The sequence below is a fragment of the Sesamum indicum genome, linkage group LG1, assembly GCF_026168435.1.
Source record: "Sesamum indicum cultivar Baizhima isolate 11 linkage group LG1, ASM2616843v1, whole genome shotgun sequence".
NCBI lineage: Eukaryota > Viridiplantae > Streptophyta > Magnoliopsida > Lamiales > Pedaliaceae > Sesamum > Sesamum indicum.
This window is the reverse complement of record NC_142657.1, coordinates 14782354-15068579: the sequence shown is the minus strand read 5'-3', so window position 1 is coordinate 15068579 and position 286226 is coordinate 14782354. Positions and strand designations below refer to the sequence as shown.

Sequence of the window (286226 nt, the reverse complement as noted above, 5' to 3'; positions counted from 1 at the left end):
CACAGCAAAGCCAGCAACCCTTTTGTCAATCTGAAAAAGGAGTACAAAGGGATCTACTGGCAGGAAGAGATCATTCCATTTTTCCAGTCTGTAACCCTTCCAAAGGAATGCACAACTGTGCAGCAGTGCTACATTGAGCTCGCCAAACTAGTGAAGGCCAAACTTTCGTCTGTAGATCCTTACTTCACTAAGTTAGCTGATGCTATGGTTACATGGATTGAAGCTTGGGACGAGCTCAATCCTTCTGGAGACAAGCTCCCCAATGGCGCTGCAAAATAGATTCTGCTCTGCTTTTGTTTTTTTGGTCGTGAGTTGGTAGGATTGCGTTGGATGCTCTTTTTAATTGTTTAACTTATCATGATGATTTTTTCTGAGGAATTTGATAATGTTTTAGATTCAAGCATTTATTTTACTCCATTTTGATATGTTGTAATATTATTCATTATATATTAATTTGACTTGGAGGTCGTCTATGTACTTATTCTTGACAAGATCAGTGCATCCGATGTGAATTCTTTCTTTCAAATTCATATGCTACGAGATCTCTTCATTTGTATAAGCAATAATATTTCAACTCCTTTTCTGGATTTACTTGACTGATTAGGGTGTTAAATGACCTAGAAAATTGAGTAATTGGAAATTCAGACAAAACAAGAAAATATAAAAAAACAGATCCTATGACATGATTTAATTCTTTTTTGAATAGCAGACTGAATATCATAATACAAATTCACTATGATATATACATCTTGACAGAAGTGCATGAGTTTCAAAGAAACAGTCAGCCGATAATTTGTAACTTGTAGCGCTAAACCAGAAAATTTCATCTACAGCAATCAGGCCACCGGATTCTCTCATTTTTGTTTTGATTTTTTAATTCGTCCAGGTGAATTGTGAATCCCATGCCAGTTGGACAAAGAACAATATATTTTGTTACCAGTGACATCAACAGATCTCGCAAAAGGTTTCTTTAAGATGGCTGGCAGATACACCAGCAACTGACCTCCGCTAGCTATTGCCAAAGCACCTGAGTTTGAAGTGTCAGTTGTAATGCACGATACTCTGCTACCTGAAGATCATCCCAAACCTCAATCAATGGCTTTTAAAAGTAGTAACATGTATTTTGAAAGAGCTTTCTGTTGAATGAAAGTTGTCTACACCCCACAAGCTTAGCTCATCCAGAAGAAGATATGTGAGGACAAATTTTCATGGAAGGAAGAAATTGATGAGTTTCACAAAATGTTACTCTATGCTGGACATTTGCTTGACATAAATGCATGCTTACAATTTTGAGTAACATAATTAAACTTGGATATTATATAATCCACGACCTAACGCATAATTTCCGAGACCTATAACTTCCGTGTTTTATTATATTCCATGGAGGACATGAGCCTCAAGTAAATTAGACATTTCACATATTCCGTTTCTCTGGAAATCTCAGTTAAAACATGGAAAAATACCTTTGAAGGAGTGTAGGTTTCCTAGCTTCGTTCCTGTGGATAATTCCCACATGTAAACCAGTCCATCACTTCTACCAATAATACCATGACCATCAGATGTGACAGCAGCAGCACTGCAAGGAGAATCTATATCAACCAGGACATAATAATCGCGCAAATAATAATAATTCTGGAGTTTGTAACAACTCAGTGGCTAAAGTCGCCTATTTTAACATTTAAAATGGAATAGTAAGTATACCCTCCATCCAAGGCACTTCCGATGATAACTGTGTTGTTGACCAACAAAGCAAGCCTCCAACATCTACCTAGGTTTGCTTCTTGTTCACATGGTTTATAACATTGAGAATCTGGATCAGCGGCAGTTGAGATCAGAAGCCAGATAGCTACGTCTTTATCCTTTGGTGAGAAAGCCTGGTTTTCATTTCTCCCTGAAAACCAGTTTCTTGTTGCATCCATGATTTCATTTATGAGCACCCCCGTCTTACACTCTCCTTTTATTTGCCATCTGAAAATACTGGCTGGAACACACTCCAAAAATGACATGCCTGGGGAAGAGAATCTTGATACCAGGTGGCGCTTGTCAATATCCCTGCACAAGAGGCAAAACTGATGTGTACCAGATTTAAGGTGAAGTGCAATAGAAAGCAACCGCACAGTCATTTTGCTCTTGTTACTTTATATTTAGTTATATGTGTCTTAAGGCGAACATATATCTTCACTGTTAGCAAAATGAAAATAGTATCTTGAATATAATATATAATCTTCCCAAGCTTGCAAGTAAAGAAGGAACCAGACATTGTTGAAATAATTGATAATACACCTGGTCAAAGCAAATTCACGGTCGAACTAAAACAAGAGGGGGAAATTATTTCAAAACGAAAGAGCAACATACCATAAGCCAAATTCACCATATCCATTGTGGCCAATAACCAAATTAGTAGACTTTGGAATTCTCTTCAAGTCCACTATACTAGGAAACACGCAGTCAAATGTAGGTAAATACAAATCTTCTTTCTGTCCACTGTGAATTGAGAAGCAAAAATTAGCATAAAGAAATACAAAGCTATCTAAAACAGAAAACACAGCACCAACAATTTGACATAGAATGCTGAGTACTGAGGGAAGTCATATTGCACCAAATGGAACTTAGTAAACAGATCTGAGATGAAACAAGTCAAAGACCCTGTTGAAATATACAAATTAAATATTTTGTGTGCATTAAAAATGTGGCTTTTCATTCTGTCACTGTTCTTTGAAAGAGATTTAAAGGCTTTTCATAGTTAGATTGTAGAAATTCCCTCTATAAACAAAAGTCAAATTGTGGTACGTCAACTCAATAGAGATGCATAAAACTAGAAAGGTCCTAGAGAAGTGTTCATCATCTTAGATATGGGTTCAAATAAATAATTCTGTACTCTGCTTTCTGTAAGAAAATATGGCATTGGTAGAGCTAAACATATCTTCCCTGTTATCCATGATGCTAAACGGATAAAAAATCAATCCACGCACTTAATTTAATGTAAGAGAATGGTCTACAAGTTCCTATATGACTGGCATCAAGAGCAAATAAATCATCGAAAATCACGAGAAGCAAGTGTAATACAATGACAGAACTACACCAGCAAGTATCAACGTTATTCTCACAGATTAGAGATTGAGCAACATTTGATCCGGAAGAAATTAATGTTCCTCTCAGGAATCATAAAAAGGGAAGGCACGGAATCACCTCCATCCAGAGTTCATGCCCCAAAGCTTCACCTTCCCGCCTTCCTCAGCAGCAAGAAGAATATTAGGTTCACAAACTAATAAACAACAAACACCTTGAGTTGTTTCAAGTCTTGTCACAAGTGATGCATATCCACTGCTTAATTTCACAATTTTAACACCATTCTCCTCAAAGCAATCTGAAGTACAAGCTGGACATGAACAATGCAATTTACCCTCCCTGACAACAAAGGAACAAATTTAGTCCTTCAAGAATAACATAAGGCTTCATGTGTAAACTGCCTAAGCTTCGTAGGTCCTATGGAGATATACCTACAGTGAGGAACTTTTGTGCTGTTTAATAGAACAAGTGATTCTCCATCTGGGGTTAACTGTATTGAAGATCTCTCCACACAAATCTGCAGAACAAGTTACATGTTAAGTATTGTGAAATAAGCAACTCCAACTGATGATGTAGCAAAAGATAATGATTCATCTCACATTTCTACCAAGTACATTTTCTGGAATTTGCAAGGCAATTGGCACATGGCCAATCAATGAAGGGTACCGCATATCTTCTCCATTCTTTCTGGCCCTGTAGACAAAGAGGATGTTCTCCTTCTGCTCTGAGTGTCCACATTTAACACAAATGAAAATCTCATTTTCTTTACCAATCAGCTCCACCATTGAAACTGGCATCGGGTGGACATAGCATGCAAAGAGCTCGGGAAGACCCTGTAGCTTGCTCTTTAACTTTACTTTTCCATTTGACCTTGAATCATCAATCATTTTTTTGTTTGCACTCACACTGCAGGAATAACTCGTACTTTTGATTTGAAAATTTAAACCTGATTTATTACAATCAGCAAAGTCCTTGTCTTTATGCTCAGCATCAGATTTCTGACCACATGAAAATCCAGATTTGTTGAACAAATTAGTAAATGATTTTCATTATATACAGCAGCTAAAGTGCAGAATTATGTTTATTCTCCCATACCTCAGGTATACAAGTATCTGAGAAGCTTCTGTTCGTTTTACTTTCTGATCTAGAAGTCCCTTGCAATGATGATGCATGAGTAGAAGGAAGTTTATCCATGGAATTGCAGTCAAATCTGGCTGTCTTTGAGTCGGCTGTAATTTCCATAACATGAGGTAGAATAGCATCTGTCGTAACCACTAACATGGCATTGGCCTTCCGACTGTCTGTTCATATGTAGCATAATGCATGATCAGATCAGCAACTACATTAGAGCATTCAACATATTGTCGTTGTTGGAGAATCCGCAGTTATTTAGATAAGAAGCTTTGAATTTCAAGTCCAGGGAAATATAGAGAACTTAAAGTCCAAAATTCAGGTTCAACAAGCAAAACTACAGAGAGAAATGGGCTTAAGAAAGAGATGTTCATAAATCCACCCCCAATCTTTCAGCATGCCTTGTCAGTAGACAATGATTCTGATTTGCAGTAAGAATGCCTAATGCTTCAGAAAGTGAACAGGTCAACTGTTATACATTCTCACTAATAGAAACAGAACCTTCTATATAATAAGCAAGGACACTCATGGAGAATCCTAGATCTTTGATCTCATGAATGTGGTTAATAAAATTTATAGCAAATTCAGATTACTAGTCCATTACCTTTTATAGGCTTCTCACTTAAAACAGTCTGGCCTTCAGAATGAAGATTTATGACATGCTCTCTAATTCCACTACTACTAAGCAGTGGATTTGCTTCTGCATTTCCATTGGTTGGCAGTCGTGCACAAGGGTCTATGCCAGATGGCACTTGACCAGCTTTGAAAGCATCAGCTAGAGGAAGGAGATCTTGAGGATTATCAGTTTCATTTTCAAAACTATCAGGCACCACAGAATCTGAGTTCCCAGAGGTGGAGACAACTGAATCATGACCAGCACAGGGAATACATGCATTTCCATTCTTTCCCCACAAATCTGAATGCTCAGCTACCTCTCTGGCTGGCAAGTTTACAAAAATTAAAAAAAGAATAAAGGCCAAAAGAAAAAAAGGAACAGGTTAAAATTGTTTTGCAGAACTCCTGAAAAATTCATTTACTATGCAGTAAGACAAGTGCCCCAACTAATGATGAAATTAATATATAGTTAGATGAATGAAGTAAGAAAAACACTCTACCAATGGTCGCATCATTCATGCTAATGTTGGTCATTTTATTTTCCTCCTGAGATCTAGGAGGAGGGATTTTTGAAGTGTTTGCACTTTTCTTTTTCTTTCTAGTGAATGTTTTAAGTAAAGGAACAGCACGAGGAAGTAAAACTGTCATCATGGACTTGGCTATTTCTTGACCAACTGAATCAGTATCACTCTTTTCTGAGCTTGGGTTGTAAACAGATGTGCCTTTTTCATCTTCTAGAAGGGAATCAGTTGCTAAAATCACAGACTTGGTCACATCATTTACAATTGCATCTTTCACAATCCAATGTAATTCCACATCATTCTTTGGAGAATGAACTGATGAGCTATCTGCAAAAGGAAATAAGTGTTGCTCAAAGATTGTCCGAAGTTGGGGGGATGAAAACTCAAGAACTTCCACTTAACGAGTGCTTGCAAGGTATTTGGTACATCCAAACCAAACTATTAATTCCATTACCTCCAGCATGATCCAAAGTGTCAGGAGCCCAAAGATCAGCATCATTAGCTACCAGCATGCCATGCTGAACATTTGTTTCTCCACCCATCTCTTCTGGTAATAAGTTATTGGGGACTTGGACATCAATATTTCTTGATTTACCACTCTGTCATTAAATCACCAAGCAAAATCTATTAACGAACTAGATTACATAAATTCTCCCTCAATCAGGGTGTAATGTTTGTGTTTCGTGTAATCGTAAGAAATAACAAAGATAAGAACATAGCTAAAAATATCAACACACTGACAGGTTCTTGGTTTTGGAGCAAGTTATCCACATCCAGTCCAACATGATTCATAGAACTCATCAGTTCTCTTTCTTGGAAAATATCACCTCCTACTTTGAGATGATCAGGCATAACTAAAGAATCCTGGAATCCTCTTTCTGCAACAGGTAGATTGTTCCCGTTCTCAGTTATAGCAGCTGAGTGTTCTGGTCCTAATACTTCTCGACTATTACGAAACTGAGAGACTTCACTGGCAGCAGCAGAACTTGAAGGATCACTGCTTCCGCAGTTTGATTGATCTCCTTGATTGGAATTTGAAATACTGGCATTCATTTTGCAATTTTCTTGCTGATGATGTTCGAAATGAGTCCCATTAAGTCGTTTACTATTGACAACTTGGTATTTCCTGCTTCTCTTCCCTGTAATACGTGGTCTCGCCAAATATTTCAGCAAATCAGGATCAGGACCTGATGCTTTGCACTGCAATTGATGAATGCTCTGGCAAGCTCCACTTAAGAAGTTTGATGGCAACAAACTCTGTTCAGCTGTTCCACCAACATTTGCTACCAATTCGCGCATTAACCTCTGAACAAATGTGTTCTTGAATCCAAAAAACTGCAAATTACAGAAACAGAAAAACCGTGTAGATGTAGTACGACAGATTTAGCACTTTTATACATTCTTTAAGCAAAATCCAAGATACTTGGGTTTGAAATAGTCATAGTTAACTCCATCATTGTGGTGCTTGGTAACAGTCATTATGAGCCCAGGGAACAATGTATATTGTTGAAGGAATTCATGTTCCCTCATCACATGGAAAATGTTAAAATTTGTTTGAGTTGACCACATAAATATCAGACCAATCACTAATCTAAGAGCATCTAAACACTCAAAACTGCAAGTATATTCAATCTAGAAATATTGTATATGCAGAAAGATTTTCAATTTTTTTTTTTGGGGGGGGGGGGGAAGGAAAACATTGAGTTCATTAAACAAAAAGGAAGCATTAAGATGGAAAATGATGTACCTCTACTCCATCTATTTTACATGAAAATCTCTTCCCATGCCACAATTTTGAACAGCCTTTCTTCTGCAAATTCTCCCATGCCATGTCTGGAGTGTCTCCACAACATGATTTTCCATCAGTTGAACTAATCTAAAATATTTCATCAAGTGCCAATATTAGTGTAGTTAATAATGTGGGCAATAAATAGAGGCAAGATTGCACAGAAGTATGATGCCTACACACCGTAAATGAGGGACCTTTAAGACCTTCTTGAACTTCCATCATGTAAGTAACCCCATTTTGAGTCCTTAATGATTTGAATCCAACAGGATACGGATACCGGTCTTTGCCCTGCATGGTGACAGGAATTAACATACAGAAAATATCGGAATCATGTCTCACCAACACACAGCTCACATGAAACAGCTCCAACTCTTGGCATCACCACAAAACTCACCGAACAGAAGATGGTGCAATGTCACAGTGATTTTGTATTAAGTACAGCTCTATCAGTAACACCACAACCTTACCACAATAAGTATCATAATGAGACAAATTTATAACTGGAATACAAGCAATTTTTACTGCTAACAATCATTGCAGCAACAAAAGTTCACATAAACATTGTGAAAGAAAGATACTCAAAATTGAATTGCTATAGAATTTTCACCTTTCCTTAACATATTTCGGCTGCACCAATATTCATTTCAAGCCACATTTATAATGATTAATTAAATATTTAATTTCAAAAAGTTGTTGAACAAAATGATAAACTGCCTATCAATTTTGTACTATATAATTCTCAAAAGAGACTAAACTGATGCCATATCTGAAAGAAAAAAGCTAATCAAACACATTATTCAACATTTAACACGAAATCAAATCAATGCTAAGAACAAACAATCTAAAAAGCGCATACGCAATTCCAATACGTTATTTCAACAAAACATGGATTTCGAGCTAAACACTCGTTAATTAGAAGGAAACAAAACACCATAACCACAACCAAAAGCTAGCTAGAGCGAGAAAAGAAAAACCTTTTTTGAATGAAATTCAAGCTGAACATAACCAATGAGCAAAGCAAAATAAAAAGCAAAACAAGGTCACAATTGGATCTAATTTGAACACACAATGAAATAGAATCATAGAATCAAACCCTAGATGAGCTCCAATACTTCTTGTCCCATGGACCAGTGTAGAGCTTTCCGATTGATATGATTTCTATACCGTCGGAATTCTCTTCGTTGGCAGTTCTACCCATTGATTTCTATTCAATTCTCTTACTGGAATGATGCTTGCTGTGCGTGTATGCACTTGTACGTGTGTGTGTTTTTGTTAGAGAGAGAGAGAAGTGGCGGGAATGAAATGATTCATAAAAGTGAGACTCCAGTTGAGTTCGCTCCAAATTATAAATATTTTCCAGCGTTTAATTATTAAGTAATTAAATAAATGGAGATTCAGTTTCAGCTTTCAGGGAATCAACTTATGACTCATTTTCTCTAATACCTTACTCTTCAAACTTTCAATTTATTAATTGTTATTAAATATTAAAATAATATATATATATATATATATGTCAAAGCCAGATTTGAAAAGCTCGATCTGTTGCAGAGGAAATAAAAAAGTGAAGAAGCCAAAAGACGCCGTTGCCGGGGATCGAACCCGGGTCACCCGCGTGACAGGCGGGAATACTCACCACTATACTACAACGACTTTGTTGGTGGTGTGAGAAATAGTTATCCTCATCAAGTTTTGATTAATATTTAAATAATATAATGCATACTTCTTTCATTATTTTTCTACCTTACCGTCAACTCCTTCATTTATAATTCAAATTTATGATCATTTTTCCATACAAAAGATATTCATCTCTCTACATATACACTCAATGGGTTTATTGCCATCGTCCAAGTTACTTATGACTAATTACTAACCTTGACATTGGAAAATCAATCGCTTTAAAAAAGCTGAAACTTGAAAATTTGTCGTTCAATTGGAATTCTCGTATGATAGGGATTATCGCATATTTCAAGTCGAATCATCATAAAATCTTTTATCAACGTTGGCATCGATTAATATGTGATGACACTTGTCCTTTTCAAAAATCCAAAAATAAAATCACGTACAATGTATGTATGAATATAATATCAATACATAACATCAAAATGGATGAAAGATAGTTCACCATTAGAATTGTCCTTATATACATTTTAGCTGAAAAAATGAATCTCAAGTATCAATATTTTCGATCTTATATTTTAATTAACATATTTTATATTGTACATCCCATATATACATAAAAGTTGGTTCAAATCCAGATAAATTCTTAAACAAATTACGTACATATATGCATTCACACACACTTTATTTCGGGCTATGCAGGACATTTATGTATAGACACGACATAATATTAAAGAAAGCAAACAACAACGAGAAACACACAGAGACACGCGTGGGTATGTGTGTGCTTCTGAGAACCAACGAGCTGTCGACATGTCTAATCCAATGTTCCCAAAGTGGAGAAAAAACAGAGGAGTCATAGTTCAAATGATTATGCCCAAATCCATATAAAGGACTGAAATGCATGCAGAGAAAAACATAAATAAAAAATATTAAATATTTGACTGCCAATTGCATGCATGCCATCTTCCAACAACTCGCCACGGAATCTCTTCCCCAATTAATATACTGACTCTTTATCTTTTTATTTTTTATTTTTGATAAATCGATTATAAGTAGATTTAATGGAATTATTTGATAAAACTTTTTAAAAAACCCATTTACCCTTGTAAAAAGGCAGATTACAAGTGCATTTTCACTCAGATAATTCAAACAACTCAAAATGATAGACGTTGATGCTCTCTCCATTCAAGGACTCTAGAGTTGATATTTTGACCCATAAAATTCGAAATATTTGACCGCTAATAAATAAGAATTTGTTCCCCACTGATATAACTCTTATGATCCCAATTATCTTAAAAATCTGAATCTGACTTAAATATCATAGAATTATAGTTAAGGATCACTTCAACAAACTTAACAATATATATTACAAGCCAACTCAATCACTCATCGCGGTTCAAAGGGCTTCGAAGAGGTCAAATCACCCCTCAAAGGTCAAAATACTAATTAGGCACTTCATCGAAGTCGCCAGATCACCATCCACTTCTACCCAAATAGACATCATAGTCTATATCATTGATAATTATAACAATTAATATACTATTCATCAACATTAATTATCTATATACATAACCAACACATATTAAATCATAACATTATAGTTCAATATTTCATGCTTTGACGCATGCATTTTGTTTTATGTGCAGGTCGTGTATATTATATCACAAGATGAATATATATCTAAAATAATATTTTGTATTTTATACCTTTGTGTTAAAGGTTAAAGTAAAAATAAAGATAAACTAAATTAAATTAGACTTTTTTTTAAAAAATTTATCATAATTATAAATATTTTTTGTTGTTTACAAAATTATAAATAACCTATCGTGATTAATAACTGTCTAACAAACACCGCCTCGTAACGACCCATTGTAGGAAATATTTATTAGACGGCAGTAATCTAAAAGAGTATTTACAATCAAGAGAATATTTATAATTTATTTAAAGTTAAAGAAAATCATTATAATTTTATCCTAAAAAAAAAATAGGGAAAGTTATAATTATGAGAAAATTGATAGCAGAAAAAGAAGAAAGACCTAGGGAAAGTCAGTTAACACGAACAAAGGTAGTTGGGGAAAGCAAGTGGAAAATTGGCTTGTAATCCAGGTTTGGCAACCCAAAGAAAAGTCCCATCACCTGAACCCCGCCCCTTCCAACTTTTAAGTGATTGTGACAATTGATTTTGGCATCTGTCAACTTCACCTTTCTCTTCCTTTTTCCTTTTTCCATGGAATCTTTGAAGCAAAAATGCAATTTAATTCATATATAGAAATTTTGATTTTGATATTTATATAATTTGGAGTCATATATCCAAAACCTTTTAATTAAAGATCTAATTCAGATATAGTTGAGCTAATTTTTTCTTTGGTTTTCTCATTTTTAAATTTGATATTTTTATTTTCATGGGATTTTTTTGGTAGGAATTGAAAAGCGTTTAAATTCATTCATGAACGGAAACATACATGAATATGAAATTAATATTTTGAATTGAGTTTTTTAAAGAATACATATAACTAGATCGATCCAAACTATCCATTTTATCTTTTTTACGTTGGTGAAAATGTTATAAACAAATAAAATGATGGTTTTAGTGATATGTGGGTGGTAAAAATAGGATGAAATTAATTATATATAATGAAAATAGAAAGACTGAAGAATAAAAACAAAAGGGACACTTATGGCCTCAATATTTCCATCAAGACAAGACTTTATTGGCAAGTTTTGAAGTGATATTACGGACTTGAGGTTTGCTGAAAATAGAAAAACAAGATTGATGTAGTGGTGCTACTGTTGGTTGCTTTAATTGAACAGGGAATATTAGGTAACTTAAATATATATATATTCCAGATGCATTTTGGGCAGAGAAAACGTTTTTTAATTAGATGTGCTTCAAAGAAATTCTTTGTATTTGGATTGAAATAGTTGAAATAATGGGATTTAAATATTTAATAAAAAAATCTTGGATAATTCTAAATTTGAAGGATTTTAAGTACTTTTATTCTAACTTTGAACTTTGTTTTGATAAAAATGGGTTGCATTTGGACTGAATATATTTGTATAATTTTAAATTTAAATGATTTCAAATCCTTCAATTTTTATTTTAAACTAAGTTTTGATAAAGATGGATGAATTTCAAATTTCTTCCAAATGAAGTTATTTGAAATGCTTTCTCCAAATCCAAATCGTTCTTTCAAATCCAAATACACTCTGAATGAATTTCAAATTCTTTTTAAATGGAATCACTTGAAAGTTTTTCTACAAATATTTTTTTCAAATCCAAATATACCCTAATTATGTTTTGTGCAAAAATCCTAGCTAAGATATTCATAATGTCATGGATTTAGAAAAATAATCTCTATTTTTGTTGGGATATCCGTTCCACATTAATTAGGAACTAGTAATATAAGTACCATATAAGTTTTAATTAAAAAGTTAAAATATATCCATTTGGATATTCATTTTAGACAACTCTTGCGTCCAACGAGCTCGAGGGGGATAAAATAATCTAATCATTACACCACAAGATCAATCAAATAAAAAAAAAAACAATTAAGAAGAAATTAGTCCGAAGGGGGATAAAATATTGACAAAATACTATGTTTTTAATGTGGATAATAAGTTGATTAATTAATTCATATATATGTTTGATATTTGAATTAATTATGAAAATATATATGAATTTATTGGATTAACATTGAAAAAGGTGTAGGTAGGTAGCTAGGTAGAAATAGTGCAATAATTGGGGGGAGGGGCGTGACTTAGATGAGAGAGGAAAAGGCGTAGTCCAATGAAGACCTGGTGTTCATCAAAATGGGCTCTGCTTATATATATGCAAACTGAAACAAAACTTGATTACTCGAATCATTTCATAGGACTACTTCCCACTCATATCGTATCTTGCCTTTTGTCTTCTTATATATGTTTCTTTTTTCTATTTTAAAAAATATTATACATTTACTTTTCAATTATTTTTAATTTTCTTTAATTTCTTAAAATAAATAAAACATATAAATATGTATATTTTCTTCACTTATTGTTAATCGTTCTGCCTGCATCTATTGGCGTGACTTGTGGTGACTTGACATATTTTATTTGTTATTTGTCGTGTTCTTTAATTGTTTATTGATCACATATAAATTGAAACATGCATGTTATAATACACAAAAATAGTGTATCATCACTTATAACACTTGAATTGATCTATATATATATATATATATGTTGATATCAACGCCTTCCAACGATAGCTAATCGAGAAATATTTTGCAAGTTTTTCGTCATATTAAAACTTCCCATGATTAAGACCATAAATTAGTGAATGTTAATCAATGTTGGCAACTCAACACAAGGATGGTAGCTAGAGGGTATATATAGAGTTCACTCAAGGCACATTGTGCATATCATGACAATAGTAATGATCATGAAGTATATAAGACTTCCCCGAAAACAAAAGGAATCAGAAGGAATGAGAGAAAGTAAGTAAAACCCTAGCTAGCTAGATAGGTACGTACCTGCATATATACATAGCTTTGCTGAAATCTTGAGACACACAACAGACATGCTGCAATGTCTCAACAAACTCTATGATCTTTTCATCTTCTCCTATTCCGATTATTTCATTATATGTAATATATTGGACAAGAACAATGGAAGTTATATATAGTCATCTTGTAGGACATCCGGGACATGATATCACAATTCGTTCATTAATTAATTAATTACGTACCTATACATGATATATTGGTACACCAACAAGATATATATAATTATATCCACTAATACCCGTTCGTTCGAATGATTAAGTATTAGTATATACGTACGATGTATGCGTATTAGTTCTCTTAAAAAACAGAAAAAAGAAAAAAAGTAGGTAGCTAGCTAGGAGGTGGATATATATATATATATGTATGTATGTATGTATTTATTTATTGAAGATGTGGAATGGGATTTGTCTAGTAGTGAAGAAATGTTGGTATGAGAAGAGCAATGTAGTAATCCTAGACGTTCTGTTTTGACGCAATACTCTCAACACCATAATAATATCCAGCTGTGTTACAAACAAACCCTAAACTTCACTTTTACCACACATATAAATACCTCTATAAATATGGCGTTGCTGCCTACATACATATGATCTTCTCCCTACACACAACTACTCATCACTTCATCACACCTATCTATATATATATCATTCATCTTCACATATAGATTAACAAAAATCATGGATTTGGCTCAATCATCTGAACATCTTTGCTATGTCCGCTGCAACTTCTGCAGCACTGTTCTTGCGGTATATATATTATTCCTAGGTTGTAAGAAACCAGCAATCTAGCTAGCTATGAAGAATTAAGTTGCTACAAGTATATATATATATATATATATATATATAGAGAGAGAGAGAGAGAGAGAGTTACATGTATGTATTTTGAGTCTTGCATAAGATAAAGTTAGGGCTTATAAACTCAAACTCCAATTGATATTGAGATTGTGATGATGTTGGAATTAATAAAAGCTGATGAGTTGATGTTGATAATGATAGGTTGGGATTCCATGCAAGAGGTTGCTGGAGACAGTGACTGTGAAATGTGGGCATTGCAGCAACCTCTCGTTTCTCAGCGCCAAGCCTCCTATTCAACCTCAATTCTATGATCACCAAACAACTCTTCACCAGGTATCTATATATATATATATATACTTACATTTTAGGATTCTTCTTCATTTTTTTTTAAAAATTACGTACATATAGAGTAGATAGCAAGTACATCTGTATGAATCTTGAATTTGTGAGAGGATGAAAAATTAATTAATATGTAAGCACACATATATATATATAATAATAATAATAATAATTTATACTGAAATATTTATAATGTTTCTGCAGCAGACTAATTTCTGCAGTGAATTTAAGAAGGGGCAGTGTTCATCTTCATCTTCATCAACATCGACTGAGCCCTTGTCCCCGAAAGCTCCATTTGTGGTCAAACGTATGATATATATATATATATATATATATATATATATATTAGTACATTTATGTACTCAGTATTTGTTTTTTTGGTGGTTATATGTATGTATATATATGGTACTAATTACATAATTTTTTCAACAATTTTCGTCTCGTGTTCTCTGATTTGAATTAACATTGTGTTCTTGGACTATTTTGCAGCTCCGGAGAAGAAGCACAGGCTTCCATCTGCCTACAATCGGTTCATGAAGTAGGATTATATATATGTTCTTGTGAACTAATTATTATTTAAATAATAATAAATAAATAAATAAATCGTTGGATGTTTAATTCTGTCCAGGGAGGAGATACAGCGCATCAAGACAGCAAATCCAGAGATCCCACATCGAGAGGCTTTCAGTGCAGCTGCAAAAAATGTGAGTTCCCCTTATAAATTAATTTGCTCATTCCGATCCTCATGCATGAAAACCCTAATAAAATACGTATTAATTAACCCTAAATCCTATATCTGTACACACATATAGGTAAGTCCTCATCGGATCTAAACAATCTTGTGTTTCATACGGAGGCAAAAACAATCCATTGCGATTGCTGGAAATACGTATTAGCCCTACTAATACCACAGAAATTATTGAAGAAAAAATTGAAAGTTGCTGTGTTATTATTAGATTTTCTCTATTATAATTATTAATAATTTTAACATGAGCTATGAATGCGTAGTACGTACTTTTCAATTTAATTATTCAAATCGAAAAAATTCTTCTTAGAAATATAATTAAGTATATATCTATATAGTTTCGGTATGTTTATTTAATTACACAAAAATCTAGCCATAGCTAGTTAACTGATTATTTTCGAATTCTTGGACAGTGGGCTAGGTACATTCCAAGCTCCTCAGAAGGGTCTCTTTCCAGCAGCAGCAACAATGTAAGAAATTACAACGCTTACTATTTGTTCGTCGAAACACAATTTTGTAATAGAAGATCTGAACTGCTCGTTGAAAACAAATGTTTTTTTCTGGTAATTTTGTCGAATGGGATCTTTATGGTTAATTTTTCGTCTCCGTTTTTGTGTACGTAGGGCTGATTAATTAATATGAAGGAAGGTGAAGCAAAAGAAGAGACAAGGGGTTACCAAGAATCGTTGCTGCAGCTTATAAATCTGGAGGCACTTTTTGCCATGGAAATTAATTAGTCTAGTAGTTTGCTTATTTAGTTTTAGTTCTGATCAGGCTTTAATTTGTTCGATGAAAACTATGCTTGCTAAACATGGTATAATTAATTTATAAACTATGTGGCATCGGACATATGTTAATGGATATATTATGGTTTATGTGTCCTTAATTTGGTTGAAGCAGCTTCTATGATTTTGCCTATCACTTGGCTGATGAAACCTAATGATTATGATGAGGTACGTTGTAGGTTTGTTTATTTTAATAATAGTTATTTGTGTATGTACGCATTTCAATAATTGTAGTTGCCAATGTGTTATATATTATGATTTGATGTTAATAATTAATATGTGATGGTTGTTATAGCTGTTGATGGTTGAATATATAGGATTAATTGAAGAATCAAGAAAACAATTGAAATCGCTTTTGTTTTTCCCTTTGAAAAGGGTCGAATATATAATATGCTTTGTTTATTTGTTTGATGGTACTTTATCGAATTATTTAATATTAGTATTTTAACACGTATTATTCAGCATATGAGATCTTATTTTATAAATAGATGACAATAAAATTCGAACCCACAACTCTTATTTGGCCTGAATCTAATATCATGTTAAACAACGGTCGACCCATTTAAAAATTTAAATTGTTGGAAAGTAGAATTAGTTAATATTAATTTTGCATGATTAGTATAAAAAAAATGGAGCCAAATGGTACATTGAATAGGATTGTCTCCTTTGGTTGTTGGACGTTCATATATTCAACTTCTTCCATGTGATCGATGTATCATTTAACATCTTACAAATGTTATGATATCAATTATTTGAAGAATTAATTTTTAGATATAAAAATTGTAAAATCTTTTAAACAAGATATAACACCTGAGATATATATAAACTTGTGGTCCCAAAATGATCAAAGTACGTACTTAGAAAGATGTTTAAAGAAAATTAGCAAGGAGTCAAACCATGTGCCCCGAATCTTAACTTGATTCCTAGGAAGATTAGTCTTAAAAAAGACAGCATATAATGTGATTAGGTAGTTGCACGCCTGCCAATTAATCTTAATGAAAAAAGACATGATTGTGTGGCCACACACGTGCAAACACATGCATATCAATAACTCATCATCAAGATTCATGGAATGATTCATAATAACTTCCAATTCAATCAGTACATTAATCTCTATGATTAGATCAGGAATAAACGTAATGCAGTGTTCCTATCATTAGTTCCAGATAAGCATTTCACGGATCTTGCAACTTCCATCCTCATCAAGTGGGACTGCGGAAGCTGCCGTTTTCCAGCTTGACTTGGCCCGAGTATTTCTGTTGTTCTACTCTTTGTAGGTGGAAAGACAACTGAAGCAAGTCGACAGTGTTGGCACCTTCAGGAGACGGAGATGGATAATGATAATGATTTAGACCTGATTCTCGTGAACGAGTTCCAAAGCTGACTCCCTGGTCGACGTCATCCGATGATGAACTAAAAACAATTGGGTTGAAGTTTTTTGGCTGAGTTTTCCCTGCAGGTTTAGTGGGATTCTGATAAAGACCGAGGTTGGTTTGGTGGTATTCTTCGAGGATGAGAGGATGGTCAGATGATATGCTGCCTGAGTTGCTCAATAAGTTTGGTGATTGAGCTGACAGAAGAGAGAGAGCACTGCTGGAATTTGTCCCAGCAGGTAACTCCAGAACTGATAGTGGTGAACTGAGAAGATTTTCGGGAGGATATTGCTTTCCGTTTTCATGCAGACGGAGGAGAGGTTTTGGAAGTACTTGATTGACGTTCAGGGGTACTGCTGACTGAGATGTTTGACTTGGCTCCTCTTCCAATTTGACGTGCCTGCTCGGGTGTGTGGGGTTGTTACATTGATCACCGGAGAAACCATTAGGAATAATTTTTGAGAATAACAAGGAGGTTCTTGATAAATCTGTCCCAAAAAATGTGGAACCTGCAAAACATTAGACTTTGATCATGACTTTGAATGAGTGAATTCAGCAGTTTGAGATTTCAACTAGTTAAAGTAGTGTTTTTGAGGCCGTGGATCATGGAGGCCATCATACACTGACTTTGAATGACAGATCTCGTATATTTTTAGAAAGCTATGTGAACTTGTACCTTCTTTCCGCACTTTACATAGTCCCAAGCACAGATAAGTAACATGATTGTAAGTAGATAAGATATCTATAAACTCCCGGTATATTAGTAAAGAAATGAAGTCTATATATATTTAACTTGTGCTTTGGTGCCATAAAATGGTGTTTGAGCACGAGATCATGTTTGGATGCTGTCTTTATGCTATATCTGTTCAAGCATGCAATCTGACTTCTAAGTTGTACATGAGATTCTCCAACAATAAGATGCTGAACCATTTACAATGTACTATCTTTAACTTCCAGTGCAGTTATGTTCTTGTAATCAACTTAATTGTACACAAACCAGAGAATAGTAATGCAAGAGAAGAAATATTCATTCTTTAAGGATGCAAGAATTTAGAATATTGCTCAAGTATATCAGCAGCTTACCAAAGTGAGTGTCAAATTGAGGCTTTCGTCGACGCTCATTGTGGCCAGCGAGGCGTTTACGACAACTGCGCTTGCCATCATCAAACTCTGTGAGTACGTGGAATCTGCAATTCAAGTAGTTATTTAAAATGCTATGGGGAAAATTTCAGGAGGAACTCATTTGATATCATTATCCGCTTAACAAAAATTATGCAGCAGCAGCAGGGTATCAGCTCTCTTAGGAGGAGAGCAGTAAAGAGCCATAACTTAGTAAAATGGACAAAGACAAGAACAGCAGAGTATTCATTGAACAATACAGGTAAAAAAGAAATCACATTACCAAATTTTCAGCAGCTTGCTCATAATGTAAGATAAGGATGAGAAGGAAGAAGCTTTACCTGCTGCATTGCTGGCAAAACCTTTGCTGGATGCCATTAACAATAACTCTAGCAGTTTTTGAGTGAACATCACACACTTTGTGCCTCCTATGGTACTCCTTTGAGGAACTCAAATCCTTGTTGCAACCATAAACAATGCAAACAGGAATCTGAGACTGCAAATTTGCAATCCGTGCTCTTTTTGCTGAAACTGATGGCCCTTGAGAAGGTGAGATTGAGTTTTCTACAGAAAACTGAATGCCCTTTGATTCTCTTGGACACGCCAAGTTCTCAATCATCGAACCAGACTCTACCAATTTCTCATCGTTCGTTTTAACTACCGAATTGGTGAATCTTTTGCCAAATTCTAGTGTGATGGTAGAAGTAGATGGTACAGATTTGCCAGAAACGCCATTAGCATTGTCTACTGAATTTTCCATGCATTGAGGACTGACTACATCAGGCTCTATAAATCCCATGCCCTCAATCTCAAACACATCCCTGATAGGAACCGAACCCGTTTCAGCATCCCATCCCTTTAATAGGTTTCTACTTCCATCTATATGCAATTCTACATCATTTGTGAAGGGAAGGCCTCTCCCCTCAAAAGGGTAACTTAAAGACTCCATTCTACCACTAAATTGAACTTGCTTTGACTAGCCAGCTCTGTTATAGACCAGCAGCAAAATTAACAAGAACCAATATAACTTCAATTCCTGTGGGCTGAACCTTATCTCAAAAAAAGAGAAACCAGTTTTACCAAACAATTTCTCCTTATCCTAAACAACTCCTGAACAAAAGCATTAGCTACAAACAACAGAAAAAGCCTAATAATGCTCCTGTTGATAACAAATAACACCCAAGAAAGTATCTCAATCAGAAACAAGTTTTTAACTAGTCACCATAGGAAAATTTCAACCCAACGCATCAAGTATGATACAAGTTCCAAAACTTAAAAAGATAAAAGATAATCAACAAGAAAATCAAGAAGAAATCACAGAAAATCTAAGCAACCAGAGCTGCCTGCTGCAGTGTCCTGCACCCAATAGAGAAAAAACAAGGTTCTTCTCTTCCAACACAAAGAGAATGGTCAATATCAAAGAAACTGAGGAATACAAGCAACTACAAGAATGCCCACTTGAGAAAAATGATCAAGAAACGAACAAATCACTCGTATAATGCCAAAGATTTCATCTTGAACCAAGATTGAAGAACAAGAAGAGCCGTTAAATGCCTACCTCGGAAAGATATGGAGAAAGAAAGTGGGGGTGCAATGCTATGTAATTATGTGACGGTGTGCTGAATGATAGTAGAAATACTATTATAATGAGAAATGAAGTGGTGAGATTGAGAAGGTGATACACTGAGTGATGAGAGTCAGCAATAGCATCATTTCCCACTACCCCACTTGCCAAAAAACAAAGGACAAAGTCCAGGTCTTTTATAGCTTTTGATTTGGTGATGTGTGTGTATCTTGTGCGTGTCTCACTGTGTGTGGAACAGAGAGAGAGAGAGTATGATGTGAAACTTGTACTCGGGGAAAACGGTGAACAAATAATAATTAAAATTATAATAAATCGCATCCTTAGTCCTTGAGTTTAAGCTTAATGATACAATTAATTCATATTTTTTGAAAAATTATACATACATTTTTCGTATAAAAATTTGATACTGAATAGAGGGTGCATTTATGATTTTATAAATAACAGAGGATTTTTGTATAATTAAATTTAATTTTAAGGAATGTCATGTAATTTATTCTTAAAATCAATAATTCATTTATGTTAAAAATGGTTCCTATGTATGGGCTAATAATCATTTTATATGATGTAGTGAGCAGACAAATAATCACATTTTTGGAGTGGGCCAAGATCCAACCCATTAAACACAGACTACCTGGACGGCCCAGCCCGTTCAAGGATAATCTGGACTGTTGCTACTCTCTTCATGGACTAATTCAAGCCCAATACCAAATCAATATTTCAAAATTTGGAAATACATTTTATTTTTGTTTTTAATGATAAATTTAATATCATTTATGGGAAATTCCGTGTCATCCATTTGAATACTATTACGCAACAGGGTGGTGATATAATAAAATAACTAACCACTAAGAATATTGATATTTAATAAATAAATAAATAATTAATTAAAGTGCCCATGATTAATATTTTTGATATAATAAAATAACTAACCACTTCACGTAAAAGGAGAAGGGGGGCAAAAGAAATCAGAGTCCCAGAGCCATCACCAAAATTTGAGTGTGTAAAAAAATAGGTCAAATTCAAGCTATACTCGATATTTTATGTATTCAGTATTTAAATAATTGTTATTTATTCTTTATTTTTCAAACTATACTTGATATTTCATGTATGAATATTTAAATAATTGTTATATATTCTTTATTTTTTAAAAATTGAAATATATATTATTTATCCAACTGCTCAATATACTACAAGATCACTGAGATAATTACACTCTTCTATCCTTAGTTTTGGTGTAATTACGCGTAAACCCTCTATAGTTTGAAAATTACATATACTATTCTTGATGTTTGATTCCGTCTAACAAATAAGTACCCCATTTAATCACAATTTATCGAATTTACTAATATTTAAAAAAAATTGAAAAAAAACTATATTTTTAATTGCTAAACTTATTAAAAAAATAAGTTTGTTTATACTAAATAATGTAAATAAACTTAAACTTTTTGACTTAGTGGTAGCTATTTACCCATTTTGGTGCAGTGAGGCATGAGAATACTTTACACATTAAATTTGGTAAAGTTGGAGGGATAGGACAGAAGCACATGATAGTCGTTAGTGTCCAATCCTGGACCATGTTATAGAGTAATTAAATTATGTATTCTTGTTGTGGTTGCAAAATCAAGTCTCAAGTCCCCATGAGAATGAGAATGAGACCCAGACAGATGCATGCACAATGCTTGGTTTGTCAAGGACAAGACTTCACACAAATCAAACCTTCTTGGAAATGAATTATCTATATATGCCTCCTCACCCTCTAACTATTAAATTTGCTACTTCTCGGTAAGCTAAATTACACTTTTTTTTTTTCATAAAATTTGTTATAATTATAATTACATCTTAATTTCAATATCTCTTTAATAATGAATCTATTTTGTTAGCCTCTGTTCGTTAGATTTTTATTTAATTTTTATGGTGAACTAATCAAAAAAAAAATTTTTGAATTATGATTTATAATTTTAAAATTTTTTAAAATATTTTTATGAACTAATTATATGCTCTATAAATTATTTACTTTACTCATTTTTTAAAAATCAGCAAGGATAAAGTAGAAATTTCCACCTCACCACCATTTAGGGGATACATAATTATATTTTATAAGAAGTGGTATTTGTAATTTTCTAAATAAGGAGGGACACTTGTAATTATGTTAAATATTAGAGAAGATTACTATAATTTACCCTATTATTAAATTATAAAAATTCATATTAATTTCTTTTTTATTATGTATAATAGCAATGGACACAAAACGTTGTCTGGATCGTTCAAACTTAGTAATGACCAACTGTCTTGAATATGTAATAGGGACTTGTGCCCTTGCTCTTAATCAGTGTATCGATCGTGATATTAATGAATTGGCATATCTTGGGTTCACAAGTTCCTCAGACGTAAGAAATTCATTCAAATCCAGTAAGTGTATTTTGAAATTCAATTACAAATAATTCTTCATCCTAAAGATAAGTAAAGACATGCAATTGAATTTTTTTGATAAAAACTTATAAGATATTTTGTCATACCAATTCTTAATTCATGTCTATGTAATACCAAAATAATCGCAGACTTTAAAATATGACATGCAGACCTTCTCATATTGTAATAGATTGCGAGGCAACATAATTTAAGAGGTAGATCGTACAATTTAAGATGTATATCTCTTACTATGTTTTCAGCAAGTCTAAAAAATGCTCAATACTTTGCCCTTAACGGGCATTTGGACTAGTGGTTTGATTCTCGATTATATGGATACTAATACATAGAATCCCATCACAACTCTGATGAACTTAATCTATACATTGCTTATACGCAAAATGAGAGATAAGATAAGATAATGATGATAGAGGTGAAATCACAGTCACTGACTGTGATGATGGTTTCTTCTTCACTCCATTAATAAAAACTGGATGATTTCTAATCATGCACAACTACATCAAACTGCTTTAGTGGTGCTTTTTGCTCAAATTCTTGGACTACCCACAAAAGCAAAAGAAGAAAAAGAATAAAAAGTTGAAAGACATGGAAACATTCATGTAAACTGCACATAATGTTGTGAAGATCTTTAAAAGAAAAAAAAGCAGAATCTCTGGGCTGATCTTGTCACAAAACTCAATAATTCTCCCCACAATCCCAAGCATGGAATAATGAATTCATATCAGTATTTGATATTAAATAATTAAGAAACTGGTGCACCAATCCTGATTCTGTCAATGTGGGTTGTCCCGTAGACAGGCAGGCCGTTTGAGTAGTAATCTAAGTCATGGTTTGGTAAATCAAACAGGTCTGAACTTGAATCACTGTCTGCGCCATCATCAACATCACTGAATTTCCTCAACTCCCTAATTTCTTCATTGTCCGCCCAATTTCTGGCGCTGGAAATCCTATTTGATGATAATCCGTTCCTGGAAATATTCCCATTGCTGAACCTGAATTTCTCATCCATTAGCCCGCAATCCGTGCTTGTTTTTCCAGCGGTTCCAAGATTTTGAGGCACGGAAAATTTCGCCCTCTGGTGATCAGAGAAGTTTCTCAACTCCTTGTACGATTTCGTCGGTGTGTTTGCAGAATTAAAACCTGATGAGGAGTTTGAGTCGTTAGCTGCAGAAGTTGTTGTGATTCTGAAATGGCTGATGCTGCTTCTCCGTTTCCTCCCACCACCAGGCCTTTCTTCCTGATCAAGATCCTTCTGGCCTGATTTCGGTTTCTTCTTCTTTCTTGAAGTTGTTTGGTTGAAAAGAGAATTCAAGAAACTGGCGAGTCTGCCGCCTGGAGAGCTGGGCTGCTTGTATTTCTTGTTCTCTTTCGGTTGTTTCTGATCTGTCGGGAGATTGTCTGGATTGACTGGGTTCATCATTATTGGCAAATCCAGGCTCATCCTGGCTGCTGCTCTTTGTCCTTGAGGCCTGTCGATGAAATCGTTGTAGCCTGGATTTTCATTGGCCCCGGAGAAATATCGGGCCGCCTCAAAAACATCGAGCTCCCCGGAATTATTCCTCCAGTGGAATGAGTTCTTGTTTGGGTGGGAGGAAAGCCCCGTGACAGGCATTGTTCTAACAACAACTTAGTATTATAAGTGAAATGTGAGTATGTAAGATGTTTAATTGGGAAACTTAGGATATATCTATCAGGGGGTTAAATATATCGAGAACGCAAGGAAGGTGTAAACGGGGTGGTGTGCTGTGAGATTGTGGAGAGAAATGGAGATAAGGGCTTTGAAATGATTGAGAATGATGGTTACGGGGTCCCTTTTTATAGTAATCAAATGCACTCTTAATCATTATATAAATGACTTGATCCGGGTTTAATTTATTATTTTAATTTAATTTCCTTCTTTTTAATTATATATTATTTTTGACTTCTTTATCGTTTATTTCATTTGATTTGGTAAGAATCCACTATATTTTAATTATAAAAAAGTACTTTATATGTCACATTACAAGAAAAAGTACTATTGATGTTAAATATTGATAATAATATTAAAATTATTATCAACGAATATACATCACGCAATACCATTAGCTGTTTTTATATTGATACGACAATTATATGCAAAAAGTTTCTATTTAAATTATCAATAATCCTTATACATATGTCACGAAAGTCAATAGGATACAATTTATACATAACTTTTTAATAACAACATATATATATGCTCATTTATTATCACTAAATATATAAATAAATTTATATTATAATTCATTAAAACTTTTTTGGTAGTATTATATACATGTGTATATATATATATATTATGCTAGAGTGTGCATCACAAGAGTTGTGGGGATAGAATTGGAAGAAGCTTTTGATCCTTGTAGTGTTTGAAAATGAAAAGGTAGTTGTTGTGTTTTGTGGGGAGCAAAAGAGGTGGTGTTTCCTTGGATGCTCATCATCTTAATCATTTTGTACAAAATATTGTTTAGACTTTGGTGGGGAACAAGAATTTTAGTGGTACTGAAATCAGTTTATCGTATCATGTCTCTTTTTCCCTCCTTGGATAAGAAAATATACATTATTAAGATTTAATTCTTTTTTTTCGTACCTTCCAAACACAACTCTTTCATTTGATCGATAAATGTGAGATCTTACAACGAAAATGTTGTGAGTTCGAGTGATTGAGTTTTATGAATATACGTGTATATCTACTTTTATAATAGTTTGTTATTTTAATTTATTTTATTTGAATATATTCGTTGATTTAAATTATTAATGTATTGACTCAGTCGTTGAATTTGAATTTAATGAATGATGTAATGAATTGCATACCATAAAAAAAACCAAATAAAATACCTTTTGTTGTAATTCTAGTTTTTCCTAAGATTTCATCTTTTTCATGACACTGAATTTCTTTTAGTTAATTGTATTTTAACTCCTATATTAATTATAATTATTTGTCATTTTAGTCTTGTAATTTATTAAGATTTTAAAATAATCCTTCCCTTTTTTAAATTTTATGATTTTGGGATAAAATTTGCCGAATTATGTTGTTACTTTTCGACCAATTTCAAGAAATTCGACTCAAATTTGTTTTAGAATTGCAAAAATTCAAAAAGTGAAGGATTATTTTACTATTCTAACAAATTATATGAATAAAATGCCAAAAATATATACTTGGACAACTAAAAATACAATTCAATTTTACTGCGCAACAGGATCGTATTTCTTTTTCTAGATTACAATGTTGTAGGATTTTAGTTTGATCCACACTATTGTGTTTGAACATTTGTGGTCGCACGTGCACTATGATCTATATTATTACAAATGAAAATTTTGTTGTGTAACTTTTAAAATTTTAAGTTTATACTTTAATTCATTTTTTCTCTTAAAAGAAGAATTTAGTTTGAATAGTAATTTTAATTATTTTAAATCTCATATTTATAATATTTTTTTCCTCTTGCCGACTGCTCCACATTTTCCTCTCACCTTATTTTTTCATATTTTTCCCTCATAAACTTTTTTTTTTATAAATTCATAATTAAATTTTTTTAATGTCATATTATAATTCTTTTTTATATATAAGCTTGCGAAGATCGCGTTCTGCACCCTCTAGTATAAACTAAATACATACCGTTTATATGTAATCTTGGCGCCTATGATCGACTTTTTTGTTGTTTTAGAGCATAACTTTTATTTAATTTTTAGGAAAAACAATAACATTACATAATTACTTGCTCTGGCCTTAGTGGAAATAATTATTAATTATATTCCTACAAGCACGAGTATAATTAGTACTAGTTATAATTTGGTGTGCTAGCTATGTATATATATATATATATATATATATATATTGTAGTTTGATAAATATAGCAAGCAATTAATAATTTTCAACATGCGTAGCTACTTAATTAAAACATTTTAACTTTTTTTGGTAGTGCAGGACATGATTGTCGTTAATAGTGAACGCATATATATCTGTCGACTCTCAATAAATAAAAATAAACATAAAAAATCATGCTACGTGATATGATAAGCTTCCAAATAAAGCATTGATAATGTGCACAATTAGATTAAACTGGCTAGTGATTAATTAATTACAAAATTAAACTAAGAAATCGTATATTTGGATCATTGGTGATTTAATTTAATAAAGGGTCATGTGTAATTACACTAATTTCAGAAGAGGACAATGTAATTATTCCTAAATTTTTTATTGACGTTAATATTTTCTATTCAAAATCCTAGCGTGAGGGAAACAATTGTAAAAAGAGAATTCTTGGAGTGGGGGTGGGGGTGTAAGTATAATTTCAAAAATTCGTTTAAGAAAAAATATAATTTTGTATGTTTAGAAAGGATCTAAATATAATAAACCCTTTATGATCCATGTCTCAACCATAATTGAGAATTTGAATGATTCACAACCAACAGAGGATTTTGACAGTCCTGAAAAATGCACAAGGAAAATCTTGGAATCATACAGCAATACAAGATATGTATATATATGTGGGTGGACTTCATCTAAATCATGTGGAACCATCAATTGTAGCCAGGAGAACAAAAATTTTACAAGCTGACAAACACTCACATCAGTACAAGTAGTGTTAGATTGAGTTGAAATCAACTAAGTCACAAGATAGCTTCCTGAGAAGATTGGCAAACATGAATAGATGGTTCAACCAATTAACACACCAATGCCACATATCTAATTAACATGTCCATTTTCAAAAGCCCACATGTAAACTTCTTGCATATCTTAGTGGACATGCAACAATTTGGCCCAGTTAGGATGATGATCATCTCATTAACTAATGGTTGCAGGACACGTGGCCGTTCTTGCCACTCTGGCTGCTAATGTCGTCTTCTTCTTCCCCTCCATCATATATATAATCCATACATATGACATGTTTGGTTGCTTTCTTTTCCTCTGCACCATGCACTTAAAGTTGAGTTTGATGGCCACTGCTTTCCCATCTATGTATGTCTTAGGGCTTGTTCCCTTTTCACTGCACAACTGACTTCAAAATAAAAAGGTGATGAGAATATTGTGAACCAGGAGAAAAGAGAATCCAAACAACACTTATCAAGATTTGAATCCTCAAGTGAACCACCAATGGTAGGCTGGGGCTAAGTGGGATGGACCTACCATCTGTTCAATACTGAGACAGGAAGGACATATATATGATGCCACATCCAAAATTGTCTCCCAATCTTGCCCATATATAGCTAGTGCACAGTGGGCTAGGGGAGTTGTGGGTTTCTCTCCTTTAGGTTTTGTTACATCAAACTGCTTCACAATTACCTCTACTTAATTAAGCTAGAGTTTATGTATTATGGACTCATAATTAACTCATATCATGTGTATATGTGTTAACAATATGACTAATAATCATGATAAGCTACCTATATAGCACATATTAAAAGCTTGTGTCTTGCCTTTTAATAAGTTATAATGATAACAACACCTCATCATATTTTAATAAAATTTTCGTGTTTTAATTTGATGATCAATATGAATACTTATCTACCACATGAGTAGTAGAATCATAATTTTCTACAAAGTCATTATTTAAATTACAAATTAGATATATATATCTTTCGATATATTTTTCAATCAATTCTGTTAATATATATATTAGTATATGAAATTATTTTGAATCCCAAAAGGTTGTAGGAAACCGACTTTGCTCCTTATAGGTATATTGTAAAGTATGAGAGGTTTTCTGAACGATAAAAAGGGTAGGGTAGTAGGTATAGATAGGCAGTTGATTCTAACAATGTAGAACCTTGAATGGGCTATTCCACCACATACATTCAACCTATTACTAAAGTTGGGTGCAGCTAATGTATATCTGTATATAGCTCTGATCCAATTCTCAAAAGTCATAGCCACTATTTACGTAAATTGTGGCAAGACACACAACTACACACCCGATTATACACGACCCTATACAACCAACTCCCCCCCCACCACACACACACACACACGAAGAATATATATATAGACAGTATAGACCATATGGACCATAATGTTTGGATTCATATTTAGAGTGTTTTGTTGTGTTTTATGGAGATAGAGAGAGAAAAACAAAGATAAATAAGTATGTGTTAGAGATAGTATATATGTTTGGATTTATTTTTGGAGATAATTTAAAATAAATATTGTATGTTTGATGTTTTGTTTTGAAAGACAAAAATTACTGTTCATTATCAAATCATGTCTTTTTTATATATAGTTATGTATATGTGTGTATATATATATGTACGTATTATGCCAAAACAGTTAAAAACACCCAGATAAGATGTTTTTATATGATTACAAACATTGGGTATATTTTGACTTATCCCGGATATAACTTGAAAATGAAAACAAACATAGTGAAGGATATTTTTGGTAACTTAAAAAATTGGTGTCACGGTATAAGTAATCTTCTCTTATGAGTGAAAATGAGATTTTTTTTTTTTTACATAGTATAGATATATATATATATATATATATATAGAGAGAGAGAGAGAGAGGGGGGAAACGTGGCATTACATAGTACACTAAAAGTGGGTTGACAATAATCTTATAAAAATCAAAGATGAAAACCCTTTATAGCAATATCTGATGAATCCCATTTAAGATTCAAAGTCTGCAGATAAGAAAGCAATGGATTGATTATATATATAATGTCACTTTCTTGAGTTGTTGCAAATCTTATCCTGAACGTCACTGATCACCTTTGGAATATCAACTTCTTGGTTGGATTTTTTGCAGACAAAAACACATCAATTTTCAGCCCTCAGCTCCTTATATTCATTTTTGAGTAATTATCTTATCAATCAATGGTCGATTATCTGCCTACTTCCCTAACTTCTTTTATCACAAAAAAGCTTCCATAAATTACATTAATTATTACAAATACATTTATGTTAGATTGAAAATTACAGACATTAATTCCAGTTGAGGTTTGTAAATAATAATGTAAATTATGCCTTATTACAAAAATCAATTTATCTCCAAAAACATCCCATTATTCTTGAATTGATTCATTGTTCAACTAATTGGAAAACAAATGCATAAATTTTGAATATAAGTTATATAATTATTTTTGTGGGCTTGTTATCCGTTATGTTCAAAGCCCAATGTAAAAAGTTTGGGATTTTCTTGTCCCTATGAGACCCAATTAGATCAATCATTAAACTACAAATAAAAGCTTCAGGCCCATGCAACATTCGAACATCATCATCACCTACAAACGCAATTTATCACATTGCTCCAAAATCTACCAATAAAAGGATTAATAAATTAATTAATTAAATATAAATTCAATTTTTTTAATTCTGTAGCACTATCAAATGAACCATATGTTAACATGACCAAAAATGTTTAATTATATATGTGGGTACTAACTTTAGTCATTAAATATGTGTTGACATTGTTTTACATAATTAGTTAAATAATCTGATCTTCGGATCTTTGCATTAATTAATTTGACAACTCTGATTATTGTTGTAAAAAAAGTAAACTTAATACTGACATAAAATACCAATTTCAACTAATTAGGATTAGGGGACCCCCTAAAAGTTAATTTAGTAAATCTGATATTAGTGTAATAGCCTTTTATTTTCATTTCATCGTCAACCCTAAACTGATAGCATGGGGATCTACCTAATTTACATTAATCAGACAGGGCAAAAATAACTAAACACGTCAAAGATTCGTGGACTTTGCGCACAGGTCGATTCTATTCAAACCCAACCTAGTTACATCATCAATTTCTACAACTGTCTGCTCATTTTCATATCAACAGATTACATCGGGTTGTACAATTTGATTATTTTTATAGATATATTGCCCCAAATATTAAGAATACTCTTTTACTACTCTCGAACTATTCTTGTATCAATTTCACTACTTTAAGTATTAGAGAGATATAATTGAAATCTATCCAATATTGTTTTTTTTTATAAATATAAATTTTATTAAATAAATGGTAGTACATCGGTACAATACAACATGAAAGGCTAGTCAGTCACTTCGACAGGACAAGGGATCCGGCATAAACGAAAAAGTGTACAAGTACTAATAGAAGGATGTAAATCAACACTAAGTATCCGTTGTCGGACATTATCAATAATAAGTTTTCCTACAGAAGGTGCCCCGCATATTCCTCCATCAAATCGTCGAAGATTGCACTCGCGCCATATGTGGTATACCAGAGCGCCCAATAGTACGCGATAAGAAGTCCAGTCACGGTGGGGCCAGTCAAAACGCAAGGTGCACCGGATCACCCTCAAGTAGTGTCTTGAGTAGGGGCAATGAAAGAAGAGGTGATTGTGTATTTCAGTAGTTCCTTCGTTACATAAGACACAAGTGGTATCCAAGTGAGATAGCCAAGGCTTGTCAATTGTAGAAAGCTTTCCAAGGATAGTGAGCCAGAGGATAAACGTATGGCGAGGAATCTTGAAGGGGCCAAAGAGTAGTGAAAACCAGCCTACCTTGGTACTCGCAGTTCCGAAAATCAAGAGTAGTGTAGCCAATGTCAAAGGCCCAATTTGTGATCGCCAAGAAATACGGTCATGCCCCTATGGATATGTGGAAGAGTATGGAGGATCTGTGAACAATGAATATCCGTAATATGGGGCCATTGTAATTGCCTATCCTCAATTACAACCGCAACTGTATCTGTCAATTGAGTACCCGTGAGATAATGACCATATAGAAATTGCTGGATAAGTGGTCCCAATTCATGCCAAGAATCATGCCATAATAAAAAAAATCTGTAAGTGTAAATACACGAGAAATAATAAACTGATGTGAAACTGAATTGAAAGAATCTAAACTTAAATTTATTACATCATCGTATTTCAAGTGTATAGTGAAAATCACACAACTGCAATTCTCCATAAATTAATTTAAATGTAGGTACCGACCACCTACATCGAGGTCGTACCACATTGATTGGGTAGTAGATAAACATTGTTGGATGGATGATCAAATAATTGATACATGTGTGCTATTTATATTTCAAGGTTAATATAATAATATGATATATACGACACAACCTAGGAAAATTAGTGATCTGGGTATAGAGGCATTTATAGTACTAGCTAGCCAGCTAGCTACTTTTTCACTGCTGCCTGCCTTCTATTATAGATATAGTATTAAAGACATCAAACCACCTCCAATCTGAGAGCGGATCCAATTTTGTCGAGTCGAAAAAATTTAATTTAATTAGGCGAAGTTGATTGAAATTCCATGATTAATAAGTCACGTATTTTAATCCCTTCAATATATAGGTATTAGTATAATTATAATAATTGTTGATTTACTATAATAATAATTATTGATTAATTCTACATATTTAATATTAATAATTGAGGACGTGTATCTGTCGAGTTAAATTCCCTTTATTTTAAAGAAATCTTGTATGAATATTTTTGTTAGAAAGTATTCGCCAAAGTACAAAAATAAAAATTGCCTAAAATACTCTAACTAGGGATGAATAAAAAATAATAATTTATTGCAGTGTCATATTGATTGGGGCGACTAGTTAATATTCCTTGGTCGGGGTACATTAATTAATGAAAAGGTATGTTTAGTTTCCTAACTAATTGCCAATTAAAATGTAGGAATGGTACTATAAAACCTACATACACACACTCATTATACATTTCATTTAAATACATAAACACCAAATTGAATGTATTTCGTGTTTAATTAAAAATGTTTAAACATAGAAACTTTTGTCCAATCCAAACTGGATACTGATTCACTTCAATTCCATAACTTTATTAACCTAAACGAGATGCATGCAGAAATGTCTTGTTTCCGAAGTACTCAATTATAGAAAAAACACACACATTAGTGAGTGGAACATTTGTTCTTAAGAAATTCGGGCATAAAAATGGTCGTGGTATCTATTTCTCTGTAATTAGAATTAAAATGAGTTATATATACATATATATATATATGTGGAGGGTATATATTAAGATTAGTGATAACAATGGATCGTGTTTGAGTAGGTTTACCAAAATCAGAAACCCCACCAATCAAGAAATTTCTAGACTTGAGACTGCCTACCTCTGGTCGAGAATCGTTGGGGTTGGACTTGGTTGATATTTTTAAAATACTAAAAGTAAATATATTTTTTAAAATAATATACTACAATAAATTTATAAATATGGGACAACAAGATTATTGAAAGGTTATTCTTTTATAAATTTTTATATGGATGTTTTAGAAAATTGAAATATTATGAATTATTGTAATTTATTTAATATTATTAATAAAAAAAAACATTTGGATTCTACCTCATTGTTAATTATCGAAATCAAAGAAATATACGTCCTCCCTCCACTTAATTTCAACTCAAATCCACATTGAGGGGAAAAAGAAACAGGAAATTCGACCCAAATACATCTAGAACCTATGCAATTTTATTTTAATAGTTTTATATTTAAAAAGATCAGTTTTCGTATAAGTGCGGAGGAATCTGTTCTTTGGGAGCCAAACATCAGAAACAAAACATACTGGAAAGGAAAAGACAGGACATCCACTGAGAACTTGACACCTTTGTACTTTATGTCTCCCACGTACGTTTTTTACCAACAGTAATCAGCTTCGTTCAGAGTGTCCAACCTTCTTGGATGTCCGTGAAATCACGAACATAACTATAAGATAATTAAATTAAATAATTAACACATATTTTAATTATTTTTCAAAAATAAAATATATATGATAATACGTCATATTTTTAGTTCATAAAATATTGAAAATATAACAAGAATTTAATTTTTCAACAAATGTGTATCTTTTATTTTTATTTTTCATGAAGTTTCAGGTTAGTCAATTACACTAGAAAAAAAAAATGAATATTGACTACAATTTTAATTGATATAGATTAAAAATTATTGTAAATAAATTTTATTGGCCATGGTTAAATAAAATCGTTACAAAAACATAAATTTTTCATTAAGAAAAAGTTATTTGTCATGGCTAAAAGTTGTGTTAAAAAAATTTGCCATAGTTTTTGGCCATGACAAATGTTTTAGCCCACCTCACAAATACCACGGCTAACAACCATTGCATGGCTGTGGTCAATGACTAGTTGTTATAATTTTTTAATTTTTAAACATGGCTAGTTAAATATTGTATTTTTTATAGTGTAATTATTGAAGTAGCTAGGGTTGTCAATCATCGAATCCAAATATGTAGTAATTTTTTATTATAAATTTATCATAGGTAATTTAAACTTCTGCAATCTTATATGAATACTATTTTTGGATTAATTAGTGTCCTCAGCTGATTTTTGTGCAGGGTTTTCAGATGATTGCAAATTTAGTTGAATTTAAAATATCGATTTAATATTATGTCAAGCCAATTCATGGTGGATTTAGCAAGTATCAACAAATTATGTAGTTTTGAACTATAGGATAGATATTTTTTATTTTAAATTCTGCAATGAAAAAATCTCCGAAAGAATAGGGTCAAGGAGTTCCAACGGTTTAAACTAAACCCTGATCGACTTATAATACTTTTGTTGTGTAATTTTTACTTTTGAACTGTTTAAATTAATTTGAATTAAATCAAAAGCTATATATAGCTCCCTAAAAACTTCTGTAACTTAGTGGTATTACAAATATTAATAAAAGTATTTTTTCAAATACTTAAACTTTAATTTCTTTTATTATTTTTATTTTTTTTAAATATTTTAAATTTTTATCATTGTTTAACTTATAATTTTTTCTCTATAATATATTTGTACGACAAAAATATAAACTATTGCAAACAGGGGTTTGGAAAGAATGAGCAAAGTTGGGTAAGGAGCTGAACTTGATGTCTAAGTACAAAAGTTGGGATATGATGGAAGCACTATCCCCAGTATCTAGCTTAAAAGGGTACAAAAGTTGTACCAAACTTAATTTAATCTATTATCATACTAAATTAATTACATTAAGAGTATTATTCTCACTAAAATAAATAAATCAATTTTTGCTATATTATAAATGACCACTATTTAAAATTTATGATAAATTAATATTATTAACCATGATTAAGTAAAACTAAAATAAAAATTTAAATTTTTACGATGATTAATCAATAGTTATAGCCAAAACATTTGTCATTGTTTTAGAGATGGCTAACGTTTTGGTTACACTTATAGAACCAACGCCCAATGGTCGTTGTGAAGTCGTGGTTGATTTGTTATGGTTTAATCTATGACAAAATCAATAAAAACTATGACTATGGACCAATATTCTTATGGTTTAATCTATGGCAAAAGTATTTGCTATAAATTTTAATCGTGAAAAATATTTTAGTCTCGCTTACGATAACCACAACTAACATTCGTGGTTAATTAGTATCCATTATAAATTTTCACTTTAGACTATATTAATTAACATAGTGAAAATCATATTTTTTCTGGTGACGATGAAAAAGGGTATTTTAAAATTAAGAGAATTTTTGAAAATTTGTAGCGATCATGATATGAATTTGAGTATTTGCAAAAGATTCGTGTTTGAAGATTTGTGAAAAAGAAAGGTGTAGAAATGAGAATAGGTAATTAGAAAGCACTTGAAGATGTTCCACACCTACCCTCCACAACTTGCCCTTATCCTCTCTCTCTCACTCTCATTGATTGAACAACTGCAACGATGATGAAATGACACAAAGAATAAGGAATAAACTGATCATACGATCAATCTCTTGTTCGAAAAAAATGTTTTACGACCTGTGAAGGTCTCTCTTTTCGTGGAGGAGAACTACATAAGACCTTTGTTTTGTTTTGGTTTTTTTTTTTAAGATTGATTTTTGATAGGTCTGATGTTGGTAGCTTAAAAACTATGGTTAAGACAATTCCGCCTAAGCCTCAATAACTATTGATGGATTGAATTTATGGTGCAATAATAGTAACTGCGCAGTACTTAACTATATGCCTTACTAACAATAAATGATATGGTCCCAATTTCTTTTTTTTTTTTAATACAAGCAATAATTTAATTTTTATATTAATGATTTAATAAATTGATTCATTAAGAAATATATCAATACACTCAATACATTAATATAATAAAAAAAATATAAAATAAATTAAATTTGTATAAAATAAAACAAATATCTATATATTGGATGGGATGAATAACCATAAGTTTAAATTTGTTTATGAAATTGTAACCTAGACTAATACATCAAGAAAAAAGTAACACTATCTCTAATCTCAATAAAGAGAGTAATAGATAGTGCTATGGTGTTTATATATATATATACACACATCCGTGTATATATATATATATATATATATATATATCATGTACAAGACTAAGATCATTCAACCATTTATATATAGCTAGGTAAGTAAGGTTTGAATGAAATTTTGTCATGTAACTTAATTTATTTGGTGTTTTTGTCATTTAATTTTTTAAAGTAGTATTTTGGTGTTATATATATATATATATTTAATTTCAACAATTTTAGTTCTTTTTTTTTTTTGTTGGATCGAGTTCACCTTTTTTGCCAAAAAAATATATGTGATCTCACGCGACATTATAAAACTGGACTACTGTCCTATATATTGACTCATTTTTATCAGTATTTTTTGTCTTTGACTTTCTTCCTAGAGTAGGATTATTTTTAAACTTTTGATTCAATTAAAAAATGGGAAAATTGAATAAGGATATTTGATGGACATAATTCTAGGGCATGGTTTTGGTAGGGGGAAAAAATCAATCTCTCATAATAATTAGAAAAAAGAATCACAAAACACTACAAGAAAATAGCTTGATAGTAACGAAAAAAAATTAGCGTCGAGGTACATCACATTATTTAATACAAGAATTTACTTTATTTAGCAACGAAAATTTACTTACTAATAAATTTAGCAATAAATTATTTATAATATATATTAAATAGTGTAGATTAATTAGTAACAAAAATTTCATTTGCTAAAGCATCAAACTTTTTCGTAACTATTGAGCTATTTTGTTTTAGTGAAATGATATATGTAGCATCATAAAAGGTGAAAATACTATAGAATTTTGTTTGGTTTATACTTCATATTTTTTAACATCTTAAATTAAATTAATTTAACTCAAAAGCTATTTATAAACATATTTCTATCAATTTTTGCAGTGTATTGATAAAATTATAAATATTAAAGTGACTCCTTAAACATTCCAACTTCATTTTTTTTTTTTTTTACTTTTATTTTCAAACATCTGTAACTTTTACAACTAAACTTACAACTTTTTGTCAACTTATATACCTCCAAAAAAGCATAAGATATTACAATCAACCCCTTTACTCTAAGACCCCAGAAATAATATCATTAGTTTTAAAAATTTGGGGACAAAATTACTATTTATAAATACCATATGATATTTACTTATGAATGATGTCTTAATTAGTGTTTGTATATTAATAATGTAGGTTTAAATATATTTTTGGTCTTATAACTTAGATTTTGGCGTTTCAAGCTCTAACTTTCTAGGGTATGTAGTTTTTCAGTTTTGTATTTTTTTTAATTTTTGATTTTTTTTTGTCGTAGTTTATTCATTCCGCTAAAAAAATGCACGTGCATCTCATGTGACTTTTTAAAATTGGGGGCTATTATTCCTATTAGCTTATTTTATCCAAAATATAGCAGTTTTGTCCTATTTTTTTTTTTTTTAATTTCTACAATTTCAGTCTTTTTTTCTTTAAGAGTTCACCCTAGGCTTTCTCATCAGTGGAGGTGAGTTTCAGTTGAAATTGCAAAAATTAAAAAGATGTAAAATGAAAATGCTTTCCTAAAAGTTAAAGGATGGAAACGCTAAATGACGTAAATTACTAAACCAAAAATGCGTTTATCCTAATACTATATTTGAGCTACAAAATAGTGGAAAGGTTTGGTTAAACTCCGGAGGCAACATATGCATATGTTCTGCAGGACGATAGATGCCACTATCCTACTTAACATCCACAAAGTCATGTACATATACATACATAAAGAGACATCTACATAGAGATAGATTATGTATGGATGTAAGAATGAAAAGTGTAGAGTTACATCAGCAAACCTAAGACCTGCCCTCCTAATTATCAGCATTTGCTACTTCCTGCCGATCGAAGAAAAAGCAGCAGAAGGAGAGAAAGGGGGAAAGAGAAACATACACGTCCACAGTACTACGATCCCATAAATGTGTTGTGAGCAAAAAGGGTTCGTTTCTCGTCTGATGTAGTTCGCTAAAATCAGCGCTGATTTTTATAAAGTTGAAGAGGATATCTTGAAAGTACAGTTACATAATAGTACGTACGTAGGACGTGCAAGAATTGTGTATTCATACAGACATATTATAATTATGGGTAGAGGGAAGGTGGAGTTGAAGAGGATTGAGAACAAGATCAACAGACAGGTGACTTTTGCCAAGAGGAGAAATGGACTGCTCAAGAAGGCTTGTGAACTCTCTGTCCTCTGTGATGCTGAGGTTGCTCTCATCATCTTCTCCAACAAAGGAAAGCTCTATGAGTTCTGCAGCACCTCTAGGTATGTTTTTCACTCTTTCTTGTCTTAATTAATTTGATAATTTCACACACACACACACACACAAATATATATGTGTACACAGACTTAGAATTATTAATATTTAATTTAAAAGTTTCTTCTGTATATGTGTAATTTGTGAAGCATTTTGTGGGTTTTTCTTTTTATGGTTTATTGATTAGTTCTGAGAAAAAAGAGATTAGTAATTAATCAAGAGTCTGATAAGAGGGAAAAAGGTTTTTTTTTGTTTTCCTTCTGTCAGTAGTTTTCATTGTTTAGGTTAAAGTTTTCTTGGGTTTTTAAAGATTGCTGGAATTTTGGGTACTACAGATGTTGAGGGGATTTTGTATCTTTTGTGGTCTCGTTTTGGGCAACCTTAATGTTCTAGCTTCAAATGTATGTTTGTTTTGAATATATGATTATATGATATCCCTTTATTGGATTTGATTTCAGTAGAAGTGTTGGTGAGATCTGAGTCAGAAGTAACTTTTGTACAAGTGCTGGTACTAAAAATTGATTACATATATATGTTTAATTAGTGTGTGTATATATATATATATGTAAAATTGCAACTCAAAAGCTGCAAAGCTTGATTTTCTTGGATTATGCTGTCCAAAAGGGTATCTTGATCATGATTTTTAGTGTATGTATATACGCTTCAGAAATGAGCATCTCATGATATTAGCTTTCCTTTCATGTGGAGATTATATTTCAAACATTTCATTATTAAAAAAAGTCAAAAATCAAAAGAATTCTAGTATTTAAAATGATCTGATCAAGAATTTCGTAAGTAGTGTCTCTGATGCACCTTGGCCTCTCTTCCTCTGTGATAGTAATTTTTCGTTTCTTTCTTTTTTTGAAGTAATTACTTTAGGCTTTTAATTTTGGATTTAGATGCTGCAAATATATGCATATCTTAAATAAAATTCTCTTCTTTTCTTGTCAAGATATTGGGATTTTTCTGAAATTTATTGTATCTTATAAGAAAGATGATATATATAAATATATATATATATATATAGTTTGAGAAATATATATGAAATAATTTTTCTCTAAATCTTGGCTATCTAATTTTTGAAAATTATGCTTATAAAAATATCGGGTTTCGAATCATATTTCATCTTCTATTTCATTTAACATAATCGACATGTATGCCATGTGTGCAAATATGACATCATTTATTTTTCTAAAAAAAAATTTACATATGTGACGTGTATGTATATATGAATTAAAATAAAAAAGATGCAATATGATTTGGAATAAAAAATTTAACTTGATAAAAAGTATAGTTGCTTTCCCCCCTTCACTTGTTATATATATATATATATATATATTGTATTAGAGAAAGAACATATTTAGATTTCGCAAAGATTTGATTCTTATTAGGGTTTCTTTAAGTTATATACGTTCTCTACGAAAAGCTTCTTTATATAGTAAAGTATGTGCATATTGAATCTGTAATGCGACTTATTCAGAATATTTAAATGATTAATTATATGTATAAATGCAGATATGAGAGCAATAAGTCTATATAAATAGTAGCAAACATATACCTAATTTGACATATGTAAGAGACGTAAAAATATGGATGATAAGAGTAATTTTGAATGGAATACAACCAAAAACTAGACAACAGAAAATACTGCAACAACAATTACGTATATGATACATTAATTATAAGCTTTTACTATATACTTACAACTTCAAATTATAAGTTATATTGATAGCTACTTAGTAGTCAAAGTAAGCTCTTTTTCCAATTTCATTGTGAAATGTACTATTCGACAAGTTTCCCTCAAGGGCGATATTATAATAAAAATCTGTTTTTATAATTATTAACCTTCGACTTGATTTCAAGATTTGCTTAATTAATAAATTAGTATATCTGTTTGCACCAAATATTTAAAATTAACATTAACGGATTAATTTTGAGGATGTTTTTACATAATGCAGCTTTTCTTAAGAACATTGGAAATTTGCTCTAGATGATCTGAGCTTGTTCTCATATGATTACTCGTATAATTTATCACGCATGATCTTGTCGTTCTGTTATTCTTATCTAGAAAGTACTGACCATTGAGTTGGACACATTAACCAGTAATCGTATTTTTTCCAAGATATATATGATATGTGCAATGTTCAAGATTCTGTCTATGATATGGATGTCCAATAAACATGAAAACGTACGAGAATTATATAGAAACATAAAAAAAATAAAATTATCGGATCGAATAATTAAATGCATCATGAATTAACGTTTAGAATGGTATTTAAAGCGTTCTAGTAATTAATTAACAAACTACATAATTAGTAACATGGTGTAATTGATTCAAAATTTGATGCGTAAAATGTTAACTCGTTTGATTCTTGTAGCTATATATGTCCGCTTTTCCTTTTAATTAATGCTTATTTATATATATATATATATATATATGCATGCCTTTCTTTAAATTAGCATGAGCAAGACATTGGAGAGATATCACAAGAGCAGCTACGGTCCAATTGAAGCTCACCAATCTCCCAATAATGCACAGGTACCACTACTACTATACTTCCATTGTCAATTCTGACACATAATATGTATAATTGAAACAAGGTCATACCCACGGACAATATATTTATGAACATTCATTTATGGGTTTGTATTTTGATATATATATGTGTGTGTGTGTGTGTGTAATAACAATAATTAAAGGGTAATGGAATTCTTTAAGCAGAACAACTACCAGGAGTATTTAAAGCTCAAGGCAAGAGTTGAGGTTTTACAACAATCTCAGAGGTAATCAATATGTCAGACTTCATATATATGGTTTCAATTAATTACATAAATAAATTTTTTCCAATAAAATTAAATATTCTAGGGACATACTAATTATTTACATTATTGGAAAGTAAGAAAATTAATCATTAATATATATGCTTTACTCGATCTTTTTGATCTCAGGCACCTTTTGGGAGAAGATTTGGGAAAGTTAGGTCCGAAGGAACTTGATCAACTCGAGACTATGCTAGATACGTCTTTGAAACAAATAAGACTGAAACAGGTATTAATGTAATTTATTGTATATATTATATCTTATTCTTTTATTAGAACCTTGATTTATCTTTGATAAAGTGATAGGGAAAATTGCAATTTTATTTTTGTAATCTAGGGAGGATGGCATTTTTTTAGTCCTGTACGAATTGATTTTCGCAATTTAGTCCTGTAACTTTATAATTTTGATAATTTTAGTCCTCTTCAACCAATTTGATCGGAAATTGTAATTTACTTGCAATTTTAATTCTGTAAATAAATTGATTAAGGACAAAAAGTGCCAATTTTTTCAAATTACAAGGCTAAAAAAGTCAACATCCCCTAAGTTGCAGGATTAAAAGTGCAATTTAATTGGTCATGTGCAAGTCACATGCAATTTTCCGGTCAGATTGGTCGGAAAAGGATGAAAATTATCAAAGTTTTAAAGTTACAGGACTAAATTGTAAAAATCAATTTGTGAAGCACCAAAATGTTAACCCCATAAGTTATAGGACGAAAATTGTATTTTTTCCTAAAATAATATGAGGGTAATTGTATTTTTCATCCCATAATTTTTGGATGGTCTTAATTAATATTTTAGATGCTCTATTAAAATCTGGAGTAAATGTTTTCAGACTCAACATATGTTTGAGCAGCTTTCAGGTCTTCAACAAAAGGTATGTCCTTATCTATGAGCAAATAGTTAATTTATTTTCTAAGAAAGACCAAAAAATTTATGTAGACAACTAAATTTTTTGATGCTTTTAATATTCTTACAGGAAAAGAATCTGATGGAGGTTAATAGGGCTCTGAGGAGCAAGGTACGGACATCATCCCTTCAATAATCCCAAATATTGTATCATATATATATATATATTATTCCTAACAAATTGTTCATAAAACAATAAAATTCACATTTAGGAGAAACAGAAAAATCTCAAATCAACTTATTTCACAATAATTTATAAAATTATTGGATGCAGCTCGAAGAAACTAATGCAGCAATACGAGAAACCTGGCAACAAGGGGAACGGAACATGCCCTATCGACCCCTGCAGCTGGCTCAGCCTGAGGCATTTCTGGAGCCCCTTGGCTGCAATAATACTGCACAAATTCAGTATGAATAATATACGTATACACATAATTTTTTATTAATCAGAAACTGCAGCAATATATTAGAGTATGAAAACGAAAATCATTCTAATCTTTGATCACGTTGTTTGACAGGTACAGGTTGTCCGCACCGAATAATGCAGCAGAAAATGCAAAAGGGATGCTGCCCGGATGGATGCATTGACTGCATGTCCTAATATTAAATGGTCTGCTGTAATAGTTAGACAAGTTTTTATGTAAGAGAACATATAGAATAAGGTATGGTATTATTATGAGCTACCAAAAATGTTAAAAGGGGCTTTGGATATGGGTCGGGAATACCATAATAATATAGCAAGGGATCATGTTATGGTACTGAAGTTAATATGGCATAGGTACGTATGATGGTGACTGGGGATTTCATGTCTGCAAAACCTCAAAAAATGAGTGTCCAGCTATATTAATAATGTCACCTTATTTAGTTTGTTGTCCAGCATTTATATCTCCAAAGTCGTTCCCTCCCCCCCACCCCCCCCCCCCCCCCCCCAAAAAAAAAAAAACCAAATAGAAAAGTTCAACTAGAAGCTATGCTTGTAAGAGGACTGATGGCTAGACATAGGCGAAAAATATAGGTTTTGTAACTTTAAAATTTTGAAAATTTTAGTTTTTTTTCAGAAATTTGTTTTGAAAAATTGTATTTGATTTGCACATGACTCAATTACATTGTAATTTTTTAATAATGTAAATCAATTCACACAAAATCAAAAATCACAAATCGTTTAAGTTACAAGGTTAAAACTGTATTTTTCCTACTAGATATATGAGTTCAATTCACATGTGTGTCGTGTACACATTGGGGGTTGGGGGGCTAAATTTTTTCATTATAGGATCAAGCTAGATCATAAATAAAAAAAAATAAATAAATAATGTGTGTAAAACTTAGGTGTATATATATATGTATCTCATAAATAAAACGCATGGGTTCGTTTTGACCATACAATAATGTACTCAAGATTCTTGTAGTGATTCAATTATTTGGGTACTAAACCTGTAAATTTTGAAATTCTTTCATGAAAAAATAACGTATGCAGTCGAAGTGTTATCATGATTTCCTGAATAGACAGCTGTTAGGTGGTAGTTTTAATAATGGTAAATATATTGGTCCCCTGTCTCATAGATTTAATTATATATAAATGTATGCCACTACCCTTTCAAAAAGAAAAAATATGTATGCCAGTACGTACCAACCCTATATATAAGACATTTTTAATTATGCAACTAGAGTTCCTCCATCCTATATATACTTTTTCAACAATTAAATTAAATTAATTTATTACAGCAATATTGGGGAAAAAAAAGAACACAAGAAAAGGTACTTGGTATTTTTAAGTTGAGGATTAAATTACATTGACGCCTCCTCCTGATATTAAATTTAATTATATAAATACTCCCATGTCTTTTGTAAAAGACTTAAATATATTTTTTATCTCGTAATTTGTGTTATTTGGCTTTTTTATCTTTAAATTTTTTAGAGTAGTATTTTGGTCCTACATCTTTTAAATTTTTACAATTTCAATTCTTTCTTTTTTTTTTTTCCGCCTTAGTTCACCTCTGACATCTAACTAAACCTTTTAAAAATTGTGGCTACTGTTTGTATTGACTCATTTTTATTAATATTTTTGCCGTTTCATTTTTAATGATAGCATTTTGATATTACATCTTTTTTTTTTTGGCCAAAATTCACCTTTTGTGATAAATAATGTTCATAAAATTATTAATATGGACAATTAATATATGGCATGCATGGCACAAATATAGAGACAATTGTCCAATATATTTACTAAGATGTCCCTATAAATATATGGCTACTTACTAATAATGAAAACTTACACAAAATCATTATCCTTTAAAATATATTTTAAAAAAGAATTTTAGAAATTATTATATAATATTTACCTTTAAATAATGTAACTTTTTCGTGCAGGGTATTTAAAACAAAAGTTTATGGTAATTGTATAAGAATAGTCATGACATATATATATGTATATATGCACCGACCCAAACTGTCCAAACATATACGAACGATTTCAATGTGGTAATGAATACATGAAGTGGACAAATATAGGAGCTACATATTAATGCGATGATAAAAAATATTTATTTCTGCAGCTCCACATTTATACCCATCTACATATATATATATCCCATATATAGATATATATGTACATATTGACTTATATTTCAAATGACGGAATTGCCCTTCATTACAGTTGATCAAATTCCGAGTTACATTAAATTAGACAAGTCTTACATTATATTAACCATACTGCCATCCAATTGATCGAATCGCCCCTAATTAATTAGCATTAGGCCAACTTAATTAATAACAACTCATAATATGCAAATGTCGATCAGTCCTAACTCAATTGGTGAAACTGAGATCCCATGACTTTAAGGTCATGGGTTTGAACTTCACCAATGTATCAGATGTTAGTTTATTTTAATAGTAGGTGTTGTTCTACTTTAATAACTGGTGTTGATTAGATATAGTTATATGATATTGATACAATCTAAGTATTTTTCAAATTATATCATAAATAAAACTAAAGAAAGGTGTTTTGAAAATACAATTTCTACTTATACTTGTCTTAATTAAATTTATTGTCCATAAAGAAAGAAATTACAGGTAAAATATAATAAGTCTATACCGTCCTTACAAATTTAGTCTTTTTTAGGCTGTAATTAATTATCCCTTGAGAGAGTGTGTGCTCATTCATATCTAACCAACCCTAATTTTTCTCCTTACCTAAAAAGAACCAATAATTCTCTGCCCTTATCACACTCTTTCCAAAATAATTCTTGTGCACTCAAATTTGCCAACATGCCCTAATTAATTAAGCCACCCCATTAATTATATATATAGGGACCACTAATTATTCAATGAGACAATAGTTAACTCAAATCCACCTTGAATTTGAGGATTCAAATGTAAGACAACAGTAGAAAATCATAATTTTGGTCCCATAATTACAAAGGTGGTAAATTTAATTTTATTGAAATTCAATTTAACAATTAAACCATAATTTTTTTTTTTAAAAAAAAGAATTCCACATTAAGAACCAAAATTGATTGAAAATTGCAAATATAGCTATGGAACTAAAGTGTCTAAAATTGCCACCCCATATAACTATGGGACTAAAGTGTACGTAATTTTCACTAACTTAATCAACCTCATTAAGGTCCTAGTGAAAATACACTAGGGACAGTTGCACCTTTGGCTCCTTAACTATATGGAGGGTAGCCATTTTATTCATTTTGAAATTCAATTTAGCAATTAAATTATGCAACTTATAAAATTGGCACATTGAAGACAAAATCGATTGAAAAATGCAAATCTAAGCTAGATTTCAACATGTACACCTCAAATGAGCCCAAATTTTGGACGGAACTTATCCTTAATGTGCATGTTAAATTACAGGGCATAGTTGAAAAAATCAATTTCAATAGAACTAGATTTTCCACCACTATATATATATATATTTAGGAGACTGAAATTGCAATTATTTCAAGCTAACTACTTCCTCGATAAATGATTAATTACATCAATTAATTTATAAAATATTATTATAATACTAAATCAAAAGAAACAAATTATGAGATAAAATTCAAACTCAAAACCTTTTACTGAATATAGAATCTTACTACCTCTGTCCATTCTTATTTGAGTAATACTTTATTGACGCAAATCAAGAAAGTTGGAAGAAGGAAAGTATTTGGTAAGTTGGGATCGGACAATAATATTTTTGGAATTTTGCTTTTATGAGGCAAAATAAAGTCTTACCACCAATGTGTTCTGTATATATTTATAAGCCAATAATTAACATCTTGAAGGCAGTTTCTTCAATTTCCCGGGGCCCCTACGTACACAGCCTTTCTTTTTTCATTTGGGGGGGGGGGGGGGTGTTTAATTCTTTAAATTAACTAAAATTGCGGTTGTCGAGGATAAATTAGTTTCATACCACGCTGTTATAAAATGTCAAAAATAATCACTAATGTCTTAATCTAATGATTAAAATTAGAATGAGTTTCCACAAATAAGTTTGATGTCATAGGTTTGAATCCTACTAAACGTATATGTATTCGTCTCATCTTTATGTAAGTTAATGTAATTTATTTATCGTTGTTAGTCATGTTAATATAAGAATTGAATATATACATATTGCTATTGTAATTTATTTAGTGTTATCAGTTAAAAATAAAATAAAATGCCAAGAGTAGGTACTCACCAATATTAAGACAGTGGCATTCGCCTATGTGTATTAAAAGCGTGTTTACGAAGTCATAAATTCACCCCTAAGTGCATTTGATTCAGTAGAGATTCCGATACCCACCATTTTTATTCACATTAATTAAAAAGTCGGTATACATAGTTTTCGTAGAGTCGCGCTTTTGAGATTTGGTATGCACTTTAAAGTTTGTTTTATTCAGGGAAAAAGAAAAAAAGAAAAGAAATTCTGGGCAATGGGACAATAGAAACACACATTAAGATTTTACCAACAATTTTAATAAGGAAATATTGTATTTAAATTTTGTTTATGATATGATTAGAAATACAAATGTGATGTATATTGGCCTCCAAAACCAAAAAAGAAAAAAAGAAAATATATTTTAGTAACTTTTATAACAATGTATTATCTCAAAGTAATTAACGCTTACCTGTTGTTAGTGACCATCAATATGTTCAGCAAATGCTAAATAATCACTTTATTAATTTAAGTTAAAGAGAAGCATTATCTAATATTAATATCTTACCATATAAGGATACAAAAATTACTATTGAAAATTTTTATTATTAGAAAGACAGATTATGTACATATATTTGCAAGTATAAAATAGGAGTATATAAATTGTCTTTATTGAGTACTACTAAATTTGAGAGTATATATATTTGTTCTAAAATTACGATTCTTTTTTTTTTTTTCTAATGCAAAAAAAGTCTCTTGAAATTTATAAAATAAGATATTATTTTTATAAAGTTATCATCTAATTAATTAAAATTATGAACACCAAAACTCTCAAATATATTTTTGGAAAACTTTACTTTTCAAGTTCACATAAATTTCAATCTAAATAAGATTTTTTTTTTTTGATATGGAATCTAAATAAAATTTAGAAAAATACTACATTATCAGATATTAATTCGATACATCAAAATTTTTAAATCAACAAAAATATTCAAAATAAAAAAATAAGGGTTAACTACTCATAGACCTCTCTTGAAAATGCGAGATCATAGTTTTACTCAAAACAACTTAAAATTACATTTACACTCTTTCGAAAATCACTATTTATACCTGACCTTCTTTTGCTAGAATTTGAAAAAAAAGTGCTGACGTCAGTCGAAAAATTGCATTAATTTATAACTTTATCTACCCTTTAATGTTTTCATGTAATAATTTTATTCTTATGATGAAAAAAATATAATGATATTAACTTCATTCCAAATATACATATATATGTATTACATTTATCCCTTTATAACTACAAAAATATACATGAAAATACTAAATAAGAAACAAAATAAAATTTTTTGTATTTTTTTTTATTTTCATTAGTATTTTTTGTCCAAATCCTAACGGAAGAAAGTAGGTATAGATTGAGAATTTTCGAAGGAGGTGTAAGTGTAATTTCAAATTTTTTGGGAAAAGTATAATTTAATATTTTTAAAGGGAGAATAAATGTAATTAATCCAAAAATTAAAGAAATAAGACAATGTAAAGAGCGGACTATATATTCATATTCTTAAAATTGGAAGCAATGACCTCTTGAATGCAAGGTCTTCAACAATTAACAAATATTATTTAAAAACCAAAATCACAAACAATTCTGATATCTCTTCAACCCTCATATAATTAAATACTGATGGGTATGCATAAAATATGTGGAAAATGCCTATAATATCTTTAATGAAGGGCATTTAAGTCCTTTCGCTTTTGGATTCGCGTCTCTTCTATCGGATGGGTCGGAGCTGTCTTGATCGGATCTGCATCTGCATACCCGCTTGAAGATCCAGGCAATGAGAGCCGTCCGATCATGAACGTAAGCTAGTTGGATAAGGCCATGTGGCCCATTCAACAGTATCCACCTAAGCTCTATAAAATACCCAAGACGCTACATTTGAGGTAATTAATATTGAGCCATTTCGGTCTACACCTTTAATCGCGTACTTTTACCTTGATCAACCTAACTTGAGTGTTGGAGAGTCGTTGTCGGGGACGTGCCCGACGAGCTCACTATTCTTGTCTTATTCTTAGGAACCCAACATGTGATTTTGAAAAAGTTAGCTAATTGTGAGGAGGTCGCTCATCTATATTGTTGAATTTGAGCAAGATCAAATAATGTTTCTATGAATTGAAAGCTCCATCACAGCAAATAAAGATTAGGACACCCAAGTAAAGTAAAGATCGTAATCACGAGTACCGCCGTCAACAGTAACGGGAAAAAGACGGACACCATTCTATCTATTTATCTATATATATATACACACGCATATCAGTACATGATCTTGCAAACAGACCCAAATTACTACCTCATAACACCTCGAGGACCGTGAAACCCAAAATCCAGCAGACAACAACAAGGGCACAGTCATAGCGCCCTTAGCCAATCAGAGCTCGACAGCACATCCTTAAAAAACCACCTGGTTTTGGTGGCCCACTAGTTCTGGTTTGAGGTAATCTCACATGAGATGGATCCCCCACAAGTGTGCATGCTGCTTTGTCAGACAGCACTGTTGAAAAAGAAGGCCAGAATTGTTTTCACCAAAAGGAAACAACAAAAGAAAGAGAAACTGTAGACATATAAATGCCCTACCAAGCTACCTACCTATATAGCTACAACCCTAAAACTTTACTACATCTTTTTGCAAAAGGGAAATATATTGGAGAAATAATCAATTATTTGTTTAGGAAATATGAACTATACTTGAGATCAGGGTTTCCATTTTTAGATCATCCTTTCTGCAAATTGCAAAAATTGGGGTTTGGTTGGGAAGAGAGAGAAGAAAATTAGGGAAATGGGAAGAGGAAAAGTAGAGCTCAAGAGGATAGAGAACAAGATCAACAGACAGGTGACTTTCTCAAAGAGGAGGGGTGGTTTGCTGAAGAAAGCCCATGAGATCTCTGTGCTCTGTGATGCCGAAGTAGCTTTGATTGTTTTTTCCCATAAAGGGAAGCTCTTTGAGTATTCTACTGATTCTTGGTAAGTTTTCTGTCTCCATTCCATTTTTTTTATTATTATAATATGTTTTTATTGTTTGCTTTTCTTCATCAAACCCTTTTCCCCCACTTTTCTCAACTCCTAAATACAGAATATGCAATTTTAATTGCAGTTCAAGACTAGGGTTTTCATCATTCTTCCTTTCTACTTCTGATACCTTGTCTAGGTTTTCATTTTTTTGTGCTTGCTGAGTTTTGAGCTTAATTAATTAAAGTTTGAGTTTGGTTTATTTTCCACTAACTAAATGTGTATTAACATGTTCCACATCATATCATGGTTAATCCTCTTTAATTCCTTTTCAGAAAACTAAACCTAAAATTCATGTCTTAATTATGTCTTATGTTTCTTGTTGTTTTTTCATGCTCCTGATCAGTGCTAGCTAGGTTGAACAATTAACCTATTTTCCAGTGTTTTATGCGAGATTTTTGTGTTTTATATATTTAATATTTCCTTATAATTAGAAATTAATTTCTACCCTGTTCATAATTAGACTTCAAACCCTTTTTATGTATCAACTCAATAATAAATTTTAGGTGGCTGTAAAATGCATGGAAGACAGATATTCTTGGCACATATATATATATATATATATAATATCGTCTGATATATTGCTGGGGGTGTCGCTGCTTTTATCCAGTGAATATATAGATAGTCCTTTTTGTAATGCCGTTGGTTTTGCTGACATTGATATGATATTCAGGCATCACTTCGTTTCTCGGAGTACTTCCAGTTTTTGCACACGGGGTTTTCTAGATTCTTAGGTCATAATTAGGTTGTCTTGAATCTTGGAACTTGAACTAATTACCACTAAAATTGAACAATATATCTTTTGTCATTTCCCTGTGGAAAGGAATTTTTGCAGTCTGTTCTTAATTGGGGACGGGGATGGGGATGGGGATGGGGTGGGGGCTCCGGGAGCCTTCGGAATCTGTATAAGTGAGGGTCTACAGTTCTTTCTTGACAGGAATTGAATCATGTTGAAAGACTTAAAGATGGGTTTTTTGTTATTTAATTTAATTTATTGAAAGATTAATTAACAAATATATAACTAGAAGAAATTTACTATTGTTTGGCTTTGAACTAAAAATAGTGGTAAATAGTTATTATAATTATGATGGTTATGACACAGAGCAAATGTTTTTGTTATGTCTTATAGTCATAACAAATATTTTAACAACACTAGCAAAAATTACAGTCAACAATTATTGCGTGGCTGTGATCAATGCAGAATTAAAGAAGGTATATGAATGAAAAATATCTTTAATTAATTAAATTTTATATGAAAAGTACCTTATTGATCATTTTTTTTGGTTATATATTGAAGCTTTAATTAATCCCAAAGTGAAAGTAATTTCTCTCAAACAAGTTAAGCAAAATATTTTGATTTGAAATATTAAAAGAGTTTACTACAAATTAAAATTAGTTGTACCTTTTCCCTTGAAAATTTAATGTACATACATATATATATAACAGACAACGTACAAGGTCGTAATGCTGTATATAATTAAAAATACAACAGCTGTAACCTCGTTTATTCGAGAATAACATAGGTCACAAGATGTACTGCATTTGTGCAAATTTTCCTAGGTAGCTACAAATAATGTTAGAGAGAGAGAGAGAGATGAGTAATATATATATATATATATATATATGTCTGAGTGTGTTTGAGTTGAGTAAGTGTAAATATGATGGAGGGGCGGGCATAGAATAGCTGTTTCATAAAGCCTGGTAATGGTAGTGGTAGGAAAGCAGAGTTAATTTCTATCTCAGAATTGCCCAAAAACAATAACAATAAATTGATGAGCGTTTGAGAGTCATGAGGAATCTACTTTTTGATACAAAACATATCTTAAACTTTCATTTATGTTAAGCATTCCTCAGATGAATCAAATACATGCATATATATGTAGATGTAGTATAGTACTAGTGGTAGGTCAGCTTTTAATTTAATTTGACACTCGAGAAAATGAATTTTTTGCTACTTACACTTCAAAAATTATTATTGTTAAACAACACTATTTATTAGGGCTAAATAAAATCAATATAAAAACTTATATTTTGACCATAATTAATCAATATTTGTCATGATTTTAATTATAAATAAAATATTTATCATGATTTTTATGTATGACTAATTATGTTTTAGCCCAGCAAAAACATCGAGTTGCAGTTGAAGATTGTGAATATAGTTCAAATAAGCATCACGAATTTTTAGCAGTTTTTAATTGCGTGCAGTCTTCTATTAGAAAATAGTATTATATTTTGTATTATTCAAAATATATATATATATAGCCCATGTATAAAATATTTTTCATATATACAAAGAGGATATTATTATATATGTAATCATGTATATATATTAAATCGAACATGGAGTACAATACAATTTGATGCATAGTAGAATGCTTCCTCTCCACCTGTGTAACATGGTTTAGTTATCAGGATCATTAATACTCATGGTCGTATAAATTAAATGTTACATCCTCAATCAAGTCTTGAACAACCAAAGTAACAAATGAAAACGACGTCACAAAATCAGAAATAATTCAGGCATCCTCAAGCAAGTGAATAAATATATGGGTTGTTATACTTGTATATATACATAAATCGTATCCATATATAAAATGAAATAAAACAATATTAATACTCGATTGGATGTGTATGTCTGTTTGTTTACATAACTTTATTGGTTTAATTGTATTTACTATCTCATATAGTACCGGATAGCAAAACAAGGATTCTAAATATAGGAATGACAAAAGTATTTTCGAATTAATTTTTTTTTTTGTAAGTGTAGGTTTTCGATCATCGAATTTTTAAACGTAATGAAAATTTGCTTATGTGGATAAAAGTTAGGCCTTTTCTTGTGAATTTTTGCTGACTGAGTATTTTTTTATGTGCCACGTAAACATTTAATTATTTTAAAATTTTATATTATGTATATAATTATAAAAATAAAATTATTATTTTATATAATAAATTAAAATAAAATTAAACACCCGCCTCCCATTCCCTCCCCGGCCACCCACCAACCCAATCCCTCCCTCGCTCTACCCTTGACGTCGCTGTCGCCATCCCCAAGAGACGGGAGGCAACGTGATGTCGCCCAGTGTACACTTGGGCGATCGTTGCCGCCGTCACCCAGACCAGGAGCACCTCACCCCCTTTTGGGGGGAGGCATGGAGAAAGTGCGTGGTGGCGGGGTAGGCAGAGGGGGTGGGGTCAATTTTTTAATTAAATTTGTATTATAAAGATAATAATTTTAATTTTTATGATTTAAAATTATCTATGATATTATTATTTTTTTATATTTTTAAGCATTTATATTTTATGTGTATATATATTTTAATTAATGATATATTTTAAAATGTGAAAAATATTTATACACACTCAAAGATGCCATGCCACGAAAACTAGTATATAAATAAATTAAATTTTGTTTTTATACAATTTGACATTTCTTTCCATGTAATCTGTTATGTGGCAGAGGAGAAATAAAAAAAATGTCCAATCAGTAAAAAATATAAAAAATATTTTATTTTTTCCACATTTTTGCTTATATGGCAGGGGTTTTTCCATTTAAACGCTTAGGTGGCAGTTGATATTTTAGAAATAAAAAATCTAATCAGCAAAAGTCCCAAAAAAAAAGTCCTAATTTTTGTCTATGCAAGCAAATTTTGGCCATTTTTAAAAATTCGATGGTTGAAGTCCTACAATTGCAAAAACAAAAAAAAATTTAACTCTGGTGTATTTTTGCCACCCCTATATTTAGGGTCCTTATTTTGCCACCACCCCTAATATATGGACAGTAAATACAATTAAGCGTAACCTTATTATAATGGATATTATGCAGACATGAAATATATATATATATACATACATATATATATGTACCCTTAATTAACCGCAGTTGAATGATATTTATGTAGCAGCATGGACAGGATCCTGGAGAAGTATGAAAGATACTCATTTGCAGAAAGACAACTAGTTGCAAATGAGCCTCAGTCCCCTGTAAGTTCGTTTGCTCAATTAATTTATTGCTTAATTACATACGCTAATTAATGATGTTTTAAATCAGACACTTTTTAACGTTAATTGGTAGCTGTGCAGGCAAACTGGAGCCTGGAATACAGCAAACTTAGGGCTAGAATTGACCTCTTGCAAAAAAATCATAGGTAATTAAGCAAGCTTGTTATAATTAATTAAACAGGATTAATAAATGATGCATCAGATAAAACTACATTTATATATGTTTAATTTATTTTTCTATTTTTTGGTCTACAATTGTCCCATATATATATATAGGCACTACATGGGAGAAGATCTTGACTCCATGAGCCTCAAAGATCTTCAGAATCTTGAACAACAACTTGACACTGCTCTCAAGAACATTCGATCTAGAAAGGTATATGTATATGTCTAATTATGATCCATCGTGTCATTTATAATATAAACTCTTTCGAAGATTAATGTCTCGAGCTAATGAAATCTTAATACTGTTTTGTTGTAATACAGAATCAACTCTTGTACGATTCCATCTCCGAATTGCAGCGAAAGGTTTGTCTCAACTACGTACATACTCATGAATATAATTCCTCGTCAACATATTGTATATAGTCAATTCAGTAGTCGGACATCGTATGGTTCGAATATATTTTTGGTCCCGTAACTTAGATCATTTGACGTTTATATTTTTCGAACTTTTTAGATTAGCATTTTGATCCTGCATCTTTTTAAGTTTTGCAACTTCAATCATTTTTTTCACCGGTGTTCACCATTCTCACCGAAGAAATAAATGTGCATCTCATGTACCTTTTGAAATTGGGGTTACTGTTACTATTGGCTCATTTTGCCAGCATTTTTATCCCTTAACTTCTTGGGTAGAAGTGGCGAAAAAATGACTGAAATACTGAAAATTAAAATAATGCAGGACCAAATATCATTGGCCACAACCACGTAACAATTGTTGGCTGTAGTTTTTACATGTGTGGCTAAAAAGGCATAGCAAAAATATTTCACCATGACAAAAAAATATTTCCATGATGGATAAGCTAAGTTTTTGCATGAATTTTAGTTATTTACCCACAACTTGCAGTTAATAGCCATTAAAAATATAGGCAACAATATTTTTTTTTTAATATGCCTAAATTACGAGATCAAAAATATATTTAAGCCAAGAATAATTGTGGGAGAATCATATGAGAGAATGTCTTATCCAACCATGAAATAAGAAAAATAAACAAATTATTTTTCTTCCTAGGTTTTTATCAACTAGTATTCTATAGCCAATAAATTCTATTATTCGAAAATACGTTAGTTACTGTACTATTCTAATAATCTCTATACATAATCTGTTTTTGGACAGGAAAAGGCAATACAAGAGGAAAACAGCATGCTGTCGAAGCAGGTGACTATACGTACTAATACATTGTGCTATCATACTGCTATCTGTCTCATTTCTTAATCTGGGACTAACATTGTATATCACACTGCAAGAATTATAGCCTACAATATTCTTAGATACTGATGGTCAATTTCTTTGATATATATCCATAGATCAAAGAGAAGGAGCATGAAATAGGGCAGCAGCCAGAGTGGGAGCACCAAAATCACGGCCCTAACGCACCACAAATGCCACCACCACCACCGCCGCCGCCGTTCTTGATGGCCACCCCCCATCAACTCCCTGCCTTGAACATCGGGTAATGCCTATGGATCAAGGGCCAATTCCAAATTTCCAATACTCAGCTATATGAATTTTGGCAATATTGCTATGAATGATTGTTTAGATCGAGTTAGTTTTAGACATGTCGATCCATATAGAGAGTTTTCAACAAACTTGGATTGAACTCTCAGCTTGATTATCCAAAATGAACCTTAATTAATTGTGTTTATCCACAAAAAATTTAATTTTACGATTGAGGTTTTGGCTTTTGTATTTTATGTGAGGTAATAGCTCTAATCCTTATTCATGAATTTCATGACTTATTTTACAACATTGACGCAGGCATGGATACGTTGGGGAAGCGACAGAGACGGGTACGAGGAAGAATGAGCTTGACCTCACTCTTGATTCACTCTATTCATGCCATCTTGGATGCTTTGCTGCCTGAAAATTGGCCATTTAATTAACTTTCTGCATGCGGGCTAAGGAATAATTAATATATATTCAGAGGCTTGTGACTTAATTGTTCGTCTGTTGTTTTGTGTGTTTAATCAAATCTTGATGACATATTACTTCTTGCAATGACTTATGTATTAACGTGGCTGCATTTGTAATCTATAGTATATATATATATATGTATGTTGTGACTTAGCTACAACCGTCATGAGCTGAGACTGATCGGGCCATGTTGTCCATGTCGTATCTTGATTGCCCCATGTTTTATCTGGATTCATTCTTCTATATAAACTACGGGCCGGGCCTTAGGTGAGTTTGGATTCGGACATTGACACTATCATCTCCCACAAGATTGTCACTAGAAAAACAAGTCATCGTATTGTCAACTCTAATTATTCATTAACTTCGACAAATTAACTCCAATTATTAGAATAAAAGTGAAGCTAAAGCATAATAAAATTGCTAGATAAAAATTCCAGATTCCAAGAAGCTAATAATAAGCAGTTAGTCTCCGCAGGAACATGCATGATCCTACAGTCAAACAATCAAACATAGGTCCGAAAGGCCTAAAAAGATCAAAGAAGCAAAAAGAGAAAGGATCTCTGCAGGCCCATGTCATCATGTAGTACGTAGTTTGGCTTAGCCAATGCCCCACTTTGCTGCCCTTTTCTCCACACGATCTTCTTCAAGACCTGCACTTTCCATCCATTTATAGGAGTTAGAAAACTTAGGTCATATCGCAACATCATGGTGAGAATAGGCACGAAAATGCCTCATTTTGGCTTAAACGTGCAGGACGATTAGGCCTCTATTTCGGATCCGTCGACCACAGCCTGAGACCACGCAAGTTGCACTGCTGTTTTTGCCGGTGTCGTTTGGGATGATTCCGGCGGTGGTGTTAAGAAATTGAGAGGGATAAGTGACCGGAGAATCATGATTGTGGTTGATTTAAGAAATGCGGTGCAATGGGCACAGAGTTGAGAATCATGATGTGGTTAGTAGGGGTGATGAAAAAATTTTAGAACCATCCTGTTGGAAAATAACAATATATTATTCATACAATTATCCCATAAATAAATCTCCTATATAATTAAATAATTATGTGCACACAAATATTAATCATATAGCCACATAATTGCGGATCGAATTAATTTTAAGTACCGGAAGAATGTTGATCCATGCATAAGGACGAGCCTCATCTACAAGCCCGTGCTTTGACTGGATTACTAACACATTATCTTCACGATCTCTCCCACGTTGGATCTTGCTCCAAGACTTGTGCAAATCACGATTATACGTTACTCGCCTTGGTGGATTTTACTACTACAGTAACCCACTAGTTTATACACCTCAAATCCAAGGAGCCTATGGTGCACTCCAAGGAAGAACTTAGAGAGAGAGAGAGACAGAGAGAGAGTATTGTGATCAAACTCATTAGTGTTTTTGTGTTGTAATTTGATGACAACCATGTACCTTCTTTATAGGTGTACATTACCCTATACCTAAAAGGAGTCCATATCCCAATTCATAATTGGAAGACAACAAACTCTATCCTAGATAGAATTATCACAAAGAAGTCCTTATCCCAATATGTATTTGAGAGATTCAAATTTTATTTCAAATATGGATGCATATTGGGTCACGGGTCCACTAACATGATACAATATCCAATACGCCGAAAACTGTTTGAGACGACAAATCAAATCATTTTCGATGATTTATTTTTCAAACCGCAATTCTAAATTTAGAGTAAAATCGCAACGCACTATTAATTTGATTTTAATTTAGAACTTAGAAAAAGCCAAAAATCGCATCACACCACTAACTATATAATTAATTTTTTAAATTATATATATAATAATTCGATAAAATAAATAATTTTTAGAAGAATTTTATATTCGAATTATATAATCTCAAAATTCACATGTTATCAAAGATAGAATTATTAAACCCATCTAGTATTGTCTAAATTTTTCATTCATTTTCCCCCCTATTTTTTTCCTCCCTCTTTTCTCTTCTCTTTTCTCTTCCCTCTTTCTTTGTTCTATCTTTCTATCTTTTATCTCTATTATCTCTAAAGTCGATGATTGACCTCTGTTAGATTAAGTGTTATCTTGTTGGATTAATGTATATGATCTTATATTTCAATCTATTTAAAGTTGTGGATTGGAGATGTATGGTGCAGCATGTAGGTTTTTCTCGCTTATTAGATACAAATACTTATTTTATTTTCTTAATTTTTGTTAGTCTCATATCTTATTTTTGCTATAAATATTAATACCGCACAAACTGCACCTTTGATTTTGATTTAAAAAGTGACAATTTAAAAAAATATCTTATAAAATCGTCAATGACAATTTAATTCAATAATAGATTTAAAAAAAAAACTCAAACTGCAGCGTGAACACCCTAGTGATTAGCACTTAACATACTTTCTCTTTTGATTTTTCTAAGGAATAACTAAATAGACATTTCTTTAGTTTCAACATTTTAGAATTCTTCAGTTTAAAATATAAAATCAAATTATTATAATACCTCACCTAGTTAATACCAATTTGCCGGAATTATATTAAGATACTTGTAAAAATAATACCAATTTAATTGCATTTGAATTGAAAGATCTAAACTTATAAATTTAATAATAAATAGTTTTAATTTATTACAATAATTCTAAATTTAAAAAATTTCAAATTTTTTAATTTTTTTAATTTTAAATTATATTTTATTAAATATTGATAAATTTTAAAAAAATTAAAACAAAATTATTTAAAATTATTTCATCAAATTTGAATTCATCAATTCAAATACAATTAATAAATTTACCCACCGGTAAATTTCTGTTCTCTGCTGGGCCTCGCCGTTTCCACAATTTACGGTAAAAGATGATTCCCCAGGTAATTACATGATTATCTTTTGCAACTATATTCGGGATAAATATATTCCCACTCATCCTACTCTTTTTAGATTCATCAATCAACTTAAATCCACACGCACACACACAGAGCAAAAGGAGATATGGGAGTGGAGGAAGTGATGACGTTGGTGGTGGAGAAGCTGAAAGCAGCTCTGCTGGCCCTGGAAAACCTGGCCGGCGAGGCTTTGGCATGGGTTGACAGAGTCTTCCCACCGGAGACAAGGGGTGACAAGATCCACCACTGCCTCCACGTTGCTCTCCCGTACCTCATCGCCAGCGTGGTTCTTGCAGTGGTCGTATGTTTCTGCCGCTGCTGCTGCGGATGCTGCCGGGGCGGGGGAAGGGTGAGGATGATGAAAGCCCCAGGAAGGAATTACAGGATGCCTAGGCATGTGTTTGAGAGAAATGCCAAGGGTTACTTTCATAATCTACGGGCTCATCCTGGAGATCAACTTTGTTAACTCATTTTATGTTTTCAGTTGTGCTATATGCATGTGGGATTTACTTGTGATTTATCATGTCTAAGATTGTGTGGATCAATTGGCACTTAGTTTCGTCGTGTAATGTTTAGCTTGGACGTTTATATATTGCCCCATTTTCCTACTTCCAATTTAGGTAATTAATTCCGACATTTTTTCAATAATTTTTTTCATCATTCATTCAATAATATGGAATTAGATGGCTTATTTTGAATGAATCAATTGCAGACGAGTAGTAGTATAAACTAGTTCATGTTCAAAATCAAGCACAAGAGAATTAATTATTGGCTTTCAATAATTATTATTAATCATAAATAAATAAAAATCAAAACAAAATCTTACTAATTCAGCATGTAAATTATTTTTCATAATTATAAATCATAAGAAATATTTTTGTCAATATATTTTAAGTCACACATAGAAAAATTACAATCAATATTATTGTGTGATCTAGTAAATATTGAGATATGAATATTAAATAAATAAAATAGTCATTTAACAAAGAGCAATAAAGTTTATTAAAAAATCTATAACTTTTCGTAATTGAGTTTTATTTAGGGTTACGTAATGGTTTATAGTGCACCAAATAATATTTCAATTGTAAAAGTGAGGAGCTATATAAGATAGATATTAATAGAAAGAAGTGTATGTTGTTCTGTACATAGTTTGACTAACCCTTTGGGGTTTTTTCTTTAATCAATTTTTATGGAATTGGAAAACAAAATTTAAATCTACTTTTAAAAAGGACAACAAACCTTTTCGCCTTTTATCTTGTCGAGATTCGATTATTAAAAGAAGAGAATTGCTTCTTTGATGTTTCAGCATAAATGCAATTAATATAATTAAGATAAACATAATAAATTAAAAGATCATCCAAGAAAACAACAGGAACTAATAATAATATTCATATAGCGATCTAGAAAGCTTACATATCATTTTTTTTCTTAAAATAGAACAACTGAAATAAGCAGGCAAAATTAACAGTAGAACTCAAGATGAAAGGAGAAATAAATGTTTCCAAACTTGTAGTAAGGGAGGTAGGAGGAGTTGAGTAATTAGTAGATGGATGATTTCTAGTTGCGAAGACGACGAAAATAGTGAGCAGGATCTTCCTCGAACTCATCCCTGTACATGTAGACACCCCTTCCTCCAGGTGCTCTCATATTTTTCCTCTCATTTGATCCAACTCCTACTCCAAGAAGCTTGGAAATGACCCATGCACCCACCAACACTCCACCTACTATTACTAATCTTTTCGTTGCCTCATTCCAATTAGTCTCCTCCATCTCAGAGGTCTTGTTGGATGCACCATTGCCATCACTTCTGCAGGAACCCATTTCGACTAATGTTCAAGTTTGTGTTGAGGTGCCAATTAACAACTGCAAATTCAACACTTTATATGTAAAGGCTGCACTGGGGGGTGGGATTCATTCAATTCATTAGTTATCTTCTTCATTAATATCGTCTTGTGGTTAATTTATTATTTCTTGTTTATGATGAGATTAAGTGCAACTTTTTAGGTTTTATTCAATGCTAGGCCTGGCATGCAAAGAGTCCCAAGGAAACGAAAAGACTTCTCACACATGTACACACACATAAACATTGGCTGCTCCACTGCCCAAAGGGAACTTTTACATGCAATCACATAATATACTTGTCATCTCCAACTCAAGAATAACAATCAATTTTATCATATTGATTTGATTCAATCAAAATTTAATTTGAATAAAAAGATTTCCTATCAAAATTGTAATTCTATATATGATCAATTGATTTTTTTGTTAACTGGTTCAATCAAATCAATTTAATAATCTAATGACCTAATAATTTATCCAATTTGATTGTCGTCCAATTTTGGAAACATTGAGAGTAGGTAACTAAGTAAAAGATGGATTTCTAAAGCATGTTATTTTACAAATTCTACAATACTACAAAAATTGACCTCATGAATCAAATAATACTTCTCTATTCTCCCACTTTCCTTGCGCGAGAGAGTAGAGAAGTGCAAAATAGTCTTCAACACCAAAACGCGTGCCTGCGAATTATTCAATCACGACAAAAATCCTGTCCATTATCGTAAGCACCCTGTTGATCCAACGGCAAAAATGATGGGGTGGATTCAAGAATTTCACATAGATATCATCAATATCTTAGTGATCAGTTCCAAGATTCTCATAAAATCAAACACAACTACCAGCAGAAGTAGTACTGAGACCTGTGTTGTTCTTCAGCACCATGATGATCAGTTTATTCTCCCTCTTCTGCCTCTCTCTCACCCTTGCAGTTTTCTCAAGATTAGTCTACAAGCTATGGTTAGGCCCGATTCATATGCAACAGAAGCTGCAGTCCCAAGGACTCAAAGGGCCCTCTTACAAACTCTTACATGGAAACACTAAAGAGATCATCAGTATGAGGAAAGAAGCCATTAAAGCTCCCTGTGATTTAGGGCAGCATGATATGTTCCCAAGAATTCTTCCACATTTGAATACTTGGATGAAGTTATATGGTAAAACCCATCTTTTCCCTTTTCTGATTCTTGTTGTCAGTAATTGATAAGATGAGTTTTTGAATACTTTTGCTGTAACAGGCAAGAATTTCCTTATCTGGATTGGTAATCAGCCTCAAATAGTTGTTACTGAGCCTGAGTTGGTTAGGGAAATATTGACCGATAAGGAAGGAGTTTACCGGAAAATAAAACCTATAAGTTATGCAAAGAAACTTCTAGGAGATGGGCTTGTAGTAGCAGAAGGGGAAAAATGGTCAAAGCTAAGGAAACTAGCCAATCATGCTTTCCATGGAGAGAGCTTGAAGGTGGATTCTTGTTTGTGAATATGTGTGTGTGTGTGTGTGTGGGTGTGGGTGTGGGTGTGTGTGTAGTCATGACCAATTTGCAATTTCCTTCAATTTGTAGGATATGGTTTCGGCAATGGTAGAAAGTGTGGATACAATGCTGGAGAGATGGAGATATCATGAAGGGAAAGAAATTGAAGTATCTAAGGAATTTAAGCTTTTGACATCAGATGTTATCTCAAGAACAGCCTTTGGAAGCAGTTATGTGGAAGGGAAGAATATCTTTGATATGATGATGAAGTTGGGTGTTTTGATTGCTAAGAACACTTTTAAGATTAGACTCTTTGGTCTGAAGTAAGTTCTTTTCACCATTATAATCATCTAGAGCATGTGTCCTTGTAGTAGCTAGAATATGGATCATCAACTTTCACCTGGCTTCTGCTGCTAACTTATAAGTGTTTCATATTGCAGGAAGATTTGGAGGTCGAAAGATGATATTGAATCGGACAAAATTGAGCAATCATTACACGATTCTATCTTGTCATTGGTTAAGAAAAGGGAAGATAAGGTAAAGGCAGGGGAATCAGACAACTTTGGAAATGATTTTCTGGGATCCCTCCTAAAAGTTCACCATGATATTGATCCAAAAAGCAGAATCTCAGTCGATGATATAGTTGATGAATGCAAGGTATTCTATATTGCCGGGCACGAAACAACTAGCACCTTGCTCTCGTGGACTGTCTTTCTCTTGTCCATTTTCACAGAATGGCAAGAAAAAGCAAGGGACGAGGTGGTTCAAGTCTTTGGCCAGGAAAAACCAACAGCAGAAGGCATTGCCAGGCTTAAAATCGTACGTACCTAGATTCTATATTGAAATTGTGCGAAACTTTTGGTTTCTCATTTTCCTTTACTGTCATGCAGTTAACGATGATTGTTTATGAAGCATTAAGGCTTTACAGCCCCGTTCTTTCTATTACTAGAAGAGTACACAGAAACATCAAGTTGGGAAAATATGAAATTCCTGCAAATGTTCAGGTGAATGTTCCAACACTAGCACTACATCGGAATCCTGAGATATGGGGAAAAGATGCCCATATGTTCAAGCCAGAGAGATTTGCTGAAGGATTGGCTAATGCAGCAAACAGAAATTCCATGGCATTTCTCCCTTTTGCTGCTGGTCCTCGATCATGTGTGGGCAATAACTTTGCAGTTAATGAAGCTAAGATGACGCTCTCGATGATTTTGCAGCGTTATAGATTAGCGCTCTCGCCAAATTATATCCATGCGCCTTACCAGTTTCTTACTGTTCAGCCTCAACATGGAGTTCAGATCATTCTGCATTTGCTGTGAAACAGATCAATTCTTTACTGCTTTGTGTCAATATGTATGCATATGTTGGTTATAAAATGTCCTCGGCAAATAACTAAATAATCTATTTGTGGGTCGCACAGACAGTTTGTTTTGACTGCTATGATCATGTACATATTTCTTGTTTTCCAGCATTCGGCTTTACCGATAATCTATTATCAAACTATCATTGTAAACAAGAGAAATCTTGAGAGGACTATCCAATGGATGAAATCACTGCCTGTCTTTGATCAAATAGTTAGAATATGGTATCTACTTGTATAAGCAAGTGGAAGAAAATGAATAGCATCCTGCGACTGAAATGAGATTCTGAAGATGTTTTCTAGGTTGCAGGACTATATATCTCACTGAGATCGAAAGTCCATGCAATGTCGTGTTGGCAGTCTCTTTATTGGACAAAAACAAATTTAGACTACAATCTTTAGACCTTCTGTGTGGGCTTCTTACCGCTCATAATCCAAGCAGAGTTTTCTGTTATTGCTCAAAACAGAGGAAACTGCAATAGACTATCATTCCACATAAGTTCCTTTAGTGCATTTCTTCTTGTCCGTCATGGACATGTGCATGCGACCTGCTGCAGGTTGATGTTCTCTTTCATTCTGCCTTAAACAACATTTATAATTTGGCCGAATAAAAGCCTTCTAGAATCATCTGCACTGTTTTCCTTGGCCTAGGCATTCATTGACATAATCGTGGTTTTCCTAGGGAACATCTAAGCTGTCACTCTCAAACCTAGTCTACTTCTGTTGTTTTTCTCACAATTTCAAGAACCTAGATTGTCTCATCCCTCCAAACCCAATGATTAAGATTTCTTTAAATATGGTATTTTGTGCTCATTTTCAATACAATAAGGTGTACCAGTTTTTCCAAGATCATAATCATGATCTTCTCATTCTTTCTGTCCCTTATTACACTAATTCTGATAAGAGTTATCCACAAAGTATTATGGCTCCCTTTTCGCATACAACACATGCTTCGGTCACAAGGAATCACCGGCCCGCCCTACAAAATTATTCATGGGAGTACTAAGGAGAGCCTGAGGTTGAAACAGCAAGCAAGAGATGGTCCTATGGAGTTGTCACACGATATATTCCCTAGAGTCCAACCTAGTTTCTATTCATGGATGAAGCTATATGGTAATGATCAAGTTCATATTTTTCCTCAATCTTGATTTGAAAATTCCAGTTATTTATCTGTGTATTAACTCTTACCAGGTAAGAATTTTCTTACTTGGACTGGCCCTCAACCTCATCTGGTGATTACTGAACCTGAGTTGGTCAAAGAAATACTAACCAACAAAGAAGGTATTTTCCAGAAAATCAAGGTTCAGGGCCCTGCAAAGAAGTTGGTTGGAGATGGACTTGTTATGACAGAAGGAGCAAAGTGGTCGAAGCTACGAAAACTGGCCAACCATGCATTCTATGCAGAAAGCTTAAAGGTAACTGATTTTCTGAGATATCTTCTTGTTGATAACAGATTCAAGCAAGAAAATTTGAGAGGATGAGAGTAATTTCCTTCCAGGGTATGATTCCAGCCATGATTGCAAGTGTTGAGAATATGCTGGAAAATTGGAGAATGTATGAAGGAAAGGAGATAGAGGTGTCCAAAGAGTTCATGGTTTTCAGTTCAGAAGTGATTTCAAGAACAGCTTTTGGGAGCAGTTACTTGGAAGGGAAGAACATCTTCGATATGCTGATGAAGCTGGGGTTTCTTATATTCAAGAATGCTGACAAAGTTCGACCTTTTGGAATCGAGTAATTTCCGTATCTGTATTACGTACTCCCATCATACTGTTACATTTATGTTCTTAAACAAGCACATCTATTTTTTACCAAACTGTCTTCTTGGTGCATGTCTTGCAGAAAAATTTGGAAAACACAAGATGACATTGAATCAGACAAAATCGAGCAGTCCCTTCGTGACTCTCTCATGGTAATATTGAGGAAAAGGGAAGAAAAGGTACTAACAGGACAAGCAGACAACTTTGGGAGCGATTTCCTAGGATCACTCCTGAGAGTTCACCATGATGCAGACAAGAAAAACAGAATTTCATTAGATGATGTCATCGATGAATGCAAAGTATTCTTTCTTGCTGGACATGAAACAACTAGCAGCCTGCTGTCCTGGACTTTTCTTCTGTTAGCAATCCACACAGATTGGCAAGATAAAGCAAGAAAAGAAGTTCTTGAATTGTTTGGCCAAGAAAACCCAACAGCTGAAGGCCTTCCCAGATTGAAAACAGTGAGCAAACTTTTCTACAAAAAGTACTGCAACTTTATTTCATTTGATCCTTAATCCTGATTCTGTCTTATCCTTTTGCTTGTAATTAGGCTAGCATGATTATCAATGAGGCCTTAAGGCTTTACGGCCCAGTAGCAAGTCTAGTAAGAAGAGTGGCAAGGAAAGTTAGGGTGGGGAAATATGTACTCCCGGCTAACATGGAGTTGCAGATTTCTCCTTTAGCCCTTCACAGAAATCCAGAAATATGGGGAGAAGATGCTCATCTTTTCAAACCAGAGAGATTTGCAGAAGGGATAGCAACAGCGACAAGGAACAACCCAATGGCCTTCCTCCCCTTTGGATATGGACCAAGAACTTGTGTTGGGTTGAACTTTGCAAACAATGAAGTGAAGATAGCACTGTCAATGATTCTTCAGCGTTATAAGTTTACATTGTCACCGAGTTATATTCACTCTCCTCTTTCTCTTGTGACAATACGCCCGCAACATGGCGTGCAGATCATGCTTCAGAAGTTGTAAAGTGAACAAAATGGACATACTCAATCTGCCTAGTGGCGCTATGAATGGTTGAATGTTTGGTTTCAACTGTACAACTATTAGTGGTAGAAGTTTGCATCAACGCTTTGTAATAACACGAGAAAAATCCTCTTTCAAGGTGATGAAGTTAATGCAAGACTGTAATATACATGAATAATTGGATATACAAAATTCCTTTTTGCGCTGCCTCTTCTACATGAATAGTCGGCCATTTGACTTGAAACATGATTTGGGAGTGTTCTGTCAAACAGTCCATGAATGTCTTCAGATTAGTCCTCATCAATACTAGGGTTGAATTTATGTAACAGTCCCAGTCTATGTTTACTTTCAAGTTAGCATCCTTACTTCAAAACAGAGGTGGTCATAAGGTTTCATGAACTATATAAGTAATCAACAATGAGAAGAAAACTGCAAAATGTACATTGTAAAAAGCAAGTCAATGCTTAAAACCATCAATGAGACTTGGCCATAGTTTCCTGTTGGATCTCTAACATGGAAGGCAACACAAGAGGAGAAAGAAGAGGGATCGGATCTTTACTGGAGAAATAAGAATTGACTGTCGACACTGCTCCTGCTGCTGATGATGATGATGTTGACGATGATGAATCTTTATTACACCCAATCAATTTTACAATGCTTCTGCATTCTGAAGTTGCTGGCTTTAGCTGCAGAGGATGGGGGGCACGCCTTTGAAGCCGGCTCAAGGGGGGCTTTCGAGTAACCACAAACTCATCTCTGGGAACTAAGGTTTGGAATCCTGGAAACTCACTGTCGAAGCTCTCCATTGCATTAGACAATCCTGATAGATAAGGAGAGAGTCTTGCTATTCTTGAACTTGTATTACTCAAGTACTATTTTTCTGTAGGTTTTTGCTGTGATCAGGATATGAGAAACATCTGTGGGATTCTTTTGCCATGAGTGTCCTATGACGAATTTGATGGGAACATGGTCCAGCCTGTATATGGCCCCCCAGTAGAAGCATGGACATTGGCAAGCCACAAGTATAATAATGCATGTCCATTGTGTCAGAGATATTATACTTACAACTTTTTTTAAAATGTTTAAGACCAATAAATGTTGAGTATGTGCAAAATTAGATAGCTAACTCACAGTTCTTTACAAAATTATACATGTTTTTACTTGATCTGCAACTCTCATGTGAAGTAAGCTAATTGATTGTAGTATTCTATTTCCTTCATGTGAGCAGGGAATCAGTACATCTTGGATAAATTAATGAAATCTAAAGATTACAGTGTCAGAATTCCCAAAGCTAGCACATGGTAATGCTTTTACAATGAATTCCATGGCAACCACCCCAGCCCCCACCCACCCGCTTTTAGAAAGGAAGTAAGCATCTTAAGCAGTAAGCATCAACCTAGAGAAACAAAAAAGAATATGACCATGCCCATTTATGTCAATACTCAAGACATGTACATTAAAACCTCTATAATTAATATTATGTAAATCAATAAGCTCTCTACAATAATAAAATTTTTCGATCCCGATTTGGGCCTTTGTAAAAAATCATCAAATTCGATAAGATAATAAGATAATAATTTCTTGAAAAATCCCTTTATAAATATTAGGTCCCCTTAAAACTCTAAATTAATAATTGATCAATATTATAATTATAAATATTAAATATGAAGTCTGTAATGCTTTACGCATTTGATCATTCATGGATGATTTTGCTATGCCTTTTAGATGAAAAGACATGGTTGGGTGTTATGAATTATTTTATTTTCATATTGAGATTTATATAGTATATGTTTCATTCATCATGCATGAATATATTTAGTTGGCCACAATAGTTATTTAAGTGCACCAAATTAATATAAACATGTATATTTAAGTAATTCTAATGAATTGATACATGCGTCCATGAATATAATAATTAATTGTATACAATAATTGATATTATACACGAATATATTTAATTAGTTACAAAGAATTGGTTGATGCATGAATATAATCAATGAAACATATATGAATTCATTTATTTCAATACATATGTACTAAATTTGCTGAATTTAAAAAGTCTCTCTTTTAATTAATAAAATATTAATGTATCGATATATTAATATCTCTCTAAATTAATAACATTTTATGATTCCAAAATTATTAATTTACAGAGATTTTACTGTAATAGTTATAATCACCTTTAAAAATGCAATTGCACCTTATATTTAGACCACAGATCCTCAAGATGCTGCAATAATTATGAGTCATGTTAGTGCTTCAATTGCATTTATTGAAGTTATTGACCATTGACTAGTCCAAGAAAACAAGTATGGGCAATGAAAGCTGTGCAGTGCAAGTGCAGCTTCACCATCAATTTTCTTTTGGGAAATTTATTAGAACTCATATAGTGTATGAAGAATCAACGGTATATTCGATCTAGATGCATATTGGGAGCATTTGAAATAATAGAAATCCAAAATGTAATGCTTGTGTGACTTGATGGTAGATCTTCAAATGGCTATGAATTTTAATTTATGAGTTACAAAACAATCTACCTACGCCTGCGCGCATAGTCGTCATTAGGATACGCTCGTCTTGAAATTACATAGTTTCAGCCACTATCGAGGCGAATTTTTGAATTTTCTCAATTTCCAGCAGACTTTATTTAATCTTCATATTTTTTGTAATTTTCATTTGAGCCTCATGTTTTATGAGGCTATTGCTAGTATGTTACGGTATTTTTGCACTGAGTTTTATTTAACATATTTTCGGTCCAAGTTAATAACTTTATGAGATAATTCAAAATTTAGCGTATTTTGAGGTATGTTACCTGGGTTAGATTCTTTCTTAAATATCTACAAATTCTAAATTCAGGCATAAACTACTTTTACCAATATTGAATTTTTCTAACGTTAGAGACAAGTATTTTCCCATATCTTACTATTTCTGCACTATCAGACAACTTACTGTTCTGAAATAAATCAGATATTCTGAATAAAAAATTGGCAGCATGGATCAATAAACAGCCCTTAAAATCTTTTTCACCAGCTCTAGAGACAGTTGGTTCCTGTAATAACCTCCTCTGATGCAAAAGTACAAAGCAATAGCAGAGAGTATGTTTGATCCTTCAGTCTATCTTATCATTACTTAATACTTCTTGTATGGTACAAATTTTCAGTCAACTGATCCAAATTTCTTGACATATTTCTGAGTGCACATAATGTTCTCTTGGTGGAACATAGCAACGGGTGAAGTTGCTCAGACGGACTTTCTTCACAATCCACCAAAAACATTTCCTTGTGTGGAACTGTATCTTTTCCTTGATTTTCCTATGTATACTGCACAGTGGCACAATGCTAATACAAGAACTACTGTTTTTCCCAAATATTAAACTACAAATGTTTATCCATTTGGACACATGCTGATGTGGCACCAACAACACATAGCTTCCAGACAAGTGGCAACACCCCACGTAACTATCTTGGCTGCCAACCAATCAAGATAAAGTTGCAATAATGCAGATGTTGACTAGAATGGTAGAATAATATTGGTCTGTGTAAAGAAGTCCCTTTTAGCCAAGCCAGCCTACTTTCCACATCCTTTCTTTGCCTGCTTTACATTTAAATTTGGAATAGTAGCATCCCTTTCAACAGGTTTTGGTCAAAGAAAATAGCATAACACTCCTTGCCAATTTGGCTTAGCCCCTTTCTGTACAAAAGATTTGGACCATTTCACTTGCATACAAGGAAAAGACGCCCCTCATACAAAAGAGGAAGGGGGAAAGTGAAAAGAAAGTGCAACTTATCAACATTGAACACTATGTGACCAATATGATCCAATCAATAAGCTTCTGCTCTAGTCTACCTCTCTTGGAGCATATGTAGAGAGTTAAGGTCTTGCAAATTGGGCTTGTAATGAATAAAATTTAGGCAACTATGTCTTTTAGTATGTAATTATTTTGTCTCGTTTCGGTTTCTTTATCTTTTTCCAATCATCGGTAGAACCCTCATGGCAAAGAATGCATAAAAGATTTCCAACAACAGATTTGCAGAGTGTACGAAACATCTAAGAAATTTCCATGAGCTAAGCATATCTGCAATGTGATTAGGCAATTCAATCCACGCACGAAAGCATTAAGTATTCAAATATTCGGATAATAAAAGATTCACCGGCCAAATAAATCTAATCACTTGTCATTTTCTGGAATTGAAATAATGCTCCTCAAGTCTTGGTAAATCTTCAAACTATTAAGGTTGTGGTTGTGTTGTGAGTAAAGATTTGGAAGCCGCCGACCCCACAGCCAACTACAGGGAATACTGAATGGTCAAGATTGATACCTCTACTCCCACTTGAATCCAGTTCTGTATTCTACCCTCTCTACTGTTTATCAAAATCCTAAGGTATTAGCTTATTCTCGCAAGCAGAGACAATTAGAAGCTATTTAGTAATAGATATAAGGAAACTGACTGATGATTCCATTTAGTGATTAGCATAATGCAGAATTTGTTCTGTACAAACGATTTAAGCTCGACATGGAAATTTTTATCGATGTCAGCTACATGACTTGGATACTATCTTATATTTTACGAATCCAACCTATGTTTAATTTTTACTAAACAAATAAACGAAAGCCAAGCATACGAGGAATATGTACAGGCATTATGCTATGAAAGGCTTTCCATTCTCATGTCAATACTCGAAATGCAGCTATGGTACTAACTTAATGTGGAGGGGTTCGGAATGTACAGGGAAAATAAGTAATGTAGCTTCTGCTTCAAGAATAGGACCTAACCAAGCCAAAATTACAGAATGATCTGGACTTAAAGAGGCCACCGAAGAGGAACCTGGTTGGAGATTCTTGTGGGACTTGATTTGACTCTTCGGGGCTGCCTTTTACTCGGAGGATGGTTTGCCCTATCGTTTGCCTGATGGAATCTATAATCTTTGGATCAACGGGATACCCTGATGCATCACGAACATAAAATGTGTTAACAGCTTTGCCAGCTCTTGTTGCCACCTCTGCTCGGGTTACAGTTAGGCTATTCTCGCGGAAAATTCTAGTTACGTCTGACAGCAGCCCAACTCTGTCGGAAGTGCACAGTTCTAGCTTCAAGCCCTAATGGTAAAGGGAGCAAATTAACAGTCAGAAATCATGCAAGAAACTACCCTTACTATAGCAAATGAAGGAATGTCATAAGTTAGACCAACTGTGGCAGATATTCATTGGCTGAAATATGAACTGAAAACAAGAATCAGTTGGTTATAGTTGGTCAGCATCAAGATGACACAAGCATACTAATTTTTTAAAGGACCATTTTTTAAGATGGATCGTGGAAAATATATCCAATTTTTAGAATAGTCATTTCCATGTTACTTTCCTAAGTTAATCGTTTACCTATAACCAAACAAACAGACTCCTATCAGCAACAGGTTCTTTATGCATACCCATTGGAACAGAATGATATAGAAAACTAGCTAAACCTCAAGCTTTAAATCCATGTAATCAAACATATAGGAGTATGCAAAGATCAACCATCTATCATTTCTGTATATTCAGATATCGGCCATTAGAAAATGAAAGGAAATAAGCCATTCAACAGGTTGACCTTTCCGACTCTCCAATGAATTTATGTTTATTCTGAGTGAGAGACATGATTAATAATGATGAAATTTGAAGCACTAGACAGTGAATAAGAGGTTATTTTGTTCTTACTTCAGACACTCTTCTCTGTATTGCTGCTTCAAGACATTGAATCACCCTTTGTCTCTCCGCATCCGATTTCACCGGGGAGCCATCAATATGCCTTATACAGTATTCCTTCAAATGCAAACATGCAAGATTTTTAGAACATGTTGTACAGCCGTAAAAGAGCTATTTGGCCCAAAAAAATCAAACATAATGCTTACGATATTCATTAGGATGTTGAAGACTATGTACCTGATAAGCTTCTGGCCCCTCAGCATCGACATTTCCATGGAAAACCACATATTGCATGTCTGTCAAAGTGCAGACTATATCAAACAGAAGTTTCGGCCTGTCTTTGCACCTGATTGTGACCACCGAGTAGTCTTTGTCGTGCCAATTAACAACATTCACATTAGGTCTTTCTTTCTCATCTGCAGAATCATTGCCCATCCGTTCATAGTCTCGGTCATCAAACATCATTTGGTGAAGCCTTCTCTCAGTGTGAGTGGCCCCAACAGAGACCACTGTCTTTGCTTCCCTGGATTTGTTGCTACCCTTAAGCACATTGCACAGAAGGCGCTTAACCATGGCCAGCCTTTCAGGATCAGTAATTGCACCCCCATTTTCTTCGTCGGTCACTTGCATTACAGCTGCTGCTCTGGTGTTATGGGTCCACACCTCAGCATTCACCACATTGCATTTAAGGTGGGTGAGAACGGCACTCACTTCGGAAAGTAGACCCGGCCTATCACTTCCGATTAACTCAATTGATGTGTGGTCCATCCCAGATGTCACTCCAACGGATCTTCTCATGGAAGATGCAAAGCAAGAATCTGGACCAAGTGACTGAAAACGAAATCAAGGTATCAAATTTGGGTTGCCATAAATGCCGCAAGAAAGTTGACAAAATTGTCACAATTAACACAACTCACCTTCTGAATATAATCCAGAATCCCCTCATCGGTTATCTTGTTTCCGTCATGGTCCGTCACATTGAAAACTAGTGCAAAAAGAAACAGGTTAAAGACTATATTTTACTCCATCTAACTAAAAAAGGAAGATACACTTTGTAGACACTCAAAGGATAGTGCTTCTGACAGTGAAAAGAAAAGGGAAATGTGGTTACCATCCATGAACCATCCTCCATCAGAGCAAATATAAGCTTTGGTTATCATAAGATTGAGATCGGTAAGGACTTGAACGACTTCCAGAAGAATTCCTTGTTTGTTAGCACTGTCCACCTGCATCAAAAGAGGAATATAATCACAATTTATTGGAATTGGCCCCCCAAAAAATGTAAATAAAAAAAAAAAAAACCAAGTCTAGATAGAAATCAAGAACAAAGGAAAAGAGATAAATCAAGACTTACCTGAATGACAGTCGCATTTTTGCAAGATTCATTATCGATCACAACTCTGGCAATAGGCAATTGAAGTTATTATCATGAAAATGCCAAGAAACAGGAGTAAATTGGATCCAAGTCAAGTGATTTCTGTACAGACGAATAACAGAAAGAAATATACCTGGGAGGGTTCATCCTCCTAATCAACTTCTCATATTCATCGTCCATGTTCTGTGAAAAACTCACTGAAGCCTCTGAAACAGAATTGGAGTTGAGACACGGTTAATATTTGATTCTCTCTTTATTCCAACAAAGAAAACAGAAAAAACTTCCAAATGCATATATAGAATCACCAGTACCAATCACAAAGAGGATACTTGTAAAACAATCAAAATGAAAAGAAAAGTGATAGATAGAAAATCATTAGATTTGGGAGGGACTAGAAATCTCGAACGATCCTTAGAATATCAAGAAGGCCAGCCAATTAACAAAGCTTTTTAGCCACCTAAAAAGTTGCTTGTTTCCCTTCTTCTCTGTATGTGGGGTGGCCTGGTGGGGCTCTCTCTCTGCTACTGTGCCAGCATATCCCATCAACAACAAGTTTTAACACACACACACACACACACCGTACCAAAAAGAAACACACACATAAGAAGGTGTGAAAAACAAGCACGGTTATCATAGCAAATTACAGGCTGGAAACAAAGAAACTTTATGAGGAAAATTCACACACATACACACAAAGTACACATATACCTACCAAATCCCAAGACAATAAAAAGAAAAAAGAAGAAGAAGATAATCAACGAACAGCACCAAGAATGTAAACGGGTGAAAGGGGAATAAAGAAAAATGACCAGAAACTCGCCAAGAAAATTTACTCCAAACAATTAAAAAGGAAAATACAAATGAATAGACCAGATGAAGAAACAAAAAGTTCACAACTAGTCATAAAGAGCAGAAGATGAATCATACCCATTAAAACTCTTGAGAAAACTTTGACTGTTGCGCTCTTGATTCTCTTAATAAAACACAACCTGAAGAAACAAACGCGAAGAGGGTGGAAAAGAAGGAAAAAGACTAAACCTTTGCCTAATAAATAGAGTTCCCGGATATGTAACACATAACAAATGAACACTATGTGAATCAGAGATGCTTGGACACAGACTTCTTCCTCAAAAAACAAAAAAAGCACACAGTTTCACCTCCCACTCGGTGTAAAATATGCGTTTGCGCAGTTGTGCAATATGTATGTATATATAGCAGGCTTGTGTCAATGGGGCTTTCTATTTTCAGCTCCTCTTCGAAATTTCAAGACCCTTTTTTTTTAATTTTATATTCAAAATAAAAAATTCCCAGAAAACAAGAAGGGGTGAGAGAGAGAGAGAGGGGGGAAGGGGGGGCGCTCTGAATATACTACTACCATAATGCTACATGGCGTATTTTAGTAGTGGGGCCCTGGTGTTTGGTGGTTTGGCGGGGTGGGGGGGCTGCTAAAATGCGCCCAGAGTGTGGAATTTTTTACTCTGTGACTGAGAGGTAAATTTCTCTGGAACCCACGTGGTAAACAATGGGGGTAGTTAAAGGAAAACTCCAATGTTTAAGAAGAGAGAGAGAGAGAGAGAGAGTGGGGGAGGGGATTTTAATGTTAGAGTGAGTACTAGCTTAGATAACGGTTTTTAAATTTGTCGACTCAAAACATTTTCAACTGCTGTTGTGTAGTAATAACTAACTGTAATTAACTGATCGGACTTAGAGGACGTACGTACAGCTAGTTAGTAAGACCACCACAGGTATTTTATTACAAGAACATTTGGAGGTGTATAGGTTCATAATACCCCTCCTGCCCGTTCAACTAAATATCAAATAATTATATTTTTTCTTTTTTCTTTTTTATATATATAAATGAGAACTTAAACAGACAATTATTCACGCTCAAATAATATTTTTTTTCGAAATAGGCAGAATCATGTACTTAATTACTACATCATATTTTTTAAAATTAATTTATTGGTACTTATTTTTCTTTTTAAGATGTCTTAGTTGAAATTATAGTTATATTTTGAATGACTCTTTAAAATATGATATTACACCAAAATTAAACTACTATTTAATTTGAAAATAACATATATAGATTTTATGTTCTCAACTCTCGTCTATATGTTTAATGGGGAAAAAAAGGGTCCAATGAATTAATAATGACAGGAATTCTTGAAAGAAATTAAAATTCCTAGAATTAAAGTTGAAATGGGAAAGGTAACATGACCGCCCTAATTAATGAGGAGCCGCCGCAACCAGACATCCAACAAGGAAATCTAACGGCAATCACCATCCCATGCACCACACCAAAACCCTAGTTTAGTTTTCTCACAACATCTTAGTGATGGATCGAATTTAGTGCCCCCACATGTATATATATATATATATATATATGTTTACGCACACAATATTTATATACTAAGTAGCTGCTTCCTACGTACTATATATATATGTGTGTCTCGTGTATGTATGCATATATATATATATATATATATATATATACACACACGGTAGTAGTGTATATATAAGTAAGTATATATAGTATAATAGGGATGGATTGATGGTCAAGATTTTGGTGCGCGCGGGTTCACATAAGCATGTCTTGCGGTAGAGTGCTGGGTTCATGTCTACGCCCCCACCCCAGCCCCCACATGCTCCCACCTCTGCTACGCTCCATATTTTCTGCTTCCCACTTTTAGGGTTTTCTAACCTTTTATTTTTTCTTTTTTTGTAGTTTCTATATTAATTATTTATTTACATGTATTTGTACATCATGTATATATATCGTATATGAATATATATACTTGTAACTTTATGTATTTTCATGTATATATATATAGGTGATGACCCTACATATAGTCTAGTTTGCTAAGCTATATATATAAATATATATATATCTTTGCTCCTATATATAATATACATATATCTTATCCTTCCAATATTTAGATTATTTATATTATTGGTTATGAATAGATAGGCTTGTTAATTGATAGGATCTTACCCTACTCGAAAGATTATTTTATACCCAATTTATTAAACTCAATTCAAAATTCATGGATCTCAGAATCCATAGGTCTTTAGACTCGACCAAGACACTGCCTTTGGGTCGGGTCAGACCCAAACCAGTTTTTCTTTTTTTTCTGTAATTATAATGATTAAATAAAAAAATTATTATTTTGTTCCATAATTTATCAATAAATTTTGAATTATTGTGACCAATTCACAAATAATTTTTTTTGATAGATTTTTTTAAATATTATACCATTTACAAAATAGTCTTATGAAAATATCAAATCTATATATTTAATAGCAACAGAATTTAATATTATAAAATAGTAAGATTTAATGTTATGGCTTCAAGTTTTTAAACAAATAATATTGCCTTTCAAGATATTGAAACATTTACTGTATTAACTATAAAACTATTACTTTTTATTATAAATACTTATATTAAGATATTTAATATTTATATATTATTTTTATAATATTTTATATATATTCACAATATAATATATCAATATATACTTTTTAAAATTTATTATTCGATTTGGTTCGATCAACCGACCTGAAAAATTAAAATCAAATCTAATAATCGAAATCTAAAAAATATAACAAAAATCAAACCAAATTTTCAATTTAGCAGATTTTATATTAGATAACTAATTAAAAATTATACACCCTTAATAGATCCATTAATAAATAATAATCTAATTGAATTGAGAAAAAAAATAGATATAATTGAAGTTTCGTTGTTGCAATATTTAATTAATTGTGTATGACTAATTAATTGATATTTGGTTATTTCCAAGAACTTTTTTGTTGCCAACTAGATAAGAAAAGATGGATGGATCTCTCTACCTAGTTAGTTTCTTGGATTGTCCCATATTCACATTAATAAGTACGTTTCTTATAGTTGCATATTTAATTACTTATCAACCGTACAAACATACTCATTGTGTCTGTATAATTTTATTTTTGTTATTATTTAATTAATAATAAATTGTGAGAATACAGAATGAATGATTGATTAATTATGATAAGATAAAACCAATTTTAAATACACATGAAGTGAAAATTACTGATATAAGTAATTAATCATAAAAAATTTATTATTTTTAAATAAAATAAATATATTTTAGTTGAATCATATTTTGCCAATTAAAAATAGTTACTTGAAGGCATTAAAAGTTAAGATAAATTACAGCTACCTTCTCTCAAGTTTAGCATAATTATAAATACCTCATTATTGATCAAAAAATTACAAATATCTCATGATTTTAACTTTCACCTAACAACGAGCCCATTCCGTTAGGTTTTCATCTAATTTTTGTTGTGAACTAACAAAAATACCTTTTTAAATTATAACTTAAATTTTAAAATTTTCTGAAATATTTTTATGGACTAATATTCCTTAGAAAATATTTATTTTAGCAACCCCAAAAAAATTTTATATTTTTTCAAATATATTTTTTTATCTTTTTAAAAAAAAAACAACAAAAGTAAAATAGTAATGTTCACTTCACCGTCTAGGGATTATATAATTATTTTCTATTTGAATGGGATATTTTTTATTTTTGAGATAATGAAAAAGTATTCATAATTATACCAAACTTGAGGAAGGTAGTTGTAATTTATCCTAAAAAGTAATATATAGTTGTGAATTAATGTTGTCGTGATTATATATATGTATATATTAATATATCAGATATTTAACTTATCCGAACTGAGATCATAGAAAAATTCAATTAACCTACATACATTAATTTATAGAACAAAGATTTATTTCAACTTGTATTATTTATATTTATTTCCTCATATATCATTTAATTATTCCCCTTTTCTATTAAAAACGTGCAGTGTGCGCCCGCCCTGGACACAAGTGCACTGCATATTATATATCATCAATCAGCTGTTAATTTAAAGTCACAACGGTCCAACAAATTACAACATATGGATGTGCCAAATTAATTTCCCAATTAAAATTCGATTAAGGAAAGTGACGATAATATTCTTTTATTTATTATTTTTCGAAATGACTCAAAAAAACTTTTCATATACATCATCAACTTTTGAATTTTTATTTTCTTTTTTCAAGTGATTTCCTAAAAAAATATATTTTAGACTATTAAGTCATCAAATTCTTCGAAAAAACCCAATTTAGGTGTATTATATATAATTTTGACGGATCTAAGGGCAACAACCTGAAAACACGATTTATGCCTTCCATTCACCCTAACGTCCCATCGACAAGGAAGTGGATGCATAGGAAATGTTTACTCAAATTTTGATTGATTGGAAAAAACAAGGCCTATATATATGAAATCTACAAACACGACTATGGTGCAGTGCTATATCTATGCGATTGCCACTTGTATTTTGGATGCGTTTCTCATTCATCTTCATTTTACGATATTTTTTACAACTTATTCGTACATTACGTAAAAGAATATATAAACATTAAATTTAAATGGAAGAGTAATTTACGATGAGAGACAGAATGCCGAAAACCTGGAAAATTGTCCACATACGAAACCAATTTAGGAAAAATATGTGTTGCATAAAAATGTTGTTTGGTTTCCCATTTTCATAAAATTGCCATCACAAGTGATGTCCAAATCAGCTTCACCTTCGAGGAAATCACTGACCTGCTTTCCATACGCAATCTTTCTTTTTTCTTTTTAAATAAATAAATAAAGCTGAAGAAACATTTATTAATTTAATTATGTGCTGATAAATCATAATAATAATGTACTAATACAATAATTATTTTTCAAAATAAAGTAAAAGTTATTCAACTTAATATATAGCACTCTAGCTAGGTCAAAAAGCCTATTCATCAATTAATTTGCACGTACGAAATAATATATATATATATATATATATTTCGTTGAAAACATTTAATGATCGTAATTTAATTGAGTTAACTACTAATTAAAGCGTATATATGCTCAAGAAATCTATATGTTTGCTATCTTTTATAAGTTCATTAATTTGGGAAACTTTTGGGGAAGACTATTATTGCATTTATTCTTTATATTTTTTTTATTTTGTAAATTAAAGGAATGAAAACACGTCAAATTCATCTTTTTTTTATTATATTACTTTGATTTATTATATTATTCAATATATTTATAGTTAAAAATTAATTTAATGCATTGACTATTCTAAATCAATAAATATATTTAACAATTAAAAAGAAACAAGAAATTATTATAAAAAATAGACTATATACCCACATTCATGAAACTCAAACATGCAACTTTTTAATTGTGACTTGTAAGGTCTCAGCCTTATCATTCGAACAAAATCTTAGTGGCATGAACGTAAATACATTTATCAACAGTGAAATTTTAACTGGGTAATTAATGCATCAACGCCTCCTTTAATTAGTCATAATTAACTGTTTTTTCCACTAAAAATCAATTAAGTAATTTAATTTACAAGATATTTAAGGTGTTTGATAAAAATTATTGAAACTTCGTTCGAAAAAAAAGAATATACTACAAAATTCTCAATTTGCAATTTGTAATTTGCATGGAACTTTTTTTCTTTTTGGTAGTAAGTATTAATTAATAAATAATATATATATATATATATATATATATTCAATATATCACTATTTTCAAATGTTTGCTAGTTAAATCATGTTAGGTAATGGTGTAGGGGCTTAATTATCATATATATTATATTTAGTTTAAATATTTCGTTAATTATTATAGGGTTGCCTACCCTTTCTTGGTGCAGCATTTTCACTTATTTTTTATAAAAAAGATAAAAATTATAAATCTCGAACTAATTCATTCACTATACTATAATCATCTTATAATTAAAATTATTAAATAAAATTTAACTGAAGTGTTAAAACTAAGATCGATCCCAGAATTATACATAAAGTTTCGGAGTTAAATTCCATCAAAATCCAGAATATATATATATGTGTGTGTGTGTGTGTGCGTGTGTGTATGAGAGAGAGACTTAATCCTTGATTTTTAATTAATTATAAAAAATCAATATTCATAATATGCAATCATTTTAATAATTAAAAAAAAATAAGTAAAAAATAAAAGAGATGAGGCGGAGTTGATTGAGGAAATGAATTTTGAATGAAACTGGAAGAAATTGGGAACGGAGGAGCGGAGTAGTGACAACATGTGATTTCAACGACAGCGATACCTAAAATACTTTGCACGTTGACAAAAAATAGTAAAAACCCTAAAATATCACTACGTTAATAAAAGACGAGTTCATTATTTTTCATGAACACATTGAAAATAAACAGACAAGTGATTCCTCTGCTCATCATCTGATTATTACATTGCACACCTAATTACTCAATTTGGTCATTGTATTGCCCTCGGAATTCACAGTTTAGAATGAGCCACGTCTACAACTTTGCGACACTATACACACAAAGACACTACTCATAAACACAATTCAAACACTAACTTATTTTTGTGGATAATTATAGACTTCTTATCATACTGAATCACCAAAAATACGTAAATTTGGTGCATGCTCTCCTAATCTCAAATTCCATCACTCTATTTTTCTTACCAAATTATTTTACCAAAAATGTTTCAAAAGTAATATTTTAATTTTAAATATTATATATGATTTTCTTTTCTGTAATTTCAAACTCTGAATTTAGAGATGACATCAGATTTTGAGTCAAACGCACATTCACCCATGCCTGGCAACGACAGCTCGACTCAACTCTGTAACTTTGAGCTCGAGCTACCGAGCTCAAGCTCGAACTAAACAGGAAGAGAAACAGAACATATTTGACAGAACTCATTCCATTTTTTTTGACACAAAGTAAGAAAAATCTTAGCAAGCAACATGCACAAATATGTCATTTGATGCAACTACGATGCGAGCAATTGATCAACAGAGAAGAATTACCTGGAAGCCGCACTCTTCGTTGTCCTCGTTGTCGACTTGCCTTTCTTGTTGCCGTGAATTTGGGGGCCAGAATTCTAAGAGATGGGTTTGGCCGTTTGGGGAAGAAATAAGAGAGGGGAAAGAATGGAGGTAGAAAGAGAAAGAGAGAGAGAGAGAGAGAAAAAGGAAGAAGAAACGATGGAGAAGAAATAACAGAGGGGGAGGTAGAAAGAAAAAGAAAGAAGAAACGATGGGGAAGAAAGAGAAAGAGGGGTTTTTGACTTTTAATATTATTATTATTATTATTATTATATTATATATTATTATTATTATAAATCATAAGATCGAATCATCAAATTTTTATATAGATATAGTTGAAATTAATATATGTTCACAATTTGCAAAATTTATATATTTATAAATATTAATATAACATTGATGTAACTATCATCTTACATTGTTGAACAACATTGGTTAATCGGGCCATGAAAATTTAGATCAGACCGTTATATATGATAAAACTTACAAAAAAATATGTTTGGTAAAGTTTTAGACTTATTGGATATACGGATGTCGAGATATCGTATTCGAAATATAAGAGTAATCATTCAAGACGGTGTATCGTTGAATCAGACCATGTGATTTTAAATCATACCATCTGATATAATCTAAGGACACAGTCTTATATATATTTAAATTTCGTATGAATCAGGTGTCCGAATTTTTAGATATCTTAATCATTAATTAAACTTTTAAATCTCATATATATAATAAAATAATAATTAAAATTGTTCAACCATCATCATCATCATCATCATTATTATTATTATTATTATTATTATTATTATTTTAAATAATGAGAGCGAATCATCAAATTTTTACATAGATATAGTTGAAATTAATATATGTTCACAATTTGTAAAATTTATATATTTATAAATGTTAGTATAACATTGATGAAACTATCATCTTACATTGTTGAACAAAATGAGTTAATCGGACCATCAAAATTCAAATCAGACCGTTAGATGTGACAAAACTTACAAAATAATACATTTGGTAAAGTTTTAGACTTATTGAATATACGGATGTCGAGATATCGTATTCGAAACATAAGAATAATCATTCAAGACAGTGTATCATTGAATAAGACCATGTGATTTTAAATCATACCGTTTGATATGATCTAATGGACACAGTCTTATATATATATATATATTTAAATTTCGTATTAATCGGGTGTCCGAATTTTAAGATATCATAATTATTGATTAAAATTTTTAATCTCATTATATATATAATAAAATAATAATTAGAATGGTTCAACCATCATCATCATCATCATCATCATCATTATTATTAGATTAATTCATAGGATTACTAAATTTTGACACAAATTTATAAATAATAAAAAATCATAAGTGAATTACTTGTCAATTTAAAAAATGTATAACATAATACAAATATATATTAAATATAACATAAAGATATTATAATAATTTTAATTATAAAAAATATTATAATTTACTAAATTGTTGATTAAATTTATTTTTATATAAAGATCAAATGTATAAATAACCATAATTTATTACTATCCAAAATAAAATATATGATATTAATTAATAATTATAATATATGGTCAATTTATATTATAAATATTAGACATAAAATTAATTATATAAAGAATTCAAAAATAAAAAAATATATAAAAATAAATAAAAAATATTTACCAGTTCACGAGCTGGTGAACACCTAAATCTGAGCTCGAGCTCAAATTCGAGTCGGCTTGACTCATCTACCATTTCACCCAATTCAAGACGGGTTCTAAAGCCTTAATCGGGTCCCTCATGACATATATTCTCAACCCAAACTAGAAACAATAATTGCATTAAAAAAATACCCTAAAATAAATAATTGCATTTACACTCTAATTTATGATCTAATTGCATAAATTACTTATATTTTTTGTGTAATTATAAAAATCATCCATAATAACAAAAAGTAGGAATTTTTTCTATAATGTCGTTGACGTTATTTTAGATTGTATGCATAATTTTTAAAAAAAAAACACAAAGGATTTGTACAAAAAATATCGAGGTTTCTGATTAGTACATATATAATTTTTTTAAAAATATAAAAATGTATAATATAAATAAATGATATGTGGTGGAGATGTAATTACCAATTTGTGTTATTCTCACAAAGGACAATGACACACTAGTCATTTCTGATTCACCACCGGTCAGACAATTACCCCACCTATCACTATTATTAAACGCATCAAATTCAGATGCCAAAAAATTAATTAATTTAATATATTGGTTTTTGGAAATCACACCCACGCACGTGACCACTGCCTGCCCACTTCTGCACCCCAGCATCAGATTTTGTTACTAAAATAATATGTAATTATTTTATATTTTCTTGTTAAAACATAAGGCCGAGTATGGGCCGGGCTGGAAGGAAACGGCTCTTGGGAAGGTGGAAGAGTCAGCCCATTGGCCCACACCATACCACCTCACCTAAACCTCCCCGCATCAGATGAAAGCTCAAAAGGGGGGTAACCCTCAGATCTTCTGACATCATCAATCTGGTCTTTCGTACTTTTGTCCCCCCAACATTAATTTTGCAACAACTGTTTGGTATGTTTTTACACAAAATAATAATAGCACTAATTGGGGGTAAAATGCAATTTATTTATAAATTCTTTTATTAAAATTTGGACCTATAAATAAATTTAATATAACTTTATTTACCAAAAAGAATAAAAATTAATCTAAAAAGGCCGCATTCAAATATATATATTTTAAATTATTGTTCATTTTCCCAGATAAATCTAAGTTAAAAAGCATATCTTTTTCAAATCTAATTATTTCAGGTGGTTAATTAATGTTAAAACTAATGATGGAAACAGAGTTGCATGCAATAATGAATATCCTAAGAAGTCAGGAGAATTATTATTATTATTTTTTTCAGAAATTATTACTGAAAAAAAGTATATATAGTAATTATCGAGACCATTTCATTAATCATGAAATCTGGAGGATGGACTTTTTAATTTTCTTTTGTGGATTTCTTGTTAAGTAAGCATGAACCAACCCTTGTACCTAAATATACATCATAGTACATGTGCCATCCAACCCACTAATCAATGTACAAGTTGGCATGTTAGAGTTGTACTTTTTATTTTTATTTTTCGGGTAAGTTATGTCAATTTTAGATGGTTTAAAAAATTATATTCAATATCGTAAATAGATCTCTCCATTAGTTAAAATTTGCTAATATTAGGAAAAAATTTGAATGAAATTCTACATGCATCCCTGATTGCTTTGTTACTCACTTATTATAGGTTAAATAAATTTTTTTTTTTTATCAAAGGATCTTTATACAAATTCACAGGATACCGCATGTGAGGAGGTATATCTTCACCTTTATAAAGGTACTTTGGTCAAAAAAACATATTTGTATGTACCTATAATAAGTGGGTAATGAATCAATTGGGGTTAAATATAAATTCTCATTGAATTTATTAAACTTGATGCATTTTGACTAACGACGAGGTACAATTGTTAAACAGACAAAAGCATCAGTTGTATTATATATAATTTCTCAAACCACATAAAATTTTCATGTACTTATACCAAATTTTAAGAAAAAGCAGTGTAATTAGCCATTATTTTTATTGTAGTGTTCTAATATTTATTATATTTCATGCATAAGGTTAGACTCTGTGTATATTTCAAAAACGAGCAAAATATTGGGGAAAAAAAAAGCATTTATCATTCATACTTAATAGTTTATGCCACCACAACACTAAATTTTAAGACCTAATTAAATATTTGAATCAATATAACTATTTATTTATTTCAGATAATTTGTCATTTTTTAATTGTAAACTACATACTACCATATTTATCACCACTTTCACTCATGTTAACCACTTGACCCGTTTTTAATCATATATTAATTTTTATTTTTAAAATTTTTATCGTATTTATCTAATTACAATGAAAAAATACTGCGTGCCACGACGATTAGTAATGCATAAGTAAATAAAAAAGAAATAGTAGGCATCGTGTACAACTTTGAGTAAGATTGGAATATTACAATAGTAGAAGATATTAAATATTTAATTATTTGCAGCCTCTTTGAATATTGTTTTAATAAATATTATTAATATTATATAAGTGTTTTGGCAGGGAAAAGGTGAGGGCCTCGTGAAGAAAGCATGCAGAGGGCAAGACGGGGTGTGGTCCTAATCAGGAGAGGGCATGAATGAAGACATTCCCTCTGCCTCTTACCCTCCCCTTAAGTTTTCTACACACTATTTCAGATGCCATACATACTAATATATATACTACCACATAAAATAAAAATATTAAATAAATAATATTCTCAAAGTTATTACTAAAATTACAAACAACACAAGTATCGTGACAGTTATATTTAGAATTGGATTGTCATTGTACGTATGTCTCTCATTATTTAATTATAACGGCAGATTAGGACGGATTTTTCATTATTAATTATTGATAATAATAGATATACATAATAATTATCAATATTAAAATTATAAAAATCAACTATAAAATAAATTTTTTTGTCACTTAATACACATAATTAATAGTGTAACCTAACTTCTTGTTGCAAATACCCCCCCCCCCCCTTTCTGTAAAATCATGCATCGAATTAAATAATCAAAATTCTCTATATTTTATAACTCAACACACATATATACATAATTGCAATATATATATATATATATATATATATATAAATATTCGCTCTCACAAAAGATATACATGCCTATATATAAATATATATATATATATATGTTACACCCATTTTAATTAATCCTTTCCCCATACCTTATAACTTTTGTGTTGCACAATTTTGTAGCACAACATTGAAACCACCTTTTTCTTTACTACTCAAATGAGTGCTTTGACAGACAACAAAAGTAGAACAAAATACACTTAGATCTTATATTTCTTTGAAAATGCTTCAAGAAATTACATTAGATTAAAAAATAAAGGGTTTTTGGCCAATCAACAAAGATTTGCTTGAGTGATAAGATTGAAAAATGTAATTACTTCCATGTGATATTGCATATGAGCAAATTATCCTATTTGAAAAAAAAAATAGCAATTTACTCCCCTCTGTTTTTTAAAATGCAGTAATTTAGGAAGATAAATTGGTTCATTTTAAAAAATACAAGAGGTACGTAAATTGCTATTTTTTTTCATAAAAGGATAATTTGTTCGTTTATAATATCACAGTGGGATAAATTACATTAAATCCAAATTATAATAGTTTCTTATTATTTGTCCTCTTTGAACATTTTTCATGAATTTAAAAATATCGATACAGTGAATGAGTTGGGATAGAGGGATCTTAGTGGAAGATGTTGAGAAAAATGAGGGTGAGGTCAATTCAATTGATATGGAAAATCGTGATGCAGGTAAATTATATATGTGAAATGTATGTAACATGTATAACTGTTTTAAGTACAGATACGTACTGCAAAATGGTCCATGGGCGTGTGTACAGATATAGATTCGGAGGACCACGACCCGGATTCGTTAACCCACACAGACACACTTGCGGTCGAACAGATAACTCATAAATGAATATGTAGCTAAAAGCAAGGCTGGGGATGGGGATGGAGATGGAGATGGGTATGGGCTGGCACTGGCAGTGGGTGTGGGGGAGGTCTTGCTTTTTCATGCTGTGCTGCACTCACTCCATTTTCTATTCTAATTACTATTGTATTTTTTATTTCATTTCATATATATATATATATGTTATATGTGTATAAAAATTTTATTTAAATAAAATTGATGACGTAATTGTTTTCACTTGCATATTATTTTTTTCATTAATTTCCTAATAAAAGTTCGTAGGAGGACTACGGAAAATTAAACTATTTACAAATTATGTGATTATCTTTTAAAATTTCGTAAGAAATATAAAAGTATATTCAACTTAAATTATGGGACAAAAAATACAATTATCCCTGCGAATGATTTTGTTTTAATTGAAAGAACTGTTCGCGTTGATACGCCAACAACAAAACAATCTCACAAAAATAATTTTCAGTAAGTGAGTAATTCTTGAAATACTTATACGATTTTTCTGTAATTTTCTGACTATTATCAAAATAAAATATGAAAATTTTAATCATTTGCAATCCTATTAAATGTTAAACTACAACGAGTTCTCCAAAATTTAGTATAATTATAAATAGTCTCTTATTATTTGTAGAATTACCAATACTTCCTGATTTTAACGGTCATCTAATAATTATTTTTGAATTTTTTTATAGATTAAGAGATAATTTATTTTATAATGTTGCACTATTTTTCATCCAACTCGTTCAATTTTTTTTTATAATTTCTAATTTTTACTAAGAACGTACGACAAGGGTAAATTGGACAATTTCATACCTCAATCTAAAAATTACATATTTAGCAAAGAATATTTATAATTTTTTTAAATTAAAAAAATATAAATAATTGTGACAAAATTTAGAGATGCTGGTCGTAATTTATTAAAAATAAAAAAAAAATTATGTGATTTGGGAAACTGCAATTTGATTGGACGGGTATTTAGTACATTTTTTTACCTACTACCTACACATACACACATCTCAAACACGATTTACTGAGCCCAGACCAGAGATTCTGATTCCTTTTTCTTCCCTTCGTACATCGTTTTCTGCACTTTTACCAAATCACAATTTATGCAATTTCCTTCCGACACGACCGGACCTTACTTTCCCGGGACAACATGCACGATCCGATATGGGCCCCGGGTCTGGTCTTACCCGAATATCCTGCCTGCCAACCCAATATTGAGTGGTTGACTTGAGTCCGAACAACACCTCATAACCTACCCAAAAAATGAGTAGCATCTATTGCTCCTCAAATTAATTTTCATATTTATGAAATTAAATTTTGGACAATGTCATACCACGACGAGTTTTTTCAACAAATAAAATTGTAAGATTAATATTTCGTTCGTGTACCGTATATATTATATCAAATAAAGAGTAAAAATTATTTTAGTACCCGAATTTTAGTATTATTTTTAAATTGATACATGAATTTTTATAAATGTACCAAATGGTACTTGAGTTTCTACATAAAAGTCAAATAGATGCATATCTCTATTTTAAGGACATTTTATAATGATGAAATTACCCTTTTAATCAAACTTATTTTTTATATGTATCTATTTATTTATAGCAAAACATAGTCCTGTGATTAAATAAAATATATTATTATAATAATTTAAATGATAACAATGAATTCATAGTAAATTAGTTTAGTATATAAAAATAATCATTCAATAATTAAAATTAATATTTAATAGATTGGGTAGGAAGTGATGTTTTTAAAAATAAAAGTTAAAGATATTTTAAGCAAAAAGTAGTTTTTTGATTTAATTTTTAAAATATTATAATTTAAAAAAATAAATATATTAATACAAAAAAATATAAAAAAAATTACAAGTTTTTTTTCTTAAATTCTAGTTTTATAAATTAAATATAAAATCGTATCTTCTATATCTATTCTTTTATTTTTTTAATAACTATCTACCTTATCAAGATGACTTTATTTTTATTTATTATTTTAAATATGTATCAATTTGATCATAACACCAATACTCATGTACCAAAATAATTTTGACTCATCAAATAAATATTAAATTACATATTTAATTATTATCTGGTGGTACATAAACATTAATAATGTGAGATTTGAAGATATATGGTACGTAGGAATGGAAGGACAAAGTAGAAGATAATTGGGTCATGGCAGGTTGGCAACATCCCATCCAAACCCAACTATTCTTATTACTTTACACATTTCATATCAATTAATTTTTTCTCAAAAATAAAAATAATAATAATAATAATAATACCAATTATTCATTTTCATTGTTCATAGAGTCACCAAATTTATCTATACACTCACCTCAACTTCTTTTCAAGAGGGTGGTTGGACGGGCTTATAATTGTTTTAAAATATTTTATAAGATATTTGAAAATTTATAAATTGCTATGAAATGTTTGGTATTTTCCAGAAAAATAAAGAGTTATTAATTTATTTTTTAAATTTTAATAAATTACTTTATATAGAAATTTAAGAACTAGTAAAAAAGAAATAATTTAAGCATGAAAGAAATATTTGAACTTTGGCATAGCTTTTTTATCCATTCCAATTGCGTTCAACTTTAAGTTGATTATTTTAAGATTTGAAATCCAACCAAATTTGATCTATTTCATATATTATAGTCGAGTGTAACTAATTTAAATTTCGTATATATTTTTTTATTTTTTAAACTATCATATTACGCCCAAATTAATTTATCAAAAAAATTTAATTTAGAGTTACCCAGATGAAAAACTCTAGTGAATTTGGCCAAAGTTATCAATTTGTAAGAAAAAAGTATTAAATAAAAGGATCAGTAGTTGATTGATTTATCCAAAATTTACAAATTCAATAATTTTAATTTAATGGGTTCAATATATATTTTCGGGTATTAAATTTTATTCATATCAATACTCATACCCACGATTATTTCGTATATGTTGGAGTATGAATCTAATATAATAATATTAAATTAATAGAGCTTACATGAATATTGGTGGTGCATTGACATGGCCGACACCACATGATCAAAGCTAGATTTCAAATTCTTTTATTACCTAACTAACGTACTAACAATCTCATATTAACCAATCTCGACTACAGGAAAAAACTAAAACTGGATCACAGAATCCAATGGTCGTTCACAAGTGGGTCTACATCTACGCAAAATTAAGTACTAAAAATTAACACTTTTATGTATATGTGCATGTCATGCTATGAAAAAAAGTAAGTAAATTAGTGTGTAGTATATCAAAATAATAGTTGCCAAATGAGGCTAGCCCAAGTGTTGGTTCACACTCGATGCGTAATATATGGTCCTCGGCCCATTTTATGACTTTGGTGGGCCTATAAACGAAATGGGCCAACGTGAGTAACTAGAATGGGCTCAATCCATTTGGGTATATTAATAAATAAAAACCTCAAAAGCGGCCATTTTGATGATAAAAAGTGGCACCAGAATTTGGCACGGCTATTATAGTAAGTTCTGTGAACAAAAGTAGAAGCCCAAATGTTTTTAGAATTTATTAAATATTATTGCAAAAAATAAAACTCAGGTACCCTTTTTAGTTCACCTTAAAAATAAATTATTTAATTCATCCTGAATACTGTTAATTTTTTTTTATTAATTTAAGTGAATTAATTTTCACTGTCATTACAATTATATTATCAGTCTAAATAAATCAATGAATATAATTAACAATTTTTGAAATAGGTAAAACTCCTGATTGGATTTAAACTCATTGCCTCATAATCATGGGCATTATTTTTAGTACTAATTCTGGAAACCTGGATGAAATATTAAAGGTACAGATTTACTAATTCATTATAAGCTGTCAAACTTAATTTCAACATTGATCGGAACGAAGATAATCACATTTAAAAAAGAAAATAAATAAAACCAGAAAATCAAGAATTCCTCGACGTTGATGGCTTTTGTTCTTTTAAATGAAAATTCTAATGCAAATCAAGTCTTGCCAAATTAAATTCATCACACAATAAGTGTGATACATTTTTCTTGAATCGTCCTTCAATCACACAATAAATATATTACACTTACTATATAATTAATTTAAATTTGACCAAACTCGATTTGTATTAGAATCGCTCGTGCTGCAAATATATAACAGTAGACGATTATATTACCAATCCTGAACCACTGAACTTCTCTTGAGTAATTCGATCAATCCTCTCAACCATCTCGCTGCCCAGATAATTCTTCCAGTCTCCAACCACTCCCCGACGAAAAAACACTTTATTTTCCTCTCCAGAAGTCAGTTTACCATTCCTGTTAATATCCAGGGCGCTCAGATTATCAAAACTGCAGAGCTTCAAGATTTCTTCCACCAGGCCTGATTCCTCTTCACCAGCAGAAAATGGGGAACCCAGGAATTCCGCCAGGCGCCTTAAATGAGTTCCAGGCTGATTTTTCATGTCCTCAAACTTCAAGAACAGCACTCTGTCAGGATTCTCTATGCTCAGCTTCCAGTATTCCAGGGCATGCTCCCAGAAAGGTCCAAACAGGGTAACTCCCCGACAGAAGAGATCGAAAACCTCTGAGATTGAATTGGTTCCAGTTTCTTGAGGCCTTAACTCGTTGGTAAAGTGCCACAGGGACACGAAAATGTCCTTCGGATTCCTGCAGAGATACACAATCTTGCATGCAGAGTTCTGCTTTATTGATTCAGGAAGAGAAACGTGAGGTGAATGAGTAGAAAAGAGCCTAAGAGAAGGAAATGAAGAGAAATCAGGGATTTGGTTGTCAACGTAGAGCTTGATTTCCAGAAAGGGGACTAGGTCGTGGGGATTATTGCTGAGAAGGGGATGATTTTTTGCAACAGGAGGATATCGGGTTCGGTTCACCAGGGTAAAGATGATTGCTTTGAGCCATGTGGTGCCGGATTTGGGGGTGGTAACAAGAAAAATATCAGAGTTTTGAGCCTGGAAGTGTTTTTGACAGGAAATTACACCCTGGAGATGCCTGACGGGGTACCAGAAACCCTGATACTGATAGAGATGAGAAGCAAGCCATCCTCTTTCTTTAGGTAGAGTGGAGATGAAGTTCTTGCATTCTTGGGTTAATGTTTCTTCCTGTTGTAGATACTTTGGAGATATTTCAGATGGCATTTTATGAATGTACGTTTGGGAGTTTTTGGTTTCTGTTCACAATGGCATGCATTTATGCATGGTATACATATATAGGTGGGGTGGGTACGGGAGAATACGGTTTGAAGAGGATGGCAGGCTAGTATTTATTTTGGCCCTTTTAGTTGTACCTAAGTATGTTTGCTTTATATCTAGTAAGAATATACGTATAAACTCATGAGATAACAAATACACATAAGTTGAATTATTTTTAGTTATCGCATTTCTAAGATTGATCGATATGTGTATCTAGGGATATAATAGAATATTTGAATGGCTATATGATATAGGTAAAATGTGCAAAATACCCTCCTTATCTATTAAAGTTGAAAAAGTATAAAAACGGGCTAAGATCCACTTTTTTGATACACAAGTTCGATAAGATGAGACCCCAAGACTTAGAATATGGACATTTGGTTGACAGATACTTCGCACCATTTGGGAGCCTAAAGAAGCAATTGTACAATGAGGGACAAGTATAAATAGCCCATAATTATAAATATCCAAGTATGACTTTTAATGTGTTCTATCATTGTTTTTATATATATTAGACCATTTTCATCTAAACCCGTCTCTAATTTGGCCATTAGAGTGGGTTTATTGGGGGTGACCCCAGCATTTATGACCTTTGTTACATTGGATTTTCAAGCTTATCTCCTTCAACATGAGAATCCAAGAACCAGAAGTGGACGACCTTAACCCTTTCATTTTGGCATCGTACAATCACCCACTGATACATGTATGAATATATGTCACACAATTGGATCACCCTAATGATAGAGAATAAATAAAAAAGAGTGACAAAGTATGTAATCCCATTTGCATATGATTTGGCTCCACGTACAAGAGTATTCAAGAGAAGTATGGTATACCTTTTCCTACAGAGAGTATAAAGATGATGACTATCTTGAAATTGTCCTTTCTAGTGTATGTACGTGTATACCTTTTGGTATAGAAAAGGTGGAAAGCAGCGGCGCAACGGCTTGTGCCCCTGCAACGGGATTATATATAGAGTTAACACATACCTTAACTCTAACTCCAACTAAGTACAAGTCATGTCATAAGATACGTTTAAGCCAATCAAACGTTTTGACAAGAGGGAAAGAACATATTGAACCAGCAATATTCATATGACAATAATTGACCTTAACCAGTATACCATAATATTGTCTGCAATTGTCAATGCGCAACAAGCCTAAAGTCATTGGCCCACGACATTTGGTGGTAAAGCCTAAAGTGATTAGGCCACTATACATCTGGTGGTGTTGATTCCACAATAACAAGCTTAGCTGCTTGCATAGTAGGCAGAAACATAGGTGGGATTCCCCTGAAACGGGAACTGCACGACGGATTGATGGATATGGAAAGAAGCGATCCACTCTACAGGACCACTCAGGCAAGGACTATTAAAAGCGGCAAGGCTGGTCCAGGGAGAAATCATTATATCACATGCGGAATAAAAGCACGACTTTAATGCACCATTATTGTTTCCCACTGCTACTACTCTCTGGCCCGTCCATAATTGGTTTCCATGTCTTCTTTTTCTAATCTTTGTTTTGGGTTTCGCTACCAAACTCAAAATAAACAATTAAACATGTTACGCCTTGTTTGACTTAAAGAGGATGTTTGCAAGGGCTTAACAATAAAAACTTACGAATTTGGTTTAGAAAATAAATTGAAAAGAATGTTATAAAAACTATATGCAGCTCCGCTCCAGTTTTTAAAGCTTATTGGTAGATTTGAAAATATCGAGTTATTTTACCAAACAATCCAAATTCAACTTTTATTTTCAAACACTCTCAATTTTTACAATTGCTTAACCTACAAATTTCTCTACAACTTATTCCTATCACCAAAAGTCGAAGCTATTACAAGCACCCCTTGAATATTATTTTATTAGGCCTTGAGCCTTGATTTGTTCACTTATTCTTCTATCCAGTGGATTATGTGGTTAACTTGAAGAAAATTACCTACCACAATCCAAACTGAGTTGTTTCAAAAGGTTCACAGGATTATAGAGCTCTGTGCTGGTCCAAATTTCCACCACTTCAAAGTACCTGAGATGACTTCTGAGTAATTATAGCTCATTAGACCCCCACTAAAGTGAGTAGTTTCTACTGGCAGAAAAAAGGGAAAGATCACAGGGAAAAGGGACATCCGCAAGAGCAATCTTCTTCCAATATGAAACAATGTGCCTAAATCAGATCAACAACTTGAAAAATGAAAGACAACTTGCATTGAAGAAGAAATCTTGTATGTTATTTAACCTAATTCAAGTAAAATACGAGCAAATACGTAATAAAAGTCATTCGCATTTCCATGTACAATGGAAGTACTTTAGGCCGCTGAGATTATCTAAAGTTGAATTCTCTCTTTAGCACCTGAGCATGAAAGAAGCAAAGATTCACTTCAGACATCTACATAGTTCCTGATATCTTGATCCAGCAGGAGACTATAGCCTCCTGATTGTTAGCAAACATGATTTCTATTGCTTCTCTCCCAGTAAAAACTATAGTTGGTATAGGTCAAAATTAAATGAGTAAACTAGATATGTCGGTTCCCCAGCACTTGATCACTCAATCTCTGGCACTCCCAACAACGAAAAGTTGGTATCTTCAGATCCAAGAAACGGGATATACTCTGATCCTCTGACATGAACACTAAAGCAAGCTGCATGATAAGCAACTTATGAGACGCCATCTTAAAGGAGATAGCGGAAGAAATGGTAAACCTATTTCTATGCAACAGATAAAAACAGCTAAAATATAGAAAATTCTGAACTCCAAATGCATTAGAAATATGTAGGTCTCTATGTTTCATGTATTATGTCACTGTTCACTTCAGCAGATCATTACCGTTTTCTATTTTCATTACACTTTGGAGCATTACATCCATCTTTGTTTTCATGTCTGACGCATCATCCATTTTAGGGGCAATAAGCATCAGCTCTCTATGGATTTCACGCACAAAACTGCAGATCTTCTGGGCAAATTCAAGTTCACCATCGGATATCCTACCTATCGCCAACCGCATCAGTTCTCCAGTCAAGTCTGCAAGCTGCACAAGAAGGATGAAAAACTGGTTTAAGAGACATAGTTAAGAAGGCATTGTAGTATTCTCTGTGGCCCATTTTTGGATGACACATATGACTTGAGCCTGATTATCAGAGAAGGAGAAGTTCATTGTTCTTCATGTGTTTCTCTTTTCTGTGTATGTGCCTGTGGCTAATACAGTTCAGAGAATTACCCCCAAGAGATAGTCAAGCACATTTATCTGCAAAGGCTCAACAGATGGGTCACTTAGTGGTCGCAAGGAAGCATTTATCTGATCAAGATTTAAAAGAGCCCCAGTCTTGCAAAAGTTACAAAGTGTAGCAGCTTCAACATATTCTTGAACCTATTAATGCAAGCAAAACCTCAAGTGAGATTGCAAAACATTATGCAGCAGTCAGAAGCTAAAAGGGCAGGATGTGGGTACTCCAGGTGAATAGGCCCGTCTCAGCTTCCAAAAATCAGTTCCTTGCAGCTCTTTCGCTAAACGAGATATATATTGATCCACCACTGCAGCTAAATCCTTTTCTGCCTTTTCTAGAACTTCCTCTTTGTTGTTTTTACTGATTCTGTTGTTAGAGAGGGTAAGAAAATTAGTAACATTTTTCTAAATGGTCTTATTAGACCAAAATCACTCAAGGTCAGAAAACGACGCAGATCTTCCAATAAACATGTATACATCAGTTAGAAGTAGTTAGGCTAGAGTTACTTTATGACCAACATCACACGCTAATAACCATTAGAAAGAGTTCAAGGATATGTCAACTTTTTATTGAATTTTCTTCTGCTGTTAACTTTGTGTATCTCAATGTAAAATTTAGGAGACATAATTGCACAATGCAATTATTTTGTCAAAAAGAAATGGTACTTCTGAAAAAATGTCACCTGAAAATGCTAATCACCATTGCTTACTGATCAAAGGGTAGGAAAAATATATAAAGAAACTGAACATTGACAGAATTGCGCATAAACTACAACTGATTTCCATTTACCTATGCACCTGAAATATGACCTTCTTGCTATTCATAGTTACATCCCGACTTGCTTTCACCACTCTCTCTCTCTTTTCATTCTGTGGTGCATATAGAGAAAAAGTGATCGTACATTTCAGACAATTAAGTGTAAAGCTATCTTTAAATGTTTATCTGCAGAGGTATATGTGCATAATAAGTGAGAAAATATGAATTTAAGCAAAAACTACCAAATTCATGCATCTTCTCCAGGGGACAAGATAAGTTGATGCAAAAATAAATCAATGTGTTGAAATTAACAGCCACCTAACAATCTTCCACAATTGCCTAGAACAAGTCAGGACATCCAAAATGTAATTTCTTTCTTACACTCAACCTCAATCAATGCACAAAGCATGCACCAGCAGATGATATTATGATATACATATTCTCTAAGTAGCAGAAAAACAATTACGAAAGAATCCTCCATGAGATTATACTCCTTTAAATTTCACCCCGTTGGTTGTATATTAGCTTATTTCTATTAAATTTTCCGATACACTAATAAGCTTTCAAAGAATTAACATACTCATGTAACACACATTAGGATTACTTTGAATCGTTACGAACACAACATTTAGCAAATTAGCAAACACATTAAGCCCCTTTAAAGTTACTTTAAAAACCATACATTCAAAATCACAAGGCTTGCATAACATGGGTTATAAATCTTCATCAACAAAATATTTAAGCAGAACCTGTAGGCAATTTGATGTGCTCTATGTAACAGTTCACGAACAATAGAATTCATACGAAAAGTTTATCAAATTTCAACAACTGACACACCCTTTGCTGGCAAAAATGTGTCAAAGAAAAAACAGAGGTGGGCAATTACAATAAGCACGAAAAGGAAAAGCACCAGGTCATTAAGATAGGCGGCGTATTTGGAGAAGGCGTCCTTCATCGGATTGGAGTCAGAATCAGCGGCACTAGCAGTGGCATCAGTGGTCAAAGTTCTCGGCTTCTTGGTTGCAGTGCCCAGCAGCGCGGTCTCTCCAACTGTTTGACAAAATGTGTAAATGAATTAGTTGAGATTTCAAGAAATAATGCTGTGGAGGTGGCGCAATAAATGGTAAGAATGCTTACAATGGCGGGAGCGTTGAGGTTTAGGAGCCATGAGACAGAGCCTGTGGATGGCCGACGATTTGAACATCTGTCGCTCTGTTGCTCCACAACTGCAGGCGGTCCACGTTCTTATGCTAGAAACTATGCAAATGATATAAATACAAAGATCTATCTCTGGATCACGAAGTTGCTGTGGTGTAGTGGTTATCACGTCAGTCTTACACACTGAAGGTCCCCAGTTCGATCCTGGGCAGCAACATTTCCAATTCTTTTGCTTTTTTAAGTTTATTTGTTTTTGGAATAGAATTACATATTTCTCAACATGTAAAACATCTTCATCACATAGCCCTATATTACACACTCACCCATCTATTGTGCGCAGTTGTTTTTTCTAATTATAATCTAATTTTGTTATATTTTTAATTTTTTTAAAAAGATTGTATCAATCAATCATTAATTGGATATTAATATGTAAGACGAAAGTATGATACAACATTAAAATCATTCTCATCCCAGCTCAATTGAAATTTGTTTTAGAGAGAGAATCATGTAGTTACTGCTTTCTCTTTTTCTTTTTCGTCATTTATCTATATTACTAGGTACCATGGCATATTATTTTTGTGTTTATATAATAAACAATCTTTTCTGTTTTTAAATATATTTTGATTAATTATATTTAAATACTCTCTAAAAATACGAAATTAAATTTTTTTCAAAAAGTTTTGAAAGTATACTTACACTCCGCCCAAGAATTATATGTTTTTACCTGACCTACTTCTATTCGGGTTAGGACAGAAAATGATAACGTAAGCCAAAAAATTATATAAATTTTTAGTTTTGTCTTTATTTAGCATTCTCATATATATTGTTGTACTTATAAGGAGATAAATATAATATAATATACATATATATGTATATTGAATGAGGTTAACATTATTATATTTTGCCTTATAACTACAAAATTATTACATAAAATGTTAAATAAGGGGTAAATTTTGAAATTTATGCAATTTTACTAATGTCAACAATTTTATCCGAATTATAACAAAAAGGGATCATATATAAACAGTGAATTTTAAGAAGGAGCATAATCGTATAAGTATAATTTCATAACTTCTTTAGGAAAAAGTGTAGTTTCATATTTTCAAAGGGAGTCTAAGTGTAATTAACCTAATATATGATAAATAAAAATATATATATAAACCATCACATTACATCTACCTATACTATATAAAAAAATTGGTCATCTTGACTCAAAAATGACGGTTATTGATACTGCCGCATTAATTTTTAAATATGACTATTATATCCCCATAATAGATTGCATACTATATATTTTTATAAAAAATTACAATTACTCTTTTTTTTTTTTTTTAACAAAAGTGACTCTATATTATTTTAACAACACCATACCATTCTTTTACCGTGTCAATAATACCTTTTGATGCATTCAAAAAATGTACAGGTCCAATGAATATGGACTATGCTCAAAACTTGGGCTGAAACAAATCCAAATCCTGATGTTAATAACATAAGCATGCTTAGAATAAAAAGAACTTACTTCATGCCTATATAGAGCAGGACCTTTTAGGAGGGTGCTTCCATAAAGGAGGGCTTAGCGGGTGCCTTTTGTGCTTACTCTGGTGTAGAATTTTATTTTTCTGCAAGAGAATGTATATATTACGAATAGATCTAACACGAAGCGAAGTTATTGTGTCTCCTCGGAGGGGGGCTTATTTGAGAGGGCGGCCTTCTTGAAGCAAGACTTAGGGACCTCACTAGAGGAAGCATAAGATGTCCGTCGGAAGTAGGGCTTAGATGCCTCAATGGAGGAGGGTTTAGGTGCCTGCATGGGACAGAGCTTATAGGTCCCCCAAAGAATGACCTAAGTGCCTGCCTGAAGGAAGGCCGAGGTGCCTGTGTGGAAGACATGGTTTTTGTGCCTGTGTGGAAAACATGGCTTTCTATAAGAGGGATGCCTTCCTCGTGAAATCCTTACAAGCAAACATATGTTAACATATTGAAGGGTAAAATAAATCTCCAAAACTATTAAAATAAAAAATACTCCTTGAGGGAAGTTGAGATGCAAAGATTTATTTATTGAGAGGGATGTCTGCTTAGGGACAAGACTTATTTCGTGAAGGATGCTTGCTTGGGAGCAGGCTATTTTTCTGAGGGGGATGCCCCCTTGGTGCAGGATCTTTTTTTTTCCTAGGAGGATGTCTGCTTCGGGACAGAGTTTGTTCTTAGAAGGCATCTGGGTGGAATAAGTCCACGTCTTTTTGTTCCTTGCATTTTTCACCAAGGACAACATTTTTGTACTCCCTAGTCTCCTCTAAGCTGATGTATTTTACAACTAGTGCTAAGAGACTGTAAAAAATTGCGAGGGGGCTTCTTAGTTAAAAACTTAAAAAAATCCCCATCTTGTAATCCCTGTGTAAAAGCATAAATTAATGTATTAGATGTTGCAATAGAGACCTCTAGGCCCGCTAAACTAAAGCGTTGAAGATACTTCCTCAGTGATTCCCCTTCTCTTTGTTGTAAAGAGAAAAAGCTCATGATTATCTTTTCACATCGTTTACTACTGGCAAATTGATGGAGGAATAGAGAGTGAAATCTCTGACTGATCGGATAGATCCGAGGGCAATTTATTGAACCACTATTGGGCCAACCGTGTGAAGGTGGTTACAAACACACGACATTTGACCCAGGGTTGTAACAGTAGAGTAGGAGAGGTGCTCATGAGAATGTGGTTCCGTCGTACTCCGGTAGGTTGTGCTCCTTCCAGTTGAGGGGGAGTTCGTCTGCCATGGTCTCTTCACTGAAGGGGATACCCTATTGTTTCTCCGAGGGTTCTCCCACGATTTAGCACTGGACGTCTTGGAGGATTTTCTACAGGTATTCCAGACGTGCGATCCAATAAGGATGGATGTCCCGCTGGATTTGCGAGGGGGGTCCCTGGTCTTTCGCGACCGGCAGTGCAGGGGTAGGGTATACACTTTAACTTCCTTCCTTAGGGGCATCCACGTCGAATAGGGTTACTGTGTGGGTTGAGATTAATGTCTTCATTTGCTCCCGTATGGCCGTCGTGACCGTCTGTTGTATGATCTATAGGAGTTCTGGGGGAGCCCCCGACGGGTTTGAAGAGGAATTGTGTTGTGGCAGATCAGTTAGTGGGTCAGCAGGTTTGGAGGGTCTTGGGACCATCGCTCCAATCCAGAGGTTGCCCCACTAATAGGGGATACCATATTAGCGGGTGCCAAGGGAGTTCTTGCAACAATTTGCAAAGTCTGATTGTTGCTAGGTGTCTCCACAGTCTTTTATTTGCTTGCGGGATTGCTGGGGATTTCTATGATAACTCACATCTTTAACTCAAGTTTCCACAGACGAAGCCAATGATGAGTTCAAAAAATACACGGGTCCAATGGATATGGATCATGCTCAAAGTTTGAGCCGAAGTGAATGCAAATCCTGAAGGGAGGACCTGCAAAAAAGGCGTTAGCACTTCGATGCCCAAGTTAGTATTGGATTTAGGAGAAAAATAATTGTAAGAAATAAAATGTAATGAGAAATAGTTATAGAGTAAGCAATTTCATGAGATAAATTGTGCTAAGAGTGTAATTCAATTGCTAAAGCAAGAATAGAGTGTGGTTTTCCAGATTATGGAGGGTGTCCCCATAGAGGATTGAAAGTGTCCTATTGGAGGATTGAAGAAGGCGTTCCTATTGAAGGACTAAAGAAGACGTCCCTAGTAAAGGGTGCTGAAATGAGAAATTGAAATAAAAATAAGAATTTCATGAGTAAAATATGGTAGAAGTACGGGTTAAGAGTTGCAGCGAAATAACAAGACAATTTTTAGCTTTTTGAATGTGTGTCTGTTAGGGGACTACTGCATGTATTTATAGAGAAGGAGTTCCTCTTCGAACGAACTCTGTTTGTGAGTTGCACTTCCCAAAAAAAAGGCAAAAGTTTGGGGATAAGGCATGATCGTATCTTCTTCTTGACTTGAGCAACACGTCTTTAGTTGGGGGATGACTCTTTTTACATGAGGACTCCTACTTTTGCAAGAAGTCCTTTCTAGTTTCTAGGTCAAGAAGTCCAGCTTTTTTAGGGGCTTCCCTTTTCCTGGGTTGGGTTTGTAAGGTGGGTTTGAGGTCCGGTAGGCCTTGTACCAAGCCTCATTCTAGGGCCAAATTGGGCTTCCCTCTTAGGCTGAGCTTAGTAATTTTTCAGTGGACGTCCTCATGATGTGGGCCTCTCGATTCTTTATTCTTTTTGGATCGCTTGGGCCTTTTTGGACCAACTTATTTTTATGCGTATCACCTTTAAATGAGTTTTATTTTGTTTCTTCTTATTTTTTGTAAAATATAATTTATTATTTATAATATATTTTAAAATATATTAAATTATTTATTATATGCACGCGCTAACAACATGCCATGGCGGTTAGTATTATTATAAATAAAATCGGTGTCATAGACACAAAGAGGCGATTTTGACACTACTGCACTAATTTTTTGTGATCTAAAAAATGTCATTCAACTAGTAAAATACTAACTTATTCAATTGCACAAGTTTTACATTAACTTAACTGCCAAAGTAATATGCATGCAGGAATAGAATGTTACAACGATTAGTTTAAAAAAAAATAATTTAATTGTATTATCAACACAACAAAAAAAATTCGTACAATAGTATCATATACCGCCATTTATAAGTGAAAATTGTATTTTTTTTTATTAGTATAGCTAAAATTATTAACCAATACTCTTTTGATGTTTTGGTCTAATTTAGTTTTCTTTTCACGTACAAGTGGTAAAAATTACTTTTTTAAATAGCTATTGTTTTTAACTAATATTCTTTTTCTTCCTCTCCTAATTTAAATATTCGCTTATAATAAAAAGACATTAATAAAAGTATTTAATTATTTATATTTTTAAATCTTTGTGCAAATGCTCGTCTCAAAACAATAATAATAATAATAAAATCGTTGTGGAAATGCAACCAATGTGCCAATACAAGAGAGAAAATGAGGCGGAAAAAATCGAACAAGAAATAGTCCTGACAACAGCAGTCAAAAAATCAGCAAGCCAAATTTCCCGAATCCTGTATATGTAGTTTTCAAGACAAGCAGCTCACACTACATTTTGATCTGTATTCGACGCCTACCCTCAAATCCAATTACGCCTCTCAAATTTTCCCAGAGCAGAAAAATCAACCCAATAAGCCAATAAAAATGGTGACTTTAGTGGTGGCTACCACCTGCGATCCGGCGTCGATCAACCCGGCCAAAGCCCTCTTGGCCATGCCCGGTTGGCAGCCTGGCCCCACCCTGGAGGGCGGCATCAGAAGCTTCAAGAATGGTGGCTCCCTTCGATTACTGGAACAAGAGAAGTTTATAATTGAAGAAGACGATCTGGACTTGAGATGGGAGGCGGCCACCGGAGAGACGGTGGTGGAGGTGATTTTTCTATCTCGACACGCCGCCGTTTCAAATCGTCCTGCTCTCACTATCCACCCTATAGGTACCCCAGATATATATTCCGGTACATTGTATACGTGTATGCATCACGTATGTATAAATTGTGTATGTACTTACGTACATGAATGCTGGATGTATAAGTGGTCTATACTTGGGCCAAGATTCGTAATTTATAGGTGATTGTTCACAGGGGTACCCCATTTGAAGGATGGAGATGTTCTACCACAAGGGGGAAAACCAGGATGGGCGGCGCCACCTTGTCCTCGTATGGGGCCATGGCTGCTGCTCTTGAAGAAAATTGCTGAGTCCCACAATTTACTGCCTGAATTTGAGGTTTTTTATTGTCTATACTTCATCCAAGATTCACAATACATCAGTATTTGTTCTTGTTATAGCTTTAGTTCATATTCGTGAACATGTTTGTAATTCATCAGTTCTTTTTTATATTAATGATTTGTGTCCCTTTTTGTTACTTCGTCTTGTATCTAAGCTTGAATTTCTTGTGAATATTCTGAGTTATACATTTTATAGAATATGGAGAATGTTAATTAATTGATATCATTTTTTCTGCTGCGAGCAGATAACTTTGGAGGCTACTCATCATGGGCCTGTAACAACGAAGCCAACAATGTTTATTGAGATAGGTAAAGTTTATAAATTTATTATGTCTATAGATTTAATAAGACTATTTGCTTCATTTTCTTGTTTGGAGCAATTGCTTCCCTTTCCCTAATTGCCCATTTGGTAGGTGGGCTGTATCAAGTTTCTCTCTAACCTTTGGATAAATTTCTTTTTATTGTTGTAACTCTAGGATCAGTTTTCTTCTTCAAGACATTCCAGTATCTTCCTTTTTCTTTTTTATGCTCAGCTTCAATCCTTGCGCTTACTATACTTCCTTAGGTTGAAAAATAGCAGTTCTGTTTTGTATTCAAAGTTTGGACCTGTTGATATAAAATTGTCATTTCCAAGTTGTTCTGTATGTGCAAACTATATCTGTTTGTCGATGAGTTATAGAGATATATTGATATATAAATGTACATTATTGATAGTCCAGCCTTCTAAATTTTCTCCGAGTATAGTTCATTGCATGACTCTTTTCACATTCTTGCTTAAGTTCTCTATATCCTCTTCCAATTGTAAATTTAATTGATCCGCTTCCTAGTTTCAATTGTGTGTTATCTTTTATCAAGTCGTCAAATGGTTATGCAATCCAAATATATTCATGTGTCCTTGACCAAATGTATCTTCTTGTTAATTAACTTCACCATAAATGTATTACATTCACTTTATTATTATATGTGCTGCATCTATCTGCTAATACTAATCTATCTTAGGGAGACGACTGACATTATCTAACTAGAGAGTGAGTTCATTTTCTCTGGTTTGAAGGAGAGTGTTATATGTCGGCACCTCCCTGGAAAGATGAATACTCTAAACATGCAAATGAAAGAATTGAAGGATTATTCTTTTTGTACCCCTCAGAGACGAGGGCTCCTGGCAGCACCATCTTTATCTGCCCATTTTAGTTCTTTTCTATACTCTGCTCTGTTGTTAGTCTGCGTTTAAGTTTTCAATGTTATGGACTTTTGTCTTGTATTTCTTTGAATTGAGGATTATCCTGACCTTTGCTTATTGGTTTTTCCTTTGTTTGATATAGGTAGCACAGAAGATTACTGGGGAAGACAGGATGCTGCTCGTGTTGTTGCTCAAGTTGAGTACATGTTGATGCCAGTCCTATATCAAGATTCTTGAATCTCTTAATGCAAAGTATTATAACGACACACTTAAATTGAAATATATGTTGCCGCAAGATGAATATTTTGGGATGGAAATCGTATGCTACTCTCTGTGGGTGGGTGGGTGCCATTTACATTCAGTATATGTAAATAGCATCCTTATATCTTTATAATTTTTTGCGACATATTCCACTTTTCTCTTATCACTGAATTAGAGATTTGTATATTATCACATATTTCTATTAAGTGGAACAGAAAATGAGGTTTCTTATATGTAATGATATATATTAGGTAAATAAAGCTGATTATTACATTTCATTGTTACGGCAGTACGACTTACTCATCTTATATGATGGGGTTAAATTCTAATCTAATAATTGTGATTCTTGCTGTTGAAGTTAGTTTGGGAAGGACTTGGTCTTGGAGAAGGTGCTGCTATTGGAACTTGGAGCAGGTATGTTTGAATTCACGCAGCGGCTCCTGTCTAAATCTCTCAAGTACTATTGATTTCCCAACATTTGGCTTCCTCTTATATATTTTCTGTGTTGAACTTATAATGACTAGAAATCAGCTTTCTCACGGACCTAATGCCATAATCCTGTAGTTTGTTGTCTTGATTGGTTCATCACGAACAGACGTCAATACTCAAATCATTAGTTTCTGTGCTGTTCAAATAATATGCTTTTATATGCTGGAAATGTAGTTTAATTTGTCTGCATGCATGTCTTCGTTTGATGTAAATAACGTTTCTTAACAAAGTTGTTTATTTAATTTCAGTGCGACCGAAAAGAAGAAGGTTCTCCTTGGTATTGGAGGAGGGCATTATGTACCTCGGCACATGGACATAATTATGTAAGTCGATTGTTTCAATTATTGCATCATAATTTCACCCTGGTTATTCAATACATGGTCAGATTCTGTTGTTATGCAGAACATGTAAAACTGAAATTGAGCAAATCTTGTAAATCTTCTTCGACTGAAATATGACAGGAAAGACGGGACTTGGGTCGGCCACCTCATCTCCGGATATTCTTTGCCAATGGAAGATCCTGGACAGTTGAAAGAGAAAACAACCACTGACAGCATTGGAGGGACATGGAAACAAGCCATCAAAGTTGCTTTTGATGCTACCAAAGCAGCCTTCCCAGGCGGAGAAATTCTGGCACATCTTGATCATAAGTAAGTTCTCTATAAACAACAGATTAATGGGCTCCAAAATGCATCAAGTACACTGTCGCTATAACACAAGATTACATCAAGCCATCAGAGTTGCCTTCGATGCTACCAAAACAGCTCCACATTAACTAACACTTTTGGCTGCAGGAGTTTCAAGGGTTGGCAGAAGAATGCTATTACAGATTTTCTAGGCCAACAGGGCATAAAAGTCGGCAAGCCAGCAGACTTCCATTGATCCCGATGATACGGTACCAGTCTCGTTCCAGCAACCATGGCCGAATCCAAGATTTTATATGGTTGTCGGAATACTGTAACAGTCCATTTGCTGATTCAGTTCATAGATACTGGGAGGTAGAAGCTGAAATCTGCTAATTGAAGAGATGCATACGATGATGTCATTCTAGTTTGACCTGTCTTTTCTTGGACCCCTTTGTGCGATCTTGAACTCAGATAATGTAAGCCATGTAAGAATAATATCTTGTACAATATTTATTCGGATGTAAGAGAAAAGAAAACCCTTCTAAAACAAGAAAAAAATAGAGTACAATGTAGCATCAGATGTTTTGATGTTGTTATGTGTAAGGAGATGCATCACCCAGTTTTCAAAACCGCTAACATACAATGTATGTTTTAGGAATGAAGATGAAAATCAATGCTCTACCAACTTCAATTTCGAAGGCCATAAATTAAAGGAAAATGAAGGATATTTGACTTTATCGTATTCTTTTTTAGAAAATAAGAGACAAATACATGTATACATACACATACAAAGACACACGTATTTTCATTCGTACATACCACATGGGTTAGATCGAGAATACATTGTTTTTAATTTCCATATATATATATATCAATCAATTTGGTCAAATTTTAGTGCGAGCTACTCATATTCAAGTCTGCATGTCCTGATACACTCACACATACCAATATGTGTCTGTGTGTGTATGTAAATATTTTTGTATAAACAAAGATTGCTAAAAAGCCAAATGCCAATAAATTTTATTTATATTGTTTTGCAACGGAAATGGATGGCTTCTCATTGCTTTTCTTTTTTTCTTTTATTTTTTGGTAGATATATGTTGCTGGTGAAAATAGAAATACTGTGTTATGTGACGAAATTGATTGAAATTTTAGACTGTATTTGAATGGAAAGATCCTAACGAATCTATATTAGAAAAATTGATGTCGCTGATACAAATTGTTCTTTTTAAGTAAAAAAAAAAAAATTCTTTTTTATATAGTATAGATCAGATTAATAATCTGAATCAGGGCCAGAAATTAACTTAGAACAACTAGAATAATATTAAATTGAAAAATAGTGAGGGATTTTCAAAGTTGTAGGTGGAACAACAGAAATCAGATCATTCCTTGCATGCATTATTGCAGACAAGGTAGGATGGGAATGTCCAGATAGAATGAATGGCAGCTGGAATATGAAACACGACTAATGAATGCATTAGACGTTATACGCTAATCGCCATTTGAATTTGATTAAGTCGTGTGGGGACATTTAAGAAATTAAGGTCATAAGTAGTGTTTGAAACAGGTCATTTTACAATAAATCGGATGCGTGTTCGCTCCGCTCCTTTGCTCACCACATATTTGCATGTTATTATTATTAATGTTTTTCAATGACGAGTAATGGACTCGTCAAATTTAATTTTCCATAAATTTTATAAATATTTTCATAATTATATATTTTTGTATGCCGTTTAAATGATTATGGGATCGATTAAACAATAGATTGGACAAAACTAAATCATCTGTTAAACAAATTAAGAATATCTGAGAAGAAGGTTGTCATGAAAAATCTACCTCAACGATAGAATACAACAGCCCGCGCACTCGTTTTATTAATAATTTTTTATTTATACGTATTCAGAGTTAATTCACTTTTATTAGTTTTATGATCAGTTATTCATTTTATTTTATCTTTTAATTAAATTAAATTAAATAGATGTCCTTGGATCGTTAGTACAACATAAAATGGGGCCCCCTTGATAATGGCCTCAAAAGTGGTCATCATTTGCCCGTGGGATAAGAGAACCCCATCACCCACTCAAAAGGGCAGTGTCCGAATAAAGCAACTACATATCTGTTCCGTTAATTATGATAATTAATTATTGATTTAAATCAATGTAAATATTTATTATCTCCCTTTATTTGAAATGAAAAATATAAAGCAGAGTGTATTATTAAAATTATTAGTATTTTAATTACGTATAAATATTTGATTAATTATGATAAATTGGATGACCGCAGCGGTAATTAGCGTAGTTCACGTCGGCATCACGTAGATTGCCCAAATGGGGACAACCGCAGTGGTGGGCACTGTGTGCACCACCGGTGCACTATAGCAGGGCGCCCGTTCATTGGCGCACGTGGGGGACCATGAGAACCACGGATCCTGTGCTATACACGGTTGGGTGGGCCCCGTAAAAGCTCCTCTTCTGTTCAGGCTGTGGTTGGGTGAGAACAGGGTGTACAGAACAATGTGGGGACGTGGATTTGATATAATATGGTATCATCCACTTTATTCATCTATTTCTTTTCATTCACTAATTTTCGTCCCCCCCCCCCCCTCCCTCTAAAAAGCTTCTTCTTTTTTAATTATTGCAATATAAAAGAAAAAATAAAATTCATATGCTTCGAAAGGCATTAGATTGGATGATCGCAGGAGAGCCGCACGATCATACCAAAGTTTAAATACCCATACACCCCCTTAATTGAAAATTAAGAATGCCGATCAAAAAAACAAAAAAATAAAATAAAATCACACAATAATATAATAAATATGTTAGGTTTAAGTCTATAAATTAATACACCCACTAAGATGATTGGACAAAAAGAAAAGAAAAATTGATATTTACATATCGAGATTTATTCAATCATATTCGAATCACTTCTATTAAAACGAATTTGATATTCTCTTCTGGAATTCACTTTTGTCCACATTATATGAATTTGTATAAATGGAGAAATCTTGTGAAATTGAAGCATTCTTGATTGAGAAAATGAAATTAAAACTGAAGTTGTTTACTTAACTAAAAGTTTTCCATTGTGAGAATCAATGGAATAGTGACATTGATTTGACCCCTATTTTTCTATCACCCTTGACAACTCATGTAAGTTGTTTAAATTTTCGTTCACAAAAATAAAATATTATTTATTATGTATATATTAAATAAAATATAAAATACAAATTATTTTATAATAAAGTATATACTAAATGCAAAATAAAATAAAATATTAATAAACATTCACATTGCTTGTAAAAAACTAGTTGAGATGAGATTAATTTAGTGTAAAGTGATGATAATTGAGGAGCATTTGTGCAAAAATACAATGACTGGCATCCAAAGTATTACTATAACAAAAATAAAGGAAGAAAAAAAGCAGCAATAATTAAGGAGGGATTTCGTTTTCATGGTAGTTTTTGAGCTGTCTTTCTGATCATCCCTCCGCTTATAATATTAATACCTATAAATTGCACAAATTAAAACGCGGACTACAAACATTGGATCATAACATACTTGTGGTAAATAAAATAAAATTATCCTTATTACATTTTCAATTTTTGACCTGGTGAATTATATGGATGTTATATTCATAAATTTCGTTTAACGAGTAGCTTTGAACTTAATTTTAGTATGTTGATGATGTAGCATTGGTCGAGTTAAATAATATTTCGATGATTTTTTTTATATATTGAACGTTTAACTAATTTATTCAAAGATATTCATATATTTCATATTCCAAATTCTATTATTGATATTCTTTTTAGAATATTTTTAGAATAAGATCATATTGTTTAAAATTACATTACATTTTTTTAGTAGTACCAAGTTTACTAAAGTAATAGAATAATACAACTAACTTACCACTAAAGACTCGAAATTCAGATAATAATAATAGACTAAATTATAGCCACGTCTTTTGAAATTAACATAATTGTAAATACTTTATTATTGTTTGAGGAATTATAAATATCTAATTGATTTTACATTAATTTAACAACGAGCCAGTTCTGTTAACCTCCATTTTAGATTTTCATCCAATTTTTCTGGTGAACTGACATAAATGTCATTTTGGATTATGGATTATAATTTTATTTTATATCTTTTAGAAACTTTTAAAATATTTTTGTGGACTAATATTCTATATGGATTAATTATTTTACCCATCCTTATTATTATTTTTTTAATTCTTTTAAAAAATTCAGTAAGAATAAATAGTAATGTCATATCACTATTGAGAGACTATATAATTATTTTTATTTAATAAAATATTTATAATTTTTTAAATAAATAAAAAAATTATAATTATGATAAATATTATGAAAGCCATCTGTAATTTACTTTAGTTATTAAATCCAAAAATAGCCAAGACAACAAGAGTGAGTGACCAAGACATGTTAAGCATTTTGAATGCTAGTGGGGCCCAATACCCCCAAAAAATATAAATTATCCAAAATAAACTAAATTATATTCTCTCTTTTGTTTAAAAAAAAAAAAAGAAAATAATTTGCACATTGAAAGCAAAGTACAGATCCACCTGAACGTGGTCATTTGTTTGTCGTGATTTAATTTTTGTCAAAAGTCCAAACAAACTCCACCAAACTTTACCTCACACAAACACGACTTTGGAGTATTTGTACATTTTTATATTATCCAACTCCCCTTAAAACCCTTTCCTTCATTCCTATTTCACTTTCCATCGACCCAGAAACATAACGAACAAACTGGGATTTTTTTTACCTCTGACTTCCCTTTGTCCCCCCAATAGGGAAACCATAACAAAAACAATTTCTCTTCTATTTGCAGATTTATTTTTGGGATAATTACACTACTGCCATTATACATAGATTATTTTTAATTTTAAAAATTATATTTAATATTCTTAATATTTTATTTATATTAAGTTATTATAAATTAAATATTTTTTTTCTGATTAAAATACTCTTATGCATTTTCACAAGCTAATGCAGGTGATGGATTATATTATAATAATATTTTAATTAAAAAATATTTATTTGGCCTACAACAAGTCAATTATAAATTAATTGAGATTAAACATAAATTTTTATTTAATTTTATTTTACTAATGTCATTAAATTCGAATGAAAATGAGTCTAACCTTAGAAAGAGCGGTGTTATTATCCCTTGAATTATTTATTATAAATTTTATTGTTTTTTAATCTCATTTAATATATATATTTTTAAATAAAATAAATAATATAATTTTTATATGCATAACATATGTACATAAAAGAAAATAAAAAAAAACATGAAATAAAAATTCAAAATGGTGATGTATTGTATTTTAAATATATTTTTTGCATTCCCATGGCGGATTCCATTGTCAGACTTTTTCCCACATCCCGTAAACAATTATTCTACTATTATTCTAGGGATCTACGTGTGATAACTGATAATCTGTCCAAGACTAAAAACGACATCGTGCTGGGAAAACATTTCCCATTCTCATTGCTCCAAGTCGAAGGGGGGAAATCATTTACCTCTGGAAAAAAAACCCTATAATTTAATGTATGTATATGTAGAGAGAGAGAGAGTGAGTTGACTATGTTTAAGAGAGAGAGGGAGAGAGGGGATTGAGTTGAGTGTCTTCTCACTCTAATTATATGTTTTTTCTTTTAAACGCACAGAAAATGTACCACGCATAGCTCCAAGACTGCCCTCCCTCTTTTCTCTCTCTAAAGATCTCTTCTGCCAGAGGGCGTGTTTGTCTGTATCTACTAGGTATATATCGGTGTAAATCAAGTCAGTCGCCGTGATGCTGTGTCGTTTAGCCGGCTGAGATTTCGCTACCAGATTCTCTCTTCTAAGGGAAAGAAGGTGCTCTGTTTTGAGAAAGTTGAGGCACAACTGGAGTTCCTAGTTCTCTCTCTCTCTACGGACAAGTATTTCCAGCTGTGTGAGTATGTATACCCATGTACAATTTTCGTACGATACTCCGTATACGTATTTCTTCTATTTGGATCTTATGTTGATCTCTCTGTGATGATGCGTATATCCGCTGATGCTATTTAGATTTACGCTGTTAGGATTGCATTTTCGTGGCTCTTGTTTCGGATTTCTTTTTTCAAGTGATGATCGTCCTTCTGAAATGGTGCAGCAGAAAGGGAAATTTGCAGTCTTTTTGTGAATCGATAAAAGGGGAGTTCTCTTTTCAGTTGCTGATCAAACAGGCATAGAAGGTATTTGAGTTTTATCTTTTACGATTAGTTATCTTTTTTATTATATCCTTGGACAAAATATGTAGCTTTTTTGTTTCTTGTAGTAATTTAAATGATTTTAAAGGATCAGATTAAATCAAATATTTCATGCTTTTAGGAATTTTTGCTTGTAATTTACCACATTCTTCTTTTTTCAGGAAGATTCAGGAGAGGTTAAAAGATTATGAGTTATAAGAATGTGTAAGGTTCGTTTAGATCTGGGAGGGAGAGAGAGTGTGAAGAGTACAGAGAGAGGGCAAATCATGTAGTGGGCATTGGGGTTTTTGACTTTGAAGCAGGAAATATAGGTTAAAAAATGTCAGTATAATTTTTTTAGCTGATAAAGGACTGTTGGGATGTTTGAAAAGTGGCGTGACCTTTTCTTGTCCACTTCTTTATCTTTAGACAAAGGGAAGATTCCAAAACTTAAGTCTACTGTTTATGCCCAAACAATATAAAAAGTTATTTTTTCTTCCACTAAAAAGTTTCTATATGATAGAGTAGTCCCCTGATTGCTTCATTTTCTTTTTCTTTTTTTCTTTCTGGTGAAAAACTTGCTAGCACCTCCCTTTTCTGCGTTTGATTCTAAAGTAAAAGGCGGTTTGACATATATGACCAAGGAATAGATTGTTTTAGTATTCACACTCATTTGGCTTTTATTGGTGGATATATCCAGCAACATTCAATATCTTTTAAATTGTTGTTCTTCTACAAAAGGAAAGGTGAGATAATCAGTTTCTCGGGTTTTCATTTTTGCATCTTCAATTATTCTCCATGAAGACTAGAATCTAAATGGAGAATAATGACGTTAGCTGGAAGAGCAATCAAGATAAAGCAATACTTTATAATTTGCGAAATCTGCAATTAATTGTTCCTGATCTGTTGCAGTAGGATGAAATCCTTGTTTCTGATGCAGCTTCCATATGCTTATGGTTAGATAATGCTTTAGTTTGTTTTAGTAATTATACTTTATATGGGTGGATTCATTATCAGCGTCATGTGAGCTTTCTGGGGTTTATGGGTTTTGGAACAACTGGATCTAGCTGTGCTACGCATAATTCAATGCATTATCCGGCCTTTGACATAGCGATAGTTATAACAGGAAAGAAGGCCAATAATTGCATTTGCTGAGAGTAAAGTTGGTCCATTCAAATATTTGAAGTATCTTGTTGAAATAGTCTATTAAGATCACTAGTTCTTGATTAGTTTGTATCTTTCGTTTTTATTTAGTTCTTATCAAGCTTGTGTATTCTGTTTTTTTTTGAGTCTTTGGTAGCTATGAGTTTGCTTTCTCATTCTGATAAGCCACCAGATTTCACTGCATAGTGGATGTTTGCTTCACAACTGCTGAAAATTCTCCAAACTGTCCCAAGTGAACTGAAGAATGAAAGCCGGTAATATTTCCATCCTTTGGTAGTATTAAATGCTGTTAGTGTCCCACTGCCCCGAACCGGTCAGTTTCCAATGCAACATACATTGGCCAAATGTTTACGCCAAAACTTTGAAACTTTATATTCTTATGATTAATATCTGGTTCATTAAATGTTGTCACCAGTGATGCACTAGACAATACCCTGTCCAATGACTGAGGAATTAATAGTCCCCATGATTGCTTTGATTGGCCATTCGTCATGGCTATTGCATTGTTCCCGTTCTGTCTTCAATTGTTGATTCCTTTTTGTCTGACTAAGTACCCGTTCACCTATCTTCTCATTGGTTGCAAGTAAATAGAATCTTTCCTTATAAGAAGTTCGATTCACCTGCAGGTTATTATGAACCTTATTTTTTTGTTTGACTTTGACACGTGTTTCTAGGCATGATTCTGAACTTCTGAATGCAATGACAGTGTCTTTGAGCCTGCTGAACAAATCACGAGCATGAAGGAAAATCAGGATGCAACTTTTCATGATTCTAAAAGTTTCGAGGGGGATACTGATCACCTGACCTGTGGAAGCAAAGAAATATACAAATTAGATGATTCTAAAAGGGACACCACTCCCCTAGCATTTGATGCAAAAGGTAGAGATGAGTGTTGGAACCTTAGAGTGATGGATAACTTTTCCATGGGTAATGAAAATGGATCTGTAGATTCTCCAAGAAAGAAAGATCAAAATGGACTCTCACATCATCTAGGCGGTTGGGAGAAAGATGCAGATTCTTTAAGCAAAGATCAGCAAAGTCCACAGTACTCGCTGAAAGTTGAAGAGGTTACGATTGGTAATGGAAATGAATCCATAGATTCTAGTACCCCATGTAATGGTGCTTCTTTGTTTGAGACAGTTACTAGTGTGTTTACTGATAAAAATGTAACGGAATGTGAATTGCCTGAGTTGGAGGTTTGCTACAAAGAGATTAATCATCAAATTGTGAAGGACATATGCGTTGATGAGGGGAGGTATGAGGACCAAAAGGTGATTGAAATTTATAAGGATGACAAATCTCGACATTATTTTCCCGAGTCTCATTATAACAATAACCATGGTGAAGATTCAGGAGGGGTTGGTAAGGAACTCCTAGTATCAGATAGAATAGAAGCTTCCTTCATGGAGATCACAAATGGCACTAGTGCTATTCAATGTGGGAGCAAAGAAGAATATGATGGCAAATCAGTTGATCAAGGAAGGCTAGAATCTCCCTCAGACAGCTCTGGCTACAAGGATACTGCTAAGCATTGTGATCCAGGGGACTCAGTGCAGACAGGTGAAGCAAATCAGGCTGCAATTCATTCTTCAGAAGAGGTATCTCTTGTGGATAGAGAACTTCCTATTCAAGAGTTTGGTACAAGAAGTTTCCTCAGATCTTTCCTCAACTCTTTAGATGGTGATGGAAACAAAGTTACACAACCGCCTGATCAGGTTTGGGTCACTTAACCGTGATTTTGGTTCACCATTTGTGTATTAGCTGTTGACAATGAGATGATCTGAGTTTATTATCCAATACAATTGGACAGAACTTATTGTACTCTTTACAAGTAGTGTGTTGCCATAGCATGCTGTGGCTTAAGGTGCCAGATTACACTAGCTTTGTTCTTATTCTTGAAGTTGCTATAGATTGTAATTCTTTGTTCTACAGATTTCTAATGGAAAAGCATCTACAAAGAGTCACGCCGCGTCATCTGAAGAAAAACAAGGACCAAAGGAAGATGTTCAAGCTAGCAGCCTACTGTACAATAGTAAGGTGGAAAGTGGAAGCATTACTTTCAATTTCAACTCCCCTGCACCAGTGTTAGCTGGCATCACAAATCGGTTAACTGAAAATGTCAAGGAACAGTCTTTTGACTCGGGGGATATGCAGGAACATAAGGATGCGGATGTGGACAATCTCCCAGATGGTGGGCAAGTTCAATGCGCTGGCGACAGCACTGCAGATGTCCAAGAACCATCCCTAATCATCAAGAATGGCAATTTCGATGGTTCTTCTGCCACTGGCCATGTTCCACCAGTAGGCATCAAAGAGGGGAGTGAGGAAAATGTTCATGAACAAACCCCAGAAAACAAGGATGACAACTCTGCTGATCTTTCTCAAGATTGCCAGCTTCAGTTTCCTAACAACAAGAGCCAGAGTTCCAGAAAAGATGATGTACAAGCTCTTGAGCCGAATGTTCCAAGGCATGAACATAGAAACTCTGGCAATGTTCCCGTCGTCAGCCAATTGCAATATGACGCTGGAGAGACGAGCTTCTCTGCAGCCGGTCTTATTAGTTATTCAGGGCCAATAGCGTTTTCTGGGAGCCTCTCTCATCGGTCTGATGGCAGTACAACCAGCGGCAGATCTTTTGCTTTCCCAGTGTAAAACTTTGTTTCCTCGTCACTTTTGATTGGCCACCTTGATCTCATACCCATACTGATAACCTGTGTGTTTCCTTGTGCAGATTACAATCTGAATGGAATAGCAGTCCAGTAAGAATGGCAAAAGCTGATAGGAGACATTTCCGAAAACACAAGGGCTGGAGATTAGGCCTTCTTTGCTGTAGATTCTAAGTGCTTCTATTATAGGTTATAGTGCAGATATACATCAAAATCTTAATTTAAAAGTCCTCCGAGTATTGTAAGTATAGGTGTCGATATGACCGCTTTGCTTCTTTAGGGCTTCTTCAAGTTGTTCCGAGAATTGCGATATGAACTAGTACATGTGCAGGCGCAATTATGTCTAAATTTTTGTTTCAGTATTTCTTCCTATAAACATGATATCATACTCATGGTTTTCCCTTACTGGGCATCACTGTCAATTTTTTGGCATTAACAGAAGGCTGTCTCAGATTCAACTGTCTGAACCTCCACATGCTTTTGTGCAATTTTCATCAATCATCATTGGCTTTGTGAAAACAAATTAAGCCCAATATCAAAGATAGGTGAAGTGGGCTACTTCTAAAGCCCATTGTTTAAGCTCTTACCTTTTCCTCAATAACATAGTTGAGAACATGAAAACAAAGTCGACATTTCCTAGGTATAAACTGAGTGTTTTTCTTCTACTCTCTCATACAGTCATGCTAGCTATATTACTTGACATATATGCTTAGTGTGACTTGAAATAAGCACTAATTTCATGTGAGCCGTTTGGTGCATATTTGATATTGTCATAAATTGAAAACACAGTGTGTACGTAGATTGGCCACCTGATGTAGCTACTTTTCTTTTTAGATAGAAGTAGAACCTAAGTGATCTCAGGAGCTAGGAGCCCTTAACACCAGTGACCTGAACCAAAATTAAGTAGCAAAATGAAGTATTCATGAAATGGTGCGCATTTTTTGAGTTGCTTAACACACAAAAAAAGGTGTGTAATTGTGAAGAAATGAGAGGGGCAGTGGGCCTACCATGGTATTGGTAGGAGACAAGAAATCAACTCAAATGGTGTGAAGGTTCCTAAAAAGGCAACTATTAGAAATAAGGGTTTTCTGTGTACTTGTTTTGGAATTCTGAATTTTGTGCTTTGTGTATCTTCTTCCTCTCTCTCCCTCTCTCAACTCACTCACTCACTCTACATATCCCCCATTACTATAAATTCCAAGTCCCAGAAAGCAAACAGAAATAATGTAGTGAAGAAATCAAAGCTTTCTTGTTCCAAATATATCCTATCTAGTTACTATGGAAGTTTTAACTGCAGTTGTTTTAGTTCTCTTATTTCTGTTGGATCCCACCTGTGTGTGTGCTGATCAAGTCAAGATTGTCCAAATATCTTTTCAACATGGTAATAAGTTTTCTCTACATTTGCATGTCTAGCTTGTTATCTTAATTTGTACCCTTTTTCACAAATTCATCATGATCATGTTCCCAATTATATATGCAGTTCAAAATGCCAAGTCTTCTCTTCTGCCAAGGAAACTTCAACTCAATCAAGTAGCAACTGTATGCCTTAATTTTCTTGCATCCTATATGTCCCTTTGTCGATTTCGTCCCGATTTGTTTTTTTTCTTTAAAACTATACATATATATGTTCCTTCTGATCATCACAGGTGAAGGGTTCTGCTGATAAACATTTTACACCGCCCGAGAAATTCATAGAACCCTCATCAGGTACAGCTAGCACTTCCAACGTTGTTACTTCACTTTCGGAATTGCAAATGTGGTAGTAAATACTTTTGATCTCAAATAAAAGCTGTTTCTAATTTCCCTTTGGGAAGATGATGAGCTAAGTTATTACTACTTTCCATGTTATGCATGAGATAATTTCAACAGCCATTTTTCTACTTAAACAAGAAGTGGGAGACAATACATAAGTGTTAAATTTCAAATTAGACGCGCGATATATTTAATAAAACCATATTAAAATCATCTAAAGTCTATAATTCAAACGTCCGCCTAAAAGTCATGATGTCATCTCGCCTATTGTGGGAGAAGTTATGGGTTCAAATCGACTTTTCCATGTTCATTCGAGAAAAAATAATACTAATAATAATAATAATAGTAATAATAATAATAATAAAGAATCCAGAAGCTACAAGTACATAGGTACAAATTAAAGCAACCAAGAAATTCATATCATTAATAACTTTTCATGCTTTATTTGATACCATATACTTAACTGGATTTCCATAATCTTCATTACATTATATATATATATATATATATATTATGTGTGACTATTTATATATATATGTCTTGCTGCAGGCACCAAACAACATGGAAAACAAGAAAATGTGATGCAAGATGCAAGAAAAGGGACATGGAGAGAATGGGTTGAGGAAGGGACCAACAAGTCAGAATATTTTAGTATGGATTATGGGTGGGTCAGAAGGAGACGTCCAATACACAACAAGCACATCCCATTTGTCCCATAAAGTTGTTGATTTTGCTTGCTAGAATTAGGGCAGTTGATGATCCAACTTGTACTGTGTTTTCATAAGCACAAATTTTGGGGGGTTTTTTTGTGATAATTATAATTAGTTTGTTTGTGTCTAATTATATATATATTAGGGAAGGAAATGAGGAATGTGTCTGCCTTTGTAGCTCTGATTTGTTTGTGGCCGACACTTATCCACCAAAAGACGCTATATATATATATAAATGTTTTGTAACAAATTCTGGTGTAATAATCTAGGAATATTTTTGAACTTTGTCTCGTGCCCAAATTTTGTTGTTGTTTCCTCTCATGTTCCCAATGCAGTCAAAGGTATCATATCTCAAACCCCAATAATATTACACCTTATAATAATAATGTTAATTAATATGTATTCGAAGGTTGGCTAAGTGAAGAACTTCACAATTGTCCAAGTACCCAGTCCGTGATACTTAATTATATTAGTGTTTTTTTTTATTTATTATTAGAAAAATTTTAATTATTAATTATATTTTAAATTACAATACCTCTTACAGAAGATATCAATCGTGTTATATGTTGCATCAACATATTTACTTAGGCTTTGTGATTATTAAGGGATTCTAAATCCCTCTAAAACTAGAATTATTACAACATGTTAATTAATTTTATAGTTAAGTTACGTGCTCGGTTTGGTTCACAATTACCATATTGTTGTACGAATAATTTAGTTTATTAACGAATTAATTACATTGTAATTCTCACATGGCCGTACATTTGGGGCATGAACGTATATCACTTTGGTAGTGGTGCGACTGCATGCGACCACATCGGCCTTCGAGTCAACATTTTCAGCAATTGAAACTTCGTGCAATCCATAGAGATTCACCAAATAAAATAGTGTTAATTATACTTAACCTTTTCTAAAATTGTAAAGTTACATTTTTTTTTAAAAAAATTTTAAATTACATTCGCGTTCCTCTAAAATTTTTTTATTTATATCTGACCCTTTATGTTAGAAATTGAATGAATAATACGGATGTTAGCAATTATTTCAATTTTGTCTCTTATTTAATATTATCATGTATATATGTTTTTGTACTTATAAAAAAATAAATAATATATATATATATATATGTAGAGTGAGGTTAACATCATTATATTTTTCTCACAAAATCATTACATTGGGATATTAAAATTAGGGATAATATAAAAAATTGTATAATTTTCATATAGGATGTAAGTATAATTTTAAAACTTATTTGGGGAAAAGTGTGATTTCACATTTTTAGAGGGGGTCTAAGTGTAATTAACTCAATAAAATAATTATTTAAATATAATTTTAAGAAAAACGACATTATCACAATACACAAATATATTTGCTACATTCGCATACATTACAAGTGTAAATTATATTTCACTTAATATAAAAACTTATTATTTAACTTAAAAAACATTATGTAGCTGTTTTAATGTGTTTATATGCGTTGACGTACCCATAAATTTATACTATGTATTAAGGTTCAAAACATTAGAAATATTACTTTTATAAAATAATATGAATTGACTAAAATAACCTTATTATACTTGTTTCTTCCACAAATAACCATATTTTTAATAAAATTAGTTGTATATATTCATAGACATGGAAAATTAATTTATTTTTAAATTATTCTTATAATTCAGATCAATCATTTCTTTTTTTACTTTTGTGAAATAAATATATAAAAGCTTAAATTACTATATGCATCACATCAAATGTGCAATACCTATAATACCAGACACGTACGTAATAGGTTTAAAATATGTACAATATTTTGATTGGGTTGTCTTTGAGTGGAGTTTGGGCCTAAAACCTCATACTGAGCCCATTTCTTGAAGAAACAGCTAAAAATCCATTGGGCTTAATTCTCATGAAGCCCAGCATTAAATGTAAGCTGTATGGGGTGGTGTTTATTGACACATTTGACCCTCCTGCCTCAGTAATTTTGCAGTTATGCCACTGTCAACACCCACCCTGGCCAAGTCGCACTGACAAGAGTAGTCTTGTAATCACCACCATTTTTATCACCGTCCACACCAACCAGCACAACCACCGTCTCCATGGCGGCCTGCCGCCTCCTTTCGGGGAAGTTAACTCAAAAGACCTTTCTGTCCTCCAATTCCTACTTATTCCCCAAACTGGCCTCCTCTGCACTTTTCTCCACCCTCTGCAGAAGACAGTTTACGCCAGCGCTCCCCCAGCCACCGGCGGCCAAGAAGGTGCCTTTTACGGCCACCGCACACGGGGTCACGTGGAAAGATCCTTACCATTGGATGTCCGACATTAACGACCCGGATTTCATCAGCTACCTTAACCAAGAAAACTCATATGCCGAGGCATTTATGCAGGATACCCTTAATATGCGAAGGATCCTTTACTCTGAGATGGTTTCCAGAATTCCCTCCAAGATATCCACCCCTCCTGAACGTTGGGGCCCCTGGTCTGTAATTTGTTCATGAATTATGTATTAATGCATTTTTATGCAGCTTAATATTGTATAATGTTAAAATTGTTCAGCTTCAGTCTGCTTTAGATGCATGCACAAAATTAACTTTTGTATTTCTTGTGCATAATTTTTTGATATGGTGTTAAACAGGTTGTACTACCAGTGCATTCCAGAAGGGAAGGAGTATCCTGTTTTATGTAGGAAATCAGCTATTGAAAGGAAAGGTTGGGCAGCAACTGTATTCAATTCCTTCATAGGAGGATTTGGCAGGGACCAAGTTTTGCTTGACTGGAATGAGATTGCACAAAAACACGGCAAGCTCTTTTAGCAAATAATTCCTGCTAATCCGATTTCTCTCCTAGCATATGTACATTTTTCCTGTGAAAACTGTTTTTGGTGTGTTTGCAGTTAGTTTCTTGTTGCAGTATAATACTTTGTGAAGCGAGTAGCTCTTAGGTTAAAATTGTTATTATTGAAACTTCTGTGCCCAAATGTGCTCAGAATATCTGTCAACACTAAAACGGACCTTTGTTATTTATCAGTCTTCTTAAGTAGCTAGACGATGTTCTCTTACTGCCTACGAGATGTTAAAGATGATGCTAGGTGGAACACAGAGGCACACAATGACTGAGCAAGTGAGATATGTCTTATATATTTGAATTATGGATCATTTATGCTTTAGAGCATAAGATACTTGGTGTCACCCTGGATTCATAAAAAATATGAGTGAATTAATGCCATCATTTTCTCTGGATCATCAACACAAGTCACTAGGAATGTGGATAATATCATTTGAATATGGTTCATCGCTTAAGATAGTTTGTTGCCACTTAACTAAAAATCAACATATTTCTATTAATAAAGTTTCAAATAGTTTATGAGACGAAATGCTGTTGTACCTTTGGCATGTTGAACGATATAGAGGAGGAGAATAGCTTAAGTATGATCTGATAGGAATATCTACTTTGATTAAGTTGATATACAAATACATGCATTAAAGTTGGAACTTTATTTTGTAGGATATGTCCATGTGGGTACATGCAGAGTATCACCAGACCACAGCTTTCTTGCATATACACTTGACACAACCGGGAACGAACAATTTCAGCTTCAAATTAAGAACCTCCGAACTAACTCTACTATCCCCCAACCCAGAGTTCAGGGTGTCGTTAGCTTAGCTTGGGCACAGGATAGCTGTACACTGTTCTATACAATATGCGACCAAAACCAACGGCCTTACAGGCAAATTCTACTACTATTTGCATTTTATTTTGTTGCGGAATCCATGATGTTCTCTTACAAGAATATATTAATGTCAGGGTATTGTGCACCAAAATTGGATCACAGTCTGTGGATGATGCCATAATCTATACAGAAAATGATTCACGCTTCTGCATAGATATTACAAGTACGAAAGATGGCAAGTTTGTAACAGTGAATTCTAATTCAAGGACTTCATCTGAGGAAGGAACTTACTGTTTCAGTTGTCTTGTCTCCTTGTGCTGACGTGAATTCTGGAGTACTTTCTGCTGTTGTAGTTTATCCACTTCCTTGCTATGGTGCAGGTTTACATAATAAATGCAATCAATCCACAAGCTGGGCTACAAATGTTCTGTAAACGTGTCTCTGGAGTCCAATACTTCTTGGAACATCATCATAAAACTTTTTACATTCTTACTAATGCTCCTACGAGCAAAGATAAGAATTTTTCAGATAATGGTTATTACTTAGCCAGGTGCAGAGATGAGGATGTGCAGTCACGTAATTTGCAGGTAATTTATTGAGGTGTATTCTAGGTTTAGATCAAGTAGATTTATTCATGTGCTTCATAAGACATTACCTAGGGGATAGGCTGTTTCTCGCTTGAAATTAAACCTGTATTTTAGTTGTTGGGCCTCCAATCACATTCTAATACTGTACTCCAGAGTCCAGAAGAGAAATAAAGAACTTAATCGATAATATGTTTAGGTGCTTTATCATAGAACTTATATTACACATATTTATGCGTGAGAATACTTTTAATTTATGCTAGTTTGTGTGAGAAGATTAAAGAGTTCGATTAATCAGTAAAGGAAAGGCATTGACTGGATAAGATGTTATTTTCCAAATTCATTTCAGTGATTGAACTTTTTCCCTCTTGAGCGATAGAGCAAGAGAAGATTTAAACTCAAAAAGATTGTATAAGACAAAATTAAAAAATTTGTTAAAAATATACATCTTTTTTGGGGTGTTGATGGGGAATATTGCAAATTGAAGTTATGTATTTAAATGGACTTGCTTTTAGGATTAGATAAGTCCAGTAAATAATTGTTAGATTCACGTGTTTTTCACCTACATTATTTACTCCTTTGGCCAGCTGGTATTCAATGCTGCTTAGGCCTTGCTCATATTAAAATAATTCATATTTGTTCTGTATATGTATTTGGTGCTTTAATAGATAATTCTCAGATTATTTAACTCTTGCTGTTTTTGTTTAGAATGTCATCATGCCTGGTGAGGATACTTGCTTGGAGGATATGGATATCTTTAATGGACACTTGGTCCTTTTTCTTAACAAAAATGGTTCCCCGTTGATATGTTCTATCGACCTGCCTATTGAATTTGATTGTGAGGTATAAACTTTTTCTTCATCAATTAATATGGATCCAATTTTCTTCATCAATTAATATGGCTTATGGATCTGCTTTTTTCCCTGTATAAGTACACTTAATCTTGAACTTGAATTTTTTTGATATCATGGAATTTGGTGTCTATTGAACTACACATGTTATACGCCATATCAGTATCTGTTTTAGAGGGAAAACATACTATTTTATGTGCTTGAAAGATTCTAAGATTTTGTTGGTGTGAACCCTGTTTCATATGAAATGTTAGGGTGGGAAGATGCTAGGTGTGCTCAAGCAAAAGGAGAATGTTTCAGTTTGTTTATGGGTCTCATGAAACCATGAACATCTGCTCCAGTAACCTTCTTCATATGGGCAAGCCAACAGGCAATATCCCTTAGGCTTTGCATTCTGAACAGATGCTTGGGCCATGTGTGCAAATGTGCTAAATTGGTTGGATGATTTTAAAGAGAAAGGGGAATTTGACAGTGAAACTTTGAGATTTATATGCTATGTTTGATACACGGGGTGATATAATCTCAAGCGATTGTTCTGTTCTACTATATACAGAGACTTTTATTTCGGAATGGATGCTTCTGCCGCTACTACTATGGCCCATAATCATCCCAGCTTAATCATGATTGCAATCATGTATCAAAATATAAACTATGATATTTGATATTTCATCATTCTTATATGATCAGTATCATCTTGACCAATAGAGAGATTCTTGCTTGTGGTTGTTAATCTTGATTTGTCCTGCAGAAAGAAATGGACATCGATGATCTCGATCCTTGGTACTTTCCTCTGCCCTCAAACATGTGCACAGTCACGCCTGGTTCAAATCATGACTTCATGAACACTGTATATCGTGTTGTCCTCTCTTCACCTGTGGTATAGTTTCAGATCATATCACTGACAATTTGACTCTTACATTTAATGCATTTGCTAACTAAAGATCCTTAATATTTGATAGAATATGAGTGTAATTATTTACTCTGCAGAAACATCAGTGGCTCCTGCAGTTTATTAAATATATAGACACAGGGCAGTTAATTGTAAATGACCTGAGTGTTTGGTTTTAAGGTTTGAATTGGAAATGCCAAATCAAGTTGAAAGTTGAAACCATCTGACCTTTTCCCACTTGTTCTTATGCAGATGCCTGATCTCCTTGTTGACTATGACATGTCAAGGAAAATCTTCTCCATTGTTCAGCAGGAAGATGTGAGAAATATTTCAACAGGTGATGTCGAGTATTGCTCACTAAATGACCATGAGGTGAATAAGCTTCTAGACATCCCAATCGAGAAGCAAACGGATGTTGAGAATAATGAAAGTCGTGGCTGGAAGGATTTCTCTGGGAAATACGTCTGTGAAGAGAAGGAAGTGCTTTCCCATGATGGTGTCAAAATCCCTCTAACCATCCTGTTCTCGCGGAGTGCATATCAAAAGGGCCAATCTCCTGGGCTACTTCAGGGATATGGTGCATATGGTGAAGTTTTAGATAAAAGCTGGTGTCCAGACCGTTTAAGTTTACTTGATCGAGGTTGGATGTTTGCATTTGCAGACGTCAGGTATATGCCAATTTGCCATCTTCTATTATCAAAATTTCTTCAAATATACACAAGGAAATTAGGCAAGTAGATTTTGTTGGATCATTTATGTTCTATACTGTTTTGTTACCTCAGCCTGTCAAAAAAAGCCACCATAGATTTCTCATGTGAAGTTGCAATACGCGTGGTAGAATGTGGGATGTGGAAATTACTAACCATAAAGAATATCACACAAATCAATGTAGCTCTTTATAATTTTCTAGGATCTTGGCACCTTATGGAAGCTTTCTGCATTTGCTGCCAATAGCACTTACATGATAAACCAAACCATGTAAGCGTGTGCTAAAAGAGCTTTGGGGTCAAGCAGAATATAAATGTTGAATTCCACGATCTTGTATTATCTTTAACATTAAAACCATGCCAACCACACACAAAAGAAAAGGCAATATAAATAATTCTTGAGTTTTCTTGGAATTTCTAAAGCCTCTGCTGGTAATATCATTTTGTAATCTTTGCCCCTGGATCTCTAGACAAGCTGATTGCTACCCTGGAAACTTATGTCAGTTTTGTTACTTTTGACATGTTCTTGATGCTCAGGGGTGGCGCTGGTCCGTCTCCTTCTTGGCATGGATCAGGTTGTGGATTGAACAAGTTAAACTCCATACACGATTTTATCGCATGCGGTGAATATCTGATCAATGAGGGCTTTATCCATAAAAATCAGCTGAGCGCTTTGGGTATTAGTGCTGGCTGTCTTCTTGTGGGGGCAGCCGTCAATATGCATCCACAACTGTTTCGCACCGCCATTTTGAAGGTACGCTAAAGTATTTAGATTTTTCACCTCAACCGTCTAGCACAGTTTGAAGTTTCTATTAATACTTCATCTGGCTTCACTTATCTATTTATACATATTTCAGAACAGATGTACACACTAAAGATCCTCCATTCCCATCGTTCCATTTCCAATTTATGTCTCTTCGATTTCGTTGATAAATAAATCGCATCAGAATGTGGAAAATATTGACATTACTAACAATGCACACATTTTATATTATCTTTCGTGGTGTTCAATATGAATACTTCTGTTGCAGTTTTCTTTGATCTTAATTAAAATTGAATGAAATGAGCTTCTTATGACAGTTTCCTTCTCTAGATGCACGTAACATGCCCTTGTGTTCTTTTCACAATAGGTTCCTTTCCTCGATGTGCTCAACACGCTATTGGATCCAAATCTTCCTCTTACTACTTTGGATTATGAAGAATTTGGGAATCCTCAGACAAAATCCTGCTTCGATTACATTCTTAAGTATTCTCCATACAACAACATTCCTCGAGGCATTTGCTGTCCTTCAATGCTTGTCTCAGCGTCATTAAATGATTCCCGGTAATCCCATATCTCTTTATTGAGAATCAACCCTTACTAGCTGCTCAAATACTCTTATCCCATGTGATTTTATTCGAGTGTCATTCTCCAATCTTAGGGTTGGTGTTTGGGAAGCTGCGAAATGGGTGGCCAAGATACGAGATACCACATGTGCAAGCTGTTCTTCTTCAGTCATCCTGCAGACGAACACAAGTGGAGGGCATTTCCGGGAAGGTGGCCGTTTTGCTCATTGTTGGGAAACAGCTTATGAGTATGCTTTTCTAATGAAGGTTACGGGGACAACTGAGAAACAAGACATGAGGAAAGAATTGCAGTAGTTTTTGCTTGACAGGGTTGAACCAGATAATCAGATACCATATCTTTGGTTTATGTTTCTGTCTTGATATCTTTCTTTGCAGTATTAGATTTGTTGTCTGGTTACTCTGACCTCTCACATAGATAGGATGTAGCACAGGATCTATGTGACATTCAGTCCACTTATATGTCCAATATATACCACTTTCAGAAAAGATTTACACACTGTCAAAAAAAAGAAAAGAAAAAGAAAGAAACAAAAGATTTACACATACATGATGTTCAACACCTTACAGTGAGGATTATGTCACATACGAATTAAGGGAAAGTTAGCACAGTGAATAAAATTCATATAAAATGGGATAAATATCTACACATCCTGTGCGGATGTAATTCATAATCTCATATTTGTTAATAAAATCTCAAACTTAATTATCATGCTAAGACCTCATTTTTTTTCATATATAAATTTCGAAAGAGAGTTGCTCCAAAATTGAAGTGCTAATCAACCTAGACAACGTAGGCAGATACCACAGGTATTTTAGTCCAAACATACTTGTAACACCATCATCACCATATGCGTATAGAAGTTTAACGTGAGTATATCGCTGCGTGTTGATCAATGTATATGTAGTTAGTAGGAATATGTATCTCTGTACAAACACTGACAGCTCCAATTACAGCATGGAGTTGAAGAATTTAGAAAAGATTAAAGATGACAATAAGCTGAGGCTACCTATTGTTGGAGGAGCTCGAGAAGCTCGGCACTGCAAATCGACAGAGCCGCCATCATGGTGTTGCTGGTTTGGACTGCTGGGTTACAGTTGATGCATTTATGGCCACCACCGGCAGCAGTGGCACTGCGTTTTGTGTCGTGCAGTCAGTTCAAAGATATATACATCCACTCATTGAGGAATGGGGTGAAGAATGTGAAAGAGCTTCCTCCAGATATGCAGAGAAGGGTGAAAGGGAGAAGACATCTCCCCGTGCAACCTATTAGCTGGTCTGACATATCATATTACAGTGACAAGGTTTGTTTCATCTTTGATCAGAACACAATTCTTGCAACATTTGTGTAAGAAAATTCCTGAATACTGAAGAATATATATCTGGGTATTTCTTAGTTCTGATATAGATTCTTTCTCAAGGACTCAGAAAGCACAAACTCATGCATTTTGGGAAAACTACTACAGCAAAGAATAAAGGTGAAGAGCGACATATAGAGAGCTGAATACCTGAAGAAAACAAATTTCAAAGCAAAAGTTGACTATTCGAATGAGCGATTCTCCTAATGTTGGAGGCATCAGCTCCACTTCGATATCACTACATTACGTAACTGACGCATGCATTAAAACTATAATTTCAATTTGGATATATCTTCTATCAAATTCCAAATGTGGTTTTCTACTTTAGTGACTATTTGTACTATGGAAAATATCAGAGGATACATGGATGGCATGACAGTGTTCAAGATAAACATCATATATGGGTTAAGAACTTGAATAAACTTCATATTTTCAATTGACAGCAACATCAACGCTGATTTTCAACATCATCCACAAAGACACTAACACATAACCACCGTACAGATGTCAAAGAAGGCATTCTGTATGAATATGAATACCGTCAACCATATATTAAAACCAAAAACTCAAGAAACAACAAATATACAATGAATAATTACTTTAGCGAGAGGATGAAACAAACTCATGCTGGACTAGATGCTTTTTGAAGCTACCATCGTATTATTCAGATCTTGCGCCTTTTTTGAGCTTGATCCAAGTCTTCACTGTTGCAGGCATCTTGAAAGGTTCCGACTGCTTGGTTGCTGGAGGGCATGGGAATACCATGATCCTAGAGTCATGTAAAACTGATCGTGAGAGAAATTGAAACAGAGACAAATTTGTTTGAGGCATAGGACTCCCTAATGATCGTGGAGTTGGCGTAAAAATAATTGCCTCTATCTGAATGACATACTGCACAGTGCACACCTTAGGAATTGATATCCCTGGGTTGGATCCTCTGTTTGCTCGCTTTCCAAGATTAATCTGGACTGAGATGCTGGCTTGAGACAGATCTACACCTGTGCTCTGAAGTGCTTGGGTCAATGAATTCAATAACCTGACATTATCCAATATCTCATCAACCAAGGATTCATCAGTAAAGTGTTCTATGGAGATATTCCAAATGGTCTGCACGACCTATCAATCTCAACAGTAATTTATTTGAAAAACATAAGGAAAAAATGTCATTTCCTAAGATTTTATGTGCAGGCATTTTGACGACAATGCAGCTTGGCTTATAGGGTGAACTTATAATGCAGCTATAGGCTTAGAGATTCACATTTTATCATTTGTTGAAGATCTCACCATTATAACTGAAAAAAAAAAAACACAATTCCACAACTGACAAAAAAATAGTTGTATTACTTGAAGTCAAACTACCAAACTCAAAATCGCATTTGAGAGCATGTCAAATGCATGATAGACATCAAATGATTGATTCTACGAGAGGCATTAAGATTTTCTATGTGGTTATGTGCAATAACTCACCCTTGGGAGTAAACGCTTGAGATGCTGATTGTCCCCCCCTGAATTGCCAACTCATCTTGGGGGTTCAGAGGATCAGCAGCGCTAGGACATTCTGTTGACTGCGCATTTGGAGGTGGCCCGTGTAACGTGTGGGAGAATGCACCATCATTTGCAACGGAAATTGGCAAGGTTGCTTGCAGTTCGGCCATGCCCATTGCTTTGATAGGAAGTTCAGTCTGCAGGTCTATTGGCCTACAGGAGGTATCCCTAACATGATCAGATTCAATAGGATTCTGCTGACAAGGTTCCACAGTTGACGGGACCGCACCACTATTTTCATCAAATCTTCCAGGAAATATTGAACCCGGACCAGAACCATTCTTCACGGTTTGTGCCTGGCCAACAAAACTTTGGACACGCCAATGACTGTTTCTCTATTCCAAGCAAAAGGAAAATAAATTAAGTTTGAAAAATGAAATGTCTCAAGGTGCAAATATTGGAAAATGTTCTGTATATTTTCCATATTTTATAATGAGATAGTCCCCTTATCAGGTAACTAGCCAAGTTTGGCTTATTTTCTTCCCAAGAATTGGACAGCATGACAAGTCTCAGTAAAATGAAAAAAGAGGGGGTGATAGAAGCAAAGACCCTATCTTAATTTTATTCGACAAGAATAGGACATCCACCAATTCAGCAGGCTATACTACAACGAAAAGTAAATAAAACTTTAACCACAAGAAATAAGCACATAAAATGGCTACCAAGACAAGCAGGACACCTAAATAATTTAGTCCATCCGACTTGCAAAAAGTAAACTAGAAATCTCAACAATTACTGAGAACAAAAAGAAACTAGAGCTGGTAAATATGGGCAAAACATTACCATAATCGTTTTTATTTTTTTGAACTCTGACAGTAAATTTAGTAGGAGAATAAGTCACATTAGAGAACATTGTGTTGATTCTTTTTTCAGAATTGCATATTCTCTACACATACAGCTCACATGAGCATGTCTAACACAACCAAATAGGGATATGAAGGGAAGTGACAAATAATCATTTACAGCTTAATATAGTGTTTATGAAAAATTCTGCACCCACACGTTGTCACATACTATAAGGGGGAATCCTTATATAATTACACAATGACTGAAATATTAAGTGCGCTTAATCTAAGTCAACTATTATCAAGCACAAAGTCCAACAAAAAGTTTTCAGCTTCTACCAATGAAAATCCACAAATATCCTCCAACTGGCATTGCATAACTTAGATGAACTACCCTTACCAAGGGGTCTGAAGGAAATGGCTCGAGTTCGATTTTGGCTATCAATGTCATTTACAATTTTATACCAAAATCAGTATAACAAATTCATCTTCTAGAAAATCAAGAAAGCAACTGTTAAAATTATTTTAAGTTAGGTGTTGAAATTTTACCCATGGCATCAGCTTTGTGGGCTCCGAACTCCAAGGTTGATATGAACCCTCATACTTTTGTACCTTTTCCTGTAAAAACTGAACATACTGAATCACCTGCATTAAAAAATCAAATAGTTAGGAGTAGAGGTATTAAAGCAGAAACATGAAGGCAAGTTCACAACACTATACGTGTGTTATAGATGTAATACCTCTAATAAAAATGAGGCAGTATCTCTCTTCTGGTCACTGTGTGGTATCAGTTCTCTCAATATCTGAAATCTGAAGCATGCAGGAAACTTTATTTAGTCAAACAGAGGATCATCAGCAACTTAAAGATAAACCTATACCCCACAAAACCTCAGTAGTTAAGATGTCAAACTGTGACGAGTATAACTTTTGCAAGAAACTTGACATTTGCAAGCACATTTGCAAATTAACCCGGTCTAATTAACAGGAAAATGAATTAATAAGAAAGATAATACAGCTTTACAAACACATACTTACCAAATAATGTAACAGGCAAAGTTAGACAGATAAATAGACGTGAGAGTGGGTGTATGTATGTGCAGCAGACTTATTGTGCTGAATCAACAAAAGAGAATAGCAATAATCCCTCATCACTGACACTAAGACTGATCAGTCATGTTTTCAGGAATTAATGAATGAACGATCTTCATGTTAACCATGTGAATAATAAAATGTAACGAAAACTACAAGCCAGGCCCTACTTCTATGTTAAATAGATTCAGAAGACTCCATCTTCTGCATGTTTTTGTGCCGCCTCTGCTGCTGCAAGAAACTCCCATACCTACAACTAAGACTCTTATCTAAATGAGTTATTACACTTCTAAGTCAAGAAAACTTGGAAAGATTTTGCTTAGCAACTGATCACGACAAATTTTAGTTAAGCTATCCTTATACTCACAGTGACTTCTTAGATTTCTTCTAACAACCTTAGCAGGCTCTCAGGAGCAATGTAGTAATACTAAATGCCATTACCATTAAAAAAAGAAAAAAAGGCAAACAAACAAACAAACTAATAGCTATATGAAGTTTCCCCCTATAAACAAAGATACACAACATTACATTTATGTAAAAGTTGCCGGATTTATGACGGAAGCAGATGATATGCACATATTAATTAACTAATAAGTATACATACAGTCAGTCATATGCAAACTTGAATTTCTAAATTGTGAAATATGTTCAAAAAATTCAGTACTTGTAAACATTCACATCTCATGTGTATGAAAATTAACCTCTCATTGATCTTACTCCTCCGCCGCTGCTCTGTAACTGAGTGCTTCGACCGTATAGCATTAGCCTTGTCACTGTTCTTCTTATCTGCTTCCACCAAATTCAAACAAAAAAACGACAAAGATTACAATAATTTAACACATACACATACAAACACAAACACAAACAATAACAATAAAGAATATAGTAAACACAGAAGAAAAAAGAAGAGAGGGGCCATCAGGATTCACACCTTGCATATAGAAAAACAAACGAAAACAAGTGTATGTGTACCTTTGGCGTTATTGGCGGATGGAGTGTCTTTCTTCCCACCGAACTCTTTGTCCTCCTCCTCCTCCTCCTCCTCCTCATCCTGATGACCCTTTCCAGATTTCATATTTCTTCAACTTTATTTTTTATTTCCCAAAATTGAATCTTCTCACTGAGAAACACCCAGTAATCGAACAGACCCACAAAATTTAAACGAAAGAAAAGCCCGAAAAGGTAAAACGAACAGGCAAAGATCTATTGAAAACTCAAAAAATGGTGGAAAGAAAAACACAGGAAAATTAAATCTTGAAACGATGACAGCTTTTTTGCGTGAAATTGAAGTTCTTGAATTTTGGGGCAATCCTGTAGCAATACCCTCTTCATGGTTTGGTATGTGGGACACATAAAATGAGCTGCTTCTTTCGCTCCTCATTTATTCAATAAATAAATTTTTGGTATTTATTCTTCATGACATAATCATATACATTGTTTCGGTCTATTTGAACGTTAATCATATAATTTTATTAATATTTAATAAATTATATAATATAATAAGTCAATGATATAACTAAGAATAATTAAATAAAATATAGATAAAATGAGACAAATACTGATAATAGACTTATATAAAATTGATCAATACTCAGTGTGATAAATGCCCACACATTCTACATCCGTATGTATCCCACAGATTTTAGTTCTATATCCTCTTTATTTTGTTGGGTTAATTACTCTTAGACCTCTTCTAAAAATAAAAAAATTATATTTTCTTTCAAATAAGTTTTGAAATTACATTTACATTTTTTCGAAAATTCTTCCCGACATTTTTTCTTTATGGTTTAGAAGAAAAATACTAACACCATGAAAATTTTTTTACATAATTTATTAATTTTACCCCTCATTTAATATTTACATTAATTTTTTTGTATTTATAATAAAAAAATAATGAATATTTAACATCACTTCACATAAATATATTATATTTATCGCGTTATAAATATATATATATACATAAATATTAAATGACGGGCAAGAGTTGAAATTTCATATTTTTTTTTCTTTTTAAAATAGTGATTAAATGATTAATTTATCAATTCATTTAATATATTAATAAATTAAAAATAATTAAATAAATTGCTATAAACTTACATATTATATAAATATTTATACGTCAAGTAAAATTTGAATTTTTAAATTTATTGATCGAGTTAACGTATTTGTGGGTCTATTAATATTAGCTAACCTTTGACTATATCCATTCCATACTTAAAAAAATGTTTGTTGTCTATATTCCCTCAGACAAATTGAGGTACATCTAATAATTGATAATTGATGGTTTCATGATGTATGTTTGTCATGGCCTGCATCCCCATTTCTTTTTTTATTATATTATCAACTTTTATTTATTTGTTTGCGGTATCAAATATCATATTCAAATAATATAATAATTATAACTTAATTTATTTAATAGTAATAATAATATATATCTATACTATTATAATTTCTTTTTATCATACCAATTTTTAGATTGTCCCATTTTACGCTTTATTTCATAATTTCAATACTTTCAATAATTTTTAATTATTTTTTTTCTTTCAACTACTCACTAGTCCACATTTTTCTCTCACCTTATTTCTCTATATTTATTATAATTTATAATTTTAATAATTTTTTTTTACTTATCGTCTCACATCAAGATTTTTTTTTATATACTTGCAGGAGCAACGTGCGATGATAACTAGTAATATATATATATATATATATATATATATCCTTGGGCAAATGCGCTAATTTCTCCACCTGAAATACGACCACTTCTTTTGCTAAAAAAAATGGACTCCAACAGTCAACAAATTGATTATCCATTTATTTGTTTTGCATGTTAAAATCAATTTAGGGTAAAAATCAAAGATTGGGATCTGATAGGAGCAAAACTGTAATTTGGTAATTAGGTTACAATGCGGATGCAACATAGTATTTTTCTCAAGAATATTTGTTTTAATATTGATAAATGATAGAAAATATTATTGGTTTAAGTATTATAAAATTCTTAATTGCGTCAACCCAATAATTTTTTTTTTTATCTTATTTTATGAATATACACTTAAGATTCATTTAATTTATTATTTTTATTTAATTATATCGAGAAAAATATAGAAATCCAATAAGAAACATGGTAAATGCGTTGAGTCGTGTATTTATCCAAAGTCCAAATGCGACATCTGAAAAACAAAGAAACACGCACACAGGTTCCTTGCTTCATTTCTTCCCAAGAAAGACGCTAATCTACCCGAATTCCAACCAACGACTATGCCCTGAATTTTCACCTCCAAATGTCTCGCCGCCTCCACACGACGGAGCTTGGATGCATTGCCGGCCAAGATTTATCCGATCTCGGCGCCGGAAAGGAAGGCTGGCTGGTGGATAACCCCAACCTCCTTGTTTCCCTCGATACCCACTCTCTCGCGCTTGCCAACCGTTCCTTGATCCTCATCCTCCACTGGTCACAATCAATCAGCGGGGCACCCGATCCGGACACCCACCGGGCCGTTAAGATCCGTCCAGACCTCTCCCCCATCGAGGCTGAGTACGTCTCCGCCGTCGAGTGGCTCGTCTTCGACGATGACATCAGAGCCCTCGCCGTCGGGACCTCTTGCGGCTATCTTTTGATCTTCTCTGTGCAGGGTTATCTCATTCACAGACAGGTGGAAATCTTAGTTTTGTTTCTTTTTGGGTGGTTCGTTGGTTGCATTTTAGCTGATCAATTGCTTGTTAGGAGTGTAGATAATTGGATAAAGTCTCCATTTATGTCGATGCTATTGAGTATTCAGTAATGTTTGTACCTCTATCTTGAGAATATGAGTTGTGTGGATGTTTCTTTTGTGTTGGAAATAACGGGAAAGATGGAGATCGAACTTGGGTTGCCATTCTAATTGCAGTTTTTAACTTGTTCGTGCGCTTGTCCCTGAGACAGTGGGATTTTAAGTGTTGTATAATCAATGTCCTCCATATTTATGCATGCCGGTACATCTTGTTGTTTACAATTTAGCATTGGAAATTATGCCCATGAATTTGCTAGTGCTAAAGTTAAGGAAGTGTTTGAGTAGCATATTCATATTGATGTTTGTATGGCATCGCGTTTCAATTGCTTGTTTGTTAGGAATCGATTTTATTTCGCAGATTGTAAATCCTGGAAAGATTCTTAAGATAAGAGTACGCGGGACTAAGCAGGATCTGACACAAGATACATCCCCAGAGGAGGTTTGCATAGTAATGCCTGGTGTGATTGCACGTTTTGAAGGATCTGGTATTAAGGTATGTGAATTTTAGTGTTTACCAGCAAGAACCAAAGGTTGAGATTGTCTTCATGGCCTTTCTTATGTGTACTTGCTTTAAAGTTTGAGAACCCGTGCTTCATGATTCTTCTCTGTCAGCACTGGAAAAATTCCTCCCTGTATTATTATATTTATGCTGTTATAGTTCTTCATTTGTTTCTTTATTCTGTATTTAAGTTTTACTTCTTTACGTATCCTGTGAAATGCAGAATCTGCTGCGCCGGTGGTTTCAAGAAACAGACTCTAAGTTTTGGGATCAGGAGTTCTATGATGATGCTAATTCAGAGGATTCTGGAAATTCTGCTATGAGCCTTCCTTACCAACTATGGAATGTTAGCAAGTATGGATTATGTGCGGATGCTGCTATTACTGGTGTCATGCCCCCACCTTTGATGGAAATTCAAGTAATTGTCATATTAACTCATTGCATCAATTGGTAATTAGATTGTTTTTACGGATTCCACTTTTTCAGAATTTATTAGATGTAACTGCAGAAATTTGAAAGCGCTCTCTTGTTTTCTCTCTCTGCCTTGAACATTCTACCTTTTCCCTTGATAATGCTTAGGTGGAAGTTTGTTCTTGTTTGTAATCTTTTGCTTCATGACTTTTGGAAACTTTCTGAATTTATTCTGGTATTTGAATTCAGCTGATTTTATTGTTGGGCAGTCAAGTCAACGTTACTATTGTGCCGTCTCTATTGGAGAGGATGCCGTGATATCAGCATTTAGGTTAGTGGGGTTGTAACTCGTTTTACTTCTAGACTTCCTCTTAAACGATTTCAATGTTTTCTTGGTAACTTAAGCTGAAGGTTGTTGTCTGTATTTCATCCATTATGGTTGATTTTTTCTTTCTTGCAGACTTTCTGTGGACAAGAACAGATCACTAGTGGGAGCTATCTTGTCAAAAGTTGTTCCTGCAACATTTTCAACAATAGCTTCATTTTCAAAATTGATTTGGCGGAGTGAAGAAAAGCCCACGAAGAAGCCAGAAGCTAAATCTCAACCATTTGCTCGAGGTTAGAAAGTTGCTTGTAGTGTTGGCTGCCTATCTGATTCAATGGATAAGTAAAACCCTATCCATACCATAAATTAATTCTAAGACCCAGAACCCTAACCCTTACCCATTAAAAAAATATAGATTGGGTATGGGTTGGGTCTCTACCCATCAATACACATGGGTCTATGTACCCAATTTGGATCCAAAATATATATTTATTTTCTTTCCTATTCAATTGAATTATTATTTATCAATCGATCTACCTATAAGTGAACAAATCTAAAAAACTTAAGACATCATAACATTATTTATCATGTAATATTTTCATAATGTTATTTTATAAACGATATAATAAATAATAATATTATTTAAATATCTATATAAAAAAAGAGTTATTTGTGAATTGGTCTCAAATTTTTGAATTTATTGATAAAATTATGGGTAAAAATAGAAAATAAAAGAAATTAAATTAGTATGATTTGCAGAAAAAATGGATTCGGAGAAAAAAAAACAGAAAGAAAGAAAGAAAAGAAAATCAAATTTGGATCTGATCGGACCCAAACACTGGGTTTGATTGGGTCTAGAGACCCCCATAGGTCTTCAGTGGGTACAATGGATTGGGTCTAAATTAATTTGTTTGGTCTTTTTGTTTGGACTTGGGTAGGGTAAAACCCAACCTGTCGACAGGCTTAATCTGATTCACTACCTTCTTCACGTCTCAACGGAGCAAAAGATCGAAGAAGTGATATATTACACTCCATACCATATATTTACCAATTATAACTATGTTAATAAAGATGTTTCTGGCCATTTAAGATGCTTTATTGGAGTTCTGACCAATAATGTCTACTTCTTGTCAGCCTCTGCTCTAACTTGTTTGAAGGATCATCCACGGAAGGGTGAGAAGCTTACATTGTCGCCTAGTGGTACTTTGGCCGCAATAACCGATTCACTTGGCCGTATTTTGCTCTTAGACACTCAGGCACTTGTTGTCGTGCGTTTATGGAAGGTATGTTGACTGTATATATTACATTATTACTTTTCCAATAAAGTTTTTAGATTCTAAAATTCTGTCGCTTAACATTCGAATTTGTTTAAATTATTCTGATCACAACCGGAATTCTTATTTCAAGGCTGACGACAATATAACTGACGTTAGTTCCTTTTGCAGGGATATCGTGAAGCAAGCTGCTTGTTCGTGGAGATGCTTGCCCGTAAAGATAAAGCAGCAGCCTCGCGTTGGGCTTATGACGAGCACTCAAAAAGTGATTACTGTCTCTGTCTAGCTATACATGCACCTCGAAAAGGAATAGTGGAGGTATATATCTTCTCTTGGATCCGCTATGTCCTCTCTCTTTGCCTCTTCTTGCCCACTGCCTTTGACTACTAGATCGATTATATGGTGTTGGATTCACTTGCAACGATAGGAGACGACCTAACGTTCGCCTTCTGCAGGTCTGGCAGATGAGAACCGGACCACGACTTCTGACCATTCCATGTCCAAAAGGCAGTAAAATACTACAACCAACATACAGATTTAGTTCAGCAACAGCATCTTCATCATCTTATGTACCTCTGCAAGTGTTCTTTCTGAATGGAGACTCTGGTCAGATTTCACTCCTCAATCCATTCCTTCATTGAGCTTTACTTCTGTATCTATCCATTTGTATAGGACAGTAAACTTGAATCTTTGAGTCCAACATCCATTTTTACTTGTTTAACATATACTTGAGCAATTTCAAATTATTTTTATAAAATAATTTATTTATTTTCTGACACACAATAAAGAGAAAATGAAATCTGATAAAAAATTACAAAAAAATGTTGTTTCATGTTCATTTTTATTTTTATGTGGTTGACTTAAGATTATATGAAAAGATAAACAAATATGAAAAAATTATTTGATAATTAATTTTTTTATCATTGAATTAAAAACTGTTTTATTATGTGAAAAAAGTAATTGTTTATTATATCCATTAAAACAAAAAAGAAAAATTATCTCACAAAAAATTTCAAAAGAAGGAGAAAGATTGATGCAAGTCCAACAAAGAGAAATGAGCAACTTAAATGATGAACATTCGAGCTTTTCAGTTTATTTTTAAAATCTTAATAAGTTGGTTCAATTTTCTTCGAGTCAATTATAAATTTGCCGTTAGTAATATATTATAAGATTTATAATCTTACTTTTTCCAAGTACCTACACACTGTCTTCTTAAAATAAAATGTAGCATTTTATAAATGTAAAAGAAATATTTATAAGGTAAATTACATCGGGCTCCCTTAAAGTTTTTCATAATTACAAATACCTCTTTGTTGCTTGAAAAAATATAAATATCTTTTCTAAATTTAATGATTATTTAATAAATACTCATTTATAATAACTTATTGTAGGTGGTATTTGTTAGATGTCAGTTAATTTTAAAGGGTATTTTTAATTTTTTAAATAATAATAAAACATTTGTAATTGAGACGGCAATGTTTTTAGCCTCCGAAAGGCAAGAATTCACCATTTCTTTTACCAAGCTCATTCAATTGTTCAAAACACCACTTCAGTTCATTAATTATTAGTTGTTGACCACAATTATTGATATGGCCAAACATTAATCTCCACAACATTTAGTGATATTCGTGCGGGTTATTCGAATAGAACCAAGATTTAATTAAAAATATTAGTAATAAAATTATAATAAGAATGAATTACAATAAATTCTCTTAAATTAAATACCTTCTCGTTATTTGAAAAATTATAAATACCCCTCTAAATTTAACGGTCGTCTGATAAATATCACTTCAGCACATTATAGGTGCATATGTTAGACCCCTGTTAATTCTAAAGGGATATTTTATAAAAAAAATTTAACAATAAGGTAATATTTATAATTATAACAAATCTTATATGAGCCTGTTGTAATTTATCCTTATAGTAACTAACAATACGAAATATTGTGCTTAGTATAGAGTTGATTATATTAACACAAGAAATATATTCCTTAGTATATAAAGTTAATGAAAAACATTTTTTAAATTATTATTTTTATATGGTAAATTATTTTTGGTACAACAAGCCTACATATTCACTACAATAAAATGTAATATTAGTAAACATCAAGTGATGATTTTAAAGTAGCTACTAAAAATATATATTAAATAATAATAATTTTAATCTTGTCACTGTATCATTATTAGTTAGTGATAATAATTATGCATAAAATTATCATTATAAATAATTACTTACATTAATTCTTGCTAATAGCAACTCTTACAAAAGTAATGGTCATATGAAATTCATTATTATAATTAAAATAAAAATTTCATTACTAAATATATATAGTAAATGATAATATTAAAAGTATCACTTTTTTCTTTTGGTCGCTAAACTTGCAAGTTTTTATAGTGATTACTTATTTTCCATACTTAAATTTTGGTAAAAAAAAAAAAAACTAATGATTAAAATAACACAAACTTTACAATATTGTCAACGTTACATGTTAAATCGAATTACTATTTACTTTTGAAATTAGAATATGCATTGTTAATAAAGTGATAAATATTTCAGAATAAGACATAATGTCTAAATGTAGAATGGTCACTATATGGAATATTTACTGCCCAATGTGAAAATTATTCTGATAACGCCACTCCATATTGTTTGTCGAATATAAGAATAAAAATTGACAACAACTCAACCTGCTCCATTTGCTTTTTAATCCTTAAAGCACTAAATACACTTTCCACTATGCGTAATACATAACTAACTCAATCTTATAAACGGAATTCTTTATCGTAACATAACTAAAATTTGGAGGGATGTTGGGAGATTTTTCAACTGAAATACATAATAAAACCTCGTTGTATTGCATATTTTTTAAATTATCATTGAGAATAACGTGTACTTTCACCCCTAACTCAGGCCTTCCACATACATAGTGAACTGATATGATCAAATTGGATGATATCCCGATAAATTAAATGATCAAAAGAACATGATGCAAAATTAGATTTTTTTAGATAGGATGTTTGAACTCGTTTTATCGAATTTGTTACTTGTAAAAACACACACAAGAATATAATTAATAGATTTTCTTTTAATATGATAAATAAAAAAAATGTAAAAAGGTTGGAGGCCCACACACACGGGGAATAAAGCTCGTCAAAGCAAAAACGTTAACTCAATTGAAAAAGAGTTCAAACTCCAGGGTTGGCAAAGAATCACCACAATATCCACAGGTCGGATAAACTAAGTTAATAAGGCATCTCCCTCTCTCATTTATATTTTTAATTTCCTTTTTATGTTTTCTAGCTAGTGGGTAAAGTCTTTTTTTCTTTTTTCTTTTATATAAATTATTCAAATTCAAATACTAATTTAATATATCGATATTTTCAAATTAATGAATACACAAAATTATATTTTTAATTCCTAAAATAAGGGGTTCGACATTTTTAATTATATATTTTACGGGATTTTAAAAATAATTTTAGAATTAAAAAAAACTCGACACATATAGTCTTCTACTTTACGATATTTTCAAAATGACCCTGTAATTGAGAAAACTTAATACATTAGTCCTCTATTTTATGAAAAATTTATGAGATTAAACGTGTCAAATTTTCTCAATTTTAAAACCCCACGAGCAATAAGACTAAAATATCGAGTTTTTCTTTTATTTTTTTCAATTTTGAAACTATTTAAATCTGATAAAGCATAAGATAGAAATTGTTGAATTCTGTATTTTACCAGAGTAAAAGTATTTCGCCTAACAAATATGCTAAAAAAAATAATAATAAACTACTCCAAAATATACAATATATCCAATTCATAAATTTTAAACCCACAGTCTTTGGATTGGATGTTTCAATCTTACCACTGAGTTAATGTCTGGTTGAGATTTATGGGGTGGGAATTGCACGAGTAACCATCACGTGCATGATTAAATGCATGAATCCATTCCTCTGCTCCGGCAACTTGGATAGGGTCAAATTCTTTGGTGTGTAATTGCCATTAAATGTTACGGGTTGTACGCCTATTTAGGGGCATGTTAATTAATAATGAATCAATAACTTAGCATGTTAATCACCACCCTAATCTAGTTTAGGATAAAGTTTATCACATTTTACACCAATGTGGATGAATTCATACTTCTCATTACCCTATAAATTTGTTCTCTATATATATGGTAAAATATCCGGCATAATTTACGATCAAAAATTTCATAATAAGGTGTCATTATCCGCACATCTGTATATATATGGTAAAATTTTTGGTCAATAATTTCATCATCGAATTGGACTGAAATCGTACTTGTTAACATATATCGAATGTTTATTTGACTATTAGAGTATATAATTGGAAAAAATAAAATATTTCAACTTTGATTAAATTAAAGGTGCCCATACTTAGTAGTCCCCACAAGTGAATTAATTAGAGCTATAAGCCACAAAAAAATCAACCAAATTTTTAAATATGAATTAAGGGTACATGGGATGATCCCCAAAGCACCCCCAAGAATAATTGAGGTTCCACTTCTTGATATTCTAAAAAATAAATAGAGACTGACTTTTTTGATTGCTTATAATATATTTGATTAAAGCACTTAATGACACTCTAATTATTATTTATGGCTAAAGATTATGACTAATTATTTGTCGATAATGAAGTTTTATGCAGCGATGTTAAGACTTTAATTCTACGATTATGAAGTTTTACTGAAACTTGTCTAGACGTATATTTGTTTATTCTGATAATAACTTCTATAATTCCAACGTATAAATATATATCTTGATGTAGTTAATGAATATTCTTTTTTTGGTAATTGATAATTCATCCCAGAAAAATAAATATTTTAATTATTTATTATAGGGTAAATTACAACAAGGTCTTTTGATACTTGGTATAATTATGATGTCCCCTTGTTGTTTAAAAAATTATAAATACTCTCGTGATGTTTGGTGCAATTATGTAATCTTTTGATAGAGGTCTGAAATTATTAACTCTGTCCTTATTCTTTTTTTTTTTAAAAGATAATTTGAAATTGTAAAAAAATCCAACGATGTGGATGAAAATACTTAAAAAACTATAAAAAGTTATCCTTTATGACCATATTCTTTTAGAAAAATTAAAAAAACAAATTAAGTTATAATTATAGTTTATAAGAGCATTTTTGGTCGCTTTACGATAAAAAATGAATGGAATCCTAACAAAAACTAATAAATTGGACTAATTATTAGACGACTGTTAAAATCGTAAGAGTATTGATGATTTTTCATTTAATGAAAGAATATTTATAATTAAGTCAAATATCGGAGAAATTGGACTGTAATTTACCATTTATTCTGTATATGTAAAGCATTTATGTAATATCCAAGACTACATTTAATTGGTAAGATTAAAGTATTATGTATGAATATTTCTTTTAAATGTATATCTTCATTTAAAAATATCGAAATAAGTAATGAGATAAATTAGAAGTTTTACCAAAATTCATGGCTTGAAATATGCAGTAAAACCAAATATATACAGATCTTCTCAGTCAAAACATTACCCAGGGGCAGTTATGTCAATTCACGCAAGATAGTAAAAGGGCTCAAACTCAAACTATATAATGTGCATAGAAATTGTCAAAAACAAGAAGGCCCGAGATTCGCTGACCAGGACACGTCATTGCCCAATAATTTATATCCACGTCACCCAGCCCACGGACGATCAAGATTGCTTCTGTAATCCCCATCTACGGCTTGAAATCAATATTCTAGACAGTTCGAAGAAACGGGACTCCGCAACTCAGGTTGGCTTGAACTAACCCCAGTTAACTCGTAACTTTAGTTACTGTAGAGTTAAAAACAGTAGAGGCAGGCAAGGGAAAAAAAATGAAAAAGGAAAACAAAAATGGTTATATATAGTCATATATCCATATACGGATATAGAGTGAGGAAATAAGAACTAGAGAGAGAAAGAGAAGGGAAGCGCACAGCAAGAAAAGAAGACGGCAATACTGTGATCAAGTCCTCGTCGTAAACCTTTTGGTTGTCTGTTGTTCCGGCCGTTGGACTGTTCGGATTCTTTCCAATGGTTGTACCGACGATCTTGCAGTAGTTTACCGGAACCGGCGAAAGAAAAGGAGGAGTGTCTTCAGATCCGGCTTTCTGGTGAGTTGATTTGCGCAGTTTAGGTTTCATTTTGTTGGTGTTTTTGCGGATTAGCTTTCTGGCTAATGTGGTTGCATGTGTAATTTCTTTAACCGTAATGGACGGATTTTTTGTTTTGTTTGAGCGAAATTCTCACTTTATGTTGATAGGATTAAGTTTAGCGTTATTGATATGTGGAAATGTATTGTGTTAAAGGTAATTGGGGATTAGATTGTGGAATCCATTAATTACCGAATCAAGATTTAGTGGATTACCGTTTTTCTTCGTCAAGAGTTTGCGCTCGCCTGAGGTTGGTTGTGAATAATGTTGCGTAGATAAGTAGTGCTTGCTTGCTGCTTGGCCGGGGCTTCATCTGGTGTAAATGGGTTTAATCTATCTGATTATAGAAACTTCTTTTGCTTTGGAGAAGGAATTGAAGAAGTCGAAGAAATCTGTTCTTGTTTACGCAGTTCTTGGTTGTGAGAGAGTGTGTTTTGTGGAAGTTCTAGTTAGCTTGCATCATTACTAGCATTTAGTTATTTTTCATGTTTTGAGATCGGGGAGAGAAATCTGGAATAAATGATGGTGTTGTTTCAGGGCGTGGTGTTATTTTTTAATTTTCAAGTTGATAGAATTGTTATACTGTAACTTCTCTTATTTGACTTGGACCTTGTTGTACTTTCAGATGTGGTGTGAGGCTTAATTGTAATCATCCCATGGCTCTCTCAAAGGACTGATCGTCGAATCTCTCTCTTCCTCTGCTTTGGTCTTCTAGTACATCCTTGCTGTAATTCATCTGGGTTCCAATAGTCTTGGACTGATTTAGATCTTGATTTGCCGATTGATGATTATTATTGGTACAGACATATTTCTGGTTCTGTTGCATTCGGCTTCAAAGTTTGGCGTTCAATTGAGAGTGCGGGGAAAGCTCTCTCCTGTCGCCATCTTGGTTGCCGGCTGTGAGAAGAACCATCGGTGGTCATTTTCTACCTTTCATGTCTCATAACTTGGATAGCCCTGTTCAGACCCAGATGGCTGTGGCAGCTTTCAAGAATCCACTTGGAAGTGGGGAGTATCACGGAACTAATAGAATGGAAGGGAAACCAACCTGCAGGAGACGCGTTTTTGTACAGACTGAAACAGGATGTGTGTTGGGGATGGAGTTGGATAGGAGCGACAATGCACACACTGTGAAGAGGAGACTGCAGCTTGCCCTAAATTTCCCCGTTGAGGAGAGTTCTTTGACATTTGGGGATATGATTCTTAAGAATGATCTCAGTGCCGTTCGAAATCATTCCCCTCTCCTGCTGACAAGGAATTTGATGCACAGAAGTTCCTCAACTCCGTGTTTGTCTCCCACTGGTAGAGACATACAACAGAATGATCAGAGTGGGCCCATTGAAATTTTGGGCCACTCAAATCGCTTTGCCAAGACCAAACAACTTGTAAAGGAAATTGTCAAGGCAATGAAGAACGGGGTCGATCCGCTCCCTGTTCATAGTGGGCTTGGAGGAGCATATTATTTCAGAAATGTCCGAGGTGAGAGTGTTGCCATTGTGAAGCCCACCGATGAAGAACCGTTTGCACCAAACAACCCAAAGGGCTTTATTGGTAAAGCTCTTGGGCAACCAGGTTTAAAACGTTCTGTGAGGGTGGGCGAAACAGGGTTCAGAGAAGTAGCTGCTTACCTTCTCGACTATGACCATTTTGCAAATGTGCCACCTACTGCACTGGTCAAGATCACTCACTCGGTCTTCAATATTAATGATGGCGTGAATGGAAACAAGCCTCAGAAGAAGAAACTTGTCAGCAAGATTGCATCCTTCCAACAGTATATTCCACACGATTTTGATGCAAGTGACCATGGAACCTCAAGTTTCCCTGTATCTGCTGTGCATCGCATTGGGATTTTAGATATTAGGATTCTTAACACAGATAGGCATGCGGGTAATCTTTTAGTTAGGAAACTTGATGATGCAGGGAGATTTGATCAAGTGGAACTGATCCCCATTGATCATGGCCTTTGCTTGCCTGAGAGTCTGGAAGATCCGTATTTTGAGTGGATTCATTGGCCTCAGGCTTCTATCCCTTTCTCGGACGACGAACTTGCATACATAGCAAATCTTGACCCGACTCGTGATTCAGAGATGCTTCGAAGTGAGCTCCCAATGATTCGAGAAGCTTGCTTGCGCGTCTTGTTCGTCTGCACAATTTTCCTTAAGGAAGCTGCTGCATATGGGCTGTGTCTTGCTGAGATTGGACAGATGATGAGTAGGGAATTTCGCAGTGGTGACGAGGAACCCAGTGAGCTTGAGCTTATATGCATCGAGGCAAGAAGACTTGTAGCTGAGGAAATGTTCTCTCCCAAGGGTGAAGCAGACTTTGATGAGTTTCAATTCGACATTGATTGTGAAGATGGTGGGCGTGAGCCTAACCCATCTGAAGGCTTGGTGGCAACACCGTTCCATTTTGGATTTGGAAGTGTTAATGGCCGTAATCCACTTTCTAAACTAGAAGAATGTATTGAGGAGGAAGAAGAGGAAGGTGAAGGAGAAGAGAAGGGTTTAGTTAGTCTTCCAACTCTAGCTAAGGGTCCAAGTATTTCTAAGCTTTCTATGTCACTGAAAAATACGAGTCTAGGTGGGAAGAACCAGAAGTTCCCAAAGTTTGCAGGAGCCAAACCAGACAATGGCTATCTTGCTAGTTCATCATCTGGCCACATCAGTGCAAACGAGCAGCTCCCGGCAAGTGTCAGCTTTGTGAAGCTAGCAGACATGAACGAGGAAGAATGGGGACTGTTTTTGGAGAAATTCCAAGAGCTGCTTCATCCGGCCTTTGCCGAGCGAAAGTGTATCACACTCGGCCAGAGGCAGAGACAGAGGCTTGGGACTTCTTGCCAGTTTTGAGAGTTGAGGTATGACTACCATATGTTGCTGTGATAGATGAAAAGAATAAGACTGAGCTCGTTGAGCTGAGGGACATAGGGTAGATTTGGTTTGTGAGTGCTCCCTGAAGTCATACTAGGAGTAAGAGGCTGCGATTTGTACATATTCTTTGGATGCAGCTGAATGAAAAGGCTGAGTAGAATTGGTTGTATTTTCTTGTTTGAGATGTTAAAAATGTTTGTTCTCTGTTTGATGGACGTTGCTGGATGAAGTGTATTATCCGTGGCAAGTCATTGGCTCTCTGGTTTCTGTTTTTCTGTCTTTGCATTCCACCGTGAGCTGCACGCAGTTGTGTGTTTTTTTTCACAATCTGCTTCTCCATGAATATATATGGTCAGTGCTCATTTTCTCTTCCTTGTAGTTGATTGCACTAACTACAGTTTTCATCTGGTGGAACTTTTCAGAGAACTAGCATGTGATTCTGTATTATTTCAATAAAATTGTTATACTACAATAATAAAATAAATTTATATATGAAATGAATTAACTAAAACTTAATATGTACTTATAAATAAATGATATTATTTTTTATGAAGCAAAAGCATACAGTTAAAAACTTAATATGCCTCGCAGGTGTTTTTTCTTTTTTCTTTTTGGTTTGGAGCTTGTGTTCCTATTGGTACGAATTCCATGTTGTGGACAAGATCTCGCCTTTTCATCATCTTAATCACATCACAATATCAATTCCATCAATACTTTGATATTATAAATAAAACCATCATCAAGAAAATGACAATCCTTTCAATTTAAAGGATCTATCCCATGTAAATTAAGAATACCTGTTTAACATAATATAAGTAATTTTTGCTAGCTAGGTTGATGCAGCTTATATCAAACATGTCTCCATGGCCTTTCTGCTAGATTCACACACTCCTCATACCTAAAACAACCAACAAGATGATCTATGGTCATCCCTGCTGCTTGCATGAATGAATACACGATAACAGGCCCCACGAACCGGAACCCTCGCCTCACCAGATCCTTGCTGATCACCTCCGCCTTTGGACTCCTCAGTGGGACATTTCTTGGATGCCTAAACTTGTTGATCATCGGCTTGAAACTCACATATTCCCACATATAGCTACCGAATGATCCATATTCTCTTGCAACCTGCCATGCTAAAGCAAACTTCATCAATATATAGAACATAAAATTACAACAGAAATACATCCACTTGCCTTTGTTATGCATTTTGCATTGTCAACGATGCACCTAGCTCTGGTTTCCGCCAATGTTAGTTCTTTGTTCGAGGCTATCTCAGAGATCTCTTTTTCGCCCATTTTGGCCACATTCTTGGGATCAAAACCAGCAAAAGCTTGTCTGTATGTAATATCGTACGTAGTTTAAAAATTTATGTGTAAAATTAGAGTAAAATCGATCATTTTCATTTCTTGAAGTATGTGCATGAAATCTAACCTGAGAAGTTGTCTTCTTTTCAGGATTTCAGTCCAGTTGAAATCCATAAGCAGTCCACACATTGCAAGCAGCTCAAACAACTGACTGTTAATGCACAGTATACATTTGCAGAAACATTTTCACACTTTTGGGATCAATGAGGAGATGTATTTGTATTCAGTTCTTATGGATACGGTAACTTACTTGTCATCGTAAACTGGTGCTCCCCAGCATTCATCATGGAATTGTACGTATACTTTATCTGTTAACCCGTCCCAATTAGTTTCTTCAAAACTAATTTAAATGGATGAGAACATTTATGAATTGATTTTTGGATTATGATTCAATAAAAGTATTTAATTCCGCAAATATAATGCCTGAATGTATCAAATACTACAGTGTAAACTATGTCATACACCCTTATTACATATTTCTGTTGGAGCATGCATGGAATAGATTTTATAACCTACTGGAACTAATGTATATTATATATTGATCATTCAAACTCCAAAACATCATTATATATTCGTGCAAAATTAAATTTTATCAAGGCCAAAAATAAGTCCTACCCTGTGACATTGACAGACAAGAATACTAATCTTGACAGGAAGTAGTTAGCATAAAGCATTCTATAAATTGATGATCATGGAGCAACAAATGTTCGCGAAAATAACATTTTTAAGTATCATAATACAACAATTCTGGATTCCATTTCTGATACTATTCTTTGATATTTTGATTGATAAGAACATGAATCAAGAATTAATCCCATGATTTTCGACTCGGACTATAGCTAACTTACCACTGTTTTTCGTAATCCAGTTGCATCTCCTCGTACCCTCCTGACAAGAATCATTTGAACTACTGTGCTCAACAGCTTTGGGGTCTCTTCTCTGCATCGGTGCTATCAACTGTACGGTGAACGATATTTTCTGATCGAGCGGGGTGGAAGGATCAGTTAACGAAGAATCAGTCGAGTTCTGAGACAAAGATAACGATAATGAAGACAGCGAAAGAGGCGAGCAAGTTCTCTGCAGGCCAATAGGGTAAATTTTCTTGCGGTTTTTGGAGAAGAAGTTATAAGTATGTTGCTTCTCATTTTCGCTGGAAATGTTTTTGCTCTTGTCCAGGGCCTGTTTCTTGGTGTACTGTTTGGACATGCTGGAGAAGTTGGAAAATGTTAGCTACCTTAATTAGGAATTTAGGACATAAGTGAAGAAGTCAAGAGATTTTATAACATGGGGTTTCTAAAAAGAGAATCTGTCAAATGGTTTGGTGGGAGTAATGTGGATTTCATAACTCATATTCCTTTGTCTGTACTTAGTTTTTAAGCAAGAGTGTAATAAGCATGTTGGACTTGTAAAATAGTTGTGGATAATGACACTTGAATTTCAAGAATTATCTATTCCTCAGACAGCAGGAAGATTCTTGTTCTGGAAATATTTAACCTATGTGACACAAGCAGTAGGTTGTCTGAAAAGCAATAAATTGATTTAAATCTAGTTTGAACACCTACTACACGGCATTGGTTAACAACATTAAAGATTAATAGTGAAGTATCCTTATCCAAGAATATATATAAATAATGAAAGTATTACAAGAACATATATTTTTACAATCAGCACTTTAATTAGTTGAAGTGTTTTGTCTCAGTGAATTGCAACCGGATCCTATCTGATATATCTTAAACTTAAGTCCCACTCATATGGGATGAAGATCAATGAGGCAAACCCTTTGCTTGCAAAGACAAAGATGCATCATCTATATATCTTTCTTTGACTAGAGACTTTTGTTCTTAAATTATGGATCAAAATAGTATTATACTAACTAATTTTCTTAGGACAAAATAGTTCTAGCAATAAACAAGGCAGAATCAAATATTGTTTGAGGAGAACTGAATGCCAATGAAAATTATTGTAAAGCAAAGCACAATTATTGTATGAAGCCGTTTGTTGAACTAAACTATGGTCAACAAAAGCTTTTCAATGTATTAAGTTGGGTTAGTTCTTGGACAAGATTATCTAAATCATTGCTGGAACTCCCACCAATCCTAACTGCCTCCAAAGCCTTGTTTCTCAATTCCTTTGCTCTAATCCTCTTAACCATGTCCCCGCACGCGCATTGACTCACTGATCTACTGAGCCAACTCATTCGACATAGGGCACGGTTTCTCCACCGTCACACACTTGGGCCGCAGTGCCTTTGTAGTACACCAATAGCTTTGCGTCAACATATTGGTCCACCCCAATATCATCACTCCTGTTGCGATAGCTTCCTATACCGAGTTCCATCCACAATGACTCAAGAACCCACCCACAACTCGATGACTCAGTATTGACATTTGTGGGGCCCATCCCTTAATAAGGAGGCCTTGACCCACAACCCGGTCCTCAAAGCCACCAGGGGCTAACCCATACCCGTGAGCCACTTGTTGGATCATGAAAGATCTTGCGGCCCAAATGAACCGAACTCCACTCTCTTCAAGTCTAAGAGTCAGTGCCTCTGCCTTGGCCTTCTTGAGCAGCTTTTGATTCCCAAAACAAACGTGCAAAACATAGTCATCATCGAACCAATCAAGCCATGAAAAGACCTCACTACTTACACGAAACCTCTCCTCACCACAACCTGATTCATTAGGCTCCCTAAACAAATGGAGCGGCCCAACGCTGAACACATGTGGATGGCCCATTTTCTTACTCAAATGCTCCAAGAACTGACCCTCTAAAGCCTCAAAAGTGTTGAAACAGGACGCCCAACTCAACCTATTTGCAGCCATGCCAGCTTTCACCACCTCAAAACTTGGATCCCCTCCTCCTACCTCCCTGTAGAGGCAAGAAAGGGAAGGAGCCTGCTCCCAAGTTAAACTCGAAGCCCCAAGTAAATCTTGAAACTCCATTTCACTCTCGGGTTTTACGCTCTCAGCATCACCACCGCATAGACTGTTAGAAATAGCAGTATAAAAAGGCCCAGAACAGTAAAAAGCAATCCAGGGAATCCCAAGCTGATCAGCCAAGTGATAAGTCCACCTAAGAAAGAAATCAGACAGGATTGCGGCAGGAGGGTTGCTGTGAGACTTAAACTAATGGATTATCTCTCCTTGGAGCTTGCTCAGAGCATTTATCATAGGTATGTTGCCATGGTTGCCAAGATCCTTCAACTTCTCCACTCCAGGAGGGATTGAATGGTGGGATGGAAACGGGAAAACCAGTGTTTGGATAGAGGGATTGGCTGCAAGAATCGGGTTCAAATCAAACATAATGTTTGGATTCATAGTGTTTTGTGGAGATAGAGAAATAAAAACAAACATAAATAATTGTGTTAGAGATATTATGTATGTTTGGATTTGTTTTTGGAAATAATTTAAAATAAGTATTATATGTTTAATGTTGTGTTTTGGGAGACAAAAATTACTATTCATTATCAAATCATGTATTTTTTTATATATATTTATGAATATATGTGTGTATAAATATATATATGTATGTTTTTATGCTAAAATAGTTAAAAACACCTAAATAAGGTATTTTTTAATGATGAAAAATATTGAGTATGTTTTAACTTATCTCGAAAATAAGTTGAAAATGAAAACAAATATAAAGAAAAGATTTCTAGGAGTGACTAAAATGGTTATGGGCAATCAACGGATTGAAAACTAGTAAGTTAAATGAAAAAGGGGTAGCATATTACCTTAAGCTGGATAAAGAAAGATCAAGACATGGAGTTGGTGTTTGCAGCTCGACATGGACGTCAAATTTCAAGAAACGTCAAATTTCAAGAAATCAATAAGTTTATTGGAGACTCGAACATAATAATCTTATCTATGCCGCGATTCGAAGTTTTGGCTTTGCTACTGTTTTCTGGAAACACTGCAAAAGTAGCAGGGCACATGTATCTAGACTTTCGAGCCATGTCATGTTATTACAATTTTGGCGGGTTGGACTAGGACCATCGAGCCTTAGAGTTTATCTATGTTGGACGGATCCACCAATATATCTTACCCTATCCAGATCCAAATCCTAAAAAGACCAATAGAACAATGAGTGTGTAGACCTGGATTCGATCTGATCTAACCCAACTTGATGGGTTTTAGACCCAAGCAACTTCTGCCAGACCCAATTTTTCAGGTTATGTTCGGACTCAACCCAATTTTTATTTATTTTTTAAAAAATATTTAATAATAAAATAAACTCATTCCATTCCAATGGAGTTCGTCCATCTCAAACCCCGGCAACCACTCATGGTTGTTTGGCCCATGCCACAAAAGGCCTCGTCCACAAATGACTCCTCAAGAACCACTCATAAGTTTTTCACTAAAAAAAATTAGTTTACAAAGAACTTTTAACCGGGAGCAAGAGAGAAGAGCGGAAAGGAGACTTCTATTATTTTGATTTTATGAAAAATCACTGGAGATATATATATATATATAAACATTAATTTCAAAGAGAAAAGAGAAAGGCGGAGGAAGAAACTAAGAGTGAATCATAGAAGAGTTGAAGAGGCGAGGAGTCGGGAAAGACTAGGGTTAAGGTTACAATAGAAAGAAACACATACGTATATAAAGCAATCGGGTCACGGGCAAATGGGTTTTCCGGGTAGAGAAAGTGGGCCAGGACTTAGAATCTGCCTACAGCCGTCCAGGAGAGTGGTCAAGAGGAATGGGCTTGGCCAGAATTATTTAGGATCATGGGCCATTCATTTTATCAATCTGGATTTGATTTGTAGAAACCCAGCCTAGACCCAAGAGCTGCAGACTAAAATTTCTGTATCAATACAAGAAAATTGTCAAGAGTCTGTAAAAAAAGCATGAAACAAGCGCAAGGTGGCACTTGTTACATCAACAACCATTTTCCAGGAAATTTTATTGTCAAGAGCAAGACAAAAATGGGTCATACATGGAACAAAAAGTCAAGGTTCGTGCTCTTCGAACCATAAATTAATGTCAAGTTTCATCAGTAAAAAAAGACTCATCAAGTTTCTGGGCAACTTCATTAGGACAATCCCGTGCTTATTCACCAAGAAATCTATCCTTATAAATAGCAAAGCCCATCAAGAACTTGACCAGTCCCAGTTCAGATTTCCAAGAATTGTATATATATAGAGATGGAGGAGAAGCGTAAGGAAGTGAAGAAGACGCGTCGGTACTTTTGGGTTTTGAAATCAATGGGATCTTGCTTTTATGCTTCTGGAGGTAAAGGTGAAGAAGATTATTATGGTGTGAAGAAGGCTGCTAAAACTGAGGATACTAATTATCCGCCAGCAATGATAGATGCAGCAAAGCATTTCTCTGCCAAAGTAAGATTAATTTGATGATGTTGCATCCACATGTATTATACCAAAATTCTCAGGTATTATATAATTGATTCAAAGTTGTGTGTTCAAATTTAGATCAGGATTCATCGTACTTACGTGCCTGCCTACAACAACTTCCATTTAAGTTTCCTTACCCCAAATCTATACTGAACAACTAGTAAGCTAGCCAATACCATTTTTCGTCCCAACTCTTAGTATGAGTATACTTTTAGTCCTATAATTACAAAATTTTTTATTAATGATCTTATAAGTTAATAAAAAATAAATTAAATTTTATTAGTATTTTAACAAAAAAGCAAGGTTGAGGAGCTAGTGATCATTATGTCATTTTCTCAAGATACTATGAAACAACGAAAAGTAAGAACTTTTGGTAACTTATGAGATTGTTTTAGGAAATAGTATTTTCAGTCTCATAAGTTACGATCATGCCACTTTTGGTCCTATTCGTTATGAGATTAGCACTTTTAGTCTCATAACATATTTGGTCCTTATGCACTTTTCCATCTACAATTTAACGATGTAGGTCACATGCCTAGCACGTTGTCATTAAATATTTTTAGTCGGAGGATAAATTGACTATTTTTTCCAATAGTAGCATATGAGTGCTTTATTTGGCATATTTGATTTACGCGTGGAAGACATGAATTCTTTGGGTTGCTTATATTTGGCTTCAATTTATAGAAATATGGGAATGATAAGATTTAATTCTTATGCGAAAGAGATACACTATGTTTTTTGCTCTAATTTCCTTCAACATTTATTCCCCCCCACCCCCCAAAGTTAGTTATATTTTTTTCCCAAAATGGGTCCCAAGCTAGAAAATCAACCAATTTTCTCTCCAACAAAAAATACTAACGATCACATACTAGCCATGTGCGCTACACCGTTAAATTATAGACAAAAAAGTGGATAAGGACAAAAAATATTAAATTTTTATAAGTTACGGGACTAAAAATACTAATATCATAATGAATATGATAAAAAATGAAATGGGCCTAACTTATGGGACCAAAAATATTAGTTATAAAAATTCTGTAATTAATGAGATTAAAAATATACTAACTCTGTGACACAAAAACTGTAGTTTCCTTGTATCCCCCAATCAAGAGCATATATTCGACAAATTATAATTCATGATGGATTTTAAGGTACTGGAGAATTTGGTAATTCGACAAGAGAAATGCGAGCACGTACGCCATCAATGTAATTTACAGTCTATATAATAAGCCCATGTCCAAAATTTCTTGCATGATATATATATATATATATATATATAACTAATTATATCAGTATTCTATACTTATACAAAGGAGACACTGACAACATTCGGAGTTTTCTGAACTAGCAAAACATATGTAGTAACAGATATTTCTCAAAACACAGATAGATATATAAGCAAAACATATATATATATATATATGATAATTATATAATGCTCAATTGTTCTTAGGTGGGTGATGCCTAGGACCCTTGTAATCTGCATTGAAGGCAACAAATCTAGCACGATAATCTTCTCTAGACACCAGAATTCTGTATGTTTTTTGCATTTTTGATTCCATGCCAATTTCTTTTCTTGTCTCCGCCTTCGTAGATTGGTGACTATCAAACGCCATCGTTCGCCCTCTGATACTATTTTTGCTCGTACCCGGTGTACCCTCAGGAGCAACCTATAAATGAAAACATATATATTATTACAAATCGAAAAACATATATATGCAACTTTATTACAACAATATATAAAACACCAAAACATTCGCAAATTGTAAAAGTAAACCCTAGCTTGCTATAACATGACTTGTAAGGAACAAAACTTTTCAAGATGTACTCGGTGTGTTTGGAGACAATTCTCGTGTCCAATAGAGTTGCGAGCCCAGGCCGTGACACCGAGGGCCTAGAATCCCTAGTCCTTCATGGACGCAGTCATGGCATGATTAATGCCTTACTAGAAGAAATATGACAGTTTTCTTGTGGGATACAAGCAAATAATATTACACAAGTACTAGATTAATTAATAAGCAAGCATATATACCTCTTTTCTTGAAGCAACATTAATGCTGAATTTTCGAGCTGGATAATAATCACCTCCACCTACAAATGTCCGAAACATAAACAGGCATGCACTAAGTAAAGTTAAACCCTAATTACTACTAGCTACACATTCAATAATAAATAAAGATTAAAAATTAAAAAAGAAAAGAAAAGAAAAATGAGAATACCTTGCTGAGTAACTAAGAATGCAGTAGAGAGCTTTCCAGCAACCAAAACACAGAGCAACAGAATTAACCCTGCAATTCTTGCACTCATGGTCACCATTTTTTCTTACAGTATATATGTCTGTTTCTGAAGCATTACCGAAAGAGAAATGTTCATCCAAACAAATGTGGGATTTATAGAAAGAGAGAATTTAGAGCACACAAGTCGAAGACATTATGGTCCAAATACATACATACAAGATTTTTGTACGTTCCCAAGTCAAAACTCAAGACTAGGGTCCCAATACACTATAAATATTATTAATTATTAAAATTTATATAGACGTACCTTCAATTTCACGTTTCACTAAAATAAAGGGGACCAAATTTCAGTGGCATCCAGTTCTATGATAGGTTGATTTTCATTAACATTTGTGTGAATCCATGTGTCAGTCAAGGGTAGTGGTACGTACTAGGACCTCGAGATTGTTGCAATTGCAGCGGAATTTGGAAAACCCTTCTTGTAATTCTTACATCGAATAGCGATTCATGAAAGTTGTTGCTCTAAGTTCTTGAAAGTTACATAAATATGATTGATTTTACTTTTATATATTGCACACAACGAGTTATATATTATAACAGCAACTTCTTAAATTTAGAAATTGCAGTTAAGAATAACAGTAATTACTTTATTTGAAAAAAAGGCTTATTTATTCTAAATCTCATTGAAAAAACTTAAATTAATTAAAAATTATCACATGTCTTGCACGTGACCTAGTTAACTCAAAAAATTTTAAATTTTCTTTAGCTATTTTTGCTGATGAGGCATGAGAAACGTAAAGCAAAAAAAATACAATTATGGTCCTGTACCTATAAAGGGCGATATTTTGTCAGTCCAAATGTTGTTAGGAAACATGCTACATCACTTACCTGGCCGAGAAACTAATGTACCAAATTTATAAAAGGGGTTATGTGCCAAACATGTGCTAATTTCTCGCAACATTTGAACTTAGTGTGTTCATTTTTTTAAAATTTGTAATTATGAAATTTGCATTTAAAGTCAGAGAAGACCAAAAGTGCTACCACGCTGTACATAGGACTAAAATTATATATTTTATTTCTTTGATTTTTACTTGGTTATCCATAAGATAATAAGAGTGAAAACTCTATTTTAATCCATATTATAGATACTAGTCATTGTGGTACGTCGTTTATATACGTGCATATAATAAATAATTTTTCACGCATTAAATATATTATATTAAAAGTAAAATAAATAAATCAGTACATTACATAAATAAAAAAATAAAAAAAATAATAATTTATCAATTAGTGTAAATTTTGAAAATTTGAATAAGTTAGTAATTTTATCATGAAAGACATTTTTTACTTCACAAAAAATTAATACGGCGGTATCATTAACCACCGTTTATAAGTATGGAGGGACTTTTCTTTTTATATTAGTATAGATAGATGAAATATTCCGATTTTGTGAAATAAGATTATAAAGTGGAGTTATAGTTTGGATTTGGAAAATGTAATTAATTATTGAAAATTGTTATAATATTGCAATATTATACAAATTTTACAACAAAAATGTAATAATTGGGGAAAAAGTGAAGAGTGAGTTGATTGAAGTGATGTATTTATAACTAAACAATGAAGTAGAAGAATGATGGGAATGTGTAGTAGTAACGTGGGGTTGAAGATATGTGGGAAGTGTTTCGCGCCTGTCTGCCGTAGTCCTCATGCATTCTACATTGTTTCCTCAACTAACCTTAATTTTCTCGCTTTCTATCTCTAATATTTTATTGCACAACTTCTGTCTCTGTGCGTGTAATTGTTGTTTGTCTGCATTGAAAGTGAATGTTGGGGTTTTCTAGCTAGGGTTTCCTCATTCATACCAAGAAACCTCATCAATATACATGATCATCATGATGAGATGGATATTGAATACTCAGCTTAATTCATGTACAGAATTTGGATCCGTACTATATATGCCTTAGGGCTGCCTACAAACCTACTACATGTTCCCTCTACCCCCATGCATATATATATATATATAGAGAGAGAGAGAGTGTGTATATGTGTTTAAAAAATAAAATAAACAAAGGATTTATTACTTTTTTTTTTAAAAAAAAGAAAGAAAATCACACCCACTAATTGTCAACCAATTGAAACGCCGTCGAACATCTGAAATTAATTAATTTGGGGATGTTTAAAATATTAGTGAAATTAAGAAATATAATTAGACTATTATATAGCTTCCTTAATTACAAAAAACAAATGTGTGGTGATTATTTTATAATTGTAATGAGTTAAAAGAATTGTAGCAAATAAAGACCGACATTAGCATTGAAGCAAGTGATTCACGTAACATGGCCAACTCACTACTGCATTCAATCACTCACAAATTAACCATCGACATGAGAGATTGAAATTATATTATAAATTTCAATTGTCAACAATTCATATATATATATGATAAATTATCTATATAAGTTGTAAATCATTAATCAGTAACTAATGTAATTAAATATAGATTTTAATTATCAATAATTTATATATGATAATTACCTATATCAGATATGAAAAACTAATCATATTATGACAACAGATTGGTAATTATTACTATTAAAAATAGATTAATACCCATATATTGACAGATTCGAATCCATAATCTATAGATCACAAAACACTCAATTTCACTGACTAAATAAAGCCTTATAGGTACAAATATACAAAACATTAATTTAATAAGTTTTTGCATGGTAAAATGATCTTTCCACATATTCTCAAGTCAAGAAAGTGCCCAGTAATCCCATTCAATAAGCCCAATCCACAAACACTTGGGCTTGTCTTTGTTACTGGGCTCTTCATTTTACCTCAGATACTTACCCAGCAAGCTTCCAATTGGGCTGAATGTTTTCCAAACTCAATTGGGTTCAGTCCATTTTATTGGGCTGAAATGTTAATCAATCTCATTGGGCTAGATCCGTTATGAATCCTGGCCTATCATGCAAACCAGTTTATTTGAATGTTTCAAATCTTGAAAATAAAATTATTTAATTATTTGTTTGTTAAAAGAAAAATTATTATTAACTAAATAATTATTTCTCACCGCAAACAACAATTTATGACATAATGATATTAATTTTTTTATTATGTTGAATCTAAGTTGGTTTTCTTGTTTTTAAAATATGATGTATTTATTTATATAAATTTTTTTGAATAATATATTAAAATATAAAATATTATTTATTATATATACAAACAGTTCACCACGATCACTAGTAATTAAAAAATAAATACACATAAAAATTGACAAAAATTTCAAAAGTAATACCTATACTATTATTAAAAAAAAAAATATCTTTTAGCCTTTCAATTTTTTAAAACTTAAATTTATTCTTTATTTTATTTCTTCCCGTTAAAAAAATTTGACCAAATTAGTAATTTTAATATTTTTTAATAATTTTATAATTATATATTTTTATTAACTACTCACTACTCCACATTTTTTTCTATGTACCTTCATATATTTATTATAAGTTATAATTATAATTATTAATTTCATAATTTTTTTAATTATTTCATACTAATTTTTTTATATTTCATATATATACAAAAAAGAAAGAAAATTGAGGATATTGTAATAGCTGAAATGGCAGCATCTACGCCTTACAATTCTTGCACCACAAATGTCCAAACTAAACCCCCTAAGACCTAATCTTCCCTTTGGAAATTTCAATTCTAGAACCCTCCAATCTCACTCCTTAAACCCCTCAGCACAAGGTTTTTTTAATAGAAAAGAAATAGAAGCTCGCTCGCCAGTTATCCAATTCAGCTCCTACCTAACTACGATAAGGATAACCCATTTTGCTGCTGGAGTCGATAGCAGACTAAATTCGGGTACAAGAGGAAGAAATCTGATCTGGGTTTTTCTCAGAAATTGAAAAGATGGCGCCTGTGTTGAGCAGAAGTCTGGCCTCTGCATCGGTGGCTGCAGTTCCTTACACGGGGTCCTTTTGTGTGAGGAATAGTGGTAAGAGCAATAGGGGTTTGTTGAGAAGCGCTTTTTTACCTAGAAATGGATTAAAGAGCAGTTTTCAAAGAAGTGGGTTGGAGTGGAAGTTGGAGAGGAGGCAGAGCGGAGTGGTAGTGAGATGTGAGGCTGCTGCAGTGGCTGAAAAGGAGGCTCCTGAGGGTGCTGGGGAGACTTACGAATATCAGGCTGAGGTGCGTATTTCATTCTTGCTTTTGAAGAATTAATTTGGAGATTCATTTGACATATTTTGCTTTAGGAACTGAGAAAATGATGGTTGGAAAACATTGAAGTTGTTAATGGTTGAGAACGGGTTTTTGTTACTCTTAATATATATTGAAAACATTGATTTTTTGATTAGATAATACTTTTAATAGTCTGTCACTGAACAACTTGGATTGGTTTACAGATGTATTTTGAGTCCATTGATTTGATGAGGTTCGAGATTTTTGTCTCTTACTTTTGAAATCATTGCTTTCAGGTCAGCAGATTGATGGACTTGATTGTCCATAGTTTGTACAGCCACAAGGAAGTGTTTCTTCGAGAGCTTGTGAGGTTAGGATGTCTTTACTGTGCTTTAGTTTCTTATTTTTTGCTGAATCCATTGTCTGCAGATTCCCATACATATACTTGAATGTATCTGTGTGTGTGCTGTACAAGCATGGGCTGGCATATCTTGGCACAGCAGTCCGATACTGATCTTTCTTGGTTCACATAATTTGACAGCCTAGTCTATTAGACAGTTTAAGTTCTTGTAGTAGGACTACTGTGTTGATTAATTTTGTTTTCTGCAGTAACGCAAGCGATGCTCTTGATAAGTTGAGGTTTTTAAGCGTGACTGAACCTGCATTACTTGGAGATGCTGGTGAGCTAGAGATTCGTATCAAACCTGATCCAGAGAATGGAACCATTACTATAATGTATGTTTCTTACATTGTTGCCCACATGGTTGTTGGAATTGGAGGGATTTCTTAATGTGGTTTCTCTGTGCAGGGATACTGGTATTGGAATGACAAAAGAGGAGCTTATAGACTGTCTTGGAACTATTGCACAGAGTGGCACTTCTAGATTCCTAAAGGCATTGAAGGTAATGTTATCTTGTCATATTCTAGTTGTGTGCCTGGTCTGGAACTTCATAGTTTGAGGCCCAGATGGCTGTATATTCACTTGAAATTTACAATTGGAGATTCACCTCTTGTAGGACAACAAGGACCTTGGGGCTGACAATAGCTTGATTGGTCAATTTGGTGTTGGATTCTATTCTGCTTTTTTGGTTGCTGAAAAGGTACTCTTGGGTTCTCATTCCTCTAATGCATGTTTATTGATAATTTGTTGGATGGTCTTTTTCTGTGTCTGTCAATGCTGATTTGGTCTGGGCTTATCTTTCAATTATTTTTAGGTGGTTGTGACAACAAAGAGCCCCAGGTCTGATAAGCAGTATGTTTGGGAAGCTGCAGCTGATAGCAGCTCCTATGTAATTCGGGAGGAAACTGACCCCAATAAGTTCCTGGGTCGAGGGACACAGATCACTCTTTATCTCAGGGTATTTTCTTATTATTTTGCACACTGAAGTTACTTTTCCTTTCTCTTGATATTTTAAAACCTATTCAGGTGGGTGAAAAGCCTGTCCAACTCTATAGAATTAGTCCCTGGGAAGCTTCAAATTCAGACTTCTTTTGTGCAAATTCAGTTTTTCTTTTGCAATTTTTTCCTTTGAATTTGTCAATTGTGCTGTTTTTGAAATAAAATTAACGTAGCAATGTTTGTGTTGCAGGAAGATGATAAATATGAGTACTCAGAGCCTACAAAGATCCAGAGTTTGGTGAAGAATTATTCACAATTTGTTTCATTCCCCATCTATACATGGCAAGAGAAGTCGAGGACCATTGAGGTTTGACTTTTCTGTCATGATTACTGTACTGGCATTTGGTTGTTTCTTGATGGTGGCAGGTTGAATGGTCACCTATGCTTCCTACCTGTCTTATATATTGCTTGTCTGCTGGTAACTTTGAAGAAACAAACCTTCAGATAATTATTTGTGTGGAGCATATGACCATCAGAAAATATTTGTATACCAGTAGTATGCATATTGCATATCGTTGATAATTTTGGAATCCTAGGTCAGCCCTTGTATGTTAGTGGTCCTTGGATGCTACTATAAGTTGATATAAATACAAACAATTTACTGTCAGCTTTTTCTTAAATTTTCAACACATATATATTGAAATAGTTTCGTGTTTTTTAACGATTGCATGTTGTGGACTTGTCTAACTGATTGCAGCCAAGTTTTATTCTCTTCGTTATACTAATGCGGAGGATTTTTAAAAGTTACATTATCGTATTAATCGTTAATATCAAATTTTGGCAGGTAGAAGAGGAGGAAGAACCAAAAGAGGGAGAAGAAGTACCAGAGGTAGTGGCCTTTTAGAAACACTTCCTTTTATACTTTGCTTTTCCAAGATTTGTCATATATTCTTCATTTGATGTCCTACTTCCAGGGAGAGAGGAAGAAGACCAAGAAGACCAAAACTGAAAAATATTGGGATTGGGAATTAGCAAATGAAACAAAACCCATATGGGTGAGTCTGAGCTACTCTGTCTGATGGTTTTATGATTCACACTTTTTGTCTCTATATGTGCTTTATGCCTCTCTTTTCATTTAACATTGCAGATGCGCAATCCAAAGGAAGTTGAGAAGGAACAATATCAGGAATTTTACAAAAAGACCTTCAATGAATTTTTGGATCCACTCACCTATACCCATTTCACTACAGAGGTAGTTATGTTTATATCAGATCGGCTGCTAGCTTTTCTACTTTCTCCTTTAGTGTTGATTCACAACTTCTGCAGGGTGAGGTGGAGTTTAGAAGTGTGCTCTATATTCCTGGAATGGCTCCTCTTAACAATGAAGATGTCATCAATCCCAAGACAAAAAATATCCGTTTATATGTCAAACGTGTATTCATTTCAGATGATTTTGATGGTGAACTGGTAAGAACTTTCTGCATGGCCTTGAAACTTGTTGGGGTTCTTCTTGCTACCTTTTGACGACCCGGTGCTTCCTCTCTCATTTTCTGAAGATGGTTTCATGCCTTCTGCTTTTTCATTATGTGCATTCCTGTAACCAGCTGATTGGAAGCATCTTTATAACATGATATTGTCCTCTAACTGTGCTATCAGCATATTATGTACTCCAGTCTCTACTGCCATGTTCATGAATCAAGCCAGTCAGTTATTTATGTAAAAGGATATATTGGTTATTTGTTGGCTATAGCTGCTTGAATTACTGTAGTTGGTGTATAAAATGGCCAATAGGAGTTGGGTTTGTTGTAGCTACTATACTGATGGATGTCTCATCTGTTTTCATAAGGTTTGAATTAGTGGCCTGTGTGAATGTATATTGCCAGTATGGCTCATTTCAACTGCCTTCATGACAGTGCTGGTATATCGTACTGTAAGAATGGTTGGTGTAAGTAGTTGATCTAATACTTGATCAAATTCTTCTGGATCCTCGGTTTCTTATGTTATTCATACCTGTTTATATTTAAGGGAGTGATGGTATGAAACTGGTCCTTGGTTTGGGCTACTATTTGACCTGGATATAATTTCTAAAGCTTAGAGTAACTCTTGCTGTATTTTATCCAACCATTAGCAAGTTAATGATTTGATTTTATGTTCCCCGACCTCCAAATTTCTCCTTCTAGTGAACAAAATAAGATATGTTCATTGTAACATGAAACTAATTTGATGGCTTGTAGTTTCCGAGATACTTGAGCTTTGTGAAGGGTGTGGTGGATTCAGATGACCTTCCTCTTAATGTTTCCAGAGAGATCCTTCAAGAGAGCCGAATTGTAAGGGAATCCTTTCTTCTATCAAATAATCCTAATAATTTTTGCAAATTGCTTATCTCTCATCATTAATATTTTTTATATTTTCTTAATCCAGGTAAGAATAATGAGGAAGAGACTGGTTAGGAAGACATTTGACATGATTCAAGATCTTTCTGAAAGTGAGAACAAAGAGGTTGGTGGCTGAATAAATCACTGTTTTCTTTGTCCTCATCATGTAGAAAAGAAATTTACCTAATGTGGTTATGTTATTTTAGGATTACAAGAAGTTCTGGGAGAATTTTGGCAAATTTTTGAAGTTGGGATGCATTGAAGACACTGGAAATCACAAGCGGATAACACCTTTGTTGAGATTTTTCTCTTCCAAGAGTGAGGAAGAGCCGATAAGTTTAGATGATTATGTTGAGAACATGGGTGAGAACCAGAAAGCTATCTATTACTTGGCAACAGACAGCTTAAAAAGTGCCAAGTCTGCTCCTTTCTTGGAAAAATTGGTCCAGAAAGGTATTGAGGTATGTATTTCAACTAGGACCAATGAAACTCTTATCTTGTAACAGTGTAGTTCTTGATAATGGGAAGGAGTTTTTGATATTGATGATTGGTTGATCCATTTGATTTCACCAGTATGATTTTTTTCCACACGGTTGAGAATCTGTAGATTGTGGCCTCAATGAGGAACGTGGGGTCTACATTTCTTGTTTTTATTAGGATTCATGTTTCTGTTTTAGCTAGTTCTGTGGCTTTGCATCTTTAGGTATCTTAATAATTACTTGACTTGCAGGTGCTTTACCTAATTGAACCCATTGATGAAGTCGCCATCCAGAATTTACAGACATACAAAGAAAAGAAATTTGTTGACATTAGCAAGGAGGATCTGGAGCTTGGTTAGTAAAGTTTTTATGCTCTTTGATTATGACTCTGCAGAGCAATATAAATCAGTTGCTATGTAACACCTAACCCCCCCCCCCACCCCCCCGCAACTGCTACCTAATTTTGGACATGGTCGTCTTTGTCAATTTCTCTCATAAGGTTGGAAAAGAATAGGTTCTGGTTGTCGAATGTTTTTTCTTTGATGCTTTGAGCGTAACCTTATATCTGAATGACAGATGACGAGGATGAGGTAAAAGAAAGGGAAACTAAGCAAGAATATAATCTCCTCTGTGACTGGATTAAGCAACAACTTGGTGACAAGGTAGCTAAAGTGCAAATCTCAAAACGTTTGAGCTCATCTCCCTGTGTGCTTGTTTCTGGCAAATTTGGATGGTCAGCAAACATGGAAAGGTATGTCATATGAAGCTATATAGTCTATTGATGTGAAAAATGCAGAAGTTATCAGGTTATATCGTGTTTTTGCTATTTAAACACCATTCATCCATTTGATTTCCTTAACACAGATTGATGCGAGCACAGACACTTGGAGACACTGCAAGCCTGGAATTCATGAGGGGTAGAAGAATATTGGAGATCAATCCAGATCATCCCATCGTCAAGGATCTCAACGTACGATATCCCACCCAATCCTTTAATCATTAAGACCTCTCGTGATTTCTGTTTCAAATCCCATGTCAAGGTCTAAAAAGTAAATGACTTACCTACAGAGCTTATTCAATTCTTAAGTGAAAGAAATTGTAATATGAGATAACTATAAGAGTTGTGCGTTGTGGTGTTGGCTGCCCTGAACTAAACGCCGTTTATTCACCTGATTCAATTTCTCGGCTCTTACTTTTGAAGGCTGCATGCAAGAGTGCACCTGACAGCACCGATGCCAAAATGGCTGTGGAACTTCTGTATGATACAGCCTTGATTTCAAGTGGATTCACTGTAAGTACTCAAGAAGCTTTCCCGACACTTCTCATGCATCTAATTTCTGTACCAGCTCTTAAACTGTCTTTTCCTCTAATTGATAGCCTGATAGTCCTGCTGAGCTCGGCAACAAGATATACGAGATGATGGCTATGGCCCTCGGAGGAAGATGGGGTCGATTGGAGGATGATGAAGCAGAAGCAGCCACAGAAAACGCCTCCGAGATCGATGCAAACTCTGCTGATGGTTCCGAGACCCAAGTCATTGAACCTTCAGAAGTGAGAACTGAGAATGATCCTTGGAGTGATTGATGAGCACATCCACCGAGGTCATCCTTTTAGCAGATATTTAGGTAAAACTGGAGCATCCATTGGAATTTTGAAGTGGAGAGGACAAGAGAGAGGTTTCAAATGGAAAAGCAAACTAGTATTGGTGGCAAATTTTGATGCAAACAATTAAAGTCTCTCTTCAATGTGTTGGCTAGATTTTCTTTTTAAAATTTTGATAATTCAAAAAGTTGGATCAAATTATCGCTACTTCAATTAAGGAAATTTAATTGTCATGAAATATTTCCATTATTCAAAGTTCATCCAGACAATTACTTAATTAATATTTAAACATACACTAGTAGTATTCGTGTATGCAAAGTTGGAGAATTGTTGATACTAATAAGTGGGGAATGTGGAGAACGAGATGGTATGATTATGAGGTCATTTATTTATAGATATTTAATTGATGCAGCGGTACATTTGAATTCAAATTTGTTAAAGCCCCTCCATGATCAAGCATTATTCATCCCCAGAATCAAGGGACCAACTTGTGCTTGTAGCCTTGTTTGAAGCTGAGATTAGGGTATTGTCTAAGCATATACATCTGCCCAAATGACAAGCAATTTTTTTGCAGCCAGGAGGCACTGAAGATCCAGGAGGACAATCAGAACTCTTGCTACAGGACATATATGGCGGCAACGCTTCGCAAAAGAACTCACCACCTGCCAAACATACATATTATGTTAATAGTTATCAAGACAAGAATTGAATAATCACGAAATTGATGTCTTTATTGCGGAGAGAAACTTTATGTAGTAGTTTTGGGAGGAATAAGGAAGAGAGAAACGTTACTTAAAGTCAGTAGGCAGACTGTGACCAAGAAAACCAGCTTGTCTGAAGCCATCTCTACCTATGGAGTCTGAGGATATGTTCCAACTGTTTGGCTGGTGTAGTCTCTGTATATAAAGACTCTACTCAGATTCCCAACATATGAAAGATACAAAAGGTTGATTCAGTGAGTCAGTCAATCCTGGATTTCATGAATTCAATTAATGGAACTGAACCCAGTGAATTTTGAAAAAAGAATGGGGTTAATTGCAGTTTACTCCACCTATAAATATTAATTAAAAGATAAATTTCAATAAGTTCCACTAGAATTTAATATAAATACACTACAACCCCTCAATTTTTGAATAATTATCATTACCTATTGATGTTTGATGACCAATATCTCATGATTATGAGGTCAAATATTTATATTTCTTAACTAATGGAATTATATATATTTGGACGATAAAATATTTTTTTTCTAAAGCATTATTTACTACATTTACTTTGCTAATATTGATTAGCAATGAATCAAGAAACAGACACGTGCTTCAATTCTTGGTTCTGTGTGGTGGCGGCTGAGATTAAGGTACTGTCTGAACATATACATCTAACCAAGTGACAAGCTGGTTTTTTGCAGGGAGGCACAGGAGGACACTTAGAACTCTGAGTATAGGGAACATAATCCTGTGATGCCTCACAAAAGCGCACACCACCTGCCAAGTATTCATATATATTAAATAATTATCAAAACAAGAATGGAATGATCAGGAGATTTATACTTTCTTTTATTTATTTTTGGTAAAGCCACTTGTGTCTATCAAGGGGTTAGGTGGACCCCTACCTATTTATATATATCTTTATTTTAGTACATTGATTTTGCAATTTTTCAGCTTATCATTGTGATTTAATATAATTAGTTTTCACTACTATATTTTCTTTAGAAGTTTCTAGTAGTTTTTCGGAAAACATCGTTTTACTCTCTTTACCGTCATTTCATGTAAAACATCATTCAAAGCGGTACATAACTTGTGTAGATGTGATTGACGAGGAACATGTAGTAGTTTCGGGGGAATAAGGAAGAGAGAGACTTACAAAAAGTCACTAGCCAGATTGTGACCAGGAAAACCAGTGACCTTTAAAGAAGGAATTGGAGAACACATGTAAATTGGATTACTTGCATTTTACTCCTTCAAAACTAGTAAAATATACAAAAGCTCCACCAAAAACAAAAAGTATAGATATTATTTAGTTGTGAGTGATTAAAATAAATATTATTTTTTAATTAATTATATTTTTTGGACAAAAAGTAATTAAAACTGTTTTAAAATAATAAAAAATATAGCCAAAACTTACAAAACCAAATAAGCCAAACATACTCTATATTTTGTCCCATCTTTGTAAATCAAAACCAAACATATTGAATGCTTCTCAGGCGACCGGATCATATTTCTCCCCTTTTTCTTTCAAAATTAATTTTTGCTTATTAATATTTTTCACAAAAGGGTCTATCGCATTTAATCTTATTTAAAAAAAGGTAAAATTCATATTATCCCTGTGATACCGTAAATGTTCAAATAGACTCATGTGATAAAAAAAAAAAAAGAAAAATAGACCATATAACCCCCTGTAATTTAAAAAGGTGCACATTACCTTTTTTCCTCTAGAATTGTATCTCACGCACTAAAGATGAGACTGGATAAGTATTTTTTGTCCCTAAATGACCAAATGGCGAGTTGGTCTACCACAAAGAGTCTCCTAACATCGAAAATCTATGAGTACTTCAGGCCGAAACTCACAAGACAGCCTTGAAAAGCAGCTATCTGGAAGGCTTTCATCCCGCCGAAGTACTCATTTATCGTGTGGCTTGGTTTACGGGGAAGACTAGCTACACGGGACAGACTTGGGTTCCTCTAAGAGGAAGATTTGTGCTCCCTGTGCATCAACACCAAGGAATTGGCCAAACACATTTTCTTTGAGTGTTCCTTCAGCGACTTCATTTGGTCACAGATCCAACAATGGCTTGGCATCAGCCGGAGTATGTCCACCCTTCATAGTGCGGTAAAGTGGGTTAAGAAGAAAACTGGTTCCTCTGTGCAGAACAAAGCGCGACACCTCGCTTTAGCATGCACGGTCTACACACTTTGGAGGCATCGTAATGAAGTCATTTTTTAGGGCTCAAGATCACATTGTATAGGCTCCTTTTGACACTTTCCCACACGTTTTGATTGTATCTTAATCTTTAGTGTGGGTTTTCTTGTACCTCTTCGGGTATGCCCGGAGTACATTATAAATATTTTTGGATGAATCAAAACTTACATTTCATCCAAAAAAAAAAATCTAAAAAAATATAAAATAAAAACATAGAGATAACTCACCAGACGAATGGGAGATTGGCGGTGGTAAGGTGTCAAAATGCTCTTCCTCGGATGGGTTTTCCAACAGTGGTAGCCTCGTGCTGAGATGGTCAGACGAAGGTGGGGGAGTGTGTTAGGATTTGTTGAGCAAAAAATAAATATAATTCGTCAATAGATTGGAGATTTTGGTAGATGAGGTACCAAAATGCTCGTAGTCCAACAAGCTTTCCAATGGTGGTAAGCTTGAGTCGAGAGGTGGTCGGACGACGGAGAAAAAAGCGACAGAAAATGGGGGGTGCGGATTAGGATTTTATGAACCAAAAAAATTGAGATAACTCGCCAACGAATTGGATATTTGCAGTGTGGTGGGGTATCAAAATGCTCGTAGTTGGACGGGTTCACCAACTATGGTAAGCTCACTCCAAGAGGTGGTCGGACGGTGGATATATATGGGTGGAGAAGAAAACTAGATTAACGATATATACATACAAATATATATATATCTATATATTAAAAATAAATAATTATTTATATATTAAAATAATATATTTTGATTTTTTATAAGCATGATTAAATTTTAGCCATAAATTTGGACCAGAGTAAATATAGACTATTGATTTAAAAAGGTTATTTTTGTTATTACAACATCAAACTCATGTTCAAATTCATCATGGGTCAGTATGCACCTTTTAAATTTTACAAGAAATTATGTAGCTTTTTTTATTTTTTTTTCTTACAATGTCTGTTTGAATATTTTGGGTATCACGAAGAGTTAATATGGATTTTAACTTTAAAAGAATAAGCATTTTTCCTATGAGATTTACAAATATGGGGGTCAAATATTGTGGCAAAAAGTACTTAAAACTTTGGGACCCAAGAGATAGTGATGCGATAATAAATCAGAAACATAAGCAATTCATCTGAAATTGTTGCAATATAAAAAGTTGTTATTATGTATTTTTGGTTTGACTTTGATATTCCAAGTTCTCATGAATATTGTATCTGCCTCTTATATACTATTTTGTTTATTTTTTTGTTGAATTTTGCATGCACTGTTAATCTAAGTGATCTTTTTTATTAAAGGAACTTGCATTTTGTCAGAATATACAATTAATTCAATACCAAATTCCTTAATTTTTTTATTACGCTCGCAAAAAGTAACTACACTTAATTTATCAATTAAAATAATATGTATATATATACACATTATTTCCATTATAATAATACGAAAATCAAAATATAAAATGAAGTAGAAAGGAATAAAAAAAAATTTAATTAATTGAGACATTTTGTTCTCAATTAATAAGTTGAAAAAATAGTTTATATTAATAAAATAAATAAATGAAAATGTTTATGCTTCGTACATGTAAGGAATGAAAACTTTATAACAAAACAATAATAAAAGACTAGAGATGATGAGGAAAATGTTGTAATGCACAATCCATTTATTTCGTGTCAATTAATCTTTTCTAGCCAACATTAATGGAAAAAAGAATTCATTACAAACAAACACTTCAGCTTGATAACATCACATGTAATGATCACAATATCCGTTCTTCGGATTGTAACAAGTAACTATTTTTTGTTAATATTATTCATACGACAGTAATAATAAAACTAGTAATTCAATAACATCGATCCACAATTAAGAATCAAATATTTTCAATAAGAAAATATACTATTATTCATTATTCTGAGTAAATTTTATTTTGCAAGAGCATACATGGATTATGAGTGCATATCATAAGAACGATAATTACAAGTTAATCAAGGGGACAGATGTGTGTTCAAAATCGGCCTTCTTCACGCCTTCTGCATTTTCGGATTTCTTGACAGGAGGATTTTTGCAGAAGCAATGCCCAAAAATGCAAACTCTTTCTCTACAGTCATTACGTTCAGGCACTACCACCATACAGTCAGAATCCTTTTTGCATAATCCAAAATATCCTGCTTCGCAAAATAACGGAGCACCTACACATATAAAAATTTATTAATTTAATCGCTTTTAAAGTTAATTGTATATTAAAATAAATGCTACTAGTTGAAAATTATGTTTTTATAAATAACGATTGGAAAAATGGAGAACTATAACGAACTGAATTTTTTTAAGTAATTTTGATGATAATTTTGTCATGACTAATTCAAATTCATGTTTTTATAATACGTAATGACATACAATTAAAAAAAGAACTAACCCAAAGTGACTAGCAACATGGTGGCCAAGAACACCACTTTGATTGAAGCCATTTCCAACTACAAAAAATGTTGCAAAGTTTGAGAAGAAGAGAGAATTTGAAATGAGGGTATGGGTTTTAGGTTTGTTTCGGTGCGTATGTGATAGTATGAGTATGAGACGAACACCTTCATCTCCATGGGTATTTATAGAGTGTGTACAACAAGATTTTATGAGGTGTATTCAGTATTTTAATTTGATTAATATTTTTTGGAGAGTTGACCGTATTTGGATAAGATGAATATTTTGTTTACTTGTGTATAGAATTGAGTCCTAAAAGTTAGATTTTAGGGTGCGTGTGTTTTTCAATTAATTTTAAATATTTTAGACCTTTTTACATTCATTTTATAATATATTTAAACCTTACATGGGAGAGGTTAATTTGGGATCCCCGTGTTTCTAGAATAAAAATCTCTGCTGCCAAAGACCACCGTTATAACTCCTCTACTAGTTGTCAATGTTTTTGTAATATTTTGTCATTTTCTTTTCATAACCCTTGAAAATTTCCTTCTGTTTGGATAGTCAACCCTCTTGAATATACAAAAAGTATTCTACACGTTCCCACTCTGCTCCCGACGAATCCCTCTTGGACCGTCTCAATGGGAGGCAGTTCAAGCCTCATAAGCTTGGTTTGTTGTTCCACATTGGCTTTAGCCCCAAGTGGGTATTACTGAATCATCTTGTTGATAATAACTTTATGCTTTGATCATATTCCTACTGATGTGTATTAATTTACAAATATAACTATACTAACATAGACCTCAATTCTGTGCTTGTCATAATGCATAGGTTACTTATATTTATCATTGCTATGCTAAGGTAGGTCTACCTCCAAGTCCTTCTTGCTTTCCTTATTGATTGTCTCAACATAGCATTTATATATTGTGTACTGATGGTCTACTATTTTTCCTACTCTTGCTTTAGACAGGTATTTTATCTTTATCTGGTAAATAGATACCACTACGGGTGGCAATGGGGCGGGTTTGGGTGGACCCAAGATCCACCCCGCCCCACCTAGGTACCAAATCCGTCGAAGTGGGTCTAACTCGATAGACCCAATTATTTTTATTTTTTTTTATTTTAAAAAATATATATAAAAAATTAACATATCAATTACAAATAAAATTATTCATAGGTTAACTCAATCCAGTACAAATGGAATTATCCATAACAAAACAATCCAAACAATTATACATTACTAACAATTTTTTTTTTCGTTAAGTATATGTGATAATTTTTTATTTTATTAATTGTTGAATAAATACCTAACAACTTCTATGAATGAATTATTATAAATGTATAGAAACATAATATGATATGAATACTAAAATACAGTAATTAAAATGGGTCAATGATATTGATAATTTCATTTGACTATAAGAATTGGAAACTTATTAATAACAAATTTAATTAGTAACTGACCACGGAAACTATGAATTATTAAATTAATAAATAACACAGATGAATTGAGATATAGTTTGCACAATAATAATAAAATTAAATAGCTCGATCATGTAGATTTAATATAAGTAAGTGAGAAATTAAACATAAACTTAATTAGGCAATGAAATTTTAAGGGAAATAATCAAATGTGGCAAAACGAGGAACTAATAATTTGTTAATTGAAATTGAAATATGATGTTATTCATTTTATTTAAATAATATAATGTGATTTGATTCATTTAGCATCGAATGCGAATAGAAAATTGGAATAAAGTAATTGTATAATACTACTAGATACATGACCCAAATTCATGTTTCGAGTAATAATATTAATTGTAACATCTAAAATGATTCTTTACAACAATAATATTTTTAATATGAAAACAATCTATGAAAATCAATTCAAAACTATAAGGTAAGGTAAAATTTATGGTATATCAAAAGATTAGGATGAAAATTTTTGTTCTCTCCGGGTAGAAATGTTGCTTGGGAAATGTTAATAATGCATAATCGATCTATTCGTTTCAATTTTTTGCTACGATATATTATACGAGGTAAATTGCTATTCACCCCTTTAAAAAAGGAATTGGAGAACACATGTAAATTGGATTACTTGCATTTTACTTCTTGAAAAGTAATAAAATATACAAAAGCTCCACCAGAAACAAAAATGATTAAACTTTCTCAATTTGAAAAAAAAAGAAACTCAATGCTTCTCACACGATTGGATCATATTTCTCCCTTTTTTTTTAAAATTATTTTTCGCTTATTAATATTTTTCACAAAGGTCTATCGCATTTAATCTCATTTAAAAAAAGGTAAAATTCATAGTATCACTATAATATAAAAAATATTTAAATAGACCCATGTGATAAAAATAATAATAATAATAATATAACCCCCTGTAAAATTTAAAAAGGTGTACATTACGTTCTTTCCTCTAGAATTGTATCTCACGAGCTAAAGATGAGATTGGATAAGTATTTTTTGTCCCTAAATGACCAGACTACCCCTGTCTTTAAATTATACATATTTTAAAAAATATAATTTGAATTATATGTATATATATATATATATATAAAGAAATCTAAAAAAATATAAAATAAAAAAATGGCGATTACTCGCCAGATGAACGGGAGATTGGCGGTGGTAAGGTGTCAAAATGCTCTTCCTCAGATGGGTTTTCCAACAGTGGTAGACTCGCGCTGAGATGGTGGGATGAAGGTGGGGGCGTGGGTTAGGATTTTTTGAGTAAAAAAATAAATATAACTCGTTAACAGATTGGAGATTTTTGGTATATGAGGTATCAAAATGCTTGTAGTGCAACGACCTTTCCAACGGTGGTAAGCTCAGGTCGAGAGGTGGTTGGACGACGGAGAAAAAAACGACAGAAAATGGGGGGTGCGGATTAGGGTTTTTTGAACAAAAAAATTGAGATAACTCGCCAACGAATTGGATATTTGCAGTGTGTGGGGTATTCAAATGTTCGCAGTTGGACAGGTTCTCCAACTGTGGTAAGCTTACTCCAAGAGGTGATCGGACGGTGGAGAAAAAAATTAGACTTAGGATATATATACATACAAATATATATATCTATATATTAAAAGATATATAATCATTTATATATTAAAATAATATATTTTAATTTTTTATAAGCTTGATTAAATTTTAGCCACAAATTTTGAATCATATTAAATATAGACTATTGATTTAAAAAGGTTATTTTTGTTATTACAATATCAAACTCATATTCAAATACATCAGGAGGCAGTATGCACCTTTTAAATTTTACAGGGGGTTGTGTGGCTTTTTTTTTTTTTTTTTCCCTTACAAGTTTTATTTGAATATTTTGAGTATCACACGGAGTTAATATGGATTTTATCCATTAAAAGAATAAGCATTTTTCCTATGAGATTTACAAGATCTGGAGGGTCAAATATTGTGGCAAAAAGTACTTAAAACTTTGGGACTCAAGAGATAGTGATGCGATAATAAATCAGAAACATAAGAAATTCGTCTGAAATTGTTGCAATATAAAAAGTTGTTATTATGTATTTTTGGTTTGACTTTGATGTTCCAAGTTCTCATGAATATTGTATCTGCCTCTTATTTTACAATTTATACTATTTTGTTTATTTTTTTTGTTGAATTTTGCATGCATTGTTAATCTAAGTAATCTTTTTTATTAAAGGAACTTGCATTTTGTCAGAATATACAATTATTTCAATACCAAATTACTTAATTTTTTTAATACACTCGCAAAAAGTAACTACACTTGATTTATCAATTAAAATAATATGTATATATATACACATTATTTCCATTACAATAATACGAAAATCAAAATATAAAATGAAGTACAAAGGAATAAATTTTTTTTAATTAATTGAGTAGTAGGAGTGAAGATTAACAGAAATATATATAGTGTAGGAGACATTTTGTTCTCAATTAATAAGTTGTAAAATAGTTTACATTAATAAAATAAATATATGAAAATGTTTATGCTTCGTACATGTAAGGAATGAAAACTTTATAACAAAACAATAATAAAAGACTAGAGATGATGAGTAAATGTTGTAATGCATAATCCATTTATTTCGTGTCAATTAATTTTTTCTAGCCAACATTAATGGAAAAAAGAATTCATTACAAACAAACACTTCAGCTTGATAGCATCACATGTAATGATCATAATATCCGTTCTTCGGATTGTAACAAGTAACTATTTTTTGTTAATATTATTCATACGACAGTAATAATAAAATTAGTAATTCAATAACATCGATCCACAATTGAGAATTAAATATTTTCAATAAGAAAATATACTATTATTCATTATTCCGAGTAAATTTTATTTTGCAAGAGCATACATGGATTATGAGTGCATATCATAAGAACGAGAATTACAAGTTAATCAAGGGGACAGATTTGTGTTCAAAATCGGCCTTCTTCACGCCTTCTGTATTTTCGGATTTCTTGACAGGAGGATTTTTGCAGAAGCAATGCCCAAAAATGCAAACTCTTTCTCTACAGTCATTACGTTCAGGCACTACCACCATACAGTCAGAATCCTTTTTGCATAATCCAAAATATCCTGCTTCGCAAAATAACGGAGCACCTACACATATAAAAATTTATTAATTTAATCGATTTTAAAGTTAATTGTATATTAAAATAAATGCTACTAGTTGAAAATTATGTTTTTATAAATAACGATTGGAAAAATGGAGAACTATAACGAACTGAATTTTTTTAAGTAATTTTGATGATAATTTTGTCATGACTAATTCAAATTCATGTTTTTATAATACGTAATGACATACAATTAAAAAAAAAAAAAAAAAGAACTAACCCAAAGTGACTAGCAACATGGTGGCCAAGAACACCACTTTGATTGAAGCCATTTTCAACTACAAAAAATGTTGCAAAGTTTGAGAAGAAGAGAGAATTTGAAATGAGGGTATGGGTTTTAGGTTTTTTTCGGTGTGTATGTGATAGTATGAGTATGAGACGAACACCTTCGTCTCCATGGGTATTTATAGAGTGTGTACAACAAGATTTTATGAGGTGTATTCAGTATTTTAATTTGATTAATATTTTTTGGAGAGTTGACCGTATTTGGATAAGATGAATTGTTTACTTGTGTATAGAATTGAGTCCTAAAAGTGAGATTTTAGGGTGCGTGTGTTTTTCAATTAATTTTAAATATTTTAGATCTTTTTACATTCATTTTATAATATATTTAGACCTTACATGGGAGAGGTTAATTTGGGATCCCCGTATTTCTAGAATAAAAATTTCTGCTGCCGAAGACCACCGTTATAACTCCTCTACTAGTTGTCAATGTTTTTGTAATATTTTGTTATTTTCTTTTCATAACCCATGAAAATTTCCTTCTGTTTGGATAGTCAACCCTCCTGAATATACTAAAAGTATTCTATACATTCCCGCTCTGCTCCCAATGAATCCCTCTTGGACCGTCTCAATACGAGGCAGTTCAAGCCTCATAAGCTTGTTCAACTTAGTTTGCTATTCCGTGTTGGCCTTAGCGCCAAGTGGGTATTACTGAGTCATCCCGTTGATGTAGCTTTATGCTTTCATCATATTCCTACTAATGTGTATTAATTTATAGATATAACTATACTAACATGGACCTCAATTCTGTGGTTGTCATAATACATAGGTTTCTTATATTTATCCTTGCTATGCTAAGGTAGGCCTACCTCCAAGTCCTTCCTGCTTCCCTTATTGATTGTCTCAACATAGCATTTACATATCGCGTACTGATGGTCTACTATTTTTCCTACACTTGCTTTAGACAGTTATTTTATCTCCATCTGGTAAATAGATATCACTAGGGGTGGCAATGGGGCGGGTTTGGGTGGACCCAAGACCCGGCCTGCCCTGCCTAGGTACCAAACCCGTCAAAGAGTTGACCCGATCATTTTTATTTTTTTTTATTTTTAAAATATATAAAAAAAATTAACATATTAATTACAAATAAAATTGTTCATAGGTTAACTCAATCTAGTACAAATGAAATTATTCATAACAAAACAATCCAAATAATTTATAACAATTATAAATTACTAACAACTTCTGTTTCGTTAAGTATTGTGGGACAATTTTTTGTTTTATCAATTGTTAAATATCTACCTAACAACTCTATGAATGAATTATTATAAATGTATAGAAACATTATATTATATGATTACTACAATACAATAATTAAAATGGGTGATAACTTCATTTGACTAAAATTAATTAGTAACTGACCAGGGAAACTATGAATTATTAAACTAATAAATAACTACAAGATAAATTGAGATATATTTGCACAATAATAATAAAATTAAATAGCTCGATCATGGATAAACATGATGCGATTAATGGAGATTTAATATAAGTAAGTGAGAAATTAAACATAAATTTAATTAGGCAATGAAATTTTAAGGAAATAATCAAATGTGGCAAAACGAGGAACTAATAATTTGTCAATTGAAATTGAAATACGATGTTATACATTTTATTTTAAATAATATAATGTGATCGTATCTCAATTATACATTTTATTTTAAATAATATAATGTGATTTGATCCATTTAGCATCGAATGTGTTGCTTGGGAAATGTTAATAATGCATAATCGATCTATTCGTGTCGATTCTTTGCTACGCAATATTAATGAATTTTTTTCCCAAATAAATACTTCGACTTTATAGGATCATAGGACATGATAAGATCCGAATTTCGTATCACAATAAGTAAGTTTTTTTGCCGTTCAATATAATATTATTCATACAATAGTAAAAAGAAAACAAATTAATTTAAAGCTAGTAATCAATAACATTCAACTTGAAAATCGAACATTTCTAATAAGGAAATACAATGTTATTCATTGTTGCAGATAAATTTTATTTTGCAAGAGCATACATGGATTATGAGTGCATATCATGAGAACAATCTTTACAAGCTAATCAAGGGACAGATTTTTGTCCGAAATCTGCCTTCTTCTGGCTTTGTCCATTTTTGCAAAAGCAATAGCCATTAAGGCAAACTCTTTGTTTACAATCACGACCTTCAGGCTCTGGCGGCACCGCACAGTCAGAATCCTTAGTGCATTTGCCGAAAAATACTGCTTCGGAAAATAATGGAACACCTGCAAATATAAAATTTGTTAGTTAGTTGCTTGTAAAATTAATTATAAATGAATTATACTAGTTGAAAAGTATATTTTGTCAATAACAAATGAAAAAATGCAGAATTATAACGAACTGAATTTTAAGTTTTTATGGAGATAATTTTATTACAATGATCACTTAAATTTATTATTGGTTGTAAATAATAACATAGGATGCGACATGGAAAAGGAACAAAGAACTAACCCAAAAAGACTAGCAACATGGTAACCAAGAACACCACTTTGATTGAAGCCATCTTCACCTACAAATTAAAATATGCTGCGAAGTTTGAGAAGAAGTGAGAGTTTGAAATGATTTGGTGTGTATGTAATGGTATATATGAGAGAAGCAGCGTTGGTCTCGGTCGGTATTTATAGAGTGTGTTTAGCATGAGTTTATGATTTGTTTTTTTGGTAAGTTGACCAATTTTGGATAGCATGGATTTTTTGCTAATTTTTAGATTTTGTTTTTTTTAATTGATTTAAAATATTTCAAATGTTTTCATCTTCATTTAATAATTTATTTAGAGGTTTTTGCCATGTTTTTAGAATCAAAGTCTCTACTGTCCTCATAACCTAGGATGTTGGGCTATGTTTTCCATTGCTGGATTAGTTTTGGTTTGCTAGTTTCGTTCTTGGGGGAAGGAAGACTTCATCATTGCCCGATACCACTCTTGCTTCCACATCAAGTGAGCTGGTCCTGGCTTGTTTTGCATTACATTCCTAGGGAATAAATCAAATAATTGGACACGCCTTTGCAACTAGATAATTTTAACAAAAAATTGTTGCTTAAATTTATTTTTTTTGGTTTATTTTCTTTTGAAGTTTGAAGAAAAATAGAAAAAATGGGTGCATTGGATTACAACATGAAAAACACAACAAAATGGGAGGAAAATAGCAATTTTTTTCATTTTAAATGAAATTTCTGTTAAGTTTGACGGAAAAGTTAAACGAACGACAAAAAATGCCAAAAAGTTAAAATTTGAGAACTAAAATTGCAACATTAAATTATTTGAGGACCAAAATCGCATTACTAACTATATTTAGGGCCAAAAATGCATTTATTCCAAAATCCTGTTGTGATGCATAGATATGGAGATGGCTATATGAATACGATACAACACGAACACAATGCTAGAACATGTCAAAAAATAGGATACAACACGAACACAATGCTAGAACATGTCAAAAAATAGGATACAACACGACATTGACACGGCTATATATAATATACTTTTATTATGTATAATTCTCATTTTTTCATAAAATCAGAATATATGATATGAAAAGTATCAAGATAAAATATTAAATAAGCATGTTTTGCATGTAAATTTTAACCAAATGTGGCTTAAAAAATATACATAATAAGTTTTTTGAAAAAAGTACATAATGAAAATTTGAGATCATGCAAATTAATTAAATCATTATGAACATCTCTTGAATTTTTAGTAATTTCATTTCAAAACTTTTAGTCTAAGAGGAGTGAATTATTTCTTTGTCTTTTTTACTAAGCCCAAAACTCTTTTTTTTTAAAAAAAAAAAACAAAAGTCAAAAACTTTTTAAAATTATACAAAAAAATCCTAAAGAAGTACAAAACGTGTTGGACAAGCAACAGGCGTGTTTGACACCATGTGCATTTTTTTTATATTTTCGAACTCGTGGATGCCGTATCCGACTCTATATCTGGTAATTTTTTAGAGTGTTCATGGATATAGAGATCATGTAAGATAGAGTAAAGAGGTAATGCAAGTTGAACGGGAGTTGAAAAAATTAGTTATCTCTCCTGACCTACCTAAGCGCCCATCTATGGGAGCACAATTAGAGAAACAAGGATGTTGTTGTGGTTAACATATACATGTCTACTTACTCATGATAAGATTGGTCCAGTTGTACACTTGTATGCCATGGTATCTATGTGCCATACTGGCAAGAAAAAAATCTGTCATATCAGCAATGAAATACCCAAAAATAGGGAAGTGGTTTTTTATCATATTTATCCAATAGACTACAATTATCATGTATATCCATGTTGATGTGCTTTGTTATGAAATATTGTTCGATGTGTAGAATGTGGCTAACTTAACCCATTGATTTGGATGGGCCATCAACAGACTGTATTTGAGTTTGCGTTGATTGTTATCTCGTTAACGCACTGAAATTCGACAAATCTCAATTTGTGACATGGGTCAAGAATCACACCATAATACAAAATCATATTCATCTTTTCGATTAATTCCAAATACTTGTCAAATTTTTACTTCATTTTTCTTGCCATCTCATTTAATTCAATATCATCACTATTCAACCATCTTCTGAGAAACAAATCAACTTCACATAATTCATGAAACACAATGTTAGATGTGACATATGAAGAACTGGAAATGCACAATGTGAGATTATAAAAATATTTCAAAAACTCCAATAACATCTTTGCCCTATTCCAGTCAGATTCAATAGGAATCCCATCAAATGGTTTCTTTGAAATATCAGTCTTATAAGCAAGATCTATATCTTCATAAGTATCAAATACCCTTTTAAAGCATATCTTCATACATGTAAGGCATGAAACCTCTATAACAAAAAAATAATAAAAGACTAGAGATGATGAGGAAAATGTTATAATGCAGAAACCATTTATTTTGTGGCAATTAATCTTTTCTAGGCAACATTAATGGAAAAAAGAATTCATTACAAACAAACACTTCAACTTGATAACATCACATGTAATGATCATAATATCCGTTCTTCGGATTGTAATAAGTAACTATTTTTTGTTAATATTATTCATACAATAGTAATAATAAAACTAGTAATTCAATAACATTGATCCAGAATTGAGAATCAAATATTTTCAGTAAGAAAATGTATTATTATTCATTATTCCGAGTAAATTTTATTTTGCAAGTGCATACATGGATTATGAGTGCATATCATAAGAACGATAATTACAAGTTAATCAAGGGGACATATTTGTGTTCCAAATCGGCCTTCTTCACGCCTTCTCCATTTTCGGAGTTCATGACAGGAGGATTTTTGCAGAAGCAATGCCCATTACTGCAAACTCTTTCTCTACAGTCATTACATTCAGGCACTGCCACCATATAGTCAGAGTCCTTTTTGCAAAATCCAAAATATCCTGCTTCGCAAAATAACGGAGCACCTACACATATAAAAATTTAATAATTTAATCGTTTTTAAAGTTAATTGTAAATTAAAATAAATGCTACTAGTTGAAAACTATGTTTTTGTAAATAACGATTGGAAAAATGGAGAGCTATAACGAGCTGAATTTTAATTAAGTAATTTGATAATAATTTTGTCATGACACACTCAAATTCATGTCTTATCGTACGTAATGACATACATAATTAAGAAAAAAAAAAAAAAGAAACTAACCCAAAGTGACTAGCAACATGGTGGCGAAGAACACCACTTTGATTGAAGTCATTTCCAACTACAAAAAATGTTGCAAAGTTTGAGATGAAGAGAGAATTTGAAATGAGGGTATGGGCTTTAGGTTTGTTTTGGTGCGTATGTGATAGTATGAGTATGAGACAAGCACCTTTGTCTCCACAGGTATTTATAGAGTGTGTACAGAGTATTATAAGTTGATTAATATTTTTTTGGAGAGTTAACCGAGTTTGGATAAGATGAATATTTTGCTTACTCGTGTGCAGAATTAAGTTCCTAAAAGTGAGATTTCAGGGTGTGTGTTTTTTCAATTGATTTAATATATTTTAGACTTTTTCACATTCATTTTATAATATATTTAGACCTCACAAAGGGAAAGGTTAATTTGGGATCCCCGTGCTTCTAGAATAAGAATCTGTGCTGACGAAGGCCATCGTTATAAGCCCTCTACTAGTTGTCAATGTTTTTGTAATATTTTGTCATTTATTTTCATAATCCTTGAAAATTTTCTTATGTTTGGATAGTCAATCCTCCTGAATATACTAAAAGTATTCTATACATTCCCGCTTTGCTCCCGATGAATCCCTCTTGGACCGTCTCAATAGGAGGCAGTTCAAGCCTCATAAGCTTGTTCAACTTGGTTTGCTGTTCCGACTTCCGTGTTGGCCTTAGCCTCAAGCGGGTATTACTGAGTCATTTCGTTGATATAACTTTATGCTTTCATCATATTTCCACTGATGTGTATTAATTTATAGATATTACTATGCTAACATGGACCTCAATTCTGTGCTTGTCATAATGCGTAGATTTCTTATATTAATCCTTGCTATGCTAAGGTAGGTCTACCTCCAAGTCCTTCCTGCTTCTCTTATAGATTGTCTCAACATAGCATTTACATATCGCATACTGATGGTCTACTATTTTTCCTACTCTTGCTTTAGACGGGTACTTTATCTTCATCTGGTAAATAGATATCACTAGGGGTGGCAATGGGGCGGGTTTGGATGGACCCAAGACCCGGCCTGCCCCGCCTAGGTACCAAACCGTTGAAGAGTTGACCGGATCATTTTTATTTTTATTTATTTTAAAATATATATAAAAAATTAACATATTAATTACAAATAAAGTTGTTCATAGGTTAACTCAATCTAGTACAAATGAAATTATTCATAACAAAATAATCCAAATAATTTATAATAATTATAAATTACTAACAACTTCTTTTTCGTAAAGTATTGTGGGAAAATTTTTATTTTATCAATTGTTAAATATATACCTAACAACTTCTATGAATGAATTATTATAAATGTATAGAAACATAATATTATACGATTACTAAAATACAATAATTAAAATGGGTCAATGATATTGATAATTTCATTTGACTATAAGAATTGGAAACTTATTAATAACAAAATTAATTAGTAACTGACCAGGGAAACTATGAATTATTAAACTAATAAATAACTACAAGATAAATTGAGATATATTTGCACAATAATAATAAAATTAAATAGCTCGATCATGGATAAACATGATGCGATTAATGGAGATTTAATATAAGTAAGTGAGAAATTAAACATAAACTTAATTAGGCAATGAAATTTTAAGGAAATAACCAAATGTGGCGAAACGAGGAACTAATAATTTGTCAATGAAATTGACATACGATGTTATACAATTTATTTTAAATAGTATAATGTGATTTGATCCATTTAGCATCGAATGCGTTGCTTGGGAAATGTTAATAATGCATAATCGATCTATTCGTGTCAATTCTTTGCTACGCAATATTAACGAATTTTTTTCCCAAATAAATGCTTCAACTTTATAGGATCATAGGACATGATAAGATCCGAATTTCGTATCACAATAAGTTTTTTTGCCGTTCAATATAATATTATTCATACAATAGTAAAAAAAAACAAATTAATTTAAAGCTAGTAATCAATAATATTCAACTTGAAAATCGAACATTTCTAATAAGGAAATACAATGTTATTCATTGTTGCAGATAAATTTTATTTTGCAAGAGTATACATGGATTATGAGTGCATATCATGAGAACAATCTTTATAAGCTAATCAAGGGACAGATTTTTGTTCGAAATCTGCTTTCTTCTGGCTTTGTCCATTTTTGCAAAAGCAATAGCCATTAAGGCAAACTCTTTGTTTACAATCACGACCTTCAGGCTCTGGCGGCACCGCACAGTCAGAATCCTTAGTGCATTTGCCGAAAAATACTGCTTCGGAAAATAATGGAACACCTGCAAATATAAAATTTGTTAGTTAGTTGCTTGTAAAATTAATTATAAATGAATTATACTAGTTGAAAAGTACATTTTGTCAATAACAAATGAAAAAATGCAGAATTATAACGAACTGAATTTTAAGTTTTTATGGAGATAATTTTATTACAATGATCACTTAAATTTATTATTGATCGTAAATAATAACATAAGATGCGACATGGAAAAAGAACAAAGAACTAACCCAAAAAGACTAGCAACATGGTAACCAAGAACACCACTTTGATTGAAGCCATCTTCACCTACAAATTAAAATATGCTGCGAAGTTTGAGAAGAAGTGAGAGTTTGAAATGATTTGGTGTGTGTGTAATGGTATATATGAGAGAAGCAGCGTTGGTCTCGGTCGGTATTTATAGAGTGTGTTTAGCATGAGTTTATGATTTGTTTTTTTGGTAAGTTGACCAATTTTGGATAGCATGGATTTTTTGCTAATTTTTAGATTTTGTTTTTTTTTAATTGATTTAAAATATTTCAAATGTTTTCATCTTCATTTAATAATTTATTTAGAGGTTTTTGCCATGTTTTTAGAATCAAAATCTCTACTGTCCTCATAACCTAGGATGTTCGGCTATGTTTTCCATTGCTGGATTAGTTTTGGTTTGTTAGTTTCCTCCTTGGGGGAAGGAAGACTTCATTGTTGCCCGATATCACTCTTGCTTCCACATCAAGTGAGCGGGTCCTGGCTTGTTTTGCATTACATTCCCAGGGAATAAATCAAATAATTGGACACGCCTTTGCAACTGGATAATTTCAACAAAAAATTGTTGCTTAAATTTATTTTTTTTGGTTTATTTTCTATTGAAGTTTGAAGAAAAATAGAAAAAATGGGTGCATTGGATTACAACATGAAAAACACTACAAAATGGGAGGAAAATAGCAATTTTTTTCATTTTAAATGAAATTTCTGTTAAGTTTGACGGAAAAGTTAAACGAACGACAAAAAATGCCAAAAAGTTAAAATTTGAGAACTAAAATTGCAATATTAAATTATTTGAGGACCAAAATCGCATTACTGAGTCTATTTAGGGCCAAAAATGCATTTATTCCAAATCCTGTTGTGATGCATAGATATGGAGATGGCTATATGAATACGATACAACACGAACACAATGCTAGAACATTTAAAAAAATAGGATATAGCACGACATTGACACGGCTATATATAATATACTTTTATTATGTATAATTCTCATTTTTTTCATAAAATCAGAATATATAATATGTAAAAGTATCAAGATAAAGTATTAAATAAGCATGTTTTGCATGTAAATTTTAACCAAATGTGGCTTAAAAATATACATAATTAGTTTATTGTAAAAAGTACATAATGAAAATTTGAGATCATGCAAATTAATCAAATCATTATGACCATCACTCGAATTTTTAGTAATTTAATTTCAAAACTTTTAGTCTAAGAGGAGTGAATTATTTCTTTTTCTTTTTTACTAAGCCCAAAACTCTTTTTTTTTAAAAAAAAAAACAAAAGCCAAAAACTTTTTAAAATTATACAAAAAAATCCTAAAGAAGTACAAAACGTGTTGGACAAGCAACAGGCGTGTCTGACACCATGTCCATTTTTTTTATATTTTCGAACTCGTGGATGCCGTATCCGACTCAATATCTGGTAATTTTTTAGAGTGTCCATGGATATAGAGATCATGTAAGACAGAGTAAAGAGGAAATGCAAGTTGAATGGGAGTTGAAAAAATTAGTTATCTCTCTTGGCCTATCTAAGCCCCCATCTATGGGAGCACGATGAGAGAAACAAGGATGTTGTTGTGGTTAACATATACCCATATCGATGAGATGTCTACTTACTCATGATAAGATTGGTCCAGTTGTACACTTGTATGCCATGGTATCTATGTGCCATACTGGCAGGAAGAAAATATGCCATATCAGCAATGAAATATCCAAAAATAGAAAAGTGGTTGTCTATCATATTTATCCAGTAGACTACAACTATCATGTATATCCATGCTGATGTACTTTGTTATGAATATTGTTCGATGTGTAGAATGCGGCTAACTTAACCCATTGATTTGGATGGGCCATCAACAGACTGTATTTGAGCTTGCGTTGATTGTTATCTTGTTAACACATTGAGGTAGTGTTGAATTGGTTGGACTTGTTGTTTTATGGCTCATTGGTAGTGGGTTGATTATGTTTGATTTCTTAGGTTGATTTAGGATGAACTTTGTCATTTGGATTGAGAAAAATGATATCTCAAGTATCATGTTGAGAACCGAATATTTCCAATGAAGAAATATAATATATATTATTCATTGTTCCAAATATACTTCATTTTGCAAGAGCATACATAGATTTTGAGTCTATATCATAAGAACAGTCTCTACTAGTTAATCAAGGGACAGATTTGCGTTCAAAATCAGCTTTCTTCTCGCTTGCTTCACTTTTGAATTTCCTGACAGGAGGAGCTTTGCAAAAGCAATTCCCATTAAGGCAAACTCTTTCTTTACAATCACGGCCTTCAGGCACGTTGCAATCAGAGTCCTTGGAGCATTTTCCAAAAAATAGGGCCTCAGAAAATAATGGGACACCTGCAAATATAAAATTTATTAGTTAATCACTTACAAAATTAATTCTATACAAAAATAAATGCTACTAGTTGAAAATTAAATTTTGTCAATAACAAACAAGAAAATGGAGAACTATAACAAACTGAATCTGGATATAATTTTGTAGCGACTCATTCCAACTTATTTTTGAGCGTTTGCAATAACATACCATCTAAGAGGGAAAAAAAACAAAGAACTAACCCAAAAGGACTAGCAACATGGTAGCCAAGAACACCACTTTGATCGAAGCCATCTTCACCCTACAAATTAAAATATGTTGCAAAGTTTGAGAAGAAGTGAGAGTTTGAAATGATTTGGTGTGTATGTGATAGTATGAGAGAAGCAGCGTCGGTATTTATAGAGTGTGTATAGCATGATTTTATGATTTGTATCAAGAAAGTAATTTAATCTGATTAATGATTTTTTGGGTAAGTTGACCACATTTGGATAGGATGGATTTTTTTGCTAATTTTTAGATATTGTTTGCAGAATTCCGTTCTTGAATGTGCTTTTTATGTTTTTTTTCTCTAAAAAAAAGAAAGTGTTTTTTTTTTTAAATTGATTTAGAATATTTTAGAAGTTTTTATAATCAGTTTATAATTATAAAAATGAAAATTTTGTTCTAATAAAATTCTTGTACTATTGGGATAAAAATAAAATTATGAAATTTTTAAAGTTTTAATTATTTTGATTTTGTTATTAGTATGATTGGCAAGTATATAAGTTCAGCTCTAATTAAAAGTTTTACTAGTCACGTTATGAAATTTTATACAATAGTTTAAGTTGGTTTTAAATTTATCCAGATCCCCTCTTAATTATTGTATATAGAGTGGAATAAAATTTAAGGAAAATTGATTATATGGTTCCAATTGTATGAGACATGTGGGTAAATTATAAAAATTGCCAGTTATAGAAAATATTGAAAAATATTCTCTATTACCAATATTAAGAAATACTCTAATGCAAGTCAAAAGTCATTTGTTTGGATAAGTCAACTTGGGATCTCTTAGGCATGAGCCTTCACAAGTCTTAAAACGGGAATTTGCAAAAAACGCGTCAGTACACTAGCGTTTAAGTCATTAAATAGTGATGAAAATAATAATTGGGGATAAAATGAACATAATCTAGAGTCATAAACTAGTACTAAAATGTTTAGAGCAATAGTGTTTTTGTGTTTGTGATTGTTGAGAAAAAATTACTTTTTACTGAGAGGAGGGAGCTAATAGCCCTCGCTTCCTACCAATTGGAAGAGTTTAGTCCCCTTGGGATTCGATAAGGTGATTGTTGGAGAAGATAGACTCCAGCTATCAGGAGGTTCTCCTCGTCCTTAGGCTAGGATTCTGTTGGGTACTTATCCTATAGAAACTAAATATTGTTCTAATTACTAACAAAAAAAACTTAATTACCATTCTACTCTTTCAAATTATCGTGTTAGTTTCTGAATAAAATTAAAAAAAAGATTATAATCCAAACTGACAAAAATACAATGTTTTACCTGTCCTACTGCTTTCGTAACTAATAAAGGCGTAAAGGAAAGGAATTGTGATATTCGTTTCGACTTCGTTTTAGAAATATATTTTATTAATAAATATATAACACATATAATATTTTAATTTATTTTATATTTTTAAACCAAAAATTGTAGTTTACATATATAGTTTCTCTTTTTTATTTTCGTTTTCAAAAGTGACAAAAAATATCAAAATTATTAATAACTTTATTAAACTTATCTAATCTCAAAATATTTTTAAAAAATCTAAGTTGGTTCTTTAATCTTAGGAGTTATAGATATGTCTAATAAAATTTAATCTTAACAATGTTATTAAATATTAACAGTTACGTTTTTTAAGAAAAGTTGGTGGAATGTACTTTTAATTAAATTATTTAGTGTATTTCAAATATATATATAAAATTCATTTTAAGAGGTTTTTCAAATATATAGTCCCATTTTATAGAAAACCTCTTAGAATAAATTTTATATATGTGAAATCAACTAAAGAATATAGTTAAAAAACATAATCTACCAACTTGTTGTTCGAAAATCCAAACATTTAATAAATATTGTTGGGTTAACTTTTTTAGACTTATTTTTAACTTTTGAAATAAAAAATTACTGACTGAGGATTTTTTATTATATTTTCATATTAGATAGATTTTATAAAATTTATTCATATTTTTTATTTTGTTTAACTACTAAAAAAAGAGATTGTTTATTTTAAATTAAGTAATATATTATTATTATGTTCACAAGATTTCAAAGTTTTTATTATTCACATAAGATAATTAAATATCAGCATAAAATATAAAAAAATATTTTTTTCATGTAGAAAATTACTAATACGATACTTTTATGAATTTAAAGGACTAAAATGACAAAATCAAATTTATTGATCATTTTACTCTCCAAAAATACAAATCTGGCCACATTTTTGCCGAAAAATTGTAAGAGGAACCAAATTGAAATAAAAATTAAAGTTTAAGGATGCTAAAATTAAAAAAATAAACTTAAGGGACTAAAGTGATTCTAAAGGAAAATTTAAGAGATCAAATATAATATTTACCTTAATTATATATATATATATATATATTATATTCACCTTCTTCACTTTTTTTTTTCCATCAAATATTCAGAAAATCAAAATGCCAAAACATGACTAGGTTTTTAGCAGGGGTTTAGGCGGCCACAGGAACAGCCTCTCTGGTTCGCTGTCCTCCTCTCCCTCCCTCTACAAACCCTTACTTTGCTTTTCTCTTCTTCAATTCTTTGCTTCCCAAAATTCATTTCTCTATTCAGAATTGTGAGCTTCAGATGCCTTGAGACCATCTCTCTCTTCCTCTTCCGCATTCAAATTGAGTAATTATCTCATTTCGTCATTGTCGTTTGTTCAGCAACCAATTAGTACTTCGCTTGAAATATGTGGAGAAATTTGTCGAGACAATCCTATTTGAGAAAGTTAAAGTTTTTGACAGAATCCCATCCATCCCTCAATGCCTTCTCAGCTGTAAGATCTCCCCAGGATTCGTTATTTGTTGAAAAGGCTACACCTTTTCAGCCTCAGAGCCATGTAAATACTCGCAACTTTGGTTCGGGATTTTCTCAAGATTTGATCTTTTGGCGGAAGTGTGATATGAGCCGTCTTAAATATGCAAGCTCTTGTGACCCTTTTGGATTTTTTGGCAATACAAGGGGTTATGCAACTGCAGCTGAGGCTTTCGTGTCCACCTCCGAGGAGGAGGTTGACGAAATTCAAGAATTGATAGAAGAGGTTAACAAAGAAATGAAGGTGAAAAGCTTGGATATCACGGAGAACAAGCAGCCAAAGATGGTGGGAGGAATGGGGTTAGGGAAGTACAATAGCCTTAGAAGGAGACAAATAAAGATGGAGACTGAGGCATGGGAAGAGGCTGCAAGAGAGTACCAAGAGCTTTTAGTAGACATGTGTGAGCAAAAATTGGCCCCTAATTTGCCTTACATTAAGTCATTGTTCTTAGGGTGGTTTGAACCATTGAAAGATGCCATTGCTGCTGAGCAGGATTTGTGCAAAGAAGGAAAAAACCGTGGTGCATATGCACCCTATTTTGATCAATTGCCTGCAGATATGATGGCAGTAATTACGATGCATAAGTTGATGGGATTGTTGATGACTGGAGGATGGAACGGCAGTGCTAGAGTTGTCCAAGCTGCATGTCATATTGGTGAAGCAATCGAACATGAGGTTGGTTTGTAGATGGCACACTATAATTTCATTTTAACATTTGTTTTCTTCAGACGAGTTTTGAATTCTAATGATTGCTCTAGTCTTTCACTATTGTCATTCATGTGCTCCTTTTTTCCTTCAGTAATGTATTGTTGCTGTTTGTTTAGTATTTGAGTACAAGTATGATGTGAACTTGTAACCTAGAATGCTAGATGCCTGATATAGTCATAGATATTTTTGTTTGTCCTAATAAACTATTACAGAGAAATGAGAATACTATTCTAGATGAGCTGTAATACCTGTATTGAACATATGATGCATGTAATATCCAATACTTTTTAGAATTAGTATAACTAGTAGGAAGAAATATATGTTGTTCCCACCACTTTTGGGTTGCCATTACCTGTCTACCTGTGAACAGGTAATGGCTATAATATCTATGCCTTTTCGGATGTTTCCTAAGTTTGTATTCAGTGACTAAGTTGTAGAGTTTGAGCTTTAGAAAAATCTGAGCCTTGTTCTTCTTGTTTTTGGATTTCTGGGTTTTATAGATTCTTTATATCTATCTAGAGTAGGGCTACTTCATTATAGTCTCTTATAACCTAGTTGTTTTATACTTTGAAAAATTTATTGCTCTCCTGAATTGTTAAAATTTCCTTTAACCCTTGCCATATCCTTTTCTCGAAGCAACTTCCCTCCCTTTTGCTTTTCTGAATATATATATAAGTAAGACAGAAAAAGATAATGATGTACATATGCTGTATTTCTTAAGACCATCTCTAGTGCACTTAGCAGTTTTCTTCTTGGTGTGTCTATATGTGAATGGTTGGAAACTAACTGCATCACTCTGCCAAAGGGAATAATGAGATCATGAATGCAGACCAGAAATGAAACTATTAGGTCGATATCATTGCTATGGTGATGTTGGCCCTTATTGAGAAATTGGTGGATCCCTCTTATTCTAACATTGGACATTAGCAACCTTGTTGGGAATTATTAGTAAAATCCCCGTGCTTGCACATCGTAGACCATCAATTAATTGGTTGTTCTGTAATCTGTGTCTCGCTGTTAGTTCTTCCTGTCTTATCTAGCTATGAATTTTGAAGTCCCGCTTAGATTTTCTAATTTTCATGGGGCTAATTGCAGTCTCAATATTTATTTTGATTAAGGATTAGAGGAAAGAAGTGGTCTAATATGTCTATGTTATGAGTTCTACGGGCTTTGGAGGGATGGAAAGATTCAGATTTAATCATTTCCCTAGAAAAGTTATTATCTAGCATTCTTCTTGGTGGTTCTCATAGGGAATTCCTGACATAAGTCCTCATTGTTCATGCTCGATCTTTGTTCTCTAGGTGTAGCTGGATTATTCAAATTGACTTTTCCAGACATTTCTTTACCATGTATTTTTTAAGAAAACAAGTAGTCATTCTTTTTCGAGTTCAACTGGAAGTGAGGTTTCTTGAACCGTGTGTGCTTGTAAAGATGCACCAGCTTCACCATTAGTATTTCCTCCTATAGGGATTGCCACTCTCCTTAATTCAATTGTCTGCAGAAGTGGGAGAAAATGGAAGTTTAGATTGTCGTCTTGTCCCTTTGTAATTTTTACTTGATATGTCTAAGAGTTCAAGGATTACTGTTTCTATTGTTGAACAGGTCCGGATACATAAATTTTTAGAGAATTGCAAGAGGAAAAATGCTTTAAATAGAACTTCTGAAGAAGGTCCTGATCCTGAGGCAAAGGAACAAGAAAGATTAAGCAAAAAGGTCAAGATGTTGATGAAGAAACAAAAATTACACCAAGTTAGGAAAATAGTGAGGCAACAAGATGATTTGAAGCCCTGGGGCCAGGATGCTCAAGTGAAGGTAGTTGGCATAAAACCTCTCTCTCTCTCTCTCTCTGTGTCTGTGTAAAAACATGCACATGCACAATCACATATATATATATGTATGTATATCAGTGTAGAGTGTGTATCTGTTTGTGTCTGCAACCAAATATGGTGATTCAGACTTCTTGCCTTGAATGAGAACTGAAGTTCACTCATGTTGTATTTGATAGGTTGGCTGCCGTTTAATTCAGATATTGACACAAACAGCCTACATACAACCTCCAGTTGATCAGATGGATGATGCACCACCTGATATTCGACCTGCATTTGTGCACACACTCAAATCTGTAGAAACAGTGTGAGTACAACTGTATGTTCTCTAAGTTACCATCCCCTGATCACCTTGTCTTTCAAAATTTTCACTGCTTGAATTATTTTTGCGGCTGATTTTGTACAGGAAAGGCACCAGGAGATATGGGGTAATTGAGTGCGACCCTCTAGTTTGCAAAGGCCTGGAAAAAACTGTAAGCATAACTCCTTTCCAAGCTTCTTTTTGGTTTGCAATTGCTACGACTATGATACATTCACTAAAATATGCTATAGCATTTCTGTCGCTGGAACTTTTTATAGATGATATACGCCCATGTTCGGATTATTAGAATATGATATACTTATTCTGTCTATACAGGCGAGGCACATGGTGATTCCATATATGCCAATGTTGGTTCCTCCATTGAACTGGACGGGGTATTGTATTCTTGGTTTCCCTAGACACAAAGTTTCACATTTAAGATTTTTTTACTAGTGATGTCCTTAGCACACGGCAATACCACAAGTTAAGAACAAAAGCTTATTCTGCACCTAGATTGCTTAAGCCTGTATAATATTGGTAGGTACGAAAGAGGTGCTTATTTGTTTCTGCCATCATATATGATGCGTACACATGGAGCAAAACAACAAAGGGACGCTGTTAAAAGAGCTCCGAAACTGCAGTTAGAACCTATTTTCCAGGTTAACCAATTCTTTACTTTCCGAGATCAATGTTCCCTAATGATCTTCTTTGTTATTATTTGGATTCAATAATATGATAGGTCATGATTTATCTGTATAATTGTTGTGACTGCTGCAAAACTCAATATAACGTATTGCTATCTGCTATTACCACATCTTTTACTAATCTTCATTCTCTTATCCAGGCACTCAATACTCTTGGTAATACTAAGTGGAGGGTGAATAAAAGAGTACTAAGTATTGTAGACAGAATCTGGGCTAATGGAGGCCGTCTTGCCGATCTGGTTGACCGTGAAGATGTAAGTGGCATTTGCGTGAAAATTAAGACTTCCATAGGCATCACATTTTTTTTTTGTTTTAGGATCTGAATCCATTTGTTATTAAGGATTACTCATTTGCTTTTTGGCTTATGAATCTTAGTGTCAAACTTAAACCCCAGAAAAATGTTTCCTGTTGCTTAAGCTCTTCTATTTCCTCTCAAATTTGATGTCCGTTCAGGTGCCTTTGCCAGAGGAACCAGATACCGAAGATGAAGCCGAAATAAAAAAATGGAAGTGGAAAGTCAAAGCTGTGAAAAAGGAGAACAGTGAAAGGCATTCACAGCGGTGTGATACAGAACTGAAACTTGCTGTAAGAAGCTCCTTCATTCAGTTTAGTTGGCACTTGAGATAGTTATTACATATTAATATTTTGTATTTGATAGAGTAGGTGGCCAGAAAAATGAAGGATGAAGATGGATTTTACTACCCTCACAATTTAGATTTTCGGGGGCGTGCATATCCAATGCACCCATATTTGAATCACCTTGGCTCTGACCTCTGTCGAGGAATCCTAGAGTTTGCCGAAGGTCGCCCACTTGGCAAGTCAGGCTTACGCTGGTTAAAGATACATTTAGCTAATGTGTATGGTGGTGGCGTTGACAAATTATCGTATGAAGGTCGAGTTTCATTTACTGAAAACCATCTGGGGGATATCTTTGATTCTGCAGATCGGCCTCTTGAAGGGAGGCGATGGTGGTTAGGGGCAGAGGATCCTTTCCAGTGCCTGGCCACTTGCATCAACCTATCTGAAGCATTAAGAAGTCCATGTCCGGAGAGTACAGTCTCCCACATGCCTGTACACCAGGTTAGGTCATTGATTTTTCCTTTGCACTGAGTCTCAAGCATGTCTAACTAAATGCTGGAACGCTCCTTTTCATTTTAGTTCTTCCCCTTTATTATTGTTATACCGATCTATGATTGGAATGTTAAGTCGCTTTAATCAATTGGAATAATTACATTGGCTTCTGCTAAGGTTTGATTTGATCTAATTATACGTAGATCTCTAAGGTTTGAAAAATTGCATTTATCTCGCCTGTCACTAGCGGTAACTAAAAAACCTAATAGTCTTGATACATTGACTGTTTTGCCCTTCATTATAAATTGTACAAACCTCCCCTGAGGTATACTCGAAATACAGGCACTTTTCCTAAGGTTTGTCATATTGCAATTGCTCCCTTCAGAGTTTTTCTACTTTATAATTAGATCCCAAAAATTAATATTTATCAAATAAAATGATAAAATATTTGAATATTTAAAGGCATTTTTATCATAAGCAAAACTATATTTTTTTATTCAAATTTTAAGTCCAGACCACAACATTATATTTAGACTTAAATTTTAACTTGGGCCATTATGTTTTCTTCTTCTAAATCGTCAGTTGCATATATTCTATTTTGTTGTTAAAGTAAGAGAATTAAAGGAAACTTCTAAAAATAATATTTTAGATAAACAGTTAAGTTATTTATTTCATATGAATACTGTAACCATGTGGCCAAACTCATTAATTTTTCAAAATGACAAGATAGGGGTATCAAAATTAAAATATAAGTGATTTGTGCATTGGATTGATAAATGCTAAAATTTTCGATTGAAGTAATATACAAACACTTATTAACATGATAGCATACGATCTTGTAAAATCCTATCACAAATTACAAACATTACATTTTTAAGATAAGTGAATTATAAATAGATAAATTTCAAATGAGTAATAAACATTGTCAAACTCTTAGAGATATTTTTATAAATTTTAACTAACAATTAGTTAAATTTTTTGTTTGTTAAAATAGATGTTGATGGCATCATAAAAGGTGAAAATTATATATAGGTTGATAATAAGTATTATTGAATGTGTTTTAATTTTAGAAACTTTTCGGGATGTATACGCATTTAGGTCAAACTTTAAGGGGGTGGGTGGTTGTGTATTTATCGAACAGTTGACTTAGTCGATTTAAGGGTAAAATCGTATTTTCGCTCAATTTTGATGCTGACAGAAGTAAACTCTGTTAATATCATTAATGGTTAGGTCTGTTTGTTAAATGATAAGGGTACTGATGCAATTTTCAGAAAATGTGTAATCAGACCAAACCTTAGGGTACGGTGTTGTATTATCCCTAATCAATTTATTGGTCAATCCAAAATTTCAAATATACCAAATAGTTTCAGCTATGATTTTCTATTAAAGTATTTATTTCAAAATTTTCAGTTAATAAGCTACATGTTTATCTTCTCTTGCTGGTGTGTTTTCTATTGAATTGTACCTTATGCACAAGGTGGCACACAGTCAAATTTTCAGCTGTGGCCAGTACTTCAACACTTCTCTGTTAGATGATAATTTTTGTTGCACCTGATTTCTTTTTATTACCTGCATTCTGCCTGTGTAACGTTTTTAGCTGTTAATTTAAATTGTTAAAGCTGGACCTAAATATTTTGCTTGCTATTTTCAATTTTCAAGGATGGCTCATGTAATGGCTTGCAACACTATGCTGCTCTTGGGCGAGACAAGGTAATGAACTCCATCACTTTCTTGACCATGATACCTGTGGATAATGAAAGTCTCCCAGTTATTTAGTTTAGGGGAAGATAAAATTGGATGGCCCGAACCAGGAACTAGCCTACATTTGTTGAAAGATATCGTGTGTGAGCGTTGGATGCTTTGCCGACGCTTGAAACCCAACCCAGGCGGACATATATATTTTGACAGTTTTAAGCAGCAGGGTGGCTAGCCTTCCATTAATTATTTCCCATTAGTATTACCTTATTCCTAAGTGATATATAATTCATTTTCCCTTGACTTTCTGAGATTTTGTTGAAATTTAATGTCTTTTATTCTGTATATAACGGCTCTACGAGCATTATGCTAAAATGCCCACTCTATATTAACTCGGTATGAGTTCCTTGTTTTTGATGCAATGTTATTATAATGTTTATTCAGCTTGGAGCAGCTGCAGTCAACCTTGTTGCAGGAGATAAACCAGCAGATGTTTACTCGGGAATTGCTGCTAGGTAAGCTTTGATGCCGTGATGAATAATTTCCTTTTCTCTGTTGTCATTATATCACCCAACAACGTGCTCCTATTGCCCACCCCTGCCGGACCAGTCAAAAACTAATTAATAACTGAGTTAAAAACCAAACAATTTACTTGGTAATAGAGAAAATGCAGTACCAAATTTCAATTACAAGCAATTTTGAGAACTTAGGTCAATGGTAACTCTACTCAGGGTGCATTGGGTCATAGGTGGCTCAGATACCATGATGCATATTTCCCTTTTCTCTTTTGTGGTTATGTTACCTAACACCATCCTCCTATTGGTGCCGCATGGTGGCAATCAAAAACTAAATAAATAACTAAATCAAATACCAAAACAAAATGCTTGGTCAAAGCAAATGCATCATTACAATATAAATGTCAATAACAAACAAGTTCAAGAAGTTAGGCCAAGGCCCAAGGGTGAGTTGGTTTCTGATCAGGTCATAGTTCTGTTGTTATAGTTCAGAGAATAACATGCTGCGTTGTATTTCTTCTTGTTAACATATCATGTAAGAGGATTTTCCTGGATGAATTGTGGTTTGCAATCACTGAGAAGAGTGACAGTTGTTATGGATTGTACTCAATAACAAATATTATACGTGGGTTTGATTTATTATAACAATCGAATCAAGCTGTCAAAATCTGGATTTATACATTAGATTGTCTTCAACGCAGAGTTCTTGATATAATGAAGAGGGATGCTGCTAAAGACCCTGCAACTGATCCCAACGTCATGCGTGCTAGGCTGTTAATCAACCAGGTTTCGTTGTTTTTCATGCCCTTATCACACATATTACATCATGACTGATAAATGCGTTTTTCCCCTTCAAATGGCTAGTGCAGCCTTATTATGTTGGAAGGCCAGTGCATTGACAGTAACAACAATTGTTTGAATCTATTCTTAATTTGGTGCAGGTGGATAGAAAATTAGTCAAGCAAACAGTGATGACATCAGTATATGGTGTCACTTATATTGGTGCCCGTGATCAAATCAAGAGGAGGTTAAAGGAGCGCGGTGCTATTGATGATGATACAGAAGTGTTTGCGTGCGCTTGCTACGCTGCGAAAGTTAGTACTTCCTGCTTTATCTTTTACCAAGTTTCTTTTCCATATGAAAATATAGTTTAGAACTTGGTGTTTCAAATGCCATAGATTCCTTCAACTGTTGTTGAAATTCATGGGTCAGTTCTTCTCTCCAATGTATTCAAGTTGCAACTTAGCATGGTTTGAGCTAATTGCCTTTGAACTCAACAGACAACCTTGACTGCCTTGGGAGAAATGTTCGAGGCTGCACGTAGCATAATGAGTTGGTTGGGAGACTGTGCAAAGGTTTGTTTGGGCATTTCCCTCTAGCACCATGTCTTCCTCCTCCTGATTATTCAATTAGGTCTTTGATTTTGTTGCCTTGCATTACACTGCAGATTATAGCCACAGAGAATCAACCAGTACGTTGGACAACACCATTGGGGCTCCCTGTTGTCCAGCCTTACCGCAAATTAGGAAGGCACATGGTAATTTGACATCCGTTTAATTCGGCCTGTTCTTTTGACATCAACCTCGACGACTACTATATTAATACAATTTGGTATTGTATGGATGCAGATTAAGACTTCTCTTCAGGTTTTGACTCTTCAACGTGAAACTGACAAGGTACGTCTCGTTATAGCTTCCCTGTCAGGAAAGTTATCGTAAGTGTGATAGCATAAGATTATCCTTCTTACTTGCTATCTATTGCATGATCATTAAAGGTGTTAGCTAAGCGGCAGAGAACAGCCTTCCCTCCAAATTTTGTGCACTCTCTTGATGGTTCGCATATGATGATGACTGCCATTGCCTGCTCGGAGGCAGGCTTAAGTTTTGCAGGTTTTGTAATAAATTATACTATGATTTTTCTGCTAGTGATTATTCTAAAATACCACTGCATAAGTCTAATAACTCCCACCATGATTTGATTCCAGGTGTGCATGATTCATATTGGACTCATGCATGTGATGTGGACAAAATGAACATGATTCTCAGAGAAAAGTTTGTTGAACTCTACGAGGCACCAATTTTGGAGAATGTAAGCTCTTTTAACTACCATATCTGATTTTCAACTCATATAAAAATGTCATATCCTCTGCACTGGTGCACTTCGACTCATGCCCTACTTTTAGCAATAAAATGTCATTTCTTGACGACATTACTTGTTTCATCCAAATTAAAAATCATATCCAGTTTGCCTCCCTGTAAATAGTTGGGTTTATTTAAGCTAAAAGTGCTGCGAAACCATCAGCTTTACTAGTTTCTGCACTCAGTGGCCATTTATGTAATATTCTGTGCAAGACTTGTTCGAGTCCTGAAAGGAAAAATTGTTAAGATTACTAATTGTTTCTATTCGTTCACAGTTGTTGGAGGGTTTCCAAAAGTCCTTCCCCAACCTAAACTTCCCTCCATTGCCAGAACGAGGAGATTTTGACCTGAGGGAAGTTCTGGAGTCGACCTATTTTTTCAACTAGTTGAAGAGATGTTACATCATTCTTTCTGGATTTCTGATTATTAACCTTGTCGTGGCGACTCAAGATTCTTAAATTCTTGCTGCTCCTACCAATCATTGCGTAAAAGAGCAACAGGAGAACGCCATCTTGGAGACTGAGCTGCCCATCCTGGGGTCCGTTTTCTATACATTCACACAGTAGCTTTAACCATAAGATGCTGAAGATTTGAGTAATGTTCTTCAATGACACAACAATTATAGCCAACACCATGGTCCAAAAATTTATGCTAACTGAGCATAAATTAGTAGTATCCCATGCAGCAGTATTCTCAGTGATTTGAAGTGGGTATAGCAGGGAGGAATCCAAGCTTGCTTTGTACATGTGGATTGTTCGAGTCGGGTTCAGCAAAATAATATGTAGATATGTATCAGATTTGTCCGAGGCACAATAGAATCATAGATGCCAAGAATGAGATTATAACAGCTGTAGATCACACTTGGAAGATAAAGCCAAGCCCACATATCCTTACTGTATCAGTTATATAGATTAACCTTTAGATGTTCTCAAGGAAACATTCCAGGCAATTGTTCTCATCAGAGTCTGTACGAATAAAGAAAGAGGTTACTGCTGGTCACTTCAGTAGGCAACCGTATTTTGTTTACATGGAAAGTTGTAGTTGGAACATACTATGAATCCATGAATTAGAGCTTTCATTGAATTACCTTTATTGCTGTAATTTCTCTTGGATGCTGATTTAGCTGTCTTTGTCCTATGTTTTCTTTTCTTTTCATTTTTTTTTATTGATATATATTTGCTAATGACAAAATTAATACAAGTAATAAAAAGAATACCCAGTTTTCTTGAAGAAGGTGCAGATGTCTCTGCTCACAGCCACCACAGTTGCAAATACAGCTAAACATGAAACCAGCCAAGATCTTGCCCATCTTTGAGGCCACGCCATTTGTATCATCAGATATGTGAATAACTATTACTCAACCGTTTATGCCAGGGTGGGATACTGGGAAAATCCATAACTGGAAGGATCTTCTCATATGATGATCTTGGCAAAGAAAATTAGCAATGAAGAAGGATATTACCTGCATACAACAATTATAGCAGGAAAGAGGAATCCAAGAGAAACTGCTGTCATTGCTCCAATAAACTGAGTCACGTAGCAAACGTTGGTAGCAAAATGTTCACAGGAGGCGGTAGCAGAAATGAGACCGAAAGTGATGAATGCAGATCGAATGTGGCTAAAGAACGGAGGTTATCTAAGTTGAGGCGAAGCGTGTGGTATGTAATTGGAAGAATGAGCATGAGGTGGAGCATGCAGGTGACTCGAACAACACCATTTAGCTGGGAACTAAAAGGGATGTCCAATTGAGTGTTGAAGTTGGACAGGACATCATCAACAGTTGAATTACCAAACAGAAGCAAGCTTGACATGATGTAATTGGTGGAGCACAGACACAACGAAGCTCTCACGGCTGAATTTATCAGTGAAGGATCTTGAATCTATTGTCAATGCTGTGAACTGCAGGGGAAAATAGTTTAGTTAAACAAAATGTTTGGTCATAGTTTGGCAAACTATCAACACGTCGATAGCACTAAATTATGTTAGTGGAGAACTTTATTACCATTAAAATGGCAGACATATGATGTCACCAGAACAGGGACAGCAGGGAAGAGTACTCAGATTAAATTCATATCAGTAATATCAGGCAATAGAATGGGCGTCGAAACAGTTCCACTCGACCACTTAAAGACATCAATTCCAGCGGTAATGAAAATAACATGAACTGCCGGACTGATTGCCACTTTTGAGGTGTGTCTCAAAGAATCTGCAGTAACAGATTGCGAAACCAGTGAGCAATAAAGATCAGACAGCAATAACAAGCAGTCCAGGAAATGATCAGAAGTTGCAGTCTAAACTATTAACTTTTCACATATTCATCATTTCAACAAAACTATCAAGGGCTGATGTGCCTGGAAACCAAGAAAAGAATACCTTGGTCCAATGCGCGGGAAAAAACTGTTCTTGCATTCACAGGCCAGAAATAAATTCTGTTCTGGAGAACTCCAGGCCCGAATGCTTATTCACTAAAAATTAAACTTTTCCCCATTGTAATTTAGTAAAAAGATTATATTTGTCAATTACTTAAATATAGTTTTGAAGTTGGATAAATTCCATATTGCTCCCAACTCAATTAAGGCTTTGTATGAGATTGATTTATTTATACAATGGAACTTCAACATAATTTTAGTTTGAACTTGAACTCGATTTGATGTCAGGCTTACACTTCAATTTTAAAAAGTGACAAATCAAGTTCCAACAAATTTTATCAATCAATTTCAATTGAGCATCGAATAATTTGATTTGTTTTTCACCCTTAACCAAAAACCACAAATAACATAATACATATTATGTGCAAGAAAGTGAATTTACAAAATGTAAGAATTGATTATCGACTATGGAATAATTTGACGTATCGATATATGCAAAATGGTATGGTTGCTCTCTTAGAGTAGTACCATGAAAGAATGGAATAAATTCAAGGGTGAATTACAACGATCTCTCTGATGTTTGACGTAATTATGGACGCTCCATTGTTATTTCTAAAATTACAATTACCCCCTTCAGGTTAATGATCGCCTAACAAATAACTCATTCAGATAAATAATTGATGAAAATGCCCTTATGCAAATTAAAATGCCATTAGGACCTTAATGTAAGTATTGTAATGCGAGATAGAGTTCATTGTTATTTTAATATTGACTGTAGGGTGAACTTATAATAGTTTTTTTATTAGCTGAAATGAATAGTGATTGTAATTGTACAAAATTTTATTTAGAATTCATTGCGTCTCATAATCAAAATAATACGGTGCTTATATCATTGTTACAAACATTGACATGTACGGTTGCATTTTTTGTTAGCTTTTAGAACAAACTAAAAATTACTAATAACATAGTGTATTAAGGTCTTGATTGGTTTAAATCAACAAAACACCCACTATAAAATATATCCAAAAAAACAACCCAAATTTGTCCCCTCTTTCACAAAAACCCAAATTGCAAACCACGAATCTTAAAATGAAATTACGATTTCATGAAAATATTTTGAAATATTGGGCAAACAATTATTTTACGAAATAATGTAACACAAAACACTCATTCAACATTCTTAAACAAAGAAAAAACCCAAATTTGACTGTTTGGGTCTCAAAGCAAACAAAAAAATGTGACTTTTATTTTAAAAACACATAAGTCCTTGAATGAACTAAAACACTATAAAATCAAGAAAAACCGATGGGTGGAGTATGAGAGAAAAGCATATGCATCATTTTCTTCGATGAAAGACGTCAAACTTCACTTCTTGAGCCTTCAAACACCTTCTTCACATCAAAAATACAAGAACTGAACATAATGACACTTGAAAAAAATGGATTTGAAGAGATTTAGGGGGTTTGGTTGGAGAGAGACTTGTAGAAAACTGAGGTTTATTGCAAATAGAAATGAAAAGGTGCGCGAGAGGATACTAAAAGGTTTTCTTTACATTAAGGGACAATAATGTAATTTTGCTTAGTTTATTTTTTACAGTCTTTTTGGAAAAACTAAAATAAAATAGACAATTTCAGACCTATGATTAAAAATTACAAATCTCAGTGAGTATTTGTAATTTTCAAAAAAACAAAAAAATATTCATAATTATGACAAACGGTGGTTGTAATTCACTCTAAATTGAAATTTCACTCCATACTAAGTAATTACAAGGTAATGGAAAGGCAACAATGATTGGCAATCCCTTAATGATATAATAATCTCTGCTGACCAGTGGATGCAACCATGTTAACCACTCCCTTAAGGCAATAACCATAGCAGCTCTACTATTATGCAATCTGGGATAAAAAAAAAAAAAACATGTCTTAATACGACATTTTTCCTCATCAACAAGCATCAAGAAGTGGTGAATTGGTCATCATCCTGCAAGCACTGAAAACAACCCGTTTGTAAGTCAACTTAAGCTAATGGTAGATAAGTTGAGGTAAACAAAATCCAAAGATTCATTCAACAATCTTGGAGTTGTTAATTTACTTAACTTTCCGTTCCAATCAATGATGAAGTGTGATTGGTACTGATATTATTAACTTCCGAGAAGATGCATAACACCACTCGATTTTCACGAGGTTTTCAATGCCTAAGGCTCAAGCTAAAGAGACATTTAAAATTTGGCTGAATTTGAATAAAGGGTTTAAGTTAATGTTTGATCTAATTGAAAATAACACAGTAGAGGTTGATGCAATAAGGTTGGAAAATGACACTAAGTCTTGATTATTTTCTGATAACTATTCATTTAGGACATGAGTAGTCTCTTGGAGCTGACTTAGTCCATCTGCAGACATCCTGTTTACAAAAATAATGAAGAGAATTTCAGTTAGTATCATGAAAAGAAATATATTTAGCATGCTGTAGTTTTCTAACAAACCGCGTTTTCAACAGGTAAATGGTGCCTGGAGAGCAATTTTAGAAACTGGTTCAAGGATCAACAGTTGAAATTTTTCCACTTGAAGAGAAATGAAGCAGCAAAAGTGATCTTGTTGGGTAGAGGTTCTTGTACTGCTATGAATATGTCTGGCAGTAGCTCCGACTGGTCGCAGGTATGGACTAATCCTCAGTTTCTACTAGTGAGAATCGGTTTTTCTAACATTCTACCAATAGTTTTTCCTAAATTCCTGCAAACTTTGTCGTTAAAACGACCATAGGGATATTTGAGTTTCATGTGATCATGCTGAGTTTTGTCTTTGGACTATCTTCTGATAACTTCAGAGGTATTACTACATAATGACTGTAATGACTAATGAGTAAGACTATCATCGAAGACTACCAAAAATCTTCCACTGTTGTATCACAATGTTTTAAGGATCTTTAAGGTTATTGATTTGCTTTGGGTATTTGTGCCTGTAATAAATTTGAAATTTCAACTTGGTTCAGCTCAGGGATGACCGGAATCCAGTAAGCAGTCTTGTTGAGTCTTTGTTAGCAGGGATATCAGAGATCATAAATTCAGTTGTATGTATACAAGTAGAGAAGGAGACTTTCACTGAAATTGGTTGCTATTTTTACCGAGCGTCTGCAATCATAATGGAGCTGCATATAAACTGGAATACTCCAACGAGCACAGTTGAGATGTTGCAATCTATGTGCAGAAGAGTGGACATGGCTAAAAGCTTCACTATGAAACTAGAGAAGAATACGCAGAAAATACAATATTCTGAGGTCAGAAATATAGTGCAGCAACTTGAAGAAACAGTAAAAAGCATAGGGGAAAATCTTAGCCTGATACCGTTATCAGTGTACAAGGACCAAGAATATGCAGAAAAGGCAGCTAAGTCTCTCTCAAAGGACATGAAGGACGTCTCCTTTGCTGTCAGCCAGTCTCGAAAATTAGAGTCGAAAGAGAAACTGGCCTCAAAGGAGGCATCGAGAGAAGAAAGAAAACAAATTGAAACAGATCTTTATTCTGTCAACGTCGATGTTTCTGCTGAGAATCTATGGTCATCGGATGAAACCAAATCCTATCTGACTGATATCCCAGAAAGACCGAGGATCCTCAACAAACATGACTCCAAGAGTTTGAGTGCTGGATCCTCATTGACAGCATTGCCACAGTTGGCTCAGTATATGGAGCCATTATATGAGACATTCTTTTGTCCTCTGACGAAAAGGATTATGGATGATCCAGTAACAGTGGAAAGTGGAGTAACATACGAGAGAACAGCAATTACTGAATGGTTTGACAAATTTGCAGATCCAGAGGAAATTGTCTGCCAGAAATCAGGGCAGAAGCTGAAGAGCAGAATTTTGAGCACCAATGTGGCTCTGAAAGCAACGATCGATGAGTGGAAGGAAAGAAATGAAGCTGCAAGAATTAAGGTGGCCCGAGCAGCTCTTTCATTGGCCAGTACAGAAAACATGGTTCTTGAAGCGATTGATGATCTGAGAAACGTCTGCAAGAATAAGCCTTACAATAAGGTACAGGTTCGCAGCATAGGAATGATCCCGTTGCTTACCAACTTTCTGGACTACAGAAGCAGAAATGTAAGATATGTTACAATGGAACTATTGAGACAATTGGCTGAAGATGATGAAGAGGGCAAGGTAAATCACTTAAATTTTTAGCTCTAAACATTTCTTGACTTAAACCACTACAACCCATCTAAGATCCTTCATTTGTTAAAACACCAACTTGAATAATCTAACTTCACAAGCTTCAAGGCTTTCAATTGATTCATATTCTGTGATCTTTTCAAGAAACATATTTAGTCGGACATTTAATCTATACAGGAGATTATTGCCAAGACAGTAGATATTTCAACAATGATAAAGATGCTGTCAAGTAGTCACAAACCTGTTAGACATGCATCCGCGTTACTCCTGCTAGACCTCTCAAGATCCCAATTTTTCTGTCATAAAATTGGGACAGTAGCCGGAGGCATTCTGATGCTGATCACAGTCAAATACAGACACTCCTTAGATGCTTTTACTTCAGAAAAAGCTGACCAGATCTTAAGGAACTTAGAGAGAGTTGCTGATAACATCAAGCTTATGGCAGAAAATGGATATTGGGAACCATTGTTAACTCATCTGGTTGAAGGTAATATCAAAATTTTCAGTTGAGAATTTAGGTAAAAGTTGTCACTAACTACAATACATAATGCAAAAGTGAAATGAACAGGTAGTGAAGAGATGAGAATGGAGATGGCAAGCTATCTTGGGGAAATCGTTCTTGGACCCGATAGCAAGACTTATGTGGCTGAGAGGGCTTCTCCAGCTTTGATCCAAATGGTGCACAGTGGAGGTTCTTTGAGCAGAAACGCAGCATTCAAAGCCTTAAAACAGATATCTTCTTACCAACCCAATGCGAAGATACTTGTCGAAGCTGGCATATTGCAGATCATGGTTGAGGAGATGTTTACACAAACAAGTCATAACGAACCAATGAATTCAAAGAACGAGGCAGCTACAATACTAGCTAATATACTCGAGTCTGGGCTGGAGGTAGAGAATTTCCAAGTCAACACACACGGCCACACCATGGCTTCAGACTACGTGGTATACAACATTGTTACAAGAATCAAGAACTCAACCCCAGATGACTTAAACATCAATCTCATCCGTATCTTGCTATGCTTGATTAAGTTCCCTAAAGGATCAGGTACTGTTGTTTCAGTGGTCAAGGAGACAGAAGCCAGCTACTATTTGATCGAACTGATAAATATCCCGAACGAAGAACTTGGGGTTGCATCAATAAAGCTACTTATCACACTCTCAGCCTTCATAGGACATACATTATCTGACAGACTATGCAAAACAAAAGGGCAACCCGAGAGTCTAATCCAGAATCCGACAGAAATTACAAGAATTACAGAAAAGCATGCAGTTTCAGCCAATTTCCTGGCAAAGCTTCCCCATCAGAACCTGACACTCAACCTAGCTTTGATCAACAGTAACACTATTCCAACAGTCATAAGAAGTATAAGTCAGATTCAGATGACTGGTACAAGATCAAGCAGGCATGCAAGCTCTTATTTTGAAGGCTTGGTGGGCATTCTGGTCCGATTAACAGCGACATTGTACGATCATCAAATATTGTTCACTGCAAGAAACTATAATTTCGTTTCAGTTTTAACAGAACTGTTAACAAGATCATTCACCGACGAGGTTCAGAAGTTGTCTGCGATAGGGCTGGAGAATCTGTCGAAACAATCTATCAGTCTATCAAGGCCTCCACGAAGGAAGAAAACCAAAATCCTAAAACTCTTCTTTTTCCGAAAATGCATATCAATCAAATTGTCGAAAGATGAAACATTCTTGTTTTGCCCCATCCATGGAGGGGTCTGTTCTTCACAGGACACATTCTGCTTGCTCGATGCGCAGGCAGTGGAGAGGCTGCTAGTTTGCTTAGACCATGAGAATGTGGAGGTAATCGAGGCAGCTTTATCGGCTCTGTCCACGTTGTTGGATGACAAAGTTAATGTGGACAAGAGCATCAGTTTGTTGTCTGAAAAACATGCTATCCGGCATGTATTGAATGCAGTAAAAGAGCACAAGGAAGAAGCCCTGTGGCAGAAAGCATTTTGGATGATAGAGAGGTTCTTGATGAAAGGCGGGGATGAATCTGCTTCAAATATATCGAGCGACAAGCTGTTTCCAGCTACATTGGTCAGTGCATTCCACCACGGGGATGATTCCACCAGGAGAATGGCAGAAAGAATTCTAAGGCATTTGAACAAAATGCCAGATCTATCAAGCACCCTGACCTTTACCAAGTAAAACCTCTTAAAGAACTTCTGCTGTTAATGAATTAGCATTGTGAAAAAATATCAACTTTCCTTCCCCTATGCAGTGCAAGGCTTTGAGCTCCTACACATACTCTAGTAACTTGTAAGAATTTGCTTTCTCCAGAAACATCTGTATTTGGGTGTGAATTTCATTAGAAATGTTCTTCATAAATCTTTGTTTGCAAATTTGTTCTATGGCTAGTGTCGTGTCTGACAGCCGTGTATAGCTAGAAATCTGCTTCTGTCCAGAATTTGCTGCATCATCAGCTACTTTGCCCATATCTAATGCATAAAAATTACACAGACTTGTTGAGACAGAACTTGGACAAGCATGTATGCAAGTTTTGTTCAATTAAATTGCATTTGATTTGGTGTACACTTCACCATTATAACATAGGTGCACTTCTTATAACAAAACCTTGAAACCGGGAAAGTTTAAAAATTACATTGTCGATTCTCTTCAATAAACTATGCAATAAATAACAGAAAAATGAACCAAAAAATGATGGGGTTCGACCGCCAAGCCTGCAAGAATCTTCTACGGAGAGGCTTGCAAAATTGGATAAATTCTTACCACTTATTATGAAGCTTAAATAAGAAAAACAGGGCTAAGGGTCATCGTTGCAGGCGGATACAGTTTTTATTTAGGAAGTATGTAACCGCTGTCCATAGCTTTTGTACTTTAGCTTGGAGCTTGGAATAAGTGTAAACAAAGATATATTATTATCTCATCAAAACAATTAAGCGATTAAGATAATATTTATTTAGTAGAGCTTACCTCATGAATAGCTATTTCACACCAAATGGCTCTATATTAAGATTAAATAAGGTTTCTTTTCGGTAAGCATCACCATACATACGACACCGAAAAGTACCTACTTTCATGCAACAAGGCAAAATCAAAATCATCCTTTGTTGATAACTTAAAACCATAGTGACTGAGACAAACTTTAGACAAATTATTCAATCATTGACATTACCGGATGGGAAGCATTTACTTCTCAGACCTCTATATTAAATGTTCAGGTGGATGTTGTCTTCTATACATCATAATTAACTGAGGTTTATCCAATTCAACCAAGCAGCATACAGAAAGGTGATCCGTTGAACTCTTCTCAGTACAAGAGGATGGCGTCTTTCTCAATAGAAGATTTTGTTGGGAATGGATCTCTCAGAGAATTGTTACCAAAGCTGTTAGATGAAGGATGGGATGATGTACCAACATTGAAGATAATGAATTCAGAAGACATGGATGAGATCGGCCTGACACGCCAGCAGAAGGTTGGTTTTCCTGTCAAATTCTTTCTCAAGGTTACTTCCAGAAAGAAAGTAATATAATGGCTATGATCATCATCATCAAGTTTTTATAAGTTAAGTTTCAGTAATCACCTTCGGTTTTAATAGTCATCCACACAACCGGGAGAAGATTCTATTCTGCCCAAACAAAAGGAACGTTGCTTAAAAAAGTTCATCTAACTAGTTTATCAATTTGTTCCAAGCTTTGCACCTTTGCTGGTACAATGTTTTCACAGAAAATGTTACAGTAATGAACAATCTGTCCCATTTCGGTTCTCTCTACATCTGCAAAATTAAATATGCCATGAGTAAGCGTAATGTCTGAGCACTTTTTCTTTTCCTGTTCAAGGATGCACTTGAAATTAGGTCATATCTGCATGATCGTGCATTGATGCAATATGGAGATCTGCTAGAGGCCTCAGGGAAAGGTTTGCCTGAGCTTCTTAGCTTGAGTACTCCAGATCTTTCGTCTCAGTATGGAATGAAAAGAGGCCATATTGCTCGTTTCATGGACAGAACCACTACATGTGCTGCAGATCCTTTGCCAGCATTATATACCGTCCCAACAAGAAGGCGAAACAACTTGGCCTCCAGAAATAGCAGCATATATAGGAGTCCAAACTCGTCTGCTAATTCCAGAAAACTTCAGAGTATGACAAGATATTCAGGGAGAAGTAGCCCACAGTCTGATTTTTCTCTAGAACAATCCTTAGCAAGTTTCAAGATTAAAGATGGATACGTCTTTAAGGGAGTTGTAGCAGCAATGCCAGCAGAACCTAGAGCATGTGGTTGTGTACAACCTCCCCCCATAGTTGAGAATGTCGCTCCTTATTCAGCTATTGAGAATGTCTCCATTCAGAAACTAACTCCAGAATATAAGATTGGAATGGAACGACTGATTAAGAATAAGACACCTCCAATGAAGGCTTCAGAGTTATGGCGAGAGAAACCAGCTATACTTGTTTGCATCCGTCGACCGGGGTATGAATTTTTGAACATACTGCATTACCTTTTCTTGTTAACTGTATTCCATTAGATCAAGCCTTTCATGCTCGGAAAACACTTGAGTCTCTGCTTGCTTATTTATTTTGACCCCAATTCAAATGTGAGGAGACTAGTTACAGCCATGGCCACCATAAGTTCCAACTATAACAGAATAATAGAAACTAAGCAAACAATGAAAGCATAAAGCTAAAGATATATTAAATCTAGAGAAAACTCGGTGCTTTCTGGGGTCTTGTTCCAGGGGAAAAAAAGAACCACAATTGCAAACGATGTATTAGAAACAGAGTTGTACCTTAACCTATTGAGAAACTTTAAGAGAGACGGTGCCATCAAAATGATAAACGATTAGCCTTTTATCATGTAAGAATGAATATCCTATGAAAATGATCTGGACTATATCCATATTATGCAACCAGGTGCATCATGTGCAGAGCTGAAGCTCATCAACTGTACTCCAAGAAACCTATATTTGATGCTCTAGGAATTCAACTATTTGCAGTTCTTCATGAGCACATAGAATCAGAGGTAAAATTTTCACTTGGATTATTATCCATGGCAAATGGCAAAAGGCTGCTCAATGATACAGATCTAACTTCAGGTAAAAGACTTCTGGCCGAGGTACTGGGGTGGTGTTGTGCTCTTTGATGGTCGCCAGGAATTTTTTAAGGCCCTTGGTGGAGGGAAACTACTGAAAGACAAGTTCATATCTGGATTCCTACTCAATCCAAGAGCAATTGCAAATTACAAGCGAGCAAAGGCCATTGGAGTAGAACAAAATTTTAAGGGTGAAGGTGAGATCAAGGGTGGACTCTTCATTGTTGGTAGAGGAAAAAGTGGGATTGCTTACCAGTTCATTGAGAGGAACTTTGGCGACTGGGCACCACATGCTGAGGTCATAGAGATCTGCAACCGCATTCAGGTAGTTGCCTTTAAACCTTTTAGCCCATTAGCATAATTCCTGGTCCTGCCCAAAGATTCATCATCATGAGCTCCATTTCATTTTCTGCAGAACCCACAACAGAACCAGTTAGAGTCGACTAAATCATCAATTCAAGAAGAATATGAAAAATGACTCAATTTTCAGGAGTACAATTTGGCTTTTGCCAGCATACCAGTCCTTAATATGACTTTCTATCCCATGATCTCCAAGTTTTAATACCATTATTTGTAATTTGCTTGTAGTTATGATAATCCTCTATCGGGCGGAATTCTTTTACGTTGAATCAATGTATTTGTTCTTTCTATTGTATTAGATTATTCGAGCACAGTAGAGATTTATTACAGAAGTTCATTGTACTGCATAACATGAGTATCCCTGGCATGCAAGAAACATTTTTATGATCACCAGTGAAAAATGAAAAATAAAAGAAAAGGTCAAGTAAAGACTTATATGTTGTATTCCATCTACACCCAATCAAAACTGAGTATGGGATATGCCCTCTGAATTTGCGTATAATATTATGAAATAGTAATGAGAATTAGAGAAAGAACAAGAATATATTGCCAGCTGTTTACAAGCTTGGAAATTCCCCCTGTTGGTTTCTGCAAATATTACAGGGAGATTCATTTCGCTCGAAAGATAAATTATTCTTCCAAGCAAAATGAATTGAACATAGCAGAATACTGACTCATATTCTCATTTCCCAAATGTATGTAATATCTCACCGTTAGGTCAGCATCATGGTGCATTTGGTGGCTCCAGACGCTGACACCTTTTATCACACTGTTAAGAGCCCTACCAAAAGTCTCCACAAGAACAAATTCCATGGTTAAATAAATGGAAACGTACAGCATCTCTGACAAGAATTTCTCTCTGGGTGATCTTTGAAATGATTTTTGTTGCATTATGGCAATCATCACATACGCGAAGGTTTTTAACCACTTTTATGGGTAGTCCAGGAGGAATAAAGATCAAGCCAAATGCAATAGCAAGTTTTTCACTGTGATGGTTCAGCATCTTTAGTTTCTCCGACTCCTCAACATCATGCAGAACAGATTTCATGTCAGGCACATATCCTTCCTCTATCATTCTACAGTTCAACTTTTCTAACTCTTCATATATCTGATTGGAGTATAGGCTTGACTTGTCATCAGCAGTGAAAATGTGTACTTTGTTCTTATACTTAATCCAACTACATCCTGGCTCCTTTCTGACACCCTTATGTCTCATTCCTCTTCTTAATTGAGCTACCTCATCCCATTTGCCTTTCGCAGCATACATGCTTGCAAGCAACACATGGCCAGCAGAGTTTTGCGGGTCTAATTCCAGAAGAGATTCTGCAGCCCATTTTCCTATTTCCATATTACCACGAGTTCTACATGAGCTCAGCAGTGTGGCCCAACCAATTGTATCAGGAAGGTAAGGCATTTTTAGTATGAAGTTCTTTGCTTCTTCCAACCGTCCAGCTCGGCTGAATAGATCAATCATGCAAGTGTAGTGATCAAGAACTGGCCTAATTCCATATTTATCCACCATTAATGCAAAATACTGACGGCCTTTCTCAACAAACCCAGCCCTACTGCACGCAGAAAGAACCCCAACAAAAGTAACTCCATCGGGTTGAAGACCATAAGCCAACATTTCCTCAAATAAATTAATTGTTTCATTAGCCTTTCCAAACTGGGCATAGCCTGAAACTAATGCAGTCCAAGACACTTCATCCTTCAGTTTAATTTCATTGAACAATCGGTGGGACTCTTCGATGTTCCCACATTTACTATACAGGGTTACAAGTGCATTGGAGACAGTAATAAAGGAAATCAATCCTGACACCAATGCTTGACCATGAAATTGAGCTCCCTCTTCCAAGCTGGCTAGATTTGCGCAGGAGCTTATCACGCTACCTAAAGTGAAATAATCTGGATCAACTCCATTTCTCTGCATCTCACAAAAAATCCGAACAGCTTCCTCGCTGTACCCATTCTGACCATAACCTACTAACATGGCAGTCCAAGAAACAATGTTTTTGTATCTCATCTTCCTAAAAACTGTCTCTGCATTCTTGATGTCTCTACACTTCGAGTACATATCAAGAAGTGCACTGGCTACAAAAACATTATCCATATGATCTGTTCTTGTAATATATGCATGAATCTGCTTCCCTTCCTTTGATGCCAAAAGGCCTCCACAAGCAGTCAAAATGCTTCCAAAAGTAAATTGATCCATATTCAATCCCTTGGACCTCATGTCTCGAAATAAATCTAGTGCTTCTTGGTTCATTCCATTCTGCGTTAGCCCAGTAATCATTGTAGTCCAAGAAATTGAATCCTTCTCAGTCATACACCCAAACAAACCGTATGAATCTTCCACCATCCCACACCTCAAGAAACCCATAAGCATCGTATTGTACATAACCAAATTTCTCTCAGGCAACTCATCAAACACTCGTTTTGCCTCACTTATGAGACCACATTTTGCATACATATCTACTAAAGGACTCCCAACGAAAACATACGACTCGAAACCGCATTTCACTATTTGCCCATGAATAACCCCACCAAATTCTACCCAACCCTTTTTTGATAGCATTATAATTACTGTAGAAAGCGTTATTCTGTTTAAATTCTCCAACCCATGTCTTAGCATCAATTTGTAAGCCTCTAAAGCCTTCTCACTCAACCCACACTTCACAAACCCCGAAATAACCAAGTTCCAGGAAACCCCATCTTTATTTGGGATCAAATTAAATATCTCTTGCATCTTCGTAACATCCCCTTGTTCCGAGTAAGCAGAGAGTATGGTGTTCCACGAGAAAAGGTTCGGTCTGCGCATTTCATCGAACACCCTGCGTGCGAATGTCATGTTGTTAAGCTTGTAGTAACCCTTGATAAGATTGTTTAGCAAGAACGTTTCCGGTTCGGCCAGGCTTCTGATAATGTGTGCGTGGAGTTGTTTCGCTTGCTTCAAATTCTGGCTTTCGCAGCATCGTTTCAGTAATGCACAATAGTAATTGGAAATGATGGACATACCGTTGTCCGAAGGTTGTCTTGGCGGGAAGAGTGCAGTTCCTCTCGCAAACAAAACCGGAGTTGCCACTCTTTTTTAGGTTTTTTTTTCATATTTTTATTTCTCTTATAACTCCCCACTCTCCCACTATCTTTTATATTTACTTCCTCCTTTTTTCTTTTTATGCATCTCTTATTAACAATATTTTATTATAAATTTATTATCAATTTGTATATACTTTATTAAATGATAAATATCTTTAAAATATTTTATTTTAAATAGTACTATAAAATTTACACACACATAGTGTGTGCCACAACTACTAATTTAATATAACTAGTTAACTATACATAGAATCTCCGCCGGTTCAATAAATTATATTCAGTATTTTTAACACTTATTTAAATAGAACCCTTCAAAGTTAAAATTCATTGAATTTGATTATATTAGTAAAAAAGAAATGAAAATACATCTAATTAATTTATTATTGACTTATTAAAAGTCAAATAAATATTTTCTAATCAAACTATTCTTATAAGGATAAAGATATATCTCCATGCATTAGCATATGAAAACGTGTAAAGGTAGTTTGGGTAGAAAAAAATTTGTTGGACCTACAATAAGTCTGTAATAAGCCAATCATAGGGTAAATATGAATTTTTTCATTCAATCTTTTTTAGTACCAGAAAATTTGATGAATTTAACTAACAGAAATTTTTTTTTGTTGGACGAAAATAAACATTAAAAGTACTAAATATAATTTCTCAAACCATGTAGAATTTAAATATAATTTCACCAAGCCTCATAAAAGAGTGGTGTAATTTTTCCTTATTTTTATTTTAGGTTATTTTATTAATTTCAGTTTTTTTTATTTTTATATTGATTTTTGTTTTAAAGTAAAAATATATTTATAATAAAATACATTTACACCCTTAATATTAAGTTCAACGATACAAAATTATTATATTTTAAAAAATTATAGATACACTTTAAGAGGAAATGTTAATTTTAAATGGAGGGCATTTGTGTATTTTTTTTATCAATAAATAAAAAATACACTTATAATTACAAATTATAAGTTAAAAAATGTACTTATAATTTTACAAATATATATATATATATATATTTGTATATTTAATTCTAATTCCAATGATACTCGATGTAATTCACCCTATATTTTAATAAATTTTGGAAATACCAAGTCAAACCGTGTTGGGATGTTAAATTTATGACTCAACCTATAAAAAACAGGAATTCTTGTTAATTAATTAAAGATTTTGCTTATTTTAAAATTGGTGAAACACTATACAAGAACAGAAAGAGGTAGTTGAGTAGGAGAAATTGACAGCCGCATCAAAGGCTATAAACCACAAGAATATCTATAATAGAACTTCTGCCCATTTCTCTGCATGCACAAAGTTCTTCAGAAGCATTTGCCATAAGATTGAATAAGAATAATAGGTGATCTCCCTACATTAAATCAAGAATGCAACATAAACCTCCATCTTCTCTCATCTACTACTGAAATTTATACTTTGGACCGATGTCGTTCCCCATCTCCTTCAATCAATATGTCAGCTGCTGCTCGATTCTGGGCCAAAATTATCAGCATGGTGGACTCCTATGGACTTGCAGGGTAACAGTTGTTGCTCCCAGTGCTACGTATTTGCCCCCCAGACTTCACTGTAATATGTGCAAGAGTTGGAATGCCAGGCAGGGGTTAAGCTCTTGGATAAGGAATAGGTAAACTCGAATCTTTGTCCGGGCTGACACAAGGAATGTACATAACTTGATTTGTTATCCCACAATATGGACTTTCAACGATGGCATGGAAGGAGCTACGAACGATGATAGGAAAACAGAGGAAATCAGGGTTCAGCTTTCATATGGCCTGGTGGTAGAGAACCTGGGAAAACAGTAAGGAAACTGCACTCAGCTTAAGAACTTCTGAGAGCAAATAAAGTTGGATGCGACGGTATCTGATATACCACTTAAATCTTGGGTATTTAGAGGAGCAGATGAGTTGAATCCCATGTGAACGACATTGTGAAGTTCATCTTCCCATACATTGGGTCCCTGCATATGATTCGCGACAAATAGAGTCAAGAATTTTATACCATATATCCGATAGAAAGAATACTATAAATTGATGAAACTTACTTGAGATGTAGGTTCTTTGAACCCTCCACTGATAGCGGGGGATTGGAGACTTATAGGCCTTCGTAGAGTTTCAGAAGAGTTGCTGAGAAGACCTGCCTGGATCAGTCCAGGCTGCGATGGATGAAGTGGTGCAAAAGGCAGAGTCATATCGGGTGGAAAAGCAAGTGAAGATGACATACCAGCTCTAGATTGTAGGATCTGTGGTCATTTAGTTAATTATATTAGAAAAACACGGAATTGGAATTATATTATTGGTTGATAATCATGCTGGTCGTGAAGGGTGAGGCATATTCTTACATCTTTAGCTAGAAATCCTTCGATATTGAAGTCCAGCCGAGGATTCACTGTTGCGAGCTTCATTGACAGGAACTGAAACAGAGTAGAAATGCACTTATATTAACGATCTTTTTACTTGAATGGAAGCAGAAAAAGGATCAGAATTGTAGGCTAAAAAATAGAATAAATGACTAAACTGTATATCAACGAATTCAAGAGACCCTTGCACTCATGAAAATCACATATAACAGAATGCCCTCCTGGAAAATTAGTACTACTTCCTTTCTTATGTGATAAATCCTGACAGAAGGTCTCACCGTTGAAGAACGACGTAATATGCAAAAAAACTCATCCAGGTAGCATGAAAGTTGAATAACAACAGAAGAACTGGGAGTACTTATCAATACCTCAACTTGCCGCTGTAGTGATTGCACATAATTGATGATTTCATCAAGCATAACAGCTTTTCCAGTGACCTGATGAGAAAAAGATATCTGGGGTCAATTACACCTTGCCGTCCTAGCTAATAAGGACCCTAAATTAACACTACATACCTTGCTGCAACCAGGCACAAGATCCTGAAGGAATTTCATCCTTTCACTAATCTTCTCCCTTCTCACCTACATTATCAATGAATAATTCAAATTCAAGAAATGAATTGACGCTCAATGCGCTATATTTTGACAACGTTAAGAATGATCTTCCTGGGAAGAAACGTTCACAAGAGTATTACCCTTTCAGCAAGACTATGGCTGTTTGTAGCCTGACCTCTTCGTGCTCTAACGTGTATGTATTCTTCCTTGGGTGGATCTGAGCCTTGAGAACTCTGCTTACCATGCTTGCCACCAGGCTTACTGATTGAAGTTGGGTTTCGATCACCCTTTTCTTTAGTTTCCGCCATTCCTTTCGCCATATCAATAGATGGCCGTGGGGCTTCATTATTTTCATCATGTTCAGTATCCTGGAACGGCAAGACAATTGAGTCAATTACGAAAGAATGACTATGTTTTTGTACTATGGAAGTAACTAACACTAAATAAAATTATCGGGATCCGTCAAATTGACAGATGATTGAACAATGTCGAACCTGTCCGACTCTCTTCCTCCTCTTAGAGCCGAGCCCTTTACCAGAAGACTCCACAGCTGGCCCATTCAACTCCTCTTGGCCACCACGGCCACTAAATTCCGCCTCATCTGACTCATTACCTGACACACCAACTCCATGTTTTGCTTCATCATGAGAGTGCAATAAACTTTCACTTTTCTTCTCATTCTTGGACGGGCTCCCTTCATTTCCAGGCTTCCTCCCAGGTAGTGAAGCCTCTTTGCTAACTTCAGTCACGTCCGTTTCATGTCCTTGGCTCTGCATTCCAGGCAGCGGTCTCAATCCATTTCCTCCAAAAATCTCATCCGGCCCTTGCATCGGTCCCAAGCCCCGTGAATAAGGATTTATCGGGCCAGGCGCACCAAAAGGATTCATCACTCCACCAAAATTCCCTCCACTGAAGCATGAAAACCTTGCTGCTCTTTCAATGAAAGCCGAATCAGCTGGAAAGTGAGGTAAGTTCTGAGGAAGCAGCCCAGGGACAGTTGGTAGAAACATACCCCCTCTCAACATTGAATTTGATGTCCAACCCATGTCAGCTCTAACAGGGCCATGGCTACTTGAAGTACTAGCATCGTTTCGGACATTCACATCAGAGTAGCCTAAACTTCGTCCATTGATAGGCTGGTCCCAAGCTGGAGGGCAAAAATGGGCAGAGGGACGAGCAGAGGACTCCCCAATTGAGCTGCCCATTGAAATCATTTCAATGGTCGAATTCGTTAGGTGATTTCCATTAACTTGCCAGTCTGAAGTCATATTCGGTCCATGATAGTTTACAAGTTCGTCATTCCCCTTCCGTGGCTCAATATTACTATCCTTTCCAGCCATATCCATCTTTTTCTCATACAAGAGCTCGAAAAACAGCCAGCCAGTGTACTAATTACAACTCCAAGCAATCCTTCTAAGAATCAAGAAACACCCTGAGCAACAAGCAAATAAGCCAATCAACCACCCCACAAGAAGGTTTTCACTCTCCTTTGATATGAATCAACAACTACAAAATTCAGAACAACAATATGCAAGATATGATACTATCATTCACTAGCTGAAACAAGTAGGAATTCAACCACAAGAGACAAACTTTAGAAGGAGTCAGCTACAATTTTCTTAGACAAATAAGCTCAAATATTAAAAAGAACTCTTTCAGAAACAGCTGAACAGGTGAAATTAATAACTCACTCCAATTTCACTGTTCATTAATTGTAGAGAAACAGCACGCAGAACACCAAAAACATGTAACGAAATGCCACCACAACACTACTGCTACAACTATTTCCAAAGCACTCCACTGAAATTAAAGCACCAAAAGGCCATTAATGCCAGAAAAAAACACACCCCCAGTCCAATAAAGACCTCAAGAAAGCGGTCAGACCCCAGTCAATAGAAGCAGAAACATTATTTCAGCATCATAAATGCCACTCACACACTCATTCAAGAACAAAACCCTATGGTCTGTGAGGGAAAGAAAGGATTCCAGTAAGTACTCTGAAGAAACAGAAGGAAAGGCATAAAAAGATACCATTTTTCAGATTGTGGGCTACCTTTAAGAACTTCTGTACTGTTTTCAACAGCCCATCAAGAAAAAAAAAAGGTTTTGAATTTCTGGGACCTTATTATTGTTCAAAGTTGAGGCTGTTATGTACTGTACTGTGAAACTCAGCTATTCAAGCAAACAATAAAAGAAGAGAGAGAGAGGGAGAGAGGAAAAACAAGATCAGGGAGCACAGAGAGAGAGAGTAAATGAGATGGAGAAAGAAACAAGAAATAAATGGGTCATTTTAGGCAAGTGAAAAAGGAAAGCTTATTAGGAAAGATGCTGCATTTATACCCACGCCTTGCATCAAAAAGAGAGCTCTTGATCATTAACCAGTAACCACCGCCACTGCTACTTGTTAAAAATTCTTAAACCATTACAGTGATGATGATGATACACTGTTAATTATTACTTTTATTCTTTATTATGCCTCTTCTTACAAATTACCCATTTTCAAGAAAGTTACATACATACATACGGTAAAAGAAAATCAGGAAATCTTGCACAACCACACAAGTGGTGTTTGAAAATTGAAATTTTGAATGAATGTCCAAGTTGACTTCTTCATTTTCTTACACGGGTTGCTTTTTAAACATTCAAAATCTATATTTGCAGAAATCACAATATATATATATATATATTATTAAAACAAATTATGTTCCACTGTTTTTCCATCCAATTTATGACAAACAAATACAAAATAAATATGTATCTAACCGTCTTTTATTTACTTAAAAAAATTGAACTCCAACATTATTACAAGGATGTTGCAATAACTTCTATTTTTATAATGAAAATAAATTATTGAGAAAGTAGTATAGCGTTATATAATAGTAAAATTTGAGAGCGTTTGAAAATAAAATTAAAAATAAAAAAAATAAAATTATTAATTTTGAAAACACAACTATTTACAATTTTATCAAAAATTTATAAAAATTGGTAGAGAGCTACATATACTTAATTTAAATCTCCTCTTTACTGGTTTCCAAATAATTTAAAAATTTTACCAAAATAATGCTATCCAAACTTACCTTGTAAGGCTCATGATTTGTACCTTAAGGCATGTATTTTAGTTTTACAGCTTTATGTATTTTAACTTTACTTTTGTTTGTATACATTCTGAGTACTGTTCATTTTATTTTAATACAAATAATATAAAATAATAATAAAGATATGACTGGCTTGAGCTAGCAACTGACAATGCCAACTCTTACTCCTTAGATTTACTATCTCTTTTATTTTCTTTATATATATATATATGTGTTTAGACAATGTCCTTGATTACACCTTGGAAGCTGAGCTTATAATCTTTTTATAGGGTTTGTTTGGTCAAGAGGCCTAGCTTATACGTAGCTTGTTTTCACACATTTCATGGCCACTTGGCCTGCTTCTAGAGCTACTAGCCTACCTATTTTTTGATAACTTGCCTAGCTTATATGCCCCATGCACTTTGCCCAAATATCTGGGTGAAAATACATCTTGTGGTCCGTCCATTTTCGATAAATATTATAGTATTTTTTTTTATGTATAGATATTTAATTTATTCAAATGTAATGTTTATAAGTAAAAATATTAATATCAATATATATAATTTATAATTATATTTAAAAGGATGGACATGAAGAGTTGATTATGAAGCTAGTCGAAGTATAATTTAATCAGTTGGTATATAGATAATTGCGATATACTTTTTATTTCAAAAAAACATAAGACATATGATCGTTATTTAATTACTGGTATATTTAATAAGTGTATCGAATAATGAGGACAAAAGAAGATAAATAAAAGTAATAATAATGATGATAGGATATGTATTTATTATTTTATAATTCATATATGTGATTTTTAAAATTTGAAGATTAATGGGCTATAATAAAACTTGATTAATATCATTTGAAATTTACGTAATATATAGAATGTTATATGGGAGTAATATAACGTACAAATAGCCCTCAATCAATTAAACTAATTTAATTTATCAAACTAATTTCCACAGTTTTATATATCTCATAAAATTTGGAGTTTATAAAATTGATGTATATTAATTAAATTTTTAGCTTTTTAGAATAACTACATACCATGATAAAATATGAATTCGCTCCCAATCAAAGTAGTTCTTTCCACAAAAAATAACTTCTTTTAAGAGTATATTAAAGTTATCTCACTTGATATTTGATATAATTATGAATAATTTATTATTATTTAAAAAATTATAAATACCCTTCAAATAAAAAATAATTATATAGTCTTTAGACGGTGAGGTAAAAATTATTATTTTATTCTTGCTAAGTTTTTTTAAAAAATATATAAAATAAAAGTTAAGGATGGGTAAAGGAAATAATTTATTAAGAATATTAGTTAATAAAAATATTTTATAAAATTTTTAAAAGTATATAAAAATTATAATTCATAATTCAAGAGAACATTTTAGACGCTTCACCATACAAATTAGCTGAAATCCTAACAAAATGAGTTTGTTATTACACAATGAAAAGGTATTTCTGATTATGCAGAACCTCAAGGAAAGTGACTGTAATTTATCCTTATTTTAATTAATTAGTTCGATTTGTCAATAAACTTTTATTCATATATACTTAAAATTAATTTATTTTTATCAATTTTAATCAATTAATTATTTTATTTTCCTCATCTTTCATTCCTTTAGTAATAAAAATTTAAATATATACACACATGAACTGTGGTGTCAATAATGCAAAACTCTCTTTTAACATTTTGAAATCTTAACCCTATACCCAATTAATTTTACATTAAATTGTAGTTCACCAATTCAAGAAGAAGAAAAAAAAAAAGGAGTTATGAAACTAATTCTAAAAAAAAAGAGAAAAATCAGGGAAAGAATCATGGGACCAATGTGTTAGAGATTCCTGTGTCAGATTTATGATGTTGTACAGTCTTAAGGTTCAAGTCAAGGGCTCTCATTCCTCTGCCTCTCATAACAACAGACAGTACATTTACTTTCCCAAGAGTGATATTGGAGCTATGGAACTAATTCTAAAGACTCAAATCGAATCATTTACCAAGTGTTATTAATCAAAAGGATTAATTATATTTATATTTTTCATTTATAGTATAGTTATATAAATTACTCGTGTTTTTTATATAATTATAGAAACTATCAATGACCCGATAAATAAATGGCTAGTTTGTGTAATGTGTTGAGTCTGTTTATGTTTTTAAAGAGTGTATGTGTATTTTTTCAAATAAAAGTGGTGATTTTTGTATAAATGGTGTTGTCATTTCGAGTAAGTGTGTGTGCAATTATCCAAAAAAGAAGGGTTGTTTATGTTAAGTATAAATCTAGAAGTAAATGGTGAAGTAAATGAATGGATTATGGAACTCGAATTTTAAATCTTATCTAATGAAAGATTAATATTAAGAGCTTGATTAGTAATTTAAAATGCGGAAAACATAGGCATTGTTTGGATTTATGTTTTTGTACTTTTCTACAAGATAAAATACGCTCAATGTTTGTTTTTGTGTTTTTACATTTTATTTATGGTTTTTTTTGTTTTTCAACTTTCTATATAATATATATATATATATTTATATTTATATAATATAAAACAGACATAATTTGACAATAAATAGTAATGTTTGTCTTCTAAAAATATAATATTAAACATAAAATATTTATATATAAAAAATATATAATTTGATAATTAACAGTGATTTTTGTCTCCCAAATTCCAACATCAAACCTATACCATTTATTTTAAAATATTTTAAATTACCTTAAAATACAAATTCAAATGTAAGGATAGTGTTGATTAAAATTTGATGACTGCCAATATCTAGAAAAGAAATTAAAATCCGTGGGAGGTTGTTTATCTGGGATGTCATAATTAGTTGGCCTCGGGACTTGCATTGCTCAAAGACCTAAGTCGTAGAATCATGGAATCCTCTGCGTTGCTTTACAACTTCCTAATACTAAGTCTAAATGCATGCTAAGCCCAAGGACTTTTTTCTACTAATCTATTACATAATGTAACCACTTAAAATGATTTGTATTGATTGGGTTGAGTTTACTAAGAAACCCCTTTAATTTCTTTTTTTCTTTTTTAAGAAAGAGAGAGAAAAAGTAAAGTTCAGAAAAGAAAAAAAAAAATCAAACTAATAAACCTCCCACTTTTCGTTTTATATACTTAGATTAATACATATATATATATAGTGCTATGCAATATCATTTTTAAAAATATATTAATAAATATAATAGGGTGGTATTAGCTATTTGAACTTTTTTTACTTGAAATAGTGCACTTTGGATCTGTTCGATTATGTTATACTGGAAGCCCTACTCGTAAAAATTTGATTGGACTAATAGAAGTGTAAAGAAATATGGCCCAAACCATTGGCTGGGCCTTTCTTACTGGAAGGCCGAATCCACTTAGGCCCATTGTCCCACTTATCCACCAACCCGGCCCATGAAAGGTTTGACCCGATTGCTTTATATTTAACCCCTTTCACTCATTTCTTAACCATAATTTCCCCTCACCCCTAATTCGCCGTCTGCTTTCCTTCCTCTTCCCAGACGACCCTTTGGGTCCTCCCCAACCCCTTTGTCTTCTGTGCTCTTCACTTCTCCAGAAATGATTGTTAATGGACCATTAATTGCCAGCCTCTTTAAATGGCTGGTTCGTGTTGGTTCATGGTTAACACACTAAGTTCATACCTCTGTTTTCTTCCTCCCTTCTCTGAAGTACTCTAAAACCTCTGTGGCAAAACCTTTGTGGTTCTTGTTTAAAGCCTTTGTGGTGATTCCTTGGTGGATTTCTGTGGAACCTTTGTGGTCTGAAAGCCTTAGTGGCTTTTGTGTGATTCGAACAACCGTAAGAAAGGTTGTGGCCTTTGGCCTCTGTAGGCTTTGGGTCTTTGGCTTCTGATCCATTATCTGAAACTGTTATATGTCCCCTTCCTCTCTTCTTTTACAGTTTCCTGATTTGGTTATTGTATCCTTATTTTTTATTTATAGGATCATTGTAATTTGTTATAGAAAGGCTTGTAATAATTTGTAAAGTTTATGTTAATTTTTTGTATTGTACTATTGCTGGAGAACGATCTATTCCTCACAGTGGTATCAGAGCCCTAGGTTGAGTCTCTGGCTCTAAAAACGCCACAAACGGTAATATCTTTCTAACCCTAACTCCTTTATTTTTTTCACAGTCACAGTACCCCAATCCTTTACTGTTGTCCTCACCTGGTCGGACTCTAGAAGCCGTCGAGTATCTGGCTTGAGGGACAGTCAAGGTCCCAGTTATATCTGTTTTTACTCCTCTGTTTTATTTTCTGCCACTTGTTGATATTATGTGATCTGTTGATTTTCTGTTATCTATTGATAATGGCTAGTTATAACTTGCAACACTTTGATAGTAAATCTGATTTTTCTATCTGGCAACAAAAGATTAAAGGCATTTTAATACAACAAAAAATATTTAAAGCTATAGATGGAAAATATTCTGAAAATATATCTAAAGAAAAATGGCTTGAAAATGATGAGTATGCTTATTCTTCTATCATTTTGAATTTGTCTGATTCTGTGATTCGAAAAGTTGGAAACCAAAATACTGCAAAAGATCTTTGGAATAAATTGGAGGAACTTTTTACTGAAAAATCACTTCCTAGTAAATTATTTCTTTTGAAAAAATTCTTTAGATATAAGCTTGATCTTTCTAAAAATATTGAAGAAAATCTTGATGATTTTACTAAGTTAATTCAAGATATTAAACTTACTGGAGATAAAAATATTGATGATTATACACCTATAGTTCTGTTAAATGCTATTCCAGAATCCTATGGTGATGTTAAAGCAACAATTAATGGTAGAGATAATGTGAGTTTAGATACTAAAATTAGTGGTTTAAAAAGCAAAGAAATAGATTTGAAATCAAATGTTTCTAGTTCCAGTAATAATGAAGTGAATTTTGTAAGAGGTAGATCTAAATCTAGAAATAATAACAATAATTTTAAATTCAAAAAACATAGTAAGAGTCGTAGTAGAAGCAGGGGTAGAAGTCCTTCTAGGACTAAATATCGTAATAACAACAATAATAAAACGAATGATGATAAAAACACTAAAAAGAACTTTAGGTGTTATAATTGTGGGGGTAGAGGTCATTTTATAAAAGATTGTCAGAAACCCAAAAAGAATTCTCACAATGATTATGCTAATGTTACTGAAGAAACTTCAGATGAAGTGTATATGGTTTCTGATATTAATTTTGTTGAGAACTCTTTGAATAAATTTGAATGGCTTGTTGATTCCGGCTATACCTTTCATATGACTCCTTACAAAGAAATTTTGATGAATTTTCAACCTGAAAAATTAGGATCAGTGTCAATGGCTAATCATAAATTATGTCATGTTCTTGGCTATGGTGATGTATGTCTTACTTTTGAAAATGGTTCAAAAATTACCCGAAAAAATATTAGATATGTCCTAGACCTTGCTCATAATTTGATATCATATTCAGCCCTAGAGGAAGAAGGGTTGGAAGGGAAATGGGGTAAGGGGGTCATGAAAATATCCAAGGGTTCATTAACCATTTTTAAAGTTGTAAAAAGAAAAAATTTGAATTTATCCACAGTTAAATATGATTCTTTTTTTGGAAATGTTTCCACGAAAAACAAGTCTGACCTATGGCATACTAGGTCATATTAGTTTTAAAAGACTTGAGATATTGAATAAAAATGATTTTCTACATGAAAAACCTTCTGCTTTAAACTTCTGTGATGACTGCATTTTAGGAAAACAACACAAGGTGCATTTTCCTTCCTCCTCTTACCCAACTCCTACTACTTCAAACTGCATTTTGGATTATGTGCATGCAGATGTATGGGGTCCTGCTAATATTGAAATACATGGTGGTAATAAATATTTCTTTCAATTATAGATAATTTTTTCAGAAAAGTATGTGTTTCTTATGAAACAAAAATCAGAGGTTTTTGAAAAGTTTCAAAATTGAAAAAACTTTGTTGAAAATCAAACTGGTAAAAAGCTTAAGGCTTTAAGAACAGATAATGAACTTGAGTTTTGCAATAAATAATTTTCTGAACTATGTGATAAATATGGAATAAAAAGACATAAAACCACCTCTTACACCCCTCAGCAAAATGGTGTAGCTAAACGTATGAATAGGGCACTGTTGAATAAAGTAAGATGTCTTTCAATTAGTTCAGGATAACCAAAAACTTTCTAGAGTGATATTCCTCACAAGAAGCCATAGTTTTCAGAATTGGCTCGACCAGTGTAATTGAAAATCGACCATATATCCCAAATGGTTCATGGAGTAAAATTCGTTGTGGTCAGAATTAGTCTGTTTGGTAATTGGTCAAAACCAGTTTTTGACTTTAAAAAGCTGAAAATTTGTTTAATGAATTGCACTTTTTTTGTAAATTTAAATATATATATATATATATATCAATTATAATATTTGTTTATAATATTATGCATTTTATAGCACTTTCGTTCTAAAGTGTTTTTGTATAAATTGTAAATATCTATTGAATTTTGTTCTAATTGTGTAAATTATAGCATTTTATATAATATGAATTGTTTAAATTATAGTAATTTTTTTTATTGTTGTTCTAATATTATGTACAATAGGATTCGAGTCAACCGAATTTTTTTAACTATGTTCGAACGTTCAGATTAGTGATTCAGGTACCCAATAACATAATTGATTCGATTTCTAGTCCAACTTCTGAAAATATTGATAGAAGCTGTAAACATTAATGCTGGCTAGTCAAAAATCGAGTATCGAATTAGAAGTTGTTTGGCTAAATTTATTTTAAAAATCTTATATACTCATATATTTTATAAGATACTTTTAAAGCTTATAAATGTTAAATCTTGTTTTAAAAATAAATTAATGAAGTATTTCGATAAAATAAGTTATATTATGGGGCTTATAAAATATTAGCAATGACAAACTTATAATTACTTTAATTTTTTTTTATTCAAATCTTAGAAATAAGTCGAGAATTCCTTATTTTTTTTAAAAGAGTTTATAAACTTCTAACATCTTATTTTATAGCTTATGATATTTTTTCCTAAAAAATATACAAAACACTGCATAGCATCTTATGAACTGTTGTAAAAGTCCATAAACTTGTCCAAACACCCTCTCCATAGTAAAAACTTTTTATATTAGCGAGATATTCACAAGGGTACTACAAAATAATGAAATATGTTCAGAATTCGTTCATTACTATTTAGAATCAAATTTTTGAATATTTAATCGGAAATACAATATATACTATGAGAAAGAAGTATAAAATACGTGTACGTATGTGTAGATTACATGCACAAGAAACCATGGACAAAAATCTAGAAGAAGATAGTATAAAGAATAAGACGATGAAATAAAAACAACCCAACCCACCTCCACTTTATAAAGAAAAGTTGATTAGATTCCTTAGGGGCCTTTTTTTTTTAATTTTTTGTCAAATTAATATATGAAGAAGCCAAGAACACCGCCAATGGGGAGTGGCCACGTGGGATTTTGTGATTTATTTATTGGGTCCTTGTTGATTAGTGTTGTACAAGTAAAAGAATAATATTCATAAATAATGTGGGAGTGAGAGAGTTGGTTCTTGGTTGGCATTGGCTCTTCTTTTCGGGAAAGCGTTTTATTTTTTATTTTTATTTCTTTTTTTTTTAAAAAAAAAAACAAAGCAAAATACCAAATCCCTTCGTTGCAACATGGAATTTGAGTTGGGGATTCGAGATCTCTATACAATTCTTTAACATAAAATCAAAGCCTGTTTCATGATCATTACTCTCTCTCTCTCTCTCTCTATATATATATATAAAGGAATAATTACGCCTTTTTTTTCTGAGTGTTGAATATAATTACACGTAAAATTTTATATTGTGTAAAAAATTATAAATAGTACCCTTATATTTTTTTTCTTCAGATAAATAAATCTATCAATTAATTAAAAATTGAATGAAAAATTGTATATTCCCCCAATTACTTTATTATTTATTTATTACATATCGAAAAATTCTTTTTTGATCAAACAACCATTATACATCTTTAAAACGTGCTAATACATGTGAAAAGATACATCTTCACCCTCATAAGTGTTGTTTGGTTAGAAAATATTTGTTTGTCTTGCAATAAATAGAGTAAATCAATCTGGGGTAAATTAATATGAATTTTTATCGTATTGTTTTGCTAATATCAACAGAATACGTGAATTTAATTAGTGAAAGAATCTATGTGTTAGACAAAACCACACGTTAGAAATTATAAATATAATTTTTCAAACTATATAAAATATATGTATAATTACATCCATCAAATCTCAAAAAATAAATATATTATTCCATGTATATATATATATATATATATATATATGCATATGCACGCACACTCACACATGTTGTGGAAATTTTAATAAAGTGAAGATGGTTTTGAGGTTTAATGAATTAGAGGAAGCACGTTTGGGAGGTTGAATTATGTCAAATCCATTATTGTACTTTGTTACAAAACTATAGAAATATGTGCGTATTATATTATATTACATTAAACTAAAACAAAGGTATTAATGAATCTTATGATCACTTATTGCATGCCAATTATATATGAATTTTCTGTGTTCATCAACTTTTAGTCAAACCCACTTATTCGGAAAGTACTTTAGATTCACAACAGCTATTTCCAGTGTATATATACATTGCTACATATATTTTTCTTTTCTCATCCTCTTTTCTATTCCACACACTCATATATATACATATATATATATAGAGAGAGAGAGGAGAGAATTGAAAATAATCTAATTATTGATCTGAAATTTTGATGGGTCGGAATCAGCACTCATGGACAACCATCTGTAATGCAATTTTCCTGCACATATTATATATATTATTTTGGATTAAATGCAACTTTTATTCAATAAGTTAGGTTATTTGGCGTTTTCATTTTTTAATTTTTCAGAGTAGGATTTTGGTCATATATCTTTTAATTTTTACAATTTTAGATATTTTGTTCGTCGGAGTTCACCTCCACCGACGAGAAGAGTGAACTCTAACGAGAAAAAGACTGAGACAACGACAGTTAATTAAAAAGATATAGAACCAAATGCTATTATAAAAAAAAATAAAAGATAAAAATACTGGAAGAAATGCATTGATCAATAGAAACAAAAGCCTTAATCTTAAATGTCATTTGAGAGGTACATGCATTTTTCCGACGAAAAAACAACTCAAATCACAAAAATTAAAAAAATATAGGAACAAAATACTATTTTGAAAAATTAAATAACGAAAACGCCAAATAACCTAAATTATGGGATCAAAAATACATTTTAGCTGCCAAAAAGATTTTTTGTATATTTTTTTATAGGAGATTTTTTTGAACTTTTCAACAATCACATGAATATTTGCATATAACCCATTTATTTTATGTACTTAACATGAAAGTATATAAGTGGATGAATCAAGAATGTTGAGCAGTAACAAACATGGGATGACATTGCATGTTCAAATGCATGTCATGATATCTACTCTACATAAATATAGTATGGTCCATATTGAAAATATTGCAAGCAACACATGAATCTCAGCACTTGTAACTTTCTATTTCAACATTTGTTGGCTGGACTTTGTAATGTTAATTTGTGCCCACATAAATTCAATCCAATAATTAAAACCCTCTTTGCTTTAATACAAAAAAAAGTACACAGATACAAATGTTTCATGGTGATTAAGGTACGTGGGAGGGAATCACAATCTATGGACATGACAATTCACCAACCTTAATTTTTTGTGAATTTCATCAAAGTATATATGATTACTCAACATGCAGGTGAGAGAAAAAGGTAAATTAATGATTTTCCCCCCAATTACTCTTTGATTCTACTTCGGATGCTTCATTTGTTTGGTTTTATTTTCAAATGTTTTTCAATTTTTTCCTTAAAAAACAGATATATTTTAAATTTCCGTTCGATTGTAATTTTTACCAATATAAGATGAATAAAAATAAGATACGACCCATTGAATCATGCGCGTAATTTATAAAAAATCCAAACATATATTCTCAGTATTTTTTTTACTTTCCACTTTATTATATGGAACCAATTTTGGTCGGAAAATCTTAATTAAAACAAAAATTCGCTACAATTTTTCTTGTTTTCATTCTTGGTACATTCTTTATTAAACGCACAAAATTTATACGCTTCACTTAAAACTCAACTAATTTCACTTGCACCTCGACTGAAGAACGAGACATCTTTTTTATGTTGGATTTGCTCTACAGTTATTTGATGTGGTTCCAATTCAAAACTAATTGTATACGTCTTTTTTGTTATTCAATTGAATTAGATATGGAATTATTCGTCAGGTCAATGTAGGCGGATTCTTAATAGTATTTAGAGAAAATTCTTACTCAAATCAGATTCGATTGAGTCAAATCAACTAAAGAGCAAGTGTGATATATTTATCATGTGATTAACCACTTTATCAAAACTGTATAATGTATCAAATATATTATATTTATTTTATAATTATTTCAGATTCGATCACTTCGATTAGAGTTAAAATTTCTCTTACATCAAAGACAGGACATACATATAGCATAGGTCAGGAAGATGAGAGTGACAGGTGAATTATTTTTGGGTGACTTTTTATGAAAGGGAACAGTGGTGTCGCTGTCACAACCCCTCTTAATCATCAAAGATGGGGACATGGACGAGTACAATAATTATGTTATCACAAATTACTATCAATTGGGACAGGATTAAAAGTAATGTACCTTTCGATTTAACCTAATTTGTGCAAACCCCACCAAAAAGATTTGCCTAACTATCCCAAATCTGTGGGATAGATGAAACACATTTTAGTTGGATGTCTACTCACCCTCTTGATTAGGGTTTTTGATTTGGGACGAAAATTGTTGTTAGGTTTGCCCTCTGGATAAAGTTTGGTCCAGCTGAAAATTTGAAGTTAATCGGCTTCGTTTATGTTTGATCAAATATAAAATGAGTTAATGTATGATCAAAATTCTCATATGATGATTTAACAACAGCCCATTCAAATAATATGATTTTTTTGCTACAATTAATTATTGCAATTAAACAAAAATATCATGACAAGTATAAAATAATCGCGGTCCGCAGTGATAATTAACTGTTGAGGCTAAAACACTAGTCATAACTAAAATCATGATAAATATATTGGTCATAATTAAGAATCATGACAAATATTGATTAACTGTGGTAAAAATTTAAATTTTTATATTAATTTTATTTGACTGTAACTAATAGTATTGATTTACTATAATTTTAAAGTCGTGGTTATTTATAATGTATAGAAAAAACTTCATTTTCTTTTTTTTGAGTGTTTGCATATGCTTTTTTCCTCCCTTAAGGAGAAGATCAAAATTGGTTCTTCAGTTTTTTTCTGAGCTTCGAACTCGTGACTCATTTTTCATAAAAATAAGGTGTCATTATTAAAATACTTTATCTTCATTTATACATTTGCCTTTTCAGTTTTTAATACTCATACACTTATTACACACACATACACCTAAAATTCGAATACGGACCTTCCATATATTTGCATTTCGTTAACAAGTAATCATAAGCTTTCTAGGGTTCTTTCATATTCCACAGAAATGGGCCTAAAAACTGTTTGGGCTTGATCAAATGGCAAGCAACCACCTTTAAGCCCAATAATTCTGGACTCCATCTGGGGTTTAGCATGATAATAGCTGCGCCTGGCCCAGTATGATATAATCCAGCCGAATTTATGGTTTGGGCCCAAAAATAAAATACCAAGATGGTCAGACCAATATAAGATGGCCCACCCATATAGACTCTTTTTCTTTTTTTTAATTATTATTATATTCTATTTAAAGAATTGTTAATAGATTGTTGCATGGGCCCTTATTTGTTTGTAGACAATAAAAGAAAAAAAATATTATTAATACTTCTCAATACTTTTTTCTAAAATCCAAAATAAAGAAAGTGGACCCTCACTAAACAGGTCAGTAAGTCCAATCTCACTGCCCTATAAGCAAAGTATCAAGCCCATGGTTAATCTATTATACTAACTTGACAGGCCCTAAAACAAACTTGATATATCAATATGACTCAATAGACAGCAGAGATGACACGTCATACATTTTCCAAAACCTTGAGATATCATATCGAAAAATTTTGAACAAACTTCTTCTAGATCTACGGTGGCTGACCTAGCAGCAATAGGTAAAACATAGTCTGCAAAATTTGCGTTAACTACGTACGACTTATTCAAACGGTCATATTCCATTCTCTATAAGTCCAAATTGTAGGTTTTTTTTTTTTTTGCTATTTAGCTACCTCATGCAACTTTCATACAGGATATCGTACGCTGCAATCACTTTCGAATTATACTCTTAATTGCCTATAAATAGAGGTTATTGCGCAGCCATAATAGTAGCAAGTATCATTGACTCCCACTCACTCTTTTCTCTCTATTTTCCTCAAGCTTCTTGCACATTTTTATACTTCACATGATTATTCTCATTTTATCTCAATATTTTATCTCAATATTTTATCAAGTCATTTCAATTATTACACCATTATTTTTACGTTATTTCAAGTTTTCACAAATGTTTATTCAGTAATCAAAAACTGTTAAGTGTGCTAATTTTATTTTGCAGGTTAGTCATTCTTTAATATTAAAATTTTCATAAATTTTTTTTGAATAATGTGATGTTATTGGATACAGATACACATCAATCATAAAAAATAAAATAAATCAAGATTATCATGAAAAGTCACAAACGGACCATGTGCAAATATATATATATATATATATATATAAAGTTTGCAAAATTATTATTTTTCTCAAAACTATCCTTTTGGAAAAGATGTTATTTTTTTATTTATATTTATTGATATCCATAATTACTTAAATTAAGCATTGGATAAATCATTATTTTGTCCAGACATTGAACTTATATAAATTTATACTCACATAAATTATAAATTATTAAATTAATATATGATGATAACAATGATTTATTATCTAATAATACGTAATTGATAGGATATAAACATGGTTCTAATTCCTGGGTAATTTTATATTAGTTTTATAGTGAAAAGGAAATATGCAACTCAATACAGGAAAGAAGTCGCATCAACTTCACTTCACGTCTTCACCTACGGAGATCCATAGAAAAGCGTGAATGGGGGCCCCCACCAACATTCCTGTTGTACTTTGTTGTCACTTACGTTGTTTGGTTTAATGATTGGTAAGTTGGGTTAACAACCAATAAAGAACATTTCATCACTATTATTATTTAACCTTAAATGCAAAATTAGTGCTAATTGAGGAATGCGTTTATGATAAAATAATGATAGACGAATCATATTGCTAATGACATTCTTCTTACCATGTAATTAATTTAAATTCAATTTGCTGAAAGAATTTCTATCCAACTACACAACAAAGCTGCATACATTGATCCACCAACTCTCTGAAGTTGACCTCTGTTCTGCCAAGATTCACGAGATTTTGACAACTCTGGAGTTGCCTAAACCAACTGTAATCAACTAAGAATCGTGAATACGATTTCCTCACTGCACTGGGGGCAGTAATTCAAGAAGACCCTCAAAGTTAGTTTCTCAAGGTATGCAGTTTAATCTTTGTTTCAGCCAAGAATTCTGTGTGAAAGAAATGCAGATTGAAAAGTTTAGTTTCTTGCCTTTGATCAAGAATGTTGATAATTGCTCTCTGTTTTTTGTGGTTCTGGTGGATTATGCTGTTTATTTTAGCTTTGATTATTCATTTCTTTGTACTTCTTTGTATGTAAGTTTGCTCCAGTAATCAAGATATGTAGTTCAAGTTTGCATTAGATCAGCAGTGTAAACCTTAGTTCAGATTTCAGAAATCTGTGGAACAGTGATGAATGTTAGCCTTAAGGAGAAGTTTTGGTAAAACTGCCTGATTTTTCTTGACTTTCTGTTTCTTGTGATTTTGGGCTTTGGGTTGATGGTAGAATTATTCTGGTGTTTCTCAGCTTTAGCATAGTCCAAGATGGAATCTTTTCTGACGAAAATCGTGTTCTTAACTTGTTGTTATTGTGTATGATAGTAATGGTTGGTTTCATTTGCTTTGGATCAGGCTTCAGGAACAATTACTTGCCGTGAATGCCTTTATATGGTTCATTTGGTTTTGTCTCATCAGTTAACTTTATGTCGGGCAGCTAGACGCAAGCCAGTTGTATTCAATGTCATTAGTTTCTGTTTTTATGAGGTGATTAGTGATTTCTTTTTTTGGCTCTATTTTTGTGGTGTCTGATGACAACAGCATAAGAATGGTGAGTGATGATGCAGCTGTTTTTGTGTCTGATATTGCTGATCTGGATAAGCAAAAGTTTGTGCATGAAGGGTTCCCATACAACATTGAGGACGGTGAAGAATTACAGAATGCCTTACGAGTATCTTCTGAAGTGGATATGACCTTAGCCTACTTGACTGAGAAGTTAGCAAACTTGGAGCACCTTTTACTGCTCGTCTTAGCCGGTGAAAATGACACTGAAGCTATTGATTTTGAAAACAATAACGTGTCTGCAGAATTTTATGAGAAGGCTTTCACATTGGATCTACTGTTTGCCATACTGAACTTTGAGCTGAGAGAGCTAGATGGTCTAGTGGTTGATCTTCAAGATCTAATTGTCGATACCCTTACCAAGATATCTTCTTGTGAAAATTCAGCAGAATTGTTTACTGGGCTGGCGAGAAAAATGCATGATTCTGAGGATTTACTGAAACGCCCGCAAGAGCGTCTCCTGGAGATGAAGATTCAATTAGCTAAGTTGCAGATGAGCTCATTCTTTTTCAAGCAAAATGAGTGTAAGTCTTGCCGAATTGTCACCTCAACTCATACATCTATTCTTTATGTGATTTTCGTCGTTTCTCAGTAATATATTCTTGTAATAAACAGATAAGCATGACTTGGATATGGGTGTGGAAGGAGAACTTCACTTAGCAACCTCAGAATGGGAGCCTGGCGTACTGACATCTGAAAAAAGACGTGTTCTCAGAATGTTGGAACTATCTCTTGCAAGAGAACTGGAACTAGAAAACAAGTTGATGGAGCTCAAACAGAACGAGGAAGATTTGAAGTTAAAGATACAGTTAATAGATCGTGTTGCAGTCTGCATGGAAGAGGCAGCCGAGGTAGCTTGGGGTCGGTTCTTGGAAGCGGATAATGAAGCCGAAGTACTGATGGGAATTTCAAAAGAAATGCTGGGGAAACTTCAGGTTGTTAACTCCGACGTTAGTAGTTCAGACAAGAGAGAAGAAGAATATAAATCTAAACTGCAATATTGCATTCATGAGTTAAACGAGAAGGAAGCTTTAATTGAGAAGCTCAACAGCAGCATTGTGCAGCTTGTTGCTGATAATGCTGAGGTAACAGGTTTAAGAGAAAGAGTTCAAATGCTAGAACAAAGGCTCAGTAGAACGGAATTGGAGCTTATTGAGGCCAGTGTTGCCTGTGAAACCAGTGAGCAGCAACTTAGAGTAATGGAAGGAGAAATAGAGTCTTTAAGAGAGAAGCCATATGCTGCAGAAAGTCGGGCAGGGAGTGCCGATGAAAAAGTTACTCAATTAACAGACTCGAACCTGGAATTGACAGAAGAGCTTGAATTCCTCAGAGGTAGTAATGATAGCAATACAAAAAAGGTAAGCTTACTTGAGAAGCAATTGAGGGAATTGGATATCCAACTTCAACATTCAAGGGCATCTTCTGAAGCAAGCCAAGAGCAGCAGAACATGTTGTATTCTGCCATTTGGGACATGGAAACCTTAATCGATGAACTGAGACAGAAGGTTGCGAAAGCTGAAAATAAGACAGAGAGTGCTGAAGAGAGATGTGTTATACTGTCTGAAACAAATTCAGAACTCAACAAAGAATTAGATTTTCTAAGATCTAGAATGGAATTCATGGAGATATCTTTGGACCAAGTTACTCTTGAGAAAAGATCAAGTGCAAAAGACATCAGTATAAGAACTGGTCTAATTATGGATATGGTTATGCAACTAGCAGTGGAGAGGGAACGCATACAGAAACAGGTGCAGTTTTTTCACTTGTGATTATTGTTGCTATCTTGTCTGTGATTTTGGTTGTCTGAAAGTGCACATGAGTAAAATAAAAACTGATTTGACTTAATTCAGTGCAGTTGACCTATTTGACAAAGGAAAACAAATTGTTAAGAGAGAAATTACAGAAAGAGCAGAATAATACATCTCTAATTCTGCAAGACAACCGGAGTCATGATGATAAAGAGTTACTACCATCTGCGCTTGATTCGGTTGATCGTGAGTCTGCAAAAACTTCTGCATTAAAGGTTACTGAGGTCTCATCAGAAAGTGTCCAGGCAGGTTTCTCCTTTGTGATCCCTCAAATCTCCATGTAAAGCGAACAACTAAACTTCTTTGAGTTTGTCCATGTCAAGAAAATTATTTATTACTAATATTTTGCAATTGGAATATGTCAACAGGTGCAGAAATCAGCAGTGGATGCTTTGTCCAACGAGAACCAAACAGTGTTTTCCAGTTCTGCAAGCCACAGCAGAAACTTAGTTTTGAAACTGGAGGCTGAGAGCTCGGTAGAAACTGGTAAATCTCGACGAATGTATCTACTCATGGCAACTCTCATTCTCTTGCTATCAATTTTAGCAGCACATTTGTTTCCAAAAAGACTTGCCGTCTTCAAACCTGCCGGAAGTTGATCTTGGCAGCTTAACACCACCATGATGCTCCCACACCACAACCCACCTGCCTTGTCTATGAGTATATACTTATTGCAAATGTAGTTTGTAGACTATGACTACTTTGCAGTCCATTACAGGCAAACAACAATAGTTCTTGTTTATTGTTCTTTGGATTTTTGGATCCCTGAAGGGAGTGTGAATATGTAAATTGTTCCTAGCCTCTGATATTCATTTATCATCGTACTCCCCTGTAGATTGCTGCTACATATAATTTTTCCCAAGAAAAGAACTACTTGAGCAATTTGAAATACGGTCATCTATGCTGCTCTATGTCACTTCCACTCATATTTAATTTATTACTTGTTGCACTTTCAATCATGTGGTGGGGCAACTTCATGTTCACTCAAGTCTCCATAACACTTCAAACACAACTTTAAACTTGAACTTAATATAAGGAGCTTATTATTCCAATAAACTTTCTATGTCGGGACTATGAGATATAAATGTATCAAACTCACGCCTAACTTTTCTTGTTAGACTTTGGTAGAGCAATGGCCGCCGTCTCGTAGCCTTAGCTTCCCATTAAAGTGACTAGGAACTTGTTCATAATTCGGATTCCCTCATTCCACCTACGGACGCCTTGGGATGTTACCTGGTCTTCCGCTTGCAATCTTTACTTTGAACAAGTTCGAGCTAAGGTGATCTTCACCTACGGAAATAAATCCCCTCAACTCTATGCTTTTTTTTGCTGCTTATTTGTAAGCCCCTTTATAAATGACCCTCAAGTTCTTATTTACTTATCAATTCCTTTACTTTTCCCATCATTCTCTTATTTGGGACAAATCACTTCTTCTCATTTTCTCAACCTAATTTATGAATTTTCTTATATAATTAAAAAAAATTACAACAATATGCACACAGTTATTATATGTCACGATGACTAGTTTCAAGAAAACAAAAGGTACTTTGCTTTTATTTCTTTCAAAAGGGGATAAGTTGCAATTAACCCAACAATCTTGTTTTGAGAAATTACTTTTCTATGAAACAAGGTTCACAAAATATCTCATTACAACATGCATCTTGTTGAATATTATCATAATTAATATTATATCTCTCTTCATCCATATATATAGATCATAAGTGATCGATGAACCAATTCTGCAAGTCTACTCTAGTTTTTTGTTAGTTACACATGTGGAAAATATCTTCTATTTAAAGTTGTCTGAGACAAAAAATTTACAGTGATCAATAGAAAATCTCGGAGACATTCATGGCTCTCTCTCAACTTTCAGTTTGCATTCAAAGTTTTCCACTTCCTCTCGCATTTCATCAGTAAACTCGCACCCGATTGCTGTGATGGTGTGCCGGTTTGCTATTTGAACACTTGTGTTTGCCAGCGCCATCTAGGTTCTGCTGCTCAGGCTCAGGAAGCAACTGCGCAGAAAGAAGACCTGCAACTGCAAGGCTGAAATTGAATACATACAGCTCCATTAATTAAATTAACGATGTAGTTTATTTTGCTTGTTAAATGCTGGTGAAATAAAAGAAAATGGAAACATAATGTGGTTTTTATTTTATTTTTTATAGTACGAAATTTATTACACCATTCAACACCTTTAAATTTAAAGACTGATTTAATATATCGAGAGTTCAAATCAATAACTACTTTCTTGAGACGAAATAACAACAAATTACTATAAAACATTCCGGTACGACTTACTTTCACATTATTAATTATGAAATTGTGTTAAATATAATAATTTTTTATAAAATCAATTATCTTAAAATGGACTTTTATCATAATTAATAATTAATTATGCACCAAATTGGGCCTAAGTGAAGCATTATTAAATTATAGAACTAACAATAAATTAAATTACTGATGATCATGAAGATTGGTTCCTGGAGTCTCCTATATAATGTGCAGCAAGTAAATTTATATGATCATGTGCTTACTCTGTGGATTATTTTTTTCTTTATCAGCAGAATTTTCAAAGGGAATAGGAAAGTCTAATTGATAGGTACTCTAAAATTTGAAATTTATCAGCATCAGTAATTCCTTGATTTACAAACCCTAATAGGATATGGATCGATGTTATTATACCTGTGATTGAGTGAATCAGAATTTATCATATATTAATTAAATTTCCAATGAGAAATTTTCTTCATAAAAAAAAAAAAAAACAAAGAGTTCAAATCACAAATCTCCATAATTGACTCGATGCTGATCAAAAGTGACTTAATAATTCTATCAGTAATATTTTAAAAGTTAATAATTGCCTTTTTCTAATTTTATTTCCATTTTTATTAAATTTTTTTTCTAATCTATAAATACGTGCATGTGAGTAGCTAGCATAACATTCGTACAACAGTTTTATACAAATACCAAAACATTAATTATTACCTTTACCTCACAAGAAATGGCTTCTCAAAAGTTGATTTGCTTCCTCACTTTCTTCCTTATCGCCAATGGTTTTTCTTCTTTCCACTTCTCTCTTTTTCATACACAAAATGAGAAATTTATATTGAATTATATCCGATGCATGTTTCCTAATTATTTATATTTTTGGTCCCATAAATTACAGCCTTATAGAATTTTCAAAAATAATTTCATAACTTTAAAAACATTCTCATTTTTAGTCGTTTTACCAACTCAAGTCAGAAATTGACGAAAAAACTACATACAAGTCACATTGTCGTTTTCCTTCATTCTGGAAAGATAATAGCTATGTGATTTCCATGTGGGTTTTTTTCATCAATTTCTTGACGAAAATTGGTAGAAAAATTAAAAATAATATTTTTTTTATAAGTTATGGGACTATTTTTTAAAACAAGCGTGCGTAGTTTTTAGAGATGATGTGCATATCTAATTTGTTGTTTTGGTTGACAGTGGTAACAAGAAGCTACGGTCAGGATGTGCCATGCAAGACGGTGGATGATTGTAGAGATTTAGTTGTATGTATTGATGCTACGTTAAAATGTTATCAGGGTTTCTGCGCTTGTATTAGGGACGCCCATGCCCATGCCCATGCTGCTACTCTTGCTGCTCAACAACATAACACGCTGAAGAAAACAGAGGGGGTGTAGAAGATTTCAAGATTCCATTGAAATAATAGAGTTACTCCTATTAATTCTTATAATTAATACCGTCTTTTTTTCATTACAAATAATTCCCTCCATATATATATATATATATATATATATATATATGTGCGCGTGCGTATTTGATCAATCATGAATTATTATACAAAGAGATTGAATTCTCTGTATCCCATCAAAACAAGTATGACTTTTCATTGTGATTAATTGTTATGATCAAAAGAAAAAAAAATTGCAAACACAAATTAACAATATTTCCATACAACGGTCATTAATTAATGTTTTTGTTAATGGGGTCAAAATATTATAGTCATATCTATAAATCGTGGTAATTTTTTTATCATAGCTAAAACTGTGGCAATATTAATTAATCGTGGTAGATAATATTGCTTTATTATAATTTTTAAATTATATTGATGATTTATAGTGGGGAAAAAATCAATGTTTATTTAGAGTGCCTGCTCAACTTTCTCATCTCACGCTAATTAAGAGTTGCATCACATTTGGTTATATAAAATTATTATTTTTGAATGATAAAGTCACGGAAAATTCCGGTATATTAATTAGTGGTCTCTAATTAACTTTTTTCTTTTCCAGTCTTCTTAATTTATTATTATAAGGATAATTACATTCCCTCTCTTAATATTTAATTTAATTACACGTAAATTATCTGTGATTTGAAAAATTATATCTAGTACTAAACATTTGCTTTTGTCTAACAAGGATGAAAACATACTTCTTCACATGCATTAGTGTGTGAAGATTTATAAGAGTAGTTTGGTTAGAAAAGATTTAGTTGACCTGCAGGAAATCAGTTATAAGTCAATCGGTGGTAAATATGAATTTTCATTCAACTATTTGTTAGACAAATAAGCTTCAGGGACACTAGATTTAACTTTTAAAATTATAGAAAAATTATGTACAATCACAACAACCTTAAAAGTGAGCAGATAAATGTTGAATGTAATTTGATTCAGTGTCACATAAAAATATATTTTTGACCTCAATTCTACGTTCTTTATCTCAAAATTTCATCCTTTTTTGTCTGCATATTTGGACCATTATTAATTGCCTTGGAACTAATTTTAAATAAATTTAATTAGTCTAAACTTTGACGATTAGCTGGAAAATTAAAGATTTGTCCAGAAAACCTATTTACATATATAAAAAAAATACATAGATTTTGGTATTGAACACTGTTCTATTTCGATTTACCCTAAAAATCCCAACTTTTTGCCCCTATTTATGCTTTTACCCAGCAAGATTCTTGAAATTTTTGAATTTTCCCACAATCAGGCCAATACTTTCAATTTTCTGGCTAATTATGAGAATTTAGGCCAGCTTGGGCTGTTACTGACATTGAGTCCATAGATAATGGATTATATTGCAAGAAAAATCTACAAATTAAAAGTATTTTCTTTTTTGAAAAATTGTATTTTTCGTCCGGTACACTTTTTATTTAATTTTTTATGTAATTCTCATTAATTATACCTTAAATTATTTAATAGAAAAGATATGTGCTAAGTACGTGTATCCAAAATATTAATGGAATTTATACTAATAATATTAATTTACAAAGTGCGAATAAGGATAAGTTACAAATCAAAGATTCTTATTCATAATTAAAATTTTTAAAATTATTATAATTTAGAATTAAATCAAGATCGATTCGATTCTAATTAAATGCGCGCGGCTCAATAATGTTTGGTATAATAAGCACAGTTATATACATATATATATATATATACACCATATATTATAATTGAATTCTATTACAATAATGGGATAATACTTTACCTACTAAAACTATATCAGAAAATAATCACTATCTTGCTAGTTCAGGATTAGAATTTGCAAATTATCTTCCATGTATAATTTATGTAAACTGACTTAATTTACACATCAGCTAATTACATTATTTTCTTTTATATCTTTAAATTCTTCGTAATTAGAATAATGTTATAGGTAATCAATCTTAATGATTTTACTTTCCATAATTAATATTAGGAAAAATTATTTATTTAGTCCTTTAAATTTACCTGTTGGAAACCTTCAAAATTGCTTGATTTTAGTTTTTCAATCTAATTTTGGACAATTTTACCCCTACACAGCTTTTCAAAATTAATTTTAGTCCATATATATCCATTCATTTTGCTTCTCGTAACTAATGCTCACCTAGAATGATATAAGAGTTTAAGATGGACTATTACCTTTATCATCAAAGGGCAAAAGAGTCTTAAATTAAGCTAAAAGACTAAATTTACGCAAATTGATAGATAAATGACTAAATCTAACATTGCCAAAGATAAATGACTAAATCTAACATTTTTTTTCCTTAATAATTATATGGTGATATTGCATTAATTAAATTTCTCTTGTTTCAATTTTTACTACTGTTTGCAATCTATATATATACAGGTGAAAAGATGAGCATTATGTGTATCTGTATATATCCGTACGACTACAAAACATTAGCTCACAAGAAATGGCTTCTCAAAAGTTGATTGTTCTCCTCGCCCTCTTACTTGTTGCTAATGGTTCTCTCTTACCCTCTGCTCTCTTTTTCATAAATATAATGCATATTAATTAGTTGATTGTAGGGCTGTGAATGATTCGAATTAATCCATCTCGAGTAATTTGATATTTTTAAGTATATTTTTTTTTATTTTTGTACCAATCAAATTGAGTTTGAAAGCCTGTCCAACATATATAATCTTTTGTTCAAATTTAGTTTAATAAATCAAATTTAAATGAGCTTTTATCGATTGATTTCACCCGAAAGTTTGATTTATCTCAGCTCTAATTGATCGTTCGAATCACCTTCTTACTTATAACCAACGGTACTTTAATTTTCTCTCGTTTGGATACATATACTGCTGTCGATCGTGCTTGAAAAAATACCATTTCTATCTTACCACATTTACATGCATCATGTCTTACATAACTAAATTATATTTTCTACCTATTTTGAAATTCATTTTAGTCAAAGACAAATGTTTTTATTATTTTTTCTAGTATAGTAAAATGGTTGTTTAATTGTATTTTTTTAATTTTAATTATAAATATTTAGCATTTTAGTCTCGTAACTAATTTGTCAGTGCTATAATGGTTGACGACATGCAGTGCTGGGAAGATCCCCTGGGCCGCCATGCAAGACTGACGCAGATTGCAGATATATAACTTGCTACGAACGTAAGGAAACATGTCTAAACGGCGAATGCGTTTGTATTCCCTATGCTACCATTGACGAGGACGAGAATGAGGACAACGGAGAAATAGGAAACATACTAGAGGGAAAAAAAAATTAGCATAGAAGACCGAAGACAACTTTAAACTTGTCGATCTGAGTATTAGAGCTAGTTACTTATATTGTCAATCCATCCCAGTTCTTCTGTTATACAAAATGGTGGTTTTAAAAGACTGGATCAATACATGTGTTGAGAATTCAAATTAATAAATATTTTTCCATTGGTGTCACTAATTGTTCGTCGTCTGTAAGTGCTAATCGTCGTAATGCGCAATACTTGGGCACATATAATAAATATGATATAGATGTTAAAAACAAAAATTAATATACAATTAAAAGTGGGTCAAGTGATCAATTAATGTGAGTGAAAGTAGAGGATCAATATGACATTATATTGACGGTTAAAAAATGATTTGAACCGTTTGAAATAAATAAGTATCAGAACAAATATTTAGCGGTATAATTAGTATTTTAAAAGTCAGTATTCGTTGTCATAAACCGTTATTCATAAATAAAAAATAATTTTATTTTTTTTATATTAATATAGGTACAAAACATTAGCTCATAAAGCATATGATGTGAATAACTCATTCAAACTTTTTTTCCTTAAAAATAAGTACCTAATTTCGTAATCCTGAAAATATAATTCTAAAAAAGTTTGTCAAAGTCAGTAAACAAATGAGCTTTAATTGATGACATCGACAAAAGATATTATACTAGGGAAAATTTTTGCCCGCACCTGGTTCGATTGATCGTGGCATAGATGATGAATGTGCAGAACAACACAAAAATTTTAATACTTATATAACTATATAAAATAATATGATGTACTAAATGAATTTTTTTTGGTTATAAATGTTGTTTTCTGATTTTTTTTCAAAATTAAATAAATATATGTGGTAATTGTCATGAATTCATGAATGTATCTGCGAAAAGCATTGCGAAATTTAGAGGGTAAAGAGGCAATGCATGCTAGAAAATAACATTTATTATTGTCTATATTTTGATTGCTAGGGCCTAAAAGTCGTAATAAATGACTATTATTAATTATAATTGAATAAAATCGATGTGAAAAATTATTCACCATTTTAAAAATATTTATTTTGGCTCTTAGCAATGACAAAAATATTTGTCATGGCAAGTGTTTGAGTTACCTAGCAAATATCACGGTCATAAACTATTATAAGAAAGTGGTTCAATAGCTACAAAAAAATTTAATGCTGAAATAAGCGTCAAGCTAATTAGCAATGAAATTCTTGCTAAATTCGTTACTAATGTATAAATTTAATGCAAAAAATTTACGTATTAATAAATTTAGCAACGAATTGTTTAAATATTTCGTAGCTAAATTCATTATCGAGCAAATTTTTTGTAGTAAATAATGTTGATTACCAACAAATTTAGAAAGAATTTTTTTTGCTAATTAGCTAAATGCAGATTATTTTAATAATATTGAGTCATTTTCATATAATGAATGCTGCATAATCATGGTTAATAATTATTTACTACGATTAATTCTTTTTAATCATGCTAATTACGATAGTCAATTGTTATAATTTTTTTAGTGGCAATGGAGAAGAAAGAAAAATAATAATATATGATAATCGTAGTAGTAATAATAATAACAATAATAATAATAATAATAATAGTAGTAGTAGTACCAGTAATAATAATACTAATAATAATATATATATAGGGGTAGTTCAATTAGTCCATACACATAAACTTGGGAATACTATAAAAAAGATATTTTTTTGCTACATTATAAATTACTATAATTTAAAAGTTATGGTAAATCAATATTATTAATTATGCACGGTCAAATAAAATCGATGTGAAAATTTAAATTTCTACCACTAATCTATTTTTATCATAATTTTTAGCTATAACCAAGACATTCGGTACGGTTTTAACTATGACTAATATTTTAATCCTACTTATGAAAACAACGGCTAATAACTGTTCCAAAATCATAGTTAATTTGCACTTTTCATAATATTTTTTTTAATCAAAATAATAAATTATAGCGAAAAATCATACTTCTTCTTGTGGAATCAATTATTATGCAAATAAGGCAAGATTGACGACAAACCTGGTAACATCATTGGTACAGAAAACTGCAAAAAACATTTATGGGAGAAATAATTTGATTGTTCACCTTAAATACAGAAATTATAATTAATGAAAATTTCATGAATGCTCTAACGGAAAATCATTAATTGTTAATGAAGTCAATGAATATTACTAAAACCTGATGCAAACGACAACATTGTCACATTTGAAAATCATGTGTATTAATTATCGGATTTACTTGTTGTCAATATTATCTATATATAAATAGTATGCATCGTTTCGAATGAATCATTATATATTGATACTGCAGGCGAAAACAAATATACACTAGTTTCTGTTCCTGTGCTTAAATATTATTAATTCATGAATATGGCTTCCCGCAAGCTCATTTTCTTGGTCGCCCTACTGCTTATTGCCCTTGGTTAGTCTACTTCCTCAACCCTCTTTTTTTTTTTTTTTCTTTTTTTCTTTTTTAAATAAGATTCAATAGTAAACACATAATCAAGATGTATACTGTTATAAAAAGTAGACTATGTACTCATGTTTATGAAACTCGAATCAACACCTCGCCACTCAAGTAAGATTTGATCAGCTTCTTCGCCGTCTCTCATTTGCCGTTGTTGGAGCTAAATTTTATATTTCTTACTAAAAGGATGTTTAAAGTATTTTTTATATTTTGAGAGCGATTAATTATATTCTATGTATTTGAGATTTTTTCTGGGGACGTGATTCGATCTTATATATATAAATTGCTGATGAAAATGACAAAATCTTGATTTATTTCTTAGATACAAACGTCGAACTCTTATAATAAATTCAAGGAATTTATTTAAGGTTTAGGCTTAGAATATTGATAAATATTTTATAAATTTTCAATTTATTTTATAAGATGTAAGGGTTTATAAAATGCATTTGAAATAATTTTTTTTTCAAGAAATGATCCATATATATATATAATATGCACTACTAATGATGTCTTAATTTAGTAGTTAAATTCGAGATTCCATGAAAAAGTTAAAAAATATGAGTTTGATCAGTCCCATCAAATGTGTGGGTATTTATCTCATTTTATACAATCAATTTATTATTTAATTTTAGTGACAGGGTCAGCGGAAATCAGTCAGACAAGACCACCAAAAAGATGCGAAAACAATAAAGATTGTGCGGACAGATGCATAATAGGGGAACCCTTTTGTGTGAAGGGCTATTGCAGTTGTTATTCCGCTGTGGTTGAAAATGATCAAGATTTGAAGAAGGGAAAACAGACTCGATTATTTTGAACAATCTTTGTCCTAATTACTGCTTACTCATCCGGCTAATGTTGTACTTCCTACTCATGAATCAATTAATAAATCCAACTGGTTTTTTGTGATTTTACAAGAAAGTGTTCGTAAAGTGATTTTTGTGATTTTAAAAATAATTATTTTTTATTTAGATTGCTCCAGCTAATGAGTGTAGTCGTAATCGCAAAATATTTGTAATGGTATTAAGGGAAAATGTGAAAGTTTAGATCTAAACATGTCACGCTTCTTCAAAAGTTAGAAATTAGTCTTTTTCTCGTCAATTATTTTTCTTCCAAAAGTCCCTTTTTACAATAAAATTAAATGGTATTTATAATGTAATAATAGCAATAATTAATGTGAGCAGGTGTAAAATTAATTTTATCCCTCACTAAACCACTAATTTATGGATACAATTTACTATGTAGTCGTAATTTAATAATTACAAGATATAATTCAAATCATAAGGTCTTAATTTCTTGTAACTTGTTACGGAAAGAATTTGACTTTCCTTTTGAATTGTCATTTAATTAATCTTTCTTGTCTCCAATCAGTTTTATAATAACGAAAATTCGAAATAAACATGCATGTACTCTAGCAAATGCTAACATGTTCAATTTTCTATAAATAACTGGTAAAAATATATTTTTAAAAGGGGAAGTAAGGATTTATTTAATTTGACAAGATTATATAGACCTCAAAGTGGCAAGTCCGAAATTTCAAGATAAAATATCAAATAGAAATAAATGGACGATCCCCATAAGCAGCAACATTACAGTAATTAATTAACTCCATTAATTATATAACAGGAAGCACATCCCTATTCATTTATATATTCCTTATATTAATGCGATATATATTATACATTTTATTTTTAAAAGTATACATAGATGAAAAGGTGCAATAACGTATGTAGAAAGTGGCAATGTACAACTTGTAATGGGATCACATGCAGTAATTTAGTATCATAAATCTCGGATGATTCAATGTTTAAAAATAAATAATATAGGATCAGTGCGAGATATTTGTAATATAATTACAATATTCTAGTATCATCTATATATATAGGAAAAATTATTTCTTTTCGTACTTTAATTTTACCCCCTATTAGTTTTAATTCTATAAATATGTCTTTGGTTTCTTTAATCTTGTAAGTTATAAAAATGGTGACAAAATAGTCCAAATTAGAGTTAATTTTCTACATAATTTTCCGACGAGATTTTGAAAATTAGCCGGGAACTGTCATGTGGTAGACAATTTGTTGAATTTTCGACAATTTAGACACATGGATAGTCACGTGTAATGAGACATTGCCATCAATGCTGACTGGACATTATTTAAATACCAAAATTTCAAAAAAAAAATTAAAATTTAAAAATTTTATAATTTAAATCAAAAAATTAAATTAAAATTATAATATAAAAATTAAACTATTTTAGTAATGATATTATTTACTATAAATAATATTAACTATACTTCTAAATTTATTTAATTCTTTTTTTGAATTTACAGCTACAATTTGATTGACGTGCCGTCGCTACAAAGGAGGGTGGCCACGCCCTCGTCACCTATGGGCGACCATTGTCGTCTAAAATTGGACCGTCGCCCTCTGCGTGAATGTCAGGGGATTGGGGAGGAAGGCCGGAGGGGAAAGGGACGGGGACGTGAATGTCAGGGGAATGGGGAGGAAGGCCAGAGGGGAAAGGGACGGGGGCGTGAATGTCAGGGGATTGTGGAGGAAGGCCGGAGGGGGAAAGGGACGGGGACGGGGGCGGGGTGGGGGAGATGGGAGGAGAAGTTAATTTTTTAAGTAATAATATAGTTTTTATATATTATAATTATATATATCTAATATAATTTAAACTTTGTCAATTTTTATCCCCTTTAAAACATGTCCAACATATCTTCCAACTCATATCCAAAACTACATAGGATTAAAATTCCCTCAAAAATTGTCTAACTCAGCTGTTATGTCATCTTTTCGGCCAAAATTAAAATTTTGATGATCGGAGGACTATTTTTCATCATTTTTGTAACTTACAGGACTAAATAAACAAAAAGGCATACTTATAGGACTACATACAACTAATAGAAGAAAAAATTAAAGGACGAAAGAAATAATTTTTTCTATATATATAATATGTAAATATTTAGACGATTGATTTGATCATTAACAACTATATATGTCTGTAGGATCGTTAAAGATAATCATAAAAACATATATACTGAATTCTTTGTTGGTACATTTAGATGGATGAATTTGAATTTTATAAAAAAATTTGGAAAAAAAATTATAAATGAGTACTTCATATAAAAAAAAAAAAAATTATGAGAAGAAAATCATCAAGTTTAATTCCTTTGGCCCAACTCAGTATATATCTTGCCCTAATTAACTTATACAATTTTAATTATCTATAATTAATATATCAATAGAAGAAACCCCCATACATAAATGATGATTAAACACAATAAAACTTTGATTTGATTGGCTGTTTATTAATTGAGGCTAATAACAATTCACTCTCTTTTCCCTCCTCCATAAAATGACTGTAGTTATAATAACAGGCAGAAATGCGAAGCCTTGCAGCCAAGCAATCGTAGGGGACGGCGTTGTTTCAATCATGTTTGAGTTTGCGGGCGGCCTGCAGTGCTGTCTTTTCATTTTGTTGTTTGGGTTTGGGGTCGGAAGGAGTGCAAACGCAACGCCCACCCACACAATCCACCAGACCAAATTTGCATTCTAAAGCACCCACACAGTCTACCCGGGTCTTGCATGTTTTTGCTGCTGCTGCTGCTGATGACGCTGTCAATATTCAAACCCAAACCACGTCATTTTACTTATATACACATACATATAATCATATCATTAGAGAGAGAGAGAGAGAGAGGAACCAGCAGTTGAAACAAGCAAGAAGATGGCCAAAAACATGAGCTTCTGGGAAGCCATTCTCTTGTATTATTGCTGTGTTTATGTGAAAGAGAAAGAGAGTCTCTCGACCAAAACTGAGTTGCTGTACCTAATTAAAGGTACGTATATATAGATGAAAAAATATTGAATACAAATTAAGGAGGTATCAGTGATTTAATTACAGCAAAATAGTATTTTTCGTCTTGTAATTTAGGATTTTCTTTTTTTCTAATTTTATTGATTACAGAAATCTTATTTATCCCATAATTCTTAAAAAACAACACTTTTAGTCCTAAGCATCTCTCCGTTAAATATTCAAAGGAAAAGACAGGTGATCGTTATATTATTTTTTTAAAACTTAAGGGACTAAAAATAAAAATTTTGTATTCTATCAGATGAAAAATGAAAAGACCTTATCTTAAGTGATAAAAATTGTTATTTCCCCTCTAATTACAGTTGTCTAATTAATATCATAAATCTGTGAAGATTCAATATGCTGTCACCATTGGCACCTATATCACAATGACTACCTTAATAATTTCATAGAAGCATTTTATTTTGTCCAAAGCACGTGTGATGATTTACTTTCCATAAAAAATTCGAAGTTATTTATATTTTCTTTTTTCAAATTCTTTCATAATATTTAAATTTCTTCATTCGAATGTAACAACAAAGAATTCAGTATATATATTTAATTTACAATTATCTCTAACAAACCTACAGACGTAGTCGTTAATAATCGAATCGGTCGTCTCTAAACCTATATATATGATACTAGATTACTGTAATTATGTTACAATTATTTCTAAACACTGAACAATCAGAGGCGTATGATACTAGATTATTGTAATTATATTACAATTATCTCACACTGATCCTATACTATTTAATTCTAAGCACTGAATAGTCAAATATTTATGATATTGGATTGCTGTAATTATAATATATATTACAAGCATCTCGCACTAATCCTATATTATTTATTTCCAAACCCTAAATCGTCAGAGATTTATGATACTAGATTACTACAAAATAATTCCATTACAAGCTGTACCTTACCACTTTCTACGTACGTTATTGAAGCTTTTCATCTAATAAAATAAAGTATATATCGCATTAATATAAAGAATATATAACTGAATAGGGATGTGCATCCTGATATAGAGTTAATAATTACTACAATCACTACAAAAATTATACGGACATCCTAAAAAATATTAACTTAATTTCACAAACTATCCCTATTTTTTAACTGTGAAGAGTAATTTTTGTAATTATATAAAAAGTATGGATGATTTGTTTAAATAAATATTAAATCAAGAAATGTGAATATAAGTATCCCTAGCAAGTTTATGAAGTCCGACCCTTATTTTTTAATTTTGCAATAATATACATATATATATATATATATATTCGTGTGAATGTATATCACGTAAACACTTCTTATTAGATCCTGCGGAGTAGAATATGGTGGTGAGGGATGAGTAGGTATGTGAAGTAGGAATAGTCATAATGTTGGGACCAATTTGGTAAATCGGTTTCCTGTAGAGTGAATATGGTCCCCTCAATTTCTTATCAAAAGAGGAAAGATTTGGTCACGGGACCATACCACGTACCATCACAACTAACATTCCTATGCTTGCATTAATATTTTAATAATTTAAGCTACGGTAAACTCTTCATTTTTTTATTTTTTTTTAAGCAGTAAACGCTTCATTATTAAATTACATGATTATTTCAAAGTTTGAATTATTATGTGCTTTTTTTTCCCCACGCTTTAATTTTAATAGTAGACAAGTTAATTTGTAGTACAGAAAAATAAATTAAACCACTTAATTGGAATCGATTGATAAAAACTTTTGTCTGATTTTGATTTGTTAAATGTAACAAACCAACCTTGAACAAAATCTTTTGTTCGTTTTCATGCTCGGTTTCAGCTTGTTCGATTACTGAAATAATAATAAAATATACTTCAAAATATCAAAGTACTGGAGTTCAGTTCACAGTTGATACAATTAACACTTGTTTGAGCTCGAATAGATTCATAATCAAACAAAATTGAAACATAATGTTTCGAACTCGATTATAATTCAAATAAATTTGAACAATGATGTAGTCAGATTGATTCTAATAATTAGAGCGTACAAGTTTGAGACAAAAAGTGCTAACATTTTTCAAGAAAATTAGGCCTAATTTAAATTATTGTAAAGTAGATTATTAAATGTGTAAATTTTTATATAATATGGGATGAAAAATAGGATTTTTCAATAGATGGCCTTTGGAAGATACTAAAAAGCAATTACTATTAATGACATGAAAAGGCACATGACCATGATGGTTTAACTTACTCTAAAAATGTATTAAATTTTTTATTAGTCAACAAAGACAAAATATTTTTAAAAAAATTTGGTGACTATCAACATCATTTAAATAAGTTCTTATTTTATTTACACATTTAGTCTGTTTTTCTAGCGAAATTTAGTCTTGAATATCAATTTCACATTTGATTATTTTTTTTAATAAATTTAGTGCTATGTCAACAATTTTGGTCCTTTTTATATCGGAGTAGATCTTATTTTTGGTCCTGTAACTATATCATTACGAATAAATTTGTAAAAAAAATAAATAAATTAGAGATATTCAGGATTAAATTAAAAAAAAAAGACTAAATGTATAAATGAAGAAAGTCATAAGAACAAAAACATTAATGACCCATAATTTTATAATAATAAAAAAAATACAATTTTGCCTAGTTTTAGTTACTCAAATAAAAAATAAAGGCTATACTAATTAAAATTAAATAATTCATACGAAAAATTCAAGTTTTAATTTACTTAAGAGCAAAGAATAATAGAATAAAATAAGACCCGAAATAAACATAGGACATTCATATGTTGTACCCCTGAAATATTCCCATCTGCACATTTTGGTCATTATGCTGCTCGGCTCACATGCACCCTATGGCAAATCAGCTGTCAAACCCATCATTCCTTCATCAAAATATTTATGATTCATCATCAGACTTCTTATCACCCTATCCACCACCATCATTATTCATCTCATTACTCACTCATAACCTGCACAAGAATCAATTATTATATATAATTAATAAAAATTATGATTTTTCTATCAACATTTCCATATTCTTTTTATTTGGAATTATTTGTTTCTTTCAAGTTTAATTAAATATACATTTTCTAATTTAAAAAATATTGTTGCATAATAGACGAACACCTCTTTACTAGATATTAGCTATGGTTAAAAATTATAATAATTATTTTGGTCATTAGATAAAATAATGATCAATATTAATTAATTATTATCAAAATTTAAATTTATGCATTAATTTAGATATTAATTTTATTATTTTATAATGCGTCGGACCCACACCTGAAAGTAGTGTTCTCGATTTCGTAATAAGACAACGTTTGACCTATGTTGTATTTGAACATTATGAGTGTGTCCAACATGAATCTATTATTTTTAAATATTTGAATGGTGGCTTCTCACACGTATCAAGAGTTTTTTTTTTCCCAAGTTTATGTATATTAGTACTTGTTATGATCCTCTAATGTTTGTTTATGATTTTAATTTTTGAAAAATATGTATTTTTAATTTTGTATATTTTTTTTTTGTATGAAATAAGAAGATATTTGGATTAATTAATAAAATTGTGTTTGTATTAAATCGTGGTGTGAAATTAATATATTTTCAATAAGAATATATATAAATAGATATATTTTTATTTTAATTACTGCTTCAAACATTGAAAATTGAAAATGAAAACATAAACGGATGTTAATAATATTAGAATTGTAAATTATTTGAATAAGACGCAAAATAATTGAACTTATAAAGTGATAATCATAATAACTTTATAATTTAAATCATAAAAAATTAATAAAATATATTAAGTTCCAAAAGAATTACTTTAAGATATGCTTCTAAAAAATAATTTAAAAAAATAGTAATGTAGCATTGCTTATTTTCGCTCATTATTTTCTAGAAAATAATATAAAATTCCACAAAAGAGTTCATTCGAGCAAGAGAAAAAGTGTTGATTAGACACTTTCATGAGTTTCCAAGGTCCCACTTTTTCAAACTTTCCAACCAATGGGAAAGATCCACGTGTGAGTACTAGACCATGCAGAGGGTGTATCTGTGAGTGGGTCACAGGGAAGTATACCCCGGGGCCTTAAAAGTTGAACAAAGAAGAAAGCTTAGTGTGAAACTGTGTTTTCTGCAGTTGAAGGCTAATTAGGCTGCGGTTTCTCTCACCATTTGAGAACTCAAAATAAAGGTACAATCTAATCAGACTTATGCTTCTTTCATTTTTTGTACGATGGATTTTTCTTCATATGTTGATATATATACATATATATTATCCATGGGTATGTGATTGAATGTGTATGTGTATGTGTACTTGTGTTTGTGTGCGAATGAGTATGAGTTTGTGTTTTGTCAATAAATCTTTGAGTTTAAGTATCTTTATGATGTGGGATTTGGTTGTTCTCTTGAAAGCTTCACAAAGATTAGATCTTTTTAATGATGTGATGTTTGGAAAAATTGAATCTTTGTGGAGGAAAAGAATTAATGTGGGTTAAATTTTATTATTAAGAGATTTCGGTAGAAAGAAATGTGGATTTTAGGGGTTCATTTATTTCTGAATCCTGTTCGATTAAATGACAGAATCTGGAGAACGTTTTGAATTTGATTGGTTCCAGTGAAGAACTTTCTTTCCGAGTTACAAGGTTGTTTATACTGGAACAGTGCTTTGTTATGCTTTTTTTTTTTTTTTTTTTTATTTCTCTCTTTTATTTAAATTACTGCAGTGTTATCTCATTGGAGTTTTATGCCTACCATAAGTGGTGCTTTTGATTTCTAACTTTGTCTGTCGGAAGAATTTTTCTTGTCATTCTTGATCAGTTGCCCTGTTTGTAACAACCTTCTATGTCAGGGAAAGTTAACATTTTCTTCCGGAGTTTATGCCACGTGTTTTCATGAAACCACAATGTGATTGAATGTAACTTTAAGTTTCTTGTCGTATGCGAAGTAAATGAAAGGTGGTTCTAGTGAAGTTTCTTATCGACAGGTGGAGCAAGAACTTATATTTGTGAAAAGTAAAGCTTCAAGATTTGCATCTTGGTTACAAATATTTCTTTCTCGGATTACTGTTGCATCAGTTTTGTTTACTCGTTCGCGCTGCAGGAACAGGCCACAGAACATTTCGTTTGTTGTAGGCACTTGGATGCATATCATTTGTGTTTCACCTATGTTTGAAGCCATTGGCTAGATGGATGAATCTTATCTTTCTCAATGTCCTTTTAAATGTATCTGACTTTTCAAAAGTCATCATTCTTGACTGCAAAATAGTTTTTTGATGATTTTACGGGAGCTTCTCATTGCAAAAACTATCTTGTAAAGACCTATTTTGTGCAAGGCATACAAAAAGGAAACTCATGAATCTGGAGATGGAAAACCTCGTGAGCTAATACAAGAAGATTAATAATTGTGAGCAGTTAGCCAATCACTTGTACTCAGAATGGTAAAATTGAGCAGTTTGATAATTCTGTAATCTAGAAAACGAAAGTTATTTTATTCACATTTCACCTGGAGAGCATTTTCATGCTGTTTTGAAGGCATCTAGCTGGTAATGCTCTATGTTCTTAGAAAAATTAGCAAGTACCCTGAATCTTATTGTGTCCGTCAATATTTCTCTACAGGAGATGTTTTCAGTGCTTTTCTAGGTTACTTCAAGAATGTTGGTTGTCTTGATTTCTCAGTATGTGACTGTAAATTCAATTCCTAGAATTGTATTTTCCTGAATAGTGAGGTTACTTGGTTGAGCTAAGTATGTTTTCTTGATTCAAGTCAGTCATCTTCTTGATGTTGTGATGGAGAAACTAACCAGGGAGCGGAAATTGAACAGCCACCATATCTAGCATAAGTTCCGAGATACATCATTTGGCACCTCTGCGTGTATCCTGGGTTTCATTTGTACAAAGCACTCTTTGTCTGTGCATGAAATGATTTGGAGTAATCCCTCTCTCGGAAATGTAAATGTCAAGATCCTGCATATTAAATGTTTATTTATTTTTAATTGTTCCGGTATATTGTGAAGAAATTGACAGCACTCTTCCTTGTTGGTTGGTCAGCTATGACGTGAAAATAAAGATGTAACTTTGTGTTCATGTTCCGAATGATCATTAGATTCATCTGTTAAATAATCAACCATAGGAATGTCGTCAAAACAAATCAATTTTGGAGTTTCCGGGTTAAGCATTTATGTATTTACTATTGTTGTTGCTACTGCTGTCAATAACTCTTTGTATTTTCATGTTTTAAATGAATTACAGTATGAGCAGTGGTAAATTTCTCATCCAAAACCACATTTTTGTTTCTCAGGTGAGGTGCACCAGCACTAAGATGCGGCATATGATGAATAGTGTATATATAATTAATGCCTGAGTTTTTAACAGACTGGGATTGTGTAGCTAAAGGAAGTTTGTTGTTTGGAAGGGTTTCGTTTTCGGGTGTGTACAGGACATGAGTATGCTTGTTGGGACATGCTTGAGCCAAGGGAAACCGATATACCAGCTCTGTTTCTTGTCTTTGTTGTGCTTCCCCTGGTTAGTTATTTCGTACTAGGAAAATGGAGTGAGACTGCAAAAAGGAAAGAGAGGTCAAGTTTGATCACTGAAGGAGCGGCTGAGGAAGCTCTGCAAGCCAAGGATATGGCTGTTGGCCGTGTTATGTCTGTGGTGCATTTTCCAAAAAGTGGAATTCGTCAGTGTGCCAGATGCTTTGGCCCAGCTAAGACTCGTTGCTCACAATGCAAGTCTGTTTGGTATTGGTATGCCAAGTTCTTCACTTATCTCATGATATAAATTCACTTGTCGTGAAGTTAAACGCAAATTTGCGCCTATATGATTTCCTGAAAAGCTTCACTTGTACACAAGAGGCTGGGTACTGGACCCAGAAAAAACCTGTCCTCTTTGAAGATATTTTTCATTATGAAAATGATCTTGGCAAAAGATTTTTACATAGTCTGCAGTTTGCTGCATTAACAACAGATTCCTTTTCATTGTGACAAATCGAGATTGAGGTTGAAGACTTCAAGTGAAACTTCAGTATATTTGATCATCTCTAAGTAACTTTTTGCGTCGGCAATTCTTTCTTTTGGTTGGCCAGAGTCCAAGCAATTTATTACGTCAATAGTTTTCCTGTGTCTTTCAGAAATAAATTTAACATAATGTAGACTGATGTAGATAGGACATGGAAATTTTTTGGGGATTCGGAATCTTAGGTCAATTGCCAGCTAGATCATTATAGTATCATTATAAACTTACAATATCCATGCAGTTCTGGAAGGTGTCAGATTTCTCATTGGAGGCAAGTTCACAAGCTCGAGTGCGAGCAATTGGGGAAGGACTGCCAGAGGTCATGTCTGAAGCCTATACCAAGTGAAGGATCTTATCAAGGGACCTCATTATCATGTGATAAAACTATGGAACAATGTTCATCCCAATACAACATGTGGCAGCCAAGTGTTGATAAGGCTTCTTTAGAGGATGTTGTTTCTCCTCCCTCAACTACATTAACCTCTGCAACTGCCTCAAGCGTGATGCCAAGTACAGCTGGGAAATCTGTCATTAATCGACGATCTACAGAGATCTGCTCATTGCTTAAAGGCAATAGAGACTCATCAAGAAAAGCAGATCGTGCTGCATTAAAGTCCCCTAAGGAAGTCTCTGGGTTTTGTTTTACTCACCCCCCGCTCGTTCAGTCACCGGAAGATGCTTACGTGAGATATTTTTCTTTGTTCCATTATGATTCTATATATTTTCTCCATATATAGATGGATATTAGCTTAAATTATTTGTAATTGTTCATTTTCTCAAATATTATAGTAATTGTTGTTGCAGCTGAGGGAAGGTGATTGTGTCCTGTCAGAACATCATGCTAACGTTCTTCCTGCAGCTGAGAAAGCATATGGTGGTCTAAGAAGTACCTTGCTGGAAAGTGGCACAACAGAAAGTGAAAGCTTAAATGTAATTGGTAGTGGAAATAATTATGGGATTTTAAACTCATCAACTGCAGCAAGGAGTGACACAAATGCATATGACACTCAAATGGACTTGAGAAACGGAGATTACTTGTACCAGAAAAGAATCCCCTGCTGCGATGAAATGAAAGGCTTTAATTCCTCTCAGAAGACTTCAGTGAAAAGAAGTAACAAATCAAGAATTATTTCGAATTCTCATGGAATTGAACCGCATAAATCTCCAAAATCAAGGGTGAAAGTGTTTAAAGAACCACCATCTTCAGATACAAGTGTAGAAGTTCAAAATGCTGATGAGTCAAGTAGGTTGTTGTACAGTTTTTACCTTGTAGTAGAAGGCAGTTGCTCTTACCTTTACCAAGCTATTTTGATGCAGGAATTGCTACAACGAAGGTAAACATACAGGACTGTAATAGGGTCGCAAACCTGGGAATCATGAGGATGATGGGTATGAAAAAGTCCACGAAAATTGACCAGCAGCGACATTCAGAAGATAGTACCAATAGCCACAGAAAAGTGAAGGTCAGTTTTCAGAAATGATCTATGCATGAGTTGCACAGAAAATGTGGGGTGCATCAGTAACATGTCATGAGATAAATGGAACTATTCATAAGATTGGAAAAAGGATTGATTCTATTTTGTCCTAGCTGCACAATTAGCCTTGCCGCCTGATTGATGACTTCACCAGGAAACTCATCATATTGAACGTTTCTGAACTACCAGATGATTTTTCCCTATGAAGAATTTGTGAAGTGCTTTAAGTTTGAAGTTTTCAACATGACACCTAGAGGACTTGTGAACTGTGGGAATAGGTAAAAACTACATTTTGTGCTTCCAGATGTTTTCATCTTACAGAATAAACAATTGAAAAATCACATAGTGTGAAAATATAATATTATCAGCTTTTCTTCTTGTGCAGTTGCTATGCCAATGCCGTATTGCAGTGTCTGACATGCACAAAGCCTCTGATTGTTTACCTTCTTCGACAATCACATTCTAGAGCTGGTACTTGCTTCTTCCTAAGTGCTAATTGTGGTACTCTTTAGTAGGACAAAGTTTATTGACGTCTTATGTACATGCCAGGATGTGCGAAAGATTGGTGCCTCATGTGTGAGCTTGAGCAGCTTGCATTGATGCTGAGAGAAAGTGGTGGCCCTCTGTCACCCATGAATATTCTTATGTACATTAGAAGTCTAAATTCCCAGATTGGGGACGGAAGTCAGGAAGATGCTCATGAGTTTTTAAGGTCTTTAAGCACTTAAACAAAAAAAAATCTCATTATTACTTCTCACCCCTACCCCTTGAATCTTTAGGTGTATCTTGATGCATTTGCTAGAGTGCTTCCAGTTTATTTATACTCTTTGTCGAAACCTTAAAATACAAGCCTTATTTGCTGGTTGACTATCAAATTTAAACTTATTTCAGAACCTCTTCATTTCATTCTGGGTATAATGATCATAGTTAACTTCATCTAGTGCCTTGCATTCTCAGGCTTCTTGTGGCCTCAATGCAATCAATATGCTTGGAAGGATTTGGGGGAGAAAATTTTGTTGAGCCCAGGCTGCAGGATACTACTTTTATACAACATATGTTTGGAGGATGTCTTAGATCAAAGGTGGTTGATCCCTTAGGTACTCCTAGATATTTCATTGTCAGATGCCTTTTCTGCCAACTGTTGTATTCTATAGTAAGACTAAACTGAATAAACCTTTCGTCAGGTTAAATGTTTGAGATGTCACCATGAGTCAGAGCGGTGCGAGAATATTATGGATCTTACTTTGGAGATATTTGGTTGGGTTAAATCATTGGAGGATGCGCTGACTCAGTTCACTAGTTCAGAAGAGCTTGATGGAGAGAACATGTATAGATGCACAAGGTATGCTAACCCTTCATCACGCTCTTTTAGAACGTAAATCCCAGTTTACTCGATCATATTTGTGGTTCTTAATATAATTGAATAAAAGGTGTGCTACATATGTTCGAGCACGGAAGCAATTGAGCATACAAGAGGCTCCAAATATCATGACCATTGTCTTGAAGAGATTTCAGGTATTGTTTTTTCTTTGTTTTATTCCAATCATCCGTTTCTTTATCAATTAGTTTGCAATATCGTGAGAAGGCTTAAGTACTTAATTGATATAACTATTAATCCTTCGGAAGTTACATTCTGAGATTCACACAATGAAGTAGGATTTATATGCATGTTGGATATTTATTTTCTTTATTTCTGTTTTTTGTTACTTACCTTCTCGTTTTTTATATTGGTTTTTGACCCATGTTTTAATTATCAGGAGGGAAATTACGGGAAGATTAATAAATGCATCACTTTTCCGGAAATGCTGGATATGATTCCATTTATGACTGGGACTGACGACATACCTCCGCTTTACATGCTTTACGGTGTTGTTGTGCACCTAGATACATCAAATGCATCGTTTTCCGGTCATTACATATCATATGTGAAAGATCTGCAAGGCAATTGGTTCAGGGTTGATGATACTGAGGTAAACTCTTCTAGAGGCTCAATGCAGTGTGTGCATGACTACCATGTAATCTAGTCTGGTTTCTTGTTTTCGTAAAGTATTCTCTTCTGTACTGAATACTGGAATCTGTGTTCTTGACTTTATTGCACTTTACTGATGTATTGTGGTTCATATCTGTTTATTGGACTTTAATTTCTGTTTGATAAGGTCTCTCAATTTCCATTTGTGGCTTGGTTGGCAGGTCCAGCCGGTAGAATTGAGCCACGTGATGTCAGAAGGTGCATATATTCTGTTCTACATGAGGTAAGCTTCAGAATCCGGGTAAGATAGGGGAATGTGATATGGTATGTTTGGATAAAAAGAGTTGGATTTGGAAAGAATTTATTGAATACACCATAATGACTCAAAAAATAATTCAAACTGGGAGTCAAGGACTTGAAATTTATCATAACTTAAGTTAGTCAAACAACTTAGTAGATTTCTTGTGACGGATTTGAAATTTTGGATCTATTGATTGAATTACAAGTTTGGATTCTGTTTTCACTTTCCGTGGGGTTTTGACATTTGCTTTTCTCCAGGTCATACCCTCGCTTGGCCCCTGCTAGAGGTTCTAACATGAAGGCCAGCCGGCGTCGGAATTCTGGCATCCCTAAGCACGACCTATCAGAAATCCAAAGGTCTTCAAGACCTGAACAGAGCAAACTAAATCACAACTTAGTTTCGGATCATAGGTTAGAGACAAATGTAGACTATACCAACATCTCTAGAGGAATCCTTATTAGAGAAAATAGAAATAGATCTTTGAAAAATTATGCCGGGTTCTCAGATGTTACATCTAGTGACTGGTCCCCATTTACTAGCTCAGACGACTCATCATTTACCACCGAGAGCACCAGAGACTCTTTCAGCACACTGGATCATGCAGAAGTCCGGTTTTCGTCAATCTTCCAGTCTCTGTATCCAGCAGACTGTACATCCCGGAGAACTATCTCGTGCAGTGTGTTTCCATTCAGTAAGTCTCTGACAAGATTTGCTCATGAAGAGAAGGGATTCATTTCATTTTCAAGTCCCCCTAGACTTGATCAGGAAGAAGAGTCTGCATGGCCGGACGTTGAAATTCGAACTGCAGGTTCTTACGGTGAAATTAGCGTTGGTGAGGATGTAAATTATAGTAGTGATCCAAGAAAAGGACCCCCTCAAACTTCTGTTCATTGTACAATATGATTTCTAGGAATAACTTTCTTGAAATGGCTAAATTAGCTAGTTGACATTGTGCCTCATATTTTTTGTTTCCAATATGGCCATGAGGCACATGAATATTAATTTTAACCAAGAATATGAAAAGGTTCTCACTTTTCTGGAAAGTTTTAGTTTCAAGCTTGCCTATTTCTATGATTTCTTTATGTACTTGCAAATAGTCCATTCATATGTTTATTTTAAATTTTTAGTAATATCACAAGTACAAGGAACAGGAAACTTGAAACATAGCTTGAGCGCTAAATGAGCCCTCCAAGAAAAAGAACACATTTGAACTGGAGTTGAAACACATAACGTTCTCTAGAAAATATGATCAGATGTTTGTTCAAGGGAACAAACAGTAAAGATTATTTTTATGTGGTTGCAATTAATTTATTTATGGTTGAAAAGAATGAAATGATCCAGATGTATTCTTTTGAAAGAAATTAAGTATTCTTCGTTCTCTTCATAAACTGCCTTATAGCAGTGATAACAGCAAGGGGATTCTCAAGATGAACAGCATGCCCGGCATTTGGAATTTCAACAACTGGTGGTGAATCGGAACTTCCATTTTCATGGTTGATTCTAGTGTGCATATCACGAGCGATTGCTTTGAATTTGGCGTCCTTTTCTCCCACTATAAGCTGAAGAGGCACTTTGCAGGTCTTCAGATCTTCCCACAATGATCTATTATAAGAAAGTAAGCAAGGAAAAGATGAACTTGTAAGTGCATACAAGGACTGAGTTAAAGGAACAGAGAGAGTGTTCAATATGTCTGCCTAAGAACTGAAAATGATGATATATTACGTAATGTTAAGCAGGATCAGCGCTCAAGCACGTAAGATCAGCAAGACAGTATAACAAGCAAACAAGTTCGCGTTTTGCTAAAATGTCATCAGTCAGTTGAGTTCTTTGCTGTGTGAAATAGTTGCATTTCTTATCTTTCTTATAGTAGAATAAACATCACAACTAGAAACATTATGATTCTGCATGGATAACAATACAAATAACTCAAATCAACATAATTCACACTGACACAGTTTGTATCGAATGAAAAAGTTAATTATATGGGCATCATAAGGGCAAAACTCAATGTCGTGAAAGCATTCTGAAAAGGGAAGCTCAACTCACAGTGAGTTGAAATTTATAATTTTTAGTAATGACCCAAGATTTTGGAAACTTACGGCTGCCTTCCGATGCTTAAATCAGATAGAATTTTGCCAAGAGTGTGTAAGTCATCATGCTGCAAACGATTGGTCACTATCTGCTCGAACTTTGGATGGCTTCTAAAGCTGTATCATAAAAATATTGGTGACAATATGTTAATATATTCAACTATGAAATCTATCAAAGCAATAAGTGGATTCAAATGCACAAAGGAACAATCCATTACCTGGCCCATAGTACTTCAGCATACCAAGTCTGTATAAAAAATTCTAAGCCATTTGAGACAAGAATACTAGCTCTGAAGTCATCTTTTGCTTTACGGGTTGCTCTTGCATCGTTATCTATCAGACCCGGGCTTCCAGAAATTATCACAGCTCTTTCGACCTTTTATTGTAGCACATTGTTAGACACTTATGATTGGTTAAAAATCAGAGTTGCGCCAGAATACATTTTTGGCATATAATTTTATACCTTATCACTGCGTTTTAGGGCTGTGTATAACGCGATCCTGGCTCCCATCGAGTACCCGACAAGTATAACCTTTCCAGGAGTAAGATTATTCAATACCTTGCATAAGATATCAACCACCACATCAATTGATAAATTTGGTCGGTCTGAAACGTCATTGCCTTGATATTGCAACTTTGATCCCCCGTGACCAGGAAGGTCAATTGCAATGCATCTGGTGGAGCCTGACATGGCCTTCATGATGGGAGTCCAGTCTCTACCAGCTCCTAGAAAGCCATGAAGAAAAACGACGGTACTACCCTGCATTGATAGGAAGGTAAGAATGATAACAAAAAGAACTTAGCTGGCTTAGTCTATCAATATGATCAAAATCAAAGTACTGGTACAGAATAAGAATTTCGTTAAATAGTATTTCAAGTTTCAAGTTTTATAAAATCATTCAACAAGTTTATCTCTTCCTACTGTAAATTTCAAATGTCACTCATTGCTAGGATCTAGCCTTACTCATTATCACATGCTGTTGATTTATTGCACCATCACTTTCAGGAACTGTAAAAGTAAGGATATTTGTTCAACTGATTGGGCAGAAGTCATACATCAATAACACTACTAATTATCATAGAATCATAAAAATCACGTGTTTTTAACATGTACGAGGATCTGGTAATTTGTGCAGGGCGTAGTAGATCAGTTGGCTGGATAATCATTGGAAAATAAAGATTTGGAGAAACTAAAAGATGATTTAGTTTATTACTTACGTCGATGCTTTCCCCAGTTTCAAGCACATTTGTGGAAAATGAGACACCTTCTGTATCAACTGCTAATTGATATTCCTTCACTTGTTCATGAGTGAAGGTTCTAACAATCACATCAGGATTTATTTGACATTTTTGGAGTAACCGACCAGCATCAACAGCATCAGCCTCTATAGAGCGGTGAGATGGATTATAATGGATATTTAAAGGCTCAACCGTCACATCTTCCTTAAACCACTTATAGGTTCCAAAACCATGCGCCACACATAATTCTGCCTCCTTGTTCATCAACTTTTGCATCTCAGCATTTTGCAGGTCAAGATATCGAGCAAATTGGATGTAGGCGGACAAACCAAGTGAACTTTCAAATGCAGCACTGACGACTGTCATTTTTCGGTGCTGCTGAGCCCATCGTGCAACGAGTGCAGCATTCTCGAAGCCACCAATAACACTTGGTTTTATTACCTAAGCCCAACAAAATTACAATGTCAAACGTAGCAGATATGTGCATTAGTGCCTTAGTTGGATTTCAATAATCTACGTTCACCCTCTTATCCTGCAAAATCTTCTTGATGCAATATATTGAATGATAGGAAATGCAGCCAGGCTACAAGTGATATATAGTATTGCCAAAACATAATCCTACTTACAACAGCAGCAACTCCTGAGTGGTTGTATTTCTGGAGGACCTGGAGATGATTCTCCCTGATAGAGTTGATGGTTTCATCCAACGCCACTGCTAAGCCAGTTTCTTCACAGAATTTCACTATATCTTCTTCATTGTTAACAGGCTCCTGAAAACCCATTGTAAGGAAAAGAACTTATTCAGAACATGATAGTTCATAATATCAAGCCGTCGCAGAATTCTAGGAAAGTATCTATACTCCTGTAAACAGCACAAAATCTATACAAACACTGATAGAAATGCCAAATTCTGGAGGGAGCTTGGTATAGAATATCCAATGGAAAAGAGAAATTCTTATGGCTTGAAAGCATTTATAGTTGGTAAAATATCATACCTCGATATACTGCAGGGAGCAATCTTTGACACTGGAGGCAAATCTAATGGCATCATCATAAGTCCATTTCCTATTTGCATCTGCACGGAGTACAATATGTTGGCCCACTTTCTTTCTCACCTCTTGTATTACAGCGATATCTTCAGCGGGATCCGCTCGACGTGCTACCTGTGAAAGAACAATTTGAAAGCTCAAGTTGTCACTATCCCAAAATAGAAAAAATATAACAATGATTATGTGCTGCAGAAATAAAGCATCTCTCTTGTAGCTCCACAAAATCTGGAAACAAAAGCATTTCACAATGGGTAAATTTTGAGAATAATGTTACTTTTATTTTTAAGGCATTAAACCCCTCTGCAATGAGTGTGGATGCGATGAAAGCTGTGTCTGCTGGACTTCCATAAGAGTCAATAAGAGCACAAATTTGAACATCGGATGTGGACGATTCTTCCCTCCCAGGATGAAGGATATCCAATAAACTGCTACCATGTCTACTAGCAATGGCACTGAAGACAGCCATCTCTAAGCCACATCTGACACTGGGAAAGATTGAACCTGGCTATAGTATATTGGATGCATTAAAACACAAACGAAAACAAGGTCAAGAAGATACAAGAAGAACTAATCGAGGCAGCCAATTCCTGCATATTGCATAATTTGGTGCACTAAGAAAATATGAGAAGGAAAATTGCAAAAAGACCTACCGGAATTCCTAAACTGTTCCATATCCAAGAAGAGACAGAACACTTCAATAGAGGTAGGATGTTATTAATTGTGTTTCCTTCTATGACATGAATAAGAAACCGAAGTTGCTCTTCCACATCAACCAGATTTTCTTTGTGTATTTCAAGAGGTGCAACCTGTGCAAGCGTTAACATTTGAGGATCATGAACACAGTTTTGTTATGTTCTTTTCAATAAAATAGAAACAGGTAAATGGTTTTGGACTGCAAACAGTAAAATAAAGTACTATAAAGTGGCATAAGAAATTCAGGAAACAGAAGCCAGTTTTTGAAAGAATGTCACATAATAGAAGACAAAGTAGTTAAATTCAGTAGTAACATTAACAAAACTCTGAACTAAGCTTGGATTATCATAATATTAAATGAAATACCACCTTGTCAGGAAAGAAAAAAGATTCATTTATTTGGGAAGAAAGAAGTTGGTCTAGTTATACTCTCTGTAATCATTAGAATGGAAACTTTTAGCAAAGAGCAAAACTACAGTCACCTCTCCAAATCCAGTACTTCCATCTTCAAGAGACAGCCTTATAACAAAACCTTCTCTGTATGACGTTGTGTTGGAACTCCTTGAAGCTGAAGTAGGTGGAGCATTTAGCTGAACCCTGTAATAGATGAGTTGAAAAGTATGATAAAAAAAACTTTTTAGAAAAAATTACATTGTTTCATGATCCTGCTTTAGGTTGTTACACAAGGCTCACCGATACTGTGAGTACTCCATTTTACTGATTTTGTATAACATATCACCATTGGAGGTGGAATTCGCAGCTGAAAGCTTCAAGAGGGTGTTTAAAGCATGATCTGAGGCTTGACGAGTAAAGTTCCTCAAATTACTGAAGAGGCAAGGAATGTATTAGCATAGGGGAAAAGGTAACAATATGTTAATTTGGGAAGTTGATTTGCTGAAATACCTATGAAATTCGACGTTGGTATCAATTCCGCTTTCAACTTCCACTACACAATCAGCATCTTCATTCTGAGATGTGAACAGTGCATCCTGCAACTCCATTTTTGTCTTGACCTGTATATGCTTCACACTGCATAGACTATTTTTTATCAGTAGAGATGCTTGATACACACTCCAAGAATTCTACATTGAGACCAACTTCAAGGTTTTTAAATGTCTTTGTCTCACATTTGAATTTCCATATCAAACAGAATAAAGATTCATATTTCTTACCCATGTGCCAGACATAGATTACGTATAGAAACATTGTGAGATGTGTAGAAAAACTGGTCTAATATACTTCTGTCTAACGTATTTGCAACTGGAAGTTGACTGAAGATTGCACCACCGTGATTGTTAAGCACAAGTATGACCATTGGCTTCCGGCGAGTCCTTGAAGAAAGAAAAAATAATATTGGTAAAGTCAGATAAAAGGCATAGATGACAATTTCACCAAAAAAGGTCATTGAAAGACACAAAGCTTCTACCGTTGACTCAGAAGTGCCAATCCATTGGTATCATGTAGAAATGAAACATCTCCCATCACAAGAAGTACCTTCATATTAAAAAGACATACAAGATAATCAATGACTACTTAGTGGTACACATTTATCTTGCTAAAAGTCTATCATTTAAGGAAAAAAAGGAAGAGTTGGATCCATCAATCAGTGGCATCATCCATCAATATCATAACTCAGAATAGTTATTATATGCAATTGATCATTTGTAAGAAATTACATGTCCATAAGAAGTTCAGAAGTAAATGGTCTAACTCACTCTTTTGTTGCAGCCAACTGCAAATCCAATAGCAGTGCTGATCAAACCATCAATACCACTAGCACCTCTATTTCCAGTAACCTGGACCCAATGGCATGGTAAACCAGAACTAAGCATCAGTGAAGCACTGTGTGTACATTGCACCCAGTTACTTCCGTACATGTCTGCATCACGCACAGGCATGCTGTTTCCAAAAAACAAAGCAGATCCACACCGAATGGCTTCAAAGAGTTTGCGTGCGACATAGGGTTCAGTCAATGACTGTTCTGAATTAATCAAAAATGATGTCTCCCAGGCAGCCTACAAAGGAGAGAGGGTTATTTCAGGAAAATGATTTCGGCACATAGTCATGGTAATACTCAGCTCCAGTAACACAATAAGTTGTTACTATAAAAACTATAAGTATCAAAACCAAGATTCTAGTTGAATTTAAAACAAAATCTTATGCAGCTAGTCTGATCAGTATGGTATTGAAGCAAAAAAATAATAAGAATACGTTCAACACAAAAGCCTTAACTACAGAAGCATACCATCATGTCCAATCCACGTATAAATTCCCTCCATTTTTTGCTTACACGTGGAGTGCAACATTTGATCAAGCAATCACTGAACTGAGCGATGGTACTTTGAATCCTGTGTGTCATGATTTGAGAAGGGTCATGACGACCTGGATGAGTATCAACCATGATATACGGGCAAGGAGAGCAATGCTCTATCATCTGGGAAATGCGTCTCCCTGTTATCCGGCTTCCGATCTGTTGTTAGAACAAAGACAAAAAAAAAAGGACTTCACCAGAATTCATCTAATAACTAACATTACATCAATTTGTAGAAAATATTCTTGACGAACATGTGGTTTCTCATTTGAATAAAGGGTTGATTTTGGATGGGCTCTTGAAAAACTGTTTAACTGAAAAAATTGAATTTTACCTGTATTATGACATCAGCCTTCATCCAAGCTCTGACAGAATCTGACAGTAAGAGTTGATCCATCTGATCGACAAATAATATGTCCTTGCTATCAAGAAAAGATGACAAGTACTTCCTCAACCGTAAGCCTGATTGAGCATCAACTACAACTGGCCACAACAAGTGTTTAGCCAGTAGAAGAGCTGCCCATACGTCATCTTCGTTTTGAATAGAACCAAATACTAAAATCCCATGCTCTGCCCCTTGAATCAGTTTAAGAACTTCAGCCATATCCCCATACATGTTATTACATGCTAAGGAATGTTGTAATGGAATATATCTGGTAAATGGTTCAGAATTTGACAGCCAACAGTCTAATCCACTTAAACAGTCATGATTCCAATTTCTTGGACTGTTTGCTAGTGGTTCTCGGAAAGGGCAGTTGATATGTATAGGACCATGTGGTGAAGATGTTGCTTTGTATACTGCAGAGTCGACTGTGGTAAGAACGAATCTTGCAGAAATATCATCAGTAGGTGGAGGAAGACTGAAAAAGTGCCTCACAAAATTTCCATAATGATTGACCTAAAAGACAAATTTGTAATTGATTTATAGGAGCAAGCCATACTGAGTCATCACATTGTCATTAAACTCCCAAATCAAACGCTCAACAGTTAGACATTTGTCTTACTGTAACACCAACAAATGCAATTGAATATAATTAAGAGATGGCTATTTTTTTTGTTTTGTCCAACAATAAAGTGTATATGCACTTTAAATCAATTCAAAAAGCAGTGGCCCATATGACTTAGTCGAATCATATCCAGATAACAATCAGTAACTATCGCTCCATGTTCTGTCCAGGCAGGGTTGAGATTCAAGAAGAAACTGGACAGACATGGAAATTCCATTCTACCTTTTCTCCTACATTCTTAATTTAATGACAGGTGTTAATGCAGCATAACAGCAATAGTTTCTCTAACATTGGGTAAGAGAACCAAGCATGTCAATGATCTAATTCTCTTAAATTTCAAAAAGTACATCAACATGAAGCATAAAAATTATTATGTAACTGGAACTCAGAAAAATAGTCAAGTATCTCACAGCAATTTCATGAACCGAATATGAACAAATTATGCCATCACATGCAAAAGCAGTGGCCTTATTACCTGATTGATTGCTTGGTTTGCCCCAACATCTACCAGCTCAGGGGGACGATCTGCTGTAAGCAACAGCATTGGTACAAAATTCTGGCTGGCCTCCACAACCTTTATATCAGGACAAAGTGACACCATTAGAGAAAGAGCAAAACTAAAATAGCAAACTGGATGAATTCAAAAAGTTGAACAGTCACGGAGAAGAACATTACAAGAGGAGTAATGAAATTACCTAAAAGTGTAGTATGGAATTATTTGTGTACAAATATAAAGCAAAATGGAGAGTATAATAGCAAAAGATCTGGTTGATCAGACAGCTATCAATCCAGAAAGACTTTATCATAAGAAAGGATGTCTAGCTTGCTTTATGGCTCATGTACATTGGAATAATTCTACCAAAACATCCCTTAAGAAGTTTGACAAAATAATGCACTTTGGAAGAGATACAGAACAGCCATAGTTATGGAAATCTAGAACTCACAGCAGGAAAAAGATTTGAGACTGCTGTGCCAGATGACGTTATGATGACTGCTGGTTTCTGGGAACCTTTGGCATAACCAAGAGCATGAAATGCAAGGGACCTTTCATCAATGCATGCAATACAAGTTGTAAGTGGGTGACTAGCAGCAGCGATCGTCAGGGGAGATGACCTTGATCCAGGAGCTACACAAAAATACTAGATAAAGAATAAATTAGAAAGTAGGAAAAACAAAAAGCCCAGAACAGATTCTCATAGTAAGGCTTACCGTCAAACCAAGTCGGACGCATTCTTCAACTATTAAGGACGCCCACAAAGCATTGATGTTGGGACAATCCTGAGTGAAATAGCTGGCTTGATTGGGCTCATCTTTCTGGTGGCGGAAAAGAGACAACAAAATGAAGCAAAAGTTTCAACAACTGCATCAAGCAACAATACCAGAAGTAACATCGGGAGAACTACTTCAATTAACTGAAAATGCAGCACAACCTCTTTTTTAATTTAGTAGTGAGATGAATTTAGTGCCATCAAGTGTGCAACAAGATCAGCTAACTATTAGAATTGAAAAGAATCATAAAACCATTTGTTCCTAATCAGGGTTGCAAATGATCATAGTGACATTTGAATTATGTTTTGACCCATAAAAGTAGGACAGACGCCAATTCCAAATACAACAAACTAGAAAGTAGACGAGAATGTTCCCCACATAAATTTGTTCCATACCATGTTATTTCCAATTGATAAAGTTGGTGAAAGTCTTGCAGAGAACTGACTGCAAGCAGATGAAGCATCGCCCTGTAAGAATATGGGCATTAAAAATGTCAGTTAATGGTCTTTTGGACAATAAGCAAACTGGTTTATAATAAAGAAAGAAATATTACACTTTATGCATCTTACAATAATAGGTACAAGGATAAGGAGATGTCTACCTGTTCACAATTGCTGGTATCAAAATGCCTGCCATCCAGTAAGAGAGCATTTATACGTACCTACCAAAATATTTACCCAGATACATCATTCAAGAAAACTATGCAAGTAATCCATACGAAGAAAATCAAATCCTCTTTCAAGTTGAAATAAGAGAAGACCGAGAAATGATTTAGCTAATGAAAATAAAATAAATCCCAACTAGAGTAAGCTAATGATAATCACGTTAGTAACTGGATTTCCTTGCTATGTCAGCAACAAACAGGCACAGATATAACAAGGAGCAGATGCAAATGCCAAAAGCAATGCTTGGTAAATAATGAATCTCAGTTGATTTCACTTCCAATAGAAGTTGAGTTTGTCCGTACCATTTGCCTGTGGTCCTGTGCATTGTTGAACTTTGGAAGAGAAGAGTGAATTAATGGGCTAAAATTGACACAGGAATGTCTGGCCTGAAGCAAGAAAAATGCATGAGATCAGAGAGAGTGAAAAATGAAAATGAAGCAGGCAATAAACAAGTATAGCTCCAAATCAGCTTCAGTTTGAAAATTACAAGTTTCTTACAAATTCCAACTCATGTACTCGATGTGCAGAACTTCTGAGCCATTAAGAAAAATATACAGATGTATTTGATATATTAACCAGAGATGACAAGGAACATGCGAATGAAACTGTTAATGAACACATTCAACTTCTTATCAACAGTGAAATATTTAACTGAAACAACAGTTTAAATTATATGGAAAGCTAGGCATTGAAATAAATTACACATGCTGAGTGACATAAACTTCAGTCTCAGCTCCTGTGGCAAAGGCTAGAAAACCAAGACAAGAAAAAATCTTCAGTATAATTTGTGGCTCAGCAAAGACAACTTCTGTACCAGGTTGATCTGTGAAACTGTTAGTAAGAAGAAACATAATTATTTTGCCTCAGCCAGATCTTAAACTTTTAAATACAGTGAGGATATGAACCTAGCAACTGATTTATCAACAAACAATCAACCTACTCCACGTATCAAACTCCACTTTAACAAGTACAAATAGAAATTCACAAAGGAGAACCAAGCAACTTCTTTGGTTTCTATCCTCTTTTATCAGAATCAGAGAAGCATTGTAAGAGAATCTATATAAGCTTCTATTATTCTGTCATTTGATTCCAGAAGAAATTGTGACCACAATTTCGGGAGGCAACAACTCACACTACCTGGTCAAAAGAGACCTCAAATGTTTGAACAGCTTCACGAAAAGTACACATTGATGAGTCATCCCATGCCAAAGTTGCAACGAGGAAAGAGATATCATCAAATTCATCCAACTCAATCTGTTGAAAAGATAAATCTGATTATGAAGTGCTGTAAGTACAGGGCAGAAGCACTCCAGGACTCTCAGGATCCTACTTTTTAAATTATACAGGAACAAGTGCATGAGTAAGGATGGTGTGAAGACGCAAAGAAATGATTTCTTACATGGGGAATGAGAAGGTAAAACGAACCACTCTGATGTTTTATATTAGACATCTCTGTGTCAAACTCGACATCCAAGAAACCATAAGCCTTTGAAGATGTTGATTCAGCTGGAAGATATCTGCAGAAAAGTTACATTGGTATACTAGATTAGACATTTATTATTTTCCCCCACTAAACTTAAAACTAAGTAAAAGATTATGTGCTGAATCCAATGCAGTTAAGGCTAAAACCCAAGCTCCATCCTCTACTTTTGCTTCATACTGTTTCGGTGACTTATGGTGAATCAAACCAAGTAAAGGCTGATTAATATTAGACCATAGCAATGCACACCACAGAAGGAAGACAGAATTCTATGTGTGGGCTCATCCAAAGAAGAATTTGACTCTAAAGATATTAAGCGGACACAAGGCAATACTACAGTAGTTAATTCCCCAAATGATAGAACCAAAAATCTGTAAAGGAGGCATCACTTTTATTGTTGTTCAGGTAAATGGTGGAGCTAGGTGTTTCCTGTGACATTGTTGTGGTACTGAAGAGTCAAGCCCACTCTTAAGAACTTAGTTAGAGATCATGTTACAAGTCAATTGCAAGTCAATGAAACCACAGGCTATAATGCTGAATTCTAGTGTACCACAAGAAATTTTCTAAGAACAAATAGCATGAAAACATTTTCTGTTTCTTCCCATCCTAGGAAACCTAAGTCCTGAAGAGTCTCCAGTAATAGATGATTGGAACATCCTTGTACACATGTTTCTTGAAACTCTCTCTAAAACATTACGAAATGAGACATTTGCTTATCCCATTCCTATTAAGCATCTTGACAGAGACTGAGGCAAAATACTAATACTTAAAACCTTATATGCTCACTTTGGAAGGCCATCTCAGTAATATGCATGGCTGCCACCACTCTCATGTTGAGCACCATTAGACAGAAGTTAAATAAAAAAGTGACAAAAACTTGTACCTTGAGGGGCAGAAGCAATTACAAACATATAAAATATATTTTCTAATAAGCCATCTCTTCAACCACATATGACTTATCCAGTAATTTTCTTTTTCTATTGTTTTTTATTTTAAACTTCCTGCAGCATTCTGCATTCCTCAACCAAGTAGATTTATTGAGTTCCCAGGACCATTGATTAAAGGAATAATGATATGAATACAGACATAAGATCGTCTATAAATAAGGAAATTACAGAAACCAGTGTCATTTAACCGACATGGGAATATAGCAGGGGCATAAAGCTAATTCAATTCAGAATGTGGAGACAAACTAAAGATGAAATGGGTTTACCTCTGAATAGCATTGTGTTTTCCTGAAGCATCAGGAGAAGATCGCTTGAAGCTGACAGCTGAACCAATACCAAAAACCCCCCTGGTCCTTCCCAGAGAAAGTGATTTATACGTTGGATTCTCCTTCTCATTGGAAAGGAAGAATAAAGGAAATACCTTTGATGCCTCAGGTTGAGAGCAAAACCAATTCAACGCTTTTGCACTTGGAGGCACTGCAAGCTATGGAAGTGCAAAGCTCACATCTTTGTAGAAGATGATGAAGATCTGAAGAGAATTTTACAACTGCAAAGTGCAAAGCACAAAAATTTTTGGGCATGCACATGCATTATCTAAGGAAATAATACTACACCACAAAGCTGCTTTAAAACTCTGCCATCCCCCCTAAATTGGAGGACATGCAAATGTTTATAAAATGTGATTCTTCAAGCATTTGATCCAAAATACTATGTAATAAAAAGATGCTACTTTACAACTTTAAGCACATGCAAGGATGGTTCATCACACTATAAGTAATATCATTGGATGTACATAGCAACCTTGAGAAACTTAGAGATTGGTATATAAGTCAAAGGATCTCAATTTGCTAAATAATGAGAGAAAACCTCTGACCAGATCATATACTTATTTAGTGAAGTGCTCAATGAGTTCAGTAAAGAGGATGAACCACAAACAAACACAATAAAATATTTCAACAAGCTAACAGGAACAAGAGTTTTCATCAGTTACGACACCATAACAAGATTCTTTTCAAATAACGCTCAAAAACTCAAATCATAATAGAGTAATAAATTACAGGCTAGTACCTGAAATTTGTACATCCCACTTGAACAAGAAGGAGGATTGGCCTTCAACTCCTCAACAGCCTCTTTAATCCTATCCAATCCTTGCTCTAAACTCAACGCCGGTGGCAAATTACGCGTAATACAGGTGTTAACCAGCAATGCAGCATTCTTACCTTCCAAGACTTTATCTTTGCCCATTGAACTTCTCACAACCTACAAGATCACAAACACAAGAAAGTTAATAAACAACATTAAAGACAACCCACAATGCTAAAAATCACATAAAAACCTTCGAAATGGGATTTTGCCGGTGATTGAAGCGAGTCAAATATGGCAAAGCATGTTTCGGAACATGGGTGCGCTTAGTGATGGTGATTATGGTTTTCTGGTGGGGTTGGAGCAGTGATGGATGGAAAGGGAGAGTAATTGGAGAGTTTAGGGTGAAAGAGTTCATTGGTAATGGAGGATCGGTGAAGCAGAGGAGCAAGCTAAGGCATTAAATGCTGCTGCTCCAAACAGACATATGTATACATATATATATATGTATAACTGTGGCTGCAATTCTGACATCTTCTGTCAACTAAACTTTTGCAACTTATGATTTAAAAATCACTATTAACTTTAGATTACAAACCGTTTTACATTTGTCATAATTCCAAAACTAAAATGTTATATCTTTCCATGATTTTTTCAAGCATATATGATTTTGTTTGATCATTGAGGATCTTAATTTGTTGAAGAACAAACAATTATATTTTAAATTGCAGAAAATTTTTCTTTTTTTTTTTCAAAAGCGATATTATCTATAATTAAGTAATATTTTAATTTATAATTCGAATATATATTCTTAATAATTAAACTATGAATACTAATAAAAAAAATAATAAATTATTACAAACGTATACAATTAAGATAAGTATTCATGGGTCAAGTGAGATTCAACAAATTACATTATATTTACACAATTATAAAACTTAGCCGAAACAATTATTATAAGAAAAATAATAACAATTTGGATATAATTATTTACTACAAGAATCACTAACAACTACAAAGTGGAGATTTTTCAGTCTATTACAGATGATCCTGGCCGTGCAAATCGCTGCCGTTGACTAATCGCACGGTGATTCATAAGGTGCCAACTTCAATTGTTTTAATTTAGTGATGACTTAATCAACCAGAGAAGTATGGAATATAATTTATAATTGCAGTTGCTTGCCTCTCATTTATTTATCTATATTATTATAAAAAAATTAATTTTTTTTTATCTTTATATTCATTTTATTCTTTAAAATAAATATTCATAATAGTAATTTTAATATTTTTAATTATTTTTTTTCTCAACCCACTGCTCCATTTTTCTCTCTCATGTTCTTCATATTTTTTATTCTAAAAAACTTTCATAATTTCAGTAAACTCTGTTACGATTAATTTTCTCTCTCACATTCTCCATATTTATTACAAGTTCTCATATTTTTAATAAACCCACAATTATATTTTTTTCTTTTCTTTCTTACTTTACTCTACATTTCTTTTTTTTTCTCATATTTCTTTCTTTTTCCTCACCTTACTAATTTTTTTCTCGTCATCTCGTAATATAATTTTTTACATACTTGTGGGAACCGCGTACAATAAAAACTAATTTATTTATAATTAATCAAAGTATTATTATAAAATTGAATATGCAATACATCAATATTTTTAAAGCAACCAATAATTTTAAAATAAATAAATAAACAATATATTCTTATTAAAAATAAATTAACTACGTACATTCGTAAAACTTAAACTCACGAGTTATTAATTACGAGACCTCATCTTCATTATTCAAATAAGGAATTGTTGGTAAACAGTCTGAGTTATTAATCACAAATTCAACTACCTTGCAAGACCAATTTTCCCTGAATAAAATAGGATTGATTTATTGGCCATATATATGGACTTTTCCAATTTAATTATACTATACGACAACTCCTTTTCTACCTAAAATTTAATAAAAATATACAGATTCCATAAGTTGAAATCAAGTGGGCTTGCAGTCATCTTGACTTTGGGATTTCAAATATTACTTTTCATCAAATGTGTTCAAACCTTCTCAAATGCTCAAACCAATTTTAGATAACCCAAAATTTCCGTTATTGAAAATGAACATTATTTTGAATTACATTCTTCTTCTTTTCTTTCCTTTTTCTTTGATATTTCACGACCTCCTTACTCTAGCAAGGTATGTCCTTCTTATAAACAAACTCCTGAGCAATGTTTCTTACGATAATAGTTTATTATTTTTTTGTCTCGTCTGAACGTACTTATTAATTTAAATTATTGATGTATTAACTCAATCTGTAAATTTAAATAAAATAAATTATATAACAAATAACATACTATAAACAAAACCAAAAACACAAACTCCTAGAGAATATGATATCAAAACAAATACTACTTACATGCCACGGTCCAACACAAATCACGTTGCCTCCAAATCAATATTCAACCATTAAAAAAAAAAAAAAGAAAAACCCATCTCTTGTCTGTATTATTTTACAGAACAAAATATTATTGGGAGCAGTTTGTGTATGTTTCAAACACTGTGGAATCTAGCAGTCAACTTTTTTGGGCTGCCAAAAACCTCAACAAATTGAAGTAGGATAGACGAAAGAGTCTTGATAATCAATGCCAATTTTCATACTTGCCAGTGCCCTCCGTCTATAAGAAAATTCTTACCATACTGTCGCTATCATTATTGTTTTTGTTGAAAGTCAAGAATCATGCCGAAAACTGAGAATATAGTGATGTTATTAAATAAAATATTTAAATGTTACAGTGTATATTATAATTTAATGCCATAAATTATTTGAGTAGGTGAAAACTATAAATGGCACGCTAGCTACCAGGCTGCTGACAAAAAAATTATATATATTTTTTAGATATTCATAAATATAATATTATGCCGAATATGATTAGTTTTTAGACATGGGGACATTACCAAGTTGGAAGAGATATATATTCACGGGGTCGTCCTGCTGAAATCACGTGATCTTTAGATAAATTTTGAATTCTTTTTTCAATTTAAGGTTTTTATGATTCGTCTACGATGATTTTAAATTTTTAATATGTATGAATTCATACAACTGAGTTAAAATTAAAAATAGTCATCTTCCATGCTTCGAGTACAATTTGTGGTATTCTAATATTATACGATCTTCATTATCATTTTCTTACAATTTATTGACTTAAGCATCGAAGGGTTAAAACCGGACCCTTCTTGATGTAGTTTTGATAGTGGTGTAATTTGTACGATCACATCTTAAATAATCGAGGAGTATCTCTTTTTCCTAGAACAACGATAATGAGATAATTAAATTATTAAAGTGTGGTGTACTCCAAAAGAATTACTATTTACTAAGACGATCGAGATTAGCTAGAGAAAATCGGTACTGTAAATGACACTTATTCATAAATTAAGTGCTAAGACCTATACTCATTTACCTGCCTAATTTCGTAAATGATAAATCGTGAATTCACAAACTACAGAATTTACAAAAAGACTTTCACGTAACTCCAAATTCAAATCGATTACCATTTCAGTAGTATGACGAGTATTTTAATTTATTAATCATTGGCAAAATTATATTTTTAATCATGTAATTATAGATTGTCAGTACTTTCTGTCCTGTAATTTACTTCATTTATACATTTAATTATTTTTTAATAATTTAGTCACGGACATTAATTATTATATGGACAATTTTAATTCACGATTGGGTGAATTTCATTTTTAATTTCTGAGTGTCCTTTTCCAGTCCCCTTGGCTTAATTTTCAATCCCCGTCAGAACCTAAAAGTTTGAATACGAAAATATGACAGGTGCATGGTATCTCTAGTGATATTAATTAAGTTGAAGAGAAGACAACAATCTTATCTACCACCATATAATATTTGGTTGGCAGATCGTCTCATATTTTATTTAATCTCTCTTAATTAGTTCAAATGGCAATTCAAGCATGTCACATGCTTCTCAATTTTGGAGTTTATTTTCAATAATTCCTCTGATTCAATTATGTATGTTAAGGTTGATGGACTCAGAGTTATAAATCTTACGATAAATTACGGTCATCTTTTTTTATATTTTTAATATAATAATAAATATTCTCTTATTATTTAAAAATTTATATTAAAAAAGAATCTCTTTAGCCTTCGTTAAATTTTCATCAATTTTTTGTGATAAATTGACCAATTTTTTCTTTTGGGTCATATATTATAATTTTTTATATATATATTTTTAAAGAAAATCTAAAATATTTTAATTCCTTGAGTCAAATTCAAATTCAAATCTATTGATCTAAATCTAGTATTAAAAATAAGCATAAAGTGTGGGCTAGTGAAGAAATGAAGAGAAAATGTGGTCTTCTCACCTACCCATGTGGCTATGATTTTAAATGCTAGCTTAGGTGTATTCTCATGGTATTAGCTGTAACTGTATAGTATAGTTGTCTGTGCTCGTTTATATATTTATTACAATCATTACCCTATAAAATAATTTGGATTATTATATTTAAAATAAATCTTATTCAAAATACATATCTAAATACTTGTATGCGTCTATATATATATTTTAAAATATTGTAAATACTATTTTGAAAATTAGGTTGAGCTTATATTGTAAAATGGACAAAATTATATGTAATTAATTAGAATATTTTCAATAATATGATATAGTTTAAACATTTGTTCATGTAATTGGATTTAAAATATACAATTTTAATTAACACAAACTTTTATTTTTATAAAATTATATGCATGATATATATATATATATATATATATGAATTACATCATGATTCATATATATTTATGTGTATTTTAAATAAATAACATACATTGTCAGATATTAGTGGCAGATATTGAGCTTTATAATATTTTTGCTGTATGTATTTTATAATAAAATGATACAGTTTTAAAATTAATTTTCAAATAAATGTGACTATAGCTATAATTTGGAGGTAAAAAGTGCATTAATTATTGTAAATTAGCTATACTTAGCAACTCATTTTATGTCATGTATTTTTTTCAGGAGATCGAATGCGACGTTCATCTAGTTAGATCGTAAGCCAATTGTCAGTCTTATAGGTGGGTAAGTAGTGCTATTGTGAGTTGGGAGCTCTAATTTTATAGATACAATAATATTAAATTATGACTGAATTGGTATCTTATATTTTATAATAATTAGATACTCCATGTATCTCATTTTTCACATGTCGTAGTGAATAATGTTATACCAAGATTTTGATAAAGTATATAATTTGCTTGAGGTATATAACATCAATTAAATTATAAGTATTATAGTGGTAAGCTCAAGTTGGAATATGGGCCTTGTACATGTATATATCTGTTACTGGTTTCAAATTGATGTGAGTTGGCCCAAAGAATACTAAAGTTGTCTTCAATATTTCAAGTACAAAGATGTTTCCTATTTAGTACAACCACACGTAAGTTGTTCTTTGCAAAATTGGATGAGGGTAAAATTCAAAATATATAATTTGGAGGGCAAAATTAAGAATTTAAAACATATATTTTTCTGTGTACTTTTTCTTGGCAATATTAAATAAGAGGCAAAATAAAAATAATTTATATACTATTTCTTTGTTTGCTTCAGTATTTTCCATTCAAATTCTAAGGAAAAAAGTCAGGTGTAAATTGAGAATTCTTTTAGAGGGTGTAAGTGTAATTTCATAATTTTTTGGGAAAAAGTATAATTTGATATTTTTAGAGGAGGTCGAAGTGTAATTGTCCCAATATTTAATATTTAAGTAATGTATCATTGCCCCAATCATTTCTATAGAATAAATAAGTCTGCAATACTGTATATAGCAAGACGGTCATTAAAATAGGACATATATACCATTATGTAATTTAGAATTTATAAAAAGATTGTTGAATTTATAAATTTTCGTGCATAGCATGGTGTTCATGTTAGTGCAAACAAATAAGAAACGTCCAAGTTATGTTACAAAAGTTCAATAAATTAACACGTTGAGTGAAGAACATGAAAAATTTTATTATATGGTGATAATTCCAACATGTGGATACTAAGAAAGGACTAATTTGAACTTTTTACAAACTTAAGGGACTAAAGTGAGAAAATAAAATTTAAATTTACCATTTTGCCTTCCAAAAATCTATTTTCGGGCCATTTTTCGTCTGAAAATAATTTGAGGGATCAATTTGAAACAAAAATAAAACTTTAAGCATGCTAAAATCAAAAAATGAACTTAAGGGATTAAAATGATTTTAAATAAAAATTTAAGGGACTAAATATAATATTTACCAAAAAGTTAGAATAATTAAAATTTTGTAAACCCTTTTCAAGAAGTGGAGTGAGTGCATCTTATTTCACAATTTTTTACTAGTACTTTTCATTTTGACATAGTATTTTCGCCATTACAAAACCTCATTCTGAGGGTTTATTTTTAAATAAAATTTTCAATTTTAAAAACTCTAAAAATATTTTTCAATAAAATTTTGACAATTGCAGCATAGCACACTGGCATTCTAGATTTTTTTTTTAATTTTTTTCCATGAGGTGTCCCCGAGCTCGTTGGATTTGAGAGTAATTTTCACTCTTAATTCATGTCTGTCGCTGGTTCAAAAAAATTTTACATACAATGAAATTTGAATACGATATTTTCAATTAAATAGATCGAATTCACACTTGTAAACGTAATAACATCTCCGTTTTTTAGATATCCAGAGGAGCAAATATTAATACAACATTGCAATTTCTTTTATATATATTTCCAATAAATCATACCTACCAATTAAAGCTCCACTCCTAAATCGATTGAGATTTCAGTTTTTTTGTACAAAAGACACCTGCCACATTTTATAAAGATTGTGCCCAGAAACAAATCTTACCAGCACCAACATCAAATCATAAAATCCATACAAAAAATTTAATTAATTATTTATCAAAAATGAAGTACGTCCACAAGCCAGGACAAGAGACCAAAATTTCATCATATATATGAAAAAGTTTATTAAAAAAAAGAGTATCAAAATTACGACCAGCTCAAGTGTCATAATCCAACCCTCCAAATTATTAAAATATATTTAATTAAATGAACAGTAGAACATGGAATTGCATTATTTTACTCGTTTGCAAATCAAAGTTGTCAAAATTAATTGAATCAAAATGAAGAGGTCGTAGTGAGGCTCATCAGGTCAGCAGGAACAATCAAATTGCAGTCATTGCAATTGAGGACTTTGCAATCTATAGTGGATTGTACAGGGTTAATTAATGCAATAGTTCTAGAAATATTTTCTGACCAAAAAGAGTAGGAATTATACGGTTTGATGCATGTTGCACAATTCGGGTCGGGTTGCTGAATTGGGTATCATGAGATCGGGTCATTAAATCCCTCTTCGAACTTCCTACAAGTGGATCTTGAGAAGAGAATACACGTTAGGCTTATTGAGTAGCCCCCCAACTAAAACCATCCGATACTTAAGTTAGAAAAGTGAGGTCGAAAGCGATCAGCGGAGAGCTTGTGAGATCAGAAAACGTGATAAATATGCTTATATAAATATTCATAAATGCAAGTATTTATAGCGTACGGCACCGCATAGTAAGGTGCCACGTGGCATCATTTGGACGTCATGGTTTCAGTTGATCCGATGGCTACCCAGGTGGGCGGGTCTATTGGTTCGGGTCAGGCAAGTCGGGCGATCCGACCCGCGTCTTCATGCGCGGATCCTGTCCTTTACTGCAAATTTCTTTAAAAAATATGGACAATTTAATTTTTTAAAAATTACCCTCATCACGGTTCCTTAAATTTTAAAAGGAAAAGGGCAACACAACCCTCTAATGATGGGAGGCAACGAGTTTCTTTGCAAAAAAATTAGAGGGGCGTTTTGCCCTTTTTTGGTTAAGGTTTTTTTCTTTTTTAGTGCCTATTACTATTTTTAGAGATAATTATACTGCGCTCATATGAGATATAATGTAATTACACATAAATCCATGTAGTTTGAGAAATTGCAATTAATATTCTTGATGTTTGTTTTCGTTTAACAAATAGATTCATTCATTAGTCAAAATTCACTAAATTTGATAATATTAACCAAAAAAATTAAATGAAAATATTGATTTGCCCCAAATTAATTTATTACTAATTTATTGTAGGTCAAACAAATCTTTTCTGACCAAACTATCATTGTAAGGGTGAGGATATGCCTTTTTACATGCATTAGCGTGTGAAGATGTATAATGATAGTTTGGCCATAAGAAGATTTGTTTGACCAATAATAAGTCAATCGAGATACATATGAATGTACATTCAATTATTTTGCTAATATCAGCAAATTCGATAAATTTAACTAACGGAGGATCTGTTTGTTTGACAAAAACAATGTCAGGAGTACTAGATATATGTAATTCGTCTATTTTAATAATTCTTGCTGCTTACTTATAAATTGTTATTAAATGTTGATAGATGGATACGTTGGTCATAATAATTGTTAATAATTGAAATTCATAATACATTAATATAAAGATATAATTAAAAAAAAATAACTCCAACAATATTGTAATTCTTTTACTATGTAATCTCAAGATTAAATGAATGTGATGAGTATAAGTGAGTGGTAGATGAAACCAAGAAGCTACTAATGGAGACACCAATAAAAGCTATGAAGTTGACAAGTTTGTGCCACTTCTTTTCTTGTTAGGTTCAAAGGTGACGATAAGTATAGAGCACTACTTCCTCACAATGCCATTCTCAAGCATGCAACTACAAGTTTATTTTAATTGAATGTATCTAATTGGGTTATTATTCATAAATTTACACTTATAAATTTAAACAACGCTCAAATAAAAATAAATATTATTCATATTTTTTTATTTCAATCCAATACGGTGCAATTTTAATCTGACCAGTGATCTCGAGTCACATTGAAAACATACGTATTTTAGTTGTACTGATTACCACTTAATTATAGATACTAGGGGGAATTTACTTAACATTCACTGAACCATGTTCAATATACACAAATCACTCGTATACCTTTTGAAAAATTATGCATACACCCATTGGAATCGTTAATATCATTTATAAAAATCATCATTACTTTTTGAAAAATTGTACGTACTTCACCCCAAAAATGTCAACATCATTACACAACTATTCTTGTTTTTTGGTTATTATGATGATTTATGTAATTATGCAAAAGATAGAGATAATTCGTACAAATAAATCATAGATCAAGAGGCCGTGTAAATATAATTATCTCTAAATTACATTCACAATCCACTCATAAACCCTTTTTTTTTCTTTTGGGGCTTGGTTCTACACTGACTTAAATATCAAAAAAAAAAATTATCTTTAAAGTATGATATCATATATATTATCACCAAATCAAAAGTTTCCCAACTTAGGTAGAAAACCAAAAATAATCGAATTAAGGTGTCAGCACCCCACAAGTATTTACCATAATAAATTTATATCTATATTAAATACAATTCATATATATATATATATATATATTTTTTTTTTAAAAAAATTTATCTCAAATTCTTAATCAAATGATGTTGAGAGGAATCACATCAATCAATTAGCTGAATTCACTACATGACTTGCAAAATGTGGATTGCTAATTGATAATCGACAACTAAAAACATATAAAACTGGTCACTCTCAAGCACGTAAATTGAAAACGATACATACCAATTTAACTCGCTATTGGTGCTTGTCTCGTACATATATAATGCTAAAAGTAAATAATTAATTATCATAATTTGGTAAGTTAATGGCCTCATTTTTACCACATGGATCTGTAATATCTCAATAAGTGGCGTTTAATTAAAGAGGGGATAGAACCAACTACATCTTTGTAATTAGTTTAACACGCATAAACTACTTTAATTATCCTCATTTCTTAGTGGATTAAGACCTCAGCGGCTCTTATGTAAGAGTGATTAATTAACATGCGAGAAAGATTAGTGAATTGTTATTATTATAATAAGACGCACTATGATCACCACCATTAAGCGTTATAAGACAAAGTACGACTTGTAAACAAATAGTTCGACAATGAGATCAAGAATTGATGATTATTGTAAAGATAATATCTTTTTTTTAAAAAAATAATAATGATAATTAAATGTATTTATATATGAGAATTGATATATGATGAGCTTATCCGATATGAACCAATCACAGAGGGTGATGACCTCAGGAGAAGAGAAAAGAGGAGAGCTAAAAAGTTGGAAATATTATTATGTATAGTATTTTAAGTGGGGAGAGGAGAAAGTGGAGACAAAGCACACATATGGTATATACCAAGAAAATTTGAAATTTCATGATGGTATAACATCTTGAAATTGATGGGTTTATGGGGCAACCAGGTCTAGTTTAATTATTGAAATTGATGAGATATTATGATTAAGAGATTATGTATTCGAATTTTATTATAATATAGAAGAATAGTCAGGTTCATATGTAAAATTAACGATTCGCTGTTGAATCAGTGCTTTTATTAGCAAATAATTTGTAAAAAGACGATGATGAATAAACTTTAAATCTGTGTTCGAGTTATGTACGGAGTCACTCGCATTGAATAGAGCCCAGGAAATTAGTTAAGATTTTGGTATAACTTTTTCGATCGACGTATGATGAAATAACAAATTAATGATGTAAAAAACTTAGTAGTAGGTATAAAAATTGAAGTATTTTGCAGGGGCAGGGGTGATGAGAATTGGGGGTCCATGCATTTCATTTTCATGGAAAGATGGTGCACTACTGCACCTAATATTTTGATTGGGTTTGTCACAATTCATTTTAGGTTGTGATGGTCATATTCCTGTCCTGTCCCTTATTTTGCTTGAATGCATTCAAACTCATGTCATGTTTCTTCAAAAATGGTGAACCATTAGCCCCCTCCCAACATAACAACCCCCCTCGTCCTGTTTCTGTCACCACAACAGAAAACAAAAGCGTTTCAAGAAAATAATTATTTCAGGACGTTTACGATAATAAAACTCGTTTCAAAATTAGAAGTATCTACCTGAACATTCATCACGACTATCGTGAAACTAACAATTTTGGGTTTAGGCGAGTTGGTAAATATTACTCCATACTAATATATAGAATTGATATATTACAACGGGCTCTTTTAAGATTTGTCATAATTATAAATACTTCCTCATTATTTAAAAAATTACAAATACTCATCTGAAATTAATGACCCTTTAACAAAAAACCCCGTATAATGGATTGTTAGGAGAAAGTATTTACTAGACGATTGTTAATAACATACGGGTATTTATAAGTTTTTAAACTACGAGAGGACAATTGTAATTATAGTAAACTTTTAGGGAGGCTAGTGCAATTTACCCTATATAGGTATTAGTTCACATGAGTAGAAATGAAGGGTGTGGTAATGTAGGCTTCAACTGTCACTGTCTGTCCTACGTTTGTTTTCGTTGGTGTAGGACATGGGAAGGAAACATTGTGGTCTATGATTATAACCAGCTTTTGTGATGTGTGTAATGTTGTTAATTTATTCAATGATTGTTAGTGGTTTTTTGTTGAAATTTTGGCCTTAATTTGGTTATAATATTTTCAATACAGTGAGCTGATTTGTCGATTTTGAAAATTTATAGTATATTACGTGAAACTAAAAATAATTTTTTTTTAAATAACTCTACAATGCGGCTAACAGTAAAATTGATTTCAATATTTTAAGAAATTGAACTATACATTAATATTCAATCAATCCATCACCGTAACGTAATAAATTACAATAAATATATATAAAGTAAGACAAATACCAACACATTTATTGAAACTCGAATTTTCGTAATTATTTTCTAAGGGAAACGATAAACACAGGCACAAAGAATGTTCATATACTTTTTAGATATCTTAGCATTAATTATAATCACACATGAATCCAATTATGGATAACATATTCCATTGCAAAATTTGTCACAATAATCCTCTGATTGGAAAGAATATTTGGTTAAGGTTCCTTGCAATTTCATCTTCTACAACTACTGCACGGAATGGAACTTGTTTCATAGTGGGGAATCACCTAAGCCAAAAACCCATTATATAATAATAATAATTATTATTATTATAATTATAATAATAATATTAAAACACACTACACCAAATTTTCCATCACTAAACAAATGCTTTTGAGGTTGCAAGTTGCTACTTTTGCCGAGACCCCCTTTTCTTTTACTGGCTGTCGGGACATATTGTACTTATGTGTATATAATAAATAATTTTTCACGATTTAAATTAATATATTTTATTTAAAAAAAATTAAGAGTATTATCAAAAAAAAAAAAAAAAAGTACAGTGATGCTAGAGACCGCCGTTTGTGAATGGGAAGTATCCTGCTGCAAACATTTATTTTATCAAAGATCTTTTTGTGATTTGTGGTAGTGGCCACCATGGGATGATATGCAACAATTTTATTATTTTTATTCAAAAAGTTTGGGTAATTAATATGATCCACATTCTATGTGAGATAATGAGTTGCCGAAATTGACAGATTGATGAGCATTCACGCGGACGCACACGTGTGAGTGCGCATGTACGTACCACATTATATGTTAATTAGTTACGTAAATTGTAATTAAGATGATTATTAATGTTTTGTTTAGTATTAGAGTTTAAGGATAAGAGTGTCTAGAAACCTACATATTTTTAGTGTTGTTTTAGTGGAAATAGTTTAGGTTCTTGGGCATTGTCCTTATGCTGTTTAAGGATATAATTATAGGGCTAACCCTAAAAGAAAGAGGACTTGTCAATTAAGTTGGTGGTTTTTGGATAAGCTCTAAGGGTTTGTGACACTTTTATTTGTGCATTAGTGGTGTATTTTTACATCTTGTCTCATTAAATTAATTTGAGAATTAAAGGGTTTTCTTGGAATTCACAATGACTCCTAATTCATGGACAAATTACGATCAATTTAGATGAGATTTGACATCATTGTTATACTTTCAATTTATTTAAAAAATTACTAATATATCCTAATACGGCTTGATAAAATTATATAATTTTTAAACGAAAATGTATAATTGTCAATTTTAGCCTTGTTGTATTTTTTTCATAAGAAAAATATTTATAATTATATAAAATATCAAAAGAGTAGGTACTAATTTGCCCTGAAAATTCATTTTTGGTTGTAGACATTTAAAAATCTCCGACAGACTCAAATATCAGTCTTGATTGAGTCTGATCAACAAATATGCTTCATAATTTCCACTAGTTGGATTCTTGGATACTGCATTTTCTCATGTAATAGGATTCTTAGAGAGATTAGGCACAAGACATTCACAAGTACAATACTTTCTTTCATCTGATTCCATAGAGGAAAAGACATAAGCAGAGCACTTTAGAACCTCAGAATATTCAATCCAGTTTCCATCACAAGCTCATCCTCTAAAAGGAGATAGTTAGGACAAGAACAACATGTGAACCAATCCCGTTTAGGTGCGTATAAGAGTCGACACTCGGACAATACGTATTGACTAGTGCAGCTATTATCAACTCGAGAAAGTAACGTTGTTATCCGAAGAGCATATTATATACAGTTTAGCTCGACATTTCACACGTATGTATATTATGCACTAAATATATTCATGTTGTATCCTACTACTATCAGTTTCCAAGAAAAGAAGACGCGTATCGTTCTAATATTCTATTGCCTTGTGGGATTTCTGCCAACCATGGCATATAAACCTTGATGTAAGTAAAGCATAAATAACCTTATCAAAACATAAAGCTGGGTCGATCACAGTTCAGAAGCCACAG

At 33.0% G+C, this 286226-nt stretch overlaps 30 protein-coding genes, 7 long non-coding RNA genes, 2 other non-coding genes and 1 pseudogene across 94 annotated transcripts in view; 19 read left to right on the top strand and 21 right to left on the bottom strand.

Annotated features, from left to right (window-relative positions):
* LOC105162341 (putative UDP-arabinopyranose mutase 1) overlaps positions 1-473 on the top strand; it is a 2581-nt gene extending 2108 nt beyond the window's left edge. The window contains exon 4 of the mRNA XM_011080348.3: positions 1-473. This exon is cut by the window's left edge and continues 54 nt beyond it. Within this exon, the coding sequence (XP_011078650.1) occupies positions 1-279 (279 nt within the window). The 3' untranslated portion in view covers positions 280-473.
* A 205-nt stretch (positions 474-678) lies between these two features.
* On the bottom strand, positions 679-8583 carry LOC105162332 (DNA binding protein). The gene is made up of 15 exons (XM_011080342.3): positions 8219-8583; positions 7306-7413; positions 7084-7212; positions 6078-6671; positions 5791-5935; positions 5316-5663; positions 4805-5140; positions 4165-4370; positions 3669-4067; positions 3501-3586; positions 3190-3408; positions 2356-2484; positions 1702-2052; positions 1464-1576; positions 679-1069 (listed from the first exon to the last, which is right to left on the bottom strand). The coding sequence occupies exons 1-15, from the start codon at positions 8321-8323 to the stop codon at positions 855-857; spliced, it is 3483 nt and encodes a 1160-aa protein (XP_011078644.1). The 5' UTR covers positions 8324-8583; the 3' UTR covers positions 679-854.
* Positions 8584-8703: 120 nt separating this feature from the next.
* Positions 8704-8775, bottom strand: TRNAD-GUC (transfer RNA aspartic acid (anticodon GUC)). Its single transcript has one exon. It is a non-coding gene; the product is annotated as a tRNA-Asp (tRNA).
* Positions 8776-13852: 5077 nt separating this feature from the next.
* Positions 13853-16163, top strand: LOC105164506 (protein DROOPING LEAF). Of its 2 annotated transcripts, none has more exons than XM_088884326.1 (7): positions 13853-14035; positions 14285-14416; positions 14630-14729; positions 14912-14960; positions 15051-15126; positions 15581-15637; positions 15791-16163. In XM_088884326.1, exons 1-7 carry the CDS (start codon positions 13967-13969, stop codon positions 15794-15796), a joined length of 489 nt encoding a protein of 162 aa, XP_088740452.1. In that variant the 5' UTR covers positions 13853-13966; the 3' UTR covers positions 15797-16163. The 2 variants fall into 2 exon arrangements, with proteins under 2 accessions (XP_088740452.1, XP_088740451.1); XM_088884325.1 differs by having other exon boundaries at positions 13859-14035; positions 14627-14729.
* Positions 16164-16996: 833 nt separating this feature from the next.
* On the bottom strand, positions 16997-20187 carry LOC105162326 (squamosa promoter-binding-like protein 6). The gene is given in 4 exon segments (XM_011080335.3): positions 16997-17181; positions 17183-17834; positions 18409-18512; positions 18786-20187. Coding segments are annotated over 4 exon segments (1437 nt in total). The 5' UTR covers positions 19394-20187; the 3' UTR covers positions 16997-17108.
* A 2676-nt stretch (positions 20188-22863) lies between these two features.
* On the bottom strand, positions 22864-24245 carry LOC105162320 (protein BIG GRAIN 1-like E). The gene has a single exon (XM_011080329.3). It carries the CDS (start codon positions 24066-24068, stop codon positions 23199-23201), a length of 870 nt encoding a protein of 289 aa, XP_011078631.1. The 5' UTR covers positions 24069-24245; the 3' UTR covers positions 22864-23198.
* Positions 24246-37380: 13135 nt separating this feature from the next.
* Positions 37381-42557, top strand: LOC105180242 (MADS-box protein 04g005320). Its single transcript, XM_011103918.3, has 8 exons — positions 37381-37962; positions 40415-40493; positions 40677-40738; positions 40904-41003; positions 41608-41649; positions 41752-41793; positions 41956-42089; positions 42200-42557. The coding sequence occupies exons 1-8, from the start codon at positions 37778-37780 to the stop codon at positions 42267-42269; spliced, it is 714 nt and encodes a 237-aa protein (XP_011102220.1). The 5' UTR covers positions 37381-37777; the 3' UTR covers positions 42270-42557.
* A 6117-nt stretch (positions 42558-48674) lies between these two features.
* LOC105180307 (agamous-like MADS-box protein AP1) lies at positions 48675-55730 on the top strand. Of its 2 annotated transcripts, none has more exons than XM_088879553.1 (8): positions 48675-49324; positions 53272-53353; positions 53453-53517; positions 53648-53747; positions 53858-53899; positions 54708-54749; positions 54899-55044; positions 55350-55730. In XM_088879553.1, exons 1-8 carry the CDS (start codon positions 49140-49142, stop codon positions 55453-55455), a joined length of 768 nt encoding a protein of 255 aa, XP_088735679.1. In that variant the 5' UTR covers positions 48675-49139; the 3' UTR covers positions 55456-55730. The 2 variants fall into 2 exon arrangements, with proteins under 2 accessions (XP_088735679.1, XP_088735680.1); XM_088879554.1 differs by having other exon boundaries at positions 48690-49324; positions 53275-53353.
* Positions 55731-60934: 5204 nt separating this feature from the next.
* On the top strand, positions 60935-63148 carry LOC105179841 (cytochrome P450 CYP749A22-like). 2 transcript variants are annotated; one of them, XM_020691450.2, is made up of 5 exons: positions 60935-61362; positions 61444-61667; positions 61768-62000; positions 62118-62496; positions 62682-63148. In XM_020691450.2, exons 1-5 carry the CDS (start codon positions 61092-61094, stop codon positions 62994-62996), a joined length of 1422 nt encoding a protein of 473 aa, XP_020547109.1. In that variant the 5' UTR covers positions 60935-61091; the 3' UTR covers positions 62997-63148. The 2 variants fall into 2 exon arrangements, with proteins under 2 accessions (XP_020547109.1, XP_011101779.1); XM_011103477.3 differs by having other exon boundaries at positions 60944-61362; positions 62568-63148.
* A 148-nt stretch (positions 63149-63296) lies between these two features.
* LOC105179846 (cytochrome P450 CYP749A22-like) lies at positions 63297-65986 on the top strand. The gene is made up of 5 exons (XM_011103481.3): positions 63297-64150; positions 64229-64452; positions 64536-64768; positions 64877-65255; positions 65345-65986. The coding sequence occupies exons 1-5, from the start codon at positions 63895-63897 to the stop codon at positions 65771-65773; spliced, it is 1521 nt and encodes a 506-aa protein (XP_011101783.2). The 5' UTR covers positions 63297-63894; the 3' UTR covers positions 65774-65986.
* A 4220-nt stretch (positions 65987-70206) lies between these two features.
* On the bottom strand, positions 70207-80860 carry LOC105180260 (ACT domain-containing protein ACR4). Of its 6 annotated transcripts, none has more exons than XM_088880317.1 (9): positions 80722-80860; positions 73756-73817; positions 72962-73034; positions 72808-72853; positions 72565-72679; positions 72371-72438; positions 71691-72284; positions 71466-71570; positions 70207-70868 (listed from the first exon to the last, which is right to left on the bottom strand). In XM_088880317.1, exons 2-9 carry the CDS (start codon positions 73757-73759, stop codon positions 70527-70529), a joined length of 1347 nt encoding a protein of 448 aa, XP_088736443.1. In that variant the 5' UTR covers positions 73760-73817; positions 80722-80860; the 3' UTR covers positions 70207-70526. The 6 variants fall into 6 exon arrangements, with proteins under 6 accessions (XP_088736443.1, XP_088736445.1, XP_088736449.1 ...); XM_088880319.1 differs by lacking the exon at positions 80722-80860 and adding an exon at positions 73986-74165; XM_088880323.1 differs by lacking the exon at positions 73756-73817 and having other exon boundaries at positions 80722-80854.
* Positions 80861-90270: 9410 nt separating this feature from the next.
* LOC105180152 (cytosolic sulfotransferase 12) lies at positions 90271-91582 on the bottom strand. Its single transcript, XM_011103812.3, has one exon. It carries the CDS (start codon positions 91479-91481, stop codon positions 90492-90494), a length of 990 nt encoding a protein of 329 aa, XP_011102114.1. The 5' UTR covers positions 91482-91582; the 3' UTR covers positions 90271-90491.
* Positions 91583-93736: 2154 nt separating this feature from the next.
* LOC105180153 (Translin family protein) lies at positions 93737-96782 on the bottom strand. 2 transcript variants are annotated; one of them, XM_020691588.2, is made up of 7 exons: positions 96646-96782; positions 96395-96558; positions 95542-95621; positions 94977-95118; positions 94746-94895; positions 94355-94556; positions 93737-94169 (listed from the first exon to the last, which is right to left on the bottom strand). In XM_020691588.2, exons 1-7 carry the CDS (start codon positions 96710-96712, stop codon positions 94072-94074), a joined length of 903 nt encoding a protein of 300 aa, XP_020547247.2. In that variant the 5' UTR covers positions 96713-96782; the 3' UTR covers positions 93737-94071. The 2 variants fall into 2 exon arrangements, with proteins under 2 accessions (XP_020547247.2, XP_011102116.2); XM_011103814.3 differs by having other exon boundaries at positions 96419-96558.
* A 28-nt stretch (positions 96783-96810) lies between these two features.
* TRNAV-UAC (transfer RNA valine (anticodon UAC)) lies at positions 96811-96883 on the top strand. The gene has a single exon. It is a non-coding gene; the product is annotated as a tRNA-Val (tRNA).
* A 4715-nt stretch (positions 96884-101598) lies between these two features.
* Positions 101599-105626, top strand: GEK1 (D-aminoacyl-tRNA deacylase). Its single transcript, XM_011103794.3, has 8 exons — positions 101599-102149; positions 102297-102439; positions 102687-102750; positions 103764-103816; positions 104241-104296; positions 104620-104694; positions 104833-105021; positions 105166-105626. The coding sequence occupies exons 1-8, from the start codon at positions 101861-101863 to the stop codon at positions 105251-105253; spliced, it is 957 nt and encodes a 318-aa protein (XP_011102096.1). The 5' UTR covers positions 101599-101860; the 3' UTR covers positions 105254-105626.
* Positions 105627-110565: 4939 nt separating this feature from the next.
* On the top strand, positions 110566-115464 carry LOC105180144 (18S pre-ribosomal assembly protein gar2-like protein). 26 transcript variants are annotated; one of them, XM_088881507.1, is made up of 7 exons: positions 110566-110956; positions 111083-111235; positions 112566-112647; positions 113100-114108; positions 114326-114430; positions 114548-115041; positions 115125-115464. In XM_088881507.1, exons 3-7 carry the CDS (start codon positions 112583-112585, stop codon positions 115231-115233), a joined length of 1782 nt encoding a protein of 593 aa, XP_088737633.1. In that variant the 5' UTR covers positions 110566-110956; positions 111083-111235; positions 112566-112582; the 3' UTR covers positions 115234-115464. The 26 variants fall into 26 exon arrangements, with proteins under 26 accessions (XP_088737633.1, XP_088737588.1, XP_088737609.1 ...); XM_088881462.1 differs by having other exon boundaries at positions 110567-110952; positions 111157-111235; positions 114326-115041; XM_088881483.1 differs by having other exon boundaries at positions 110567-110952; positions 111157-111235; positions 112559-112647; positions 114326-115041.
* Positions 115465-115575: 111 nt separating this feature from the next.
* Positions 115576-117651, top strand: RGF8 (root meristem growth factor). The gene is made up of 4 exons (XM_011103806.3): positions 115576-116440; positions 116540-116598; positions 116706-116766; positions 117361-117651. The coding sequence occupies exons 1-4, from the start codon at positions 116338-116340 to the stop codon at positions 117528-117530; spliced, it is 393 nt and encodes a 130-aa protein (XP_011102108.2). The 5' UTR covers positions 115576-116337; the 3' UTR covers positions 117531-117651.
* Positions 117652-119510: 1859 nt separating this feature from the next.
* Positions 119511-126046, top strand: LOC110011457 (Prolyl oligopeptidase family protein). Its single transcript, XM_088880039.1, has 11 exons — positions 119511-119991; positions 120148-120311; positions 121017-121239; positions 121317-121462; positions 121564-121769; positions 122475-122609; positions 123366-123494; positions 123759-124174; positions 124751-124967; positions 125344-125537; positions 125635-126046. The coding sequence occupies exons 1-11, from the start codon at positions 119612-119614 to the stop codon at positions 125852-125854; spliced, it is 2430 nt and encodes an 809-aa protein (XP_088736165.1). The 5' UTR covers positions 119511-119611; the 3' UTR covers positions 125855-126046.
* Positions 126047-127317: 1271 nt separating this feature from the next.
* On the bottom strand, positions 127318-131713 carry LOC105180250 (transcription factor BIM2-like). The gene is made up of 7 exons (XM_088880042.1): positions 131308-131713; positions 131037-131121; positions 129987-130056; positions 129796-129891; positions 128384-128796; positions 127823-127952; positions 127318-127685 (listed from the first exon to the last, which is right to left on the bottom strand). The coding sequence occupies exons 1-7, from the start codon at positions 131408-131410 to the stop codon at positions 127581-127583; spliced, it is 1002 nt and encodes a 333-aa protein (XP_088736168.1). The 5' UTR covers positions 131411-131713; the 3' UTR covers positions 127318-127580.
* Positions 131714-133499: 1786 nt separating this feature from the next.
* LOC105180240 (uncharacterized) lies at positions 133500-137337 on the top strand. Its single transcript, XM_011103911.3, has 8 exons — positions 133500-133988; positions 134464-134598; positions 134828-135022; positions 135285-135346; positions 135476-135633; positions 136475-136623; positions 136786-136932; positions 137070-137337. The coding sequence occupies exons 1-8, from the start codon at positions 133617-133619 to the stop codon at positions 137253-137255; spliced, it is 1404 nt and encodes a 467-aa protein (XP_011102213.2). The 5' UTR covers positions 133500-133616; the 3' UTR covers positions 137256-137337.
* Positions 137338-142518: 5181 nt separating this feature from the next.
* Positions 142519-145910, top strand: LOC105180075 (phosphatidylinositol 4-kinase gamma 7). The gene is made up of 2 exons (XM_011103728.3): positions 142519-142757; positions 143422-145910. Exon 2 carries the CDS (start codon positions 143732-143734, stop codon positions 145640-145642), a length of 1911 nt encoding a protein of 636 aa, XP_011102030.1. The 5' UTR covers positions 142519-142757; positions 143422-143731; the 3' UTR covers positions 145643-145910.
* Positions 145911-146365: 455 nt separating this feature from the next.
* On the bottom strand, positions 146366-148379 carry LOC105180078 (uncharacterized). The gene is made up of 5 exons (XM_088882064.1): positions 147879-148379; positions 147281-147338; positions 147098-147181; positions 146860-147001; positions 146366-146791 (listed from the first exon to the last, which is right to left on the bottom strand). Exons 1-5 carry the CDS (start codon positions 148234-148236, stop codon positions 146513-146515), a joined length of 921 nt encoding a protein of 306 aa, XP_088738190.1. The 5' UTR covers positions 148237-148379; the 3' UTR covers positions 146366-146512.
* Positions 148380-148927: 548 nt separating this feature from the next.
* Positions 148928-150477, bottom strand: LOC105180077 (UDP-glycosyltransferase 89A2 pseudogene; annotated as a pseudogene).
* Positions 150478-153552: 3075 nt separating this feature from the next.
* Positions 153553-154878, bottom strand: LOC105179998 (uncharacterized). The gene is made up of 3 exons (XM_011103659.3): positions 154603-154878; positions 154416-154474; positions 153553-154053 (listed from the first exon to the last, which is right to left on the bottom strand). Exons 1-3 carry the CDS (start codon positions 154697-154699, stop codon positions 153823-153825), a joined length of 387 nt encoding a protein of 128 aa, XP_011101961.1. The 5' UTR covers positions 154700-154878; the 3' UTR covers positions 153553-153822.
* Positions 154879-158300: 3422 nt separating this feature from the next.
* CR88 (Chaperone protein htpG family protein) lies at positions 158301-165558 on the top strand. Of its 2 annotated transcripts, XM_088881058.1 has the most exons (20): positions 158301-158817; positions 159105-159178; positions 159418-159543; positions 159617-159710; positions 159825-159908; positions 160023-160166; positions 160398-160514; positions 160992-161036; positions 161122-161202; positions 161295-161399; positions 161474-161614; positions 162382-162474; positions 162569-162646; positions 162729-162983; positions 163253-163355; positions 163578-163752; positions 163866-163971; positions 164203-164292; positions 164379-164626; positions 165178-165558. In XM_088881058.1, the coding sequence occupies exons 1-19, from the start codon at positions 158539-158541 to the stop codon at positions 164583-164585; spliced, it is 2397 nt and encodes a 798-aa protein (XP_088737184.1). In that variant the 5' UTR covers positions 158301-158538; the 3' UTR covers positions 164586-164626; positions 165178-165558. The 2 variants fall into 2 exon arrangements, with proteins under 2 accessions (XP_088737184.1, XP_011101956.2); XM_011103654.3 differs by lacking the exon at positions 165178-165558 and having other exon boundaries at positions 158302-158817; positions 164379-164852.
* Positions 164969-165874, bottom strand: LOC148789485 (uncharacterized). Its single transcript, XR_016065714.1, has 2 exons — positions 165396-165874; positions 164969-165265 (listed from the first exon to the last, which is right to left on the bottom strand). It is a non-coding gene; the product is annotated as an uncharacterized LOC148789485 (long non-coding RNA).
* Positions 165875-169387: 3513 nt separating this feature from the next.
* LOC148789484 (uncharacterized) lies at positions 169388-170063 on the bottom strand. Its single transcript, XR_016067763.1, has 2 exons — positions 169924-170063; positions 169388-169699 (listed from the first exon to the last, which is right to left on the bottom strand). It is a non-coding gene; the product is annotated as an uncharacterized LOC148789484 (long non-coding RNA).
* A 4147-nt stretch (positions 170064-174210) lies between these two features.
* LOC110011494 (uncharacterized) lies at positions 174211-174895 on the bottom strand. The gene is made up of 2 exons (XR_002286522.2): positions 174757-174895; positions 174211-174522 (listed from the first exon to the last, which is right to left on the bottom strand). It is a non-coding gene; the product is annotated as an uncharacterized LOC110011494 (long non-coding RNA).
* Positions 174896-176771: 1876 nt separating this feature from the next.
* On the bottom strand, positions 176772-177410 carry LOC148789483 (uncharacterized). Its single transcript, XR_016067781.1, has 2 exons — positions 177289-177410; positions 176772-177062 (listed from the first exon to the last, which is right to left on the bottom strand). It is a non-coding gene; the product is annotated as an uncharacterized LOC148789483 (long non-coding RNA).
* A 5014-nt stretch (positions 177411-182424) lies between these two features.
* LOC148789482 (uncharacterized) lies at positions 182425-183110 on the bottom strand. Its single transcript, XR_016067757.1, has 2 exons — positions 182988-183110; positions 182425-182761 (listed from the first exon to the last, which is right to left on the bottom strand). It is a non-coding gene; the product is annotated as an uncharacterized LOC148789482 (long non-coding RNA).
* Positions 183111-185054: 1944 nt separating this feature from the next.
* On the bottom strand, positions 185055-185722 carry LOC148789481 (uncharacterized). The gene is made up of 2 exons (XR_016067743.1): positions 185585-185722; positions 185055-185365 (listed from the first exon to the last, which is right to left on the bottom strand). It is a non-coding gene; the product is annotated as an uncharacterized LOC148789481 (long non-coding RNA).
* Positions 185723-188028: 2306 nt separating this feature from the next.
* On the top strand, positions 188029-198465 carry MGP3 (male gametophyte defective 3). Its single transcript, XM_088881009.1, has 19 exons — positions 188029-189099; positions 190735-190944; positions 191138-191265; positions 191365-191431; positions 191596-191654; positions 191801-191918; positions 192104-192217; positions 192417-192548; positions 192627-193043; positions 194694-194744; positions 195174-195244; positions 195946-196030; positions 196186-196338; positions 196525-196599; positions 196692-196781; positions 196873-196920; positions 197019-197133; positions 197229-197332; positions 197658-198465. The coding sequence occupies exons 1-19, from the start codon at positions 188299-188301 to the stop codon at positions 197766-197768; spliced, it is 2949 nt and encodes a 982-aa protein (XP_088737135.1). The 5' UTR covers positions 188029-188298; the 3' UTR covers positions 197769-198465.
* Positions 198466-201622: 3157 nt separating this feature from the next.
* Positions 201623-206284, top strand: LOC110011495 (Armadillo/beta-catenin-like repeat family protein). 3 transcript variants are annotated; one of them, XM_088877598.1, is made up of 5 exons: positions 201623-201757; positions 202248-202405; positions 202740-203906; positions 204093-204402; positions 204484-206284. In XM_088877598.1, exons 2-5 carry the CDS (start codon positions 202370-202372, stop codon positions 206079-206081), a joined length of 3111 nt encoding a protein of 1036 aa, XP_088733724.1. In that variant the 5' UTR covers positions 201623-201757; positions 202248-202369; the 3' UTR covers positions 206082-206284. The 3 variants fall into 3 exon arrangements, with proteins under 3 accessions (XP_088733724.1, XP_088733729.1, XP_088733723.1); XM_088877603.1 differs by lacking the exon at positions 201623-201757 and adding an exon at positions 201971-202181; XM_088877597.1 differs by lacking the exon at positions 201623-201757 and having other exon boundaries at positions 201971-202405.
* Positions 206285-207217: 933 nt separating this feature from the next.
* Positions 207218-209676, top strand: LOC105162270 (uncharacterized). The gene is made up of 5 exons (XM_088885931.1): positions 207218-207370; positions 207735-208366; positions 208807-208915; positions 208989-209309; positions 209400-209676. The coding sequence occupies exons 1-5, from the start codon at positions 207218-207220 to the stop codon at positions 209460-209462; spliced, it is 1278 nt and encodes a 425-aa protein (XP_088742057.1). The 3' UTR covers positions 209463-209676.
* Positions 207544-212467, bottom strand: LOC105161777 (pentatricopeptide (PPR) repeat-containing protein). Of its 2 annotated transcripts, none has more exons than XM_011079592.3 (3): positions 210056-212467; positions 209238-209393; positions 207544-208531 (listed from the first exon to the last, which is right to left on the bottom strand). In XM_011079592.3, the coding sequence occupies exon 1, from the start codon at positions 212355-212357 to the stop codon at positions 210126-210128; it is 2232 nt and encodes a 743-aa protein (XP_011077894.1). In that variant the 5' UTR covers positions 212358-212467; the 3' UTR covers positions 207544-208531; positions 209238-209393; positions 210056-210125. The 2 variants fall into 2 exon arrangements, with proteins under 2 accessions (XP_011077894.1, XP_088742056.1); XM_088885930.1 differs by lacking the exon at positions 207544-208531 and adding an exon at positions 208970-209105.
* Positions 212468-213712: 1245 nt separating this feature from the next.
* On the bottom strand, positions 213713-217677 carry LOC105180241 (basic helix-loop-helix (bHLH) DNA-binding superfamily protein). Of its 10 annotated transcripts, none has more exons than XM_088885894.1 (8): positions 217397-217677; positions 215860-216778; positions 215506-215733; positions 215327-215392; positions 215180-215248; positions 214794-214865; positions 214497-214694; positions 213713-214412 (listed from the first exon to the last, which is right to left on the bottom strand). In XM_088885894.1, the coding sequence occupies exons 2-8, from the start codon at positions 216709-216711 to the stop codon at positions 214269-214271; spliced, it is 1629 nt and encodes a 542-aa protein (XP_088742020.1). In that variant the 5' UTR covers positions 216712-216778; positions 217397-217677; the 3' UTR covers positions 213713-214268. The 10 variants fall into 10 exon arrangements, with proteins under 10 accessions (XP_088742020.1, XP_020547286.2, XP_020547280.2 ...); XM_020691627.2 differs by having other exon boundaries at positions 217419-217677; XM_020691621.2 differs by having other exon boundaries at positions 215860-216871; positions 217397-217676.
* Positions 217678-231820: 14143 nt separating this feature from the next.
* WIT2 (WPP domain-interacting protein 2) lies at positions 231821-235456 on the top strand. Of its 8 annotated transcripts, none has more exons than XM_088875436.1 (5): positions 231821-232050; positions 232757-233275; positions 233367-234499; positions 234607-234804; positions 234928-235456. In XM_088875436.1, the coding sequence occupies exons 2-5, from the start codon at positions 232879-232881 to the stop codon at positions 235156-235158; spliced, it is 1959 nt and encodes a 652-aa protein (XP_088731562.1). In that variant the 5' UTR covers positions 231821-232050; positions 232757-232878; the 3' UTR covers positions 235159-235456. The 8 variants fall into 8 exon arrangements, with proteins under 8 accessions (XP_088731562.1, XP_011077848.1, XP_088731450.1 ...); XM_011079546.3 differs by having other exon boundaries at positions 232731-233275; XM_088875324.1 differs by having other exon boundaries at positions 232545-233275.
* An 11842-nt stretch (positions 235457-247298) lies between these two features.
* LOC148789480 (uncharacterized) lies at positions 247299-247875 on the bottom strand. Its single transcript, XR_016067512.1, has 2 exons — positions 247732-247875; positions 247299-247642 (listed from the first exon to the last, which is right to left on the bottom strand). It is a non-coding gene; the product is annotated as an uncharacterized LOC148789480 (long non-coding RNA).
* Positions 247876-251936: 4061 nt separating this feature from the next.
* UBP15 (ubiquitin-specific protease 15) lies at positions 251937-259669 on the top strand. 2 transcript variants are annotated; one of them, XM_011079519.3, is made up of 14 exons: positions 251937-252047; positions 254153-254600; positions 255110-255551; positions 255673-256111; positions 256186-256331; positions 256533-256621; positions 256729-256814; positions 256893-257055; positions 257301-257424; positions 257528-257685; positions 257774-257858; positions 258101-258313; positions 258534-258595; positions 258871-259669. In XM_011079519.3, exons 2-14 carry the CDS (start codon positions 254314-254316, stop codon positions 259514-259516), a joined length of 2940 nt encoding a protein of 979 aa, XP_011077821.1. In that variant the 5' UTR covers positions 251937-252047; positions 254153-254313; the 3' UTR covers positions 259517-259669. The 2 variants fall into 2 exon arrangements, with proteins under 2 accessions (XP_011077821.1, XP_088734339.1); XM_088878213.1 differs by lacking the exon at positions 251937-252047 and adding an exon at positions 253014-253803.
* A 124-nt stretch (positions 259670-259793) lies between these two features.
* On the bottom strand, positions 259794-272984 carry PHYLLO (2-oxoglutarate decarboxylase/hydro-lyase/magnesium ion-binding protein). Its single transcript, XM_011079506.3, has 28 exons — positions 272700-272984; positions 272432-272623; positions 271630-271847; positions 270336-270453; positions 270074-270190; positions 269239-269322; positions 268873-268932; positions 268667-268738; positions 268212-268316; positions 267947-268141; positions 267478-267576; positions 266330-266893; positions 265930-266154; positions 265400-265699; positions 265111-265178; positions 264857-265015; positions 264588-264713; positions 264378-264509; positions 264167-264281; positions 263642-263797; positions 263266-263496; positions 262938-263105; positions 262569-262712; positions 261922-262383; positions 261167-261463; positions 260922-261079; positions 260713-260820; positions 259794-260215 (listed from the first exon to the last, which is right to left on the bottom strand). Exons 1-28 carry the CDS (start codon positions 272862-272864, stop codon positions 259975-259977), a joined length of 5079 nt encoding a protein of 1692 aa, XP_011077808.1. The 5' UTR covers positions 272865-272984; the 3' UTR covers positions 259794-259974.
* Between the last annotated feature and the right edge of the window lie 13242 nt (positions 272985-286226).

Coding starts and splice junctions, on each gene's coding strand:
- LOC105162332 (XM_011080342.3), bottom strand. CDS start 8,323: ATGGGTAGAACTGCCAACGAAGAGAATTCCGACGGTATAGAAATCATA. Junction 7,414..8,218: donor AGTATTGGAGCTCATCTAGG/GTTTGATTCTAT, acceptor GTCACCATGCAG/GGCAAAGACCGGTATCCGTA. Junction 4,371..4,804: donor AAGTGAGAAGCCTATAAAAG/GTAATGGACTAG, acceptor ACATATGAACAG/ACAGTCGGAAGGCCAATGCC.
- LOC105164506 (XM_088884325.1), top strand. CDS start 13,967: ATGGATTTGGCTCAATCATCTGAACATCTTTGCTATGTCCGCTGCAAC. Junction 14,730..14,911: donor AGCTCCATTTGTGGTCAAAC/GTATGATATATA, acceptor ACTATTTTGCAG/CTCCGGAGAAGAAGCACAGG. Junction 15,127..15,580: donor TCAGTGCAGCTGCAAAAAAT/GTGAGTTCCCCT, acceptor ATTCTTGGACAG/TGGGCTAGGTACATTCCAAG.
- LOC105162320 (XM_011080329.3), bottom strand. CDS start 24,068: ATGCCTGTCACGGGGCTTTCCTCCCACCCAAACAAGAACTCATTCCAC.
- LOC105180242 (XM_011103918.3), top strand. CDS start 37,778: ATGGGTAGAGGGAAGGTGGAGTTGAAGAGGATTGAGAACAAGATCAAC. Junction 40,739..40,903: donor GTTTTACAACAATCTCAGAG/GTAATCAATATG, acceptor TTTTGATCTCAG/GCACCTTTTGGGAGAAGATT. Junction 41,794..41,955: donor ATAGGGCTCTGAGGAGCAAG/GTACGGACATCA, acceptor TATTGGATGCAG/CTCGAAGAAACTAATGCAGC.
- LOC105180307 (XM_088879553.1), top strand. CDS start 49,140: ATGGGAAGAGGAAAAGTAGAGCTCAAGAGGATAGAGAACAAGATCAAC. Junction 53,518..53,647: donor CTCTTGCAAAAAAATCATAG/GTAATTAAGCAA, acceptor ATATATATATAG/GCACTACATGGGAGAAGATC. Junction 54,750..54,898: donor ACAGCATGCTGTCGAAGCAG/GTGACTATACGT, acceptor ATATATCCATAG/ATCAAAGAGAAGGAGCATGA.
- LOC105179841 (XM_011103477.3), top strand. CDS start 61,092: ATGATGATCAGTTTATTCTCCCTCTTCTGCCTCTCTCTCACCCTTGCA. Junction 61,668..61,767: donor TCCATGGAGAGAGCTTGAAG/GTGGATTCTTGT, acceptor TTCAATTTGTAG/GATATGGTTTCGGCAATGGT. Junction 62,497..62,567: donor GCATTGCCAGGCTTAAAATC/GTACGTACCTAG, acceptor ACTGTCATGCAG/TTAACGATGATTGTTTATGA.
- LOC105179846 (XM_011103481.3), top strand. CDS start 63,895: ATGATCTTCTCATTCTTTCTGTCCCTTATTACACTAATTCTGATAAGA. Junction 64,453..64,535: donor TCTATGCAGAAAGCTTAAAG/GTAACTGATTTT, acceptor ATTTCCTTCCAG/GGTATGATTCCAGCCATGAT. Junction 64,769..64,876: donor GTTCGACCTTTTGGAATCGA/GTAATTTCCGTA, acceptor CATGTCTTGCAG/AAAAATTTGGAAAACACAAG.
- LOC105180260 (XM_088880317.1), bottom strand. Junction 72,680..72,807: donor AAAATGCGACTGTCATTCAG/GTAAGTCTTGAT, acceptor CTTTTGATGCAG/GTGGACAGTGCTAACAAACA. Junction 71,571..71,690: donor AGGGGCCAGAAGCTTATCAG/GTACATAGTCTT, acceptor TTGCATTTGAAG/GAATACTGTATAAGGCATAT.
- LOC105180152 (XM_011103812.3), bottom strand. CDS start 91,481: ATGCCATCTGAAATATCTCCAAAGTATCTACAACAGGAAGAAACATTA.
- LOC105180153 (XM_020691588.2), bottom strand. CDS start 96,712: ATGTTCAAATCGTCGGCCATCCACAGGCTCTGTCTCATGGCTCCTAAA. Junction 94,557..94,745: donor TGCTTGACTATCTCTTGGGG/GTAATTCTCTGA, acceptor CTTCTTGTGCAG/CTTGCAGACTTGACTGGAGA. Junction 94,170..94,354: donor TGTAATGAAAATAGAAAACG/GTAATGATCTGC, acceptor CTTATCATGCAG/CTTGCTTTAGTGTTCATGTC.
- GEK1 (XM_011103794.3), top strand. CDS start 101,861: ATGGTGACTTTAGTGGTGGCTACCACCTGCGATCCGGCGTCGATCAAC. Junction 102,440..102,686: donor ATTTACTGCCTGAATTTGAG/GTTTTTTATTGT, acceptor TGCTGCGAGCAG/ATAACTTTGGAGGCTACTCA. Junction 105,022..105,165: donor CTGGCACATCTTGATCATAA/GTAAGTTCTCTA, acceptor TTTTGGCTGCAG/GAGTTTCAAGGGTTGGCAGA.
- LOC105180144 (XM_088881462.1), top strand. CDS start 112,583: ATGTTTGCTTCACAACTGCTGAAAATTCTCCAAACTGTCCCAAGTGAA. Junction 112,648..113,099: donor GAACTGAAGAATGAAAGCCG/GTAATATTTCCA, acceptor ATGCAATGACAG/TGTCTTTGAGCCTGCTGAAC. Junction 115,042..115,124: donor AGATCTTTTGCTTTCCCAGT/GTAAAACTTTGT, acceptor TTCCTTGTGCAG/ATTACAATCTGAATGGAATA.
- RGF8 (XM_011103806.3), top strand. CDS start 116,338: ATGGAAGTTTTAACTGCAGTTGTTTTAGTTCTCTTATTTCTGTTGGAT. Junction 116,441..116,539: donor CCAAATATCTTTTCAACATG/GTAATAAGTTTT, acceptor TTATATATGCAG/TTCAAAATGCCAAGTCTTCT. Junction 116,599..116,705: donor AACTCAATCAAGTAGCAACT/GTATGCCTTAAT, acceptor TGATCATCACAG/GTGAAGGGTTCTGCTGATAA.
- LOC110011457 (XM_088880039.1), top strand. CDS start 119,612: ATGGCGGCCTGCCGCCTCCTTTCGGGGAAGTTAACTCAAAAGACCTTT. Junction 121,240..121,316: donor CAAAACCAACGGCCTTACAG/GCAAATTCTACT, acceptor TATTAATGTCAG/GGTATTGTGCACCAAAATTG. Junction 123,495..123,758: donor TTGTCCTCTCTTCACCTGTG/GTATAGTTTCAG, acceptor GTTCTTATGCAG/ATGCCTGATCTCCTTGTTGA.
- LOC105180250 (XM_088880042.1), bottom strand. CDS start 131,410: ATGAAATCTGGAAAGGGTCATCAGGATGAGGAGGAGGAGGAGGAGGAG. Junction 131,122..131,307: donor ATCCGCCAATAACGCCAAAG/GTACACATACAC, acceptor TGGTGGAAGCAG/ATAAGAAGAACAGTGACAAG. Junction 130,057..131,036: donor AGGAGTAAGATCAATGAGAG/GTTAATTTTCAT, acceptor TGCATGCTTCAG/ATTTCAGATATTGAGAGAAC.
- LOC105180240 (XM_011103911.3), top strand. CDS start 133,617: ATGTCTCGCCGCCTCCACACGACGGAGCTTGGATGCATTGCCGGCCAA. Junction 134,599..134,827: donor TTGAAGGATCTGGTATTAAG/GTATGTGAATTT, acceptor TGTGAAATGCAG/AATCTGCTGCGCCGGTGGTT. Junction 136,933..137,069: donor CTCGAAAAGGAATAGTGGAG/GTATATATCTTC, acceptor CGCCTTCTGCAG/GTCTGGCAGATGAGAACCGG.
- LOC105180075 (XM_011103728.3), top strand. CDS start 143,732: ATGTCTCATAACTTGGATAGCCCTGTTCAGACCCAGATGGCTGTGGCA.
- LOC105180078 (XM_088882064.1), bottom strand. CDS start 148,236: ATGTCCAAACAGTACACCAAGAAACAGGCCCTGGACAAGAGCAAAAAC. Junction 147,339..147,878: donor CTGGATTACGAAAAACAGTG/GTAAGTTAGCTA, acceptor ACGGGTTAACAG/ATAAAGTATACGTACAATTC. Junction 147,182..147,280: donor GCACCAGTTTACGATGACAA/GTAAGTTACCGT, acceptor GTGCATTAACAG/TCAGTTGTTTGAGCTGCTTG.
- LOC105179998 (XM_011103659.3), bottom strand. CDS start 154,699: ATGGTGACCATGAGTGCAAGAATTGCAGGGTTAATTCTGTTGCTCTGT. Junction 154,475..154,602: donor ATTCTTAGTTACTCAGCAAG/GTATTCTCATTT, acceptor GGACATTTGTAG/GTGGAGGTGATTATTATCCA. Junction 154,054..154,415: donor ATGTTGCTTCAAGAAAAGAG/GTATATATGCTT, acceptor TTTCATTTATAG/GTTGCTCCTGAGGGTACACC.
- CR88 (XM_088881058.1), top strand. CDS start 158,539: ATGGCGCCTGTGTTGAGCAGAAGTCTGGCCTCTGCATCGGTGGCTGCA. Junction 162,475..162,568: donor TCCTTCAAGAGAGCCGAATT/GTAAGGGAATCC, acceptor TTCTTAATCCAG/GTAAGAATAATGAGGAAGAG. Junction 163,356..163,577: donor CAAGGAGGATCTGGAGCTTG/GTTAGTAAAGTT, acceptor TCTGAATGACAG/ATGACGAGGATGAGGTAAAA.
- MGP3 (XM_088881009.1), top strand. CDS start 188,299: ATGTGGAGAAATTTGTCGAGACAATCCTATTTGAGAAAGTTAAAGTTT. Junction 190,945..191,137: donor GCCAGGATGCTCAAGTGAAG/GTAGTTGGCATA, acceptor TGTATTTGATAG/GTTGGCTGCCGTTTAATTCA. Junction 197,333..197,657: donor AGGCACCAATTTTGGAGAAT/GTAAGCTCTTTT, acceptor ATTCGTTCACAG/TTGTTGGAGGGTTTCCAAAA.
- LOC110011495 (XM_088877598.1), top strand. CDS start 202,370: ATGAATATGTCTGGCAGTAGCTCCGACTGGTCGCAG. Junction 203,907..204,092: donor AAGATGATGAAGAGGGCAAG/GTAAATCACTTA, acceptor TAATCTATACAG/GAGATTATTGCCAAGACAGT. Junction 204,403..204,483: donor GTTAACTCATCTGGTTGAAG/GTAATATCAAAA, acceptor TGAAATGAACAG/GTAGTGAAGAGATGAGAATG.
- LOC105162270 (XM_088885931.1), top strand. CDS start 207,218: ATGGCGTCTTTCTCAATAGAAGATTTTGTTGGGAATGGATCTCTCAGA. Junction 207,371..207,734: donor GCCTGACACGCCAGCAGAAG/GTTGGTTTTCCT, acceptor TTCCTGTTCAAG/GATGCACTTGAAATTAGGTC. Junction 208,367..208,806: donor GTTTGCATCCGTCGACCGGG/GTATGAATTTTT, acceptor TTATGCAACCAG/GTGCATCATGTGCAGAGCTG.
- LOC105161777 (XM_011079592.3), bottom strand. CDS start 212,357: ATGTCCATCATTTCCAATTACTATTGTGCATTACTGAAACGATGCTGC.
- LOC105180241 (XM_088885894.1), bottom strand. CDS start 216,711: ATGGATATGGCTGGAAAGGATAGTAATATTGAGCCACGGAAGGGGAAT. Junction 215,393..215,505: donor GCCATAGTCTTGCTGAAAGG/GTAATACTCTTG, acceptor TTGATAATGTAG/GTGAGAAGGGAGAAGATTAG. Junction 214,866..215,179: donor CACTACAGCGGCAAGTTGAG/GTATTGATAAGT, acceptor ACTCTGTTTCAG/TTCCTGTCAATGAAGCTCGC.
- WIT2 (XM_011079531.3), top strand. CDS start 232,053: ATGCAGTTTAATCTTTGTTTCAGCCAAGAATTCTGTGTGAAAGAAATG. Junction 232,112..232,730: donor AAAGAAATGCAGATTGAAAA/GTTTAGTTTCTT, acceptor TGATGACAACAG/CATAAGAATGGTGAGTGATG. Junction 234,500..234,606: donor GGGAACGCATACAGAAACAG/GTGCAGTTTTTT, acceptor AATTCAGTGCAG/TTGACCTATTTGACAAAGGA.
- UBP15 (XM_011079519.3), top strand. CDS start 254,314: ATGCTTGAGCCAAGGGAAACCGATATACCAGCTCTGTTTCTTGTCTTT. Junction 256,815..256,892: donor ACAATCACATTCTAGAGCTG/GTACTTGCTTCT, acceptor TGTACATGCCAG/GATGTGCGAAAGATTGGTGC. Junction 257,425..257,527: donor GAGGATGTCTTAGATCAAAG/GTGGTTGATCCC, acceptor ACCTTTCGTCAG/GTTAAATGTTTGAGATGTCA.
- PHYLLO (XM_011079506.3), bottom strand. CDS start 272,864: ATGAACTCTTTCACCCTAAACTCTCCAATTACTCTCCCTTTCCATCCA. Junction 268,317..268,666: donor TATCAATTGGAAATAACATG/GTATGGAACAAA, acceptor TTCCGCCACCAG/AAAGATGAGCCCAATCAAGC. Junction 266,894..267,477: donor CAAACCAAGCAATCAATCAG/GTAATAAGGCCA, acceptor TTTGTCTTTTAG/GTCAATCATTATGGAAATTT.